This window comes from Staurois parvus, unplaced genomic scaffold, assembly GCF_062004578.1.
Source record: "Staurois parvus isolate SC_StPar_1 unplaced genomic scaffold, SC_StPar_1.0 ptg000224l, whole genome shotgun sequence".
NCBI lineage: Eukaryota > Metazoa > Chordata > Amphibia > Anura > Ranidae > Staurois > Staurois parvus.
Window position 1 is genome coordinate 192030 of NW_028318020.1, and position 288358 is coordinate 480387.

A 288358-nucleotide genomic window follows, 5' to 3' on the forward strand; every position below is an offset into this window, starting at 1 on the left:
GACAAGATTGCAGCCAAAGAACTGCCTGTGGAGCTAGAGGCACTTCCTTGCTAATCCTGATTGACACCAGGCTCAGAGAGAGGCCTTCATGTAAGGAGCATCTGCGGAGGCCTCCTAACCAATTGGCGCCTACGTTTTCTGTCTCACCCGTTCCTCCCTCTCCTCCCATGCCTCCTGGGGATGGCTTGTCTGGCGGTGAGCCCATGCAGCTGGGGTTTGCCCGCCTTTCCGAGAGGGAGCGGGCCTCTCGGCGTCGGGAAGGTCGCTGCCTGTACTGTGCTCTCGGTGGGCATTTTCGGCAGTCTTGTCCAGTCCGTCTGGGAAACGCTTGCACCTGAGATCCTGTCGGGGGAAGATCTTGGGTGGAGTTTCCTTGTCCCCGGTTTCCCGTAAGGATAAACCGCTAATCACTGTTGTCCTCTCTTGGGCGGAAGGCTCGGTGACGGCCCAGGCATTGGTAGACTCTGGGGCTGGCGGGTTGTTTATGGACAGTTTGTTTGCTGCCCAGTACTCCATTCCTCTGCAAGCTCGAGTTACTCCATTGGTCCTCGAGGCGATAGATGGCAGGTCCCTGCAACCGTCGCAGGTTACCCACGAGACCCTGCCGGTTGAAGTAGTTATTGGGGCTGTTAACAGGGAGTTGGCCTGTTTCCAGGTAATTTCTTCCCCGCACTACTCCGTAGTTTTGGGCTATCCCTGGCTTCAGAAGCACAATCTGACCTTTGATTGGCGGTCGGCCGAGATTCTCTCATGGTCGCCAGTGTGGGGCCGGTTGCATCCGTGGACCTGTTAAGGTGTTGTGTGCCTCCTCAGACTCTGTGTTGCCCACTGAATATGGGGAGTACCTGGACGTGTTTGACAAGGTGCGCTCCGGTGCTCTGCCTCTTCATCGTCCATACGATTGTGCCATAACCTTACAACCCGGTGCCACTCCTCTGCATGGCAGGGTGTATCCTCTTTCGGTTGCGGAGAATCAGGCTATGGAGGAGTACGTTGTGGATGCGCTTTCCCGGGGGCACATTCGCAAGTCTACTTCTCCAGCAGGAGCTGGCTTTTTCTTCATGAAAAAGAAGGGCGGTGAGTTGAAGCATTGCATTGATTTTAGGGGCCTCAATCAAATCATGATTAAGAATGCTTACCCAATTCCGTTGATTACCGAGTTGTTTGAACACCTCAAGGGAGCAACGGTCTTTACTAAACTCGAACTTAGGGCTGTGTACAACCTCGTACGGATCAAGGAGGGTGACGAGTGGAAGACCGCGTTCAACACCAGAACCGGTCACTATGAATCCCTGGTTATGCCCTTCGGGTTGTGTAACACGCCCGCAGTCTTTCAGGAGTTCATTAATGATGTCTTTTGTGACTTGTTGCAGCAGTGCGTGGTGGTTTACTTGGATGACATCCTGGTTTACTCTGCGTCTATGGAGTCTCACATCCAGGATGTTAAGCGGGTGCTGCAACGGTTAAGTGAGAACGAGCTTTTCTGTAAGCTCAAGAAGTGTGAATTTCACAGATCGCAGGTTGCCTTTTTGGGCTAAATCATTTCCGCTGTGGGTTTTTCCATGGACCCTCAGAAGGTTTCGTCGGTTCTGCAGTGGCCTCGTCCCAGTGGTCTTTGGTCCATTCAGCGCTTTTTGGGATTCGCCAACTATTATCAGAAGTTTATCAGGAACTTCTCCACGCTGGCCAAGCCTCTCTCAGATATGACCAACAAGGGCAGTAATCCTCACAAGTGGTCACCCGAGGCCATTTTAGCTTTCGAAGCTCTGAAATCCGCCTTCACTTTGGCTCCTATACTGTCTCACCCCAATCCTGGGTTGCCTTTTGTCCTCGAGGTTGATGCATCTGGGAGGGGAGTAGGCGCCCTCTTGTCTCAGCATCGGTCACCCAATGGACCCCTACTTCCCTGTGGGTTCTACTCCAGGAAGCTTTCCTCCGCAGAATGCAACTACCAGATTGGAGACAGGGAGTTGTTGGCCATTATTCAGGCTCTCAAGGAATGGAGGCACCTGCTCGAGGGTTCTGGGTTTCCAGTTCTCATTCTCACTGACCACAAGAACCTGACGTTTCTCTCAGAGGCTAAGAGGTTGATGCCCCGTCAGGCCAGATGGGCTCTGTTCTTGTCGCACTTTAACTATGTGGTCTCCTATTTGCCTTGCTCCAAGAATGTCAGGGATGATGCCTTGTCGTGGCAATACTCTGAGCTATCCAGGGAGGACTCTGAGCCTACCTTGGTCATACCTCCGGACCAGATCCTGGCTGCCATTCTTACCAACCTGACTTCTCCCCTTGGGGAGCAGATTTTGGCGGCTAAAACTGATGCTCCTCCTGAGAGACCGACTGGCAGATGTTTCATACCTGAGGGATTGCATACCCGCTTGCTGCGTACCTACCATAATTCCAAGACTGCCGGTCATCCAGGTAGGAACCAGTTGTCCTGGGTCATTTCTCGGTTATTCTGGTGGCCATCTCTCCATTCTGACATTGCCTCATATGTAGCAGCGGTCTGTGCCCAGAATAAATCTCCTTGGCATCTTCCATTGGGCCTTCTGCAACCCATTCCCAATGGGGAGCGTCCCTGGTCACACCTGGGCATGGATTTTATTGTGGACCTCCCTGCGTCTCAAGGCCATACGGTCATTCTTATGGTCATTGATTGTTTTTCCAAGATGTGCCATTGTGTTCCGATCAAAAAATTGCCAACGGCGCAAGAACTGGCTACGGTTGTCGCCAGGGAGATCTTTCGCTTGCATGGGTTGCCCAAGGTGTCTCGGACCATGGGAGTCAGTTTGTGTCTAGGTTCTGGCGCGCCTTCTGCTCCAAGTTGGGTATCGAGCTCTCCTTCTCTTCGGCCTACCACCCGCAGTCCAATGGGGCTGTGGAGCGTTCCAACCAGGCCCTGGAACAATTCCTTCGCTGCTATATATCAGACCATCAAGACAATTGGGTCGATCTCCTGCCATGGGCAGAGTTTGCGAGGAACTCGGCTGTCACCTCCTCCTCTGGGATGTCTCCCTTCATGGCCAACTATGAGTTACAACCCGCTGTATTGCCTGAGTTGTTCTCGCCACAGCACATTCTTGTGGATAACCATCTTGCTGCCCTGCGTTCCTCATGGGGGCAGATCCAGATGTCCTTGAAGGACTCAGCACAGCGCCAGAAGCTCCAGGCTGATCGTAGACGGTTGCCCGCTCCTTCATACCAGGTCGGAGATCGGGTGTGGTTGTCCACTCGTAACCTCAATCTTCAGGTGCCTGCACCGAAACTGCCTCCCCGTTATGTTGGTCCTTTCTGCATCCTCCGCAGGGTGTACCCGGTTGCCTATGCCCTTGCTCTTCCTCCTGGGATGCGTATCTCCAATGTCTTCCACGTATCCCTGTTGAAGCCTCTGGTCTGTAATTGCTTTACTGCCTCTCCGCCTCTGCCTCATCCTATCCAGGTTGACGGTAATGAGGAGTATGAGGTGAGCCCCATCCTGGATTCTCGGTTGGTCCGCGGTTGGGTGCAGTTCCTGGTCCATTGGCGTGGTTATGGTCCCCAGGTGTGTTCCTGGGTTCCTTCCGCGGATGTTCATGCTCCTGCCCTCCTCCACGCTTTTCACGCCCGCTTTCCCCAGAAGCCTTATGTTGAGCCACGGAGGGGGAGGGATCCTTGAGGAGGAGGTACTATCAAGGTCCTACCTTTCCTCAGGGCTTGTGCTGCTCCATGTACTGGCATCCATCTTAGGTGTCTGCAAAGCATTGTGGGATCCTTAATGCTTTCAGGCCTCTCTGGCTCCTCCTCCAGGAGGTGGCGGCTTATCACATTTAAGCCTGCTGTCTGCAGCTGCTCATTGCATTCATGTCCTGTTTGTTGCATTGCAACAAGCTCCTGTTAGTTTCTCATTGCTCTCCTGGATACCGACTCGGTTTTGGCAAGACTCCTTCCTGGCTTCTGACCCCGGCTCTGGCGATCATCCTTCCTGGCTGCTGACCCCAGCTCTGGTGATCATCCTTCCTGGCTTCTGAACCCCGGCTCTGGTGATCATCCTTCCTGGCTTCTGACCCCAGCTCTGGCGACCATTCTTCCTGGCTACTGTCCTACCCAGTCATCTGCTGTTGCTGTTGGACTTCGATAGACTATGTCTTGTTTTTGTACAATAAACCTACCTTTAATTGCACCTCGTGTGTCTGGCTCCTCGCTCCCTGACAAAAACCCCGTCCTCCTCCCGGCTTCTGAAACCCTTAAAGGGCAGGGAGACGCCGGCGCCAAGGGGTTAAGCTTTAATCGAGCAACTTCCTCTGCTACCTCTGTCTCCAGAAAACCTAAAAATGATCCATCATTACTGGAACCAATATGATTTCCCATCTTATTATTATTAGTATAATTTATTTCTGAGAAGACTAAACAAAAGTCATTGTTTAAGTGGTTTGCTACATCCAGGTCTCCCTCAACATACAGTAGGTGTTGTGCCCAGTTTTAATTTTAGTGATCCCATCGTATTTTTTCTATCACTAATGTAGCTATAAAATGTTTTATCTCCTTTCTTCATAGATTTAGCAATTTCCTCGTCTTTCTGTGCTTTGGCAGCGCTGATAATGTGTTTGGCCTCCTTTTGTACATTTTTATACTCTTCTCTGTCACCTCCACCTCCTGTTTCCTTGAATCTCCTATATGATGATTTCTTTTCCTTTACTATCCTACTTCTCTCTTTAGTGAACCATATTGGTTGTCTCTTCTGTTTATTCTTACTAACTTGCCTGACATATAATCTAGTTGCCTCCAGGATGGTAGACTCTAACAGTGCCCACTGATTACTTACTCCGGTCCTTTTACTCCAACCTTTCAACTCATTTTTTAGAAATTCACCCAATTCACCAAAATTTGTCTTTTTGGAATCTAAATCTTTTGTTTTTGTATATGATTTTTCAGTTCTTATTTTAATATCAAACCAAAGACATTGGTGATCATTAGAACCCAAATTTTCTCCCATCTCAACATTAGACAGTCGATCCCCATTTGTCAGTACTAGGTCTAGAATATGATCGCCTTGGGTTGGACTTTTTACTGTTTTAGAGAAGCACCATTCAGTGCTTCCATTACATCCCTGTAATGCTTGTAATAGCAGTTTGAGATTTCCAGTTAATGTCAGGCGTGGTGACGTCACCCATAATAAAAACCTCCCCCTTCATTGCCATTTGAGTTATCTCATCAATCAAGAAGTCCTCCTAATCTTCAGTCTGTCCTGGGGGTCTGTATATGACACCAATTCTAAGGGAAGATCCCTCTCTGGTTGGAAGGCAGACCCAGAGGGTTTCCAGTATTTCATTTGTTGTTTGAATTAATGTTCTCCATATGCTATTTCTGACATATATGACAACTCCACCTCCCCTCCCCCCTACTCTGTCTTTCCTGTATAGTGTATAGCCTGGTATAGTTCCCAGTCATCTGAATCCTTGAACCACGTCTCTGTAATTACAAGAAGGTACAAGTGGTCCCTGACATAAGAGCTGTCAGCTCACAAAGCTTGTTGCCTAAACTTCGAGCAACTCTGTCCTGAACAACACCAACCTCACATTTGTTTCAGCCTGCTGGAGACAGAAATGATCCTCAACAATGACATCTCTGCCCCCATTTCTCAGGTTAAATGCATGTCCAAAAACCTCCTAAATTCCATAGTAAGGAGCTGAGCGCCCTTGTGTGAGGGATGCAGACCATCTCTATTGTACAGCTCAATGTCAGACCACCTGATGGCATCATGACTAACAGAACCAAAACCTTCAGCTTTGCACCAATCCTTTCACCAAACATTGGACTCTGCTATACCAAGTACTTCCTCTTGTTGTCCATTATGGACAGGTAAGACCTCTTTGTATCACACAGAACTGTACAGGAGTCATGAAGAAATCTACCGACAATGACACAAGAAGGAGATCTCATCGTATGACCACAAGATCCTCGAGAATCCAGAATCCCATCACCATCCCCCCAATTCCATCCCCGATCCCTACAAGACAGAAGACACAGAAGATTCTAGAAGTCACCAAGAAGATGATGGAGCTGCTGACAGGAGAGGTGAGCGGTGCCGGGAATTCTGGGACATTCTCCAGTAACAGACAAGGGATGTGTCTGGATGGTGACTGTATCATTGTGTGTGTCAGGTTCCTATAAGGTGTCAGGGTGTCACTGTCTATTTCTCCATGGAGGAGTGGGAGTATTTAGAAGGACACAAGGATCTCTACAAGGACGTCATGATGGACAATCAGCCGCCCCTCACATCACCGGGTAAGAGGAGACTTTATTGTAAAGGAGAGAGCAGTACGGAGGATCCACCTAGATCCCCCATCATCTGATAAACACATAGAAACAATGGATTCAGTCTCAGGAGACAGGAGGCAGCAGTGTGAGACCTCTGCAGCTTGTCTCATGTGAACATCTAGGCCACCACTGATTGCTGAATACCAATATTATGAGTCCTGACCCTTACACTATATAATTTATATTGTACATTACATACTCCTGACCCCTGCACTATATACTCTATGTTGTACATTACATACTCCTGACCCCTGCACTATATACTCTATGTTGTACATTACATCCTCCTGACCCCTGCACTATATACTCTATGTTGTACATTCCATACTCCTGACCCCTGCACTATATACTCTATGTTGTACATTACATACTCCTGACCCCTGCACTATATACTCTATGTTGTACATTACATACTCCTGACCCCTGCACTATATACTCTGTTGTACATTCCATACTCCTGACCCCTGCACTATATACTCTGTTGTAGATTCCATGGTTCTGACTTCTGCTCTCCCCCCCTCCCCCCACTGCTATATATACACATAATATGGATTCTCTTTTGTTACACCCATTTCCTCCCAGCTGGACATTTTATATCGGATGATGTGATTGGAGCACAGACTTTTACATGGTGATAATAATGTGATAACATCCTCCAACTTTGGACCCTTAAACAGAAAGTGATAATGAGGGAGGAGTCAATACCCCAATGATGGTGGTCTTCAGGATCAGTCCAGTCTTCATCTTGGTTGTTCTCCCCCCATCCTCACTCTCTGACCTCTGGTGGGGCTCAGCCCCGCTGTTCTTCATGACTAAATCATGGACTAAATAAGGAAGTGCAGTACTTCTTGTGTTGGGAAGATGGCGATGAGTGATAGAGCGGGTGGGGACCCTCGTCCTATAATCCCCTCATCACTGTCCCTCCTATAAAAGACAGTTCTGGTTGTTTCCTCACTCTCTGACTAAGGTCCATGAATAAAGAAATGACCTGGTAGGAGATCAGAGGAGCCATTTCCTAGTTTCCTTGAGGGTGGAATTGTAAGCTCCTCAGAGACCAAGCTGCCTGATGTGGGCGGAGTCCTGGTTTGGGGGAACCAATCAGCTCCTGTCTAGTAATCCTCTTTGTCTTTGCATTTTAGTCCATGGCCGGGAGATGAGGAAAACCTCCGAGGATTGTCTCACTTTGTCTCCAGACTGGAAAGTAGAAGATGAGGACATCACACAGTATAGTCCAGGAGAAAACCCGGCTCCCTCCAATGTCCATCCGGCACCACCCAGTGTAGATGGACCATCGGATTCCTCGTATCCTGAGGAACCTCATACAGTGCGGGACCGGGCCGGCCTTCCAACAGGGAAGATATTCTCCTGTACTGAGTGCGGGAAGGGATTTCATTTTAAATGCCATCTTAATGTGCATAAAAGAACTCACACGGGAGAGAAGCCATATTCCTGTCCTGAGTGCGGGAAATGTTTTTCACAGAAGTCCAGTCTTTACACACATCAGAGATCTCACACAGGGGAGAAACCGTATCCCTGTTCTGAGTGCGGGAAATTTTTTTCACAGAAGTCCACTCTTTACACACATCAAAGATCTCACACAGGGGAGAAGCCGTATTCCTGTCATGAGTGTGGGAAATATTTTTCAGATAGGTCTATTCTTTACACACATCAGAGATCTCATACAGGAGAGAAGCCGTATTCCTGTCCTGAGTGCGGGAAATGTTTTTCACAGAAGACCAATCTTTACACACATCAGAGATCTCACACAGGGGAGAAACCATATTCCTGTTCTGAGTGTGGGAAATTTTTTTCATTGAAATCCCATTTTCACAAGCATCAGAGATATCACACGGGGGAAAAGCTGTATTCCTGTTCTGAGTGTGAGAAATGTTTCTCAGAGAAGTCCAGTCTTTACAGACATCAGAGATCTCACACGGGGGAGAAGCCATATTCCTGTCTTGAGTGCAGTAAATGTTTTTCTGTGAAGTCCAATCTTTACAAACATCAGATGTCTCATACAGGGGAGAAGCCATATTCCTGTCCTGAGTGCGGGAAATGTTTTTCACAGAAGTCCAATCTTTACAGCCATCAGAGATTTCACACGGGGGAGAAGTTGCATTCCTGTCCTGAGTGTGGGAAATGTTTTTCACAGAAGTCCCATCTTTACACACATCAGAGATCTCACACGGGGGAGAAGCCGTATTCCTGTCCTGAGTGCGGGAAATGTTTTTCACAGAAGTCCCATCTTTACACACATCAGAGATCTCACACGGGGGAGAAGCCGTATTCCTGTCCTAAGTGCGGGAAATGTTTTTCAGTGAAGTCGCATCTTTCCAGACATCAGACATCTCACACATGGGAGAAGCCATATTCCTGTCCTGAGTGAGGGAAATGTTCCTCACTGAAGTCCTGTCTTCCTGTACATCAGGGGTCCCACACAACCCTGGAGGTGTATTAGTGCCTTGAGTGTGGGAAATGTCTTCTAGATGAATGTTGCTGGACATCCCAGCTCTCATGTGGGGAAGAAGCACACCCTGATATACACCTCAGATATACTCCATGGCTGATCTTCATCATGGAAGAAACAGTTGACAAGGAGATCTGATGTCCCCAAAGACATGGATGAAGTGTGGGACCGGGTTGGCCATTGATAGCAGGAGAAGAATAAAAATAGAGTCCTGCCCTGGGATTGGCTGAGTACATTTTGTGGCGGGAGATTTCACAAGCACTTGGAGGTCTATTATAATACTTTGTGGACAAATGTTCCAAGCACTCATTAGGCCCACAGTTGTAGGTGAGGACAATACTTGCATGGTGGGGGATCACTGAAGAGGTGGGTGGTAATAAAATGTCCCAATTCTAGAAGAGTGACTGATGGTGTACACATGGAAGCAATGGAATTGTGTGTATACCGGGAATGAAGGAGTGATTGGTGAATGCACATATTGGGACTTTCCCGTGTCTTTCTCCATACATGTTTCTTGTATGTTTCCCGTGATACAAATGTCTGTGTATATGATCGGCACATGATGGTCTGTCTATGACAAACGTTTTATTGATCTGATCATTTCCATGATGATTGTGGACACATTGTGATTGGTTGATGGGGGATGGAAAGAACAGAGAGCAGGAAGTAGAGCGCCATCCTTTCTACCTTTCTCTATTCCTAGTTCAGATTTGTAGCAGAAATCCCCAACATGTAGCAATACACGGACAATTGATATCAGACAATGAGGCCGAGGAAGGCCAATCATGAAGCTGTGGGTGGTGCAGCATAGATTGGAACAGGGTCCTCCAGGAGTGCAGCTCACACTGCGGGCAGAACTCCTCCTACTGGGACATTCAGGCTTCACACAGCTACAGCTGCACTCCCGGGACTGCCACGCCTGGACTGTATATGGGGCGGGTGTGGAGGGATGAGGAGCAGGGATTGGCTAATGGAAAGTGGGAGCATCTCTGAGTTACTGATGGATATACAGTATATGGAGATCAAGGAGAGTTCATCTTCTGCCGGCTATAGATGGGGCCCTTCAACAGTTGGAGTATAGGGGATGATCATGACTGGGTCAAATCTGCAGAGAAGATGGGGTAATGGGATCTCCTTGGGTGAAGTGGGGTTGAGGTGTCTGCTAGCAGTGTCCACGTGTGAGAAAGAGAGGAAGTGGGGGAGGGTAAAGGTGTCTGCTAGCAGTGTCCACGTGTGAGAAGTAGAGCAGAAGTGGGGGAGGGTAGAGGTGTCTGCTAGCAGTGTCCATGTGTGAGAAGTAGATGAGAAGTGGGGGAGGGTAGAGGTGTCTGCTAGCAGTGTCCACGTGTGAGAAGTAGATGAGAAGTGGGGGAGGGTAAAGGTGTCTCTAGCGGTGTCCACGTGTGAGAAGTAGAGCGGAAGTAGGGGAGGGTAGAGGTGTCTGCTAGCGGTGTCCACGTGTGATAAGTAGATGGGAAGTGGGGGAGGGTAAAGGTGTCTGCTAGCTGTGTCCACATATGAGAAGTAGAGCGGAAGTGGGGGAGGGTAGAGGTGTCTGCTAGCAGTGTCCACATGTGAGAAGTAGAGCAGAAGTGGGGGAGGGTAGAGGTGTCTGCTAGCGGTGTCCACGTGTGAGAAATAGAGCAGAAGTGGGGGAGGGTAGAGGTGTCTGCTAGCGGTGTCCACATGTGATAAGTAGATGGGAAGTGGGGGAGGGTAAAGTTGTCTGCTAGCGGTGTCCACGTGTGAGAAATAGATGGGAAGTGGGGGAGGGTAGAGGCGTCTGCTAGCTGTTTCCACGTGTGAGAAGTACTTTATCCACTTCAATCCATTCCTCTACTACTCCGGCATGGAGACGTAACCAAACTAAACACAGCTCTCTCACAATTTCTCTGGAGGGGTCGCCATCCACGCATAGCTTTGCAAAACCTCTATCTCCGGAGGAGCGAGGAGGGATCGGGCATTCCCAACATTCACATACCGGAGGAGCGAGGGGGGATCGGGCCTTCCCAACATTCACATACCGGAGGAGCGAGGGGGGATCGGGCCTTCCCAACATTCACATACCGGAGGAGCGAGGGGGAATCGGGCCTTCCCAACATTCACATACCGGAGGAGCGAGGGGGGATCGGGCCTTCCCAACATTCACATACCGGAGGAGCGAGGGGGGATCGGGCCTTCCCAACATTCACATACCGGAGGAGCGAGGGGGGATCGGGCCTTCCCAACATTCACATATATAACCTTGCATGTCTCTTACACATCAGTCTACACTGGCTATCCAAGTCGTCTATTTACTCCACCAGCTAGAATCTGACATGGTAACCCGCACAATGTAGCTGCTATTTTACATGCAATATAAACCAGCTTCCAACTCCCCTAAAAAACAATCCTCTTTTACGTGACACTTTGGTGGCCTGGAGAGAAATCAGACGCAAATTGGGAGTGTCCCCATGGGTTTCCCTCTACCTCCCTATTCATGGTAATCCATCTTTCCCTCATCCACAACAATACGCGGCCTACGCTAATGGCACACCCAAGACCTTACACTTGTTCCACAATCTTTGACTCTTCCTCCGTAAACCTCCACCAATCCTACGGACATTAGGGAGCCTGGACTTGCCCTCACACCATTTTATATATGCAATGAAAGTAATAAACTTTGTTAAATCACCAGCTCCTGACAAGCCTTCTCTTTTTCAAACCACATTGGTTGACACTCTGTTGAGCAGAGGCAGGTTCAAGACTTCAGATATTTACTCCCCACTTAACCTTTGCTTTACTAAACCTTTAGAGTCTACATCTGTGACCTCATGGGTCAAGGACTTCCAGGACTTACTGTGGAACACATGTTGGCAGGCTTCAACACCACCTGTGCATATGTTACGAACGAGTTCTGTCAGGAACAGCAACTGAAAATTATGCATCGGGCCTACATGCCTCGCTCTTCCTCCAAGTCCGCATCGAACACGTCTCAATGTCCTCTCTGCCTCTGTAACCTACCAAACCATAAACACAGATTTTGGACTTGCCATCCTATCTCCACATTTTGGGATCAAGCGCTATCTTTCATCCAATTTGTGACAGGAGTTAAACTCCCTGAATCTCCAATACATCTACTATTCGGCAATTTGGACTCTACCCTTTTCATGCTTCACAGGGGCCTCAACTCACTTCCTCAACAAAACAAGTCTTGGATGTCTTCTTGCCTCCTGATGGCAAGACGAGCCATCCTGAAAAAATGGGTAGATGGTACACCACCAACCATATCTGACGTCAAAAAGGATCTCACCCGCCTCCTCCACACAGACAAAGTTGATCTTTTCTCATCCTGTCCAAACAAATCGGACTCTTTCGCATGAAAATGGCAAATATACGTATCAAGAACATTCTATCTGAACAAAGAAGCCTTCTGGAAAATGCTATGGCAGATCCTGCCCCCACCTACACCCCCCTCCAGAACACTGTCTCCACTTCTGACTAAAATGTATGGATAATGTATTTATTAAGGCATTAGTGGTCCTGAGATCCCTCTGCTCCACGGAGGTCAACCCATCTAAATCCAACTTGTCATATGAGCATGAGGCCATGATGTCCTTAGGATCCACCCCCCCCTCCCTCCCCTTCAAGGGGTCGCTGAACAACGTGCTACTTAGATGCTCCACTAGAGGTTCCGGCTATACTTATATGTCTATTTATCCCTCTCTAATCCCACACATCAGAGATCAGGGGATTGCTTTTTATTCCCTTTCTAGCTCCCTTTTCTTTCTGCCCTTCCCCCCTTCTTTCCACCCCCCTCCCTCTCTACCCCCTTCCTTCCAACCCCTCCCTCCCTTCTCCGCCCCTCCCCCTTCTTAAGCCCTCTTCTGTATTCCTATTCCTTTGTCTTTCTTTTATGTCCCTTTGTACATTTGTAGGATGTATTGTAGGATGTATAGATGTTGATGTGATCCCCGGTCTCCTCACTCCAACACACATTGGAGAGCAGAACCCAGCAATGCTCTATGTACATCATCTGCAATGTCTATCCAGTCATTAATGTCATCTGTTCTCCCTGTTTGTAACACCCAAATGACGATGTTTTCTTTTTTTTTTTATTGACAAAAAACCTAATAAATATTTCTTGAAAAAAAAACAAGTTCACAATGATGGTAAAAATTATTGTAGGCCCAAAATATCTATCACACTAGTAAAGAAATACAATTCCAGTATCTATCCCGCCATTTGTAGACGCTGTAACTTTCACAGAAAACGATTCATTTACACGGATTGGGGTTTTATTTTTAGCAAAGACACGGAGCAGAATACATTCTGGACGAAATTTATGACGAAATTTAAATTTTAATTTTTTTTTGCTGGACAAGATAACCCCTTGCCCTCCAAAGGATTTACCCCCCTTCCTGACCACGCCTCTTTTTGATATTCAGCGCTGCACTAATTCCACTGATAATTGCGCGGTCATGCAATGCTGCACCCAAACAATATTTACGTCCTTTTTTCACACAAATAGAGCTTTCTTTTGGTGGTATTTCATCACCTGTGCGCTTTTTATTTTTTGCGCTACAATCAAAAAAAGACCGAAAATTTTGAAGAAAAACAAAATTGTTTACTTTCGGCTATAAAAAATATATAGTAAACTCAAAGTTAGTCATAAATTTAGGCCAAAATGTATTCTGCTCCATGTTTTTGGTGAAAAATCCCAGTAAGTGTATATTGATTGCTTTGTGTGATAGTTATATCTACAAACTATGGGATAGATAATGGAATTTACACCATTTTTTGCTATACAGCACTGTGCTAGTTTAACTGACAATTGCGCGGTCATGCAATACAGTAAATAAATGAAATTTACGTCCTTTTGAGCTTTCTTTCCGTGGTATTTGATCACCTGTGCAATATTTATTTTTGGTGCTATAAACAAAAAACATTTTTAAAAAAAAAGTTTTAAAAAAAAAACATTTTCTCATTTCTGTCATAAAAATATTAAAAAATACTAAAATATTCTGCTACATATCTTTGGTTAAAAATATTCCCAATAATTGTATATTGATTGCTTTGTGTGAAAGTTATAGCGTCTACAAACTATGGGATAGATCATGGAATTTACACAGCTTTTACTTTCTGACTCATCACATTTCTTGAGGTGCTAAAATACCAGAATAGTACAAACACCCCCAAATGACCCCTTTTCAGAAAGTAGACACCCTAAACTATCTGCTGAGAGGCATATTGAGTCCATGGAAGATTTTTTTTATTTCCACAAGTTTCTGGAAAATTACAAAAACGTTTTTTACACAAAGTTGTCATTTAAATGATATATTTCTCACACAAGCCATGGGTATATATAGAATTACACCCCAAAATACATTCTGCTACTTCTACCAAGTATGAGGATACCACATGTGTGAGACTTTTTGGGAGCCTAGCCACATACAGGAACCTGAAATCCAATGACCGCTTTGAAAGCCTGAAGGTGCGTAACTTCCTCATTTCACTTCCTCACTACCTATCACAGTTTCGGAGGCCCTGACATGCCAGGATAGCACCAAACCCCCCCAAATGACCCCTTTCTTGAAAGTAGACACCCCAGGGAATTTAAAAAGAGGCATGGGGAGTATTTTGCAGATCTCATTTTTTCTCAAAAGGTTTTGAAATATAAAAAAAAATAGAAACATTTCTTTTGTTTTTTTTCTTCAATCTTCAAAAACTTGTGGCAGCAAATGAGATCTACACTACCGGACGCTTCTCGGGGCAGCAGTTCCTCTGAGCTCCACAAGGTGGGGATCTCACTTCTACCCAGACAGGAAGTCTCTATGGAAGACAGATAAGAAGTGATGTCAGGTACAGACAGGAAGTGCTGTCAGGTACAGACAGGAAGTGATGTCAGGTACAGACAGGAAGTGATGTCAGGTACAGGCAGGAAGTGACCTGAAATAAAGACAAAGTTCCGTGTGGCACAAAGAAAAAGAGACATCGGTGGAAGTAGCAGCAGAGGAGGTAATAAGATGGTATTTACTATTTACACCCAGTAACCCCTTATCATGTCCATCCTCTTCCTCCATAGTCATGTCCATCCTCTTCCTCCATAGCCATGTCTGTCCTCTTCCTCCATAGCCATGTCCATCCTCTTCTTCCATAGTCATGTCCATCCTCTTCCTCCATAGTCATGTCCATCCTCTTCCTCCATAGCCATGTCTGTCCTCTTCCTCCATAGCCATGTCCATCCTCTTCTTCCATAGTCATGTCCATCCTCTTCCTCCATAGTCATGTCCATCCTCTTCCTCCATAGTCACGTCCGTCCTCTTCCTCCATAGTCACTGTGATGTCTTTTATCTCCAGCAGATGATGATACACACATATATAGTGTGGGAACCCAGATGAACCCCTTCAGGGGGAGGAGTTGATGATAATATATTTGCTCCCAAAGCCGGCCTACATGGTTCAGTTTTATCGTTCAGCCAGCGGGATGAGAGAAAAAAATATTATTATTATTATACAGGATTTATGGCGCCAACAGTTTGCTCAGCACTTTACAATATAACGGGAGACAATACAGCAACAATACAGTTCAATACAAGAGGGATAGGAGGGCCCTGATCCTGGGAGCTTACAATCTAGGAGGGAGGGGCTAGTGCTACAAAAGGTAGTAACTGTGGGGGATGGACTGGTAGGAGGAGTAGAAGATTCCAGTATTAGCTGAGGGCAGGATAGGCTTCCCTGAAACAATAGATTTTTAGACATCACCTAAAAGTGAGCAGAGTAGGCGATAGTCTGATAAATTGGGGTAGAGAGTTCCAGAGGATGGGAGAAGTCCTGGAGATGAGCATGGGAAGAGGAGACAAGGGAGCTAGAGAGCAGAAGGTCTGCTCTCTAGCAGGAGAGGAGAGCGAGGAGAGGAGAGTACGGTTTGGGTGATATTTAGAGACAAGATTGGTGATGTAATTTGGGGCAGAGTTATAAATGGCTTTATATGTTATTGTTAATGTTTTGAATTTTATCCATTGGGCAACTGGAAGCCAGTGGATTCAATGGCAGAGAGGGGTGGAGGACACTGAATGGAGGCCAGTGGAAGGATTTGCAGAGAGGGATGGAGGACACTGAGTGGAGGCCAGTGGAGGGATTGGCAGAGAGGGGTGGAGGACACTAAGTGGAGGCCAGTGGAGGGATTGGCAGAGAGGGGTGGAGGACACTGAGTGGAGGCCAGTGGAGGGATTGGCAGAGAGGGATTGAGAACACTGAGTGGAGGTCAGAGGAGGGATTGGCAGAGAGGGATGGAGAACACTGAATGGAGGTCACTGGAGGGATTGGCAGAGAGGGCTGGAGAACACTGAGTGGAGGCCAGTGGAGGGATTGTCAGAGAGGGGTGGAGGACACTGAATGGAGGCCACTGGAGGGATTGGCAGAGAGGGCTGGAGAACATTGAGTGGAGGCCAGTGGAGGGATTGGCAGAGAGGGGTGGAGGACACTGAATGGAGGCCAGTGGAGGTATTGGCAGAGAGGGGTGGAGGACACTGAATGGAGGCCAGTGGAGGGATTGGCAGAGAGGGGTGGCAGATACAGAACGGTTAGTAAGGTGGATGAGTCTGGCAGCAGCATTCATAATAGACTGAAGAGGGGATAGCCTGCGATGAGGTCGGCCAATGAGGAGGGAGTTACAATAGTCAAGGTGAGATATAACAAGGGAGTGAATAAGTTGCTTAGTGGTTTCCGAGGTTAGGAACGGGCGTATCTTGGAGATGTTGCGGAGGTGAAGTCTACAAGATTTGGACAGTGATTGGATCTGGGGCTGAAAGGACACATGGGAGTCTAGGATTACACCTAGTACCCTGGCATGAGGGGAGGGACTGATGATTGTGTTATTGATCTTGATGGAGAAGTCAGGGGAGGGGGCACGGGCTGGAGGGAATACTAAGAGCACAGTTTTGGAAAGATTGAGTTTGTGGAAGTGGAGTGACATCCATGCTGATATGTCACTTAGTAGGTTAGTAATGCGAGAGGAGACTGAAGGGGTGAGGTGAGGAGGAGACTGAAGGGGTGAGGTGAGGAGGAGACTGAAGGGGTGAGGTGAGGAGGAGACTGAAGGGGTGAGGTGAGGAGGAGACTGAAGGGGCGAGGTAAGGGGTAGAAAGATAGATTTGTGTGTCATCAGCACAGAGATGGTACTTAAAGCCATGGGAGTTTATCAAGTGACCAAGGGAGGAGGTGTAGATGGAGAAGAGAAGGGGTCTAAGGACAGAGCCTTGAGGGACCTCTACAGAAATAGGAAGTGAGGGAGAGGTGGCAGCATTATAGGTAATGCTGATGAAGCGCTGTGATAGGTAGGAGGAGAACCAGGAGAGAGCAGAGTCTCGGAGGCCAAGAGAGTGGAGTTTTTTGAGGAGGAGGGGATGGTAAACAGTATCAAAAGCCGCAGAGAGGTTAAGTAGTAAGAGTACGGAGTAGTCGCCATTGGTTGGGATGAGTACGGAGTAGTGGCCATTGGTTGGGATGAGTACGGAGTAGTGGCCATTGGTTGGGATGAGAACGGAGTAGTGGTCATTGGTTGGGAATAGTACGGAGTAATGGCCATTGGTTGGGATGAGTACGGAGTAGTGGTCATTGGTTGGGATGAGTACGGAGTAGTGACCATTGGTTGGGATGAGTACGGAGTAGTGGCCATTGGTTGGGATGAGTACGGAGTAGTGGCCATCGGTTGGGATGAGAATGCAGTAGTGGTCATTGGTTGGGATAAGTATGGAGTAGTGACCATTGGTTGGGATGAGTACGGAGTAGTAGCCATTGGTTGGGATGAGTACGGAGTAGTGGCCATTGGTTGGGATTAGTATGGAGTAGTGGCCATTGGTTGGGGTGAGTCCGGAGTAGAGGCCATTGGTTTGGATGAGTACGGAGTAGTGGCCATTGGTTTGGATGAGTACGGAGTAGTGGTCATTGGTTTTAGCAGTTAGTAGATCATTAGTGAGGTTTGGTAGGGCAGTTTCAGTGGAGTGTAGTGAGTGAAAGCCAGACTGTAAAGGGTGAAGAAGGTTGTTGTCGGTGAGGGAGGAGCTCAGGTGATTGTAGACTAAGCGTTCTAGGAGTTTAGAGGTAAATGGCAGCAGGGAGATGGGTCTTAAGTTGTTCAGGTTGGTGGGGTCCAGTGAGGGCTTTTTAAGTATGGGAGTGATGTGCATATGCTTTAGAGGGGAGGGGAAGGCACCATTAGAGAGGGAAAGATTGAAGATGTGAGTGAGGGAGCATAGGATGGAAGAAGGGGGTGACCGTAGTAGTTGTGAGGGGACAGGATCCAGGGGGCAGGTAGTGAGATGGGCTTCTGAGAAAACCTTAGTGACCTCTTCGGTAGTAGAAGGTCAGAAGAGGAAAGTGTTGAGGAAGGTTTAGTATAAGGTATGCTAAGTGGGATGGATGTCTGTGCAGTGGCGACGCCCCTACGAATTGCATCAATCTTGTTTTTGAAATGATTTGCAATCTCATGAGCAGTGAGTGAGGTACTGGGTGGAGGTGGAGAAAGTAGAGAGTTAAAAGTAGAGAAGAGACGACAAGGACTGGATGACAAGGTATTAATAAGAGTGACAAAGTCGTCTTGTTTGGCAGCATGGAGGGAGGAATTGTATGTGAAGAAAGCAGATTTATATTGGGTGAATGCTTGCTGGGATTTGGTTTTACGCCACAATCGCTCCAGCGCACGACTATGTCTCCTAAGATTTCTGGTGTCATCAGTCTGCCCGCGGATGTAATGGTCGGGGCCTGATGCTTCGTGTTGTTAGAGGAGCAAGTGAGTCTAATGTGGATGAAATGGAACTGTTGTAGACAGCAGTGGACAGGGCAGGGCAGGACAGGGGAGAGATTCTGTCATAGAGTTGGTCAGTTGCAGAGTGGAAAGGAGCCGGGTTCAAGTTGTGAAGGTTTCTGCTGGTAATTGTTTGCTGCTTGGAGGGATAGGTGTTTGAAGATGAGGAGACTGTGAAGGTGATGAGATTGTGATCAGAGAGAGGAAAGGGGGTGTTTGTGAGGTTGTAGGGAGTGCAAAGATGGGAGAAAACAAGGTCTAATGTATTCCCATCAGAGTGAGCGGAGGACGGTGTCCACTGCATTAAGGAAAAAGATGAGGTTAGGTTGCAGAGTTGGGATGTAGCCGGGTTGTCGACATTAATGGGGATGTTAAAATCTCTGATGATAATAGTGGGTAGTTCAGAGGAGAGAAAGTAGGGTAGCCAGGCAGAGAAGTCATCAAGAAAGCGGGACACGGGTCCAGGAGGCAGATAGATCACTGCAATCCTCAGAGAGATGGGAGAAAACAGCCGGATGCAGTGAGTCTGGAAAGAAGAGAAGGATAGAGAGGGAGGGTTAGGGAGGACTTGAAAGGTGCTGAGTGGGGATAGAAGCAAACCAACCCCACCACCTTTCCGACCACTGGGTCTGGGTGAGTGGACAAAAAGGTCATGGAAGGAAATAGAAGCGATCCCCCCATCCACACATTGGAGGTGGATGGGGGAATCCTCCCCGCTGCACTCTTGTATTCTGACAATGGGGGGTTCCTCCACTCTCAGAATACACAGATCAGCACTGAAGCTATTGGCTGCAGCCGCTGGGGGAGTGGCTTTTATCCGGCAGTGGCCACACATGGATGGAAATGTGAGCGATCCCTGCTGAACCAGCTGAATTTCCATGGATCTATGGTCACCTTCAGTGACTTCCTCCCCTCCCCCTCATCTCCTTCATGATGGAAGTCATGCTGAGATCATCTCCCATTGGCTGAGCAATATTCTCGTCTGTTGCTTGCCCTGACCTTTCTCCTGATTCCTGGATCTCCTCCTCATCTCTCCTCCATATCCTCTTACACAGCTTTTCTCCACACCTGCAGTGACCCTGGGGGGAGAAAACTTGGCACCAGCACGCCGCCAAATCCATCCCCACCATTAGGGGCTCTGGAGACAATTGTCTGCTATTTACACTCCGTTCCTCCGCACGTCACCTGATCACATGACAGCTTACTTCCACAGATTCCGGACAGATTTCTGGATGGTAAAGGTCAAAGGTCACTCTTCAGTTTAGGAGAGGTAGGACGCACCCAGGAACAATGATTTGGTTTGTACGGGAGCCTCATATAGAGGACCCCTCAAATCTCCCCATCCAAATGTCCCTCCATCCAGAGTCTATATGTCCTATGACATCACACTGACCTCACAGCTCCTCCCCCAATGTCCCTCCATCCAGAGTCAGAGAATCCTATGACATCGCACTGACCTCACAGCTCCTCCTCCCAATGTCCCTCCATCCAGAGTCAGAGAATCCTATGACATCGCACTGACCTCACAGCTCCTCCTCCCAATGTCCCTCCAACCAGAGTCAGAGAATCCTATGACATCACACTGACCTCACAGCTTCTCCTCCCAATGTTCCTCCATCTGGCTTTTTTTTCTGATGCTCTTAGGATGTGGGGTCCCTTGGTATCCTCACATGTAAAGTGGGACTGTTGGTCCTGCGTTGTATGTAATGACATCAGAATGCTGCAACAAGCCTATACCCTGCGTAGTGTGGGGGTCCTGTGGGGGGGAATTATACCTCAGCCTGAAGTGGGGCTTTAATAAAATGGAGACCTGAATGGAGAGGTGAGGAGGATTCTGGGAATATCATTTGATGTGACTATTTGTGTTCAGATGTAGAGTTTTCCTCCTGTGAAGTCTGGAGATCATATGACATCACATTGCCTCCACCTCCCTCCCTGATAGAAGAGAGAAAGAAGATTCTAGAAGTCACCAGAGAGATCACTGAGCTGCTGACAGGAGAGGTGAGCGGTGCCGGGAATTCTGGGACATTCTCCAGTAACAGACAAGGGATGTGTCTGGATGGTGACTGTATCATTGTGTGTGTCAGGTTCCTATAAGGTGTCAGGGTGTCACTGTCTATTTCTCCATGGAGGAGTGGGAGTATTTAGAAGGACACAAGGATCTCTACAAGGACGTCATGATGGACAATCAGCCGCCCCTCACATCACCGGGTAAGAGGAGACTTTATTGTAAAGGAGAGAGCAGTACGGAGGATCCACCTAGATCCCCCATCATCTGATAAACACATAGAAACAATGGATTCAGTCAGTGTGTGTGTTTCCTACAGATGGATCCAGTCATGGGAACCCACCAGAGAGATGTCCCCGTCCTCTGTATTCCCGGGATTCCACACAGGAAGGTCACACCATCCCTCACCATCATCAGGTAGATGATGACAATTATTGGTAGTTGTGATTTATACACAGCATGTTTGTTACAATGAATGTTTTATTATATCTTTCAGAGTGGAATCCTCAGGGATGAGAATATTGATGTTAAAGAAGAGTATAAAGAGGAGGATGAGGAGTATGGAGTGATGGAGGAGTTTTCAGAAGGACACAAGGATATGATGGAGCCACCTAATACCAGGAACTCACCAGAGAGATGTCCCCGTCCTCTGTATTCCCGGGATTCCACACAGGAAGGTCACACCATCCCTCACTATTACAAGGTTGGTGGGATGGAGCATCTAGAACATGGACTCATAGAGACAATGTGTGGAGTTTTTATGTGATGTAACAATATTAAAGCTTATGTCTTATAGATGTTATATTCTCTTGGTTTAGGTTGAAGATCTGATGTATATAAAAGTTGAGGTGAAAGCAGAAGAAGAAGAGGCGTATGTGAGGGATGATCAGCAGTCTATGGAGGAGGATGGAATAACGGGGACATTTATAGAGGAGGACACTCCTACAGAGATCAGCACAGGTGGGTCATGAACACTAAATCCATTCCTCCACCCATACTGCTCACTGATTGGTCCAGAGTAGGGCGGGGACTGGGTGATATCAGCCTGTAATCCCCTGGTCACTTTCCTGAGCTGTGTTCCCCGTCCTGTATTCCTGGATTTCTCTCGGATAATCTTCCTTCTCTGTGCTGCAGACACAATTTATGTATCAGTTCTGGTTGTTTCCTCACTCTCTGACAAAGTCCATGAATAAAGAAATGACCTGGTAGGAGATCAGAGGAGCCATTTCCTAGTTCCCTTGAGGGTGGAATTGTAAGCTCCTCAGAGACCAAGCTGCCTGATGTGGGTGGAGTCCTGGTTTGGGGGAACCAATCAGCTCCTGTCTAGTAATCCTCTTTGTCTTTGTATTTTAGTCCATGGCCGGGAGATGAGGAAAACCTCCGAGGATTGTCTCACTTTGTCTCCAGACTGGAAAGTAGAAGATGAGGACATCACACAGTATAGTCCAGGAGAAAACCCGGCTCCCTCCAATGTCCATCCGGCACCACCCAGTGTAGATGGACCATCGGATTCCTCGTATCCTGAGGAACCTCAGACTGTGCGGGACCGGGCCGGCCTTCCAACAGGGAAGAGCTTCTCCTGTACTGAGTGCGGGAAGTGTTTCCATTTCAAATCCAAACTTAACGTGCATAAAAGATCTCACACAGGGGAGAAGCCATATTCTTGCCCTGAATGCGGGAAATGTTTTTCACAAAGGTCCAATCTTTACAGACATCAGAGATCGCATACGGGGCAAAAGCCATATACCTGTCCTGAGTGTGGGAAATGTTTTTCAGACAATTCCAGTCTTTACACACATCAGAAATTGCACAAGGGGGAAAGGAAATATTCCTGTCCTGAGTGCGGGAAATGTTTTTTACGGAAGTCCAATGTTTACAAACATCGGCGGTCTCACACGGGGGAGAAGCCACATTCCTGTCCTGAGTGCGGGAAATGTTTTTCAGACAAGTTCAGTCTTTGCAAACATCAAAGGTCTCACACGGGGGAGAAGCCATATTTCTGTCCCCAGTGCGGGAAATGTTTTTCACAGAAGTCTACTCTTTACACACATCAGAGATCTCACACAGGGGAGAAGCCTTATTCCTGTGCTGAGTGCGGGAAATGTTTTTCAGTAAAGTCTAATCTTTATACACATCAGAGATCTCACACGGGAGAGCAGCCATATTCCTGTCCTGAGTGCGGGAAATGTTTTTCAGACAAGTTCAGTCTTTGCAAACATCAAAGGTGTCACACAGGAGAGAAGCCATATTCCTGTCCTGAGTGCGGGAAATGTTTTTCAGATATGTCCAATCTTTACAGACATCAGAGATCTCACACGGGGGAGAAGCCACTTTCCTGTCCTGAGTGATGGAAATGTTCTTCACTAAAGTCCTGTCTTCTTGTACATCAGGGGTCCCACACAACCCTGGAGGTGTATTAGTGCCTTGAGTGCGGGAAATGTCTTCTAGATGAATGCTGCTGGACATCCCAGCTCTCATGTGGGGAAGAAGCACACCCTGATATACACCTCAGATATACTCCATGGATGATCTTTATCATGGAAGAAACAGTCCATAAGGAGATCAGAGGTCACCAAAGACATGGATGAAGTGTGGGACCGGGTTGGCCATTGATGGCAGGAGAAGAATAAAAATGGAGTCCTGCCCTGTCATTGGCTGAGTACAGTTTGTGGTGTTAACTTTCGTAACTATTTACAGGCTTTTTTTTTTTTACTTGTTGAATGAATATGACACACCTTTGCCTAGGCATGATGAATACTGGCCGTATTTTATTTCATATAGTGATTTCCTATAGTCATCATCTCCATCTAGTGGCAATAATGAGGCACTGCTGTACTATTGCCAATTCATGAACACTAGATGGCGCTACACTCTTGCATTGTTAGGTGCCTCCCCAGGTCACAGGAGCACTACATAGTGGAAGTGGTGCTCTGAAAGGCCCGGCAGACTTTTGGCATCTACTGTGGTAGTCGAAGTTCTTTCTCCTCCACCTTGTCTGGACGTTGTGCTGCAAGCGTATATATGCAGTGTAGGCGAGGATGACAGAAGTGAGGTGGTGCTTGTGCCTGTTTACATGTCAGGCGGCACATCCATACATGCAGACTATTCATGGAGAGTCTCCAAATGCTGTAAGCAGCTGGCAGTGTTCTCCCCCACAGGCCCACACACCCCAGATGTACATGATTGCAGCCTGGATGACTCCTACAGGTAGACACAATGACTGGTCACAAGGTTCTTGGGGGCAGCACCAGCACATACCTTCATGATTGGGAGTGGCTATGGGCACTGGCAGGCTGGGTGAGTGATCAACTGGGGTAACCAGGGCACAGTGCCTTCTCAGCGGACCAGGATCGCTGGATTGTCGGTCCTACTATATGGGTCAGCAGGGCCTATGTCTACTAGAGGGCAGAAAAGTCGGGTCAAGGTCTCCTTTTTGGGGCTCTGACTCTGATCACCTATCAGATATTTCTGCAACCTCTAGGGATATCTTGCCTCCGATTCCTGTGTGATTATGGAAGAATCTATATTTGCTTGGTTAAGGGATAGCATAGCATTGGGGATTGGTGCCGGTTGGACCTTTTAGGTCACAAACACGTGTGTTCCCTTTCACCTCTCTTCCTGTTATGGAAGGGACCTGATGGAGGAAGCAAGAGGCAGATGACATTTTATACTGGAAGTGGGTCAGGGAAAGACTTCTCCTCCATGGACTCTGCAATGCCCCAGGGAGAGCGAGTTCACTCAGAGAGGGTGTATGCTTCCAGTAGAGCCGGCAATCTCTGATCTCAACCAAAAGTTACTCTATTCAGAAGTTATCGGGAAGAGGGGCCACTCTGGTGCTGTCAGGGGGTAGGGAAAGCTCACATTTCCAACAATCTGCTGCTCCTTCTACTTCAACAAAAAGGTTTCATTTGCTGCTCTCAAGTTTCATGCTTTCCTCCGCAGTCCCCATTTCAATTAGGAGTCCTGAGAATTCACTCCAGCTAAACAAGAGACTTCAGTTGAAGAGGCACCTCCACTCCTCTCACCTGAGCATGGTGGGGCCCAACTATGAGTTGGAATTCTGAGCCTTTCTGCTCCTCACCTTTCCCTTCATTCTGCATAACAGATTTGCTCCTTCACAAACTCGTGATCTTCATTTGTTTCAGGGAGTGATTTCACAGAGGACAAGAGGTTCCTACTTTAGGCTCAAACCTTCTATGGTTTCAATACCAAACGGTGATGGTCATCTCATTATTATTATTATTATACAGTATTTATAAAGCGCCGATAGTTCGCTCAGCGCTGTACATTACAAAGGGGGACAGAACATGTGACAGAACAATACCAATACAATGCAAAACATGAGGGGATCGAGGGCCCTGCTCTTTCCAGCTTACAATCTAGGAGGGAGGGGATGGTGGCACAGGAGGAGATAGCTGTGGGGGATGGAGTGGTAGGAAGAGTGGAGGAGTTCGGCAAGTTAGCAGGGGGTGGGGTAGGCTTCCCTGAAGAGATGGGTTTTCAGGGTAGCCTAAAGGAGAGGAGATTCAGATTCTCATTCTGGATCTGAAGTCATTGTGACAGCTCTCTTCATGAGTGGAAGTTCTAGATGGAATTTGTGTATCTAGTGATACGCTCTCTCCAGCTGGGAGTCTTCTAGGCATCGGTGGACATAAAGGGGGCCAACTTCCTGTTTCTTTCCTTTTCCAGAGGTCCCTGACATTTATGATGGAGGAATGTTATCTCCTGTTTGTGTCCTTACCGTTTGACCTGTCCACAATTCCTGATTCCCAGAGGTTCACTAGGGTCTTGGCTCTGATTCTGGGTCTTTTAATGGACTCTGGGTATTCCTATTGTAGGGTAAATGGATGACTTACTTCTCTACTCTTTTCTTGGAACACACTGGGAGGGGATTTACTTAAATTGGCGCACACATAATCTAATGCAGCTGTCCATAGTGACCAATCAGCTTCTAATTTTAGCTTGTTCAATAAAGCTTTGACAGTAAAACCTAGAAGCTGATTGGTTACTATGCACAGCTGCACCAGTTTTATTAAATCCTCCTCAATGAGTCTCTCCTGATGCCCACTCAGAGATTGGTTGGGTTCTCCATTTTGGGTGCGCTACTCCAGGCTCACTTTGTTACTCCTGATTGGAATTTTGGGACCTGTCCCTGAAGTCTGCCCAGGTGAGAGTGGTTCTTCCTCCCGGGTAGGCTCAGGTGACTTTGTTCAGGTCACTGGTAAGGTTTCCTTCATTGGATTTTACCCGAGGTTCTTGGGAAGTAGGTTACCTTTTCCCCAATGCTATTCCAGACCTTGAAATATGAAATGTCCTGATGGCGTGGAATGGGAGGTCACAATCATTAGATTCTGGACTGTTGGTTGTCTTTGAGATTGCTTTCTCCCTTTTTATTACCACAAGACTTGGTTGTTGTAGGTGGGGTTGCTGCTTCCAATGCTCTGATAGTGGGGGTGCTTAGTCTTGTTTTCCTGCATTGGTTGACATGACTGAAGGTCCCTGTGAGGGCCCACTTAGATAACACCATGGCTGGGCATATGTAATTCATTAGAGAAGCCCCAGATGTCCGGTTCTTTGTGTTCCTGCTCTAGTAGCCATGCACCCTCCAGAAATGGAGGTTTTCAGGGTGGACTTTCCTCAGCTGCCAGCAGTTGTCTCTGGAGGAGTGAGTTCTTCGTTCAGAGGTGATTGGCAACCCGTTGATTACGATTTACCTGTTGACCACAGGTAGGTGATGGGTAGATTGCATTCCTTCATTGCTGGCCTTCTGAACTTGCACAGGAGTAGGGGTTGCATTTACTGGAACCAATCCCTTCTCCTCACGCTGCAGATGAAAGCCAGCTTCTCCTTCAAGCTGGCAGTCAGCTGCTACCTGAGGAAAGGGGATTGGTTCCAGTAAATGCAACCCCCAATGTTCCTCCTGTCCCCTTCCTTCTTCTGCCTGGCCACTCTGTGTGCTCTCCATCACTGCTGTTGACTTCTCATCCTCTCATTCCCCACCGGCTGCTGTGGATGATCTTCCAGATGGTGATTGGAAGTGCCGATCACTCGCTGTGTTCATTCATAACTGAGACATAGTAAACTGTATTTGCTATGCTTCAGTTTGTGAATGAACAGAATCATTCCACAACAGAGTTGTTAAAATAAAACCACAAAAATAAAATGGTAAAAACTAATAAAAAAAATTAAAGTTGTAAAAAATATAATTTAAAATTAAAAACTACTGACACCATCCACTGCCTACTGACACCATCCTCTGCTCTACTGCCACCATCCACTGCTCTACTGTCATCAACCTCTGGCATACTGCCACCAGCCACTGCTCTGACTGACACCATTCACTGCCCTACTGACAAGTTCACTGCTCTTGTCAGGGCTCCGGGTATGACCAGAGGTATGTGACCTGACTCAGGGAAACGCAGGCTTCAGATATGTTATAAACAATATAATTTATTAATACTAACAATACAAAACGCAGTGCAATACTAAAACATAACACAGTACAAACCAAACCACCCACAGATAACAATACATACAATGCAAGTGAAGTCAGGCAGGCCGGGTCAATAACAATCGGGCAGGTAGGAACAGGAGGAGCAGGCAGAGAGTAGTCAGGTCACGAGCCGGGTACAGCAACTAACGGGCAGGTAGGTACAGGGGGTCAGGCAGAGAATGGTCGGGGTCACAAGCCAGGGATCAAACAGGAGAAGTCAGCAGAGGTCAGGATCAGGCTGGGTTGGCAACAAGTCAGTCAGGCAGGAACAGGAATGCAGGTAACAAGATACAGGGGCCCATAGAAAAACACACACCAAGGCCCAGACTGCAGGTCTGGCCATCCCTTAAATACACCTCCGTAATCAGCTTCAGGTGTTTGGCTGTCTGCAGGGTTGAGTCTCTGATTGCTGAGAGCACCCGCTGGCCAGCCCTGGTACTGCAGCCCACAAGGCAGGTGAGTCCCACCATTACTGGCAAGTCCATTCCTGAGAGTACCCCCCCTCAAGGAGCGGCCTCAGGACGCTCCAAACAGTCCTAGCTGGGCAAAATGTTCCACCGCCCGGGTCTGGTAACTGGCAGGATATCAAAGACTGGCACATCGGGCAGGACTCCGGGCAGAGGCACATCGGGCTGGACTCCGGGCAGAGGCACATCGGGCTGGACTCCGGGCAGAGGCACATCGGGCTGGACTCCGGGCAGAGGCACATCGGGCTGGACTCCGGGCAGAGGCACATCGGGCTGGACTCCGGGCAGCGGCACATCGGGCTGGACTCCGGGCAGCGGCACATCGGGCTGGACTCCGGGCAGCGGCACATCGGGCTGGACTCCGGGCAGCGGCACATCGGGCTGGACTCCGGGCAGAGGCACATCGGGCAGGACTCCGGGCAGAGGCACATCAAGCAGGACTCCGGGCAGAGGCACATCAAGCAGGACTCCGGGCAGAGGCACATCGGGCAGAGGCACATCGAGCAGGACTCCGGGCAGAGGCACATCGGGCTGGACTCCGGGCAGAGGCACATCGGGCTGGACTCCGGGCAGAGGCACATCGGGCTGGACACCGGGCAGAGGCACATTGGGCTGGACACCAAATCACCAGGCAGAGCAGCAGGCACCGGGCCACCAGGCGGGGCAGCAGGCACCGGGCCCCCAGGCGGGGCAGCAGGCACTGGGCCACTAGGCGGAGCAGCAGGCACCGGGCCCCCAGGCGGAGCGACGGGCACCGGGCCCCCAGGCGGAGCGGCGGGCACCGGGCCCCCAGGCGGAGCGGCAGGCACCGGGCCCCGAGGTGGAGCGACAGGCATCGGGCCCCCAGGCGGAGCGGTGGGTGCCGGGCCCCCAGGAGGGGTGGCAGGCCCCCAGGCGGAGCGGCGGGCACCGGGTCACCAGGCATCAGGTCATTTGGCTTGCCAGCGAGCACCACGTCATCTGGCAAGGCAGTGGGCACCGAATCACCAGGCACGACAGTGGGTTCCGAGTCAACTGGCATGACCGCGGGCACTGGGTCAGACATTGGATCGTCTGGCTCGACAGTGGGCACCGCGTCATCTGGCAAGGCAGTGGGCACCGAGTCACCAGGCACGACAGTGGGCTCTGAGTCAATTGGCACGACAGCGGGCACCGGGTCATCAGGTACCAGATTGTATGGCTCGACAGCAGGCACCGGGTCATCAGGCATTGGATCGTCTGGCTCGACAGCGGGCATCGGGTCACCAGGCATGACAACGGGCACTGGGTCATCAGGCATTGGATCGTCTGGCTCGACAGCGGGCATTGGGTCACCAGGTATGACAGCGGGCACCGGGTCATCAGGTACCGGATCGCCTGGCTCGACAGCGGGCATCGGGTCACCAGGCATGACAGCGGGCACTGGGTCATCAGGCATTGGATCGTCTGGCTCGACAGCGGGCATCGGGTCACCAGGTATGACAGCGGGCACTGGGTCATCAGGCATGATAGGATCATCAGGCTGGATCAGTTCATCGGGCTGGGTACAGACATCAGGCTGAAGTGTGGGTGCCGAGGCACCAGGCTGAACCACGGAAGGCAGGTTCTCAGACGGCAGGCTCACCGGTTTGGATACTGGCAGGATGGTACTGGTTGGAAAGAATTTTCGCCTTTTCCTGGTTTTAGTTACCGGAGCACTGTAAGTAAGCGCAGGTTTGTAAACGGATGGAGCAGCTGAAGACAGAGAAGATCTGGAAGATGGAACAGAGGAGGGAGCAGCCACCACAGAGGACCTCTCCACAGGGCCAAAGAAAGGATAGGTGCAGCGAGTGGGAGCAGGAGACTGGTATGTGGTAGTTAGCAGAGTATACTGGGCCATCACTGGGGGTGCTGTCAGGGATGCAGGAAGAGTGCCTTGAGCGGAGGAATGACGTTGTAAGCTGACTGAGGCTGGGTGCAACAAGTCTGACCATGTCTGCAGTATGGGTTGAACAAAGCTGAGCTTACACAAAGCCTGTCTGGTCAAAGACTGCACTGCGTTTATACAATCCCTTAATACCTGTGGTGAACATGCAGAATAACGCTCCAAGAAGCAATCCACATCATCCTCTAATAACCACACCAGGGACTCTACCTGGTCTGCACTAAATGGTGGCAAAAAGTCATTCCTGCTTTCAAGGATACCAGATGAAGCCAACTCTACACAAACCTGAATCAAAGGTTGCACCTCAGAGAACTCTGTGCCCTGATCTACTAGAACATGAGCGATCCGTATACTTTCTAGCAGTTGATCCCGGGTATACTCCCTCAGAGTCTGATAAGCATATTCTCTGTCATCAAAAACCAGCAGCGACAAATACACAACCTCATCAAGATCCATCCTTCCCAGCAACAAGCCAAGATGGCTTCCCTGTGCAGCCACTTCTGGTCAGGATTGGCCTTGGTGTAATGTCAGGGCTCCGGGTATGACCAGAGGTATGTGAACTGACGCATGGAAACGCAGGCTTCAGATATGTTATAAACAATATAATTTATTAACACTAACAATACATAAACGCAGTGCAATACTAAAACATAAACAAAGTGCAAACGAACCAAACCAAGCCACCCACAGATAACAATACATACAATGCAAGCGTCGTCAGGCAGGCCGGGTCAATAACAATCGGGCAGGTAGGACAGGAGGAGCAGGCAGAGAGTAGGCAGGTCACGAGCCGGGTACAGCAACTAACGGGCAGGTAGGTACAGGGGGTCAGGCAGAGAATGGTCGGGGTCACAAGCCAGGGATCAAACAGGAGAAGTCAGCAGAGGTCAGGATCAGGCAGGGTCCGCAACGAGTCAGTCAGGCAGGAACAGGAATGCAGGTAACAAGATACAGGGGCCCATAGAAAATCACACACCAAGGCCCAGACTGCAGGTCTGGCCATCCCTTAAATACACCTCCGTAATCAGCTTCAGGTGTTTGGCTGACTGCAGGGTTGAGTCTCTGATTGCTGAGAGCACCCGCTGGCCAGCCCTGGTACTGCAGCCCACAAGGCAGGTGAGCCCTGTGGTGAGTCATTCCTGACAGCGTGTGGAGAGGCTGTGTTGGACTGTGCTCTGCTGAGCTCCAGGTGCAGGCCTGAAGCCAGGCTCTAGAGTTCGGTGCTCTACTGAGAACCATGCAGGATCCTGGGGTAGGCCCAGGAGGGGACCCGGGTGGAGGTCCGGGGGGTAGTCTTGTCAAGACTTCCGACGGCGTTTCCCATGCTAGCTGTGGTACTCCCCCCCCCCCCCCGGTACCAGTGTTTGAGGACTTAGGCGGTGGCCCAAAAAAGGGTGAGCCTGTGTCAGTTTATAGGAGCAAAGTTGCTGCCAGAATTTTGCGGATTGCAAAAGAGGAGGAGAAGCTGGCCAAGCTCCGGATGGAATATAGGAAGAAAAAAGAGGTCTGGGAGAGGGCCTGGGGCAACAAGCGTTCAGGTAGGACAGGAGGAGCAGGCAGAGAGTAGTCAGGTCACGAGCCGGGTACAGCAACTGCATCGACCGGAGGTCAACAGCTTGGAAGAGAAAGTAAAAAGCCAAGCGCTGCTTGTTGCAGCATTAAAGGAGACGAGCGGCAGTTTCAAGGAGAAATATGCCAGTGAGACCAGATTCATGGCAATGAGGAAGGATGTCAAATTGACTGCAGATGAGGATATCGCTCCATCCCACTCTGGGGATTCTATGGATATCGCTGAGGAGGAGGCAAGCCAGCAGGCTGGAAAATGTTTGCAACAGAGTGGGGCTGCGGCGGTGTCAGTCCCCGTGGAGGACGGATCACAGCTTCTTACCCCTGGTCAGGTAACCCAGGAGTGGGGAGCGGATGACCAGGATGACTGTACAGGGGCTTTGCAGGTGATACGAGAGCTGGAATCTCCTTTGAGTGGGAGAAAGTTCAGGTTTGCAGAGAACTTGTCTGAAGAGGAGGGAGCAGAGGAAGATGGAGTCCCGAGGAAAGCCCGGGTAAGGGTTAAGGAAAAGACTGTGTATAGACTCCAGCCTGCTGCAGGGGGAGGTGCTGTTACACAGGTGCACCCCGAGGTGCACGCTGAGCTGGGTGGGTCCGCAGCTGGATTGTCAGCTCCTGTGGCCGGGACTGGTATGTGTAAAACTCTGTGTGCTGTTGAGTCATCTGCCGGGACTGGTGTGAGTAAACCTGTATGTGCTACTGTGTCATCTATGGGAGTGGGAGCAGCCAGTCCCCTCCGGGCCGCTGATAGTGTGCTGTCTGTGCCCGTGTCTGGTCTCCCCGTGCCTGCGGGAGGGAGTGCGGGGAGGGGTGGAGCCTGCCGTGGTGTTGGGTGAAGGTCTCACTGTTGCCGGGCAGGCCGAGGGCTTATCGGTGTTTACTGGAACTGCTGCAGCGGCCGTGGGGGTAGTGAAGAGCGGCCCCCCCGGTGGGTCTTTTGCCGGCAGGGTTTCCTTTGCTGAGGCAGTATCGGGAGGTGGGCAGCCCAAAATTAGCTACGCTGCTATGCTTGGCAGCTCGGGGGGAGGGGGCCCCCGCAAGTGTCTCAGTCGGGTGCCCGGCCAATTGGGGGTGGATCCTTCGCACGGAGGAATGTTGTTCAGTTGAGGTGGGTGGGGGGAGGCACCCCGCCTTCTAGAGGATCTGTGGCTGATAAGATCCTAGGCATGGGCTTCAGGGTTGCTGAAATCTTTGCCCTGATTAATCCTGTTGTCTAATGTTGGTCTAATGAGTATGATCTGTCATTTGTCAAGCCAGAAAGCTTGGACCTCTTCTGGGAGAGGTATGATAGGTCCTGCAAGTCTTCCAAGGAGTGGGAGGGTTTGTCCCCTAGAGTGGTGTCTAGGCAACCATTAATAAACAACGAAACTATTTTGGTACGGAATGAGTCCATTCCCCCAGCGGACCTCATTGTGTGGCTGAGGAGGTATGGTGAGGTGCTGGGGTCCCTAAGCAAAGTGCTTGATGACAAAGGTATATGGACAGGTGGATGGACTGCCCAGGTTAAGCTCAGGGTCTTTGATAATGTTGTACAGCATATACCCTCATCTGTGTTTATTGGGAGAGATCGAATTGTGGTCTTTTATCAGGGGCAACCCACATTGTGCCACAGATGTGGTGATAAGGGCCATTTTTCCTCTTCCTGCCCAAAACAGAGGTGTTCCCTGTGTCAGGGTCTGGGCCACCAGGCCGGGAGTTGCAACATAATTTGTTGCAATCTTTGTAATGTATTGGGGCACCCTTACAGCTTGTGCCCAGAGGTCCTCCATAATCAGGGGGAGCTTGCGGAGGAGCTCCTCAGGATGGATGCAGAGGACTCTGCGCTCCCGGTGGCAGTTCCTCCCTCTGGTCAGCTGGCCCCCCCAGTTCCATCCTTAGTTAGCTCCCTTGTTCTAGATCCATTGTCTGTCCCTGAGTCTGGGTCACCTGGTGTGTCTAAACCTTCTGTGTCAGTTCTGTCTGGTGTGCCGGTCTCTGTGTCTGTGAACCCCCCTGTCCCTTCCGTGTCAGTTTTGTCGGCTGTGCAGCCTGTGGTCAAGTCTACCCATCCGCTTGTGTCTGTGTTAAACCCTCCTGTGTGTATTGAACCTATTAAGAGTTCCATTTTGGCAGAAGCAGCCCGTGGGGCGGAGGGGTGTGTGAAGGTTTCGCTGAAGGTCCCTAAGCCTGGGTGTCCTGTGGTCTCAGGCAGGGGTGCTAGGGCTGTGGGAAGAAGAGGTTGGGGTATGTGCAGGAGGAGGGCGGTTGAGGGGAAGGCTCTTCCCAAGCTTCATCAGAGAGCGTGGTGATTTCCCCTATTGGGGATGGGGGGGAGTGGGTCCTAGTCGGAGGGAAGAAGAGGAAAAATAGGGTGGTGCTTTCCTCGGCATCCTCAGAGTCTCTGTGCTCTTCAGATCAGGATGACATACTTTCAGGGAATAAGTTTGGGTCTCTATCAGATCGCGGGGATGTTTCATCTGACTCTGTGGATCTGATGGAGGAAGCTGAGAACAGTGCTGGGACAACCCCCATAGTACAGGGGGCCCCAGTGGTAGATAGTCAGACTGAGGAATGCCTATCTTAATTCTCCTGATGGCAGTTCCCACCCCAGTAAAAGTGGCAACTATTAATGTGTCCAGCTTGAAGTCTGTGAGTGCTCGTAACATGGCCTTATTTTTGCTCAGGGAGGTTGATGCTGATGTTTTGTTTTTGCAAGAGACCCGGCTCAATAGCCTTGCCGATATCCACCTGGCAAAGAGGGAGTGGAGGCGTGGCCCCTCCTTTTGGTCTCTTGCGGCCGAGCCTTACAGTGGGGTTGCAGTGCTTTTTACTGGTATGGTAACGTGCCGGCGGATTATTGAGGTAGAGATCGGAAGGTGCATGGTCCTGGACGTCTCTGTGAGGGGGCATGACCTGCATTTAATCAATATATATGGCCCGCAGTCCAAGTGGGAAAGGAAATTCCTTTTCACAAAGATTAGGCCTTTCCTTTTTACGGCCTGGCAAGTTGTCTTTGGAGGTGATTTTAACACCATCACTAGGCCCAAAGACAGGAGAGGCTTCACTGACAGCTTGGGCTATGATAGCGTTTTTCTTAATGCGATAGTCAGGGATGCAGGTCTGGTAGATGCACTAGTTAAGTGCAGCCCAGACAGCACGGGCTTCATCTTTAGGTCAGGTAGGAGTGAGAGTAGGATAGATAGGTTTTTTTAAAGGGGAACTCTGCCTTCACGGCACCTGTGTGTCGGGCGGTTGAGTTTTCCGATCACCTTATGCTATCTGTGATCTTGAATGTTTCAGGTACACCGCTGACAGGAAGGGGCATCTGGAAGATGAATTCAGCCTTGCTGTATGACGAGAGTGTGAGACAATCCTTTGAGGAATTTTTCCAGGCTCAGGTGACCCTTCTGGATTTCTGCAGCAGTAAGACGGAGTGGTGGGAGCTCACTAAAAAGCGAACCAGTGGGTTTTTCAGGGCCGTAGGTAAAAAGGTACAACTTGATAGATATGTTGCCTACCAGCGGCTGCGGAGGAGACTTGACCGCCTGGTCTCGGTTGGTGGTGATCCTGGGGCGATTGCAGAGGTGAAACTCCTTCTTAGGAAGCATCAGTATGACCGCCACGCTTCTTTGGTTCTGGAGAGGGATTACAGGAAATATCACTTGCCCGACCCTTACCAGAATTGCAGACAAGGCACAGTGATTAAAACGGTCTTAGGCCTGAGAAATAGTACAGGTTCCCTGACAAAATCCAGGTCAGGGATTCTGGAGGTCTTGAGGTCCTTTTATAGAGATCTTCTGGGGAAGAAGCACCTCGACCGTGAGAGGATGTTATGTTTTCTGGACTCTACACCAGGTCTGGGGAGTGACGTCCCGCTTCCAAGTTTGATGGACGAGATAACAGAGGCAGAGGTAGCCAAAGCCATAGACAATCTGGCAATTAAGAAAATACCTGGGCCAGATGGTTTGACGGCAGAATTTTATAAATCTTTCAAGACTAGCTTGGCACCCCATCTCGCGGAGGTATTTAACTGCTGTCTGCAAGAAGGTTCACTCCCTCCCTCCATGAGAAAGTCTGCTGTTATCCTGCTGTCAAAGGGTAAGGACCCTTCAATGATTGAGAACTGGCGCCCCATCAGTCTTCTCAATGTTGATAGAAAGATTCTGGCAAAGATTCTTTTCTGGCACCTGGCGTCAGTCGCAGACATGCTGCTTTCCGGTTGGCAGCACTGCTCGGTCCAGGGCAGGAGCACCTTTACAGTGGTATTAGCTGTCCGGGAGGTTCTGGAGCGGTGCAGGGCTGAAGGCTGGGGAAAGTATTTGCTGACATTGGATCAGGCCAAGGCCAAGGCTTTTGATCGGGTTAGTCATTAGTACCTTTGGCATCTTCTTGACAGGTATGGCCTGGAGGGGGGGTTCATTGGCTGGCTCAAGACATTGTATAGAGAGGCGGAGAGCTTCATGCTGGTGAACGGTTGGATTGGGCAGCCCTTTGGGGTTGGCTCTGGGGTACGCCAGGGATGCTCACTGAGTCCTCTGCTCTACGTCTTTGCGGTCGACCCCTTCGTAAGGAGGCTGGACTGTGGAGCGTTGTGTGGGGTGCCGGTGGGTGTTGCTGGTGAGCCGCCCCTGAGGGTCATTGCCTACGCTGATGACGTTTCTGTCTTTGTCTCTGGGGCTGTGGAGGCGCAGGTGGTTGTCTCAGAGATAGAGCAGTATTCTGAGGCATCGGGGTCCAAGATCAATCAAGACAAGTCTGAAGTCCTTTGGTTAGGTGTGGAGGGCGAGGGCTTTGTGCTCCCGGACGCTTTCCCTGTGCCTCAGCAGTCCGTCAAAGTATTTTGGCATTGAATTTGGCCCAGCCGATTATGGCAAATCGAATTGGGAGGCCAGGCTGACCAATGCCGAAGTCAAGGTGAAATGCTGGAAGGGGTGGCAGCTCTCCTTGAGGGAAAGGGTTGATCTGATCAAAACTTACCTGATCCCCATATTTTTGTATGTCAGCACAGTTTGCATCTTGCCAGAGTCTCTTTATACGAGGATCTACAGTTGCTTTTTCCAGCTGTTATGGGGAAGCAGACTGAACCTTGTGAAGCGAGATGTGACTTACCTATCCAGGAGGAAGGGTGGCTTAGGTATGGTCAACCCGGTAGTCTTCTCTCTGGTGTTTGTGAAGCACAATTTTGGTAACATGCTGGCAGAGAGACCTCCTGCATGGGTAAGCCTCTTCGGGAACTGGTTTAGGCCTTTTCTGATTTGCTGGGAGAGTGGTGGGCTAGTGAAAAGCCTGAGGGTTAAGCACGGTGAGCTCCCGACTTATGTTGCCCTGAGCCTGAAAATACTTAGGCGGTGGCGTGTGATGGCGGAGGATATTAAGTCCCTCCCTAGGAAGCTCCTGGGTGAGAGGATTGTGTCCGTTGTTTGTCATGCGCCGCTAGCCTTGAGGGATTGCCCGGGCCATATTATGCGGGAGGGCTTACGCTTATTAAATTCTGAGCGGATTCCCTTCAAGTTTAGGGACCAGGCCTGGCTCAGTTTTCACGGCAGACTCTTCGTGAGGGGAAACTTGAAGTACCTCTCTCTGGATGACCGCGGTTGTCCGAGAGAGGAGTGTCGGGGTGAAGTGGAAACTATGGACCACTTCCTGCTTCAGTGTCCCTTCAATGTTGAGGTCTACAAAGAGGTGGGGAGTGCTCTGGGTTTTCCTTTCTTGCACTGCATGTCTTATGCAGAGTGGGTATATGGAGCATTGCAAGATCGCCGGGGTTTTGATTTGGACACTCTTTATTTAGTTAGCCTAGTTGTCCGGTATTTCACGTGGAATGCACGGTGCCAAGTGTCCATACGGAAGAAAGTCCTTCCTGTCCCGGAGGTGGTGGGTGGCATTCTTGGTGAGGTGGGGAAAGTTCAGGGTCTTGAGAAAGACAGGTGGCGGCGAGGGGTCTGGATAAAGGCGTGGAGGAATATCAGGCCTGTAGTTGCCGCCTGTTGATCTCTGGGTGTTGGTAAACTATCCTGTTTTCTTTCTCCTTCCACCCTCCCTTAGATTTTCAGAGATGATTTTTTTGAAGAAAGGCTACATGGACCCATAGATCTATGTTCCTCAGTCTATGTAATGTTGTTTTGTGTGATGTTTTGTACAGTGTTTGACTATAGGCCATGTAGGCTACATATGCTATTGTATTCGGCCATAAAGACCATAAGTGCTTTCTTATTAGGCCGTAAAGGCCATATATGCAGATTTATTGGGCCATAAAGGCCACGTTTTGTTTTCTAGGCCATAAAAGCCGTGAATGCAAATCTTTGTTTCCGGCTGTAAGGGCCTTGCGTACATATTGCTTCAGCCATAAGGACTCTAGTATGGCTTTGAAATGTTTACTTTTATGTTTGCACATGATGGAATGTGATGTTGTTATGTTATTTATTTATTTTTTTATACTTTTGTAGAAAATGTTTGTTGGTTGTGCGTTTTTCTAAAATAAAACAATATCTCCCACCACTATTGGCAAGTCCATTCCTGACAGTACCCCCCCTCAAGGAGCGGCCTCAGGACACTCCAAACAGTCCTAGCTGGGCAAAATGTTCCACCGTCCGGGTCCGGTGACTGGCGGTATATCAAAGACTGGCACATCAGGCTGGGCACCGGACGGAGGCACGTCAGGCTGGGCACCGGACAGAGGCACTTCGGGCTGGGCACCGGACGGAGGCACTTCGGGCTGCGCACCGGACGGAGGCACTTCGGGCTGCGCACCGGACGGAGGCACTTCGGGCTGCGCACCGGACGGAGGCACTTCGGGCTGGGCACCGGACGGGGGGCACTTTGGGCTGGGTACTGGACAGAGGCACTTCGGGCAACCAGGCAGGGCGGCAGGCACCGGGCCCCCAGGCGAAGCAGCAGGCACCGGGCCCCCAGGTGGAGCGGCAGGCACCGGGCCCCCAGGCAGGGTGGTGGGCACCGGGCCCCCAGGCGGAGCTGCGGGCACTGGGCCATCTGGCTCGACAGCGGGCATTGGGTCACCAGGTACAACAGCGGGCACCGGGTCATCAGACATTGTATCGTCTTGCTCGACCGTGGGCACCAGGTCATCTGGCTCAACAGCGGGCATCGGGTCACCAGGCACGACAGCGGGCATCGGGTCACCAGGCATCAGGTCATCTGGCTCGACAGTGGGCACCGAGTCATCTGGCAAGGCAGTGGGCACCGAGTCACCAGGCATGCACCACGGAAGGCGGGTTCTCAGATGGCAGGCTGACCGGTTTGGATACTGGCAGGATGGTATTGGTTGGAAAGAATTTTCGCCTTTTCCTGGTTTTAGTTACCGGAGCACTGTAAGTAAGCGCAGGTTTGTAAACGGATGGAGCAGCTGAAGACAGAGAAGATCTGGAGGATGGAACAGAGGAGGGAGCAGTTGCTACAGAGGACTTCTTTACAGGGTTAAAGGCAGGATAGGTGCAGCGAGTGGGAGCAGAGGACTGATATGTGGTAGTTAGCAGAGTATACTGGGCCATCACTGGGGGTGCTGTCAGGGATGCAGGAAGAGTGCCTTGAGCGGAGGAATGACGTTGTAAGCTGACTGAGGGTGGGTGCAACAAGTCTGACCATGTCTGCAGTATGGGTTGAACAAAGCTCCGCTTACACAAAGCCTGTCTGACCAAAGACTGCACTGCGTTTATACAATCCCTTAATACCTGTGGTGAACATGCAGCATAATGCTCCAAGAAGCAATCCACATCATCCTCTAATAACCATACCAGGGACTCTACCTGGTCTGCACTAAATGGTGGCAAAAAGTCATTCCTGCTTTCAGGGGTACCAAATGAAGCCAACTCTGCACAAACCTGAATCAAAGGTTGCACCTCAGAGAATTCTGTGCCCTGATCTACTAGAACATGAGCGATCCGTATACATTCTAGTAGTTGATCCCGGGGATACTCCCTCAGAGTCTGATAAGCATATTCTCTGTCATCAAAAACCAGCAGCGACAAATACACAACCTCATCCAGATCCATCCTTCCCAGCAACAAGCCAAGATGGCTTCCCTGTGCAGCCACTTCTGGTCAGGATGGCCTTGGTGTAATGTCAGGGATGCGGGTATGACCAGAGGTGTGTGACTGACACAGGGAAACGCAGGCTTCAGATATAGTAAATAATATAATTTATTAAGACTAACAATACAAACGCAGTGCAAAACTAAAACATAACACAGTGCAAACAAACTGAACCAAACCTCCAACAGATAACAAACATACGATACAAGAGTAGTCAGTCAGGCCGGGTCAGTGGCAAACAGAGTGCCAGGAGCAGGCGGAGAGTGGTCAGGACTAGCCGAGGTCAGTACAGGCAGAGTTCAGGCAGTGTCAGGACAGCAGAAACAGGATCAGGAAACCAGGGCCAAGCAAACAGTACAAGGCACTGACTGCAGGTCTGGCCATCCCTTAAATACACCACCTGCAATCAGCCCCAGGTGATGGCTAATTGCTGAAGTGAGCCTCTGGTTGTTGAGAGCACCCGCTGGCCAGCCCTGGTACTGCAGCCCACAAGGCAGGTGAGTCCCACCACTATTGGCAAGTCCATTCCTGACAGGTACTCCCAGCCCTGGAGTAGTAGCAGAGTGTCAGCGATACTGCCAGCCCTGGAGTATTAGCAGAGTGTCAGCGGTACTCCCAGCCCTGGAGTATTAGCAGTCTGGCAGCGGTACTCCCAGCCCTGGATTATTAGCAGAGTGGCAGCGGTACTCCCAGCCCTGGAGTATTAGCAGAGTGTCATCGGTACTCCCAGCCCTGGAGTATTAGCAGAGTGGCAGCGGTATTCCCAGCCTTGGAGTATTAGCAGAGTGGCAGCGGTACTCCCAGCCCTGGAGTATTAGCAGAGTGTCAGTGGTACTCCCAGCCCTGGAGTATTAGCAGAATGGCAGCGGTACTCCCAGCCCTGGAGTATTAGCAGAGTGTCAGCGGTACTCCCAGCCCTGGAGTATTAGCAGAGTGTCAGTGGTACTCCCAGCCCTGGAGTATTAGCAGAGTGGCAGCGGTATTCCCAGCCTTGGAGTATTAGCAGAGTGGCAGCGGTACTCCCAGCCCCGGAGTATTAGCAGAGTGTAAGCGGTACTCCCAGCCCTGGAGTATTAGCAGAGTGTCAGTGGTACTCCCAGCCCTGGAGTATTAGCAGAGTGTCAGCGGTATTCCCAGCCTTGGAGTATTAGCAGAATGGCAGCGGTATTCCCAGCCTTGGAGTATTAGCAGAGTGGCAGCGGTACTCCCAGCCCTGGAGTATTAGCAGAGTGTAAGCGGTACTCCCAGCCCTGGAATATTAGCAGAGTGTCAGCAGTACTCCCAGCCCTGGAGTATTAGCAGAGTGTCAGTGGTACTCCCAGCCCTGGAGTATTAGCAGAGTGGCAGCGGTATTCCCAGCCTTGGAGTATTAGCAGAATGGCAGCGGTATTCCCAGCCTTGGAGTATTAGCAGAGTGGCAGCGGTACTCCCAGCCCTGGAGTATTAGCAGAGTGTCATCGGTACTCCCAGCCCTGGAGTATTAGCAGAATGGCAGCGGTATTCCCAGCCTTGGAGTATTAGCAGAGTGGCAGCGGTACTCCCAGCCCTGGAGTATTAGCAGAGTGTAAGCGGTACTCCCAGCCCTGGAGTATTAGCAGAGTGGCAGCGGTACTCCCAGCCCTGGAGTATTAGCAGAGTGTCAGCGGTATTCCCAGCCTTGGAGTATTAGCAGAGTGGCAGCGGTACTCCCAGCCCTGGAGTATTAGCAGAGTGGCAGCGGTACTCCCAGCCCTGGAGTATTAGCAGAGTGGCAGCGGTACTCCCAGCCCTGGAGTATTAGCAGAGTGTCATCGGTACTCCCAGCCCTGGAGTATTAGCAGAGTGTCAGTGGTACTCCCAGCCCTGGAGTATTAGCAGAGTGGCAGCGGTACTCCCAGCCCTGGAGTATTAGCAGAGTGTCAGCGGTACTCCCAGCCCTGGAGTATTTGGAGTATTAGCAGAGTGTCAGCAGTACTCCCAGCCCTGGAGTATTAGCAGAATGGCAGCGGTACTCCCAGCCCTGGAGTATTAGCAGAGTGTAAGCGGTACTCCCAGCCCTGGAGTATTAGCACAGTGTCAGCGGTACTCCCAGCCCTGGAGTATTAGCAGAATGGCAGTGGTATTCCCAGCCCTGGAGTATTAGCAGAGTGTCAGCGGTACTCCCAGCCCTGGAGTATTAGCAGAATGGCAGCGGTATTCCCAGCCTTGGAGTATTAGCAGAGTGTCAGCGGTATTCCCAGCCCTGGTGTATTAGCAGAGTGTCAGCGGTACTCCCAGCCCTGGAGTATTAGCAGTCTGGCAGCGGTACTCCCAGCCCTGGAGTATTAGCAGAGTGGCAGCGGTATTCCCAGCCTTGGAGTATTAGCAGAGTGTCAGCGGTACTCCCAGCCCTGGAGTATTAGCAGAGTGTCAGCGGTACTCCCAGCCCTGGAGTATTAGCAGAGTGTCAGCGGTACTCCCAGCCCTGGAGTATTAGCAGAATGGCAGCGGTATTCCCAGCCTTGGAGTATTAGCAGAGTGGCAGCGGTACTCCCAGCCCTGGAGTATTAGCAGAGTGTAAGCGGTACTCCCAGCCCTGGAATATTAGCAGAGTGTCAGCGGTACTCCCAGCCCTGGAGTATTAGCAGTCTGGCAGTGGTACTCCCAGCCCTGGAGTATTAGCAGAGTGGCAGCGGTACTCCCAGCCCTGGAGTATTAGCAGAGTGTAAGCGGTACTCCCAGCCCTGGAGTATTAGCAGAGTGTAAGCGGTACTCCCAGCCCTGGAGTATTAGCAGAGTGTAAGCGGTACTCCCAGCCCTGGAGTATTAGCAGAGTGTCAGTGGTACTCCCAGCCCTGGAGTATTAGCAGAGTGGCAGCGGTATTCCCAGCCTTGGAGTATTAGCAGTCTGGCAGCGGTACTCCCAGCCCTGGAGTATTAGCAGAGTGGCAGCGGTACTCCCAGCCCTGGAGTATTAGCAGAGTGTAAGCGGTACTCCCAGCCCTGGAGTATTAGCAGAGTGTCAGTGGTACTCCCAGCCCTGGAGTATTAGCAGAGTGTCAGTGGTACTCCCAGCCCTGGAGTATTAGCAGAATGGCAGCGGTATTCCCAGCCCTGGAGTATTAGCAGAGTGTCAGCGGTACTCCCAGCCCTGGAGTATTAGCAGTCTGGCAGCGGTACTCCCAGCCCTGGAGTATTAGCAGAGTGGCAGCGGTACTCCCAGCCCTGGAGTATTAGCAGAGTGTCAGCGGTACTCCCAGCCCTGGAGTATTTGGAGTATTAGCAGAGTGTCAGCGGTACTCCCAGGCCTGGAGTATTAGCAGAGTGGCAGCGGGTGCTCCAAGTCCTGGGAGTCTTAGTTCTGACCTGTTCAGGGGGGAAGCAGAGTCTCTTGCAGAGTGCCCAGCGGTTATTTTGGCAGAGGTCTGGTCCCCACTCGGACCTCTCAACAAGCAGGCAAAGAAGACTCCTGCCGGGTCCTGCGATGGCCCTTTTAAGGCCACCCAGGATGCTTCCCGGTTGCCCCGGCAACGTCCAGCCCCACGTTGCCAGGGCAATGAGGCACGCCCCTTTGACTGAGGCCACACTCTCATGAGCACGGCCTTTGTCTTTGGCGGTGCAGAGCGCGGGAAGCCCCTCTGACCGCACTCTGCCCATCGGGGTTGCACGGAGACATCCTGGTGGGCTGCCGCCGGTTCTCTTGGTGGGGGATCACAGCTCCCCTGCCAAGATTTCCGGAGGGGCTGTGATCCTTGCTGCAGGGGTCCCCTCCCCTCATCCTGCACGGCCTGCTTTAAAGGCTGTGTGCAGGATGGGGGGATGCAGCGAGGGGGAGGGAGAGCACAGGGACAGCCGGGCCACGTGACGAGGTGTTGGGGTGATAAAACACATGGGAATTCTTATATACAGTCAATGTCCACTTAGAAAGTGCAGTTTCGGGAAGTTGCAGGAACTGAGACTTCTATCAAAAGTTCACAATGGTGGTAAAAATTATTGTGGGCCCAAAATATCTATCAAACTAGTAAAGAAATACAATTCCAGTATCTATCCCGCCATTTGTAGATGCTGTAACTTTCACAGAAACCAATTCATTTACACGGATTAGGATTTTATTTTTAGCAAAGACACAGAGCAGAATACATTCTGGCCGAAATGTATGGCGAAATTTGTTTTTCACATTTTTTTTACTGCACATGATTAACCACTTGCCCTCCAGAGGATTTACCCCCTTCCTGACCACGCCTCTTTTTGCTATTTGGCGCTGAACTAATTCAACTGATAATTGCGCGGTCATGCAATGCTGCACCCAAACTAAATTTACTTCCTTTTTTTCACACAAATAGAGCTTTCTTTCGGTGGTATTTGATCACCAGTGCGCTTTTTATTTTTCATGCTACAAACAAAAAAAGACCGAAAATTTTGAAAAAAAACTACATTTTTTAACTTCAGCTATAAAAAATATATAGTAAACTCAAAGTTAGTCATAAATTTAGGCCAAAATGTATTCGCGGTCATGCAATATGGTACATAAATGAAATTTACGTCCTTTTTTCACACCAATAGAACTTTCTTTCAGTGGTATTTTATCACTTGTGCTCTTTTTATTTTTGGCACTATAAACAAAGGAAGTTTTGAAAAAAAAAAACAATATTTTCTCATTTCTGTCGTAAAAAATATCCAAAAAACTAAAATGTTGTCATAAATTTAGGTCAAAATGTATTCTGCTACATGTTTTTGGTTAAAAATAATCCCAATAATTGTATATTGATTGCTTTGTGTGAAAGTTATAGCGTCTACAAACTATGGGATAGATAATGGAATTTACACAGCTTTTACTTTCTGACTGCCCATCACATTTCCTGAGGTGCTAACATACCAGGATAGTACAAACACCCCCAAATGACCCCTTTTCAGAAAGTAGACACCCTAAGCTTTTTGCTGAGAAGATATTGAGTCCATGAAAGATTTATTTTTTTCCACAAGTTTTTAGAAAACTACGAAAACATTTTTTTAACCCAAAGTTGTCATTTAAATGATATATTTGTCACACAAGCCATGGGCATATGTGGAATTACACCCCAAAATACATTCTGCTACTTCTACTGAGTATGGGGGTACCACATGTGTGAGACTTTTATGGAGCCTAGCCACATACAGGAGCCTGAAATCCAATGACCACTTTGAAAGCCTGAAGGTGCATAACGTCCTCATTTCACTTTCTCACTACCTATCACAGTTTCAAAGGCTCTGACATGCAGGATAGCACCAACCCCCCCAAATGACCCCTTTTTGGAAAGTAGACACCCGAAGGAATTTAAAAAGAGGCATGGTGAGTATTTTGCAAATCTCATTTTTTCTCACAAGGTTTTTAAATATAAAAAAAGAAAAGAAAAAATATGTTTTTTTTTTTTTTTCTTCAATTTTCAAAAACTTGTGGCAACAAACGAGATCTGAAAAATACTCACCATGCTTCCTATCAAATTCCTTGGGGTGTCTGCTTTCCAAAAAGGGGTCATTTGGGGGGGTTAGGTGCTATCCTGGCATTTCAGGGCCTCCGAAACTGTGATAGGTAGTCAGGAAGTGTAATGAGGAAATAAAGCCCTTTAAAAGCCTGAAGGTGCTTATTAGATTTTGGGGTCCTGTACTTGGCTGGACTGCCAAAACGTCTCTCACATGTGGTACCCCCATACTCAGGAGAAGTAGCAGAATGTATTTTGGGGAGTAATTCCACATATACCCATGGCATGTGTGAGCAATAAATCATTTAAGTGACAATTTTGTGTAAAAAAAAAAAAGTTTGTTTGTCAAACACCCTAGTGAATAAAATGGTAGGTGCTGCAATTTTTTATGTCACATAGTACTGAAATTTTCTGTCACATTGTACTCGCGCAGCAATTTTTCAAACACAATTTAAAAATAAAAATACACTTTTTTTACTTTTAATGCACAAAAACACAATATATTGTCCAATTATTTGGTAAAATATAAAATATGATGGTATGCCGAGTAGATACCAAACATGACATGCTTTAAAACTGTGCATGCCCCGTGCAATGGTGACAAACTGCATAAGTTTTTAATATTCATAGTCAACTCTTTAAAAGACTTTACAAGCTACCATTTTAAATTTACAGAGGAGGTCTAGTGTTAGAATTACTGCCCTTGACCTGACGTTCGTGGTGATACCTCACATGCATGGTGCAACCGCTGTTTCCATACTGGCACAGGGTCAATGCTCACAAACGCAGGTGCGCGTGTGTGTGAGGGTATTTTTTTTTTTGTAACTTATTTTGATTTTTTTAATTATTTTTACACTGTCCCTTTCATTTTTTTTTATCACTTTCAATGCATTCACAGGGAATGCAAATATCCTCTATAACCTCAATGGGCATTGTCATAGATTCTTTTTTGAGAAATCTGGGGTCTATCAGACTCTGGATATCTCCTCTGCCCTTACATTATCTAATCAAACCAAGATCAGTGTGATCGGATACTTTCCCAATTTACAAATGGCGCTGTTTATAACCTGCGAAACTGAAGTGATGAAATGCTCATAGCGTCCGATTTCTTAGACTATAGAGATGATTGGCATCATTCTGGTCTCCAATCAGCTCTATGGTCAGCTGGCAGAAACACCGGCTGCATTCTCAGGTTCCCTCAATGGCACGGGACTGCCAAAGAAGGCTGTGGAAGGCAGCAGGGGGGGGGGGCATCATCTCCTGATGCTTGTTAAAGAAAACCTGCAGCTAATTAGCCACTAGGATTGCTTTTACATGAAAACCAATCACTGGCTGAAAAAATTGATACCAGGATGAGGCCTGCAGCTGTAGGCATTATCCTGGTATAACCAAAGTCCAGTGATATACCAGTACATCGCTGGTCCTTGTTGGGTATATATGTTATGTTCTTTTTTTTGTATGTAGACTGTGGGCTGAATGAAAAAAAGAGAAGAAATCTCTGCCAGAAAAAGTGTGTGGTATGCCCACCATTAGAATATACCGCCCTGCATCCACCCACTTCTAATGGTGGGCACACATTAGGTCACATAGTGCCACATGCCTCAATTCCAAGATTGAACAAATGTCTAAATAGTGGCACGCTTGAATAAAAATTGTCCACGTATAAGTGGTACCCCATATGGAAAAAGGATGACACCAAGTCCCAAACTATCTTGCCACTGCTCCCCATGTAGTCTGGGCATCCAGGGGGCTCCACATGACTATCTTTTCCTTCGTACATCTGAAACTTATAAGTATAACCTGTTGTCCTCTCACAGGTCTTCTACATCTTGACCCCATATCTGGCACGCTTGCTGGGAAGAAATTGTTTGAATGCAAAGCAGCCAGAAAAATGAATGAGGGACTCATCAACGCAGATGTTTTGCTGGGGAGTATAGACATCTGCACATTTTTGGTTAAGGTGATTTGCGACGGGCTGAATTTTGTGGAGCCGGTCAAATTCAGGGTCACCTCAAGGACAACTCAGTGTATTGTCATTGAAATGCATAAAACACATTATACTCTCATATCTATGCCTGGCCATGGCAGCAGAGAACACGGGCCTATGATGAATCGGGTCTGTAGACCAATACAACTGCAAATCGTTTTTCTTTAGTAATGCCCATGTTGAGGGTTAGGCCCAAAAATGTTTTAATTCGGAAACTGTATTGAGTTTCCATGCGAATGGTCTGGCAAGGTTTGAATTTGGGTTGGTGGCGATAAATTGTTTCTGCATATAAATTGCTTTGATCCACAATCAATGCATACAGATCTTCTGTGAAAAACAGCTCCAAAAATCAAGGGGAGTTGTCAGGGTCCTGTCCACGGCAGGAGTTCTGGAAGATCTGGCATTTCTGCCAATACTCTACATGGCCGCAGAAGGATACATCAGCCTCAGTCTGGTGCCAGATGGCCTTTATAAGGAGGCTCATCACTTCCTCTGGTTGCTGGATGATCTCTAGCTCCCCGTGCCCTATTCCTGTGTTTCTGACTTGTGATCTCCTGTTACCGACTTGGTTTGTTCCTGGACCTGTCTACTCTGATTTACCCCTGACTTCGGCTTGGCTTACGAATACTCTCTTTCTCACTCCTCTGTGAATGACCTTGGCTTTCCCATCTGTCTACGTCTGCTCTGATTCCCAGCTCGTACCTGACCTTGGCTTGAACCGACTATTCCGTAAACATCCAAATCCCGGAAGGGCTTGCATACCATGCACAGGCACCTCCTGTCTGCAGACCTATCTCCGTGCACCAGCTGTGCTTCTGAGTGGACCACCAACCAGCACTCCTACAGGTGACCTGTGCCACTTTGGGCCTGACTCCCGCTGTCCCACTCTCAGGGGAGTCCAGAAGTTAGCTGCAAGGAAAGCCCTCTCTCCATTGGCCTCCATCACCAGGTATGTGATAGGAGTAGTTAAATTTGCTGTTTCCACCTGAATTCCGAGTTGGGCAGTGAATGGGGGAAGTACGAGTGCTGCAGAATTTGTGGGCTGCTAATCGGGATTTCAAGCACATCTGGAAGGACACCATGGGTTCTACAGGCCTGTGTGCAACTTTGGTTGTGCTCGCCACTGCACCAGCTTGTACTGTACTTATGGGACTTGCCACATCATCAAGTGATACTGCAGTGCTGGTATGTGAAAGACCAGGATGTACTAGGCCGCTGGTGCTCGCCAGTTCTCCAAAAGGTAGCGTGGCACTAGTACTGGCACTCTGCTGCACATGAGAGTCATCAAAATTTAAGGGCAAGTGCTAGCAGAGATCAGGCCTGATTCTGCCAACACTGCGGTTTTGTGTGTAATGTATCAAGTGACAGTGACCTACTGACACTGCACTTACTGGGGGAGAAGGGGGGTAAGTGTAAGGGCTAAATGCAGGTGCCAGGGCTGATCCCGCTAATGCTGCATTTTTGGGGACACTATACTAATGTGAATGCTGGTATAGTGCTGATCTGATCAAAAATATTGATCCGTTCAGACACTATACTAGCAATGGAGGTTTATTGTGTATGAGCGTCTTCCTGGCAATCAAGGGGTTAAATGTGATGACTGGTGTACTAACGGGCAATCTGATGCCATCTGGGAGGGGCATGAAAACCACGGGAGCACGAATCATGTATATATATATATATATGTGATTTTGCTCACTTGTGCTGCCCTGTAGCAGTATTTCTGCTATAGGGCGGTCAGGAAGCCGTTACAGAAGCGGTTTGTGTTACGGCGCTTCATTAATTTAACTGACAATTGCACGGTCATGCAATGCTGCACCAAAATGAAATTTACTTCATTTTTTTCCACATGAATTGGGTTTTTGTTTTGGTGGTATTTGATCGCCTGTGAAGTTTTTATTTTTTGCGCTATAAAAAAGAAAGATTGACAATTTTGAGGAAAAAAACTATATTTTGGACTGTTTGCTATAAAACATGTCCAGTAAAAAAATGTAAAAATTTAATTTTGTCAAATTTGGGCCAAAATGTATTCTGCTCCTTGTCTTTGCTGAAAAAAAAATCCCAATACGTGTAAATTAATTGGTTTACGTGAAAGTTATAGCGTTTAGAAATGGCGGTATAGATACTGGATTGTTTTTTATTTTTATACTAATAGCTGCGATCAGCGACTTATGGCGGGACTGCGGCGGACATTCTGACACGGGGGGAAATTACTTGGGATCACTGACATCCTGAGTGACACCAATACAGTGATCAGTGCAAAAAAAAAAAGCACTGACACTGTACTAATGGCACTGGGGAGGAGGGGGTTAACATTTTTAGGCAATCAAAGGGTTAACTGTGTGAGGGGAGTGTTTTACTAGTGGGCGGGGAGAGGTGTGCTTCACAGGAACACACTGATCCGGAAAACTGAAAGCTGCTCTCCGGAACAGTGTGCTGGAAACTGACAGGGATGAGAGCTGCATTGAAAACAATGCAGCCTTCCTGCCTGTGAGTGTTTGCCGGGCTCTGGAGAGTAATCACTGGTCAGGACCCGCTGATTGACATCCGTGGCCATGATCGGTGCCGCAGGTAGGACGGTTGCATGCCGCGCGCGCCCCCTAGCAAGTAAATAGGACGACGGTTATAAACACGATCCTGCACACAGAGGCCACTTTGTGGCAGTATATGTACTGTGGGCCGTCCCCTAGTGGAGTGATCAGTGATAATCCCATACACTGTCACTGGACTAATGACACTGGCTGGGAAGGGGTTAACATGTAGGACCATGAAGAGGATCCATGTGTGTAATTATGTGTAACGTGTGTACAGCGTGCTGCCTTTACTAACTCATCTCTCATTGAAGGAGAGAAACTTGCTGAATCTGGGCTTTACTTCCCTTAGCCCCTCCCCACAGAACCAGCCCAGGGTTGATGGCCCTCCTCCCCCGCTTTCACCTCTGTGGTCCCCCCCTCTTCAAAGAAGAAGAAACCTGCTACTCCACGTTAGGTCCCTTGAGGACCCTGCTGGCTACTAGTTGATTTCTATTGGGCGGGGACCTCTACACGGTCTTGTTATGGGACATTGGCCTCCACCCTTGTTCTTCTTTGAATTGTTATTGCAAATATTATGTTTTTTAATTTTATTGCTTTTTACCTGTTTACTGACTAGATTGGATATATGTCAGGTATTCTATTTCTCTGGGGTTAGGAACCTTTCTTATACATGTCTTTTACAGACCCCATGGTGCTGGGAAGCGTCTATGTGCTCTTCCTAATTGGAAGACTCTCCCCACTGCTATGCTTTGGTGGAGACTCTTCCAGTCCTTGACCTTGTGTCTGGGTTATTTGGTGTTTTACTGTTTTATGCTGCATATCGTTGTTTTACCACTTGAACTGATGCCAGCCATTTTCTGGGCTCGGTGTCTTTTGTCTCTCCCCTATTTCTTCCTTTTTTTCCCTCACTTTTTTAATTGTTTTTCTTTGAGGGTCATCTCGGGAATTTTCATTTGGTCCTGGATTCTCGATCTCCCCTACGGGGATGTGTGGGTCTCCCCATCGCTGTCTTGCATTTTTCTATGTCCACCTTAAGACCTAATAGTGGCATTGTTCCCTTACTCTCCCATAATGTGCAGGTTTGGGATCCCCCTCTAAGCATCTCAAGGTTTTTTCTCATTATCCTCGCCGACTCTTCTCCACCTTCAACTCTCTACTCTCGCCACCCCCACCTCCACCCAGCACCTCACTCACTGCCCTTGAGATTGCCAATCACTTCAAAAACAAGATTGACACAATTCGCAAGGACATCGCCGCAACTCACACGCCCTCTCAACCCGTCCCCTCTCATACAGCTACCCCCTCATCCCCCCTCCCCCTCGACATAACCCGCAGGGACTTCATCGCTGCTTAAACTCCCTCCAACCCCGTTCCCCCTCACTCAGCTACCCCCTCATCACCCCTCTCCCACGGCCCCACCACTGCTCTGACCTCCACTTCCACCCCACCCTGCATTCCTCATACTGAAGCCCCCCAACACTTCACACCTTTGACCTTACTACCATCGAGGAAGTCTCCAAGATCCTCTCTGATGCCCACCTCACCACATGCCCTCTCGACCCTATCCCCTCACAACTCCTATGACCTCCCTCCCCCTCCATCCTACGCTCCCTCATCCACATCTTTAATCTCTCCCTCTCCTCCGGCACTTTCCCCTCCCCTCTGAAACATGCACATATAACCCCCATACTTAAAAAGCCCTCCCTGGACCCCAATGACCCGAACAACCTCAGACCCATCTCCCTGCTCCCATTTACATCTAAACTCCTCGAGCGCCTAGTCTACACCCGCCTATGATCTCACCTCAATGACAACAACCTCCTTGATCCCCTACAGTCCGGCTTCCGTCCCCTACACTCCACCGAAACTGCCTTACTAAAACTCTCCAACGACCTGCTAACCGCCAAAGCTAATGGCCACTATTCAGTGCTCCTACTCCTTGACCTCTCTGCGGCCTTCAACACAGTCGACCACCCCCTCCTCCTCAAAAAACTACACTCCCTCGGCCTCAGAGATTCTGCTCTCTCCTGGCTCTCATCCTACCTATCACAACGCTCTTTCAGCGTTACCTATAATGCTACCACCTTCCCCTCGCTCCCCCTCTGTTGGGGTCCCTCAAGGCTCTGTCCTCGGGCCCCTTCTCTTCTTCATCTACACCTCCTCCCTTGGCCAACTCATACACTCTCACGGCTTCAACTACCACCTATATGCCGACGACACACAAATCTATAGCTCAACCCCCCACCTCACCACCTCGGTCTCTGCCCGAATCACACACCTACTGAGCGACATATCAGATTGGATGTCGCTCCACTTCCTTAAACTGAACCTCTCCAAAACCGAGTTTCTTGTCTTCCCCCCAGCCCGGACACCACCCCCCATTGACTTCTCCATCACATCCAACAACGCCACCATCAAACCCGCCCCGCAGGCCAGAGTACTTGGTGTCATTCTGGACTCCAACCTATCCTTCCAGCCCCAAGTCCAATCTTTAACAAACTCGTGCAGACTCCACCTCCGCAACATCGCCAAAATCCGCACGTTCCTAACCCCAGAAACCACTAAACAGCTCATCCACTCCCTCATCATATGATGACTCGACTACTGCAGCTCCCTCCTCACTGGCCTGCCTCACCACAGGCTATCCCCGCTTCAGTCCATCCTGAATACGGCTGCCAGACTCATTCACCTTTCCAACCGCTCTATTTCTGCCACCCCCCTCTGCCAATCCCTCCACTGGCATCCGATTGTGCAACGGATCAAATTCAAAATCCTAACACTGACGTACAAAGCTGTCCACCATACTGCCCCGAACTACATCACCGACCTAATATCCAAGTACCGCCCAGCACGCACACTCCGCTCCTCACAAGACCTCCTTCTCTCTAGTTCCCTGGTCTCCTCCTCCCATGCCCGCCTCCAGGACTTCTCCAGGTTGTCACCCATCCTCTGGAACTCCCTGCCCCAACCCATCAGATTATCACCTACTCTCCTCACCTTTAGGCGCACCCTGAAAACTCATCTCTTCAGGGAAGCCTACCCCACCCCCTGCCGACCTCCTCCACTCTTCCCACCACTCCATCCCCCACCTCCTAGATTGTAAGCTCGAAAGAGCAGGGCCCTCGATCCCCTCATGTTTTGCATTGTATTGGTATTGTTCTGTCACATGTTCTGTCCCCCTTTGTAATGTACAGCGCTGAGCAAACTATTGGCGCTTTATAAATACTGTATAATAATAATAATAATTATAAGTCCCTGGGAGCTGATATAGTTGCTCTGCAGGAAACCCATTTTGTCTCCTCTTTCACACCGTGTTATATTCATAGAGATTTCCCTGTGTGCTTTTTTGCTAATGCATCTGAGAGAGAATGAGGGGTAGCGCTCTGTTTGGCCCGGCGGTTATCCTTTACTGAATCTAAAGTGATATGAGACAAGGAAGGGCGATATCTATTGGTTAAAGGCCACTTGGGGGGAAACTTAGTGACTTTCCTGATTTACTACACCCCTAATGTGAATCAATTAGACTTTTTTCGATCCCTGTTTCAATCTTTAGCTCCGGAACTGGAAGGCGATGTCATTTTAGTGGGGGATTCAAATTTGGCTTTAGATCAAACGCTTGATAAATCGCATGCAACCAAACTTGCATCCCCTGAAACAAAGTCACAAATTTGCTCAACCTTTATATCGCTATAATTTGGTGGATGCATGGAGAGAGGCCAATCCTACTTCTAGAGACTACTCTCATTTCTCTAGAGCTCACAACCATAAAGCTTCTATCAGAGGTTTTTGTATCCAAAGAGCCTCTAGACTGAAACGATCTCGTGAAGAGTTGATCTCTGCCCAAACTAAGGAATACGAGGCTTTACTGGCCCAACGTAAAATGACTCCAACCCCCGACTTGTTACTTAAGGTACAACAGGCTCGTTTGGAGCTTAATCTTTGTCTCGCCACAAAAACGGAAAAACAGCTACGATGGAGGAATCATAAATTCTTCACATGGCGAGACAAACCAGAGTGTTGAGAGAGACTTGTTGGAGGGCTGCCCATGTGCTGGGAGCTGCCAAGTAGCCAGAGATGAACTGGGCTAAACTTGGGGATGATGGAGTCATGAGATGTTTGCCTAAGGATTGGAACCCCATCTGTAACATACTGGAGTGAAAGTCCAGGGAGTGACAACACTGGAGTGACAGTCCAGGGAGTGACAACACTGGAGGGACAGTCCAGGGAGTGACTACAACACTGGAGCGACAGTCCAGGGAGTGACTACAACACTGGAGTGACAGTCCAGGGAGTGACTACAACGCTGGAGTGACAGTCCAGGGAGCGACTACAACGCTGGAGTGACAGTCCAGGGAGCGACTACAACGCTGGAGTGACAGTCCAGGGAGCGACTACAACGCTGGAGTGACAGTCCAGGGAGCGACTACAACGCTGGAGTGACAGTCCAGGGAGCGACTACAACGCTGGAGTGACAGTCCGGGGAGCGACTACAACGCTGGAGTGACAGTCCGGGGAGCGACTACATTGCTGGAGTGACAGTCCGGGGAGCGACTACAACGCTGGAGTGACAGTCCGGAGAGCGACTACAACACTGGAGTGACAGTCCGGGGAGCGACTACAACGCTGGAGTGACAGTCCGGGGAGCGACTACAACACTGGAGTGACAGTCCGGGGAGCGACTACAACACTGGAGTGACAGTCCGGGGAGCGATTACAACACTGTAGTGACAGTCCGGGGAGCAACTACAACACTGGAGTGACAGTCCGGGGAGCGACTACAACACTGGAGTGACAGTCCGGGGAGCGACTACAACACTGGAGTGACAGTCCGGGGAGCGACTACAACACTGGAGTGACAGTCCGGGGAGCGACTACAACACTGGAGTGACAGTCCGGGGAGCGACTACAACACTGGAGTGACAGTCCAGGGTGTACTCTTTAAAGGCTTGCTATTACTCTAATGAGGGTAATTGTATGCATTTCAGCTATTTAGAAGTGTTCACAATTTATATCATTTTATTTATTTATTTCCTTTATTTTATTTATTTATTTTAATTTTATTTATTTTTTTGTTTTATGAGTGTACACTGATTGTTCACATTTATATATTTATAGTGTACACGGAGTGATTTCATGATTCATGTGTTGCTCACGATTTGAATCTTGTTTTTATTTTATTTTGTGCATATTTTGTTAAGTATATATTATTGTTGGTAAAGTATATACCAGATGATATTGAAGGTAATACACTATTTTTAGTTTTTCCATTTTTTTTGAGGTACACATCTTATCTGGATTTATGGGGAGGTTGAAGTTGGACACGGAGGATTCATTTATTTGGACTTTAATTTATTTGGACTATAATTTTGGATTTTAAACATTGACTGGCACAAATAAGATTTTTGTATAATGTCTGATAGTTACTAGATTTTGGATCCACATGTTTAACCTTATGTACAGGGTGATGGGGGTTAATGTTGGTAGGTGGCCCAGCAGTGCCACCCAGCAGTGCTCAGCAGTGCCGTCAGTCAGTGCCATCCATCAGTGCCACCTCTCAGTGCCTATGAGTGCTTCCTATCAGTGCCCAACATTGTTGCATATCAGTGCATCATCATCAGTGCCGCCTATAAGTTCTGCCTATCTGTGCCACCTCATCAGTGCCCATCAGTGCTGTCCATCAGTGCTGCCTATCAGTGCAGTCTCATCAGCGCACATCAGTGAAGGAGAAAAATTAACCGTTTGCAAAATTTTATAATAGAAACAAAAAAAACCCTTTTTTTCAAAATTTTTGCTTTTTTTTGTTTATAGCTCAAAAAATAAAACCCCCAGCGGTGAGTAAATACCATTAAAAGAAAACTCTATTTGTGTGAAAAACAAATGGTATAAGTTTCACATGGGTACAGTGTTGCATGACCGCGCAATTGTCATTCAAAGTGCGACAACGCTGAAAGCTGAAAATTGTCCTGGTCAGGAAAGGGATAGAACTGCCCGGTAGGCGAGGGGTTAAGTGTCTTACTTCTATGCTGTTAGCAGCGAGAATCACTATTGCTGAATATTAGAAGAGATCAATTATTCCGCTTCAATATGTTCACAACAAATGAGATTGGATCCTGATTAACGACAGACTCACCTGTGTTTTACATCATAATACCAACATGTGTGATAAAACGTGGGATCTGTGGACTCCATACATCTCCGTGCCCTAGTACTTCCTGATTTGGCTCTCCTCTCTTCTCCTTCCCTCCTCTCCTCTCCTTCCCTCTTCTCTCCTCTTCCCTCCCCTCTCCCCTCCTCTCCCCTGCACTCCCCTCTCCTCTCCTTTCCTCTGCCATCTCCTCTTCCCTCCCCCCTCCCCTTTCCCCTCCCCTCTCCTCTACCCTCTCCACTCCCCTGCACTCTCCTCTCTCCTCCTCTACCCTCTCCCCTGCCCTCCCCTCCCCTCTCCTCTCCCCTGCACTCCCCTCCCCTCTCCTTTCCCCTCCCCTCTCCTCTACCCTCTCCACTCCCCTGCGCTCTCCTCTCTCCTCCTCTACCCTCTCCCCTGCCCTCCCCTCTCCTCCCCTCTCCTTTCTTCTCCTCTCCTCCTCCTCCCCTCTACTCTCCTCCCCTTTCCCCTCCCCTCCACTCCCCTCCCCCTTCTCTTCTCTCCTCTCCTCCTCCTCTCTTCTCCTCTCCCTCTCTCTCTCCTCTCACCTGCCCTGCCCTCCCCTCTCCCTTCTCCTCTCCCTTCTCCTCTTTTCTCTTCTCCCCTCCCCTCTCCTCTCCTCCTCCTCCCTTCCCTTTCTCCTCCTCCTCCCCTCTCCTCCTGTCCTCTCCTCCTCCTCTTCTCTCCTCCTCTCCTCTCATCCTCCTCACTTCCCTTTCTCCTCCTCCTCCTCCCCTCTCCCCTCCCCTCTTCTCTTCTCTTTTTTTCTTCTCTTCTCTCCTCTCTCCTCTCATTACTGTTGCCCTCTTTTCTTCCTTTCTGCTGTCTCTTTTATTTTCCCATGTTCTGGTGCTAGTTGAGTTCCATGTTGTATGTGTTGTGCACTATGTGTGGTGTGTATGATGAATGCTCTGTGTGATCCATATGTCTCCTATTATTGCTTCCCCTGTACAAGGTGGACTTAATGCTGGGAATGTTCTATGTGACGTCTCCAGTCATTATTGCACACATTTCCTGCTTCCCTGCGGGATGTCTGTTGTTTATTCATCCGCCTGTTTGTTGGGGATATTTCATACCTTATTTTATAACATGACACTTGTCTATTACATTTTCTGTAACTTCAAACATTTCAATAAAAATATTGGTTGCATAAGAGCTAGATTTATTTTTTCTAAGTTTTGTTTAGTTATTTTTGATCTTTCATGGAAACCACAGGAACGGTTATTTTAATGTTTCTCGGGGCTGCAGTTCCTCTGAACGCCACAAGGTGGTGATCTCACTTCTATCCAGAAAGGACGTTATTATAGAACACAGACAGGAAGTGATGTCAGGTACAGACAGGAAGTCATCTGCAATAAAGACAGGAAGTTCCATACCATAGGAAGCAGCGCGGAGACAGTGGTCGAAGTGGCAGCAGAGGAGGTAATAAGATGTTATTTTATATTTACACCCAGTAACCCTCGTCATGTCCGTCCTCTTCCTCCATAGTCACGTCCGTCCTCTTCCTCCATAGTCACGTCCGTCCTCTTCCTCCATAGTCACGTCCGTCCTCTTCCTCCATAGTCACGTCCGTCCTCTTCCTCCATAGTCACGTCCCTCCTCTTCCTCCATAGTCATGTCTGTCCTCTTCCTCCATAGTCACGTCCGTCCTCTTCCTCCATAGTCTTGTCCGTCCTCTTCCTCCATAGTCACGTCCGTCCTCTTCCTCCATAGTCACGTCCGTCCTCTTCCTCCATAGTCACGTCCGTCCTCTTCCTCCATAGTCACGTCCGTCCTCTTCCTCCATAGTCATGTCCGTCCTCTTCCTCCATAGTCACTGTGACATCTTTTATCTCCAGCAGATGATGATACACACATTTATAGTGTAGGAACCCAGATTACCCCCTTCAGGGGCAGAACATTCCCCCACTTCCGGGGCCGGAACATTCTCCTCATTGTGGAGATAAATTCTAGTAATATGGTCCTCTAAACAAACAGCACTGACAATAAATAGACAAGACAAGGACCATCCTGACCATACATGGCCTACAAAGGGCAATGATGACACTACACAGGCAGCCAATGGGCAATCATTACACTATGCAGCCAACACAATGATGGAGTGCCGGGGTCAGGAGTATGGAGCATAGAGCCCCTTACATTGCTGCTCAGGAGGAAGGAAACATTCCCCAGCCGGCCATGAAGAATATGTTCCATCATTGGTGTCAGAGGGAGGAAAATACTGAGGGGTCTGAGGGAAGTAGAGGAGCTGAGGGGTCTCTCAGGGGTTACTGAGGATGAGGGACTTTAGGTCCCCTAAGGGGTAGTGGAGCTCAAGGGCTTTGAGGGGGTAGAGTAGCTGAAGGAATCTGGTAGGATAGGGTTGGCGGGGAGCAGGGCTCTGAGGGAAGAGAAGGTTGTCAGGCTCAGGGGGACACTGAGGTAGGGAGGGGGGCTCTTGGTCTCTGATTGTCCTCTTACCTGCACTTACTTTCCAGACCTTCTTACAGAACTCCTACCAGGAAAGGAAGACAACCTTCACCTTCTTACCATCTCACTGGTCAAATAATATATTCCACGATACCAAGTGGAATGAAGGACAATCCTTCACCCCTTGGTGGGCACTTATACTTAGAGGAGGATTGTTGGTGCATTATTGACTAAAAGGTAGTCAGGGGTCAGTGCTGAACATCTTCTGGAGACATTCCAATTCCTTCCCATGACACAGGCTCTGGCAGTGCCCGGTGCTGGAATTCAGAGCCCCAGGAACCCACCACCACTCTGTACAATGTCCTGGATGCTACAGTATACTTGGTAACCAAACCTGTCCTCCTTCTACCCATACTAGGCTGTCATTGGAGGGAAGAGAACAGGCTCCTCCCCCACAGCTCTCTACTCCACCAGCACCATCCTCTTGCTATCCCATCCAAGCTCTTCTTTTACTGCAGAGAGTGACAGTGACATCACTCCTGTCAGTCAGCAGGCTGCCACAGATTGGAGCCTTGCAGCCGGAGTTCTGCCAATTATCCTGATTTTCCAGAAACTTAGGCCAAAAGTCAGTAAGTTCCCCTTCCTGGACCTCATGATGACCCGACATTGACCTCACAGCACTGCCTCAGAGCAAACAGGTCATAGGAAGGATCATATTTATCATTCCTTGTCTGCAGATCTAATACTCATCAAAACCAGTTCAGAGACCAAACAAACCCAACAGAGAAAAGGGGATTTCTGATCTGGCAGGACAAGAGGGTCCCGAGACCTCAAATATGCATCAAACACTAAACAGTCCAAACTAAATATCTTCCCATGGGGGGAGTAGTTCTTCAATGTCCAGCAACCCTCCTATTCCCCCCTCACATCCACATCCTATTATTGTGTGACCAATACCATCCAAATCATTCTTACTTTCATTTCGCAAAGTTATCCGTCTACAAGGAGACCTGTATAGATCACATGATGGCACCAATGAGGATGGAGGAGGACCGGAGTCACATGACTGAGAAGATACTAAACCTCACCCTGGAGATCATCTACCTGCTGACCGGTGAGGTGAGGAGGATTCTGGGAGGTCACATAACATCACTCTTATCTCTATTAATAAAACACAGACCTGACCGGAGAGGTGAGGAGGATTCTGGGAGGTCACATGACATCACTCTTATCTCTATTAATAAAACGCAGACCTGACCAAAGAGGTGAGGAGGATTCTGGGAGGTCACATGACATCACTCTTATCTCTATTAATAAAACACAGACCTGACCGGAGAGGTGAGGAGGATTCTGGGATTCTAACATGATATTCCTATTGGTTCCACAATATAGAGATTTCCTCTTCTGAAGTCAGGTGATCATATGACCATCACAGTGCCTCCATGTGACTCCCTAAACCCTGAGAGACACAACATGCAGAAGATTCTAGAAGTCACCAAGAAGATGATGGAGCTGCTGACAGGAGAGGTGAGCGGTGCCGGGAATTCTGGGACATTCTCCAGTAACAGACAAGGGATGTGTCTGGATGGTGACTGTATCATTGTGTGTGCCAGGTTCCTATAAGGTGTCAGGGTGTCACTGTCTATTTCTCCATGGAGGAGTGGGAGTATTTAGAAGGACACAAGGACCTCTACAAGGACGTCATGATGGACAATCAGCCGCCCCTCACATCACCGGGTAAGAGGAGACTTTATTGTAAAGGAGAGAGCAGTACGGAGGATCCACCTAGATCCCCCATCATCTGATAAACACATAGAAACAATGGATTCAGTCAGTGTGTGTGTTTCCTACAGATGGATCCAGTCATGGGAACCCACCAGAGAGATGTCCCCGTCCTCTGTATTCCCGGGATTCCACACAGGAAGGTCACACCATCCCTCACTGTTACAAGGTGGGTGGGATGGAGCATCTAGAACATGGACTCATGGAGACAATGTGTGGAGTTTTTTTTATGTGACATGATATTTTCTCTCATTTCCTTGATTTAGAGTGGAAATCCAATCGATATAGAATTTGAGGTGAAAGCAGAAGAAGAAGTGGCGTATGTGAGGGATGATCAGCAGTCTATGGAGGAGGATGGAATAACGGGGACATTTATAGAGGAGGACACTCCTACAGAGATCAGCACAGGTGGGTCATGAACACTAAATCCATTCCTCCACCCATACTGCTCACTGATTGGTCCAGAGTAGGGCGGGGACTGGGTGATATCAGCCTGTAATACCCTGGTCACTTTCCTGAGCTGTGTTTCCCATCCTGCCTGTTGTGGGCGGAGTCCTGGTTTGGGGGAACCAATCATCTCCTGTCTAGTAATCCTCTTTGTCTTTGTATTTTAGTCCATGGCCGGGAGATGAGGAAAACCTCCGAGGATTGTCTCACTTTGTCTCCAGACTGGAAAGTAGAAGATGAGGACATCACACAGTATAGTCCAGGAGAAAACCCGGCTCCCTCCAATGTCCATCCGGCACCACCCAGTGTAGATGGACCATCGGATTCCTCGTATCCTGAGGAACCTCAGACTGTGCGGGACCGGGCCGGCCTTCCAACAGGGAAGAGCTTCTCCTGTAATGAGTGCGGGAAAGGTTTCCATTATAAATACCATCTTAATGTGCATAAAAGATCTCACAAAGGGGAGAAGCTGTTTTCCTGTCCTGAGTGCGGGAAATGTTTTTCATGCAAGTCCCATCTTTCCATACATCAGAGGTCTCACACAGGGGAAAAGCCATATTCCTGTCCTGAGTGCGGGAAATGTTATTCAAAGGAGTCCAATCTTTACAGACATCAGAGATGTCACACTGGGGAGAAGCTCTATTCTTGTCCTGAGTGTGGGAAATGTTTTTCACGGAAGTCCGATCTTTACATACATCAGAGATCTCACACGGGGGAAAAGCCGTATTCCTGTCCTGAGTGCGGGAAATGTTTTTCACGGAAGTGCAATCTTTACACACATCAGAGATCTCACACGGGGGAGAAGCCGTATTCCTGTCCTGAGTGCGGGAAATGTTTTTCACAGAAGTCCGTTCTTTACACACATCAGACATCTCACACACGGGAGAAGCCATATTCCTGTCCTGAGTGCGGGAAATGTTTTTCACAGAAATCCCATCTTATTGCACATCAGAGATGCCACACGGGGGAGAAGCCGTATTCCTGTTCTGAGTGTGGAAAATGTTTTTCAGTGAAATTCAATCTTTACAGACATCAGAGATCTCACACAGGAGAGAAACCACTTTCTTGTCCTGAGTGAGGGAAATGTTCCTCGCTGAAGTCCTGTCTTCCTGTACATCAGGGGTCCCACACAACCCTGGAGGTGTATTAGTGCCTTGAGTGCTGGAAATGTCTTCTAGATGAATGTTGCTGGACATCCCAGTTCTCATGTGGGGAAGAAGCACACCCTGATATACACCTCAGATATACTCCATGGCTGATCTTCATCATGGAAGAAACAGTTCATAAGGAGATGAGAGGCCCCCAAAGACATGGATGAAGTGCAGTAAATGTCGGGGTGCAGAGTGGTCAGTAGATCCTGGAAATGAAGGACACAACTTCAGCCCTTCTTGGGTGTCGGAGTTGCGTTTCCTGATAATGATATAGCGGGTTACAGAGCTAGAAGCCGGGAGAGCCCAGATCTCGTTATCGGGGAACTTTACACAGACAACAAGAACTTCTGAAGTTGATGTCCTTCATTTCAAGGCTCTACAGAACAGTGGTGACCCCGAAGCGTCTCTCTGTCTTCAGTCCATCCTTCTCCCATCCCCCAACAGGAGGGAAGGAGAACTCCGCCCCAAACTAGGGGGGAACTTTCCTCTCATTATTTCCCTTGGCTTCTGTGTGGGTTTGGGTGGTTGGAGGAGTGCGGCACGAGAGGGAACACAGCTTGTTGTTCTATGTCTACATATGGGGTCTGGGTAGAGGGGATCCACCGGAAAATATTTTTACTCTTTGATTTTGTGCAAATCGTTTCTGTTTTCACTTTGAAGGGTGATATTATGTGTGGTTTGTAAAAGGGATTGGCCCAATAGATACCACCCCACTTAGAGAATAGATGAACTAATATGACCAGCATTCATTCAGCCATGTCACATGTTGGTCTTTTCATACAGTGATTTCCTATGATCATTGGCTCCATCTAGTGGCCATAATGCGGTATTGAACTGTCTTTCCTGACTGAGGTATTTTGGAAGTAATACATCATTATGGCCACTAGAGGGAGCTGACGATTATAGGAAATAGCTGAGTTTATTAAAATATGGCCAGAATTTGTCAAGGCTGGACACATGCTTGTCACACTCCCCAACATATTTTTTGCATAGACCCCTTAGTTTACTGTGTCAGGGGTGGTTTCATACAAATACCTGAGATCACACTCATACATTTTCAAGTACAGTAGACATTGAAGACATAAATTACATAAAACCACAGAATTAAACTATCCATTGATTTTAAACCAAAAATACCTCAATTGGCCTTTAGATGACGATAAGTATCCTAGCAATTAGCACATCTAGTGTCCAAATTGTCAGGGAACACCCGAACAATTGATTTAGTCAGCCAAATCAATCAAATCACAGTATCTCCAATACAAAAAAATGATTTATAAAAATAATTTAACTGACTTAATTATTCTGAAAAATTCTTTAAGAACTCAAACAAGATCTGTGTAGGTATAGACTGCAGAGTATGAAAATCAATATTTATTTACATAAGTCACTTACAAACACCATAAATAATAGTCAGATTGTGATTTACACTGACACTAAGATGTTTCTGTAAAAGCTCTAAAATAGAGTGAATTAAATTCAATAATCAGTTTCTCCCTGTAAACAACATAACCAATGAAAACGGACAATAATCTGTCTCCTGCAGAAGGAATAAACTATGCAGATTAATCCACCAGTATGGCCTAAGAACAGGAACATTTTTATAAATGACTTAACTTGAAGTGATGTTATCATGGGGAGAGTTATTAGGTTACACAAAGGAATGTGGCAATTAACTTACTAGTCTAAACAAGCAAAATCAACAGAAAATATGTAATTAGACTCCAAGTATCAGGTAATCTTTTACAGAACTGATGATCAGACTCAAAGATAGCTGCTGATTAATGGTTGGGGTTGAGCTTCCACAAAATGGTGTCTCTTCTTCAATTGATGAGTGTCTTTAGATGATCTGAGTCTGAGATGATGTCTACCTTCCAGATGGCTGTGTAGATTTTCCTCCCTTTGTCAGTGTTCCTGCCGGTTTTATCTAGTTATGACTTATACACTCATCAAATGTGAATAAACCTGGCCCAGAAGGAGGAACCTTCTCTGTGATTGGGGAATCTGATTCTCTAACCCATGTTTACTCAAGCATTACCTCCCATGGCCACTGGGTGTCATCCTTGGATAAGAATTGTCTGGTCTGAGTTTATTTGGGGATGGAAGTAACTAATCTGTGATCAGGAAAAATGAATATTTCACTATAACAGATTGTCCCTTGTGAAATCTATAGAATGCCTTGGAGAGTAGATATTATTCCTCATTTACAATCATTACGTTTTGGTGTAACAGCGATTAAATGGAGAATTGTAACTATCAGGAGGTTGGATTACATAAAGCAATTAGAATAATAGTTGTACACACAGAGGAGAGATAATAAAATAATAATTTGTATACTGATCTACTGATTGATTACGGCTTTGGTAGCATGCATACAATATTCCTGACAATACCGATAAACTCCAACACACTAAATATATATCATGGGATTACAAATCAGCAAACATACCATAATATACGTCCTACATTCTTAGGAGACAATCTGGTATTTTATCCCCATCACGTCTTTTTGTATAATCTGAAATATATGGAAATGGAGGTTTCTTTTTGTACCTTTTCACCAAAACGAAATGAGTCTCAGCAGTGTTACTGGAGTCACCTTGTTACATAGTTACAGAGTTCATCTGGATGGAAAAAAGACACCAATCCATCCAGTCCAACCAACAGAAAAAACAAAACACACAAATAGAACATTACATGAGGAAATGCACATCTTACTGTAAAGGTCTCAGTAATCTATAAACAGAAGAATCTTGAAAAGAACTCTCACAGATCTGCAGCTTTGTAGAGTTAGCATTCATAATACACGGCTCAAAAAATGAAAGAAAGACTTATTAATCAGAGTCTAGCATCAAGTCAATGAGAATCCTGAGATATTGATCTGGTCAGTGAAGTCGCAGAGGGGATTGTTAATCAGTTTCAGCTGCTTTGGTGTTAATGAAATTATCAACAGGTGCACTAGATGGGTAACAGTTAGACAACCCTCAAAACAGGAATTTACAGGTGGAGGCCACTGACATTTTTTTCCCTACTCATCTTTTCTGACTGTTCTTCACTAGTTTTTCTTTTGGAAGGGCGATATTATGTGTGGTTTGTAAAAGGGATTGGCCCAATAGATACCGCCCCACTTAGAGAATAGATGAACTAATATGACCAGCAATCAATCAGCCATGTCACATGTTGGGATCTTTTCTACAATACTTTGTTATAATAATGGAACACGTTGTGTATTGTATTGTACACCAATAATAATGACTCCGCCCCCACATTCCAGACAAGGGATCTTCCTGACCAATCGGATTCCTCCCTTTGTTATTTCCTGATTCTATGATTACAATCTTGTTAGAAGTAAAACTATAATAAAGAATTTATTCAGTGAAAAGAATTGTGTGTGTCGGGGCCACGATGGGGATCTTTGGGGCCCAAACATTTCTCACAGGGGACACTTCACAAGCCTTTACAGGTCATAAAGTTTCTGGTTCACCATGAATAATGGCCCAGAGTGCAGGGGTCAGGAGACTACTTCATACAGCCCTGCAAGCAACGTGCAGTGGTCAGGAGTATGTGATTTCCATCCCAGAGTACAGAGTGCAGTGGTCAGGAGTATGTGATTTATATCCAAGAGTGCAGTGGTCAGGAGTATGTGATTTACCTCCCATAGTACAGAGTGTAGTGGTCAGGAGTATGTGATTTGCATCCTAGAGTACAGAGTGTAGTGGTCAGGAGTATGTGATTTCCATCCCAGAGTACAGAGTGTAGTGGTCAGGAGTATATGATTTACATCCCAGAGTACAGAGTGCAGTGCTCAGGAGTATGTGATTTCCATCCCAGAGTACAGAGTGCAGTGCTCAGGAGTATGTGATTTCCATCCCAGAGTACAGAGTGTAGGGGTCAGGAGTATGTGATTTACATCCCAGAGTACAGAGTGTAGTGGTCAGGAGTATGTGATTTCCATCCCAGAGTACAGAGTGTAGTGGTCAGGAGTATGTGATTTACATCGAGGAGTGTAGTGGTCAGGAGTATATGATATGCAGTCCCTATACAGAGTGAAGTAGTCAGAAGTAGTATGTCATGTATGTCACAGTGGGTAAGATCATGTCTTATACAGCCCAGCATTAGAAGTGGTCATCGGTCAGGAACATGTCATACATGGCTCAGAAAAAAAAGTGCAGTGGTTAGGAACATGTCATGTACAGCCCATCATACAGAGTTCAGTAGTCAGGAGCACATAATATACAGCTCTGTGTACAGAGTGCAGTGGTCAGGAGTACATCTTAGGCCCGTGTACAGAGTGTAGAGGTCAGGAACCTGTCATGTACAGCCCTTTGTACAGAGTGCAATGGTCAGGAGTATATCTTAGGTCTGTGTACAGAGTGCAATGTTCAGGAGTATATCATATACAGCCCTGTGTACAGAGTGCAGTGGTCAAGAGTATATCATATACAGCCCTGTGTACAGAGTGCAGTGGTCAGTGTTGTATCTTAGGCCTGTGTACAGAGTGCAGTGGTCAGGAGTATGTCATATACAGCCCTGTGTACAGAGTGCAGTGGTCAGGAGTATATCACATACAGCCCTGTGTACAGAGTGCAGTGGTCAGGAGTATATCATATACAGCCCTGTGTACAGAGCACAGTGGCCATGAATATATCATATACAGCCCTGTGTGCAGTGGTCAGGATTATATCTTAGGCCTGTGTACAGAGCGCAGTGGTCAGGAACATGTCATAAACTGCCCTGTGTATAGAGTGCAGTGGTCAGGAGTATATCATATACAGCCCTGTGTACAGAGCGCAGTGGTCAGGAGTATATCATATACAGCCCTGTGTAAAGAGCGCAGTGGTCAGGAACATGTCATATACTGCCCTGTATATATTGTGCAGTGGTCAGGAGTATGTCATATACTGCCCAGCATGCATAGTACAATGGTCAGGATTTTGTGGAAGAACAAAAATATTTTCTTTCCAAGATAACCCCTAAGAGGAGATCACCACAAGCCCTGAAGGAAGTTTGCCTCGTATGGACATGACCAATTAGAAGCGCATACGTAGCCCAGTAACACTGCTCACCACCCTTGCATTATCTTGCATATATAAACTCACCTTTTCATTCCAATAAACTAGAAGTTTTCACAGACTACACGTGTGTCAGTGTGGCTTTCTTCATATGTGCACTAAAGAGCTAGCATGATTAATTAGGACAGGAACAGATAATCATCAGACACTTAGTCCGGACTAAATCACTCCCATAACAAGCTGCTTGTTGTGGGGGCACTCAACAGGAGGGAGGGGCCAGGAGCACCTGTGGGGGACCCGAGAAGAGGAGGATCCAGGCTGCTCTGTACAAACCCATCACACACAGCAGTAAGTATGACATGTTTGTTTTAAAAGAAAAAAAATGTTGCCTTTACAATCACTTTAAGTGGAGTTTACTAATGGACACGACACCCTCCGACACCCACAGACCATAAACAAAGCAAAAGTGACACATAAATGTGACAGCAAATAACCAACCTAACAACCTGACTATAATACACTGTGTACAAATGGAGGGAAGCTGACATACACCGGGCAGACCCGGGACTGGGAATCAGGGGAGCAGAGATGGGGGAACAGGGTGCAGGAAACCAGAATCAGGGGAAAGTATACAAGATACAGGACGCATGATCCAGCAGGGAAGCGGCTCACAGGCAGAACACTGAGGCACTGATGAAAACTACGGAGGGATTATATACCTTCCCAGCAGCCAGCATCAGGTGGAGCCTCATTACTGACATCTCCTGTCTGCTGGGAGATACAGCAATGTCTCCTCTTCACTTCCTTCCAACTCACCTCTCACCCAGAGCATCCTGTCTGTACCTGACATCACTTCCTGTCTATACCTGACATCACTTCCTGTCTATACCTGACATCACTTCCCGTCTGTACCTGACATCACTTCCCATCTGTACCTGACACCACTTCCCATCTGTACCTGGCATCACTTCCCGTCTGTACCTGACATCACTTCCCGTCTGTACCTGACATCACTTCCTGTCTGTACCTGACATCACTTCCCATCTGTACCTGGCATTACTTTCTGTCTGTACCTGACATCACTTCCCATCTGTACCTGACTTCCTGTATGTACCTGACATCACTTCCCATTTGTACCTGACATCACTTCCTGTCTTTACCTGATATCACTTCCCATCTGTACCTGACATCACTTCCTGTCTGTACCTGACATCACTTCCCATCTGTACCTGGCATCACTTCCCACTTGTACTTGACATCACTTCCCATCTGTACCTGACTTACTGTATGTACCTGACATCACTTCCTGTCTGTACCTAACATCACTTCCCATCTGTACCTGGCATCACTTTCTGTCTGTACCTGACATCACTTCCCATTTGTACCTGACATCACTTCCCATCTGTACCTGACACCACTTCCTGCCTCTACCAGACATAATTTCCTGTCTGTACCCGACAACACTTCCCATCTGTACTTGACATTATTTCCTGTCTGTACCTGACATCACTTTCCATCTGTACCTGACATCACTTCCTGTCTGTACCTGACATCACTTTCCATCTGTACCTGACATCACTTCCTGTCTGGGTAGAAGGGCGCTCACCATGTGGTGGAGCTCAGAGGAACTGCAGCTCCAAGAAATGTCTCATAGTTTGAACCTTGTTGTTGTTTCCAAGTGTTCTCCAATGATCTTGTCTGGCAGGTTCCAGGACACATCAGAGTGGCAGTGAGGTGATGACTCCGGAACACTCTCTGGGTTCCATCACCAGGCACTGCAATTATACCCGACTGCTGGGAGCCGGCATCTCATTTCCTGTAGTGAAAGTATAATTGTGACATCAGCAGAGAGGTAGTGGGAGGGTGGGATCAGGTAAGTACCACCACTGACCACCAATGCTGGCTGGGGGTACACTTTATTCCCACTGACACCAACAATGGGGCTTATTTTATCTCATTGACACCAACAATGGAGCTTATTTTATCTCACTGACACCAACAATGGGGCATATTTTATCTCACTGACACCAACAATGGAACTTATTTTATCTCACTGACACCAACAATGAAGCTTATTTTATCTCACTGACATCAATGATGGGGCTTATTTTAACTCACTGAAACCAACAATGGGGCTTATTTTATCTCACTGACACCAACAATGGGGCTTATTTTATCTCACTGACACCAATGATGGGGCTTATTTTATCTCACTGACACCAATGATGGGGCTTATTTTAACTCACTGACACCAACAATGGGGCATTTTTTATCTCATTGACACCGACAATGAAGCTTATTTTATCTCATTGACACCAACAATGGAGCTTATTTTATCTCACTGACACCAATGATGGGGCTTATTTTATCTCACTGACACCAATGATGGGGCTTATTTTATCTCACTGACACCAACAATGGGGCATATTTTATCTCACCGACACCAACAATGGGGCTTTTTTTTATCTCATTGACACCAACAATGGAGCTTATTTTATCTCACTGACACCAATGATGGAGCTTATTTTATCTCACTGACACCAATGATGGGGCTTATTTTATCTCACTGACACCAATGATGGGGCTTATTTTATCTCATTGACACCAACAATGGAGCTTATTTTATCTCACTGACACCAATGATGGGGCTTATTTTATCTCACTGACACCAATGATGGGGCTTATTTTATCTCACTGACACCAACAATGGGGCATATTTTATCTCACTGACACCAACAATGGGGCTTTTTTTTTATCTCATTGACACCAACAATGGAGCTTATTTTATCTCACTGACACCAATGATGGAGCTTATTTTATCTCACTGACACCAATGATGGGGCTTATTTTATCTCACTGACACCAATGATGGGGCTTATTTTATCTCACTGACACCAATGATGGGGCTTATTTTATCTCACTGACACCAATGATGGGGCTTATTTTATCTCACTGACACCAACAATGGGGCTTATTTTATCTCACTGACACCAATGATGGGGCTTATTTTATCTCACTGACACCAATGATGGGGCTTATTTTATCTCACTGACACCAATGATGGGGCTTATTTTATCTCACTGACACCAATGATGGGGCTTATTTTATCTCACTGACACCAACAATGGGGCATATTTTATCTCACTGACACCAACAATGGGGCTTTTTTTTATCTCATTGACACCAACAATGGAGCTTATTTTATCTCACTGACACCAATGATGGGGCTTATTTTATCTCACACCAACAATGGGGCTTTTTTTATCTCATTGACACCAACGATGGGGCTTTTTTTTATCTCACTGACACCAATGATGGATGTCAAGGAAATCATGCCCACGGTGACTGGGTAACTGGCGATTCATGATTGGTGGAGAAGGAAAGAGGGTGGAGCTTTCTCTGAATTCTCTAGAATTCTCATCTGTTGACAATTGATAGACTGATCTGAATTCTGTGTGAAATATATCTGGTTGTTAATGATTGGCTGGAAATCAGGCACTCACACCCCTAACCGATGACTCCTCAGCTGTCGGCAGGTTTCCCCACTGACAGCTGAATGTCCACAAAAGAATTGTCAGCAATTACAAAGTGTGGAAAACCCCTCAGAATGTCTCTGAGAAGAAATGATATTTTATCTTCTCTCCAACTCAGACTATATTTGTCTTAGACGTAAGAGGCCCAAAATCCCGAGTCCCTGTCAGGTCTGAGCTCCAGCCGGATACAATCACCTTCTCCACTCACATAGTTTGCTTTTGTAAATGAAGTGAGTACAGAATTGAGGAAAGCGAGGACACCCGGCAACAATGGGATTCTGTCCTATCTCCTGCACCCGGAGCAAATGAACAACATGTACCAGCCTTCCCAGCCCCATCAATGTACACTGTGGAGGCATCTTGTATGTAGACTCTGGATTCAACAAACCAGCAGCCTGGCCATTCAGGAACATACCATTGTTCAGCTCTGGGGGGGAACAAACATCTCTCATGGAAAGGAGCTCTGGGGAGTCAACAGACCAATCTTTCATCTATACATATGTTTCCATCTCTCCACATCACTCCATTCTTTTTCTGGACAAAACCATTATAAATATCAGCGACAGATTTACAAATCTAGGATTTTACAATGAGAACACAATGTCACAAGGGATCTATAAAAGACTTTATCCGGACACAAGATCCCATTGTAAGAAAGGAATTCTGAATATGAACAGCGACTGTTATGTGGGATCCCATTATATTCAGGGCGGGGAAATGTATCTTTTATATTTTACTGAAACCTTAGATAATAAATTACATTTATGTCCCAGAAATTAACTTTACTGTATTTTTAACTGAAATTGTACCTTTCATAAATCATTGCACTAATATTGTGTAAAATAATAAAACTCATAAAACATCAGAACTACTAACAATTTATCCTCTAGTGTGTCTGCTGTTGTGAAGAAATATATATAATATTTGGGGGTTTTAAGTAATTTTAAGGTATAAATGGTCTTTAAAACATGTAAACAAAAAAATAAAAAATGTCTCCAGGACTCCATGGACCCCTTCATTCCACACAGTCTCCAGGAATCGGGAAACCACAGAGAAACCAAGTGTCCCCCGACTTCCTCCCCAGGCTGGGATGTCACCCTGGTTGGGTGCCCCCTACAGTAGAAGAAGCAGACTGCACCTGCCTACTTTATTATTATTATACAGTATTTATAAAGCGCCAATAGTTCGCTCAGCGCTGTACATTACAAACGGGGACAGAACATGTGACAGAACAATAACAATACAATGCAACACATGAGGGGATCGAGGGCCCTTCTCTTTCGAGCTTACAATCTAGGAGGGAGGGGATGGTGGCACAGGAGGCGATAGCGGCACAGGAGGCGATAGCGGCACAGGAGGCGATAGCTGTGGGGGATGGAGTGGTAGGAAGAGTGGAGGAGGTCGGCAAGTTAGCAGGGGGCGGGGTAGGCTTCCCTGAAGAGATGGGTTTTCAGGGTGCGCCTAAAGGAGAGGAGAGTAGGTGTTAATCTGATGGGTTGGGGCAGGAAGTTCCAGAGGATGTGTGACACCCTGGAGAAGTCCTGGAGGCGGGCATGGGAGGAGGAGACCAGGGAACTAGAGAGAAGGAGGTCTTGTGAGGAGCGGAGTGTGCGTGTTGGGCGGTACTTGGATATTAGGTCAGTGATGTAGTTCGGGGCAGTATGGTGGACGGCTTTGTACGTCAGTGTTAGGATTTTGAATTTGATCCGTTGCGCAATCGGAAGCCAGTGGAGGGATTGGCAGAGGGGGGTGGCGGAGACGGAGCGGTTGGAAAGGTGAATGAGTCTGGCAGCCGTATTCAGGATGGACTGAAGTGGGGATAGCCAGCGGCGAGGCAGGCCAGTGAGGAGGGAGTTGCAGTAGTTGAGTCGTGATATGATGAGGGAGTGGATGAGCTGTTTAGTGGTTTCTGGGGTTAGGAACGTGCAGATTTTGGCGATGTTGCGGAGGCGGAGTCTGCATGAGTTTGTTAAAGATTGGACTTGGGGCTGGAAGGACAGGTTGGAGTCCAGAATGACACCAAGTACTCTGGCCTGCGGGGCGGGTTTGATGGTGGAGTTGTTGGACGTGATGGAGAAGTCAGTAGGGGGTGGGGTCCAGGCTGGGGGGAAGACAAGAAACTCGGTTTTGGAGAGGTTCAGTTTAAGGAAGTAGAGCGACATCCAGTCTGATATGTCGCTCAGTAGGTGTGTGATTCGGGCAGAGACTGAGGTGGGGGGTTGAGAGATAGATTTGTGTGTCCTAGATTGTTTACATTTCAAGGATCTATTTATACCATTTATATCATCTATGCTAAGAAACTGATTAACATATGACACGCCCCTATTTAATATCAGCCCTGCCCACTTATGTGACCCTCTAAACATCCAAATCCCTGGAAATTCCCAGAAGACACTTTCATCTTTTATCCATAACAGGCTGATTGGGTACAAGAGAACCCCAAGCCCCTCCTGCTCATTCCCACACAACAAGTCCATGTCACCATCTACAAGGTGAGAGGACCTGAAAGAGAACAAGACCATGACCACCAGGACCATCGCCTGACTGAAGCCATGCTCACATTTCTTTCTAATGCTGCTTCTATGGTCTACTCAGATACAGATTTGGCAGATGGACATTAGTGGAACCCTTTCACTCCGGCCAATGTAAGGTTTCCATCAGCAGCAGCACGGCCTTATAGCTATAGCACCCGGGGGTTGTCTACATTTGTTAGGCCAACTGTCAGATTTCTGGTGGAAGTGATTCAGCCGCACTGAAGGTCCTCCCCCCACCATGTATACCGGGCTCAGCTGTCCCTCCTGCAAGCCCAAGACAGACATGGTGGGTGTCAGTGGTGAGGGCAGAAGGAGATCAGCAAACATCTGATCTCTGATCTCCCCTTCAGTGAATGAATGTGGGAGGTGGGAGATTATGTCATTTCTGGGTTCAGCGCTGTCATTCTCCAGTCATTATGGTTTGGGAAGGAGCTGATTAGGCATGATCTGTGCTTGAACATCTTTCTTGGGGTACAGAGGTGACATTGGGGGTCTAATAATGTTCTGATGTCTCTTTAAAGAGGACCTGTGACCAGAAATATGTACCACAGGGGGGCTATCAACCCCCTATCTGACAGAAGCCATGTTAAGTGTAAAAAGAGATGAAAAAAATTTAAGTAACACTATAAAAATAAAAACTCACAAAACAAATCACACTACACATTTTACATATCATTGCACAAGCGAGAGTGAGAACAATCATTCTGAGGCCATCGTTCACGGATAACTATCTGAACTGATAACCTATAAATGCTCTTAAAGCGTCAAACTGAAGTTTGTCACCATTTCACAAGTACGCACAGTTTATAAAGTTTGACATGTTTGGTATCTATATACTTGATGCCAACCCCATATTTTATAATTTCACCAAATTGGGTCATATATTGTGTTCTTTGTGCACTAACATTATCTATTTTACAGAAAATATGTATTTGATAAACAGCTGTACTAATATTCTGTGACATGAAAAATGGCAACTACCACCATTATATTCTCCAGAGTCTCTGATTTCAGAAAATAAAAGAAATGTTTGGGGTTTTAACTAATCATATGGCCTAAAATGTGAATATAACTTAAAAAAGCAAAATAATCTCTGGCAGTAAAAGAAAATACAGCAATATATAACATTTCAAAATCAAAACTATGGTAGCAACTAATGGCTTAAGAAGCAAACCCACCATATTACTCAACCAGGTTCCAACTAAACCCACCCAAAACATTGGATCCCACCTCCTCCCACCCAGGTTCCTGTTGGAACTCCTTTACCTTGTGTAGATATCCCCTTCTGAGATCCTCATGTTCTAATATAAATGTACAACACTCTCTATCTGACACCATTTGTAGACTCCACCTTGGTCTGCCAAGAGATAGTCAGCTGCCATGCAGTTCTGTGACAACACCTTAGGTGGTGGAGCCACTTCTGCTGTCAGCTCTGCTATAACATCAATGGTGTCATTGGTTATCTGATCCATGACTCCAGTACTCCGGTTCATCTTACGTATCTTAGATTCCCCATCCTGTCTATGAAGGGCTCACTGCATAAAACATCTCCAATCCAGAGAAAATGTTTCTTCTCACTGGAAGGCCAGGGGAGTATTGGGAGAAATTGAGGTTTCCCTTACAGATATGGGGGAGGGGCAACATAACCTAAAGTACAGCTATGGGTGGAATTGAAGGGAAGACATTTTAGGGTGCTCCTTCCACAAAAGAAGCAAATGTTATCTGGAAGGACTAGGAATCCATTGGACCAATGGGGATTAAACATTCTGCAATTACAGTGAGAGACCATGAAATGTTACTGGCCTGTGATTGGCTCTCCTATTGTTAGTGAAGTAAGTGAGACTCCCCTTGTCAGTGTCATTAATGGAAAGAAACCATGTGAAATGTTTCTTCCAAATCAAAAAAGGTGACCCCCTTGGGTAAGTACCCATCCTAATATTCCTGATATGAGTTTGTAGTCCCTGCTATACAGGAAACATGTGGGCAATCATTTACACCTTTTACAGCAGGACAGCAAATATCAGAACACAATTCAAACAGAAGACCAACAGTAGGAAGTCTGCTGACTGAATGTGTAATGCAATCTGTCATTAGCATTCCCAGAGTTCCCTCTGCAACATAGTTGTATCAGCTGTTGGTCCTGTCTGTAGATCTGTTATTTCCCACCTTCTGTAACAGGGTGACAACCCTGATCATTCTGCAGGAACATTACACAGCAGCGTTGTCACCCTGTACAGGGAAGTCTTAGATAGATTATAAGTAAGACACACAACAAGTAAAGTCCAACTCCAGCTAACTCTTCTACAGCAGTTACAGCAACAGGTTCTCTATAAGGTTCAACCCCCCATATGAATGGAAGATGACAGTTGTAAGCACCCCCAGCAGTGTTATATGGTGTTTCCCAACCCCCCCCCCCCACTTTAATTTTTGCCAAATAGCTTGGCCTTCTACAGGAAGCAGAAAAAATCAGATCTACTGGGAGGGTCAACAGGTAATAAAAATATTACAAGGGGAGACTTGGAAAAACATAAAACGTTTATGCTAATGACAGATTGCACCATTTATGTAATTATTGATTTTGCCCATTGTTACACTTTAGTGCCGATGTCTTAGCATTTCCAGGAATAATTAGTGCTCTTTGCTAACTTTGTCCCAAAAAGGGACCCGTTCATTCAGAGTCATTAAGGTGAACCCCAATAAGAGGAATTTCAGTCTCCCAGAAGAAGTGGTAGGAATATGACCGCACACTTAGCACTTTGTAAGTTCAGATCTCTTGCAGTTGTACCGTGTGAATAGTTTATGGAGATGAGCAATAGCTGGACAAAAAAAAAGATAACAAGGACATCCAATCTTCACCTGATAGAATCCCTTTTGAGAAAACCAGATGAAACATAAGTGGCCAGCTGGGATTAGGTGGTACTGTTGAATATGTCCCCTAAAACAGCATTAACTCCGTGTTGGAAGGCCTACGCCAGCTTAAGAAGTTACTCTCTAACCACACAGAGACCTCTATCTGGCTGGTATCTCAGCTACAGACCTGCCTGCAAAGCTGTCATCCATGAGAGGAGATGGAACATGGAAAGGAGGCATTGATCATGGGAGAGGAGGTGGTACATGTAATGGGAGGTGTGGACAAGGTGGGCTTAGCTGGAGCCCTCAAGCCTAGCTTATGGTGTATCAGTTCTCAAAAAAACCTGGAATGGACTCTCCTAATGAGGTTTCAGAGGCTTGGCAAGAAGCCATTGGACCCCATCCTAGACTCTGGTACTGAGGCATTGTTGGTCATGTATTGGTTGGTCAGATTCTGGCAATGAAGAAAATACATGGGAACATAGCTCAGTTAGTGAATGATGAAAATGAATTACATGTTCAGTCAATGCTCCTTAAAAAAGGATAAAGATGAGAATGATGAGGAATACAGTTCAGTCATTGCTGCTTGTCTGAAGAAATGTCCAAAGGTAAAATATTCACAGACCTTCTAGGTGTGTTTCTGATGGACATAAGTACTAAAACCAATGAATCCGATCATTAGAGTCCTGTTTGGTCAAAGTTTTTTTTCAAGTAGCATCATGTCTTCCCTAGTTTGTGGGAAGACGTTGGGCCTGTGAGCCTAATGGGACAGCTGTGACTTCTTTAATATTGCCCCTTCTTCTGGAGTTTCCTCTATGCAGCTCAAGCTTGTGAATCCTCTGGTGATAGATTAGCCCGGAATTACTTGTAAAAGCTTTGTCACATTCTGAACATTGATATGGCTTCTCTCCAGTGTGAACCCTCTCATGTATGACAAGGTTTCCTCTCCGTTTAAAAGTTTTATCACATTCAGAACACTGATATGGCTGCTCTACAGTGTGGACCCTCTGGTGTGCTATAAGATATGACTTCTGTGTAAAAGCTTTGTGACATTCAAAACATTGATATGACTTCTCTCCAGTGTGGATCCTCTGGTGCCTAATAAGATATGACTTCACTGTAAAAGCTTTGCCACATTCAGAACATTGATATGGTTTTTCTCCAGTGTGGACCCTCTGGTGTGCTATAACATCTGACTTCTGTGTAAAAGCTTTGTCACATTCTGAACATTGATATTGCTTCCATCCAGTGTGGACCCCGTGGTGTGCTATAAGATCTGACTTCTGTGTAAAAGCTTTATCACATTCTGAACATTGATATTGCTTCCATCCAGTGTGGACCCCGTGGTGTGCTATAAGATCTGACTTCTGTGTAAAAGCTTTGTCACATTCAGAACATTGATATGGCTTCTCTCCAGTGTGGACCCTCTGGTGCCTGATAAGATGTAACTTCATTGTAAAAGCTTTGCCACATTCAGAACACTGATATGGCTTTTCTCCAGTGTGGACCCTCTGGTGTGCTATAACATCTGACTTCTGTGTAAAAGCTTTGTCACATTCTGAACATTGATATGGCTTCTCTCCAGTGTGGATCCTCTTGTGTGTGATAAGTTGTGACTTCCATGTAAAAGGTTTGTTACATTCAGAACATTGATATGACTTCTCTCCAGTGTGGATCCTCTGGTGTGATATAAGATACGACTTCCGTGGAAAAGCTTTGTCACATTCAGAACACTGATATGACTTCTCTCCAGTGTGAATCCTCTGGTGTATGATAAGCTGTGACATCCATGTAAAAGCTTTGTCACATTCAGAACACTGATATGACTTCTCTCCAGTGTGACTCCTCTGGTGTGTGATAAGCTGTGACTTCCATGTAAAAGCTTTGTTACATTCAGAACACTGATATGTCTTCTCTCCAGTGTGAACCTTCTGGTGTGTGATATGTTTTGCCTCCATTGTAAAATCTTTGTCACGTTCCAAACAAGAAATAGCTTGAAATGACTCCTCTTATGTATACATGGGTTGGACTTTACTGTAAAGCAATTGTCACATCCAGAACACTGAAATGACTTTTCTCATGTTGTCCTCTGAGGTTGGATCAGTGTTGAAGAGGACACAAAGCACTTATGACATTTAGAACACGGATATGACTTGTGTCCTGTGTGACTCCTCCAGTGAACTGCAATAAAAACTTTCCATCAATTAAGACACCCAGATGTTTGCTTTCCCATGTGACTGAGTTGTATTCACGAAGACCAGCATGACCGAAAACGTGGTTCATCAATCCACCTGTACAAAAAAAAATAAAAAAATCAGAATTCTATATAAAGGGCTAAAGTTGGTTTTTATTTTTAATGATCATTATTAAATATATCTTATATATCATCGCAGGCTGTGTCAGCATTATGGTTGTCCTCAAAGGGCCAGTTGTAACTGTAAGACTAGATGTCCAGAGCACCTCACCCCCCCATTACATCAGATGCCAAGAACCCCACACCCACCCTAACATCACCGTGCACCTCCTTTGGGGGCAGAGCTGGAAAGCAGAAAGTGAAGGGTCTGGAGGAGGTCCAGAGGAGGAGTGGAGTCAATTACCAGAGTCTGCTGAATGCTGAGACCAATGGAGACGAGGATGAGGGGGTGCTGCAGCTGCACTGAGAGGTGCAGGATTTGGCAGAGGAGTTCTATTCTCTTCACTGCTGCCAACTGCTGAGACAAGGTGGGGGAGGAAACAAGGGGGTACCTGCAGGAGAGGTGCAAGGGCCACATGAAATAACCTAGAGAGCTGATATAGATGTTTGACACGTATGATATATATTGAAAGCATATGTACAATGTACATCATTATGGATATATACAGTGAGGAACAGAAGTATTTGAACACCCTGCGATTTTGCAAGTTCTCCCACTTAGAAATCATGGAGGGGTCTAAAATTCACATTTTAGGTGCATTCCCACTTTGAGAGACAGAATTTTTTTTAAAAAAATTAGGAAATCCCATTGTATGATTTTTAAAGAATGTATTTGTCTTGCACTGCTGAACAGAAGTATTTGAACCCCTGAGAAAATCAATGTTAATATTTGGTACAGAAACCTTTGTTTGCAATTACAGAGGTCAGACGGTTCCTGTAGTCCTTGGCCAGGTTTGCACTGCAACAGGGATTTTGGCCGACTCCTCCACACGGATCTCCTCTAGATCTGTCAGGTTTCGGGGCTGTCGCTGAGCAACACGGAGTTTCAGCTCCCTCCAAAGATGTTCTATTGGATTTAGGTGTGGAGACTGGCTAGGCCACTCCAGAACCTTGATATGCTTCTTACGGAGCCACTCCTTGGTTCTCCTGGCTGTGTGCTTCGGGTCGTTGTCATGTTGGAAGACCCAGCCACGACCCATCTTCAATGCGCTGACTGAGGGAAGGAGGTTGTTGCTGAAAATCTCACAATAAATGGCCCCATTCATCCTCTCCTTAATACAGTGAAGTCGTCCCTGTCCCCTTCGCAGAAAAGGACCCCCAAAGCATGATGTTACCACCCCCATGCTTCACAGTAGGGATGGTGTTCTTGGGATGCAAATCATCCTTTTTCCTCAAAACACAACGAGTGAAGTTTAGACCAAAAAGTTCTACTTTGGTCTCATCTGACCACATGACTTTCTCCCATGCCTCCTCTGGATCATCCAGATGGTCATTGGCAAACTTCAGACGGGCCTGGACATGTGATGACTGGAGCAGGGGAACCTTCAGACGGGCCTGGACATGTGATGACTTGAGCAGGAGAACCTTCCGTGCAATGCATGATTTGAAACCATGACGGCGTAGTGTTCTATTGACAGCGACCTTTGAAACTGTGGTCCCAGCTCTCTTCATGTCATTGACCAGCTCCTCCCTTGTAGTTCTGGGCTGATTCCTCACCTTTCTTCTCATCAGTGATACCCCACGAGGTGACATCTTGCATTGAGCCCCAGTCCGAGGGAGACTGACAGTCATCTTTAGCCTCTTCCATTTTCTAACAATTGCTCCAACAGTTGATCTATTTTCACCAAGCTGCTTGACAATTGCCCACAGTTTTGTCTCTGGTGTCTTTTGACAGCTTTTTGGTCTTGCCCATGGTAGTAGTTGGCGTCTGACTGACTGTGGGGTGGACAGGTGTCTTTAAAGAGCTCAGACAGGTGCTACTAAGTTAGATTAATGAGTGGAGTAGAGGGGGGCTTTTTAAAGGCACAGTAACAGGTCTCTGAGAGCCAGAATTCTTGCTGTTTCTTAGGTGTTCAAATACTTATGTTCAGCAGTGCGAGACAAATACATTCTTTACAAATCATACAATGGGATTTCCTGAATTCTTTTTAAAATTCTGTCTCTCAGAGTGGGAATGCACCTACAATGTGAATGTCAGACCCCTCCATGATTTCTAAGTGGGAGAACTTGCAAAATCGCAGGGTGTTCAAATACTTCTGTTCCTCACTGTATGTATGTATATATATATATATATATATATATATATATATATATATATATGAGTATATACAGAGGGGATGGAAAGTTTGGGCACCCCAGCTAAAAATTTGTATTAATGTGCATAAAGAAGCCAAGGAAAGATGGAAAAATCTCCAAAAGGCATCAAATTACAGATTAGACATTCTTATAATATGTCAACAAAAGTTAGATTTTATTTCCATCATTTACACTTTCAAAATAACAAAAAACAAAAAAATGGCGTCCGCAAAAGTTTGGGCACCCTGCAGAGTTAATATCTTGTACTGCCCCCTTTGGCAAGTATCACAGCTTGTAAACACTTTTTGTAGCCAGCCAAGAGTCTTTCAATTCTTGTTTGAGGTATCTTTGCCCATTCTTCCTTACAAAAGTCTTCCAGTTCTTTGAGATTTCTGGGCTGTCTGTCACGCACTTCTCTTTTAAGGTCTATCCATAGATCTTCAATTATGTTGAGGTCAGGAGATTGTGAAGGCCATGGCAAAACCTTCAGTTTACGCCTCTTGATTTAATCCCCCGTGGATTTCGAGGTGTGTTTAGGATCATTACCCATTTGTAGAAGCCATCCTCTCTTTAACTTCAGCTTTTTCACAGATGGCATCAAGTTACCATGTGCTGAAATTGTATTGAATCCATTTTTCCTTCTACTCGTGAGATGTTCCCTGTGCCACTGGCTGCAACACAACCCCAAAGCATGATTGATCCAACCCCATGCTTAACAGTTGGACAGAGGTTCTTTTCATTCAATTCTGTGCCCCTTCTTCTCCAAACGTACCTTTGCTCATTCCGGCCAAAAAGTTCAATTTTAACCTCATCGGTCCACAGAACTTGTTTCCAAAATGCATCAGGCTTGTCTATATGTTCATTTGCAAAGTTCAGACGATGATTTTTGTGGTGAGGACGTAGAAGAGGTTTCCTTCTGATGACTCTTCCATGAAGACCATATTTGTACAAGTATCTCTTTATAGTGGAATAGTGAACACAACTCCAGTGTCTGCCAGATCTTTCTGGAGGGATCGTGCAGTCAAACGTGGGTTTTGAATTGTTTTTCTCACAATCCTGCGAGCTGTTCTGTCTGATATTTTTCTTGGTCTTCCAGATGTTGCTTTAACTTCCACTGTTCCTGATGACTGCCATTTCTTAATTACATTCCGAACAGAGGATACTGACATCTGAAAACGCTTTGCTATCTTCTTATAGCCTTCTCCAGCTTGTGAGCGTCAACTATTTTCAGTTTCAGTTTTCTAGACAACTGCTTAGAAGAACCCATGGTGCTGATTGTTGGGGCAAGGTGAGATGAGTCTGGGCATTTAAAACCTTTGAGATTGACATCACCTGGTCTTCCCAGACGATGATTGAGAACAATCCATGACACTGGCAGGTCTCAGCTTTGCAAAGGGGGCAGTGCATGCTATAAATTCTGCAGGGTGCCCAAACTTTTGCAGATGCCATTTTTTTGTTTTCTGTTATTTTGAAAGTGTAAATGATGGAAATAAAATCTAACTTTTGTTGACATATTATAAGAATGTCTAATCTGTAATTTGATGCCTTTTGGAGATTTTTCCATCTTTCCTTGGCTTCTTTATGCACATTAATACCAATTTTTAGTTGGGGTGCCCAAACTTTCAATCCCCACTGTATATATATAAAATATATTTTTTTATTACATTAAATTGTATTTAAGACAGTTTTAGTGCACACAGTATATCCAACATTCAGCCCAGACAATGGAGTCATACATTCTAATGTATAAGCAGTTGTGGCAATGTTACAGATCATACAGAACAATAACTTGCTTTGTCTCTGGTGTCACTTTTACTTTCTATAAACAAATGAAAAGAGAAAAAAGAAGCAACGTAGAACAATTCACCTGTACATGGCAAGTAACTCTCTCCAGTACATACATAGATAGCCGACTCCGTTCAAGTAGGCCTGTGTCTACAGGATCATACACCAAGTATCGGCCTCCAATGTAGTCACCATTTAGTAGGGTACAGTTGGCCGGGTCCATTTTTAGGGGCCTAAAAAAGGTAAACCTATAAAAAGCTATGACAAATGAAGTATGGGGAGTGAGTACCGGAGTATCCAGCCAGTTCTGCCAGAGAGCCATAAGTCTCCTAGGAGAAGTTAGGTTTTCATGTATTATTATGGGGTTCACCTGCTCAATCCATGCCTGGTGGGAGTATGAGTTGATAACCAGAATGCTTGGATTCGATTTGCAGGTTCGTTCAGAAAGTACATCTAAGAATCCAAAAATTACAAGCTTAATCTCAGCTAGGGAGAGACTTTGTTCAATTAAAAGAAAAACTTCAAAGACAAGTGAGAAAATGTAAATGAGAAGCTGAGAGAAGAGCTAAAAAAACACTAAAACTACCCCCAAAGATCTATCCTAGAAATTCAGTCTAAAATGTAACAATTACACCAAGAAAACCCTCAACTGAGGGAAGAGATAATGACACCAAAGATACAAATGGAGCTCAACAATCAGGAAAGAGAATCAAAGAGGATGATTTATACAAAGTACCCATCAAGGAACAACAGACCGGTGAGACCAATCAGCTTCCGAAATGTAACGAGACAAAGACCAGCAATAGCCAAGACAACTCTACTAATCCTGAGACCACAAATAGTGATGGCCGAACACCCCCCCGTTCAGGTCGCGGTCAAACATCCGAACCTACAGAATGTTCTACAATGAATGTCGAACACGAAGGACTGAGAGATGTCTTACCGCATCTGAGTATGAAGATCCCGCTCAGTTACTAACATCCGGCATGAGTTATATGATGAAATCACGCCGTATTTTAGTAGTGAGACATGCAAGACTGGTATGGATTTTGAGAGGAACCCTCCATGCCAATTATTTTTTTAAAAATGGCATGGGGGTCCCCTAAAAATCCATATCAGACCCTTATCCTAGCATGCAGCCCGGCAGGTCAGGAAATGAAGGAGGGAGAGCACCCCCTCTCCTGAACCATACCAGGGAACATGTCCTCAACATGGGGGGGTGCCTTAGGCCAGGAGCCCCCCAAAGCACTTTGTCCACATATTGATGGGGACAAGGGCCTCTTTCCCACATCCATAGCTTTTGGTTGTGGGGGTCTGTAGCCTGGGGGGCTTATTGGAATCTGGAAGCCCCCTTTAACAAGGGGGCCCCAAGATCCTGGCCCCCCACCTATGTGAATGAGTAGGCGGTATATGGTATTGCTACCCATTCACAAAAAAATGTGTAGTGTAAAAAGTGATAGGAGTCAGTCTTTGACCAGTCCTTTATTAAAAATAAACATTTTAAAAAATGTCCCCCAAAGTAGATCCAACATTATATACCCCGCCCCCCTGTGACATCACCACACACTGTGATTGGTCAAAGTATTACACTTGACTTGTGGTTAGGTGCATTGCTTTGTCCAATCATAATGCATTGTCAGGGCGCAGTGCATTGTGGGGCATGGTGAGCAAACAGCCCACTGAACACCCGTACTGTTTGTGTTTGCTGAACACACGAACGGCCCATGTTCAAATCAAACTTAGGTTCAACTGGAACATGAAGCCCATCCCTACAAACAAACAATCATCAAACCACAAGAACAGCCAACAAACTCCGGATTCTTTTTGTTATTAATAGACTCCAATGGGAAATATCTAAACACCAAACGGCTCTTCCCAGGAACAAGACAACAAAATTCAAGTCCAACAACTGAACAAGCGATAGGAGTCATCAATGATCCGTATTTCACCAACCCCAAACATATCATCATACACACCGACCCAAACATATCATCATACACACCGACCCAAACGTATCATCATACACACCGACCCAAACATATCATCATACACACCGACCCAAACGTATCATCATACACACCGACCCAAACATATCATCATACACACCGACCCAAACGTATCATCATACACACCGACCCAAACATATCATCATACACACCGACCCAAACATCCTCCAGGGACAAAAGGAAGCCTCTGAGAATAAACTATTACAACTAACAGACCGCACAACAAAAATGTCCTCACTCCAACATCATACTGTCCTCCCTAATTCCAAGGATGGACATAACAAACAATAGAAAACTCAGCGAATCAACACAGAGCTGGCAGATAAAACCAGGTCAGAGCCTACCATTCACCTGACACAACATCATTCCATCATGACCCAACACCTCTATGACTACAAACACCTCAACTAACAAGGGGGCAGTCAACTAGCAAGAGAACCCAAAGACATTGTACTGAATGGAACTCACAACCCGGGATCTGCCACAAACCATCTCAGATGGACACAATGGGGCTGATTTACTAAAACTGGAGTGTGCAAAATCTGGGGCAGCTGTGCATGGGAGCCAATCAGGTTCTGACTTCAGCTTGTTCAATTAAGCTTTGACCATAAACCTGGAAGCTGATTGGTTCCCATGCAGAGCTGCACCAGACTTTGCACTCTCCAGTGTCTCATTGTCATCACATGCTGTGTCCATAATGACCACCCATCCCCCCTTATCAGCTGGCTTCAGTGTTATATCTCCCCTTGCTGCTAATGATGGCAATGCACCTTTCTCCTCAATGGTCCCATTATTAGGATATGACCCCAGAGTTCCTGATTATAGACTGTCATACGTCACCATCTTTATCATCCAAATGAAGAAACATTTCTGCTGCTGCATATGTAGTGGGTGGTGGAAACTTCCATTTTGTCTGTAAACCTCAGACAGACCTACTCAGTGGTGTGACTACAGATGATCCCTCAATATCGCCTCTCCAAGAATAATGTCCCTTCAATCTAATATTCCTGAAACATCTATACAAGTCCTGTGCCAACAACAACGTCTTCATGATACCTTTAGGGCTGAAGCCCAAACCTTTCCCCAGAAGGTCCATCTTCCCCGATGTCAGTCCAGCTGAGGAGAAGGTGACAATTCCGTCTATTTCTGTTGATGAATCATCTGTTGGGATGGTTGGATGAGTGGGAGATCCCTTGTTGCAGCGTTGATGTTTCCTACCTCCCCTGTGGCCGGATCTCTGCTGTTTCCTTGATTCTGATGGACAATACGAGGCCAGAGTTGTCCCTCTATAGATCCTAATAAAGTGCCTCCAGCAGAGGAGGGAAGTGATGGGTCAGAGGCTGTAGAAGAAGCTCTAGTGAGCAGTCTAGATGGATGAGGTGAGTCTTGTGTAGGTGGTGCTCCAAGAGTACGCCTGATTAGTAGACGGTTAGATGTTGGACTCCTTCAGCTGCTCGGCTGACAATGCAGACTGCAGTGTAGACTCCACCTGTGTGATCTGTACAGCCAGAGCAGCTTCTTCCTTCTGGAGAAAGGAAACTGGAGAACAATGGAGCTTTTGTTTAGGACTTGTGTAAACAGACCATTGAACTCCTCCCTGTCCATAAACAAAGCTGGGGCCAGTTTACCTCCTAGCCCCCCCCCCCCCCCCTCAGAATACGCTGTGCTTTCTAAGATTCAGCTAAAGCTATCTTTTTACATAAACAAGACAGTTGTCTTTTTAGGAACTTCTCAGGAGGACTTTGATCTGGTGTCATTTACCCAAAAAACCCTTCCCGTCCTCCACTAAGAACACCCCCTTTCTCCCCCATAGAGGACACCCCTCCCCCACTAAAGACACCCTCTCCACTGAAGATACTCCATTCCTCTCTTTTCCTCCTCTGAAGACACCCCTTCCCCTCCTTTCCTGCACTGGGGACAGCCTTCCCCTTCTGAGGACACTTTCTCCCTTAGTGTTGTCACCCCTCCCCCACTCAAGACACTCTTTCCACTGAGTTCACCCCCTCCAGTTTAAGAAGCTCCAGGTAGTTCTGGTTATTAAGGATACGTGTGAATGTGGTAAAACCTTGAGATTGGAAATAATATTTGTCCTTGCTCCACATTCTGTCAATCAGTGCTAGAGTGGGGAACTGTGCTAGGGCTTTGAACTCACCTGCTTCCAGGCATTCCACTAAATGATCTGTGGACACAATTCCTAGAAGAAGTGAACTGACCGGGTCTGGGTGTGGATTGTCCCGCCAGGCTGGAAAGTGTTGTAACTGGGCCACAATATGATAAAGAAAAGGATTGGGAACCTCAGGGCCTCCCATATCTTTTAGCCTCCTGTAGAGTTTCTAGTTCAATCTGAGGTGTGGCACCCACCAGATTAAGGAGCCAAACACCATATCAAATCTTCTAAAGATCCGTATAGGAATCCAAACAGGGGCGTTGTGCAGAATATAAAGTCATTGAGGGGCCCAGATCATTCTGATGAAGTTACACCTCCCTACCACGGATCGAGGGAGTTTAGTCCAGCTAGTTGTTTTCTGTTGAAATGTTTTAATTAATGGAAGTCAGTTTAGATCTGTATATTTCGATAGAGTGGGGTGAATGATAATACCCAGATATATAAAGGAGGCCACTATTTCCATCTGCGCAGCTTCAGGTGGTATGGGATGTGTAAGGGTGTCCAGTGGGAGAAGGGTGGACTTATCCCAATTTATTGAGAAGCCGGAGAAGGAGCCAAATTCACTGATTAATGTCATTAGGTGTGTCAATGACACGCAAATGTATCACCCAAAAACAGAAGGGGGTCATCACCATAGAACGCTACTTTCTCCATCTGCTCTCCTCTACAAAAACCATTTACCTGGATCCTCTCCAATGGCAGCCACCAGAGGTTCTATCACTATAGCGAATAACAGCGGGGAGAGAGGACAGCCCTGCCGTGTCCCTCTGCCTAGTGTGAATGAGATGGACAGGGCATTGTTAACCCGAATGGGCACAATAGAATAATTAAATCCACAAAATGAAAGTGTCCCCCAGGGTTAAATTTCACAAGGACTTGCCAAAGGTATCTCCATTCTACACTGCCAAACACCTTAGCAGCATCGGGAGACAAAATCGCCATCACCCATATTATCAGAAGGGATTTGAAGGTTAAGATAAAGCCTATGACTATTGATTGCTGTAGATCTGAATGAAACCCGACTGATCCGGGTGAATAAGTGTAGAGATAACCCTAGTCAGTCTGGTCACCAGTACTTCAGTAATAATTATGAGGTCTGAGGTCAATAGTGATATGGGCCGGTAGGATTCTGCTAAGGTTGGGTCCCTCCCCGGCTCCAAGTACGACTATTATTGCCTCATACATGGGGAGGGAGTTCTGTTCCAATGCCACCTGGAGTATTTTAAGTAGTTCAGGTAGAAGTATTCCCCCAAAAGATTTGTAAATTTCCATCAGCAGCCCATCTCCGCCGAGAGCCTTGGAATTGGAGTATGAAGCTCCAGCCATCTGCAAGTCTTCAGGAGTGAGTGGTGCATTAAGCTTTTGCCTTTGTTGAATAGTAAGTTGAGGAAGTGTTAAAAACTCCCGCATGCTAGAGTCATCCGAAGACACTTTGGTAGAGTAGAGCGTTTCATGAAAAGATCTAAAGCCTTGTAAGATGGAGGGGGTATCTGTGACCAATTGAGTCGGACAGTTTTGAAGAAGAGATATGAGAAGATGGTTACTGAGCTTTTGCAATGATTGTGAGAATATGACCCGTCTTTTCCCCCTCCTCAAGGTTTGAGAAGAAAAAATGTTTATTTTTAGCATGCTGAAGTTGGACAGTGCGCAGAAACTGTTGTGCCGCAAGCACCCCCTCTCTTGGCCGGCCTCAACCTCCCACTGTCTGGAGTTAGTCTTCATTCTGGAAATGTCTTTGATACACGTGCCTCTAATATATGCTTTCAAAGCATCCCAAACAATCATAGGAATCGTTGAGTGTCTGTAACCAAATAGAAAGCCCTGTAATTGTTTATGCATTAAGTCAGTGAAGAGAGTTATCCAGAATGGATTGACCTTCCCCAATGTAAATGTAGAGGACCTTTTCAGGGACAAGGATACATGCATTGGGGAATGATCAGATAGGCTCCTGGCTAAAGAGGTCACCTGAGGTGTATATGGTAGAATCAGATTGGAACCCAATGCCAAATCTATACGGGATAGAGAGGAGTGGGAGCTTGAGTGACATGAAAATTGAGCATCTAGTGGGTGGAGGGATTGCCATAAGTCCCGGAGTCCTTTTTCCTTCATATGGCGTTCCAAAGGAGTGATTTGTCTAGGGCCAAGTGGGGATAATTTTTTAAGAGATCTAAGGAAGTATCCAAAACTGTGTTAATGTCCCCCATTACCAATAATGGTGTTTGTGGATGGGTGGCTATAAATTGAAACAGGCATCTCACCGTCTCCATATGAAATGGTGGAGGTACATACATATTTGCAAGAACACATAAATGAGAGTCCCAACTGTATAACAGAAATATATAACGACCCAACGGATCTATTTTGGATGAGATAACCATGAAAGGTACTCCTCTGACAACCATGATACTCATGCCCCTAGAGTACTGAGAGTGTGTAGCATGGAACTGAAGGGGGAACTCAGAGCGTTTCAAAAGGTGAAGAGTATCCAAAGTCATGTGAGTCTCCTGAAGGCATACAATGGAAGGGTTTTGATGGCTGAGGAATGTGGAGACAGACGTTCTCTTCTTTGGGTCATGCAGGCCACGGACATTCCAAGAAAGGACAATATCCTTTTGATTACTCATAGTTATGAAGGAGGTTATGAAGACTAGGAGTGTGATTCCTCCGGGGTAGTGTTCCCTGTCCCAAGGAAGTGTTTGGTGGGATATCGTCAGCACGATATATACAATTATAGGGAACACCCAGAGACGATGGATCTCCTCTCACACTCCAGTAGGCGATAATTGGTGTAGGATGTTTTCCGGTCCAGAGACAGCATAGCAAGTGAAAAAAATAGAAAAAATACCAACTTAGGCCAAAACATGGGCAAACCTGAGTCAACTCAAAAACGCCCCGCAGGGTAACAGAAGGGGAAAGCAAAGGGACTATATGTGACATTCCAAAGGGTGTAGCCATGAGAGTCATCTGTTACTAAAGCAAAACAGGCAATCTACTCATCCCTGAACTCCGCTTTCATACTAAGGGAGAGACAAGGAGAAATTTGAGTTGGGAACGCCGGGCAATGGATAAGTCATACTGGAGCTGGACATAAGTGCCTTTCATTCCTATCCAGCCAGGTAGCTGCTGCTGCAGGGGAGTCATAGAATTGTACGGAGCCATCTGTTATGACTCGTAGCTTCTCAGGATAAATCATGGAGTAAGACACTTGGATCACACGTAGGCGGCATTTAACATCAGTAGATCTGGCTCACTTACGCTGGAATTCAGCTGAGAAATCTGGAAATATAGATATTTTTGCACCTTGTATTTCCATGGCAGGTGGTTGTCTAGCAAGATGGAGGATGACATCTCTATCCATGTAATGTAAAAGTTTCAGTAGACAAGGTCTGTCAGAGGCCCCGTTGGAGGGAGACGGGGTGGGACCCGATAGGCTCTTTCCACTGAGAAAAAAGGTGTTAGGTCATCATTGCCGAATGTATTCAGTAACCAAGTCTCAATAAATCCCACAGGATTCTTTCCCTCAGCTTTCTCAGGCAAGCCTACCAGGTGAAGGTTGCTCCTACGTAGGTGATTCTCCATGTCCTCTGATCTGGCCAGGTGCTCAGATGTTTTCATGGTGTTAGAATGTACATGTTGTTACAATGGAGGGAGTTCATCCTCTAATGTGCTCACCCTGCCTTCAATGGTGGTCGCCCTCTCTGTCATCTTGTGCATATCATGGCGGATAAATAAAATGTCCTCTTTCATGCGTTTATATTCCACAGTAAGCTGTGAGCGATGTGCCATGAGTGTGGACTGCTGTTAATGTCTCTTTCAGCGATGGTTCTGGGGGTTCAGGAACCTCTGCATGGCTGTCAGAGTGGGGAATAGGAGAGCAGGTACTCACTGTGCCGGAGGACGGAGAAGGCTTTGCAGAGGCCTGAGGGAGCTGTCACCCCCTCTATCACTCATCGCCATCTACACAACACAAGAAGTACTGCACTTCCTTATTTACTTCATGATTTAGTCATGAAGAACAGCGGGGCTGAGCCCCACCAGAGGTCAGAGAGGAAGGAAACAACCAGAACTGTCTTTTATAGGAGGGACAGTGATGAGGGGATTATAGGACGAGGGTCCCCACCCCCTCTATCACTCATCGCCATCTTCCCAACACAAGAAGTACTGCACTTCCTTATTTACTGCATGATTTAGTCATGAAGAACAGCGGGACTGAGCCCCACCAGAGGTATTGTAGCCCCACCAGGCAAGTATTGTTTTTAATCTTTATCCCTGCTGTGGGCAAGCTGCAGGGCTCTCCTTTCAGGTGCCAGCCTCTGCCACCCCGTGTGTGTGAACCTCCCCTGTACCTACTATGCTTCCCTGACTCTGCTTGCCGATTTGTGGACCCGGTTCAGTGGGTCCCGGAGGGTAGAGGGGACGGAGGAGATGTTCACTCCCTTCTTGTCCTGACCCAGAAGTGATGTTATGACAGATTTCCCGACCACCGAGGATGGCAAAGAATGTAATGCGGTGCGATGTGCACTACATTACATCCAATGGAGTACAGGGGAGACATTGGGGGTCTTTAAAAACCCTGGATGTCTCAATAAAGAGAACCTCTCATCAAAAGTCATCTCATAGAGGACTTTGTCCTCTTAAGTAAAATGTTTTTCTTTAATTGTAAAGAATTAAAGTTACACCCAAGTATATAACTCCTCCCCTTGAAAAATTTTAAGGCACCCCCACATATATGCATGGCAAAAGGTATCCAACATGTCAACTTAAGGTCTGACATGTTGGATATCTATTTACTCGCTGCAACCTCGGCTTTTATATTTTTACAAATAAATGGGTAATTTATTGCTTTTTTGTGCCCTGAAATTAACTTAAGTGTATCCTCCTTCGCACTCACACAATACACTCAATCCTCCACCCACATCGATGGGAACACCCTGGTCCTCGTCTTCTCCCACCTCTGTACCCTCAACCAGTTCACCAACACCCCCTTCCCTCTCTCCGACCACCACCTCCTCACGTTCTCCGTCTCCCCTTCCCCCAACTCCCCCCCAAAAGCGGCAAACCATCACCAGCCGCAACCTCCGCAACCTGAACCCGGCCCCCTCCACTCGGCTGCCAACCGCCTACACGACAGCATCCTCTCACTGTCATGTCCTGACCTAGCCACCACCATGTACAACGACTCTCTGTCAGCTGCCCTAGACTCTCTGGCACCCCTTACCACACGCAACATCAAACCCAGACCGCTCCAACCATGGCAGAACGACAGCACTAAACACCTCAAACGTCGCAGTCGTGCGCTGGAGAGACTATGGCGCAAAACCAGGTCCCCTCATGCATTCTCCCTCTACAAATCTGCCTTCCTCACTTACACCTCCTCCCTCAACGCCGCCAAGCAGGCCTACTTTGTAAACCTGATCAACACCCTCTACTCCTGCCCTCACTGACTCTTCTCCACCTTCAACTCCCTGCTCCCCCCCTCCTCCACTCAGTACCTCACTCACCGCCCACGAGATTGCCACCCATTTCCACAACAAGATTGACGCAATCCGTAAGGACATCTCAAGGTCAACTCGCAATCTACCTCCCCACCTAACCTCCCCCCTATCACCCCCTCTTCTCTCCCCTCCCCTCGCAACCACACTGCCCCCCACCACACCCAAGGCCCCGCTTACCGTAACCCCCCCAGCACTGTACTCCTTCAGCCCTGCTACCACTGAGGAAGTCACCAGGGTCTTCTCAGAAGCCCGCCTCACTACCTGCCCCCTGGACCCTATCCCCTGTCGACTCCTCCAGTCACCCCCCTCTTCCCTCATCTGCTCCCTCACCCATATCTTCAATCTATCCCTCTCTACTGGCACATTACCCTCCCCCCTAAAGCATGCGCACATCACCCCCATACTCAAAAAGCCCTCCCTGGACCCCACTGACCCAAACAACCTCAGACCCATCTCCCTGCTGCCACTCATGTCCAAGCTCCTTGAGCGCCTAGTCTACGACCGCTTAAGCGCCCACCTAACTGACAACAACCTCCTTGATCCACTACAGTCCGGCTTCCGCCCCCTACACTCCACCGAAACCGCCCTCCTCAAAATCACTAACGACCTACTAACCGCCAAAGCCAAAGGCGACTACTCTGTCCTCCTCCTCCTGGACCTCTCTGTGGCCTTCGACACAGTCGACCACCCCCTCCTCCTTAATAAACTACTCTCCCTTGGCATCAGAGACACCGCTCTCTCCTGGTTCTCATCCTACCTATCCCGACGCTCCTTCAGCGTTTCCTACAACGGTGCCACCTCCCCCTCCCTCCCCCTCTCTGTTGGGGTCCCCCAAGACTCTGTCCTTGGACCCCTTCTCCATTTACACCTCCTCCCTTGGCAAACTCATACACTCCCACGGCTTCAACTATCACCTCTACGCTGATGACCCTCAAATCTACCTCTCCACCCCTCTCCTCACCCCCACAATCTCCGCCCGCATCACTCACCTCCTAAATGACATCTCAGACTGGATGTCGCACCATCTCCTCAAGATTAACCTCTCCAAAACCGAGCTCCTCGTCTTCCCCCCTCCCCACGCCCCCCATCCTATCCATCACTACTAACATCACCACCATCAATCCCGCCTAGCAAGCCAAAGTCCTTGGCGTCATTCTGGACTCAAACCTTTCCTTCCAACTTCATGTCCAATCACTTACAAACACATGCAGGCTCCACCTCCGCAACATCGCCAAGATACGTACCTTCCTCACCCCAGACACCACTAAACTACTCGTACACTCCCTCATCATCTCACGCCTTGACTACTGCAACTCCCTCCTCACCGGCCTACCCCAGTGCAGGCTCTCCCCGCTTCAGACCATCCTGAACTCAGCGGCCAGACTCATCCACCTCACCAACCGCTCCACCTCTGCCACCCCCCTCTGCCTCTCCCTCCACTGGCTCCACCCCCCTCTGCCTCTCCCTCCACTGGCTCCCGATTGCCCAACGCATCAAATTCAAACTACTCACTCTGACCTACAAAGCCCTTCACAACACTGCCCCTGACTACCTCACCGACCTGATTCCCAAGTACCACCCTACCCGTACCCTTCGCTCCTCACAGGACCTCCTTCTATCCTGCTCCCTGGTCTCCTCCTCTCACGCACGTCTGCAAGACTTCTCCAGGTCCTCCCCCATCCTCTGGAACTCACTACCCCAATCCATCAGACTGTCACCTTCCCTCCTCACCTTCAGGCGCTCCCTGAAAACCTATCTCTTCAGGGAAGCCTACCCCACCCTCACCTAACAGCCATTCTTCATTCCTCCTACCACTCCATCCCCCACAGCCACTTCCTCCTGTACCACTACCCCCTCCCTCCTAGATTGTAAGCTCCTAAGAGTAGGGCCCTCTTACCCCTCGTGTGCTGTTTGTAGTTGTTGTACTGTGCCATGTATTGTCCCCCCTCTATTGTACAGCGCTGAGCAAACCCTTTGGCGCTATATAAACTCCATATAATAATAATAATAATTTTTTACTGAAATTTGGCATTTCCTAGACTTTGTGATATTTTGTGACATAAAAATTAGAACTGCCGCTATTTTATTCTCTAAAGTCTCTACTTTCAGAAAATCGATATTTGGGGGTTTTGTGTCATCTTCAGGATAAAATGATTTTTTAAATGTGCAAAACAGGCAAAAACGTCTCTGGGAGTGAAAGGGAGAAAGGATAAGACGGACACTCCCCTTTCATGAGGAGCAACCAATCGGTTCTCATTACACTGCAAGGTCTCTCCCCTCCCTGCTAGTCCCCGGGTGCGGTGCTGGAGACAGGCGGGGGAGGGGAGGAGGAGATAAACAGAACAATGTTACACATATTACACATTTAAGTTGCTATAAAGCCCCTTTCATTTTTGAAAGCCCCCAACATTCCTAAAAGAGCCTCAGATTTATATACATTTGTTGTAAATAGGAAATAACATCTTATTACCTCCTCTGCTGCCTCTTCCACCAACGTCTCCTCTATACTTCTTCCCGCCTCACCTCTCAGCTGGAACTTCCTGTCTATACCTGACATCACTTCCTGTCTGTACCTGACGTCACTTCCTGTCTGTACCTGACATCACTTCCTGTCTGCATTCCATAGAGACTTCCTGTGTGAGTATAGGTGAGATCCCCACCTTGTGGAGTTCAGAGGAACTGCAGCCCCGAGATCCATCCCATAATCCCCCTTCCTGTATAATATGTACCTTACAGGGATACTACGGGAGATGAAACATTACTGAATAAAGGAAGAAGAAATAAATGTAACTCTTATGTAACCAACTGTTCAACAAACATCTCTTATTACATATAGAAAAGTCTTACAAACACAGAACACAAAATACAAATGTATAGCTAATGAGAGCGATCCCGCCAAACCTGATCCTTCTGGGGGGGACAATGCAAAAATATATATCAATCCACTCATAATGACATCATCTTCTGGGAGTGTCTGCACATCCATCCATTTCATACACATTTCATTGTCTCAGCAGATCTCCTGCAGCCTATTAGCGCCCATTTCCCTTTCTATGTCTCAGCGGATCTCCTGCAGCCTATTAGCACCCATTTCCCTCTCAATGTCTCAGCGGATCTCCTGCAGCCTATTAACACCCATTTCCCTCTCTACGTCTCAGCGGATCTCCTGCAGCCTATTAGCACCCATTTCCCTCTCTACGTCTCAGCGGATCTCCTGCAGCCTATTAGCTCCCATTTCCCTCTCTATGTCTCAGCGGATCTCCTGCAGCCTATTAGCTCCCATTTCCCTCTCTATGTCTCAGCGGATCTCCGGCAGCCTATTAGCTCCCATTTCCCTTTCTATGTCTCAGCGGATCTCCTGCAGCCTATTAGCTCCCATTTCCCTCTCTATGTCTCAGCGGATCTCCGGCAGCCTATTAGCTCCCATTTCCCTTTCTATGTCTCAGCGGATCTCCTGCAGCCTATTAGCACCCATTTCCCTTTCTATGTCTCAGCGGATCTCCTGCAGCCTATTAGCACCCATTTCCCTTTCTATGTCTTGGCAGATCTCCTGCAGCCTATTAGCACCCATTTCCCTCTCTATGTCTCAGCAGATCTCCTGCAACCTATTAGCACCCATTTCTCTCTCTATGTCTCAGCGGATCTCCTGCAGTCTATTAGCACCCATTTCCCTCTCTATGTCTCGGCAGATCTCCTGCAGCCTATTAGCACCCATTTCCCTTTCTATGTCTCGGCAGATCTCCTGCAGCCTATTAGCACCCAGTTCTCTCTCTATGTCTCAGCAGATCTCCTGCAGCCTATTAGCTCCCATTTCCCTCTCTATGTCTCAGCGGATCTCCTGCAGCCTATTAGCACCCATTTCCCTCTCTATGTCTCAGAGGATCTCCTGCAGCCTATTAGCACCCATTTCCATCTCTATGTCACATATTACAACAAGCAGTCACAAAGGTAAATGTAAAATAAAAGCAGAGAGGGAGAGAAGGCTGATAAAGCAGCTCATCGATGAGAGGTACATAAGAACATACAATGTCAATACAAAACAGTGACATGGCCATCAATCACAAACGATCGGAGCAGACAGATCGGTGTCATAGGTGTCCCGTGGGTCCTGAACTGCCTCCAGCGCAGGCACAGTAGCAGGGTGTAAAGCAGGTAGGTACTCCAACTTTCTCATTTCTGCTCTGACCTTCATCAGTGCCGGTAACATGGGGGACATAGAAGACAGCCAATGCATGGGAATGGTTCTCCTGGCTGCCCTCATGTAGGTGGAAAGTTTCCTCGCACATTTAGAGAGACCCGAAAAGGTAGACCCAACAGAAAGTAAATGGGCTCAAAAGGGACAGGAGCCCGCAGAAGTCACCACAATGGGGTAAGGACCTCCTCCAAAAGGGCGCAATGGACCGGCAATCCCAAAAAATGTGGAAAAGAGTCGCAGTTTCCGTCCCACAACACCAGCAAACAGAAGAAACATTCAGGTTACTATCATGGAGAACCTCAGGGGTCCGATACCAAAACATGGGGGTCTTAGAAGGATTTTCTGTACACATTACACACATAGAAGATTTAGAAGAGGCCTCCCAAATCCTACTCCATTGATCCAACCCAATATCACATTGAAGGAAACGGGACCATTTACACATATAAAGGGGAGAACCAATAGAAAAAGGGCGACATCTACAAGCAATGTATACGTAGCGGAAATGATGTCCCGGTGGTGTGGGCCTTGGATGCAGATATGATCTAAAGGGGTAGGTTGTTCAAGAGTCAGAGAAGAGGCTTTGGGGGCAAAAATGTGTTGTATCTGTAGATAAAATACTGATGGGGTGGAATGCGAGCAGCTTTTTGAATGTCAGGGAAGGATTTAAGGTTGTGAATTATGGGATTGACCAAATGTCACAATTGGAATAGATTAACCTCAGCCCAAGGATGGACTCGACCAATGGCCAGACTATCTGGGAGACTTGGATTAAAAATGATGTTGGTCAAGGGGGAACACTTAGAGCCTAGGATGAATCTAACCCTACACCTCCTCCATATAGGCAACATAAACTGCATGGGTCCTAATATGAGAGGAGAGGTAGTGCGGGCTGTGACAAAATAAGTCCCCCTCATTCCCTCTTTACACCAAGTCACGGCCAGACATGCACGCCTCGGTTAGCTAGTCGCTGTGGGCGTGTGCATGTGGGTGGGATCTGTGACAGCCTCTGATGACTCCTCTGTCATCCAATAAAGCTGATGGACCTCTGATGTCTTCCTTGTCCTACGATGAAGCTGATGGACCTCTGATGTCTCCCCTGTCCTCTGATGAAGTTGATGGACCTCTGATGACTCCCATGTCCTACGATGAAGCTGATGGAACTCTGATGTCTCCCTTGTCCTACGATGAAGCTGATGGACCTCTGATTTCTCCTCTGTCCTCTGATAAAGCTAATGGACCTCTGATGTCTCCCCTGTCCTCTGATGAAGCTGATAGACCTTTGATTTCTCCTCTGTCCTCTGATGAAGCTGATAGACCTTTGATTTCTCCTCTGTCCTCTGATGAAGCTGATAGACCTCTGATTTCTCCTCTGTCCTCTGATGAAGCTAATGGACCTCTGATGTCTCCCGTCTCCAATGAGGCTGATGGACCTCTGATGTCTCCCTTGTTCTACAATGAAGCTGATGGACATTTTGATGTCTCCCCATTCTCAGATGAAGCTGATGGACTTCTGATGTCTCTCCTGTCATCTGATGAATCTGATGGACCTCTGATGACTCCCCTGTCATCTGATGAATCTGATGGACCTCTGATGTCTCCCCATCCTCTGATATCCACCAGTCAATGTTCACTGAAGGAAGGGGGATCCAGGAGTGAACATTCACTGAAGGAAGGTGATATCCATGAACGAATGCTCACTCCAGGAGGGAGAAATCCAGGAGTGAATGTTCACCATGGGAAGTGGAAATCCAGGAGTAAATGTTCAATGAAGGAAGGGGGGATCCAGGAGAGAATGTTCACTAATCTCCCACCCCTCTAACTGGCATCACCCCCTGTGTCAATCCTAGGTGTGCTAATGGGCCCATGGCAGGGGTGTGTGGGGGGACCTACCTTTACCAGGGTTTGTGGGGAAAACCCCCATTGCTGGGCTATGCAGGGGGATCTACTATTACTTATTTGTATGGAGGAATCCACCATAACCTGGGTGTGTGCGGGAGGGCTCACCATTACCAGGGTGTGTGTGTGGGGGGGCACCATTGCTTGGGTGTGTGGGGGAACCCCCCATTACAATGGAGTTCAGGGGAGCCAACCATTACTGGGGTATATGGGGGACCCACCATTTGTCAATAAGATAACACTGTGTTATCATTAGTTCATTTTTAAAGTGGAGTTCCCCTTCATCTTCATACTTCTCCTAATGTTGGATGAGGAACTGGTATGGATATTAAAGGGGAACCCCACACTTATTTAGTTTTGAAGCAGAGTTTTCCTTTATATTGTTAGACCTCACAGTTGAGCTGAACTTTTACTACCCCCTATATCTGCAGAGGCAGTGGGCAGTGTCTACACATATCCCAGTAGTGATGGTTGTCTTTGCAGTCACAGCAGGAATTATCTCCAAGATGTCACTTTTGATGGGTGTAGCTCCTGCTGAATGTGACCCATTGAAGTGAATGAGGCTGTTCTTTGACCCCCCAACAAGTGCAGGCAATGCATGTGACTCACAAACTGCACCAAAAACACAAGGCAGGTGCATTTTTGATGTGGTTTGCCATGTTTTCCATTGATTTCAATGGGGAGGTGCATTTTTTGTGTGGCTTTTTTTTTACCACACCAAACCTGCACTAAAAATGTGACAAGCAGGACTTTGAAAAATGCAGCGGCCCCGCATCGGCTGAGTGTAAAAAGGAATCTGGGAGGGAAATGTAATTTGTTGGCAATTTAAAACTCTTCTCTAGATTTATAAATGTCAGCGACATGCGATGATTGACACCCCCTTACCCAGATAATGGGGACTTGTAATCTGACAGATTCACACAGGAATTGTTCATTGCTGAAGGAACCCCGAGAACCCTTTGGAGGACCCCTGGCTGAGAAAGGCTGGACTAGGCAGTCATATATTTCTGTCCCCCTTGGTGGGAGTGGAGGTGACCCCTCTATCAGTGTAGCGATCCCCCCAAAGGGGGTAAGTTTGTTCACTCCACCACTCTGCCTCCCAACCCCAAGAACTGTCTCAGCCCCAACTGACACCCCTGACAATAGTGAAGTACAAGGACCAATGAAAAGCACACACGGTATAATAAACACAGAGATCAGCTTTACTGGAAGACCTCTATGGGAAGTAATAAACATGAACAACAGGTATACGTTCGGTGAATCCAGAGAACAGCAAATCCTGAGACCGGAAGCAATATAACTCACTTTTACACTCAGGCTGCTTTCAGGGGATTCCAACCGTGAATAACCCCAAGAGCAGAGGAAACACTTACATGGCGCCCTCAAAGTGGGTCTAAACCCCTTTACATAAACTCAGCTCTATGATGTCCAAGCAGGAGGAGAGCAGAAGGATGACTCTCTGTGGTGTCAGACTTCTCCCTTCTAACCCCCGACACCACAAGCCCAATAGGCAAACACTGCGCCCAACTGATGCTTCATAGCTACTTTCCAAGGTAGAGCTATTCCCTCCCACACCATGCAATATAGAGGCCTGAATACGCATGCGCGTGCCCGTATGGCACCAGTAACTTCAGTCTCTTGGTAACAGGATGAATGTTGGGGTCTTCAGCGAGACACTTTCATTGGTGCACTTACACTCCTATGGTAAAGTATCATTGTAATCCCGTGGCAGGATTTGTATAGCAAAGCAAACACTGTGTCTGTATAGCAGGACCATCTACACAACCCAGTGCCTGGTGAGTATGGGAGAAGTGTCATGTCTCTGTGTGCCGTGTTCCTGTCATCTGCCAGGGGGCAAAATCCCTCTCACCAGATCCTGGGACTAAGGCCCAAACCATGGTCCTGGAAATGACCGGCTCCTGTGGTCACCTCACGATGAGCCCTTCACACTGTCGGTGTAGGCACTGTACTGTAGGCCACATCTCTCAGGTTGGATGTTCCCTGACTGATGCAGATACCTAAACATGGAGAGCACTGACCCTGAGCACTTCTCTGCCAGGTCCAGACTGTCTCCTGCCACATGCAGACTGCCTCCCCTCAGGAAAAACAAGATGGAGTCCTTCACTCTGCTCTCACTAAGCATGCTGGTCTCTGTAGTTCCATCCCTCATATCAGCCTATCAGGCCATTTCTGTTCAGGACTGCATATTCCACAATGCTTTGCAGCTGCACCTCCTGCTTGAGAAAGTCCCTGTCATTGGCTCCTTTAATACCTCTTCTGATTGGCTCTCTCTGTATTACAGTCTGAGAGGAGAAGGGAGGGGCTGAAATCCCTGACTGCCTTGTGTGTATCCAGTGCAAGTGTCAGATTTCACAGGAGATGCCAGTCAGCAGGTTACAGCAGTCACAGATAGGAGTCATTTCCTCCCTACACAAGGATCTACAGTCCATACACACCCAGCACAAGGCCGGGGCCACACTACCAGACGCTTCTCGGGGCTGCAGTTCCTCTGAGCTCCACAAGGTGGGGATCTCACTTCTACCCACACAGGAAGTGTCTATGGAAGACATACAGGAAGTGATGTCAGGTACAGACAGGAAGTGATGTCAGGCACAGACAGGAAGTTCTGGGCGAGAGCTGAATTGGGAGGAAGCAGAGAGGAGACTTTGCTGAAAGTGGCAGCAGAGGAGGTAATAAGATGTTATTTCCTATTTACACCCAGTAACCCCCCATAGTCATGTCCGTCCTCTTCCTCCATAGTCATGTCCATCCTCCATAGTCACTGTGACGTCTTTTATCTCCAGCAGATGATGATACACACATATATAGTGTGGGAACCCAGATTAACCCCTTCAGGGGCAGAACATTCCCCCACTTCTGGGGCCGGAACATTCTCCTCATTGTGGAGAGGTGTCACCTTCTCACCTCATCAGTCTATACTAATGGATTATACCACTTTTATAAGTGGCGGGGAATGGAGAATCCTATGACATCACACTGACCTCACAGCTCCTCCTCCCAATGTCCCTCCATCCAGAGTCAGAGAATCCTATGACATCACACTGACCTCACAGCTCCTCCTCCCAATGTCCCTCCATCCAGAGTCAGAGAATCCTATGACATCACACTGACCTCACAGCTCCTCCTCCCAATGTCCCTCCATCCAGAGTCAGATAATCCTATGACATCACACTGACCTCACAGCTCCTCCCAATGTCCCTCCATCCAGAGTCAGAGAATCCTATGACATCACACTGACCTCACAGCTCCTCCTCCCAATGTCCTTCCATTTGGCTCCTTTCTTTTTATTCTATGGTCTTAGGATGTGGGAGACCCTTGGCATCCTCATAAGCAGAACAGAACTGTAGATCCTGTGTTGTATGTAATGACGTCAGAATTCCTTATACCCTGCGTAGTGTGGGGGTCCTGTGGGGGGAAATGATACCTCAGCCTGAAGTGGGGCTTTAATAAAATGGAGACCTGAATGGAGAGGTGAGGAGGATTCTGGGAATATCATTTGATGTGACTATTTGTGTTCAGATGTAGAGTTTTCCTCCTGTGAAGTCTGGAGATCATATGACATCACATTGCCTCCACCTCCCTCCCTGATAGAAGAGAGAAAGAAGAAGAAGATTCTAGAAGTCACCAGAGAGATCACTGAGCTGCTGACAGGAGAGGTGAGCGGTGCCGGGAATTCTGGGACATTCTCCAGTAACAGACAAGGGATGTGTCTGGATGGTGACTGTATCATTGTGTGTGTCAGGTTCCTATAAGGTGTCAGGGTGTCACTGTCTATTTCTCCATGGAGGAGTGGGAGTATTTAGAAGGACACAAGGATCTCTACAAGGACGTCATGATGGACAATCAGCCGCCCCTCACATCACCGGGTAAGAGGAGACTTTATTGTAAAGGAGAGAGCAGTACGGAGGATCCACCTAGATCCCCCATCATCTGATAAACACATAGAAACAATGGATTCAGTCAGTGTGTGTGTTTCCTACAGATGGATCCAGTCATGGGAACCCACCAGAGAGATGTCCCCGTCCTCTGTATTCCCGGGATTCCACACAGGAAGGTCACACCATCCCTCACCATCATCAGGTAGATGATGACAATTATTGGTAGTTGTGATTTATACACAGCATGTTTGTTACAATGAATGTTTTATTATATCTTTCAGAGTGGAATCCTCGGGGATGATAATATTGATGTTAAAGAAGAGTATAAAGAGGAGGATGAGGAGTATGGAGTGATGGAGGAGTTTTCAGAAGGACACAAGGAAATGATGGAGCCACCTAATACCAGGAACCCACCAGAGAGATGTCCCCGTCCTCTGTATTCCCGGGATTCCACACTGGAAGGTCACACCATCCCTCACCATCATCAGGTAGATGAGGAACAATCACTGATAGTATCATTAGGATCTGTACATTGGAAAAAAATGTACAAAGCGAGTGCCATCCAGTCAGCAGCTAAGCACTGAAGGTAACCAACATAAACCTTACAATAGAATAAATAAAATAGTGCAGCGCTAAAATAATGATTCAGATGAAAGGGAGGTAAAAATAAACAATAAATAATAAAATTTGATGTAAATAAACAATATATGTGACCACACTTAAAAAATTCAAATGGAGACTAGTTATCAGCTTAGCACAAAGGTAACTAGATAAAACCTTTAAATGAACATAAAGTATATAAGTGCAGTACTCACAATTGATAAAATTAAATATGCGTAAAGATCATATAAATAAATAAATATGACATATAGTTCGTATCAGTGACTGAAAATATACAACTATAAGTATATGGGGCAAATAATTTGTGTCAGTGACTAGATAGAGCCCATATAGTCCCAAAAGCTTCAATTGGTGCTTGTGCTCGTGGAAACAGAAGAAATGCGCACTCACCAGACACACAATATTAGTGCGTCTTATATCTTATATCCTGGTGTCATCAAGGTAGTCATCTGAGCCAGTTGTGGAAAAAGGCTTCCTCTCAAGGTGGATGGGTCCCAGGACTTTAAATGTTGATGATCCAGGGGTGTCCAGAGTTCCCCTTAAGGGATAGGTGGGTGCAGCTCACAAGGGTTAACTGGAGGCTCCCTCTCTGGAGGTAATGGACTGGTACTGGGTGTCGTCCCCGAATAAAGATGGCCACCGGAGCTCCATGATGCTCTGATGGCGTGACATCACGGCGTGACTTGGCTCCTCCTTACACGTTACGTGCACACGCACATCATCAGAGGAAGATACCATTGGCGCCATGACGTGACATAAGGCTTTAAATAGGCAGAATGGCGCATGCGTATCAAGCCGGCGACATTTTGCTGAAGCCTAAACAGATTGCTTACTCTCGTACGCTGATGCGCCATTTTACTAGAGGTTTTTTATATAGATAAAAAGAGTATGTACATTTGTTCGCTTATGCGGTATATTACCTTAAATTCTAAATGTCAAAAGAGTATAATATATTAAAAACTCCTAATATATTGAAATATATTGGTGATGCAGGTGTGTTAATGCTTTATATGATTAGATAAACCATTTCAGATGTCAAAGGTATAGCACTTATATGAGTGTTGGAAGTGATTGCTGTTCATTAAATTTTATTGATCAACTGTTGTATATTAATATCGATAAAGGATATAATTAATAATTAATAAGTAAAAGAAGAAAAAAAATTGTATAACAATATCAGCAAAATCATAATAAAAAAATAATAAAGTCAAATAATGATACCATTAAAACACCTATTGTATTCAAATAATAAAATAATTTAAATATATACTGGTGTCCATTATAGTAAAATTATAAATAATTATATAAAAAAAAATTTTTTAGAACAAGAAATGGACTTTAAAAGGATTTGGCAAAAGATCCGATGAGTGTTAACGAATGTACTAAGACTGAAATCACATATGATATGAATATAACCGTATTGTAAGAATAATACACAAGAATTAAAATATTTATGCTAAAAGTACACATTAAAGAATGTTCAAATGAAATTAACTATTATCGATAAAACAATTAACATCTAACTCAATATTGAGTCCTGCCGGGTGCAGGGTACCTAACTCGTAAATTTGTTTGGTTTCCAGTTGGGATACTGCCCGAGTCTTATATGTCCCTCTCCAGTGCGGGATGATAATATCTATCCCTATAAACATAAGTGAGGAGGGATCTCTCTTCTGATATCGCCTATAATGTAAGGAGAGGGAATGCTCCTTATATCCTTTTTTAATATTATAAATGTGTTCCGGAGACGGTCCCTCAACCTTCTCGTGGTACGACCCACATACTGTTTGGAGCATTCTAATAGACTACATATTTCCTATTACAGCCGATGAATTTGTCACTCTATATTATATGTCTTATTAGTTTGATTAGAAAGATATCTGGTTATTATTTTCTTTCTAGTATCATTAGGATCTGTACATTATCTGCATTGTTACCATTGATGGCATTTTTATTATATATTCAGAGTGGAAACCTGAGAGATCCTAAAGTTGAGGTTAAAGAAGAGATAAAAGAGGAGGAGGATGAGGATGGGGGGATGGAGGAGTCAGAACTTCTAAAGGAACACAAAGATCTGTACCAGAACATCATGGTGGAGTCATCCAGCTACAGGAACCCACCAGAGAGATGTCCCCGTCCTCTGTATTCCCAGAATTCCACACAGGAAGGTCACACCATCCCTCACTATTACAAGGTTGGTGGGATGGAGCATCTAGAACATGAACTTGTGGAGACAAAGTGTTGATTTTTTATGTGATGTCACAATCATAAATCTTACATTTTACAGATGATATTCTCTCTCATTTCCTTGATTTAGAGTGGAGATCCAATCGATATAGAATTTGAGGTGAAAGCAGAAGAAGAAGAGGCGTATGTGAGGGATGATCAGCAGTCTATGGAGGAGGATGGAATAATGAGGCTAATTATAGAGGAGGACACTCCTACAGAGATAAGCACAGGTGGGTCATGAACACTAAATCCATTCCTCCACCCATACTGCTCACTGATTGGTCCAGATGTCAGGGCAGGGCTGTGGAACGGACAGGTAGGCCTAGTGGCAGGGTAACGTACTGGCTGACGACAACCACCACCAACAGACCGAAGTCCCTCAGGGCGCGGAGTCTAAGTCCCAGGCTGCCCTTCACCAGGGCCCCTGATGGTGGGGATGGACTTGACACAGCCAGGAACCAGGTCGCGGCCCCCGAGACACCCCGGCTACAGTAATGGCCTCCGCCAATGGCTTATAGCTGATAAGAATGGTACAGAACAGTAGACAGAGAATCACAGGTCATGGGCCGGGTTCAGCAACGGAAGGTCAAATCAAAGGAAAACACAGAGAATGGTCTAGTCACAAGCCGAGCCAGATTCCAGGAGAGTCACGAGAGTATACACAGAGCTGTAGCAAGACCAAGACACAAGTGCAAAGAGCATGTGCGGATCACAGGCTTATATGTACTCAGTCACACCCCTCTGGGGGATGGACCTCAGAGACCTGAAGGCATAAAAGACTCCCACCATGCTCAGCAGAAATCCAAGATGGATGCCAGCACATGGAGTAACATAACCTCTGGAAAAAGGTAGGACCTTGACAGTACCTCCTCCTCAAGGGCCCCTCCCTTTCCGCGCCTCAACAAAAGGTTTCTGAGGAAAGCGGGTATGAAAAGCACAGAGGAGGGCAGGAGCATGGACATCTGCGGAAGGAACCCAGGAACGCTCCTCGGGACCATAACCACGCCAATGAACCAGGAACTGTAATTGGCCATGCACCAATCGAGAGTCCAGGATCCGGCTCACCTTATACTCCTCATGACCGTCAACCCGAATGGGACGGGGCCGAGGCAGAGAGGTAGTGAAGCGATTGCAGATCAGAGGTTTTAACAGTGATACATGAAAGATATTGGAGATCCGCATCCCAGGCGGAAGGGCAAGGGCATAGGCCACCGGATTCACCTTGCGGAGAATGCGAAAAGGACCGACAAAACGGGGAGCTAGTTTGGGTGTGGGCACCCAAAGATTGAGGCTACGAGTAGACAACCACACCCGATCGCCGACCTGGTATGAAGGAGCGGGCAACCGTCTGCGATCAGCCTGGAACTTCTGATGCTGAGCCGAGTCCCTCAAGGCCCTCTGGATCTGCCCCCATGAAGATGGTTCTCCACAGCTGGAATGTCCTGTGGTGAGAACCTCTCAGGTAATACCGCGGGTTGGTACCCATAGTTGGCCATGAAGGGAGACATCCCGGAGGAGGAGTTGACCGCCGAGTTCCTGGCAAACTCTGCCCAAGGCAGGAGATCGGCCCAATCATCCTGATGGTCCGAGATATAACATCGAAGGAATTGTTCTAAGGCCTGATTGGAACGCTCCGCAGCCCCATTGGACTATGGGTGGTAGGCTGAAGAAAAGGAGAGACTAATACAAAACTGGGAGCAGAAGGCGCGCCAGAACCTGGACACGAACTGACTCCCGCGGTCCGAGACAATCACCTTGGGCAACCCATGCAGGCGAAAAATCTCCCTGGAAAAGACCGTGGCCAGTTCTTGCGCTGTTGGTAATCTCCTGAGTGGAATACAATGGCACATTTTGGAAAAACGATCGACGACCATGAGAATGACCGTATGACCCCGAGACACAGGGAGGTCTACAATAAAGTCCATGCCCAGGTGTGACCAAGGATGCTCCCCATTGGGAATGGGTTGCAGAAGACCCATTGGAAGATGCCGTGGAGATTTATTCTGGGCACAGATCGAACATGCCGCTACATAAGAGGCGATGTCGGCACGGAGAGTTGGCCACCAGAACAACCGAGAGACGACCCAAGACAACTGGTTCCTCCCCGGATGCCCGGCAGTTTTGGAGTTATGGTAGGTACGCAGCAGACGGGTGCGCAACCCCTTGGGTACAAAACATCTACCCTCCGGTCTCTCGGGAGGAGCGTCAGTTTGAGCCGCCAAAATCTGCTCCCCAAGGGGAGAAGTCAGACTGGTGCGAATGGCAGCCAGGATCTGATCCGGAGGTATGACCGAGGTTGGCTCAGAGTCCTCCCTGGACAACTCAGAGTATTGCCGTGATAATGCATCAGCCCTGACATTCTTGGAACCAGGCAAATAGGAGACCACAGAGTTGAACCGCGACAAGAACAAGGCCCATTTGGCCTGACGGGGTGTCAATCTTTTGGCCTCCGAAAGATAAGTCAGGTTCTTATGATCGGTAAGAATGAGGACCGGAACCGCGGAGCCCTCGAGCAGGTGCCTCCATTCCTTGAGAGCCAGAATGATTGCCAACAACTCCCTATCTCCAATCTGGTAGTTGCACTCTGCAGAGGAAAGCTTCCTGGAGTAGAACCCAAAGGGAAGTAGGGGTCCATCGGGCGACTGACGTTGAGACAGGAGAGCCCCTACTCCCGTCTCGGATGCATCAACCTCAAGGACGAAGGGCAATCCAGGATTGGGATGAGACAGTATCGGAGCCGAAGCAAAGGCGGATTTCAGAGCCTCGAAAGCTACGATGGCCTCGGATGGCCACTCGTGAGGATTACTGCCCTTCTTGGTTAGGTCTGAAAGAGGCTTTGCCAGCGTGGAGGAGTTCCTGATGAACTTCCGATAGTAGTTGGCGAAACCCAAAAAGCGCTGAATGGGCCAAAGACCATTGGGACGAGGCCACTGCAGAACCGCCGCAACCTTCTGAGGGTCCATGGAGAATCCCTCCGCAGAAATGATGTAGCCCAAAAAGGCAACTTGGGATCGATGGAATTCGCACTTCTCAAGTTTACAAAAAAGTTTGTTCTCACGTAATCGTTGCAGCACCTGCTTGACATCCTGGATATGGGACTCCATGGAGGCAGAGTAAACCAGGATGTCATCCAAGTAAACTACCACGCACTGCTGCAACAAGTCACAAAGTACATCATTTATGAATTCCTGAAAAACTGCGGGCGCGTTACACAACCCGAAGGGCATCACCAGGTATTCGTAGTGACCGGTTCTGGTGTTAAACGCGGTCTTCCACTCATCCCCCTGTTTGATCCATACGAGGTTGTACGCCGCCCTAAGGTCAAGTTTGGTAAAGACTGTTGCTCCCTTAAGACGGTCGAACAACTCAGTAATCAAGGGAATCGGGTAGGCATTCTTAGTGGTGATTCGATTGAGACCCCTATAATCGATGCAAGGCCTCATTTCACCACCTTTCTTCTTTACAAAGAAAAAGCCCGCTCCTGCTGGGGAAGTAGACTTACAAATGTGCCCCCGGGAAAGCGCATCCGCAACGTACTCCTCCATGGCCTTATTCTCCGCAACTGAGAGAGGATACACCCTGCCACGCAGAGGAGTGGCACCAGCGCGTACCTTATCAAACACGTCCTGGTACTCCCCATAATCGGTGGGCAATGCAGAGTCCGAGGAGGCACACAACACCTTAACCAGCCCACGGATGCACCCGGCCCACACTGTGGAGACCACGAGAGAATCTCGGCCGTTCGCCAATTAAAGGTTGGATTGTGCGTCTGGAGCCAGGGATACCCCAAAACCACCGAATAGTGCGGAGAAGAAATCACCTGGAAACAGGCCAACTCCCTGTGAACAGCCCCAATCGCTACTTCAACTGGCATGGTCTCGTGGGTAACCTGCGGTGGTTGCAGGGGCCTGCCATCTATCGCCTCGAGAACCAATGGGGTAACTCGAGCCTGCAGGGGAATGGAGTGCTGGGCAGCAAATGAGCTGTCCATAAACAACCCGCCGGCCCCAGAATGTACCAACGCCGGGGCCATCACCGAGCCCTCCGCCCAAGAGAGGACAACGGTGATCAGTGGTTTATCTCTGCGGAACGCCGGGGACGAGGAGACTCCACCCAAGATCTGTCCCCGACAGGATCTCAGGTGCGAGCGTTTCCCAGACGGACCGGACAGGACTGCTGAAAGTGCCCACCAAGTCCACAGTACAGGCAGCGACTCTCCCGACGCCGAGTGGCCCGCTCTCCCTCGGAAAGGCGAGCAAACCCCAGCTGCATGGGCTCACCACCAGACAATCTATCCCCAGGAGGCATGGGAGGAGAGGGAGGAACGGGTGGGACAGAAAACAGGTGCCAGTCGATTGGAAGGCCTCCACAGGCGTTCCTTGAGTGAAGGCCTCTCCCTGAGCCTGGTATCAATCAGGATCAGGAAGGAAATTAGTGCCTCCAGCTCCACAGGCAATTCCTTGGCTGCGATCTCATCCTTCAATGCATCAGAAAGACCCTGAGAAAACGCAGCCACCAGAGCCTCATTGTTCCAACCCACCTCTGCCACCAGGGTACGAAACTCTATGGCGTACTCGGCAACGGTCCGTGACCCCTGATGCATAGACATGAGCAGCTTGGCAGCCGAGGTGGAGCGAGCCGGTACGTCGAATACCCTACGGAAGGCATCGACAAAACCGGAAAACTCATGAATCACCGGGTCATTCCTCTCCCATAAGGGATTTGCCCAGGCCAAGGCCTTGTCTGAGAGTAGCGATATTAGGAAACCCACCTTTGACCTCTCAGTCGGAAAAGCGTGGGGTATTAATTCGAAGTAAATCCCAACCTGGTTGAGGAACCCACGACACCTACTCGGCTCACCCCCAAAGCGCTGTGGAAGAGGGGCTGAACCAGTCATACCTCTGGGCACCGCAGCAGCCGTGGCGGTAGGCGCAACAAGCGGAACAGCAGCGGGAGCGACCACCGGAGTGACAACCGGCCTAATAGCACCAGGAGTAAGGTGCGTGCAAGCAGAGTTTGCAACGCCTGAGCGAACTGATCCAACAGGAGATCCTGTTGATCCAGTCTGGCGACCAACATTGGAAGCGAAGGCGTACCTGCACCGTCAGGATTCATGGCACTTGTGTAATGTCAGGGCAGGGCTGTGGAACGGACAGGTAGGCCTAGTGGCAGGGTAACGCACTGGCTGGCGACAACCACCACCAACAGACCGAAGTCCCTCAGGGCGCGGAGTCTAAGTCCCAGGCTGACCTTCACCAGGGCCCCTGATGGTGGGGATGGACTTGATGCAGCCAGGAACAAAGTCGCGGCCCCCGAGACACCCCGGCTGCAGTAATGGCCGCCGCCAATGGCATGTAGTCAGGCAGGCCGGGTCGACAACAACGGGACAAAACGGTACAGAACAGTAGACAGAGAATCACAGGTCACGGGCCGGGTTCAGTACCGGAAGGTCAGATCGAAGGAAAACACAGAGAATGGTCTTAGTCACAAGCTGAGTCAGATACCAGAAGAGTCACGAGAGTATACACAGAGCTATAGCAAGACAAAGACACAAGACACAAGTGCAAAGAGCATGTGCGGATCACAGGCTTATATGTGCTCAGCCACACCCCTCTGGGGGATGGACCTCAGAGACCTGAAGGCATAAAAGCTTCCCACCATGCTCAGCAGAAATCCAAGATGGATGCCAGCACATGGAGTAATATAACCTCTGGGAAAAGGTAGGACCTTAACACCAGAGTAGGGCGGGGACTGGGTGATATCAGCCTGTAATCCCCTGGTCACTTTCCTGAGCTGTGTTCCCCGTCCTGTATTCCTGGATTTCTCTCGGATAATCTTCCTTCTCTGTGCTGCAGACACAATTTATGTATCTAGACTGGATTTATGGAGGTTCTGGGGATCAGCTGGCAGAAAAATGTTTTTCAGCACAAGCGATACTAGACCTAGGCACCTGGGGTGTGTGTCTTGGGTGTCCTTCCCCATGCCCAGATCTAGTTATATTTCTGACAGAATATTTCTCCCAGGGTTCCTTGCTCTGTGGTCTGCTGGCTGTGCCGGGTGGAGGGATATGTCTGTAGTGTCTCAGACCCAAGTCACTGAGTGCAGTCTCAGGAGATGGGAGGCAGCGGTGTGGGATCTCTGCAACTTGTCTACAGTAAACATTTAAGCTTCCACTGATTACTGAATACCAATATTATGAGTCCTGACCATTACACTGTATAATTTATATTGTACATTACATCCTCCTGACCCCTGCACTATATACTCCATGTTGTACATTACATACTCCTGACCCCTGCACTATATACTCTATGTTGTACATTACATCCTCCTGACCCCTGCACTATATACTCTATGTTGTACATTACATACTCCTGACCCCTGCACTATATACTCTATGTTGTACATTACATACTCCTGACCCCTGCACTATATATTCTGTTGTACATTACGTACTCCTGACCCCTGCACTATATACTCTGTTGTACATTACATACTCCTGACCCCTGCACTATATACTCTATGTTGTACATTATACACTCCTGACCCCTGCACTATATACTCTATGTTGTACATTATACACTCCTGACCCCTGCACTATATACTCTATGTTGTACATTCCATAGTCCTGACCCCTGCACTATATACTCTATGTTGTACATTACATACTCCTGACTTCTGCTCTCCCCCCACTGCTATATGTACACATAATATGGATTCTCCTTTGTTACACCCATTTCCTACCAGCTGGACGTTTTATATCGGATGATGTGATTGGAGCACAGACTTTTACATGGTGATAATAATGTGATAACATCCTCCCACTTTGGACCCTTAAACAGAAAGTGATAATGAGGGAGGAGTCAATACCCCAATGATGGTGGTCTTCAGGATCAGTCCAGTCTTCATCTTGGTTGTTCTCCCCCCATCCTCACTCTCTGACCTCTGGTGGGGCTCAGCCCCGCTGTTCTTCATGACTAAGTCATGGACTAAATAAGGAAGTGCAGTACTTCTTGTGTTGGGAAGATGACGATGAGTGATTGACGGGGTGGGGACCCTCGTCCTATAATCCCCTCATCACTGTCCCTCCTATAAAAGACAGTTCTGGTTGTTTCCTCAGTCTCTGACTAAGGTCCATGAATAAAGAAATGACCTGGTAGGAGATCAGAGGAGCCATTTCCTAGTTCCCTTGAGGGTGGAATTGTAAGCTCCTCAGAGACCAAGCTGCCTGATGTGGGCGGAGTCCTGGTTTGGGGGAACCAATCAGCTCCTGTCTAGTAATCCTCTTTGTCTTTGTATTTTAGTCCATGGCCGGGAGATGAGGAAAACCTCCGAGGATTGTCTCACTTTGTCTCCAGACTGGAAAGTAGAAGATGAGGACATCACACAGTATAGTCCAGGAGAAAACCCGGCTCCCTCCAATGTCCATCCGGCACCACCCAGTGTAGCTGGACCATCGGATTCCTCGTATCCTGAGGAACCTCAGACTGTGCGGGACCGGGCCGGCCTTCCAACAGGGAAGAGCTTCTCCTGTACTGAGTGTGGGAAATGTTTCCGTTGTAAATCCTATCTTAATAGGCATCAAAGATCTCACACAGGGGAGAAGCCGTATTCCTGTCCTGAGTGTGGGAAATGTTTTTCAGTGAAGTCCAATCTTTACACACATCAGAGATCTCACACGGGGGAGAAGCCGTATTCCTGTATTGAGTGCGGGAAATGTTTTTCAAAAAAGTTTAATCTTAAAAAACATCAGAGGCTTCACACAGCTGAGAAACCATATTCCTGTCCTGAGTGCGGAAAAACATTTTCACAGAAGGTTCACCTTAGCACACATCAAAGACTGCACACAGGGGAGAAGCCATTTTCCTGTTCTGATTGTGGGAAAAGTTTTTTTCAAAAATCAGAGCTTGTTTCACATCAGAGATCTCATACGGGGGAGAAGCCATATTCTTGTCATGAGTGTGGGAAGCGTTTTTCATGGAAGTCCAGTCTTTGCATACATCAGAGATCTCACACGGGTAAGAAGCCATATTGCTGTCCTGAGTGCGGGAAATGTTTTTCAGTGAAGTACAACCTTTACAAACATCAGAGATCTCACACGGGAGAGAAGCGGTATTCCTGTCTTGAGTGCGGGAAATGTTTTTCACATATGTCTAATCTTTACATACATCAGAGATCTCACACAGGGGAAAAACCATATCCTTGTCCTGAGTGCGGAAAATGTTTTTCACAGAAGTCCAATCTTTCCATCCATCAGAGATCTCACACGGGGTAAAAGCAACTTTCCTGTCCTGAGTGAGGGAAATGTTCCTCACTGAAGTCCTGTCTTCCTGTACATCAGGGGTCCCACACAACCCTAGAGGTGTATTAGTACCTTGAGTGCGGGAAATGTCTTCTAGATGAATGTTGATGGACATCTCAGCTCTCATGTGGGGAAGAAGCACACCCTGATATACACCTCAGATATACTCCATGGCTGATCATCATCATGGAAGAAACAGTCCATAAGGAGATCAGAGGTCCCCAAAGACATGGATGAAGTGTGGGACCGGGTTGGCCATTGAGATCAGGAGAAGAATATAAATGGAGTGTGAAATGCTCTGTAATGATGGAAAACATTCCCCCAGCTCAGCAAATCTCCTAATGACATCGGTGTTTTAGCCCCATTCACAGAGAAGGAATGGACAGGAGATAAAATCTCTCATACAGACAGAATGGTCATGTGACTTTATAAAGAGGAACACCAGAAAATCACATCAATCAAATCTTCCAATGTGTTCTGTGCAATCTGCGTACACATAAGGGGAGGGGCAGACCCAGGGGCATCCAGTGAGAACACAGAGGGGGGCTGGCTTACCATGGTAGGCAGGAAGTGTCTTAGGCCCGAGCACCAGCATGTCCACCAGCTGCCATAAACAAGGGAGCTGGCCCAGCACAGAACTCCTGGGAAGACTTACCTGATGCCACTTTCCTGCTCCACTTTCCATCCAGCCAGTGATGGTCCTGCCGCCATTTGTTTTATTATTGGTGTATACTCTGATCAGCAGGAATCATTTCTCCTGAAGAAGTGAGCGCTGCACCACGAAACGCGTGGAGATGGATGACGCTGCTGGATCCTCCTTATGGTGCTCAGAATTCTGTCCCACGGTGATTGTTGTCCAGGAATTGTCCATTGATGGACTTTGTGAGAGATTTCATGGCCTTGTACACCTGCTGGGAGGGTTGTATGATTTCTACGCTGATTGGGAAGAAAACATTGGAAGATCTTTATTGATGTTTTTCTGGAGTTCCTCTTTATAAAGTCCCATGAGTCCCATTGTGTCTGTATGAGAGATTTCATCTAGGGTAAGGACTGACCTACACCCCATCCATGCACACTTACCTCTTCGGATCTGCTAAGGAATGGACATGCACTTTCACCAGGTGAATGGTTCTGCACATTCTATGAATAGACCCCCAAATGTCAGGAGACGTTTCTATAAAGACGGGAAGTATGGAGCAGAGAAATGAATAGACCTCCCAGCAACGTTATTGTAATGTACACCAATAATAATGACTCCGCCCCCACATTCCAGACAAGGGATCATCCTGACCAATCGGATTTCTGCCTTTACTATTTCCTGATTTTTTTTTTGTAATCCTGTTGAAAGTGAAATTATATTAAAAATGTATTGAATGAAAAACAAAATCCTGTGTGTATGCAATGATGACAAAGCTGTGTATCCAGAAACGGCTGGTCGGTGACACTTCCATATACAGCCCAATGAAGTGACAAGGAAGCCCTAGAACCCTTTGGAGGAACCCTGGCTGAGAAAGGCTGGACTAGGCAGTCACATATCTCTGCCCCCCTTGCAGGGTTCCCAACCCTCCGTGACTTTTATTACTGACACAACATGAAATAGAATAGAATGGATAGATAATGTGGACATTGTAGTCAATGGAAGGTGATGAAGGGACGGACAGAATCAAGCTCCTTGATAGTAGAGGCAGACCCGATCAGTCCTCATGGGGGTCACATACATGTATAATAGACCCTGGTGGTGTCATGGAGGACAATCCTCAGGTATCCTCATATGTAGATGATAGTCACTGAGATATCAGATAAAGCCACACGCTGCTATCTCACACTTGGCACAAAGACAGCCAGTAGATGGATGTAAAGAGATGACGGAACGGGGCACTTGTAGAGTCAAAGGAGGCAGCGGTCACCATTCACTTTCAGCACAGGAGAGTCCCTCAATCCCCAGTGAGGTCATATACATACATGGCAGACCCATATAGATCCCATAGGGGGTAATCCACGTAGTCATCCACGGATAATTGTGGTAATAGCAGTGTTGCCAGTATATGGATGGCGGGTTATAATGACAGGATAGATAGTGCAGTAGGCAGTGGGTGAGCAGAAATATGAGACTGATAGAGCCCTGTGTGCCAGCGATAGGAACAAGGACATCAGACAGGTGGAGCTCAGCCAAGCAATTTCCATGAATGGGGACTCCCGCAGTGTATTAGTGCCGTAGTCCAAAAAACAGAGTCCGCTCACCCATCCAAGTGCCGTTTGCTAATGCATTGTCCTCCCGCTGCATAGTGGAAGTGTAGAGGCACGCCGTGTAGTCATCTGTGGATGAGGAGGTCTGCAAAGAGGTCTAGTGTGTCCAGAGCAATGCGGCCAGGTGGTGAGGCTGTGTGGAGAGGCCTGGATGCCGGGGATGCGGGCGTCATGATGTTGTGATGTCAACGTGTTTCATCCACTGAGTCATGTGAGCATCTTCAGCCCACAGCACACCGGACACACTAGACCTCTTTGCAGACCTAATTATCCACAGATGACTACACGGCATACCTCTACACTTCCACTATGCAGCGGGAAGACAATGTATTAGAAAACAGCACTTGGATGGGAAGCAGAAGGAGCCAAGAGAAGATAGAGAGCAGTAGGAACCTTGAGAGGATGGGGAGCAGGAGGAACCTAGAGAGGAAGGGGAGGTGAAGAAGCCTAGAAAGGATGGAGAGGTGAAGAAGCCTAGAGAGGATGAGGAGGAGAAGGAGCCTAGAGAGGGAAGGGAGCTTAGAGAGGATGGGGAGGGGATGGAGCCTAGAGAGGATGGGGAAGGGATGGAGCCAAGAGAGGATGGGGAGGGGAAGGAGCCTAGAGAGGATGGGGAGGAGAAGGAGCCTATAGAGAATGGGGGGGAGAAGGAGCCTAGAGAGGATGGGAGGAGAAGGAGCCTAGAGAGGATGGGAGGGGGGTAGAAACCTAAGGAGAATTGGAGAGAAGGGTGGAAAAGGAAGGGAAGGAAAGTATAGAGGATGGGGAAGAAGCATAGAAAGGATGGGGAGGGGAAGAAGCCTAGAAAGGATGGGAAGGGGAAGGAGCCTAACGAGGATGAGGAGTGAAAGAAGCCTAGCCTCCCCAGCGGTATTCCTGAGTGTAGCTCGGGGTAAAATTTCAGTATCAAGAGAGGTAACCCTGAGCTACACTGCGGCTTACCATGTGGTGTTGTTCAGGGAGTCGCTGCAGCGCTTACCTTGTCCTTCGCTCCCGCGATGTGTCCCCTTCAGCATCCCCGGCCATCTCCTCCTGCCGATGCCGGCTTCTGTGTTCCTGTCACTGTGACGTCAGGACGTACGGGTGCCGGAACCGGCGGCAAATTAAAAAAAATGTCATTTTTTTGCAAACAAATATTACATAGTAAAACATTCCTGTATCAAACCATTTCACATACATTTTGTCCCGAGTGCTTTGTCCGGCGCCCTGCCTGCATTTTTACTGTTCTTTCTGCCTGGAAACAGAAACGTCCATGGCGTCCAAAAAGCGTCCCTTTATGTCAAAAGCGGCTTTAGACCGGCTAGAGAACAGCGATAGTAAATCAGAACCACTTGCAGAATTGAGTGATAATGATTCGTGGGGGAAATTCCTCATCAGACACTGAAAACGATTCTGCGACTTTGCTCAGCGATGTGCGAACTTGGCGCTATATTTCCAATATCAGTGTTTTTGGTTTGATTATATTATTGAATTACATTTATTATTATTATTATATTATTATTTTTTAGGAGTATTTATTAAATTATAATTTATGATTTCGTGTTTCAAGTTTTATCCTCCCCGGGATGTTTACTAGACTCTTGTTCAGACAGATTTCAGTGAGTTATTCCTAAAAATTACCCTCTACAATAAAAAAACTACATATTTCCATGCAAAATAATGGTACCGCTTTCAGCACCAAAAATCTGAAATAATCAGACCGCCAGGGAGGTTAGAGAGGATGGGGAGGAGAAGGAGTCTAGATAAGATGAGGAGAGGAAGGAACCTAGAAAGGATTGGGAGGGAATGGAGCCTAGAGAGGATGGGGAGGGGAAGGAGCCTAGAGAGGATGGGGAGGGGAAGGAGCCTAGAGAGGATGGGGAGGGGAAGGAGCCTAGAGAGGATGGGGAGGGGAAAGAGCCTAGAGAGGATGGGGAGGGAATGGAGCCTAGAGAGAATGGGGAGGGGAAGGAGCCTATAGAAGATGGGGAGGGGAAGGAGTCTAGAAAGGATTGGGAGGGAATGGAACCTAGGGGGAATGGGAGCCTAGAGAGGATGGGGAGGGGAAGGAACCTAGAGAGGATGAGGAGGAGAAGAAGCCTAGAGAGGATGGGGAGGGGAAGGAGCCTAGAGAGGATGGGGAGGGGAAGGAACCTAGAGAGGATGGGGAGGGGAAGGAACCTAGAGAGGATGGGAAAGAGGACGGAGCCTAGAGAGGATCAGTAGGGGAAGGAGCCTAGAAAGGAAGAAGCCTAGAGAGGATGGGAAGGAGCCTAAAGAGGATAGTGAGAAGGAGCATAGAGAGGATGGGAAGGAGGAGCCTATAGAGGATGGGAAGGAGAAGCCTATAGAGGATGGAGTGGGGAAGAAGCCTAGACAGCATGGAGAGGGGAATGAGCCTAATGAGGATGAGGAGTGGAAGAAACCTAGAGAGGATGGGGAGGGGAAGAAGCCAAGAGAGGATGGGGAGGGGAAGGAGACAAGAGAGGATGGGGAGGGGAAAAAGCCTAGAGAGGATGGGGAGGGGAAGGAGCCTAGAGAAGATGGGGAGGGGAAGGAGCCTAGAGAGGATGGGGAGGGGAAGAAGCCTAGAGAGGATGGGGAGGAGAAGGAGCCTAGAGAGGATGGGGAGGGGAAGAAGCCTAGAGAGGATGGGGAGGGGAAAAAGCCTAGAGAGGATGGGGAGGGGAAGGAGCCTAGAGAAGATGGGGAGGGGAAGGAGCCTAGAGAGGATGGGGAGGGGAAGAAGCCTAGAGAGGATGGAGAGTGAAGGGAACTTAGAGAAATTGTAGGCAATTGAGCTTAGAGAGTTTGGGGAGGGAAAGGATGGGGTGGGGAAGGACCATGGAGAGGATGGGAGCAGAATACATTTGAGTAGGTTTCTGGCACTACAGACTCCATGCAGTCACCTCTGCCATTCAGCACTTGCCATTGTCCTCACTGTGTTCATTTTCTACAAACACCAACCCATAGGTGCCTCCCTCCCAGGAATACAGAACACATTTTCTCAGATGATCCCAGTATTGGACCCATTTAGTATGCTGGACATGAAAGTATTCTGCATCCAACCTTCTGGAAAAGACAAACATATTCCCCCCCCATCCCTTCACTGGGTTGTTTTACAGAAGAACTAAAGGCATTGATTTTCTGGAGAGTGGAGAGGGATGAGACCTCCTGTTGGTTTCTATTGCTGCCTCGGCCTCCTTTAGGGAGATTCAGCCTCTCTATTTGTCCTGTTTACAATTATTACCGAAAGTAATATAAAATCCTGAGATTTGGGGTGTCACCAGAACAGGATCAGGAGGAGGACTCCCTATGACACCATTGTATGTAGGGGGCGCTCTGCAACTAGATTTTACACCATCCTATATAGGGGCAGCTTTCCAAATATATTATTACACACTGTACAGTATTCTCTCTCCGCCCTCTACATTGTAACCCCCCCGGGACACCCCCCATGTGTACATCTGGAGGGCATCTTTCCAGAATCATTACAATGATAAACAAACACCCCCGATTAATATGACACATGTACTGGTGGTCCAATCAGCCAATCAGAACCCTGCAGACCCCAGCAGTGCACACCCCCAGATTTATATGACACGTCTACTGGTGGTCCAATCAGAACCCTCCAGGCCCCAGCAGTGCACACCCCCAGATTAATACGACACATGTACTGGTGGTCCAATCAGAACCCTCCAGGCCCCAGCAGTGCACACCCCAGATTATTACAACACGTGTACTGGTGGTCCAATCAGAACCCTCCAGGCCCCAGCAGGGCACACCCCCAGATTAATATAACACATGTATTGATGGTCCAATCAGAACCCTCCAGGCCCCAGCAGTGCACACCCCCGGATTAATACAACACGTGTACTGGTGGTCCAATCAGAACCCTCCAGGCCCCAGCAGTGCCCCCAGCCCTGAATTCTCTCCAATGGAACTCTCCAGTGAAATCTCCTCTCATCAATTACTAGCCGGATTCCCTCTATTACCTCCTGTATGTACAAAACTCCCCCAAATCTCTCCCCTCCTCACCATCCACTAGAAATTGGAGGAATTGTTTCTTCTTCCTGAAATCCAGACCTAGAGAGGAATAGAAAAGAACCAACAAACCCCACAAAGTCTTTTTATAGAGATTTATTCCATCAAATCCAAACTATTCTACACATATTTATTCCATGAAATATGAAGAGATTTTTCTATCAATAATCCCATCAAATCTGCGTGTTTATTGGACTTTATTCCCAGCAATAATCAATCAGGAATCCATGCCAGCAATCATCAGATCAATAGGAATGTTTCCAATATCCAGTGATCACGGTTTGATCCTCCAACATAACCAGTGCACAGAATGATAAATCTATCCCATGAAATGGATCTTATTGATTGGTTGATGTCATTGATTGATCTATTGATTCCCTTCTATGATAGAATAGATTGATTTCTCCATGTATTGATCATCCTCTCCATATATCTCTTCACCTTGTCTAACATCATACAAATCCTGAATGCTATAAATCTCAGTCCTGTCCATGAATTGTATGTGACTCGGGTCTTTATAATACCATATACTGGACTGTTACTTCATTCCCTATTTTTATATCGTCTTCTTACACCTGTCCTGATGAAGTGACACTTTGAAGCCATGAAACGCGTTGATGGTGTATTTTACATTCACTTGTCCAGTAAACTCCGACCTTCTGAAGAAAACATTTCAGAGTTTCCTCCTTTACTATGGGCTCCTCTGCTGACCTCACCCTCATTTTTTCTTGGGGTGAAAGTTCTCCACCGGGATCCAAATCCTGCTTAGTATATGATGATCCGGAATTCCCCGAAAATTACCAAAACTTTATTTTCCAGGGCCTCTGCTAATAGATGTTTGGGGGTTTATCTCATCTTCAGGCCTAAAATCTGCATTTCCCATGTGTGCAAAATAATGCAGAAACAGCTCTGGCAGTGAGAGGGTTAATGTGGGCTTGGAGGGATCACCTTTATAGAAACATATAAATTGTTAGCACTTCCTCCTAGAAGAACTGGCGTTGTTGGTTTGAATCCCAACCACTGCCATACCTGCCTGAAGTTTGCATGTTCTCCCTGTGCCTGCGTGATCTGTCCCCAGACTGGACCAGCTGAGTGATGGTCAGACGTTCTATAAATAGAGCCCTTGGTGGTCAGACGTCCAGAAACTATATCCCCTCTGACACGTTTCGTGTAATGCACATCATCATAGGGTGCTGGGCTTACAGTCAGGGACGTCTATTAGCTCCTATTTATATTTGATCCCCGGTGATCCTGACAGTCCCTCTGATTTCCTATTAAAACTGACCACACTAGGCATGAGAGCTCAGCGTGGTCAGTTCTCTAACTGCTGGGAGCTCAGTCTGCTCTCCTCCAATCATCAGACTTGTCCTGACATCCCCCTCCCTGCACAGCCATTCACTAGGAAGATCAGTGAACTGAAGACAAGTGATCACATGAACAATAGTAAGCAAGATGTCACTTCCTGATATCATTGTTTACAACTAGTGAAATCTGTGAATGATCACCGAGGTCACATGGTACAGGGCTATTCCCAACAGACTTGTACCATGTGACAAGCTGTGACCAATCACAGCTCTCACAGTATTTCTCAATGGCTGCAAGAATGCAGCCAGAGAGAAGGTGAAATTATTGCTGTTACAGCCTTTATGGGTGTAAAAAAACCCATAAATAATAATATAAAAAAAAAATAAAAATGTAAAAATTTTTTTTGAAAAATTATAATTTTTGGTTATAAACTAATTTGTTTTTTTTTTACTAAAAAGATATCTGAATACATTTTGGCCGATTTATGAAGAAAGATTATTTATTTGCAAAATTTTATAAGAAAAACATTTTATTTTCCAAATTTTTGGACATTTTAATTTATATAGCAAAAAATAAAAATTCCAGCGTTGAATAAATACCACCAAAATAAAGTTTTATCTGTCTCAGAGTGCGGGAGTGTGACCTCAGGGTACGGGAGTGTGATCTCAGAGTGTGACCTCAGGGTGCGGGAGTGTGACCTCAGAGTGTGACCTCAGGGTGCGGGAGTATGACCTCAGAGTGCGGGAGTATGACCTCAGGGTGCGGGAGTATGACCTCAGGGTGCGGGAGTATGACCTCAGGGTGCGGGAGTATGACCTCAGAGTGTGGGAGTGTGACCTCAGAGTGTGACCTCAGGGTGCGGGAGTATGACCTCAGAGTGCGGGAGTATGACCTCAGAGTGTGACCTCAGGGTGTGGGAGTATGACATCAGAGTGCGGGAGTGTGACCTCAGAGTGCGGGAGTGTGACCTCAGGGTGCGGGAGTGTGACCTCAGGGTGCGGGAGTGTGACCTCAGAGTGCGGGAGTGTGACCTCAGGGTGCGGGAGCGTGACCTCAGGGTGCGGGAGCGTGACCTCAGAGTGCGGGAGTGTGACCTCAGCGATTAGTATGGGGGCGTGTCTGATGAAGGAAACCAAGGGCTGTATTTATAGAACATTCATTGGACCAATGAGACAATCATTCCTCCAGCTGTGACAACATCCTGCTGTATGTTAAGTAACACAGTGATTTCCTATGATCGCCGGCTCCATCTAGTGGCCACAATGAGGTGATTTTTCTGAAATATCTCCATCAGTAAAATTAGCCCAATATGATGTTATGGCCACTAGATGGAGCCAATGATCATAAGAAATAAAATACACCCAAAACTCCTCCCTGCTGGAGAATGCCGGTCACATCCATCCAACATTGTTCTCCATAGACCTCCAAGTGTTTGTGAAATCTCCCACCACAAAATGTACTCAGCCAATCACAGGGCAGGACTCCATTTTTATTCTTCTGCTGATATCAATAGCCAACCTGGTCCCACACTTCATCCATGTCTTTGGGGACCTCTGATCTCCTTATGAACGGTTTCTTCCATGATGAAGATCAGCCATGGAGTATATCTGAGGTGTATATCAGGGTGTGCTTCTTCCCCACATGAGAGCTGGGATGTCCAGCAACATTCATCTAGAAGACATTTCCCGCAATCAAGGCACTAATACACCTCCATGGTTGTGTGGGACCCCTGATGTACAGGAAGACAGAACTTCAGTGAGGAACATTTCCCTCACTCAGGACAGGAAAGTGGCTTCTCCCCCATGTGAGATCTCTGATGTTTGTAAAGATTGGACTTTTCTGAAAAACTTTTCCCACACTCTGGACGGGAATACAGCTTTTCCCTTTTGTGAGATCTTTGATGCTTGACAAGATCTGCCTGATTTACAAAACATTTCCAGCACTCAGAACAGAAAAGTGACGTTTTCCCTGTGTGCAATCTCTGATGTGTGTAAAGATAGGACTTCTGTGAAAAACATTTCCCGCACTCAGGACAGGAATACGGCTTCTCCCCCGTGTGCAGTCTCTGATGTGTGTGAAGACTGGACTTTTGTGAAAAACAATTCCCGCACTCAAGACAGGAATACGGCTTCTCCCCTGTGTGAGATCTATGATGGCTGTAAAGACTTGACTTCTCTGAAAAAAATTTCCTGCACTCAGGACAAGAATACGGCTTCTCCCCTGTGTGAGATCTCTGATGTTTGTGAAGATGAGACATCTGTGAAAAACATTTCCCACACTCAGGACAAGAATACGGCTTCTCCCCCGTATGAGATCTCTGATGTTTGTGCACACTGGACTTCTGTGAAAAACATTTCCCGCAATCAGGACAAGAATATGGTTTTTCCCCCGTGTGAGATCTCTGATGCTTGTGCAGACTGGACTTCTCTGAAAAACATTTCCCGCACTCAGAACAGGAATACGGCTTCTCTCCTGTGTGAAATTTCTGGTGTCTGTAAAGATAGGACTTCAATGAAAAACATTTCCCGCACTCAGAACAAGAATACGGCTTCTCCCCCATGTGAGATGTCTGATGCCTCGAAAGATGGGACTTCAGTGAAAAACATTTCCCGCACTCAGGACAGGAAAATGGCTTCTCCCCCGTGTGAGACATCTGATGTTTGTGCAGACTGGACTTCTGTGAAAAACATTTCCCACACTCAGGACAAGAATACGGCTTCTCCCCTGTGTGAGATCTCTGATGTTTGTGCAGACTGGACTTTTGTGAAAAACATTTCCCACACTCAGGACAAGAATACGGCTTCTCCCCTGTGTGACATGTCTGATGCCTGGAAAGATGAGACTTCACTGAAAAACATTTCCCGCACTCAGGACAGGAAAATGGCTTCTCCCCCTTGAGAGATTTCTGATGTTTGTGCAGACTGGACTTCTCTGGAAAACATTTTCCGCACTCAGAATAGGAATATGGCTTCTCCCCTGTGTGAGATCTCTGATGTCTGTAAAGACTGGACTTCACTGAAAAACATTTCCCACACTCAGGACAGGAATATGGCTTCTCTCCTGTGTGAGATCTTATATGCATATTAAGACGGTATTCATGATGGAAACATTTCCCGCACTCCAGACAGGAGAACTTTTTCCCTGTTGTAACGCTGACCTGGACCCGCGCAGTCTGAGGTTCCTCAGGATACGAGGAATTCGATGGTCCATCTACACTGGGTGGTGCCGGATGGACATTGGAGGGAGCCGGGTTTTCTCCTGGACTATACTGTGTGATGTCCTCATCTTCTACTTTCCAGTCTGGAGACAAAGTGAGACAATCCTCGGAGGTTTTCCTCATCTCCCGGCCATGGACTAAAATACAAAGACAAAGAGGATTACTAGACAGGAGCTGATTGGTTCAAATCCCCCCAAATGTCAGGACGGTACAAATACCCCCAAATGTCAGGACAGATCCCTCCAAATGTCAGGACGGTACAAATACCCCAAATGTCAGGACGGGACAGATATCCCCCAAATGTCAGGACAGTACAAATACCCCCAAATGTCAGGACAGTACAGATATCCCCCAAATGTCAGGACAGTACAGATATCCCCCAAATGTCAGGACAGTACAAATACCCCCAAATGTCAGAACAGGACAGATCCCTCCAAATGTCAGGATGGTACAAATACCCCCAAATGTCAGGACGGTACAATTCCCCCTGTAAGGAAAAATGTCTTATTAACTGGCATCCATTGTGTTTAATGCCTCCATTGTAGATGTGGGAACAAGTTAGTTTGGTGTTTATATGTCACTTGTAACAACTGTTTGTTTCATGAATTCAGTTCCCATTCTGTAGATGGAACTGCCTTATATGGTGGTCTTCAGTCATTTGTGGTCGTTATATTTCTTGATAAGATTGCAATATATCATTGGTCATTACAATATATCGTTGGTCATTACAATATATCGTTGGTCATTACAATATATCGTTGGTCATTAAAATATTTTATTGGTCATTACAATATATCGTTGGTCATTATAATGTATCGTTGGTCATTACAATATTTTGTTGGTCATTACAATATATCATCGTTCATTACAATACATCGTCGGTCATTACAATATATTATTGGTCATTACAATATTTCATTGGTCATTACAATATTTCATTGGTCATTACAATATATTATTGGTCATTACAATATTTCGTTGGTCATTACAATATTTCATTGGTCATTACAATATATCATTGGTCATTACAATATTTAATTGGTCATTACAATATATCATTGGTCATTACAATATATCGTTGGTCATTACAATATATCATTGGTCATTACAATACTTCGTTGGTCATTCTGCATTTGTAAAACCTGCTCGCACGCATTAAACGTTCAGAGATTTAGTTTGCACACTTTGGTGTCCGGAGTTTTATTCCTCCTGAGATCAGAGGGCAGAAATTACCGAAGACATTTAAAGGGCTACAGACATAGGTTGAATCCTTGCAATCTGGTGTCAGAAGTCGGGATTAAAGGTGAGGCTGGTCAGGTAAGCTGAGCTATTTTGTCTTAGTTTTGCCGGATCAAATCCCCTTTAAAGACCCCGGGACAGCAGCCAAAGTTTCCATGTGAGATTGTTGGATCTCACGGAGAGTCTATGAGGTGGGTCCTCAAAGGAAATTCAGAGGTTTTGGAAGCCTCTGGGGAAAAATTGCCTCGGCAGATGTATTGTGAATTCACAGGAGTCCTCGGTTATTTCTGCCATTTTAGAAGTAGAAGTGCCTATTTGCTGTGTGTTATGGAACTGCTATGTAGTATTTGTGTTTCTTCAGAACAGGTTTATTACAAGGATTTGTACTTTTAGGTGTTAAACTCCTGAACTGTGGAGAAGGCTTTGCTGACATGACAACCTCTCCGCTTCAGGGAATAAGTACTGATATTGTAATCATTTATTGCTTTGTCTAACAGCTGTTTCCTCTTCCAGTATGGGAAAGATCCAAAGTAAGGGATCTCTGCCAAAAATTCCAAGGCTTCCGCATAAAGTGTTAAGTGATATTGCTGAGAAAAAGAAAGAAAGACAAGAGAATCCGGAATGGTCTAGGGCTAACTTGTAAAGAATATGTGATCAGAGTATCACCATGGGACGATTACTATGTGGTTCCTTTCACAGACAGTATTGCAGAATGGTCCCTGGATATGAAAAGCAGTGGTCCCTTTCCTAGAGATGGGTCTAATGATAAGATTCATATGGACATGATAAGGGGACTGTGTTTAGGAGATAAGACATCTTTCAACTTGCCCGAGCTGGGACTATAAATACATGAAATCTGCGGGTGTTCACTGGCTCAGAATGACTGGTTACACTCTGGAGCCAAGGAATTTTAATCTCCACTCTTTAACCCCCAGCATCTGCCCCGCCAACTTCTACACAAATATATCCAGCATTACCAAAGACAGAGGATGATGATTTCCTCAAATCTTTGAGAACAGATAGACCACTACAGCCTCCCGTAGAACAAGCAGTGGAGATACAGAGTCCGGATAGTACAGTATGGGAGGAGGAGGGAGGGGCTGTAGGAGGAAGAGAGGAAGGAGACAGATCAGATGGCAGTCCCGAGGCAGAGAGGAAGGAGACAGATCAGATGGCGGTCCCGAGGAAGAGAGGAAGGAGACAGATCAGTTGGCGGTCCAGAGGAAGAGAGGAAGGAGACAGATCAGATGGCGGTCCCGAGGAAGAGAGGAAGGAGACAGATCAGATGGCGGTCCCGAGGAAGAGAGGAAGGAGACAGATCAGATGGCGGTCCCGAGGAAGAGAGGAAGGAGACAGATCAGATGACGGTCCCGAGGAAGAGAGGAAGGAGACAGATCAGATGGCAGTCCCGAGGAAGAGAGGAAGGAGACAGATCAGATGGCAGTCCCGAGGAAGAGAGGAAGGAGACAGATCAGATGGCAGTCCCGAGGAAGAGAGGAAGAAGACAGATCAGATGACGGTCCCGAGGAAGAGAGGAAGGAGACAGATCAGATGGAAGTCCCGAGGAAGAGGAAGGAGACAGATCAGATGGCAGTCCTGAGGAAGGGAGGAAGGAGACAGATCAGATGGCAGTCCAAGGAAGAGGAAGGAGACAGATCAGATGGCAGTCCTGAGGAAGAGGAAGGAGACAGATCAGATGGCAGTCCCGAGGAAGGAAACAGATCAGATGGCAGTCCCGAAGAAGGAGACAGATCAGATGGCAGTCCCGAGGAAGAGAGGAAGGAAACAGATCAGATGGCAGTCCCGAGGAAGGAAACAGATCAGATGGCAGTCCCGAGGAAGAGAGGAAGGAGACAGATCAGATGGCAGTCCCGAGGAAGAGAGGAAGGAAACAGATCAGATGGCAGTCCCGAGGAAGGAAACAGATCAGATGGCAGTCCCGAGGAAGGAGACAGATCAGATGGCAGTCCCGAGGAAGAGAGGAAGGAGACAGATCAGATGGCAGTCCCGAGGAAGAGAGGAAGGAAACAGATCAGATGGCAGTCCCGAGGAAGGAGACAGATCAGATGGCAGTCCCGAGGAAGAGAGGAAGGAGACAGATCAGATGGAAGACCCGAGGAAGAGAGGAAAGAGACAGATCAGATGGCAATCATTGGTGACAGGTGCACCTGGGTCCTAGTGCCTGCCTGCCTGTATGCCTTGTCGGGATCCTGCACATGCGCAGATTCATGTGCTGCGGCAATCTTCTCTTTCGCACATTCCCAAACGCAATTCTTTTAGCCGGAAATCCCTTACACTCTGGGACATAAAACCATCCTATACACCACACATCATGTACTACATGTCCTTAAGAACCTCACTACGCAGCACATGACAGCACAAAGGGCAAGCGGTTATCAAGTGATTTTGACATCAACTACAAATTTGGAAGTGAAATATGTAGGTTCAAACTCAGGTCCTCTAGCTATGCTAAATTGTTTGCTATGGATAAACGGTGAAACTGACAACCCACCCGAGGAACATGATTGTGTTCAGGTCATACATGAAGATACCTCTCCCAGAATAGACATACAACACCCATTCCGGAAGCTCTGGACATATTAGTAGATGGTTCTTGTCCCAGACCTTCTGATGATACCTCTATACCAGGGTATGCAGTGGTCCAGTTACCTGACATTGTTCAGGAGGCATTACCCCTCACTCACAAATCAGCCCAAGCTGCAGAATTGATTGCACTAACAAGGACTTGTGAACTTTGTGAGAATCAAGATGTAACTGTTTACACAGATTCTAGGTATGCTTTTGGAGTTGTCCATGATTTTGGTAAAATATGGCAGAGAAGGGAATTCTCCACTGCAGATGGAAAAGGAGTATCACATGGGGACCTAATAAACAATGTTTTGGAAGCCATTCATAATCCTAGGTCCATTGCAGGAATTAGATGTAAGGCACACACATCTTCCTCTGATTTTGTAGCCAAAGGCAAGGCATTTGCTGATTGCACTGCTAAAAATGCCGCCCGACAGCAACACCTCTTGTAAACTCACAAATGTCTATTGGCCATTTTAGATCCACCTATGTTACCGGAACATTCTCTTCTCAAGGAGCTGCAATATACAGAAATGAAGAGGATGTAGCATACTGGCAACAGAAGGAGTTGACATGAGATGTAATTGTCTAATGTCAAAAGGAGGTATCCTAGGACTCCCACGTCACAGCGCTCCTCTCATTATGGTGCAGTTCCATGGCATAGGACATCGGGGTTGGCAGGTAGTGAAAGATGAAATAAAGAAAAGATTTTGTGTTCCAAATCTTACTAAGCAGACACAAGAATAAATAGGGCGGTGTGGTACATGCATCAGAAACAATGGTGGAAACCCCAATCAGGTTAGACATGATCAGCTATTGCCACCTAGTGGACTATTTGAGGAACTTCAAATTGATTTCACACACATGCCTAATAGTGGACGAGGCGAGTTTCTGCTGGTGATAGTGGATCGCTTTAGTCGCTGGCCTGAAGCATTTGTAACAAAGAGGATGCAAGGAGCGTTGCTAAAATCCTTTACAAAGAAATCATCCCTCGATGGGGATGTCTGGTCAGTATAGACTCAAACAAAGGACCAGCATTTACATCAAAGGTTACACAACAGGTAGCCAAACTGATGAGCATTGACTGGAAGTTCCACATATTCTACCACACAGAGTTCTGGTCAGGTAGGACGGGCAAATAGGACCCTGAAGGAAAAACTAAGGAAGGCAACAGGGGGGGACATTGAAGTGATGGGAAGCGTTCTTGCCAGCTGTTCTGGCTGAGATGAGGATGACACCACATAAAGGCACCAAGCTTTCCCCCTTTGAAATTCTTATGGGCAGGCCATTCCCCACCCCCTGGACAAGAGGTCCTTTGGTAGTTATGTCAGGTGATTTAGAATTAATCCCGGAAAGATATGTCCAGGAATTGATTAGGGTGCTGAATGGTGTACAGGTAAAACTTGAAAAATGAGAATATGGTGCATTCATTCATTCATTCATTTATTTCAGTGCAGCAACTTAAAAGGTGAAACTAATATATGAGATAGACTCATTCCATGCAAAGCAAGATAGTTCAAGCCGTGATTTGTCATCATTGTGATGATTATGGCTTACAGCTCATGAAAATCCACAATCTCAGAAAATGAGAATATTCCATGCAATCAATAAAACAAGGATTGTACATAGAACAATATCGCACCTCTGAAAAGTAGAAGCTGCATATGTACTCAGTACTTGGTTTGGGCCCCTTTTGCAGCAATTTCTGCCTCAATGCGGCGTGGCATGGAAGCTATCAGCCTGTGGCACTGCTGAGGTGTTATGGAAGACCAGGATGCTTCAATAGCGGCCTTCAGCTCTTCTGCATTGTTCGGTCTCATGTCTCTCATCTTTCTCTTGGCAATGCCCCATAGATTCTCTATGGGGTTCAGGTCAGGCGAGTTTGCTGGCCAATCAAGCACAGTTATCCCACGGTCATTGAACCAGGTTTTGGTGCTTTTGGCAGTGTAGGCGGAGCCAAGTCCTGCTGGAAAATGAAGTCAGCATCCCCATAAAGCTGGTCTGTGGAAGGAAGCATGAAGTGCTCCAAAATCTCCTGGTAGACGGCTGTGGTGACCCTGGACTTAATGAAGCACAGTGGACCAACACCAGCAGATGACATGGCTCCCCAAATCAACACAGACTGTGGAAACTTCACACTGGACTTCAAGCATCTTGCAGTGTGGGCCTCTCCATTCTTCCTCCATACTCGGGGTCCTTGTGCCTCTCCATTCTTCCTCCATTCTTGGGGTCCTTGGGCCTCTCCATTCTTCCTCCATACTCGGGGTCCTTGGGCCTCTCCATTCTTCCTCAATACTCGGGGTCCTTGCGCCTCTCCATTCTTCCTCCATACTCGGGGTCCTTGTGCCTCTCCATTCTTCCTCCATTCTTGGGGTCCTTGGGCCTCTCCATTCTTCCTCCATACTCGGGATCCTTGTGCCTCTCCATTCTTCCTCCATACTCGGGGTCCTTGGGCCTCTCCATTCTTCCTCCATACTCGGGGTCCTTGGTTTCCAAATGAGATGTTGTTCTCATCAGAAAAGAGGACTTTGGACCACTGAGCAACAGCCAGGTCTGTTTTTCTTTAGCCCAGGTAAGACGCTTCTGACGTTGTTTGTTGTTCAGGAGCGGCTTGACAAGAGGAATACGACATTTGAAGCCCATGTCCAGGATCTGTCTGTGTGGTGGCTCTTGATGCACTGACTCCAGCCTCAGTCCACTCCTTGTGAAAGTCCCCAACACTTTTGAATGGCCTTTTCCTGACAATCCTCTCCAGGCTGCAGTCATCCCTGCTGCTTGTGCACCTTTTTCTTCCACACTTTTCCTTTCCACATAACTTTCTATTAATGTGCTTTGATACAGCACTTTGGGAACATCCAACTTCTTCTGCAATTACCTTTTGAGGCTTTCCCTCCTTATGGAGGGTGTCAGTGATGGTGTCAGGTCAGCAGTCTTTCCCATGATTGTGATTCCTACTAAACCAGACTGAGAGACCATTTAAAGGCTCAGGAACCCTTTGCAGGTGTTATGGCTGAATGAGCTGATTAGAGTGGGACACTTTGATCTGAGAATATTCCACCTTTTCACAATATTCTCATTTTCTGAGATTGTGGATTTGGGGTTTTCATGAGCTGTAAGCCATAATCATCACAATGATGACAAATCACGGCTTGAACTATCTTGCTTTGCATGTAATGAGTCTCATATATTAGTTTCACCTTTTAAGTTGCTGCACTGAAATAAATGAACTTTTGCACAATATTCTAATTTTTAGAGTTTCAAATGTATATGGTGATGTCTCTCTCTCATTCCCTCTTCCCACAGATGATCCAACCCACCCGTACAAGCCAGGAGATGGGTATTGGTTAAGGATCTTCACAAACACAAGACCACAGATCCGCCATACGAAGAAACTACCATACCATGTGATGAGAACCACAGTTCTGACTGCTGATTCCAACGTCTGGATACATGCTTCTAGAGTAAAGAGGATCCCGGAACCTCCAAGGAACCAGGAGCAACAGATGGAACAGGTAAAGGAGACAGACCTACCAGTGTTCTTCAATCTCCAGAATGCTGCTTCATCCAGAGACAGCCTGGAAGAACTATCTTTTGGTTGTCTCTTAGTGATAAGTGTTTCAGTGGCTTACTGGGCTAGTCACTGCTACTATCATCCAGAAGAATGGCCACCAATCTGTGGCCACAACAATAAGACCGTAAATGACAGCGGACTAATAAAAAAGCAGCAGAAAAGATCATTGACCGAGAATATGTCACTATTGAAATGTAAGTATAGGTATGCCAAGCTCTCGGGATTCGAGAGTTGTTGGGTTTGCAGTATACTCCACCCCGAAACTATGAACATTCCTTTGTATGCGGCACCAAAAAATGTGACATGAATGTTTATTGGTAATCTGAGTATTATCCTCACAAATGTTACTACAAGGCTGAAATCTGCAGTGTTGGGAGTTATGATGGAACCTGAATGGTGTTTTCATTGAGGCAGCAAATCAAATGAAGGAGAAGAATGTTGTAGTCAGTGTAAACTTAATGTCACTGGGAAGCACCTGAGGACGGTGACTTTGTACAAGTAAACACTACTAAGAATGGATGGAAAATACATAGAAAACATTCCTAACAATGCATCCCACAGGAAATACTATGGAGTAGGGCGAGTTTTCATTAAGCCAGATTTAGTTGGTTACCCTAACCCAAATGTAAGTCAAGTATGGAAAGATCAATCAGTAGATTTTACTGAAGGAGTCCAGGTATGTTGTGGGAAAACTTGTAATCCATGGACCCCCCAAGGACAGGAAGGATGGTGTTACTTAGCCACCTTGGTACCAGTAATGGATGTCATGGGAGGGACACACAGTGATGCTTTACTGGCTAGTAGTCATCCCTGATATCCTATGAAATGTAGGCATGAGAGGGACTTGTATAAAACAGAAGACCAAGCCTGGCCATGGTTCCTGCATGGACTGGGTGGGGATAGAACTGAGGAGAAGGTTAAATAATTATTCACTTATTATGGATCAGATTATAAATGAAACACAACTAGAAGTAAGTCTTGTGAATGTTGAACTACAGGCATGAAGAAAACAGGTACTCATGAATGAAATGGGAATAGAACAAATGGGAGCAGCATTGACCGGGCTGTGTGAGTCTACTACTGACTATGAGTGTTGTACATGGATACATAACACGTCTGCTGGGATCCCAGACTACTATGAAGTCATTGAGAATCATAGAGACCAGGTAAATGCTTTACAAGCCCCAGCTCCATCCATAGCCAAAGATGGCCGGGCTGTGTGAGTCTACTACTGACTATGAGTGTTGTACATGGATACATAACACGTCTGCTGGGATCCCAGACTACTATGAAGTCATTGAGAATCACAGAGACCAGGTAAATGCTTTACAAACCCCAGCTCCATCCATAGCTGAAGATGACTGGGCTGTGTGAGTCTACTACTGACTATGAGTGTTGTACATGGATACATAACACGTCTGCTGGGATCCCAGACTACTATGAAGTCATTGAGAGTCATAGAGACCAGGTAAATGCTTTACAAGCTCCAACTCCATCCATAGCTGAAGATGACTGGGCTGTGTGAGTCTACTACTGACTATGAGTGTTGTACATGGATACATAACACGTCTGCTGGGATCCCAGACTACTATGAAGTCATTGAGAATCATAGAGACCAGGTAAATGCTTTACAAGCTCCAGCTCCATCCATAGCTGAAGATGGCTGGAACCCTTTTAAAGGGTTGGGAAGATTTGGAGATTTTTTTGGATGGTTTAAGAAAGTAGGCATGCTGATTTTATTATGTTTTTTTCTAATAGTTATGTTTTATGTTGCTGCTAAATTTTGCATGTGCATTTTTAACAAGTTTTTTGCCAATCAGGATGCATATTAGAAACAACAACTGTGAAATTTGATGTGTTGTTACTACGTGACAAAAGGAGGAACTGTAAGGAAATATGTCTTATAAACTGGCATCCATTGTGTTTAATGCCTCCATTGTAGATGTGTGAGCAAGTTAGTTTCGTGTTTATATGTCACTTGTAACAACTCTTTGCTTCATGAATTCAGTTTCTATTCTGTAGAAATGGAACTGCCCTATGTGGTGGTCTTCAATCATTTGTGGTTGTTATCTCTCTCGATAAGAGTGCAATATATCATTGGTCATTACAATATATCATTCGTAATTCTGAATTTGTAAAACCTGATAGCACGTATTAAACTTTCAGAGATTCAGCTTGCACACTTCGGTGTCCGGAGCTTTATTCCTCCTGAGCTCAGAGGCTAGAAATTACCGAAGACATTTAAAGGCTACAGACATAGGATGAATCCTTGCAATGTCTATGGTGAAAATCAACATTTTGCTGCCAGCTGAACCCCAGAACCTCCATAAATCCAGTCTAGATACATAAATTGTGTCTGCAGCACAGAGAAGGAAGATTATCCGAGAGAAATCCAGGAATACAGGACGGGGAACACAGCTCAGGAAAGTGACCAGGGGATTACAGGCTGATATCACCCAGTCCCCGCCCTACTCTGGACCAATCAGTGAGCAGTATGGGTGGAGGAATGGATTTAGTGTTCATGACCCACCTGTGCTGATCTCTGTAGGAGTGTCCTCCTCTATAAATGTCCCCGTTATTCCATCCTCCTCCATAGACTGCTGATCATCCCTCACATACGCCTCTTCTTCTTCTGATTTCACCTCAACTTTTATATACATCAGATCTTCACCCTAAACCAAGAGAATGACAGAAGAGGTCACCTGTAAAATATGAGTTTCATTATTGTGAAATCACATACAAAATCCACACATTGTCTCCACAAGTCCATGCTCTGGATGCTCCATCCCACCAACCTTGTAATAGTGAGGGATGGTGTGATCTTCCTGTGTGGAATCCCGGGAATACAGAGGACGGGGACATCTCTCTGGTGGGTTACTGGTATTAGGTGGCTCCATCATATCCTTGTGTCCTTCTGAAAACTCCTCCATCACTCCATACTCTTCATCCTCCTCTTTATACTCTTCTTTAACAACAATAATATAATCATCGAGGTTTCCACTCTGAAAGATATAATAAAACATTCATTGTAACAAACATGCTGTGTATAAATCACAACTACCAATAATTGTCATCATCTACCTGATGATGGTGAGGGATGGTGTGACCTTCCTGTGTGGAATCCCGGGAATACAGAGGACGGGGACATCTCTCTGGTGGGTTCCCATGACTGGATCCATCTGTAGGAAACACACACACTGACTGAATCCATTGTTTCTATGTGTTTATCAGATGATGGGGGATCTAGGTGGATCCTCCGTACTGCTCTCTCCTTTACAATAAAGTCTCCTCTTACCCGGTGATGTGAGGGGCGGCTGATTGTCCATCATGACGTCCTTGTAGAGATCCTTGTGTCCTTCTAAATACTCCCACTCCTCCATGGAGAAATAGACAGTGACACCCTGACACCTTATAGGAACCTGACACACACAATGATACAGTCACCATCCAGACACATCCCTTGTCTGTTACTGGAGAATGTCCCAGAATTCCCGGCACCGCTCACCTCTCCTGTCAGCAGCTCAGTGATCTCTCTGGTGACTTCTAGAATCTTCTTCTTCTTTCTCTCTTCTATCAGGGAGGGAGGTGGAGGCAATGTGATGTCATATGATCTCCAGACTTCACAGGAGGAAAACTCTACATCTGAACACAAATAGTCACATCAAATGATATTCCCAGAATCCTCCTCACCTCTCCATTCAGGTCTCCATTTTATTAAAGCCCCACTTCAGGCTGAGGTATAATTCCCCCCACAGGACCCCCACACTACGCAGGGTATAGGCTTGTTGCACCATTCTGACCAACAGTCCCACTTTACATGTGAGGATACCAAGGGGCCCCCACATCCTAAGAGCATCAGAAAATGCAGATGGAGGGACATTGGGAGGAGGAGCTGTGAGGTCAGTGTGATGTCATAGGATTCTCTGACTCTGGATGGAGGGACATTAGGAGGAGGAGCTGTGAGGTCAGTGTGATGTCATAGGATTCTCTGACTTTGGATGGAGGGACATTGGGAGAAGGAGCTGTGAGGTCAGCGTGATGTCATAGGATTGTCTGTCTCTGAATGGAGGGACATTGGGAGGAGGAGCTGTGAGGTCAGTGTGATGTCATAGAATTCTCTGACTCTGGATGGAGGGACATTTGGATGAGGATATTTGAGGGGTCCTCTATATGAGGCTCCTGTATAAACCAGATCCTTGTTCCTGGGTGCGTCCTACCTCTCCTAAACTGAAGAGTGACCTTTGACCTTTACCATCCAGAAATCTGTCCGGAATCTGTGGAAGTAAGCTGTCATGTGATCAGGTGACGTGCGGAGGAACGGAGTGTAAATAGCAGACAATTGTCTCCAGAGCCCCTAATGGTGGGGATGGATTTGGCGGCGTGCTGGTGCCAAGTTTCCTCCCCCCAGGGTCACTGCAGGTGTGGAGAAAAGCTGTGTAAGAGGATATGGAGGAGAGATGAGGAGGACATCCAGGAATCAGGAGAAAGGTCAGGGCAAGCAACAGACGAGCGCATCCAAGAGACCAAGCCGGGGTCACTACACAGAAAATCAATCCAAGGAAACAACAGGCAGGACGAGGAATAGCAAGAAGGAGCTGAGAGACAAATGAGAATATTGCTCAGCCAATAGGAGATGATCTCAGCATGACTTCCATCATGAAGGAGATGAGGGGGAGGGGAGGAAGTCACTGAAGGTGACCATAGATCCATGGAAATTCAGCTGGTTCAGCAGGGATCGCTCACATTTCCATCCATGTGTGGCCACTGCCGGATAAAAGCCACTCCCCCAGCGGCTGCAGCCAATAGCTTCAGTGCTGATCTGTGTATTCTGAGAGCGGAGGAGTCCCCCCATTGTCAGAATACAAGAGTGCAGCGGGGAGGATTCCCCCATCCACCTCCAATGTGTGGATGGGGGAATCACTTCAGTTTTTATGGTCATCCCGCTGGCTGAACGATAAAACTGAACCATGTAGGCCAGCTTTGGGGGCAAATATATTATCATCAACTCCTCCCCCTGAAGGGGTTCATCTACGTATTACCTCCTCTGCTGCCAGATCCAGGAATGTCGACTCTCTACTTCCTCATTCATAGAACTTCCTGTCTGTACCTGACATCACTTCCTGTCTGTCCCTGACATCACTTCCTGTCTGTAGTTCATACAGACTTCCTGTCTGGGTAGAAGTGAGATCCCCACCTTGTGGAGCTCAGAGGAACTACAGCCCCAAGAAGCGTCTGGTAGTGTGACCCCGGCCTTGTGCTGGGTGTGTATGGACTGTAGATCCTTATAGAGGGGTCACCTCTACTCCCACCAAGGGGGACAGAAATATATGACTGCTCGGGGGACACATTTTGGCCCCTCTGATTTTGCAGTAAATGTGATTGCATTAGTCCCGTTGATTTTCGTATTTCCATGTAATAAAAGGTGTCACACGATGTCGGGTTCCCCTTTTTCTCCTCCCTGAGTGTGTATTTAGAGGCGGAGCTCCTGCTGGAATGGCGGTTGGAGGCGGAGTCTAGGAGGGAGACTGACAGAACCCGCAGCAGACTTGCAGGAGTGAGCGAGGAGGATCCGGTTCCTTTACCATCGGAGATGAGGAGAGTGTGAAGGATGTTTCTGACTCTGGGAGCTGAAAAGCTGGGAGTCCTATTGGTGTGGTGAGGGGGAAGCACTACTAGGGGGCGCCCTCACCATCCCGTGTACAAGAGGTGGAAGAAGGCGGGGCTACACTACAGCTGACACAGTTTGGAGGGCGGAGCACTTTCACACCTTATCAACTTTTCACTGATTGGTGGATTTTTGTAGTAAAATAAGTGGATTGAAGTAGATGCAAAGTGGAAGCGGTGGACTTGCAGAGAACACTATACTGAGCACACAATATTGTCTGTCTCCATGGATTTGCACAGGATTTGAGATGATTTCCTATAGCAGCAAATCTGATGAGATGAATGAATGTAGCGCCCCCTCCTGGTCAGGTCTAGGATGTGTAGTCAGGTAAAGCATAGCTGTGTTTCTCTGCTCACCAGAGAGGCTGTCAGGTAAATTCAGTCGGTATTCTGAGTTACAGAGAGCTGTGATTGATTAGTCAGGTCTGCTCATGCTGCTCTGGTTCTGTTGGAGTTTGTCTGAGTTCTTCCCGCCTTCAGGAAGCTATGAGAGTCTTCCAGAACATGGGAATTGGCTAGACAAATGACCAGCATGAATATGGATACAGTCCTGGCCAATTGCAGGGGAGGGTGGCCCCATTGCATGCTGGGAGTGGTATTTATACTCTGAGAGCACATGGGTTCAGTGTCTTTCCTCGGAGAGGATTGCACCAGCCAGGCTGGAGGCAGGCTGCCTCGCCTGGCACTTGCTGTTATGTGGCCTCGGGTGGGTGACCTGAGGGCCTGAAGTTAGAGAGAGTGACCCTGATTCTACAGTAAGCTGACTGAGGGGAGCTGTCTGCCAAAGCTCTGTCTGGTATCACTGGAGAGAGTGGCTTGGAAGATTGGAAGGAGGCAACCATTCTGTCCTTGGACCTGTGAGTGCAAACTCTGAGAGATCTGGGGGACTCTGTGTGCTTGTTACCCCTCTGGTGCTTGATAGTCAGCCTGGGTCTGAGAAAGGGAGCCCTGCCTAGTGTTCTGCAGAGCTTGTCCAAGTATTGCTACTGCTAATGGGACTTGGCTCTCCTACAACTACTTGCTGCTATTTGTTACTGAGAAGTCTGCTATCTCCTGTCAGCCGAGACTTCACAAGTGTTCTACTAAGAGATCAGCTAGATGTCCTCAGTGTGAAGAGTTCTGATTCTGGAGGATCCGACTACATTCCCCATCCCTATCCCCAGTTCTACAATAAACTCCAAACACAAAACATCCCCTAGACTGGTCATTGGAGACAACGAGCAGAAGTGTGTGTGTTTACCTTGCTGTGGGGCAAAGCAAAGGGAAACCAGGGGCAACATTCAGCTCCTTCTGAGGTAGTGCTACATGAAGTTGGTGTAAAGTGGAAGCAGTAGATCTGCAGGGAACTGCATCTTGAGCACAGAGCACTTTGTTGTATATGGATTTGCACATGGTTCAGTATTCTCAATTTACTGGCAAACAACACAAGATCAATGAAGTAGGTGTAAAGTGGAAGCAGTAGATCCGCAGAAAATAATATTTTGAGTAGGGATGGGCTAACGGTTGGAGACAAACATAAGTTCGACTCGAACATTAGCCGTTTGAGTGTTCACCATTATGCAGGAAGTTTGCCCGCGTGCCCAAACAATGTAAAACATGCCTTGTGATTGGCCAAAACATTGCACCTGACCACAGGTCAGGTGCAACGCTTTGGCCAATAACAGCTGAGTTCTCAGGAAGAGCCATGATTGGCCAAAGTGCTGGCTGTATTATTGAACCACAACATGCAGAAGAGGTGGTGGAATGGATAAGTCAGTCATCCTCATCCTCTGTCATCCAGGCTCATACTATTTTGCCTTCCACCACAGCTGCCAAAGTGTCCTGTTCCTCCGGCTCCTTGTCCACCACAGCTGCTCCTTCCGTAGCCCCACCATCATGCATGGAGGAGTCACCAGAATGATTGGATCATAGTGTCAGTCCCATGCTGCTGGAGGATGTGCAGCAATCTGAATGCTGTGATGTTGGTTCCCAGGATGAGGAAAGGAGTGACGTGAGCCTAGAGAGAGGGGGCGCCAGTGAGGGAAAATAAATTGTCAGTCCTGTTCCCCCAGCCGAAGCACACTGCCAAGTTGGCTCCATTGATGAGGAGGAAGGGGATGATGAGGTCACTGACCATACTTGGGTGCCTGAGAGAACAGAGGAGGACAGTGAGGAGGAGGCAGAACTCCAACAAGGCAGGATGTCCTCCAGGGACAGGCATAAGGGCAGCCAACCAATGGCATCACACGACAGAGCTCCACAGGTGGGGGGCGCTGCTGACTCCAGGCAGACTTCCACAAGTTCTCTGGTGTGGGCTTTCTTCAACACATGTGCAGCATTGCTGTTTGCAGTCTTTGACTGAAGCAGACCAAGCGTGGCCAAAACACCAGCCACTTGGGCACCACATGATTGACAAGACGTATGATGAGCTGCCATGCAGCCCGCTGGTAACAGCACCTGAAAGACCCAGAAAAAGTGCAGACTTCTCCTTGCTCCTCATCTGGGATCTCTACTGTAAAACGTCAGGTCTTCTCAACAGCCTCCACTGAGAGGAGTGATGGTACAGCAGTGGGTGGCCCATCTGACAGCAGGACACCACCTGTTGATTTCAGCAGGAACATTTCACTACCCCATTTGCTGAACCGTGAAGAAAAGACTGTCCCACCCATCCACATTCTATCCTGGCCAAATTGCTGCGTTACAACTGCTGCCTTTCCATCTGGTGGACTCTTCCCCCTTCCGGGAATTTGCAGAATGTGCTGTATCACAGTGACAGGTTCCGAAAAGACAATTCATTTCATGCAAGGCCATTCCAGCTCTGTACCATCATGTGGAAGGTCATGTTTTGGCCTTGTTGGACAAGGCGGTCAGCAGCAAGGTCCACATTACTGACACGTGGTCCAGCAGGCACAGTCAGGGATGTTACATATCCGTCACGGCACACTGGGTGACTCTACTAGCAGCTGGGAAGGATGCAGGACAGGGTTCAGTTCTGGAGCTTGTTCCACCACCATGCCTCCAAAAACCTGGTGGTGATTCTGCCACATCTGTCTGCTCCACCCCCTCCCCTTCCTCTTCCTCTATGGCCTCTTCTGCTGAATTGTCCTCTGAAGCAGCAGTGCTCCATAACAGGGGCGGACGACAACTCATGGGGCCCCCAGGCAATAGGGGATCATGGGGCTCCTGTGTCCTTGCCCAAACTCAAAAAAGCCTATTAAAAAGGTACCAGGGGCATCTCATGGGGCCCCCTACTGACCCTGGGCCCTCGGGCAGTGCCCAAGTTTCCAAATGGTCAGTCTGTCCCTGCTCCGTAAGCATTCAAGGGGCTATGCGAGCAGACAGGCTAAAAGATGCCATGTGGTGCTTCAGCTGGTCTGTCTAAGGGACAGGAGCCACATCAGGTCAGAGATTCTGTCAGCTCTGAAGGGGCTCTCCGCCCTCCAACAGGTACACTTGACACATGTTCCATGCTTGGCACACATCTTGAATTTGGTGGTGCAGTGCTTCTTGAACAGGTACCCAGGCTTTCAAGATCTTCTGAGGCAGGCCAGAAAAGTCTGGCCATTTCTGGTGGTCATACACGGCCTGTGTTCAGTTGGCTGAAATTCAACCTGCCCACCAACGACTCATTTGTGACATGTCCACTCGGTGGAACTCCACTTTGGTGATGCTGCAGTGGCTGCACACACAGCAGAGGACCATCAATGAGTACCTGTGTGAAAATGGCACAAGGACAGGCTCAGGGGAGCTTGGCTTCTTCTCACCTCACCAGTGGCTGCTGACAATGGATGCATGCACTGTCCTGTCACCATCTGAGGAGGCCACAAGGATGGTGAGCTGTGACACTGCATGCATCAGTGACACTATCCCTGTAGTCATCCTGCTGGAGCACACGCTGCATGGAATCATGGACAGGGCACTTGAGGTAGAACAGCGGGAGGAAGAGGAGGATTTCCTGTCCTCTCAAGGCTCTCTTTATGCAGAAACCATTCCTGTGGGGCCGCAGAACACACAGAAGGAGGAGGAAGTGGAGGAGGAGGAGGACTGCAGCAACATGGAAGTAGGGGATCACATAGAGCAGTATTCAAGGGACACTTTTCAGTCCTCAGAAACCCAGCCAGGAGTAGTACATGGCTGGGAGGAGGTAGTTCCTGACAATGTCATCCTCAGTGACCCAGAGGACTCAGAATCTCCTGCCTCCTCAAACTTACACTGCATGGGCTCCCTGATTCTGCAAAGTCTGTGTAAGGACCTGAGGATTTATGTTATCAAGAAGAGGGATCAATACTGGTTGGCAACCCTTCTTGATCCACGTTACAAGGGTAAAGGTGCAGAGCTCATCCAGTCTTCCCAGAGGGAGCAGAGGATGAAACATCCTGAGGATGCCCTGAAATTGTGCAACACCTTTCCAGACACTGGGAGGTCACCATATCCTGGACAACGTGTTTCTGAGGCTTCATTCTGTCAAAGGAAGAGCGGTGGAGAAGGCGGCCAGCTGACCGATGCCTTTAAACAGTTCTTTAGTCCTCAGCGCCCAGGGCTGTTAGGTTTAAGCACCCATCGGCAGGGTCTGCATCATATGGTGCAGGATTATCTAGGGGCAAGAACAGACTTGGAGACCTTTCCAACTGAGCATCCACTGGGTTACTGGGTCTTGAGGATGGATCACTGGCCAGAACTTGCTCAATATGCCATCGAGGTACTGGCCTGTCCTGCATCCAGCGTGCTTTCTGAACGGACATTCAGTGCTGCTGGAGGTTTTATGCATTTACCTGAATGACATCGATTCATTCAGGGTTTTTTTGTGCTTAGCTGTGATTTGGCTACAGCTAATCACATGACACAGCTGGGCTGTGATTGGTGCAGCTTGTGCATGTGATCGCTGTGACCATTCACAGCTAGACACACTTGTATACAATGAATGGCATGAAAGGAAGCCATCCATTGTATAAAACTGTCATGTGACCTGCAGTGATTGGTCACATGGCACTGGCAACGGGGCCGGTACACAGATCTGTCATCGGCCGTGTCTGAGGTACATGGCCGGTGACAGATCGCACCACAGCCCTGCGGGGTGCACGCTCCAGAAAGGACACCATATGGCACCACCTGGAGGGGCGAGCTGTTCGTCCAACCGCCATCTGGCTATAGACTGGGCAGCAACTGGTTAAACTGGAGGGGGTGATCTCAGTGGAAAGAGTGTCTTCAGTGGGGAGGGGTGACAACACTAGGGGAGAGGTGTGTCCTCAGAAGGAGAAGAGTGTCCCCAGCACAGGAAAGGAGGGGGAGGAGTGTCTTCAGTGGAGAGGGTGTCTGTAGTGGGGGAGGGTGTCCTCTGTGTGGGGGGGGGGGGTGTCTTTAGTGGGGGAGGGTGTCCTCTGTGGGGGGAAGAGGGTGTTCTTAGTGGAGGAGGGGGAAGGGTTTTTTGGGTAAATGACACCAGATCAAAGTCCTCCTGAGAAGTTCCTAAAGACAGCTGTCTTGTCTATGTAAAAAGATAACTTTATCTGAATATTAGAAGCACAGCTTATTCCAAGGGGGCTATGAGGTAAACTGACCCCAGCTTTGTTTGTGGACAGGGAGGAGTCCAGTGGTCTGTTTGTGGACAGGGAGGAGTCCACTGGTCAGTATGTGTTCAGGGAGGAGTCCAGTGGTCTGTTTGCGGACAGGGGGGGAGTCCAGTGGTCTGTTTGCGGACAGGGAGGAGTCCAGTGGTCTGTTTGCGGACAGGGAGGAGTCCAGTGGTCTGTTTGCGGACAGGGAGGAGTCCAGTGGTCTGCGGACAGGGAGGAGTCCAGTGGTCTGCGGACAGGGAGGAGTCCAGTGGTCTGTTTACGGACAGGGAGGAGTCCAGTGGTCTGTTTACGGACAGGGAGGAGTCCAGTGGTCTGTTTACGGACAGGGAGGAGTCCAGTGGTCTGTTTACGGACAGGGAGGAGTCCAGTGGTCTGTTTACGGACAGGGAGGAGTCCAGTGGTCTGGTTGCGGACAGGGAGGAGTCCAGTGGTCTGTTTGCGGACTGGGAGGAGTCCAATGGTCTGTTTGTGGACTGGGAGGAGTCCAATGGTCTGTATGCAGCTACGGAGGAGTCCAGTGGTCTGTTTGTGGACAGGGAGGAGTCTAATGGTCTGTTTACGGACAGGGAGGAGTCCAGTGGTCTGTTTGTGGACAGGGAGGAGTCCAGTGGTCTGTTTGCGGACAGGGAGGAGTCCAGTGGTCTGCGGACAGGGAGGAGTCCAGTGGTCTGTTTACGGACAGGGAGGAGTCCAGTGGTCTGTTTACGGACAGGGAGGAGTCCAGTGGTCTGTTTACGGACAGGGAGGAGTCCAGTGGTCTGTTTACGGACAGGGAGGAGTCCAGTGGTCTGTTTACGGACAGGGAGGAGTCCAGTGGTCTGTTTGCGGACTGGGAGGAGTCCAATGGTCTGTTTGTGGACTGGGAGGAGTCCAATGGTCTGTATGCAGCTACGGAGGAGTCCAGTGGTCTGTTTGTGGACAGGGAGGAGTCTAATGGTCTGTTTACGGACAGGGAGGAGTCCAGTGGTCTGTTTGTGGACAGGGAGGAGTCCAGTGGTCTGTTTGCGGACAGGGAGGAGTCCAGTGGTCTGCGGACAGGGAGGAGTCCAGTGGTTTGTTTGTGGACAGGGAGGAGTCTAATGGTCTGTTTGTGGACAGGGAGGAGTCCAGTGGTCTGTTTACACAAGTCCTAAACAAAAGCTCCATTGTTCTCGGAGTTTCTTTTCTCCAGAAGGAAGAAGCTGCTCTGGCTGTACAGATCACACAGGTGGAGTCTACACTGCAGTCTGCATTGTCAGCCGAGCAGCTGAAGGAGTCCAACATCTAACCGTCTACTAATCAGGCGTACTCTTGGAGCACCACCTACACAAGACTCACCTCGTCCATCTAGACTGCTCACTAGAGCTTCTTCTACAGCCTCTGACCCATCACTTCCCTCCTCTGCTGGAGGCACATTATTAGAATCTATAGAAGGACAACACCGGCCTCGTATTGTCCATCAGAATCAAGGAAACAGCAGAGATCCGGCCACAGGGGAGGTAGGAAACATCAACGCTGCAACAAGGGATCTCCCACTCATCCAACCATCCCAACAGATGATTCATCATCAACAGAAATAGACGGAATTGTCACCTTCTCCTCAGCTGGACTGACATCGGGGAAGATGGACCTTCTGGGGAAAGGTTTGGGCTTCAGCCCTAAAGGTATCATGAAGAAGTTGTTGTTGGCACAGGACTTGTATAGATGTCTCAGGAATATTAGATTGAAGGGACATTATTCTTGGAGAGGCGACATTGAGGGATCATCTGTAGTCACACCACTACTGAGACATAGAGAGGGAAATGGGCGCTAATAGGATGCAGGAGATCTGCTGAGACATAGAAATGGAAATGGGTGCTAATAGGATGCAGGAGATCTGCTGAGACATAGAGAGGGAAATGGGTGCTAATAGGATGCAGGAGATCTGCTGAGACATAGAAATGGAAATGGGAGCTAATAGGCTGCAGCAGATCTGCTGAGACATAGAGAGGGAAATGGGAGCTAATAGGCTGCAGGAGATCCGCTGAGACATAGAGAGGGAAATGGGCGCTAATAGGCTGCAGGAGATCTGCTGAGACATAGAGAGGGAAATGGGAGCTAATAGGCTGCAGGAGATCCGCTGAGACGTAGAAAGGGAAATGGGAGCTAATAGGCTGCAGGAGATCCGCTGAGACATAGAGAGGGAAATGGGCGCTAATAGGCTGCAGGAGATCCGCTGAGACATAGAGAGGGAAATGGGAGCTAATAGGCTGCAGGAGATCCGCTGAGACGTAGAAAGGGAAATGGGAGCTAATAGGCTGCAGGAGATCCGCTGAGACGTAGAAAGGGAAATGGGTGCTAATAGGCTGCAGGAGATCTGCTGAGACATAGAGAGGGAAATGGGTGCTAATAGTCTGCAGGAGATCCGGTGAGACGTAGAGAAGGAAATGGGAGCTAATAGGCTGCAGGAGATCCGGTGAGACGTAGAGAAGGAAATGGGCGCTAATAGGCTGCAGGAGATCCGGTGAGACGTAGAGAAGGAAATGGGTGCTAATAGGCTGCAGGAGATCCGCTGAGATGTAGAAAGGGAAATGGGAGCTAATAGGCTGCAGGAGATCCGCTGAGACATAGAGGGAAATGGGCGCTAATAGGATGCAGGAGATCTGCTGAGACATAGAGAGGGAAATGGGCGCTAATAGGCTGCAGGAGATCTGCTGAGACGTAGAGAGGGAAATGGGTGCTAATAGTCTGCAGGAGATCTGCTGAGACAATGAAATGTGTATGAAATGGATGGATGTGCAGACACTCCCAGAAGATGATGTCATTATGAGTGGATTGATATATATTTTTGCATTGTCCCCCCCAGAAGGATCAGGTTTGGTGGGATCGCTCTCATTAGACAACTCAACCAATCAGTGACTGCTGCCCCTCTCTGCCAATCCCTTCACTGACTTCCACTAACCCAACATATAAAATTCAAAAATACTAACCACAACGTACAAAGCCATCCACAACACTGCCCCGGCTACATCACCAATGTGATAAAATATGGGATCCATGGATTCCATACATCTCCATGCCCTACTACTTCCTGATTTGACTCTCCTCCCCCTCTCCTCTCTCCCCCCCTCTCCTCTCTCCCCCCCTCCCCTCTCCCCCTCCCCTCTCCTCACCTCTCCTCCCCCCTCCTCCCCTCTCCCCTCCCCTTTTTTTTAGTTATTTTTGATCTTTCATGGAAACCACAGGAAAGGTTATTTTAATGTTTCTCGGGGCTGCAGTTCCTGTGAACTCCACAAGGTGGTGATCTCACTTCTATCCAGAAAGGAAGTTATTATAGAACACAGACAGGAAGTGATGTCAGGCACAGACAGGAAGTGATGTCAGGCACAGACAGGAAGTGATGTCAGGCAAAGACAGGAAGTCATCTGGAATAAAGACAGGAAGTTGTATACCATACAAAGTGGACAGGAGACCTTGCTGGAAGTGGCAGCAGAGGAGGTAATAAGATGTTATGTTCTATTTACACCCGGTAACCCCCGTCATCTCTGTCCTCTTCCTCCATAGTCACGTCCGTCCTCTTCCTCCAGAGTCACGTCCGTCCTCTTCCTCCATGGCCACGTCCGTCCTCTTCCTCCATGGCCACGTCCGTCCTCTTCCTCCATGGCCACGTCCGTCCTCTTCCTCCATGGCCACGTCCGTCCTCTTCCTCCATGGCCACGTCCGTCCTCTTCCTCCATGGCCACGTCCGTCCTCTTCCTCCATGGTCACGTCCGTCCTCTTCCTCCATGGTCACGTCCGTCCTCTTCCTCCACGGTCACGTCCGTCCTCTTTCTCCACGGTCACGTCCGTCCTCTTTCTCCACGGTCACGTCCGTCCTCTTTCTCCACGGTCACGTCCGTCCTCTTCCTCCACGGTCACGTCCGTCCTCTTCCTCCACGGTCACGTCCGTCCTCTTCCTCCACGGTCACGTCCGTCCTCTTCCTCCACGGTCACGTCCGTCTTCTTCCTCCACAGTCACGTCCGTCTTCTTCCTCCATAGTCACGTCCGTCCTCTTCCTCCATAGTCACGTCCGTCCTCTTCCTCCATAGTCACGTCCGTCCTCTTCCTCCATAGTCATGTCCGTCCTCTTCCTCCATAGTCATGTCCGTCCTCTTCCTCCATAGTCACTGTGACGTCTTTTATCTCCAGCAGATGATGATACACACATATATAGTGTGGGAACCCAGATGAACCCCTTCAGGGGCAGAACATTCCCCCACTTCCGGGGCCGGAACATTCTCCTCATTGTGGAGATAAATTCTAGTAATATGGTCCTCTAAACAAACAGCACTGACAATAAATAGACAAGACAAGGACCATCCTGACCATACATGGCCTACAAAGGGCAATGATGACACTACACAGGCAGCCAATGGGCAATCATTACACTATGCAGCCAACACAATGATGGAGTGCCGGGGTCAGGAGTATGGAGCATAGAGCCCCTTACATTGCTGCTCAGGAGGAAGAAAACATTCCCCAGCCGGCCATGAAGAATATGTTCCATCATTGGTGTCAGAGGGAGGGAAATACTGAGGGGTCTGAGGGAAGTAGAGGAGCTGAGGGGTCTCTCAGGGGTTACTGAGAATGGGAGACTTTGGGGCCCCTGAGGGGATAGTGAAGTTAAAGGGTTTTAAGGGGGTAGAGTAGCTGAAGGAATCTGGTAGGATAGGGTTGGTGGGGAGCAGAGCTCTGAGGAAAGAGAAGTTTGTCAGGCTCAGGGGGACACTGAGGCAGGGAGGGGGGATCTTGGTCTCTGGTTGTCCTCCCACTTGTACTTACTTTCCAGACCTCCTTACAGAACTCCTACCAGGAAAGGAAGACAACCTTCACCTTCTTACCATCTCACTGGTCAAATAATGTATTCCAAGATACCAAATAGAATGCAGAATGACAAGCCTTCACCCTTGTTGGACACTTGTTCTTATTGGAGGACTCTTGGTGCATTTTTGACTAAAAGGTAAGTGGGGGGGGACATTCCAATACCTCCCATGACACAGGCTCTGGCAGTGCCCGGTGCTGGAATTCAGAGCCCCAGGAACCCACCACCACTCTGTACAATGTCCTGGATACTACAGTATACTTGATACTCAGATCATCCTGCTGTCCTCCTTCTACCCACACTAGGCTGTCATTGGAGGGAACAGAATAGGCTCCTTCCTGACAGCTCTCTACTCCACCAGCACCATCCTCCTTCTACCCAATCCAATCTCTTCTCTTACTGCAGAGAGTGACAGTGACATCACTCCTGTCAGTCAGCAGGCTGCCACAGATTGGAGCCCTGCAGCCGGAGGTCTGCCAATTGTCCTGATTAGCCAGCAACTTCAGCCAAAAGTCAGTAAGTTCCCCTTCCTGGACATCATGATGAGCCGACATTGACCTCACAGCACTGCCTCAGAGCAAACTAGTCATAGGAAGGATCAGATTTATCATTCCTTGTCTGCAGATCTAAAACTCATCAAAACCAGTTCAGAGACCAAACAAACCCAACAGAGAAAAGGGGATTTCTGATTTGACAGGTCAAGAGGGTCCCGGGACCTCCAAAATTTAGCAAATACTAAACAGTCCAGACTACTGTCTTCGCATGGGGAAGTAGATCTTACATGTCCAGCAACCCTCCTATTCCCCCCTCACATCCACATCCTATTATTGTGTGACCAATACCATCCAAATCATTCTTACTTTCATTTCCCAAAGTTATCCGTCTACAAGGAGACCTGTATAGATCACATGATGGCACCAATGAGGATGGAGGAGGACCGAAGTTACATGACTGAGAAGATACTAAACCTCACCCTGGAGATCATCTACCTGCTGACCGGAGAGGTGAGGAGGATTCTGGGAGGTCACATGACATCACTCTTATCTCTATTAATAAAACACAGACCTGACCAGAGAGGTGAGGAGGATTCTGGGAGTTCACATGACATCACTCTCATCTCTATTAATAAAACACAGACCTGACTGGAGAGGTGAGGAGGATTCTGGGAGGTCACATGACATCACTCATCTCTATTAATAAAACACAGACCTGACCGGAGATGTGGGGAGGATTCTGGGAGGTCACATGACATCCCTCGTATACCTTAATAAAACACAGACCTGACCGGAGAGGTGAGGAGGATTCTGGGAGGTCCCATGACATCACTCTGATCTCTATTAATAAAACACAGACCTGACCGGAGAGGTGAGGAGGATTCTGGGAGGTCCCATGACATCACTCTGATCTCTATTAATAAAACACAGACCTGACTGGAGAGGTGAGGAGGATTCTGGGAGATCACATGACATCACTCGTACCTCTTAATAAAACACCGACCTGACCGGAGAGGTGGGGAGGATTCTGGGAGGTCACATGACATCGCTCTTATCTCTATTAATAAAACACAGACCTGACCGGAGAGGTGAGGAGGATTTTGGGAGGTCACATGACATCGCTCTTATCTCTATTAATAAAACACAGACCTGACCGGAGAGGTGAGGAGGATTCTGGGAGGTCACATGACATCACTCTCATCTCTATTAATAAAACGCAGACCTGACCGGAGAGGTGAGGAGGATTCTGGGAGGTCACATGACATCACTCTCATCTCTATTAATAAAACACAGACCTGACCGGAGAGGTGAGGAGGATTCTGGGAGGTCACATGACATCACTCCTATCTCTATTAACCTCCCTAGCGGTCTGATTATGTCAGTATTTCTGTGCTGAAAGCGGTACATTTTTTTGCATGGAAATATGTATTTTTTTATTGTCGGCTGTAATTTTTAGGAATAACTCACTGAAATCTGTCTGAACAAGAGTCTAGTAACCATCCCGGGGAGGATAAAACTTGAAACACAAAATCATAAATAATAATTTAATAAATAATCATAAAAAATAATAATATAATAATAAATGTAATTCAATAATATAATCAAACCAAAAACACTGAAATGTGAAATAGAGCGCCAAGTTCGCACATCGCTGAGCTCAGTCACAGAATCGTTTTCAGTGTCTGATGAGGAATTTCCCCCACCAATCATTATCACTCAATTCTGGAAGTGGTTCTGATTTACTATCGCTGTTCTCTAGCCGGTCTAAAACCGCGTCTGACCTAAAGGGACGCTTTTTGGACGCCATGGACGTTTCTCAGTTTCCAGGCAGAAAGAACAGTAAAAATGCAGTCAGGGCGCCGGACAAAGCACTCGGGACAAAATGTATGTGAAATGGGTTGATACAGGAATGTTATACTATGTGATTTTAGTGAATGTCACTTTTTGCCATTTTCAAATTTCTCGTACGTCCCGACGCTCGCAGGGGATGGAACCTAGAAAACAGATGACGGCATCCGCCGGAATACATTGCTTGGGACACTGCAGGAGGGACATCGTGGGAGCGGAGGACAAGGTGGGAGATCGAGGGATCACGGAGCAGCGCCACATGGTATTCCCGAGTGTAGCTCGGGGTTACCGCTTGTGGTCCTGAAACCTTACCCTGAGCTACACTCGGGAATACCATCAGGGAGGTTAATAAAACACAGACCTGACCGGAGAGGTGAGGAGGATTCTGGGAGATCACATGACATCACTCATATCTCTTAATAAAACACAGACCTGACCGGAGAGGTGAGGAGGATTCTGGGAGGTCACATGACATCACTCTCATCTCTATTAATAAAACAAAGACCTGACCGGAGAGGTGAGGAGGATTCTGGGAGGTCACATGACATCACTCTCATCTCTATTAATAAAACAAAGACCTGACCGGAGAGGTGAGGAGAATTCTGGGAGGTCACATGACATCACTCTCATCTCTATTAATAAAACAAAGACCTGACCGGAGAGGTGAGGAGAATTCTGGGAGGTCACATGACATCACTCTCATCTCTATTAATAAAACACAGACCTGACCGGAGAGGTGAGGAGGATTCTGGGAGGTCACATGACATCACTCTGATCTCTATTAATAAAACACAGACCTGACCGGAGAGGTGAGGAGAATTCTGGGAGGTCACATGACATCACTCTCATCTCTATTAATAAAACAAAGACCTGACCGGAGAGGTGAGGAGGATTCTGAGAGGTCACATGACATCACTCATCTCTTAATAAAACACATACCTGACCGGAGAGGTGAGGAGAATTCTGGGAGGTCACATGACATCACTCTTATCTCTATTAATAATACACAGTGTGACGATTGCGATGTCAAATCCCTGCCCCTCTCACCAGACTCATGACCGAAGGACTAGCCAATCTAAAACCGCAATATCACATGCGTAACAATGCCACGGCCAGCTGCACCCTGCACAACGATTTTCCAACTCACTGGACCACAAATTGATGTACCAGCAGCCTGAGCGCAATTGTTACTGGGTCAGGTTAATTACGCAATTAACCCTTCACACTGCCACCACCTCCTTTTTGTACAGAGAAAGAGGAAACTTGACAATATCAGCAATAACACTAGGATGGTTGAAATAATCATCTGTATACCACTGTAACCGCAGGCAGGTTATACAGAGGGTTAAACACACACAGTAGCGCTCTTCAGCAGCAGGAATTCGTAGGTTGCATTAAAGAGCTTTAGAAACAGTTCAACACTTTCAGAAAGTAAGTTTTATTACTAAAAGGTCAAAAGGGTGCAATAAAAATATTTACAAAAAAAAGATGTAACCAATATATATAAATATATAGAGAGCAATAACACAGCAAAGAGACAACAGAAAGACGTTTAGGTAGATAAGTACTAGCCAAAAAGCCTTGTGTTAAGCAGCTTCAAGTCTCATGAGACAAAAAGGATTTCTTATCTCTACTGCTAGGTTCGATGTTAAAAGCAGGAGACTCTTCTCTTCTCTCACCCACACTCCAAGCATAACAGCCTTTTTCTAGCAAATTCCAGCAGGGTGTCTCTTTGGAGTAGTAACCAATGGTCTCCTTTTGGGGAGGGGTGTTGGGTGGAGACCTAAGTTACAACCAGAATCTCTCCTAGCTAATATTTTGGCTCATAACGTTTCCTAGGTACATTTGCCGGCCTGGTCACTAGTATATTAATACTCAGCCGCATCTGCGGAATGGTTAGAGATGAAACATGAAATATGCACATGAATGGTTCAAGAGATATACTTTTCTGTTTTTCTCTGTATGTCAGCTAAGGGGTGTCACATAACAGGAGAATGGCCTCAATCTGAGCCTTCCGAATATAGGCTCCATGTTTAGGTAGTTATGTCCTACGTGAAGATATCAACTTATATGAAAAGTGAGTTTTTAAAAGTAAGTCTGTTTTTACAACCCCTTGGAAGGTCTTTTGAAGTTCAGTGAGGGACTCGGTTTATACTTTTACTATGTGCCAGATTGCACAGTTTCTTAGACAGCTAGGCACCCAGCTCGTGAGGTTTTATAGCTCGGAGCTTCCTGCTGTGTTTTGGCCGCCTGTGACCCTTCTCATCACTCAGGCCACATGTCACCCCACAGCGAGGGAGGGGGATGAGAGATCTACAAGATGGAGGGGGTAGCCTGCCTTGAGAGTTAGAAATTGTATAACATAGAAAATTCTTAACAAAATGGGGGGCCGTGTCCATCTCTGTGTGCACAATTGCTACACACAGACCTGACCGGAGAGGTGAGGAGGATTCTGGGATTCTAACATGATATTCTTATTGGTTCCTCATTACAGAGATTTCCTCTTCTGAAGTCAGGTGATCATATGACCATCACAGTGCCTCCATGTGACTCCCTAAACCCTGAGAGACACAACATGCAGAAGATTCTAGAAGTCACCAAGAAGATGATGGAGCTGCTGACAGGAGAGGTGAGCGGTGCCGGGAATTCTGGGACATTCTCCAGTAACAGACAAGGGATGTGTCTGGATGGTGACTGTATCATTGTGTGTGTCAGGTTCCTATAAGGTGTCAGGGTGTCACTGTCTATTTCTCCATGGAGGAGTGGGAGTATTTAGAAGGACACAAGGATCTCTACAAGGACGTCATGATGGACAATCAGCCGCCCCTCACATCACCGGGTAAGAGGAGACTTTATTGTAAAGGAGAGAGCAGTACGGAGGATCCACCTAGATCCCCCATCATCTGATAAACACATAGAAACAATGGATTCAGTCAGTGTGTGTGTTTCCTACAGATGGATCCAGTCATGGGAACCCACCAGAGAGATGTCCCCGTCCTCTGTATTCCCGGGATTCCACACAGGAAGGTCACACCATCCCTCACCATCATCAGGTAGATGAGGAACAATCACTGATAGTATCATTAGGATCTGTACATTATCTGCATTGTTACCATTGATGTCATTTTTATTATATATTCAGAGTGGAGACCTGAGAGAATTTGAGGTGAAAGCAGAAGAAGAAGAGGCGTATGTGAGGGATGATCAGCAGTCTATGGAGGAGGATGGAATAACGGGGACATTTATAGAGGAGGACACTCCTACAGAGATCAGCACAGGTGGGTCATGAACACTAAATCCATTCCTCCACCCATACTGCTCACTGATTGGTCCAGAGTAGGGCGGGGACTGGGTGATATCAGCCTGTAATCCCCTGGTCACTTTCCTGAGCTGTGTTCCCCGTCCTGTATTCCTGGATTTCTCTCGGATAATCTTCCTTCTCTGTGCTGCAGACACAATTTATGTATCTAGACTGGATTTATGGAGGTTCTGGGGTTCAGCTGGCAGAAAAATGTTGATTTTTACTCTAAGGCAGGGGTCTGCAACCTTTAAGACATAAAGAGCCACTTGGACCCGTATCCGAGAGGGAAAAAAGACTGGGAGCCGCAAAACCATTGCAATATTTAAAACAAATCCGACACTGCATATATTGCGAAAAGCGCTCTGGTCATGAAGGGGGTTTAAGGGCCCAGTAAGCAAAGGGTTAACCAGGGCCACAGTGTATCGTCATAATCACAATCATAGCCTTAGGTCAGTGGTGGGCAACCTTTTTTTTGAACTGAGCCAAATCTCGCCAAAACCACAATTGAAATTTATTTTGAGAGAAACATTTTTAAAACTGAAAATACATCCCCCATATAGTAATTCATCTCCCATATAGTAATTCATCCCCCATAGTAATTCATCCCCCATATAGTAATTCATCCCCCCATAGTAATTCATCCCCCATATAGTAATTCATCCCCCATATAGTAATTCATCCCCCATATAGCAATTCATCCCCCCTATAGTAATTCATCCCCCCTATAGTAATTCATCCCCCCTATAGTAATTCATCCCCCCTATAGTAATTCATCCCCCATAGTAATTCATCCCCCATATAGTAATTCATCCCCCATATAGTAATTCATCCCCCATATAGTAATTCATCCCCCATATAGTAATTCATCCCCCATATAGTAATTCATCCCCCATATAGTAATTCATCCCCCATATAGTAATTAATTCATCCCCCATAGTAATTCATCCCCCATATAGTAATTCATCCCCCATATAGTAATTCATCCCCCATATAGTAATTCATCCCCCATATAGTAATACATCCCCCATATAGTAATTCATCCCCCATATAGTAATTCATCCCCCATATAGTAATACATCCCCCATATAGTAATTCATTCCCCATAGTAATTCATTCCCCATATAGTAATTCATCCCCCATAGTAATTCATCCCCCCTATAGTAATTCATCCCCCCTGTGTCAATTCACTTACCTTTGCTCCGCGCATTCCTCTAGCTGTGTTCCCGCGCCGTTCTGGTCTTCAGGGTGGACTGTGAGAGGAGAGGAGTTCGTCACGCTGCCCCGCCTACATCCTGACAGCCAATGTTTGGAGGAGGGAGGGGAGCGGGCGCCCGGCACACAGAAGAGCTGCATTAAAAGAGCCGCGGCTTGCCGACCCTATTGCCTGTCACCTGGTGGGCAGTGTGCTCCGGAGCCGCAGGAAAGGTGAAAAAGAGCCGCATGCGGCTCCGGAGCCGCGGGTTGCCGACACCCGCTCTAAGCATTGCATAATGTAGGCACCCAGGACATGTGACTGGGGTCTCCTGCCTTGTGCCTGACTCTTCCAGGGGACCTTCTCTGTTATCTGCTGGCTGTGCCGGGTGGAGGGATATGTCTGTAGTGTCTCAGACCCAAGTCACTGAGTGCAGTCTCAGGAGATGGGAGGCAGCGGTGTGGGATCTCTGCAACTTGTCTACAGTAAACTTTTAAAGTGGTTGTAATCCCTCCATATACCCAGTGCAGTGACTGGCCTCAGGTGATACACAGAAAAAAAAAATCCTCCTACATACGTTGTACCTGTTTATTTGTAGCACTTTCTTCTCTATATTTGTTCAAAGTCTAGAATATTTACAGCTTGTCTGAGAAGTCAGAAAAAAGGGGGCAGAGAGCTGAAGTCACTCTCTTCAGAGCTCAGTGAAATGAGCTCTGAGAAACAATTGATGGGAAGGGACACACTTCCTTCACACAGGAACAGAGCTGAGGCTGTCAATCAGAGGCTATGTGCTGGAGCTCCCTCCCCTGTCATCTTTTTTTTTCTTGGTGTCAGGAAGACTTGTTAGAAGTGACTCAGCTGCTGATCACAGAGGAAGGAGACAGCAGACAGAAATGACACTTAGTTCTCTGGAGTGAGACAAGTACACACTGTAGAGGGATATGTTTGTTCATATTCCATGTCTGAGGGTTACAACCACTGTAAGTGATCTCTGATTACTAAACACCAATTTGATGTGATCCTTACACTATTTATTAGTGTGGCCCCTTGTCCTGAATAGAGGTACTATGTGGGTTTAGTTTGTGGCTGGGCTGTACTTGACTCAGGCTGATTGTATAGTTCTTCACTTGGTTTCTCCCTACGTTTAGGTTGTCTTGTGATGTCTCACTGTGGCCAGTAGATGTCACTGCTATCACTGGACATAGGATGAGATTTCACCAACCACTTGCCCTCCTGAGGATTTACCCCCTTAATGACCACGCCTCTTTTTGCTACTCAGCGCTGCACTAATTCCACTGATAATTGCGCGGTCATGCAATGCTGCGCCCAAATGAAATTTACATCCTTTTTTTCACACAAATAGAGCTTTCTTTCAGTGGTATTTGATTATCTGTGCACTTTTTTTTATTTTTCACACTATATATAAAAAAAAAAAAAAAAAATTTTGAAGAAAAATTATATTTTTTACTTTCAGCTATAAAAAATATATAGTAAACTCAAAGTTGGTTATAAATTTAGGCCAAAATGTATTCTGCTCCATGTTTTTGGTAAAAAAAATCCCAATAAGTGTATATTGATTGCTTTGTGTGAAGTTATAGCGTCTACAAACTATGGGATAGATACTGCAGTTTACTCCATTTTTTTGCTATACAGCGCTGCGCTAGTTTAACTGACAATTGCGCGGTCATGCAATACGGTACATAAATGAAATTTACATCCTTTTTTTCCCACAAATTGAGCTTTCTTTCTGTGGTATTTAATCACCTGTGCGTTTTTTTATTTTTTGCGCTATAAAAAAAAATCTGACAATTTTGAGGAAAAAAAACAATATTTTGGACTTTTTGCTATAAAACATGTCCAGTAAAAAAATGTAAAAATCAAATTTAGTCATAAATTTCTACCAAAATGCATTCTGCGACATGTCTTTGCTTAAAAATAATCCCAATACGTGTAAATGAATTGGTTTATGTGAAAGTTATAGGGTTTACAAATGGCGGGAAAGATACTGGGATTTTTATTTTTAGTTATACTAATAATGGAACTTATAGCGGTGATCAGCGATTTATGACAGTGATCAGCGACTTATGGCAGGACTGCGGCAGACATTTTGACATAGGGGGGAACTGACTTGGGGTCACTGACATCCCCAGTGACACCAATACAGTGATCAGTGCAAAAAAAACCACTGACCCTGTACTAATGGCACTGGGGAGGAAGGGGTTAACATTTTTTAGGTAATGAAAGGGTTAACTGTGTGAGGGGAGTGTTTTACTAGTGGGCGGGGGTGTGTACTGAAGGGAACACACTGATCCCTAGAGATTAAGTCTTCTCTCAGGTTCAGCGTGTTTGGAACTGACAGATAGCAGAGCTGTAATGTAAACACTGCAGCCGTGCTGTCTGTCAGTGATTACTTGTAATCGCTGGCACCCCACGGGAAATGACCCGCCCGGAGCCGGTGACAGACACCTGCTGCCACGATCGGCAGGTAGGGTAGAGCGGGCACACGCCTCACGCGCGCCCCCTACCTGTTTTGCACAGCGACGTTAAAAGACGGCATTGTGCGTACAGGTGCCGCCCTGCTGCAGTAACAACACTGTGGCGGGTCGGCAAGCGGTTAAACCACAAATGTCCCATATTATAGCTTACCAATCATTGGATGTGGCGGCTGCATTCCTTTTCTTTGGATTTTTTCCCTGTTTTCACCTGGTGATCTGGCCAGTTACACACCTTCTGTATTAGAGCGCCCCCACTGTGGAGACAGCAGCATGGTCAGTCTGGGGGGAGGGGAGTGTTAGATGTACTAGCAGATTTAAAAACAGTAACTAATTGAAGCCAAACTCCAGCTCACACTTCATATTCAGTTTCATCAAACAGGTTTTTCTTTTTGGGATAAAAGTTTTACATGAATAAATAAAAGCTGATCATTGTAAGCCCCCTGTCAGTGGTAAATGGTCTTTATAAAACAACAGATTTACTGGCTAGATCACTAGATGAATATAGAAGAAAACTAATACTGTATAGTCCTAACTTTTGTATCCTATACAAGTTGGACATTACATAGGTCTTAATTATTTTACACCCATTTCCTCCCAGCTGGACATTTTATATCGGATGATGTGATTGGAGCACAGACTTTTACATGGTGATAATTAGAGATGAGCGAATTTCTCAAAAATTCGATTCGGCTGATTCGGCGAATTCCAGTGTGAAATTCGATTCGATGCGAATTTCTTCGCTACGAAGATGACTTATAAAAAGGGTTTCTAGGCTTCAGAGAGCCTTTAAATTAGTGCAGAACACTGTACCTTTAATTTAAATGCCCTTGGAGATGAGGAAAGAGAAGGAGAAGGAGAAGGATGAGAAGAAGGAGAAGGATGAGAAGAAGGAGAAGGAGAAGGATGAGAAGAAGGAGAAGGAGAAGGATGAGAAGAAGGAGAAGGAGAAGGATGAGAAGAAGGAGAAGGAGAAGGATGAGAAGAAGGAGAAGGAGAAGGATGAGAAGAAGGAGAAGGAGAAGGATGAGGAGAAGGAGAAGGATGAGAAGAAGGAGAAGGAGAAGGAGAAGAAGAAGGAGAAGGATGAGAAGAAGGAGAAGGATGAGAAGAAGGAGAAGGATGAGAAGAAGGAGAAGGATGAGAAGAAGGAGAAGGATGAGAAGAAGGAGAAGGATGAGAAGAAGGAGAAGGATGAGAAGAAGGAGAAGGATGAGAAGAAGGAGAAGGAGAAGGATGAGAAGAAGGAGAAGGAGAAGGATGAGAAGAAGGAGAAGGAGAAGGATGAGAAGAAGGAGAAGGATGAGGAGAAGGAGAAGGATGAGAAGAAGGAGAAGGATGAGAAGAAGGAGAAGGATGAGAAGAAGGAGAAGGAGAAGGATGAGAAGAAGGAGAAGGATGAGAAGAAGAAGGAGAAGCAGAAGGAGAAGGATGAGAAGAAGGAAAAGGAGAAGGATGAGAAGATGGAGAAGGAGAAGGATGAGAAGAAGGAGAAGGATGAGAAGAAGGAGAAGGATGAGAAGAAGGAGAAGGAGAAGGATGAGAAGAAGGAAAAGGAGAAGGATGAGAAGATGGAGAAGGAGAAGGATGAGAAGAAGGAGAAGGAGAAGGATGAGAAGAAGGAGAAGGATGAGAAGATGGAGAAGGAGAAGGATGAGAAGATGGAGAAGGATGAGAAGAAGGAGAAGGAGAAGGATGAGAAGAAGGAGAAGGATGAGAAGAAGGAGAAGGATGAGAAGAAGGAGAAGGATGAGAAGAAGGAGAAGGATGAGAAGAAGGAGAAGGATGAGAAGAAGGAGAAGGAAAAGGATGAGAAGAAGGAGAAGGAGAAGGATGAGAAGAAGGAGAAGGATGAGAAGAAGGAGAAGGATGAGAAGAAGGAGAAGGATGAGAAGAAGGATGAGAAGAAGGATGAGAAGAAGGATGAGAAGAAGGAGAAGGATGAGAAGAAGGACAGTTCTGTGACAGTTTCTGTCTATTTCTGACAGTTCTGGGACATTCACTCCATACAGCTGTTTCAACCGCTGTATGGAGGGAATGTCATGGAACTGTCAGAAATAGACTATTAATGACAGTTCTGGGACTGTCCTTCCATGCAGCGGTTGAAACATTGTATGTATTTGTTTCCATAAATGGATCCATTTATGTAAACAAATAGATACAATGTTTCAACCGCTGTATGGAAGGACAGTCCCAGAACTGTCATTAATAGTCTATTTCTGACAGTTCTATGACATTCCCTCCATACAGCGGTTGAAACAGCTGTATGGAGGTAATGTCCCAGAACTGTCAGAAATAGACTATTTCTGACAGTTCTGGGACATTCCCTCCATACAGCGGTTTCCGGCAAAAAGTGTATGTGCAGAGTTCCTCTATTCTGCAGATACACTTAGAGGAGCTCTGCAGATACACTTAGAGGAGCTCTGCACATACACTTTTTGCCGGCTTGGAATTATTCTTATTTTCATCCTACTTCTTCTTCTTCTTCTTCTTCATCCTCATCCTCATCCTCTTCTTCTTCTTCTGAGGATGAGGATGAAGAAGAAGAAGAAGAAGAAGTAGGATGAAAATAAGATTAATTCCAAGCCGGCAAAAAGTGTATGTGCAGAGCTCCTCTAAGTGTATCTGCAGAATAGAGGAACTCTGCACATACACTTTTTGCCGGCTTGCAATTATTCTTATTTTCATCCTACTTCTTCTTCTTCTTCTTCTTCTTCATCCTCTTCTTCTTCTTCTGAGGATGAGGATAAAGAAGAAGAAGAAGAAGAAGAAGAAGTAGGATGAAAATAAGATTAATTCCAAACAGGCAAAAAGTGTATGTGCAGAGCTCCTCTAAGTGTATCTGCAGAATAGAGGAACTCTGCACATACACTTTTTGCCGGCTTGGAATTATTCTTATTTTCATCCTACTGCTTCTTCTTCATCATCCTCATCCTCATCCTCAGAAGAAGAGGATGAGGATGAAGAAGAAGAAGAAGAAGAAGAAGTAGGATGAAAAGAAGAATAATTCCAAGCCGGCAAAAAGTGTATGTGCAGAGTTCCTCTATTTCTGACCGTTCTCTCACAGCTTCTTCACATGTACAGCGGTTGAAACATCTGTATCCTAAATGGAAACTAATAGATACATGTGTTCCTTCTGTCAGAGAACTGTCAGAAATAGCGGAGCTCACTGCAGGGACACTTTTGCCGGCTGATCGGGAAATGTTCGATTCGCGCACCCGAAGTAGGCAAAATTTCGGTTTCGCCGCGAATCGAATATTTCCTGAAATTCGACTCGAATTCCGGTTCGCCTGGTTCGATTCGCTCATCTCTAGTGATAATAATGTGATAACATCCTCCAACTTTGGACCCTTAAACAGAAAGTGATAATGAGGGAGGAGTCAATACCCCAATGATGGTGGTCTTCAGGATCAGTCCAGTCTTCATCTTGGCGATGAGTGATAGAGGGGGTGGGGACCCTCGTCCTATAATCCCCTCATCACTGTCCCTCCTATAAAAGACAGTTCTGGTTGTTTCCTCACTCTCTGACTAAGGTCCATGAATAAAGAAATGACCTGGTAGGAGATCAGAGGAGCCATTTCCTAGTTCCCTTGAGGGTGGAATTGTAAGCTCCTCAGAGACCAAGCTGCCTGATGTGGGTGGAGTCCTGGTTTGGAGGAACCAATCCGCTCCTGTCTAGTAATCCTCTTTGTCTTTGTATTTTAGTCCATGGCCGGGAGATGAGGAAAACCTCCGAGGATTGTCTCACTTTGTCTCCAGACTGGAAAGTAGAAGATGAGGACATCACACAGTATAGTCCAGGAGAAAACCCGGCTCCCTCCAATGTCCATCCGGCACCACCCAGTGTAGATGGACCATCGGATTCCTCGTATCCTGAGGAACCTCAGACTGTGTGGGACCGGGCCGGCCTTCCAACAGGGAAGAGCTTCTCCTGTACTGAGTGTGGGAAGGGTTTCTGTTCTAAGTACAATCTTAATGTGCATAAAATATGTCACACAGGGGAAAAGCCGTACTCCTGTCCTGAGTGTGGGAAATGTTTTTCAGTGAAGTCCAGTCTTCACAAACATCAGAGATCTCACACGGGGGAGAATCTGTATTCCTGTCCTGAGTGTGGGAAATGTTTTTTGCAAAAGTCCAACTTTCAAACACATCAGAGATCTCACACGGGGGAGAAGCCGTATTCTTGTCCTGAGTGTGGGAAATGTTTTTCAGTGAAGGCCAGTCTTCAGAAACATCAGAGATCTCACACGGGAGAAAAGCCATATTTGTGTCCTGAGTGCGGGAAATGTTTTTCAGTGAAGTCCCATCTTTCCAGGCATCAGAGATCTCACACGGAGGAGAAGCCATATTCCTGTTCTGAGTGCAGGAAATGTTTTTCAGATAAGTCCAGTCTGTACACACATCAGAGATCTCACACGGGGGAGAAGCCGTATTTCTGTTCTGAGTGTGGGAAATGTTTTTCAAAGAAGCCCAATCTTTATAATCATCAGAAATTGCACACAGGAGAGAAGCCATATTCCTGTCCTGAGTGTGGGAAATGTTTTGTAGAGAAATCAAAACTCGTCAGACATCAGAAGTCTCATGTGGTTGAAAAGCAATTTTCCTGTCTTGACTGCGGGAAATGTTTTTCGGAGAAGTCCAGTCTTTACACACATCAGAGGTCTCACACGGGGGAGAAGCCACTTTCCTGTCCTGAATGAAGGAAATGTTCCTGTTAGATATAACCTAATATCTGCTTATTGACATTACTAACATATGTATGAATGTGTTGGATCTTTTCTCTACATTCTAGTATAGTAACGTGGTAGTAATTAGTCATGAATTGGTTTGCTAGCTTTCCTCCCCCATCTCTGTGGGTAGGAGCTAAAGTTTCACTAATAGAGATTTGTAAGAATCTTCTTGATACATGGTAAGCTTACACATTTTATACTGTAATATTTCTTGATTAGGATATTTATATATGATATAACTTTTATATTAAGACTATTTTTAGGAAATTATATATATATATATATATATATAGTATATACAGTATGTGTAACACATCCCATCCCCCCTGACTGATGGAATATCAGTGAAGTTTTGATTAGAGGTCCCAAGGATTCATTTTCAGACTCTCTCCTAGGGGAGGGGAGAAGACTGAAGGTTTGTTCTATACATCTGTCACCAGATATTATTGTGGGACTATAAGAACCAGAGAGGAAAACCAGCCAACTTTTAGGAGAAGGTGGGGGCTGAATTGCTCCTTATAGAGCAGAACAAAGACTTTTTGGTGGCACACTTTTTAGAAGCTGGGCTAAGGAGCCTACAGATTCACACAAACAATTTTACATACAATTTTTATCTCAAGAACAGAACTATATTTTTTGGACATTATCTAAACATTTTGTATTCCAATATTTTATTTCTAATTGTATGCAATATTATTATTAAATACATTTTTGAGTTTATGTAAGAGTTGGAAGGACTTTCTATTTTGGACTTTTCTCATCAATACAAGTTAACAAAACATCTAGACAATTCGGTATTTTACAGTGGCGAGTCAGACCAGTTTGATTTATCGATCGTTTTTTACTTTTTTTTCCTTCACCTTGATGAGAGAGAAGATTGCTGCAAGGTCAGCAAAATATGAAGTCGAGCTTTCGGGAGAAATAAAAGCCTTCAGCAGATGACCCTTTGGCATAATCGAAATCAGCCTAGAATCGGAATTGGTGAGAGTTTTGTGCAGATGCAAGAAAACGCTGTTCCTTGGTGATGTAATTTCCCACCAAGAGAGAAAAGGAACGTTACATGAAGAAAGACCTTCTTAATTGGTAAGTAATGGATTGTATTGATGAATTATCTAGAGAGAGTAAATTAGAATTCCAAAATCTGTCTAAATTTGTTAAAGATGATGAACTTTGGCGGTACATGTATAATGAGTGCTTACAGGCTAATATTAACATAGAAAAATCTAGGTTTTCCTTTAAGAAATTGAGCAAACAAGTTAGAAATGTAATGAAGTTAGTTAATGTTTTTAACGCCATGATTTTTGAGGTTCCTAGGATTGCTGCTTGTGTAAAGAATAAGTCAGAGGAAGATAACAGTGTATATGCTAATTGCCAGACTTTGAGCAAATAGTTAACCTGCAAAGTGCAATTCAAACGAAAGACATTCAGCTTTCTGAACTACAGAATGATATTGTAGGGTAGGCAGGACAGAACACACAAAGCAGATGGCAAACACACAAAGCTTTATTAAAGAAAATGACAGTCACTCAGTTGGGGTCTGCAGGGAGCGTGGCAGTACCCGGTATGGGGAAGTAGCAAGGAGAGGGATCAAAACAGTTGTAATCGGGTCCCAGGGGCAAAGTTAGAGTCTCTACAACAGTTTGTAATCCAAGCAGGGAAATGGGGATAGAGTACAGGAACAGTTCAGGGGAATAAAACGGGTGCATACACTCACGGCTCCGGCAGGGATGCCCGGAATCACAGCAGACGACAGCCAGGGGACAGTGGGTGGTAATTCTCCCCCACATCCCTAGTTATTGCAGAGTGGCAGCGGGGGTTAATTCACCCAGTATCAGGCTCTTGCAGAATGGCCGTGAGAGTCTTGCCGCAGCGGAGACCTCTCAGCGGCTGTGCAGCAGAACGAACAACACGGGAGCCCAGCATCGGCCTTCTTAAGCCGATGCAGGACGCTCCTTGGTCATCCTGGCAACCGTATGTGGTGTGCCTCATCACCTGGCAACGAGGCATGCCCCCCTTGACAAGGGCCGAGCTCTCGAGAGTGCTGCCTTTGTCTGTTGGTATCTGCAAGCGCAGGAACTTTTGTGCCCGCATTGCAGATGCCGGGGCTGTGCGGTGTCAGGCTGACTGCCGTGGCCCGGAACATCCCTAAGGGAGGTTCGCACCTCTCCATGGAGAGGTGTAAACCTCTCTGTGGAAAACTATCTTCCTCCCTCAGGCCAAGCCGGATGGGGGAATATAAGTGACAGGGGTGACAGGAGTCACACCTCTTATCCTGAGCAGCCCGGCTTCAAAGGACCACGACAGGATGAGAGGTGGAGGGGGAATGAAGGTGAGCCAAGGGGGGAGCGGGACTTCTGTCACGCCGTGACAGATATAAAAAGAATTTGTGTAAATACTAGCCAGAGGCCAGGCAGACAAAAATCTTTAATAGCCGACATCCAGTTTATAGAAGATGATCTGCAGGATCATGAAGCAATGCTTAAGAGAAAATGAATGGATAAAGCTGCAGAACTTAATCTTAAGATCCTTGATCAGCTCATGAAAATTTTGAAGGATATGCCAGCCTATGACATGAAAGCGGATGCTTTTCATAATACAGAGGTTTTTGAAATTTTGTGAAATAACTTGCCTGAATGAGGAGCAAAGAAATGTTTTCTTCAGATTATGGCTTCCCAGCTTTATGGCATGTGGATTCACCAAAACCCCATATATTAATGAGGATGATGTGGAAATTCATTACAATGCATCAGACCGATTGCGTCAGTTCTTGCTATGTACAACTGGAGAGGAAACTCCTTCCCTGGAAATCTTAGACTCCTTAAGAGCTACGATCAATGATGATCCTTTTGATTGTAAAAATAGATTTTCCAAAGTATACAAAATGATATTTAATTTCGCCAATGAGAGTTCTGCTATGATAAAAGCTTTTGTTAAAAAATTTAAGTATCTATATCCAGCATCTCTTATTTGCTGCCGGATAAAATGATTTAGATCAAGCAGCCAAAGTTATAGATACAGTTAGCAGACAAATTAAACTACACAATCAGAAGATGGAAAGTGTAGCTATTCAAAATGGAGATCAGAGAGAGACCACGTGCTTGGCCACACCCAATTATGGTGATGAACATGTCACAGGCAGGACGAGAGTCTCAGAGCAGACAGGAAATACCATTTGTTTCTGTTGTAAATGATTTAGTCGTTTGAAAAGAGATTGTGTTCAATATAAATTAGATTTACAGAGAAACACTTTGGAATTAGAAAATGAAAATACAATTTCTGAACAATCTGCTCCTCCATGTTCCAACAATAGTCTGTCTGAGTTGCCTTATGCCTCAGAAGTCAAAGAGATCAGTTCACTGAGTGTCAACAACAGCTTGAACAATATGGTACACAGTGCTGTTTTCATTATTAGGAATTGTTTATTGCCATTTCCAAAATTAGAGTCAGGATCAAATCGAGATTCTTCTCCTTTACCGTTAGAATATGTTGCTCCAATTTTATTGGATGAAAGTGGAAGGCCATATGTACAGGGTGTATTGAATGGCAGGAACATAATGTTTTTAGTAGGTACAGGAGCTGAACCAAATTACCTGTAAATGCCAATTCTCCAAAATGCAATTTACTCGATTTTAGTGGAAAATGTAGTTCAGTTGCGAGGAAAGTTTCTAATGTGACTTTTGAGATTCCAGGATTTCTGAAAACTAACATAAACATCTGATATTGTCATGGTGCACAGAACATTCTTGGTATTGATGTGATTAGTAAACTCAATTTGATAATTGATTTATGTACTTCAACGTTATGGAGAGATCCATCTAGGCCCACATCAATGTTAATTGATTCTTCCATGTACTGTAATGTTGGAAGTATTTGTACAGCAACTGCTGACATGTCTTCAGATCATAAATGGCCACATACAGGAACCAATCTTGAATTGGAACAATTGGTTAGGTCACATAAAGATCTTTGGAGTCAAAGCAAAAATGATGCAGGTTTGTTTACAGATTTTGAAGCTGACATTGAAGGTAGAGACCCTAAGCCTCAACCTCAATACAAATTGCCATTAGAATCAATGAATCCAATTTCTTCCATTATAGAGGAGTCTTTACAGCAAGAAAGCACAATCAGTGGTGAATAATTGTATTTGGCCTATCAAGAAAGCTGATAACTCATATTCTTTATCAGTTGATTTCAGGACATTGAACAAATGCATCACAAATAACAAATCTATTATTCCTGATTTTAACACAATGTCACATCTGGATGCCAAGGCCAAAATATTCTCAGTACTTGAAATCACCAATAGCCATATTTCAGTACCAGTAGCTAAGAGCTGTCAATATAAACTTGCCTTTAGCTTCAACAAAGAAACATATACATTCACAAGGCTAGTCCCAGGCTTGGATGTAAGTGATGGAATTGTTCATGAGTATTTGGGAAAAATATTAGCTAAATTCTCTAAGCCAGAATGTATTGTCCAGCATGTAGGCACGCTTCTCTTGTCTACACAAAATATAACTGAACATATCACTCTTTTGTCTGAGATATTTACTTTGTTACAAACATCAGGATTGCAATTGAATACAGAGAAAGTTCAGTTGATGAAAAGACAGGTGGAATTCCTTCATATGCAAATTAGTCATGGACAGAGACCGTTATTACAAGAAAAAGTTACAACTATTTCTGCTTATCCAATTCCAACAAATCGCAAGGCTTTGCATCAGTTTTTGAATGAAGTAAATCATTAAAATCTCATAAGGGTATGCGCTAAATATATATATATATATATATATATATCACCATATATTAAGTGTCCAAAACAAAATCTAAATATTCTCTTTGACTTCATAACACTGTGAATAATCCACCACCAAATGAATTAAATGAACTCACCAGAGCTATATGCTGATCAAATTATAGAGCAGCAATAGCTCTGGGAGCGGTGAATGAACGATGTCCAGATATTAGATGTGGTAATTCTTAATTACGTCCAGGTAATCAATAATGGTGAACAGTAGGAGGGATAACGTATCACTACCAAGAGCAATACTCTGCAGCCAAGGATCTCATGATGAGTCTCTCCATTTAATTCCATACCTCCATATATGCATGAATCACACTCAGGGACAAAGGAAAAAGCATGATGGTGCAGTACGTTTAAAACATATGTAAATTTAATAAAAGCTCAAACAACTCACAAAAAAGGTGTCCAGACAGACACCAGCTTAAACAGCAATGAGGTGATGAACGATCCCCGCTCACCGCGGATCACCTCCGACAAACACTGGGAAAAGAACGTTCTGACATCAACATCGAGTTGGCCACGCCCAACGCGTTTCGTCAACACGACATCATCAAGGGGCTGGACCTTTCTTATAGTCTGTGAATATATATATCTATGTGGAGATATATATATATATATATATATATATCTTGGGTTTTTCACTCAGACTCTGAGGGGAGGGAAGAAGACTATTCATCTGTTGTCATTTATCATTGTGGGACTACAAGAGAATACCAGCCCACTTTTAGGAGATAGTGGGGGCTGAATTGCTCCTTTTTTAGAGCAGAACAAAGACTTTTGGACACACACTTTTTTTGGAAGCAAGGCTAAGAGAGCCTACTTATTGACACCACACACATACACAATTACATATAATATTTATCTCAAGAACAGAACTATATTTTTGGACATTATTTAAACATTCTGTATTCCAATATTTTTTTTCTAATTTTATGCAATTATTATTAAATACATTTTTGAGTTTATGCAAGAGTTGGAAGGACTTTCTATTTTGAACTTTTCTCACCAATACAAGTTAATAAAATATAAAGACAATACGGTATTTTACACAATGTGTAACATATATAATGATACAATGTATCTCTCTTCCATTCAGAGAGAGAAAATAAGGGGGTGGGCTTCATAGTGACTGATCACTGTGATAGCCAATCAGGGGCTATCACAGCGATCAAGTGACCCAGAATTGAGAGTTCCAGGACCCGGGGCTCTCACTGACACCCCGGTCTCTGTGTTGGGAATGCGACGTGCGGTATGCTCCCAGCACAAAGACAGGTACACAAATTAGTGGACACACGGAAAAAATCCCAGGTCTGGTCTGAGAGGCCGCTACTTTGCCTGCGCTAGGCATGAGGGAATTAAACCAACACTATGACACCAGCCATTGATTTAAAATGGTAAATTCTGCATTTGGCCTTGAGATGGCGCTAAGTATCCTAGGAATTCTCACCATCCAATAGACAAATGTGGTATTTTCCATGTGAAATGGATGGAAACCCTTCAAGCAGCTCAGCAAAGATCCTCCTACCATTGGTCCCCCCACCCCATTCACACAGAAGGAATGGACTGTACCGGCACTTCTACCTGGGGGAGTTGTTGTTCCATTTATTAATAGACTCCTAAATGTCAGGAGATGATTATTTATTGTATTTATTATTAATACTTCCCTACCCGGCCAATTCTGACATTCCGACATGTAAAAGTCATTATTTGCTGGGAAATGACTGAGAGCCCCCAAATATTATATATAAGCAGAGACCCTGGAGAGTAACATGGTTGCTGGTACAATATTTGTCGCATTGTATTTGTGCAGCTTTTTTTTAATGTACATTTTTTAGAAAAGAAACTTTACCTAATGTTAGTGCAGCAAACACAATATAATACTGTTTTGGGGTAAAAGATGATGTTTTGCCGAGTAAATAGATACCTAACATGTCACGCTTTAAAATTGCAAATGCCAGTGGAACGGCGCCAAACTACCTGAATACCCCGCATAGGTGTCACTCAGGTTACCAGTGTAGAGTTACACAGGAGGTCTGATGCCGGAATTATCGCTCTCACTCTGACATTTCCAGCCATACCTGTGTGGAGACACGTGTGGTGAGAACACCGTTTACAATGTGTGGTGGACTTCAGTATGTGTTAGCCTTTGCGTGCAAACAGAGGTGGGTGGGGTGCTTTCATTTTTTAATTATTTCTTTTTTTTCTATTGTTACTCTGTCCCAATTTTTTTCATTACTTTTATTGCTATCAGACAGGTTCTCTTTACTGAGACATTTGGGGTCTATTGGACCCCAGATCCCAATCTGACCATAAAAACATCTGATCAAACCAAGATCAGTTCATTCTGATGCTTTCACAAGCTGGAAATGGCTTGTTTACATCTGAGTGACTCTGGAAGTGACACAATCCTCGTTGCTTCTACATCCACGGGGGGGTCCTTTATCCAGATCACATCTCACCTCCTCATAGATTGTTAATAGGTTGGTCTGGCAAGAACGATCTTTTCCCATAAATCCATGCTGGTTACTACTAATGATACTATGTTCATCAGCAAATTCTTGGGTATGGTCCCTTATCATCCCTCCAATAGTTTACAAACTATTGATGTTAGGCTGACTGGCTTGGAGCTTCCAGATATGTATCTCGGTCCTTTCTGGAATACTGGAACCACGTTAGATTTTCACCAATCTGCTGTCACCATTCCGGTCAGTAAGCTTTCCTAAAGATGAGGAATGACTGTCTATCAATGACCTGGCTACATTCCTTGAGGACTCTCAGATGCAAGCCATCTGGTCCTGGTAATTCATTCACATTTAGTTTTTTTAGATCCTTCTCCAATTAGTCACAAAATGTAAGGGACCACTACACTGACCACTGAGAAAAGGGAATCCTTCTCCAATTGGTCACGAAATTTAAGGGACCACTACACTGACCACTGATATAACGGGGTCCTTCTCCCATCAGTCACCAATGTAAGGGACCACCACACTGACCACTGATATAAGGGGGTCCTTCTCCCATTGGTCACCAATGTAAGGGACCACTACACTGACCACTGATATTAGGGGTCCTTCTCCCATCGGTCACCAATGTAAGGGACAAATACAATGACCACTTGGGATGGGCTCTGGGTTTAGTTGTCAGAGAGTAGGGATGAGACGACAGTACAAACCAAACTGCCTGTTCCAGTCCTGTGTTTTGCAGGAGCCGATCATCACATATAGAGGTGAAACTCGAAAAATGAGAATATGGTGCATTCATTCATTTATTTCAGTGCAGCAACTTGACAGGTGAAACTAATATATGAGATAGACTCATTCCATGCAAAGCAAGATAGTTCAAGCCGTGATTTGTCATCATTGTGATGATTATGGCTTACAGCTCATGAAAACCCCAAATCCACAATCTCAGAAAATGAGAATATTGTGAAAAGGTGGAATAATCTCGGCTCAAAGTGTCCCACTCTAATCAGATAATTCAGCCATAACACCTGCAAAGGGTTCCTGAGCCTTTAAATGGTCTCTCAGTCTGGTTCAGTAGGAATCACAATCATGGGAAAGACTGCTGACCTGACACCATCACTGACACCCTCCATAAGGAGGGAAAGCCTCAAAAGGGAATTGCAAAAGAAGTTGGATGTTCCCAAAGTGCTGTATCAAAGCACATTAATAGAAAGTTATGTGGAAGGGAAAAGTGTGGAAGAAAACGGTGCACAAGCAGCAGGGATGACCGCAGCCTGGAGAGGATTGTCAGGAAAAGGTGCACAAGCAGCAGGGATGACCGCAGCCTGGAGAGGATTGTCAGGAAAAGGCCATTCAAAAGTGTTGGGGACTTTCACAAGGAGTGGACTGAGGCTGGAGTCAGTGCATCAAGAGCCACCACACAGAGACGGATCCTGGACATGGGCTTCAAATGTTGTATTCCTCTTGTCAAGCCGCTCCTGAACAACAAACAACGTCAGAAGTGTCTTACCTGGGCTAAAGAAAAACAGACCTGGCCTGCTGCTCAGTGGTCCAAAGTCCTCTTTTCTGATGAGACAACTTTTGTATCTCATTTGGAAACCAAGAACCCCAAGTATGGAGGAAGAATGGAGAGGCCCAAGGCCCCCAAGTATGAAGGGAGAATGGAGAGGCACAAGGAGCCCGAGTATGGAGGAAGAATGGAGAGGCCCAAGGAGCCCGAGTATGGAGGAAGAATGGAGAGGCCCGAGGACCCCGAGTATGGAGGAAGAATGGAGAGGCCCGAGGACCCAGAGTATGGAGGAAGAATGGAGAGGCCCGAGGACCCCGAGTATGGAGGAAGAATGGAGAGGCACGAGGACCCAGAGTATGGAGGAAGAATGGAGAGGCCCGAGGACCCCGAGTATGGAGGAAGAATGGAGAGGCCCAAGGAGCCCGAGTATGGAGGAAGAATGGAGAGGCCCAAGGAGCCCGAGTATGGAGGAAGAATGGAGAGGCCCAAGGACCCCGAGTATGGAGGATGAATGGAGAGGCCCAAGGAGCCTGAGTATGGAGGAAGAATGGAGAGGCCCAAGGAGCCCGAGTATGGAGGAAGAATGGAGAGGCCCAAGGAGCCCGAGTATGGAGGAAGAATGGAGAGGCCCAAGGAGCCCGAGTATGGAGGAAGAATGGAGAGGCCCAAGGAGCCCGAGTATGGAGGAAGAATGGAGAGGCCCAAGGAGCCCGAGTATGGAGGAAGAATGGAGAGGCACATGGACCCAGAGTATGGAGGAAGAATGGAGAGGCCCAAGGAGCCCGAGTATGGAGGAAGAATGGAGAGGCCCACACTGCAAGATGCTTGAAGTCCAGTGTGAAGTTTCCACAGTCTGTGTTGATTTGGGGAGCCATGTCATCTGCTGGTGTTGGCCCACTGTGCTTCATTAAGTCCAGGGTCAACGCAGCCGTCTACCAGGAGATGTTGGAGCACTTCATGCTTCCTTCCACAGACGAGCTTTATGGGAATGCTGACTTCATTTTCCAGCAGGACGTGGCACCGCCCACACTGCCAAAAGCACCAAAACCTGGTTCAATGACCGTGGGATTACTGTGCTTGATTGGCCAGCAAACTCGCCTGACCTGGACCCCATAGAGAATCTATGGGGCATTGCCAAGAGAAAGATGAGAGACATGAGACCGAACAATGCAGAAGAGCTGAAGGCCGCTATTGAAGCATCCTGGTCTTCCATAACACCTCAGCAGTGCCACAGGCTGATAGCTTCCATGCCACGCCGCATTGAGGCAGTAATTGCTGCAAAAGGGGCCCAAACCAAGTACTGAGTACATATGCAGCTTCTACTTTTCAGAGGTCCGATATTGTTCTATGTACAATCCGTGTTTTATTGATTGCATGGAATATTCTCATTTTCTGAGATTGTGGATTTGGGGTTTTCATGAGCTGTAAGCCATAATCATCACAATGATGACAAATCACGGCTTGAACTATCTTGCTTTGCATGTAATGAGTCTCATATATTAGTTTCACCTTTTAAGTTGCTGCACTGAAATAAATGAACTTTTGCACCATATTCTCATTTTTCGAGTTACACCTGTACATAGCACCCCTATTCATTCACCAAAAAAAGTGTAGTGTAAAAAAACTCAAAGTAATTTTTGGCAAAACACAAATAAAGAACAATATCCCCCTGATGTAGATCCATCAATGATCCAATCACAATACTCGCTGTCATTGTTGACTCGAAGAAAAAACAAAGCTTCCCTCCTGCTGTCTGACAGCTCCGCCACCTCCCACTTCTAAATAAACCAAGGAGCGCTACCACACTGTGACATCACTGGGTGGCCTTGCCCTCTTGTGACATCACCAATACAACATGCCCTGGTCAGTGACGTCACCGAGTGGCACCGTCCCTTAGTATATTTAGTGGCAGGAGGCAGCAGAGCTGTCAGACAGAGGGGAGTCTTCATTGGGAGCGGAGCTTTTCTTTCCGAGTCAGCGGTGACAGCGAGCATCGTGATTGATGATGGATCTACACCGGGGGGGACATTTTGCTTTAGTTTTCTTTTTTAATAAAGGACTTGTCAAATACTGCCTGCTGTCTTTAACAGAATACTTTTTTGTGGTGACTAATTAGGGGTACCATGTATCCCATACTCATTCACATGGGGTGAGGGATCTGAGGGCCTCTGTTAAATGTTGTAAGTCCTCTGCCTGCAAACCCCCACAGCCACTAGCCTGGGTTGTAGGGAAGAGTCCCCTGTCCTCATCAATATGGACAAGGTGCTCTGGGGGAGCAAAGCCCCCCCCTGCCCCAGAGCATGTGACCTGGTATGTTTCAGGAGGGGGGGTCACTTGCTCACCCCCCCCTTTCCTGACCTGCTGTGCTGCATGCTCAGATAGGGGTCTGGTATGTATTTCTTTCATTTTGGCAAGGGGTCCCCCTCAAAATCCATACTAGACCCCCCAAAGGGGGGACCCCACAACATTTTCATAATTTTTCCTTTCCAGTAATTCTTTTTTCAGATTTATCGGTTGGTTAGGATGCGGCGGCCGCTCGCTCCCTAACAACCATGTTGTTTACTGGTTGTTAAGGATGCCAGCGGCCGCCCACTCTTTACCAAGCAGTACACATTTCCTGAATGCCGCATGTCTCCACCACTAATTAATGACCGCATGCATTTCATTCTTTATTTCCTTCTGTGAATGTAACGCCTGTTCATGCGGTATTTACTGAGCGTGTTCAGTGTTTGTGGTCAATACCGCAACACGGGATAGGAAATGGACAGTTTCAGGATGGCATGCGGTATTTAGGGGAAATGTACCCACATATCACATGTGATCTGCTTCTGTGAAGGGAGACAATGTGTGGATTTTGTGTGATGTCACAATCATAAATCTTACATTTTACAGATGATATTTTCTCTCATTTCCTTGATTTAGAGTGGAGATCCAATCGATATAGAATTTGAGGTGAAAGCAGAAGAAGAAGAGGCGTATGTGAGGGATGATCAGCAGTCTATGGAGGAGGATGGAATAACGGGGACATTTATAGAGGAGGACACTCCTACAGAGATCAGCACAGGTGGGTCATGAACACTAAATCCATTCCTCCACCCATACTGCTCACTGATTGGTCCAGAGTAGGGCGGGGACTGGGTGATATCAGCCTGTAATCCCCTGGTCACTTTCCTGAGCTGTGTTCCCCGTCCTGTATTCCTGGATTTCTCTCGGATAATCTTCCTTCTCTGTGCTGCAGACACAATTTATGTATCTAGACTGGATTTATGGAGGTTCTGGGGTTCAGCTGGCAGCAAAATGTTCATTTCTCCTATAAGCATTGCATAATGTAGGCACCCAGGACATGTGACTGGGGTCTCCTGCCTTGTGCCTGACTCTTCCAGGGGACCTTCTCTGTTATCTGCTGGCTGTGCCGGGTGGAGGGATATGTCTGTAGTGTCTCAGACCCAAGTCACTGAGTGCAGTCTCAGGAGATGGGAGGCAGCGGTGTGGGATCTCTGCAACTTGTCTACAGTAAACATTTAATCTTCCACTGATTACTGAATACCAATATTATGAGTCCTGACCCTTACACTGTATAATTTATATTGTACATTACATACTCCTGACCCCTGCACTATATACTCTATGTTGTACATTACATCCTCCTGACCCCTGCACTATATACTCTATGGTGTACATTACATACTCCTGACCCCTGCACTATATACTTTATGTTGTACATTACATACTCCTGACCCCTGCACTATATACTCTGTTGTACATTACATACTCCTGACCCCTGCACTATATACTCTATATTTTACATTACATACTCCTGACTTCTGCTCCCCCCCTCCCCCCACTGCTATATATACACATAATATGGATTCTCTTTTGTTCCCCCATTTCCTCCCACCTGGACATTTTATATCGGATGATGTGATTGGAGCACAGACTTTTACATGGTGATAATAATGTGATAACATCCTCCAACTTTGGACCCTTAAACAGAAAGTGATAATGAGGGAGGAGTCAATACCCCAATGATGGTGGTCTTCAGGATCAGTCCAGTCTTCATCTTGGTTGTTCTCCCCCCATCCTCACTCTCTGACCTCTGGTGGGGCTCAGCCCCGCTGTTCTTCATGACTAAATCATGGACTAAATCATGGACTAAATAAGGAAGTGCAGTACTTCTTGTGTTGGGAAGATGGCGATGAGTGATAGAGGGGGTGGGGACCCTCGTCCTATAATCCCCTCATCACTGTCCCTCCTATAAAAGACAGTTCTGGTTGTTTCCTCACTCTCTGACTAAGGTCCATGAATAAAGAAATGACCTGGTAGGAGATCAGAGGAGCCATTTCCTAGTTCCCTTGAGGGTGGAATTGTAAGCTCCTCAGAGACCAAGCTGCCTGATGTGGGCGGAGTCCTGGTTTGGGGGAACCAATCAGCTCCTGTCTAGTAATCCTCTTTGTCTTTGTATTTTAGTCCATGGCCGGGAGATGAGGAAAACCTCCGAGGATTGTCTCACTTTGTCTCCAGACTGGAAAGTAGAAGATGAGGACATCACACAGTATAGTCCAGGAGAAAACCCGGCTCCCTCCAATGTCCATCCGGCACCACCCAGTGTAGATGGACCATCGGATTCCTCGTATCCTGAGGAACCTCAGACTGTGCGGGACCAGGCCGGCCTTCCAACAGGGAAGAACTTCTCCTGTACTGAGTGCGGGAAGAGGTTCCGTTCTAAATCCTATCTTAATGTGCATAAAAGATCTCACACGGGAGAGAGGCCACATTCCTGTCCTGAGTGCGGGAAATGTTTTTCAGTGATGTCCAATCTTTACAGACATCAGAGATCTCATACGGGGGAAAAGCCGTATTCCTGTCCTGAGTGCGGGAAATCTTTTTCTAGTAAGTCAAATCTTTACACACATCGAAGATGTCACACAGGTGAGAAGCCGTATTCCTGTCCTGAGTGTGGAAAATGTTTTTTAGACAAAGCTAGTCTTCACGCACATCAGAGATCTCACACGGGGGAGAAGCCGTTTTCCTGCCCTGAGTGTGGGAAATGTTATTTATCAAAGTTCCATCTTTTCAGACATCAGAGATCTCACACGGGAGAGAAGCCATATTCCTGCCCTGAGTGCGGGAAATGTTTTTCAGAGAAGTACAGTCTTTACACACATCAGAGATCTCACACGGGGGAGAAGCCATATTCTTGTCCTGAGTGCGGGAAATGTTTTTCACAGAATTCCAGTCTGCACAAACATAAGAGATCTCACACAGGGGAGAAGCCATATTCCTGTCCTGAGTGCGGGAAATGTTTTTCAGAGCATTCCAGTTTGTACAAACATCAGAGAACTCACACAGGGGAGAAGCCATATTCCTGTCCTGAGTGTGGGAAATGTTTTTCAGAGAAGTCCATTCTACACAAACATCAAAGATTTCACACAGGGGAGAAACCGTATTCCTGTCCTGAGTGTGGGAAATGTTTTTTAAAGTCATCAAATCTTTACACACATCAGAGATCTCACACTGGGGAGAAGCTGTATTCCTGTTCTGAGTGTGGTAAATGTTTTATAGAAAAATCAAAACTTGTCAGACATCAAAGATCTCACACGGGGGAGAAGCCGTTTTCCTGTCCTGAGTGTGGGAAATGTTTTTCAGAGAAGTCCAGTCTGCACAAACATCAGAGATCTCACACGGGGGAGAAGCCACTTTGCTGTCCTGAGTGAGGGAAATGTTCCTCACTGAAGTCCTGTGTTCCTGTACATCAGGGGTCCCACACAACCCTGGAGGTGTATTAGTGCCTTGAGTGCGGGAAATGTCTTCTAGATGAATGTTGCTGGACATCCCAGCTCTCATGTGGGGAAGAAGCACACCCTGATATACACCTCAGATATACTCCATGGCTGATCTTCATCATGGAAGAAACAGTTCATAAGGAGATCAGAGGTCACCAAAGACATGGATGAAGTGTAGGACTGGGTTGACCATTGATGGCAGGAGAAGAATAAAAATGGAGTCCTGCCCTGTGATTGGCTGAGTATATTTTGTGGTGGGAGATTTCACAAACACTTGGAGGTCTATGGAGAACAATGTTGAACGGATGTGACCGGCATTCTCCAGCTGGGAGGAGTTTTGGCCGTATTTTATTTCTTATGATCATTGGCTCCATCTAGTGGCCATAATATTATATTGGGCTAGTTTTACTGATGGAGAGATTTCAGAAAAATCACCTCATTGTGGCCTCTAGATGGAGCCGGCGATCATAGGAAATCTCTGTGTTACTTGAGGTCAAACTCCAGCACTCTGAGGTCACACTCCCGCACCCTGAGGTCACACTCCCGCACCCTGAGGTCACACTCCCGCACCCTGAGGTCACACTCCCGCACTCTGAAGTCACACTCCCGCACCGTGAGGTCACACTCCCGCACTCTGAGGTCACACTCCATCACTCTGAGGTCACACTCCCGCACCCTGAGGTCACACTCCCGCACCCTGAGGTCACACTCCCGCACCCTGAGGTCACACTCCCGCACTCTGAAGTCACACTCCCGCACCGTGAGGTCACACTCCCGCACTCTGAAGTCACACTCCCGCACCCTGAGGTCACACTCCCGCACCCTGAGGTCACACTCCCGCACCCTGAGGTCACACTCCCGCACTCTGAGGTCACACTCCCGCACCCTGAGGTCACACTCCCGCACCGTGAGGTCACACTCCCGCACTCTGAGGTCACACTCCATCACTCTGAGGTCACACTCCCGCACCCTGAGGTCACACTCCCGCACTCTGAGGTCACACTCCCGCACCCTGAGGTCACACTCCCTCACTCTGAGGTCACACTCCCTCACTCTGAGGTCACACTCCCGCACCCTGAGGTCACACTCCCTCACTCTGAGGTCACACTCCCGCACCCTGAGGTCACACTCCCTCACTCTGAGGTCACACTCCCGCACCCTGAGGTCACACTCCCACACTCTGAGGTCACACTCCCGCACCCTGATGTCACACTCCCTCACTCTGAGGTTACACTCCCACACTCTGAGGTCACACTCCCGCACCCTAAGGTCACACTCCCGCACTCTGAGGTCGTACTCCCGCTCTCTGAGGTCACACTCCCGCACTCTGAAGTCACACTCCCGCACCCTGAGGTCACACTCCCGCACCCTGAGGTCACACTCCCGCACCCTGAGGTCACACTCCCGCACTCTGAGGTCACACTCCCGCACCCTGAGGTCACACTCCCGCACCGTGAGGTCACACTCCCGCACTCTGAGGTCACACTCCCGCACTCTGAGGTCACACTCCATCACTCTGAGGTCACACTCCCGCACCCTGAGGTCACACTCCCGCACTCTGAGGTCACACTCCCGCACCCTGAGGTCACACTCCCTCACTCTGAGGTCACACTCCCTCACTCTGAGGTCACACTCCCGCACCCTGAGGTCACACTCCCTCACTCTGAGGTCACACTCCCGCACCCTGAGGTCACACTCCCTCACTCTGAGGTCACACTCCCGCACCCTGAGGTCACACTCCCACACTCTGAGGTCACACTCCCGCACCCTGATGTCACACTCCCTCACTCTGAGGTTACACTCCCACACTCTGAGGTCACACTCCCGCACCCTGAGGTCACACTCCCGCACTCTGAGGTCGTACTCCCGCTCTCTGAGGTCACACTCCCGCACTCTGAGACCCATAAAACTTTATTTTGGTGGTATTTATTCACCGCTGGAATTTTTTTTTTTTTTTTTGCTATATAAATGAAAATGTCCAAAAACTTTGTAAAAAAAGTGTTTCTCTTATAAAATATTGCAAATAAATAATCTTTCTTCATAAATTTTGGCCAAAATGTATTCAGATATCTTTTTAGTAAAAAAAAAACAAATTAGTTTATAACCAAAAATTATAATTTTTCAAAAAAAAATTACATTTTTATTTTTTTATATTATTATTTATGTTTTTTTACACCCATAAAGGCTGTAAAAGCAATAATTTCTCCTTCTCTCTGGCTGCATTCCTGCAGCCATTAAGAAATACTGTGAGAGCTGTGATTGGTCACAGCTTGTCACATGGTACAAGTCTGTTGGGAATAGCCCTGTACCATGTGACCTCGGTGATCATTCACAGATTTCACACGTAGTAAGCAATGATATCAGGAAGTGACATTCTCCTTACTACTATTCATCTGATCACTTGTCTTCAGTTCACTGGTCTTCCCAGTGAATGCTTGTGCAGGGAGGAGGATGTCAGGACAAGTCTGATGATTGGAGGAGAGCAGACTGAGCTCCCAGCACAGCTACAGAACTGACCATGCTGAGCTCTCATGCCTAGTGTGGTCAGTTTTTAATAGGAAATCAGAGGGACTGGCAGGATCACACAAAGGAAGCAATACAGAGAGAAGAGGAGACGTCTTCATACCAGGACATGGGACAGCCGGCACAGATCAGGAATAGGACATGTTGGAGGAACATATTCTTTGAAGGAGAAGTTCAGGCAAAGCTCTTTTGTCTGTACTTCTCCTGTGGATCAGAGGAGTTCAGTTCATTCTGATCTCCTGTGACCCGTTTTCAGGTGAAGCCCGCTGTCAGCTGATGTCACTCAGCCGGTCCAGGCTGGGGGAAGATCCCAACATCAGAGTCTGGACCAGCCGCACCCTCCCCCTCCACAGTCCAGTGAGTGTGGGGGGGGGCAGGGCAGAGAGCGGTGACTGGCAGTCACCGCTCTCTGCTCAGAATGGCTGTGAGAACTCATGGTCAGCAATCACGTGATCGCTGAGTTCTCACACTTGGAGCCAGAGGGGGATGGGTGCAGCACCCACCTAGGGGCAAGGATGATTTTACAAAGTCAATAAATAAATGCCGGCTGAAACCTCATACCCGGAAAAGAATGTGAACGGAGGGGTGGAGCCTGAACATGGCGGCACGAGTGAGTGTGCTGTAAGCACTCCTCGATAGCCTCCCCCGAATATCCTCCCTAGGTGCCTCTCTCAGAGAGACCAGCTGCACCGGAGGGTGAGCGGAGACTCACCCGGTGGAAGAGGGAAGCCTTGGTGGTGAGCCTGGAGCCTGGCAGGATCCCGGAGAGAGACGACCGGGGGGTTCCCTGGGAATCCTCACGGCGGCTGCAGAGGAGGAGCAGGAGCAGGGTTGCCAGGGAGACGGATGGAGCGGCGCAGCAGTGAAGACACGTGGGTAGCCGCGAAGGAGCCCTGGGAGCTTCAGGAGAAGGAGAGGAGAGACTGCCTGTCAGCTTGACGCTCCAGCACTTGGCGTCTGGGTGAGCTGGTGAATTGGTGGAGGTGGGGGGAATGCAGCCACACTACTGCCAAACTACACCACCCCCAACTTCAAATCCCCTCAAATCCCCCAACTGATATATCGGCATCGTATACATCATATACATATATATAAAGAGACCCATAGGAATCCCCCTAAGAGAGTACGGCTACAGGAGAGGACTACATTGAGGAAGACACTCCAACATGGAGGGTGAGTGATAACTGTGATATCTGTGGGGTTTTTGCAACTCTTTATGCATTATCTATAAACTGGACTTATGCTCCTGAACCTGATTTATATTGGATCTCCTGGTGCCTCTAAAAAAGACATTTTATCAAGCATTGAGTCTGAAATAAGGATATAGGGGATTCCTAGGGAGGGTCTGAAGACCTGGAGGAGTGAAAGAGGAGTTCCAAAAATAAAAGTAAAGCATTAAAAATCAACATGAAAGGAAAAAATACTAAAGGGAGTGGGTCTAAGAGCTCCCAATCTAGTACGATTAAAAAGTATGTATCACAGGGAAATTTGACCCCAGAAAGAACGTTGGGAGTAAGTGAAAAAAGTGAATTGGAAATAAGTCTGGATAACAGCCTGAGACTATCCCTGGGACCGGTATATAATAGTCAACAATTAAAGGAAGGGACTGAATCAAGAGAATTTGAAAGAGATCTGCAAATACCTAATAAAAAGGAAATGGAGGAGATGTTCAAAAATCTGGAAAAATCAATAAAGCAAGAGATGGGGACAATTCGGGAGGAATTGCAGCAAATGTTAACTAGGGTGGAGGAAATAGAGGAAAAGGTTCAAATTCATTCCCAAGTTGTCCAAAAATTAGAGAAATGGATAAAAGAAGATAGAAAATAACAGAAAAGATTGCTTTTTATGATGGAAGAACAAGAAAACAGAGAACGGAGAAATAATCTTAGAGTAAGAGGAGTCCCAGAGTTGGCAAAGGGGGAAGATTTAAAAGAACTAATCGACATAATTTTGAGTTCCATAATGGAGAAACCAGACGAGGAGATGTTTAAATTGGATGGAGTCTATAGGATAGGAAAATATCAACAAGAAAAAAGATTAGAAAAACCAAGAGATATAATTGTTAAATTCCATGATTTTGTAGATAAAGAAGAGATATGGAAAAAAATCAAAGGAAGAACAAGTATTGCATATGGTGGAAAAGATATTCAAATTTTTGCAGATCTAACAGCAGAGACTCTGAGAAGAAAGAGATCACTGAAACCCCTACTAGAATTGATGAAAATGCATAATGTGAAATATAGATGGGGACGTGCAGTGAGTTTAATCGGTTGGAGAGATGGAATCACAGCAATATTAAGATTCCCAGAAGATATGGAAGATTTTTGTGATAAACTTGGTTTGCAGAGAATAGTGATACCGGGTTGGGAAGTGGAAGAGGGAGAGTTATGTACTTTTGGGGAAGGAAAGTGGCAGCTGGTCAGAAGAGGAAACAGAGAGTTAATAGATAAGGAGACACTGGGGAGGAGGGGGGGAAGGTGAGCAGTCATGGGTGGAGCCGAACCCCTAGGGAGGGATCAGTGGAGGATCATGATCCAAAGGCAAAGGAGGCCTGGGGGGGGAGTAAGGGGAGGGGGATGGAGGGGGGGGGGGTGGAGGGGAGGGAGAGAATTGGGGTGGGAGTGGGGATAGAGGTTTTTAAAACTGACATCTTGTATGAAAGGAGAGGTATGGGGAAGGGGAAGAGGAAAGGAAAGGGTAAAATAGGAAGAAGACAAATAAAATATGGAGGAAATACGCTTTGTAACCCATAATGTAAATGGATTAAACTGCCCAGGTAAAAGATTTAGACTATATAGAGAACTACAACATAGAGAGGCCTCAGTTGTTTTTTTGCAGGAAACACATCTAGAGTTAAAAAAAAATATCAAGTTAAACTCTAGACAACACCCGACATGGTATTATGCAGATTCCCCAGTTAAGAGAGCTAAAGGTGTAGCTATAGGATTTGCAAAAAATATTAGATTTGAACTGGAAGATAGAAAGACGGACCCGGAGGGGAGGTTTCTGTTCTTGAAAGGTAAACTACAGGACATAGAATGTACGCTTGTAAACATATATTGCCCTAATAGGAAGCCAGAGATGTTTTTGAAAGGGGTTATGAGAAGATTGATGGACTTTGGAAAGGGATATCTAATAGTGGCGGGAGACTTTAACATATGTATGGATCCACAAATAGATACAACATCTAGAGTACAGAGAGGGGAAAATAGGTCCATGGGATTATTGAAAACGGTGATGAAAGAGTGCCAATTGGTGGATAGCTGAAGAATTGTTAATATGAGAGATAGAGATTACACCTTTTTCTCTAGTGTACATAGGACATACTCTAGATTGGATTATATTTTGGTGGACCATCGACTTGTTGAGGATCTGGTTAAAGTAAAAATAGAAGCAATGACTTTCCCGGACCATGCACCTGTAGTACTGGAATTAAGATGGGGAGGGAAGGTGTCAGGAGGCCTATCATGGAGGTTGAATGAGACACTCCTCATGGATCCAGATACTGACCGGAAGATCAGGGAGGAAATAGGTTCTTTGAGGAAAATGAAACAGAGGATGTATCACTAGCTACAGTGTGGGAGGCACATAAAGCATATGTAAGAGGAATCCTTATTGCGATTGGGGCGAAGAAAAAAAGGGAAAGACGAGAGAAGATCAGTGTGCTTTTGAAGGAAATAGCTGAGATGGAACTCCTGCATTAAAATAACATAAGGAAAGAGATAGAGCAAAGAGTGATAAAAAAGAGGGAAGAATTAGAGAAGGTAATGGAGGAAGAAAAAATGAGAACTTTTAATAAGATCATTGGTGAAAGATATAGATGGGAAGATAGATCAGGAAAATATCTGATGAGAGCCTTGAGGAGAAAGAAGAATAGGAACTATATAGATAAAATAAAAAACTCCAAGGGAGAGTTAGTCCATTCAACCAAAGACATTGCAAAGGTATTTAAAGATTACTACAGTAAATTATATAATATTGCCCCCAAGGATGATATAAATAAAGATAAAATGATAAATATTGAAAAAAGAAGGGATTATTTAAGAAATGCAGGATTACCAAAATTAAGTGAAGAACTATTAAACTCCTTAGAATCTGAAATCACACAGGAAGAACTAAAAGTAGCATTGAAAAGCTTTAAGACGGGAAAAAGCCCAGGTCCAGATGGGTATACCATGAGATATTATAAAAAATATAGTGATTTACTGTTACCTAAGTTAAAGAGATATATGGAGGCGTTGGGGGAGAGATGGAGATAAGACAGGAATCCCTTCTGGCACAGGTGGTTTTGATACATAAGGAAGGTAAAGACATCACCAATTGTTCAAGTTATAGACCGATATCACTATTGAACGTAGACACGAAGCTGTATGCAAAAGTATTGGCGAATAGGTTAAGAGATCTGATGCCAGATTGGATACATGGAGATCAGGTGGTCTTTGTTAGAGGAAGAGAGGGTCGAGATAATGGGTTGAGGTCCCTGATGCTTATACAGAAAAGTAAATTGGAAAAAAATCCAGTAGTGCTGCTCTCGATAGATGCGGAGAAGGCGTTCGATAGGGTTAACTGGAGTTTTATGATGGATACACTGGAGGTCCTGGGATTGGGTAGTAGGATGAGAAAGTGGATTGGAAAGTTGTATGAAGGACCGTCTGCGATGGTAATGGTAAACGGAGAGAGATCAGAGACCTTTTCTATGTCAAATGGAACCAGACAGGGATGCCCACTTTCCCCATTGTTGTTTGTTCTATCATTGGAACCCCTGTTACACTGTTCAACAAATTTTTATTTTTTGCCAGTTTTGGAAACAAAAGGATCCATTTCTTAATGAATTTCACATTCTGAGTTCAAATATAACAATGAAATTTGTCAATTGGCTCTAGTTTTTCTGTAAACGGAAAGTTTTCTACTATAGGCGTAATGACTACATAATGCACAATAATTATATAGATAGATGTCTTTCCACAAATATAAAGCAAGTGATATTGACTACATAACAAAGCCTAAATGGCATAATATATTGCATAGGATTACCAAGAAAAATTATAGCCATAAGCTAAGTTGAATCATTTTAATACTTCGGATTCTCACTAGTTTTGTCTTCAGTTTGTGTCGGTTTTGCTTCTCTTGGCTTTTCTCTTGTATTCGAGGAAAGGGCTATCTCTTACAACTGCACGTGACTACACGCTTCAGGTTCTTCCTCACTTGACTCAACCACGAAGGATTCTGGTGCTTTAGAAATTGGTAGCCCCTCTCCATGAGGAACTGGACGTATTGCCGATGGAATATTTGGATAGTGCACAGATAACTTTTTCTTCTTATTTAGCCCTTTTACAATTGGAGGCACCATACAAAAGTAACAATTACTAACATGATCTGTTGGCTCTCTCCAAATCATTGGCACAGCGAAAGGAATAGATGCCTTTTTTCCATTCAACCATTGCTCCAGTGCCGTCCCACAAGAATTGCAGCATATATGTGGTGCCCAGCTCTTGTCCTGGTCTCCTATCTTGCAGCCAAAATACAAGTTGTAGGCTTTCTTAATCATTCCTGTTATCCTCCTTTTTTGTGAGATAAATGTTATTTCACCGCAGATATAGCAGAAATTATCTGCTTTATTCACACAAGTTCGAGGCATTACTGAGTAGCCTATATAAGCAGAAAACGAAATGTAAAGACGCTGTGGAACTACAATCAGCTACAGATACTGCAGCTTTTATGCAGTGAAGTGATGCAATTAAAGGCTAATATTGCATCATCTCAGTATACATGCAATTTTCTATTGGTCACCAGTATCAATTGCGCAATATGCAGCTGAAGTTGCATCATAATTTTGAATGGCTTACGTCATTAGATGGGTGAATATATCATGGAAACTAGAGCCAATCAACATTTTTTAGGGTCATTTTCGTTTTCAGCACCCCAAAATTATGTAAGATTAGCTAATTTTATGCCCAAAACTTTTTACCTGTTGAACAGTGTTATCAACAATTAGGAAAAATATAGATATAAAGGGAATAAATGTTGGAAAGACAGAACATAAGATAGCCGCTTTTGCGGAGGATTTATTATTCTATGTTGGAAACCCGAGGATAACACTTCCTAACCTAATGAAAACGCTGAAGGAATATGGGGAAATGTAAAATCTAAAAATTAACCCGAGCAAAACAGAGATATTAAATATAAATCTTCCAAAGAGTGAAAAAGAAAATATACAGAGAGAATTTCCCTTTATATGGAAAGATAGAGAAATAAAGTACCTGGGGGTAAAACTCACTCCTTTACAGAAAAATCTTTATAAAGCTAATTATATCCCAATGTTAAACGAAATCAGAGAGGAATTGAGGAAAATTGGTGGAGGAAATCCTTCCTGGCTGGGTCGTATTAACCTGATAAAAATGGTAATTCTCCCGAAGATACTGTATGAATTCCAGATGATTCCCATTAATCTTCCAGAGGTGTATTTTAGGACAAATAAGCAAATGGTAACTAAATATATATGGAAAAATAAAAAACCTAGGATATCATATGAAGTGCTAAGCAGAAATAAAGAAAAAGGGGGGTTGGGATTACCGGACTTTAAAAGATACCATAGGGCAGTCATCTTAGCAAGAATTTTTGACTGGACACATAACTCAAAGAGCAAACATTGGGTCACAATAGAAAATACACTTAGTAGAAAGGATCTGGGTAGGAGTGTATGGGTGCCACCACAGTTTAGAGAATTAGAGGAGAGCACGAGTATATACACGAGGATTGTAATAAGGGAGTGGGATAAAATGCACAAACAGAGGAAATGGGATTATAATTCACTATTAATGTCACTAAGAAATTCAGAGTTTTTCCCCCCAGGTAAAGAGGAAATTTCAGGCAGATGGATTATGAAGGAAGACGCTCAGTTGAGAGATGTAATGGAGGGGGTAAACTTAAGAACATTGGAGGATTTGAAAAGGGAAGAGGGAAGGATTTTCACTAGGATAGATATATGGAGATATAATCAATTGAAACAATTAGTGGAGAAATTGACGAAGCCCCTTAGAACTAGGAAAGAGTGGAATGAAGTTGAGAAATACTTAGAAGACCGAGGTGATGGGAGGCACAGCACTGCTAAAGCATATAAAGCTCTCACGGATTTAGATAGTAAGTTTAAATTAAAATATATAGAAAAATGGGAAAAGGATTTAGGAGTGGAGTGGGAAGAGCACACACAGAGGAAAATACATAGAATGGTACACGAAAATATTAGCATGCGTGAGGTGGAAATGAATTTTAAATGTTTGACAAGGTGGTATGTTACACCGGTGATAGAGCACAAGATGAGAGAGGAGAAGCAACCTTGGTGTTGGCGAGGGTGTGGGGGGTTGGGCACGATGTATCACATATGGTAAGAATGTTCAAAAATACAAGTATATTGGGAAAAAGTTATAAAGCAAATCACGATTATCACTGGAATGGAGATAGGACTGGACCCTGAAACCTGTCTTTTTCATAACTCAATATTATCTGGAAATAAATATAAAGAACTGGGTATATTGTGCTACTTAAATGCAGCAAAAAGTCTGATTCCTAGGTTTTGGCGTAAAGCTGAGGCACCGAGGGAAGAGGATTGGATGAATAGAGTGGACCAGATTGCTAGATTGGAAAAACTTAATTATATACAGGAAGATAGGATGGTGACATATCATATGATATGGGAGAAATGGGAGGAGTTCAAAGTAAAGGTAAAGGAAGGTACTGAGTAAGTAAGCGTAAAGAAAAGGGAAAGAGAGGACAAGAAGAAAGGAAGGGAAAAGGGGAAGGGCCAAGGAAAAGGAGAAAATATAGTAATTGGCCTTTCTTTCTTTCTTTTTCTTTCCCAAACCTCGGTATCCAGAGGATGTGAGAAACAAGTCGATTAGATAGATGTCAGGGGTATATTGAAGCGGGGTGGGAGGTGGGAGGGTTGAAAGGAAGGGAGTTATGGGGAGAAAATGATACGAAATTAGTGTTTTATGAGATTTTGTAATGTTATATTTTACATTATGGAAATGTGTATTGTTTTACTTGAAAAATGAATAAATATTTAAATTATAAAAAAAAAAAAAAAAAAACGATCAGCGACTGCCGCTAGACTTATACGCCTTACCAACCGATCAGCAACTGCTGCTAGACTCATACACCTTACCAACCGATCAGCGACTGCCGCTAGACTCATATACCTTACCAACCGATCAGCGACTGCTGCTAGACTCATACACCTTACCAACCGATAAGCGACTTCCGCTAAACTCATACACCTTACCAACCGATCAGCGACTGCTGCTAGACTCATACACTTTACCAATTGATCAGCGACTGCTGCTAGACTCATACACCTTACCGACCGATCAGCGACTGCTACTAGACTCATACACCTTACCGACCGATCAGCGACTGCTGCTAGACTTATACGCCTTACCAACCGATCAGCAACTGCTGCTAGACTCATACACCTTACCAACCGATCAGCAACTGCCGCTAGACTTATACGCCTTACCAACCGATCAGCAACTGCTGCTAGACTCATACACCTTACCGACCGATCAGTGACTGCCGCTAGACTCATACGCCTTACCGACCGATCAGGGACTGCTGCTAGACTCATACACCTTACCAACCGATCAGCGACTGCCGCTAGACTCATACGCCTTACCGACCGATCAGCGACTGCTGCTAGACTCATACACCTTACCAACTGATCAGCGACTGACGCTAGACTCATACGCCTTACCAACCGATCAGTGACTGCTGCTAGACTTATACACCTTACCAACCGATCAGTGACTGCTGCTGGACTCATACGCCTTACCAACCGATCAGCGACTGCCGCTAGACTCATACACCTTACCAACCGATCAGCGACTGCCGCTAGACTCATACACCTTACCAACCGATCAGTGACTGCTGCTAGACTCATACACCTTACCAACTGATCAGTGACTGCTGCCCCTCTCTGCCAATCCCTTCACTGACTTCCACTAACCCAATGTATAAAATTCAACATACTAACCACAACTTACAAAGCCATCCACAACATTGCCCCTAGCTACATTGCCAATCTCATCTGCAGATATCGTCCAAATCGCCTGCTCCGCTCCTCCCAAGATATCTTCTTCTCTAGCTCCCCCATCACCTCCTCCCATGCTCACCTCCAGGACTTCTCCAGAGCCTCTCCCATTCTCTGGAACTCCCTACCACAGCATGTCCGGTCAGCCCCCACCCTGTCTGCCTTTAGGCGATCTTTGAAAACTCACTTCATCAGGGAAGCCTACCCCACCTCCACCTAAGAACTGTACTTGAATCACCTCCACCAGATCATCCCCCGCAGCTATCACCTTTTGTATCCCCTCCCCCTTCCTTCAGATTGTAAGCTCCATGAGCTGGTCCCTCCTATTCCTTCTGTACTGAAATGTATTGTAATTGTACCGCCCCCTTATATTGTAAAGCGCTGCGTAAACTGTTGGCATTATATAAATCCTGTATAATAATTATAATAATAATATTTTTGGATATACGAAATGCAGACGTTTTATCCATCAGGACATAATGTAGAATTTGCCTAAATAGTTTTATCAATAATTATTAATGTGGGTTTTATCTGTTTTTATCGGCCATATAATAATTATTTTAATATTTTTATTTTTCCTTTTTATTAATATGATTAGTGTTAAGTATGATTTATAATGAATTTTTACTTGGGTGATGTTATTCTTTTTGACCAGAAGATGGGGCTGTACAAAATCACAGGATTTTTTAAAACTTTTTTCCGATCTTTTTAAAGTTTTTATTTGAATATTGTTGTATAATAAATGTAGGTCGGATTATTGGTGTATCATGATAAAAGGTTTTGTTCCATGTGAAATGTGACATCCAGCGATGTTGCAGGCTCTACAGAAGGGAGCAGGAACAGTAGTCATGGTTACCTAGATCGTTTCCCTGACGAAGCCACGTGGTTGGTGGCATAATGCATGGGGGCGGATCCTAGTGACGTCATTGCGGGAGTTTTGAAATGCAAATCGCTATGTTACTGCTTCTATCATGTGAGAAGAATTCCGTTTTACACTGTTATGGAAGGTGGTGCCTGTCATCTGCTGACATCTAGAGCACCGGAATTACCAGGCTTGGTTGACCTGTATTCATTCATAGGTCCATGGTAGGAGGAGAGCGGCCATCCATACATTTTTTAGGTGGAGGAACATTGAGTTAAGGTGGAGCACCGTGTTTATAAAATAGACTTTATTTATTCGGAGCACATCGTAGTGATTCTTCACCATTCAAGCACCTTATTAGATTTTCACCATTCCAGCACTTTATATGTATATTTATATTTCATATTTTGATTGAACTATCACGTTTGAACCTGTTTATGGACTATTGTATCTATATGAGTTAGCACAACACTATTTATGTATGTTTTATGTCCCTCAAGAGTGCAGTCAGCCACTCCTCAGATCCACCCACTGCCTCCAAAGCCCTCTTCCTAAAGCCTTAGAGCAGGGGGAAATTCCAGAGGGGCTGGCTTGCAGAGTCTCTCAGCCCTGACCACATTGTGACCCCTCTGGCTATCACACCTGAGCTGCTAAGCAGCTTCTGACCAACCATTAGGGTCTAGATCCCCCTGGCTGAACTAGGAGGGCGCTACAATGTATAATCTTCTACCTCAAAAGTCCAATTTTACTAGACATACAAAAAGTATATGTGAGCTAGAAGGAATCACTCTCCTGTGGGAACACTTCAAACATTAGAGCTCCCCCTAGCTGCAGCCTGGTAATGACATTACTAGGAGGTCTGTTCATTTATCTGCTCCATACTTCCCGTCTTTATATAATTTAACATAACATAATACAATATAATAGAATATATTATATCTCCTGACATTTAGGGGTCTATTCATAAAAACATTTGTCTAGCAGTGCGCTCAGTGACAAAGCATGTACATTCCTTCTGTGTGAATGGGGAACAATTTAAAATGAACTTTGACTTAAAATGGAAAATGTTGCCTTTTGTTAGAATTTCTATGAGGAAGATCATATTTTCATCGTTTCCCCGGGTTGAACCATGGGAGTTATTATACCAAATAATACACGAGGGTCATTTTCAGGTCTCAAGTCCCGCATGGGACACACTTTTCCCCAACTGAAGTATTTAGTTCTGTGTATAGAGAAGGAATGGAAGCCGGGACCCCTCAGTGCAGGAACAAGGGGGGAGGTGATTACAAACACCAAATAATCCCGTGGTGGTCCCCACATCCTCTAGTCTAGCTGAGATGTCATTGTTCTGCCAACGAGAAGGATGAACAAGATGAAGAGATGCGGTATATGGAAGTATTCTCTACGTTTCTGCAGACACAGCGGCCATTATTCCAAGCTGAGGGATTCTGGGAGAGCTTGGGAATAAATGTCACAATGGAAGAGTTTCTGTATTCCAATGTAATGAGGACAAGAGAAGTCCCACATCATGGACTATACACTGTGTCACGGATAAAATGCACGCCCGACGACTAGCTAACCAAGGCGTGGTCCGCCCGTGACTTGGGGTAAAGAGGGAAAGAGGGGGACTTTGAGCATATAAGACTGGTCAGGATACCCTTTCACAGCCCGCACTACCTCTGGCCACCACTATAGGGAGACTCCACTCCAGCTGGCTGACCACACACAGGCAGATATCAATCTTATATACAATCTAATGCACGCTAAGGATTGAGGAGCAGTCTAGCAATTGGCACACCCTTCTAGGATTCCTCCAGCTATCCTACAAGCTAGAACACCGATGTTAAACACTCTTCCACTGTCCACAGACCCTCACACCAGACACACAACACATGGTAGCTTGCCACCACCCAACAGTTTGTTCACAGACTGGTCTACTGGGCCACCACACACACACAGATCTCCGTCTGGCAGATCTGCTATGTTACAATCTGCAGGCAATCTGCCAACACGCAGTACAATTGCATACAGATTGGCAATGAACTTAGACCGAGCACATAGACTCTACAATACAACAATCTCTCCGGAGATATGAGCCCGAGCTTAGTACACAGAAGTCACTTATTCATTTTATGATTTAATATCCCAAAAGTGGGCAATGTATTAAATATGTACAAAGAAAAAAAAGTTGCAGAAAATACAAAAAGACACACAATTGGCTATTCACAATAAAATAAAAGGGAATAAAAACAGAAATAAAACTTTTACCAAGATTTATCCTGTGACTGGAGCAAGTCAGAGAAAGTCCGCGATTCACCATTCACATGAAACCGGCTCCGTACGAATCACCCCGTCCATATCTCAGGGTCCTCAATTTATTGAAATATGGATGTGGGCTGCACATTAGCCCTTGGCCAATCAACCCTGGGGGGTGTTCCTGTAGCAGCCCATAGGATGTTCTGGGTTCTGAAGTGCCCAGAGCTGAATGGGCCAGGAATGGTTAGGATCACTTGGTCAGGGATAGAATTTCAGACACCAGTGTGTTAGTCCGAACACAACAGTACCAATCACTGTTCAGCTGTTGCAATCAGGCACCATATAACTGTTTCCTGTGTTTCTCTGGGATTCCACAGGGGCTACAAACACAGTTTTACATGCAGATGTAGCCTACAGTGTGTCCAATCAGAAGGAAGTATTTTCATCTCTCTGCAACAAATATTTTAGCTTTTATGAGAGATGAAATACATTCCTTTGATTTGTGGATATAAATCAAAGCTGACAGACACTTTGGAGCCTTCTCACGGTCTCCTGCTGACTCTTGTAGCCGAAATGACTAGGATTCTTCTTCTAGGTTCAAGAAGGTGGCAAACTTTAGCTACATAGGTGACAACATTGTATTGGCATCCAGGTGACACCTCTTGCCTAGAAGCTGCTCTGTCCTTTCAGATGCTAATTGGTGAACATATGTCTCTGACCGAATACTGAACACTTATCTGTAATAACATGGAATGAAACTAGATTCACAATTACATATTTCTACTGATCACCTCACATCTCAGCTACCCAGCCCTTACATTTATGTTACGCACTGCTCCAAAAAATGAAAGGAACACTTTGAAAACCCATCAGATCTCAATGAGGAAAAATCTCCTGCTGGATCTCTATACTGACATGGGCTGGGTAATGTGTTAGGAATGTAAGGATGCCCCGTTGTTTGATGGAAATGAAAATGATTGACCTACAGAGAATTGAATTCAAAGGCACCCCAAAAATCAAGAAAAAATGATGCAGCAGGCGAGTCCATTTTACCGAAATTTAATTGCAGCAACTCAGAATGGTCCTCAGTAGTTTGTATGGCCCCCACATGCTTGCATGCATGCCTGACAATGTTGGGGCATGCTCCTAATGAGACCACGGATGGTGTCCTGGGGGATTTCATCCCAGATCTAGACCAAGGCATCACTGTGCTCCTGAACAGTCTAAAGTGCAACTGGGCGGCTTGGATGAATCTAAACATGACATCCCAGAGGTGTTCTATTGGATTTAGGTCAGGACAGCATGGGGGGCCATTCAGTGGTATTAATTCCTTCATCCTTCAGAAACTGCCTGCACACTTTCGCCACATGAGGTCGGGTATTGTCGTGCACCAGGAGGAACCAAAGACCCAATGCATCAGGAGGAACCCAGGACCCACTGCACCAGGAGGAACCCAGGACCCACTGCACCAATGTAGGGTCTGAAAATGGGTCCAAAGATTTCATCCCAATACCTAATGACAGTCAGGGTGCCATTGTCTAGCCTGTAGAGGTCTGTGTGTCCCTCCATGAATATGCCTCCCTAGACCATCAGTGACCCACCACCAAAACGGTCATTCTGAATGATGTTAAAGGCAGCAGAATGTTCTCCATGGCTTCTCCAGACCCTTTCATGTCTGTCACATTTGCTCAGGGGGAACCTGCTCTCATCTGTGAAAAGCACAGGGCACCAGTGTTGGACCTGCCAATTCAGGTGTTCAATGGCAAATGTCAATCCAACTCTATGGTGCCGGGTAGTGAGCACAGGGCCCACTAGAGGATGTTGGGCCCTCAGGCCACCCTCATGAAGTTCCTCCTTGCACAAAGGAGCAGATACAGTTCTGCTGGTGGGTTAAGGAACTTCTATGACCCTTTCCAGCTCTCCTAGAATAACTGCCTGTCTCCTGGAATCTCCTCCATGCTCTTGTCTCCTGGAATCTCCTCCATGCTCTTGTCTCCTGGAATCTCCTCCATGCTCTTGTCTCCTGGAATCTCCTCCATGCTCTTGCTGGGAGACACAGCAAACCTTCTGGCAATGGCAAGTGTTGAAGTGCCATCTTGGAGGAGTTGGACTACCTGTGCAACCTCTGTATGGTCCAGGTATGACCTCATGCTACCAGTAGTGATACTGACCCTAGCCAAAAGAAAAACTAGTGAAGAACAGTCAGTAAAGATGAGTAGTGAAAAAAATGTCAGTGGCCTCCACCTGTAAATTCCTGTTTTGAGGGTTGTCTCATTGTTGCCCATCTAGTGCACCTGTTGATAATTTCATTAACACCAAAGCAGCTGAAACTGATTAACAATCCCCTCTGCGACTTCACTGACCAGATCAATATCTCAGGAGTCTCATTGACTTGATGCTAGACTCAGATTAATAAGTCTTTCTTTCATTTTTTGAGCCGTGTATTATGAATGCTAACTCTACAAAGCTGCAGATCTCTGAGAGTTCTTTTCTGGATTCTTCTGTTTATAGATTACTGAGACCTTTACGGTAAGATGTACATTTCCTCATGTAATGTTCTATTTGTGTGTTTTGTTTTTTATGTTTCACTTCCCTCCACCCATCAACCAATAAGTTTGGAGACCACTGCTCTAGTGGGACCAGGGAAAAGAAAGAAGAGATGCAGCAGAGCACAGCACTGGATCAAGAATAAACTCAGGGTAAACGGATCCACCTTGCATTAGAGTGGAAAGCCAGCTGTGATGACATTTGCGTGCTGCTGCCCAGAATCTCTGGCGAGAAGGGGGAGTACTTTAGTCCACAGACACACTCCCGGGATGGATTACTGCTACCCAGCCTAACCAGAGGGATACCACCTACCAGGAGCTCATAGGGGGACCCCTAGTGGAAGAGGACCATCAGCCTCATACCCAACAGAGGGAGGACCACCCACTATCAGATGACATCGGGATTATTTATACACAAAACCGCATTTATTATGCGCGTCCGGTGAGTGCGCATTGCCTTATCATTACCACACAGGTACCGGATCTCTAAGTCACCCGAGCACTTATATCTTTATATTGATTTGCTGGACTATCTTCTTCGGCTTTTGAACTTTTATTTATATATATTTACAATTTAATAAGGATTTATTTTCTTTTCTTTACACACATTGGTTTTAACATCGAGCGCTGCACTTTATATATACATTGCTATTTCCTAGTGTGATATTGGTACCTTTTTTGTGCATAGCAGCTTGTTACCTATATACTTAGGCGCTTGTACTACTTACTGCATACATTTTTGTTTTTTCTGTTGGTTGGACTGGATGGATTGGTGTCTTTTTTCCATCCAGATGATCTCTGTAACTATGTAACAAGGTGACTCCAGTAACACTGCTGAGACTCATTTCGTTTTGGTGAAAAGGTACAAAAAGGAACCTCCATGTTTCCATATAATTCATGCTATATGAAAAGACCTGATGGGGATAAAATACCAGTTTGTCTCATAAGAATGTAGGATGTATATTATGGTATGTTTGCTGATTTGTAATCCCATGATATATATTTAGTGTGTTGGAGTTTATCAGTATTGTTAGGGATATTGTATGCATGCTACCAAAGCCGTAATCAATCAGTAGATCAGTATACAAATTATTCTTTTATTATCTCTCCTCTGTGTGTACAACTATTATTCTAATCGCTTTATGTAATCCAACCTCCTGATAGTTACAATTCTCCATTTAATCGCTGTTACACCAAAACATAATGATTGTAAATGAGGAATAATATCTACTCTCCAAGGCATTCTATAGATTTCACAAGGGCCAATTTGTTATAGTGAAATATTCATTTTTCCCGATCACAGATTAGTTACTTCCGTCCCCAAATAAACTCAGACCAGACAATTCTTATCCAAGGATGACACCCAGTGGCCATGGGAGGTAATGCTTGAGTAAACATGGGTTAGATAATCAGATTCCCCAATCACAGAGGAGGTTCCACCTCCTGGTCAGGTTTATTCAGATTTGATGAGTGTATAAGTCATAACTAGATAAAACCGGCAGGAACATTCCCAACGGGAGGACCATTTATACAGCCATCTGGAAGGTAGACATCATCTCACACTCAGATCATCTAAAGACACTCATCAACTGAAGAAAAGACACCATTTTGTGGAAGCTCAATCCCAACCGTTAATTGGGAGCCATCTTTGAGTCTGATCATCAGTTCTCCAAAAAGATGACCTGATACTTGGAGGGTAATTATATATTCTCTGTTGATTTTGCTTGCTTAGATTAGTAAGTCAATTGCCACATTCCTTTGTGTAACCTAATAACTCTCCCCATGATAACATCACTTCAAGTTACGTCATTTATAAAAATGTTCCTGTTCTTAGGCCATACTGGTGGACTATTCTGCATAGTTTATTCCTTCTGCAGGAGACAGATTATTGTCTGTTTTTATTGGTTATGATGTTTACAGGGAGACAGATTATTGAATTTAATTCACTCTATTTTAGAATTTTTACAGAAACATCTTAGTGTCAGTGTAAATCACAATCTGACTATTGTTTATGGTGTTTGTAAGTGACCTATGTAAATAAATATTGATTTTCATACTCTGCAGTCTATACCTACACAGATCTTGGTTAAGTTCTTAAAGAAGTTTTCAGATTAAGTTATTTTTATAAATCATTTTTTGTATTGGAGACACTGATTAAAACCAAAAATACCTCATTTGGCCTTTAGATGACGCTAAGTATCCTAGCAATTAGCACCATCTAGTGTCCAAAGTGTCAGGGAACACCTGAACAATTGATTTAGTCAGCTAAATCAATTGTTCAGGTGTTCCCTGACAATTTGGACACTAGATGGTGCTAATTGCTAGGATACTTAGCGTCATCTAAAGGCCAAATGAGGTATTTTTGGTTTTAAATCAATGGTTGGTTTAACTCTGTGGTTTTATGTAATTTATATCTTCAATGTTTGAAAATGTATGATCCCAGGTATTTGTACGAAATTATCCCTAACATAGTAAACTAAGGGGTCTATGCAAAATATATATTGGGGGAGGTGACAAGCATGTGTCCAGCTGTGACAAATTCTGGCCATATTTTAATAAACTCAGTGATTTCCTATAATTATCAGCTCCCTCTAGTGGCCGTAATGATGTATTACTTCCAAAATACCTCAATCAGGAAAAAAAAGTTTAATACCACATTTTGGCCACTAGTTGGAACCAATGATCATGGGAAATCATGTATGAAAAGACCAACATGTGACATGGCTGAATGAATGCTGGTCATAGTAGTTCATCTATTCTCTAAGTGGGGTGGTATCTATTGGGCCAATCTCTTTTACAAACCACACATAATATTGCCCTTCAAAGTGAAAACAGAAACGATTTGCACAAAATCAAAGAGTAGAAATATTTTCCGGTGGATCCCCTCTACCCAGACCCCATATGTAGACATAGAACAACAAGCTGTGTTCCCTCTCGTGCCGCACTCCTCCAACCACCCAAACCCACACAGAAGCCAAGGGAAATAATGAGAGGAAAGGTCCCCCCTAGTTTGGGGGGGAGTTCTCCTTCCCTCCTGTTGGGGGATGGGAGAAGGATGGACTGAAGACAGAGAGACGCTTCGGGGTCACCACTGTTCTGTAGAGCCTTGAAATGAAGGACATCAACTTCAGAAGTTCTTGTTGTCTGTGTAAAGTTCCCCGATAACGAGATCTGGGCTCTCCCGGCTTCTAGCTCTGTAACCCGCTATATCATTATCAGGAAACGCAACTCCGACACCCAAGAAGGGCTGAAGTTGTGTCCTTCATTTCCAGGATCTACTGACCACTCTGCACCCCGACATTTACCGCACTTCATCCATGTCTTTGGGGGCCTCTCATCTCCTTATCAACTGTTTCTTCCATGATGAAGATCAGCCATGGAGTATATCTGAGGTGTATATCAGGGTGTGCTTCTTCCCCACATGAGAGCTGGGATGTCCAACAACATTCATCTAGAAGACATTTCCTGCACTCAAGGCACTAATACACCTCCAAGGTTGTGTGAGACCCCTGATGTACAGGAAGACAACTGCAGTGAGGAACATTTCCCTCACTCAGGACAGGAAAGAGGCTTCTTCCCCATGTGAGATCTCTGATGTTTGTATGAATGGGACTTGTCTGAAAAACATTTCCCACACACAGAACAGGAATACGGCTTTTCCCCTGTGTGAGATCTCTGATGTGTGTAAAGATTGGACTTCCATGAAAAACATTTCCCGCACTCAGAACAGGAATACAGCTTCTCCACTGTGTGAGATCTCTGATGTTTGTAAAGATCTAACTTATGTGAAAAACATTTCCCACACTCAGGATAGGATTATGGCTTCTCCCCCGTGTGAGATCTCTGATGTTTGGAAAGATTGGACTTCTCTGAAAAACATCTCCCACACTCACGACAGGAATATGGCCTTTTGCCCCGTGTGAGATTTCTGATGTTTGGAAAGACTGGACTTCTCTGAAAAACATTTCCCGCACTCAGGACAGGAATACGGCTTCTCCCCCGTGTGCAATCTATGATGTATGTAAAGATTGGACTTTTGTGAAAAACATTTCCCACACTCAGAACAGGAATACGGCTTCTCCCCCGTGTGACATCTCTGATGTGTGTAAAGTTTGGACTTCTCTGAAAAACATTTCCCGCACTCAGGACAGGAATATGGCTTTTCCCCCGTGTGCGATCTCTGATGTGTGTAAAGATTAGACTTCTGTGAAAAACATTTCCCGCACTCAGGACAGGAATAATGCTTCTCCCCCGTGTGCGATCTCTGATGTCTGTAAAGATTGTACTTTTGTGAAAAACATTTCCCACAGTCAGGACAGGAAAATGTCTTCTCCCCTGTGTGAGATCTTTGATGTGTGTAAAGAGGTGACTTATTAGAAAAAGATTTCCCGCACTCAGGACAAGAATATGGCTTCTCTCCTGTGTGAGCTCTCTGATGTTTGGAAAGATAGGACTTCTCTGAAAAACATTTCCCGCACTCAGCACAGGAATATGGCTTCTCCCCCGTGTGAGATTTCTGATGTTTGGAAAGACTGGACTTCTCTGAAAAACATTTCCCGCACTCTGGACAGGAATATGGCTTTTCCCCTGTGTGAGATCTTTGATGCACATTAAGATGGGATTTATAGCAGAAACACTTCCCACACTCCCTACATGAGAACCTCTTCCCTGTTGGAAGGCCGGCCCGGTCCCGCACAGTCTGAGGTTCCTCAGGATACGAGGAATCCGATGGTCCATCTACACTGGGTGGTGCCGGATGGACATTGGAGGGAGCCGAGTTTTCTCCTGGACTATACTGTGTGATGTCCTCATCTTCTACTTTCCAGTCTGGAGACAAAGTGAGACAATCCTCGGAGGTTTTCCTCATCTCCCGGCCATGGACTAAAATACAAAGACAAAGAGGATTACTAGACAGGAGCTGATTGGTTCCCCCAAACCAGGACTCCGCCCACATCAGGCAGCTTGGTCTCTGAGGAGCTTACAATTCCACCCTCAAGGGAACTAGGAAATGGCTCCTCTGATCTCCTACCAGGTAATTTCTTTATTCATGGAGCTTAGTCAGAGAGTGAGGAAACAACCAGAACTGTCTTTTATAGGAGGGACAGTGATGAGGGGATTATAGGACGAGGGTCCCCACCCCCTCTATCACTCATCGCCATCTTCCCAACACAAGAAGTACTGCACTTCCTTATTTACTCCATGATTTAGTCATGAAGAACAGCGGGGCTGAGCCCCACCAGAGGTCAGAGAGTGAGGATGGGGGGAGAACAACCAAGATGAAGACTGGACTGATCTTGAAGACCACCATCATTGGGGTATTGACTCCTCCCTCATCCTGAAGACCACCATCATTGGGGTATTGGCTCCTCCCTCATTATCACTTTCTGTTTAAGGCTCCAAAGTTGGAGGATGTTATCACCTTAACACCATGTAAAAGTCTGTGCTCCAATCACATCGTCCGATATAAAATGTACAGCTGGTAGGAAATGGGGGGAACAAAAGAGAATCCATATTATGTGTATATATAGCAGTGGGGGGAGGGAGGAGAGCAGAAGTCAGGAGTATGTAATGTACAACATATAGTATATAGTGCAGGGGTCAGGAGTATGTAATGTACAACAGAGTATATAGTGCAGGGGTCAGGAGGATGTAATGTACAACATAGAGTATATAGTGCAGGGGTCAGGAGTATGTAATGTACAACATAGAGTATATAGTGCAGGGGTCAGGAGTATGTAATGTACAACACAGAGTATATAGTGCAGGGGTCAGGAGTATGTAATGTACAACATAGAGTATACAGTGCAGGGGTCAGGAGGATGTAATGTACAACATAGAGTATATAGTGCAGGGGTCAGGAGTATGTAATGTACAACATAGAGTATATAGTGCAGGGGTCAGGAGGATGTAATGTACAACACAGAGTATATAGTGCAGGGGTCAGGAGTATGTAATGTACAACATAGAGTATACAGTGCAGGGGTCAGGAGTATGTAATGTACAACATAGAGTATATAGTGTAAGGGTCAGGACTCATAATATTGGTATTCAGCAATCAGTGGTGGCCTAGATGTCCACATGAGACAAGCTTCAGAGGTCCCACACCGCTCCCTCCCATCTCCTGAGACTGAATCCATTGTTTCTATGTGTTTATCAGATGATGGGGGATCTAGGTGGATCCTCCGTACTGCTCTCTCCTTTACAATAAAGTCTCCTCTTACCCGGTGATGTGAGGGGCGGCTGATTGTCCATCATGACGTCCTTGTAGAGATCCTTGTGTCCTTCTAAATACTCCCACTCCTCCATGGAGAAATAGACAGTGACACCCTGACACCTTATAGGAACCTGACACACACAATGATACAGTCACCATCCAGACACATCCCTTGTCTGTTACTGGAGAATGTCCCAGAATTCCCGGCACCGCTCACCTCTCCTGTCAGCAGCTCAGTGATCTCTCTGGTGACTTCTAGAATCTTCTGCATGTTGTGTCTCTCAGGGTTTAGGGAGTCACATGGAGGCACTGTGATGGTCATATGATCACCTGACTTCAGAAGAGGAAATCTCTGTATTGAGGAACCAATAGGAATATCATCTTAGAATCCCAGAATCCTCCTCATCTCTCCGGTCAGGTCTGTGTTTTATTAATAGAGACAGAAGTAATGTCATGTGACCTCCCAGAATCCTCCTCACCTCTCCGGTCAGGTCTGTGTTTTATTAATAGAGATAAGAGCGATGTCATGTGACCTCCCAGAATCCTCCTCACCTCTCCGGTCAGGTCTGTGTTTTATTAATAGAGATAAGAGTGATGTCATGTGACCTCCCAGAATCCTCCTCACCTCTCCGGTCAGGTCTGTGTTTTATTAATAGAGATGAGTGATGTCATGTGACCTCCCAGAATCCTCCTCACCTCTCCGGTCAGGTCTGTGTTTTATTAATAGAGATAAGAGTGATGTCATGTGACCTCCCAGAATCCTCCTCACCTCTCCGGTCAGGTCCGTGTATTATAGAGATGAGAGTGATGTCATGTGACCTCCCAGAATCCTCCTCACCTCTCCGGTCAGCAGGTAGATGATCTCCAGGGTGAGGTTTAGTATCTTCTCAGTAATGTGACTCCGGTCCTCCTCCATCCTCATTGGTGCCATCATGTGATCTATACAGGTCTCCTTGTAGACGGATAACTTTGGGAAATGAAAGTAAGAATGATTTGGATGGTATTGGTCACACAATAATAGGATGTGGATGTGAGGGGGGAATAGGAGGGTTGCTGGACAGTGAAGAACTACTCCCCCCATGGGAAGACATTTAGTTTGGAGTGTTTAGTGTTTGATGCATATTTGAGGTCCCGGGACCCTCTTGTGTTCCAGATCAGAAATCCCCTTTTCTCTGTTTTGTTTGTTTGGTCTCTGAACTGGTTTTGATGAGTTTTAGATCTGCAGACAAGGAATGATAAATCTGATCCTTCCTATGACTAGTTTGCTCTGAGGCAGTGCTGTGAGGTCAATGTCGGCTCATCATGAGGTCCAGGAAGGGGAACTTGAGTACTTTTGGCCGGAGTTGCTGGATAATCAGGACAACTGGCAGAACTCCGGCTGCAAGGCTCCAATCTGTGGCAGCCTGCTGACTGACAGGAGTGATGTCACTGTCACTCTCTGCAGTAAAAGAAGAGCTTGGATGGGATTGCAGGAGGATGGTGCTGGTGGAGTAGAGAGCTGTGGGGGAGGAGCCTGTTCTCTTCCCTCCAATAACAGCCTAGTGTGGGTAGAAGGAGGACAGCAGGGGGGAGGGGTTTGGTTACCAAGTATACTGTAGTATCCAGGACATTGTACAGAGTGGTGGTGGGTTCCTGGGGCTCTGAATTCCAGCACCGGGCACTGCCAGAGCCTGTGTCATGGGAGGTATTGGAGTGTCTCCTGAAGATGTCTAGCACTGACCCCTGACTACCTTTTAGTTGATAATGCACCAACAGACCTCCTCTAAGAACAAGTGCCCACCAAGTGGTGAAGGTCCGCCCTCCTTCATTCCGCTTGGTATCTTGGAATATATTATTTGACCAGTGAGATGGTAAGAAGGTGAAGGTTGTCTTCCTTTCCTGGTAGGAGTTCTGTAAGGAGGTCTGGAAAGTAAGTTCAAGTTAAAGGACAATCTGAGACCAAGAGCCCCCTCCCTACCTCAGTGTCCCTCTGAGCCTAACTTTTCTTTCCTCAGAGCCCTGCTCCCCGCCAACCCTATTCACCAAGATTCCTTCAGCTACTCTACCCCCTAAAAGCCCTTGAACTCCACTGCCCCCTAAGGGGCCCCAAAGTCTCTCATCCTCAGTAATCCCTGAGAGACCCCTCAGCTCCTCTACTTCCCTCAGACCCCTCAGTATTTTCCTCCATCTGACACCAATGATGGAACATATTCTTCATGGCCGGCTGGGGAATGTTTCCTTCCTCCTGCCCAGCAATGTAAGGGGCTCTATGCTCCATACTCCTGACCCCGGCACTCCATCATTGTGTTGGCTGCATAGTGTAATGATTGCCCATTGGCTGCCTGTGTAGTGTCATCATTGCCCTTTGTAGGCCATGTATGGTCAGGATGGTCCTTGTCTTGTCTATTTATTGTCAGTGCTGTTTGTTTAGAGGACCATATTACTAGAATTTATCTCCACAATGAGGAGAATGTTCCGGCCCCGGAAGTAGGGGAATGTTCTGCCCCTGAAGGGGTTCATCTGGGTTCCCACACTATATATGTGTGTATCATCATCTGCTGGAGATAAAAGACGTCACAGTGACTATGGAGGAAGAGGATGGACGTGACTGTGGAGGAAGAGGACGGACGTGACTGTGGAGGAAGAGGACGGACGTGACTGTGGAGGAAGAGGACGGACGTGACTGTGGAGGAAGAGGACGGACGTGACTGTGGAGGAAGAGGACGGACGTGACTGTGGAGGAAGAGGGCGGACGTGACTGTGGAGGAAGAGGGCGGACGTGACTGTGGAGGAAGAGGGCGGACGTGACTGTGGAGGAAGAGGGCGGACGTGACTGTGGAGGAAGAGGGCGGACGTGACTGTGGAGGAAGAGGACGGACGTGACTGTGGAGGAAGAGGACGGACGTGACTGTGGAGGAAGAGGGCGGACGTGACTGTGAAGGAAGAGGGCGGACGTGACTGTGAAGGAAGAGGGCGGACGTGACTGTGAAGGAAGAGGACGGACGTGACTGTGGAGGAAGAGGACGGACGTGACTGTGGAGGAAGAGGACGGACGTGACTGTGGAGGAAGAGGACGGACGTGACTGTGGAGGAAGAGGACGGACGTGACTGTGGAGGAAGAGGACGGACGTGACTGTGGAGGAAGAGGATGGACATGATGGGGGGAGGGTTACTAGGTGTAAATAGAAAATAACATCTTATTACCTCCTCTGCTGCTACTTCGACCACTGTCTCCTCGCTGCTTCGTATGGTACGGAACTTCTTGTCTTTATTGCAGATGACTTCCTGTCTGTACCTGACATCACTTCCTGTCTGTGCCTGACATCACTTCCTGTCTATACCTGACATCACTTCCTGCCTCTGTTCTACAATAACTTCACCACCTTGTGGAGTTCAGAGGAACTGCAGCCCCGAGAAACATTAAAATAACCGTTCCTGTGGTTTCCATGAAAGATCAAAAATATCTAAGAAAAACTGAGAAAAAATAAATCTAGCTCTTTTGCAACCAACTATTTTCCGAAAAAATTTTTCTAAATTTTTCAAGTTACAGAAAATATAATAGACAAGTGTCTGGTTATAAAATAAGTTATCAAATCTCCCCAACAAACAGGCGGATGAATAAACAACAGACATCCCGCAGGGAAGCAGGAAATGTGTGCAATAATGACTGGAGACGTCACATAGAACATTCCCAGCATTAAGTCCACCTTGTACAGGGGAAGCAATAATAGGAGACATATGGATCACACAGAGCATTCATCATACACACCACACATAGTGCACAACACATACAACATGGAACTCAACTAGCACCAGAACATGGGAAAATAAAAGAGACAGTAGAAAGGAAGAAAAGAGGGTAACAGTAATGAGAGGAGAGAAGAGAAGAGAGGAGAAAAAAAAAGAGAAGATAAGAGGGGAGGGGAGAGGGGGGGAGAAAGGGAAGGGAGAGGGGAGGGGAGAGGAGGCGAGAGGGGAGGGCAGGGCTGGTGAGAGGAGACGGAGAGAAGAGGAGAGAAGGGGGAGGGAAAAGGGGAGGAGAGGAGGAGGAGAGTAGAGGGGATGTTAGGAATGGACTGGCCAGCAATGGTGGGACTCACCTGCCTTTTGATCTGCAGTACCAGGGCTGGCCAGCGGGTGCTCCCAGCAATCAGAGACTCAACCTCTCAGCCAGCTAACACCTGGAACTGATGATACTGGTGTATTTAAGGGATGGCCAGACCCACAGACTCTGCCTTGGTGTTGTGTTTGTCCTGGGCCCTGTATCTGTCCTGCATCCTGTTTCTGTTCCTTTGCTGACTTCTCCTGCTCTGATCCTGGCTTGTGACCCTGACCATCCCTCTGTCTGACCCTCTGTACTACGCTGCTTGCTACCTGTTCTGATCCCTGGCTTGTGACCCGGACCATCCCTCTGCCTGACCCTCTGTACTATGCTGCTTGCTACCTGCTGAACCTGGCCTGTGACCCCGACCATTCTCCGCTTGCTCCCCCTGTACCTACCTGCCCAATTGATATTGACCCGGCCTGCCTGACGACGCTTGCTTGAATATACTGTTATCTGTGGGTGGTTTGGTTTGGTTTGTTTGCACTGTATTATGTTTTAGTATTGCACTGCGTTTATGTTTGTATTGTTAGTGTTAATAAATTATATTGTTTATAACATATCTGAGGTCTGCGTTTCCCTGCTTCAGTCACATACCACTGGTCACACCTGGGAGCCCTGACATTACACCAAGGCCAATCCTGACCAGAAGTGGCTGCACAGGGAAGCCATCTTGGCTTGTTGATGGGAAGGATGGATCTGGATGAGGTTGAGTATTTATATCTGCTAGTGTTTGATGACAGGGAGTATGCTTATCAAACTCTGAAGGAGTATCCCCGGGATGAATTGCTAGAATGTATACGGCTCGCTCATGTTCTAGTAGATCAGGGCACAGTGTTCTCTGAGGTGCAGCCATTGATTGAGGTTTGTGCAGAGTTGGTTTCATCTGGTTCCCCCGAATGCAGGGATGAATTTTTGCCACCATTTAGTGCAGACCAGGTAGAGTCCCTGGTGTGGTTATTAGAGGATGATGTGGGTTACTTTCTGGAGCGTTATTCCACATGTTCACCACAGACACTAAGAGATTGTATAAACGCAGTGCAGTCATTGACCAGACAGACTTTGTGTAAGCTCAGCTTTGTTCAACCCATACTGCAGACATGGACAGACTTGTTGCACCCAGCCTCAGTCAGCTTACAAAGACCCAGTCCTGCTTCTAACTCTACTCCTGTATTCCCACCAGCTCCTCCAGTTACAGCCCAGTATACTTGGCTATCTACCGCATGTCAGTACCCTGTTCCCACTCGCTGCACCTATCCTGCCTTTAACCCTGTAAAGAAGCCCTCTGTAGCAACTGCTCCCTCTCCTGTTCCATCCTCCAGTTCTTCTCTGTCTCCAGCTGCTCCATTCGTTTGCAGACCTGCGTTTACTTGCAGTGCTCCAGTAGTTAAAACCAGAAAAAAGCGAAAATTCTTTCCAACCAATACCATCCTGCCAGTATCCAAACCGGTGAGCCTGCCTTCCGTGGTTCAGCCTGATGCCTGTACGCAGCCTGAATCCTCTACTCGGCCTGAATCCTCTACGCGGCCTGAAGCCTCTACTCGGCCTGATGCCTGTACTCGGCCTGATGCCTGTACTCGGCCTGATGCCTGTACTCGGCCTGATGCCTGTACTCGGCCTGATGCCTGTACTCGGCCTGAAGCCTGTACTCGGCCTGAAGCCTCTCCTCGGCCTGAAGCCTCTCCTCGGCCTGAAGCCTCTACGCGGCCTGAAGCCTCTACTCGGCCTAATGCCTCTACCCAGCATGATGAACTGATCCAGCCTGACGATCCTATTAGGCCAGTTGACTCGATGCCCGCTGTTGATCCAGATGATCCGGTACCTGATCCGGTGCCCGCTGTCGTGCCAATTGACTCAGAGCCCGCTGTCGTACCTGGTGACTCGGTGCCCACTGCCTTGCCAGATGACGCGGTGCCCGCTGGCAAGCCAAATGACCTGATGCCTGGTGACCTAGTGTCCGCTGTCATACCTGATGACCCGATGCCCGCTGTCGAGCCAGACAATCCGGTACCTGATGACCCGGTGCCCACTGTCGTGCCTGTTGACTCAGAGACCACTGCCTTGCCAGATGACGCGGTGCCCGCTGTCGAGCCAAATGATCTGATGCCTGGTGACCCGATGCCCGCTGTCCAGCCAGATGATTCAATGTCTGCCCCGGTGCCCGCGGTCATGCCAGTTGACTCGGAGCCCACTGCCTTGCCAGATGACGCGGTGCTCGCTGTCGAGCCAAATGACTTGATGCCTGGTGACCCGATGCCCGCTGTCCAGTCAGACGATCCAATGTCTGACCCAGTGCCCGCGGTCATACCAGTTGACTCGGAGCCCACTGCCTTGCCAGATGACGCGGTGCCCGCGGTCAAGCCAAATGACCTGATGCCTGGTGACCCGATGCCCGCTGTCCAGCCAGAGCATCCAATGTCTGACCCAGTGCCTGCGGTCATACCAGTTGACTCGGAGCCCACTGTCGTGCCTGGTGTCTCGGTGCCCGCCGCTCCGCCTGGGGGCCCGAGACCTGTTGCTCCGCTTGGGGGTCCAGCGCCCGCCGCTCCGCCTGGGGATCCGGCGCCCGCCGCCCCGCCTGGGGGCCCGAGACCTGTCGCTCCGCCTGAGGGCCCGAGACCTGTCGCTCCTCCTGGGGGTCCGGCGCCCGCCGCTCCGCCTGAGGGCCCGAGACCTGTCGCTCCACCTGGGGGTCCGGCGCCCGCCGCTCCGCCTGAGGGCCCGAGACCTGTCGCTCCACCTGGGGGTCCGGCGCCCGCCGCTCCGCCTGAGGGCCCGAGACCTGTCGCTCCATCTGGGGGTCCGGCGCCCGCCGCTCCGCCTGAGGGCCCGAGACCTGTCGCTCCTCCTGGGGGTCCGGCGCCCGCCGCTCCGCCTGAGGGCCCGAGACCTGTCGCTCCACCTGGGGGTCCGGCGCCCGCCGCTCCCCCTGAGGGCCCGAGACCTGTCGCTCCATCTGGAGGTCCGGCGCCCGCCGCTCCGCCTGAGGGCCCGAGACCTGTCGCTCCGCCTGGGGGTCCGGCGCCCGCCGCTCCGCCTGAGGGCCCGAGACCTGTCGCCCCGCCTGGGGGCCCGGTGCCTGTCGCCCCTCCTGGGGGCCCGGTGCCTGTCGCCCCTCCTGGGGGCCCGGTGCCTGTCGCTCCGCCCGGGGGCCCGGTGCCTGCTGCCCCGCCCGGGGGCCCGGTGCCTGCTGCCCCGCCCGGGGGCCCGGTGCCTGCTGCCCCGCCCGGGGGCCCGGTGCCTGCTGCCCCGCCCGGGGGCCCGGTGCCTGCTGCTCCGCCCGGGGGCCCGGTGCCTGCTGCTCCGCCCGGTAATCCGATGTGCCTCTGCCCGGAGTCCTGCCCGATGTGCCTCTGCCCGGAGTCCTGCCCGATGTGCCTCTGCCCGGAGTCCTGCCCGATGTGCCTCTGCCCGGAGTCCTGCCCGATGTGCCTCTGCCCGGAGTCCTGCCCGATGTGCCTCTGCCCGATGTGCCTCTGCCCGGAGTCCTGCCCGATGTGCCTCTGCTCGATGTGCCTCTGCCCGGAGTCCAGCCCGGTGTGCCGCTGCCCGGAGTCCTGCCCGGTGTGCCAGTCTTTGATATCCCGCCAGTTGCCAGACCCGGGCGGTGGAACATTTTGCCCAGCTAGGACTGTTTGGAGCGTCCTGAGGCCGCTCCTTGAGGGGGGGGTACTGTTAGGAATGGACTGGCCAGCAATGGTGGGACTCACCTGCCTTTTGATCTGCAGTACCAGGGCTGGCCAGCGGGTGCTCCCAGCAATCAGAGACTCAACCTCTCAGCCAGCTAACACCTGGAACTGATGATACTGGTGTATTTAAGGGATGGCCAGACCCACAGACTCTGCCTTGGTGTTGTGTTTGTCCTGGGCCCTGTATCTGTCCTGCATCCTGTTTCTGTTCCTTTGCTGACTTCTCCTGCTCTGATCCTGGCTTGTGACCCTGACCATCCCTCTGTCTGACCCTCTGTACTACGCTGCTTGCTACCTGTTCTGATCCCTGGCTTGTGACCCGGACCATCCCTCTGCCTGACCCTCTGTACTATGCTGCTTGCTACCTGCTGAACCTGGCCTGTGACCCCGACCATTCTCCGCTTGCTCCCCCTGTACCTACCTGCCCAATTGATATTGACCCGGCCTGCCTGACGACGCTTGCTTGAATATACTGTTATCTGTGGGTGGTTTGGTTTGTTTGCACTGTATTATGTTTAGTATTGCACTGCGTTTATGTTTGTATTGTTAGTGTTAATAAATTATATTGTTTATAACATATCTGAGGTCTGCGTTTCCCTGCTTCAGTCACATACCTCTGGTCACACCTGGGAGCCCTGACAGGGGAGGAGGAGAGGGGAGGAGGAGGAGAAGAGAGGGGAGTAGAGGGGAGGGGAGAGAGAAGTGGAGAGGGGAGAGGAGAGGGGAGGGGAGGGGAAGGGATGGGAGAGGAGGGGAGGGGAGAGGTGAAGTGAGAGGAGGAGAGGGGAGGGGTGTGGTGAGGGGAGGGGAGAGGAGGGGAGAGGTGAGGGGAGAGGAGGGGAGAGGTGAGGGGAATGGAGGGGAGAGGTGAGGGGAAGAGAGGGGAGAGGTGAGGGGAGGGCAGGGGAGAGGAGAGGGGAGGGGAGAGGAGAGGAGGAGAGAGAGGAGTGCAGGGGAGAGGAGAGGGTAGTGGGGAGGGAAGAGGAGAAAAGAGAAGAAGGAAGGGGAGGAGAGGAGGGAAGGAGAAGAGAGGAGAGGGGAGGGGAGCCAAATCAGGAAGTACTAGGGCACGGAGATGTATGGAGTCCACGGATCCCACGTTTTATCACACATGTTGGTATTATGATGTAAAACACAGGTGAGTCTGTCGTTAATCAGGATCCAATCTCATTTGTTGTGAACATATTGAAGCGGAATAATTGATCTCTTCTAATATTCAGCAATAGTGATTCTCGCTGCTAACAGCATAGAAGTAAGACACTTAACCCCTCGCCTACCGGGCAGTTCTATCCCCTTCCTGACCAGGCCAATTTTCAGCTTTCAGCACTGTCACATTTTGAATGACAATTGCGCGGTCATGCAACACTGTACCCATATTAAACTTCTACCATTTTTTTCAAACGAATAGAGTTTTCTTTTGATGGTATTTACTCACCGCTGGGGGTTTTATTTTTTGAGCTATAAACAAAAATTTTGAAAAATTTTTGAAAAAAAAGTTTTTTTTTTTCTATTATAAATTTTTGCAAACAGTTAATTTTTCTCCTTCACTGATGTGTGCTTCTGAGACTGCACTGATAGGCAGCACTGATGTGCAGCAATGATAGGCAGCACTGATGGACAGCACTGATGGGCACTGATGAGGTGGCACAGATAGGCAGCACTTATAGGCAGCATTGATGATGATGCACTGATATGCAACAATGTTGGGCACTGATAGGCAGCACTCATAGGCACTGAGGTGGCACTGATGGGTGGCACTGACTGACGACACTGCTGAGCACTGATGGGTGGCACTGCTGGGCGGCAATGGTGGGCACAGGTGGCTGGCACTGCTGGGCACTTATGGGCAGAACTGCAGGGCAAAGGTGACTGGCACTGCTTGACACTGATCATCAGGTCACTGATCATCAGTGCCCTGATGATCGCTGCTGATCCCTCCTCTGACAATTGCTGGTTATCAGGGAACTAGAGAGGAGGTCTTGTGAGGAGCGGAGTGTGCGTGCTGGGTGGCACTTGGATATTAGGTCAGTGATGTAGTTCGGGGCAGTATGGTGGATGGCTTTGTACGTCAGTGTTAGGATTTTGAATTTGATCCGTTGCGCAATCAGAAGCCAGTGGAGGGATTGGCAGAGGGGGGTGGAGGCCAGTGGAGGGATTGGCAGAGGGGGGTGGCGGAGATGGAGTGGTTGGAAAGGTGAATGAGTCTGGCAGCCGTATTCAGGATGGACTGAAGCGGGGATAGCCAGCGGTGAGGCAGGCCAGTGAGGAGGGAGTTGCAGTATTTGAGTCGTGATATGATGAGGGAGTGGATGAGCTGTTTAGTGGTTTCTGGGGTTAGGAACGCACGTATATTGGCAATGTTGCGGAGGTGGAGTCTGCATGTTGCGGAGGTGGAGTCTGCACAAGTTTGTTAAAGATTGGACTTGGGGCTGGAAGGATAGGTTGGAGTCCAGAATGACACCAAGTACTCTGGCCTGCGGGGCGGGTTTGATATTGGCATTGTTGGATGTGATGGAGAAGTCAATGGGGGTGGGGTCCAGGCTGGGGGGAAGACAAGAAACTCGGTTTTGGAGAGGTTCAGTTTAAGGAAGTGGAGTGACATCCAGTCTGATATGTCGCTCAGTAGGTGTGTGATTCGGGCGGAGACTGAGGAGGTGAGGTGGGGGGTTGAGAGATAGATTTGTGTGTCGTCGGCATAGAGGTGGTAGTTGAAGCCGTGAGAGTGTATGAGTTGGCCAAGAGAGGAGGTGTAGATGGAGAAGAGAAGGGGCCCGAGGACGGAGCCTTGAGGGACCCCAACAGAGAGGGGGAGTGAGGGGGAGGTGGTAGCATTATAGGTAACGCTGAAAGAGGGTTGTGATAGGTAGGATGAGAGCCAGGAGAGAGCAGAATCTCTGAGGCCGAGGGAGTGTAGTTTTTTGAGGAGGAGGGGGTGGTCGACTGTGTGGAAGGCCGCAGAGAGGTCAAGGAGTAGGAGCACTGAATAGTGGCCATTAGCTTTGGCGGTTAGCAGATCGTTGGAGAGTTTGAGTAAGGCAGTTTCGGTGGAATGTAGGGGACGGAAGCCGGACTGTAGGGGATCAAGGAGGTTGTTGTCGTTGAGGTGAGAGCTTAGGCGGGTGTAGAAGAGGCGCTCGAGGAGTTTGGATGTAAATGGGAGCAGGGAGATGGGTCTGAGGTTGTTCGGGTCATTGGGGTCCAGGGAGGGCTTTTTAAGTATGGGGGTGATGTGTGCATGTTTCAGAGGGGAGGGGAAAGTGCCTGAGGAGAGGGAGAGATTAAAGATGTGGGTGAGGGAGCGTAGGATGGAGGGGGAGGGAGGACGTAGGAGTTGTGAGGGGATAGGGTCGAGGGGGCAGGTGGTGAGGCGGGCATCAGAGAGGATCTTGGAGACTTCCTCGATGGTAGTAAGGTCAAAGGTGTGAAGTGTTGGGGGGGGCTTCAGTATGAGGAATGCAGGGTGGGGTGGAAGTGGAGGTCAGAGCAGTGGTGGGGCCATGGGAGAGGGGTGATGAGGGGGTAGCTGAGTGAGGGGGAACGGGGTTGGAGGGAGTTTGAGCAGTGATGAAGTCCCTGCGGGTTATGTCGAGGGAGAGGGGGGATGAGGGGGTAGCTGTGTGAGAGGGGACGTGTTGAGAGGGTGTGTGAGTTGTGGTGATGTCCTTGCGAATTGTGTCAATCTTCTTTTTGAAGTGATTGGCAATCTCAAGGGCGGTGAGTGAGGTGCTGGGTGGAGGTGGGGGTGGTGAGAGTAGAGAGTTGAAGGTGGAGAAGAGTCAGCGAAGATAATGAGAAAAAACCTTGAGATGCTTAGAGGGGAATCCCGAACCTGCACATTATGGGAGAGTAAGGGAACAACGCCAGTATTAGGTTTTAAGGTGGACATAGAAAAATGCAAGACAGCGATGGGGAGACCCACACATCCCCGTAGGGGAGATCGAGAATCCAGGACCAAATAAAAATTCCCGAGATGACCCTCAAAGAAAAACAATTAAAAAAGTGAGGAAAAAAAGGAAGAAATAGGGGAGAGACAAAAGACACCGAGCCCAGAAAATGTCTAGCGTCAGTTCAAGTGGTAAAACAACGATATGCAGCATAAAACTGTAAAACACCAAATAACCCAGACACAAGGTCAAGGAATGGAAGAGTCTCCACCAAAGCATAGCAGTGGGGAGAGTCTTCCAATTAGGAAGACCACATAGACGCTTCCCGGCACCATGGGGTCTGTAACAGACATGTATAAGAAAGGTTCCTAACCCCAGAGAAATAGAATACCTGACATATATCCAATCTAGTCAGTAAACAGGTAAAAAGCAATAAAATTAAAAAACATAATATTTGCAATAACAATTCAAAGAAGAACAAGGGCGGAGGCCAATGTCCCATAACAAGACCATGTAGAGGTCCCCGCCCGATAGAAATCAACTAGTAGCCAGCAGGGTCCTCAAGGGACCTAACATGGAGTAGCAGGTTTCTTCTTCCTTGAAAAGGGGGACCACAAAGATGGAAGCGGGGGAGGAGGGCCGTCAACCCTGGGCTGGTTCTGTGGGGAGGGGCTAAGGGAAATAAAGCCCAGATTCAACAAGTTTCTCTCCTTCAGAAAATGTAGAAAAGGCGTAGGATTTGCCATTGTAAGTAAATTGTAAGCAAAATGGATATTTCCATTGATAACGAATGTCCCTTTGAATTAAAGATGAAAGCAACGGCTTAAACTTCCTCCGTTTCAGGATAGTAACTTGAGAAATATCTGCAAAGACTTGAATCTTGTGCCCATGGATTTCCAAATCTGGATGTTCCCTGGCGTATCGCATCACTGCCTCCTTAATTTAAAAAAAATGAGGTTTAATGATTATGTCTTGAGGAGGCCCATCCAGTTTTACAGGAACCAGAGCTCTATGGATACGATCTATTTCCGTTGTCACGATCAGGGGTCAGGATCAAAGACCAGAGCTCTATGGATACGATCTATGTCCGTTGTCACGATCTGAAGTCAGGATCAAAGACCAGAGCTCTATGGATACGATCTATTTCCGTTGTCACGATCAGGGGTCAGGCTCAAAGACCAGAGCTCTATGGATACAATCTATTTCCGTTGTCACGATCAGGGGTCAGGCTCAAAGACCAGAGCTCTATGGATACGATCTATTTCCGTTGTCACGATCAGGGGTCAGGATCAAAGACCAGAGCTCTATGGATACGATCTATTTCCGTTGTCACGATCAGGGGTCAGGCTCAAAGACCGGCAGTGTAAGGCTTACCTGAAACCAGCAGGATAGGTACACAGGCAGGTCCCCCTGGGAATGACGCAGGCTCACCTGAGGTGCGGGGTCTAAGTACTAACTGGTATCACCAGAGCTCCTATTGGTGGAGATGGATTTTGCTGGTGTTAATACCAGGTCGCAGTTCTCAGGATCATCTCACCAGGAAGTGAGCAAGCCAGGAACCAGTAGCAGATATGGAAGGTAGGGATCTACCAGAAGCATGTGATCTGGGACTTCAGCATAGTAAAACTTGAGGTCAACATCAAGAAATGTAGCTACTCACCCAATTGTCAAGTTCCAATTGACGGCAACCATTTTCCCATTGCTCCAAATGTAGAGGCCAAATCAAATACATACCAAGACTGAGTATTCTTGGGGCCATTTTCCCGAAGTCCAAAAACCCAGCCAGATCCCAAATAAAATCACACAAAAATGTCAATTTTCTAATTTTTGAAAAAGGAATCCCCAGGGGCAAATCATTTTAAAGTGCTCCTCCCCACAAAAAAAATGGAATCTAACTAATGCTTTGGGCCTCTCATGTAAACTTTGGGCCAATAAATTAGACTGCTTCATTTTGGCACATCACATGACTAGCAGGAAGATCTATTCCTTTGCCAGACCTATCCACCGAGAATCTTGGAATTGAAGTCATCTAAAGCCCAAAAAGCTAAATAAAGACTAATCTGTAGTTCATTGACAAATACACTATATTGCCAACACTGCTGGGATGACTTCCTTTCCACACACATGAACTTGAATGGCATCCCAGTCTTAGTCCGTAGGGTTCAATATTGAGTAGTCCCGCCCTTTGTAGCTCAAACAGTTTCCAATCATCTGGAAAGGCTGTTTAATCTTTTCAGATACTCTGAGACTGCCACAAGAATTACTTATTTTCTTTTTCACATTGAGTTTGCAGGAGACCTGCGGTTTAAAAGTGATTAAAGGAGTTTTGGATGCATTGCTCTTGGTCTCTTCAGATCAACAGTTATATCAACAATTCTTTTGGGTGCATTTACACATTTCTCTGGCTTTGGAAATATTTTGGGGAACATTTATATTTGATTTGACCCATTTTTTGCCCTGGGTGACCCTTCTATAACCTATTGAATCCTTTTTGGAATGTTGCCTTGACAACAAATGTTATATCTTTTGCTTTAATGTTTGAAGCCCATGGTCAAAATGGCTGCAGTAGCTTATGGGCATAATGGAGCCATCCTAACATCTGCCTCCTTGTTTGGCAGGAAAGGTGGCCCATCATTCTTGTGGCCCCTGCTCCTGAGCCTTACCATGCCTCTTTCTACTCCCTACCAGTCTCCTGGGCTGTGGCTGCCAGTGTCCTATTTGTCTGGATAAACTTGGGTGAAGAACATACCAATGAGCAATCCCTCAAACCTTGGTCACAAATGTCACATCATACATACAGCCTAACTAGTATCTGTTACTAATCATCATCTTGAACTCTATTTGCAGATCATCTTTTGCCCCTGGAGGCCCCAGCTGTTGGAGTGGGAGAGGAATCTGCATCTGATGTTGGGGTACGGGAACTGCTGTAATGGGGTGGGGGATGTACAAATGCATGTTGCATGTGTATTTGGGAAATGTCATGCATTTTTTTTTGTTTTGTGGTGCAGGGAAGTTCAGGCACTCCAAACTTGTGTGAAATGCCGTCACCTCCACCTGAGTTGCCTGAACCTCCTGTAAGAGATGCTAAAGATGTTCTCCCTAATGAGTCACCCATTTAGAGTATAACTCCGTTCCTGGCTGGGCAGGACTTGGCAACGTGATGTGTAACTTACTTTTTTCGGATCCTTGCTTAGTCAGGAGCTGGAGGGAGTGATGTGCATGTGACAAATCAGCAGGAAGGTATCAGTCTGGGGAAAGATGCCAAACCATTCATTTCAGTCAAATGTTCATCCAGTGTAATGTGTCAGGGAAAGGCATTCACCAATACCTGGTCCTAGGGGTGGGACAAGAACATGACCTAGTGTTTGGTGTCAGACGAGCCCCCTGTCCTACTGTACCCTTGTGCTGTGTGTTACACACTCTTTCATTTTTTGTTTGTTTCTCCTTGCAGCCAACATTGGATGCAGCTGGATCGGCACCCCATCCACCTGGACCCAGCCCCCTTCTCAAGCTTGGGGAAAGGCTGTTCTACATGGAGAGATTATGGGAGCAAAGGAGGCTTTCTAATGCATCCAGTAATATAGAAAGGTTACTGGGGCTCCAACATGAAGCCCTGCTTGGACTTGTCACCGCGGTCAGGGATCAGACTACAGCATTGCAGGACCTTAGTCATGATATCCGGGCCTTATGTCAAGCAGGGGCTGAACAAAATGCACCTTCGGCCAGAGGGTCCCAACCCCTGTGCAGTAGTTGTTTAGGGCAAATGCCAAGGTTGCCACAGAGTTTCCCTGTAGAAAGTGCCTGGGAAGCAGCAGGGGAACAAGCCTTGGAGGTGCCGATTCTGGAACTACTCATTCTGGAGCAGCCCCCTCAAGAAACCCCACCCGAAGACCAGTTTGGCTCCCTCCCCATGGATCCCTCTTCTGCACCTTCCTCACACTCCCCTTGACCACACCCCCACTTTCACACCCCCTCCCCTTGTTTCTACACACCCCTCCTCTCAATCCCATTTCCACCCTTACCTTCCACATCCTGTCCACTCTCCTCAGCCCTCAAATGCCCCTCCCCACATTCTCCCTGTCTTCCATTGCCCCCATTCAACCTCTCCCCCAGCACTCCATCCCCACCACTCTTTCCCAGCCCCCCCACACACTGTACCCCCCAACCGTCACACCCACCCCCTCTGCAGCAGCAGCCTCCTCCTCCCCATTCATTTTGTATGTTTTTTTTGTAATAAACATTATTTGGAAAGTAGCAGAACGTGTCTTTCAAATTGTCAGAAATGCATTTGGGGTAATAATGGTGGCTTGGTCATGTAGGGAATCCAACACAGGTGCTTTTCTGAGTATGGCTGCCAATAATTCCAAATAGCGAACACTAAAAAAGCAGCACTTCAGAAAGAAAACTAAAAGGTGACCCTTCCAGAGGCATTGGGGGTTAGACTCTTTGGCCTCTCTGCTGCTTTCACCTGGTGGTCTGTCCTGCAAATAGTTTTAGCTGTTCCCCATCACACAAGTTCTCTGGCACATGTAGCGGTTGGCCATTATCTGCTAACCATTTGGCTGCCCCAAGGGAGCTTAGAATTATCAGTGGACTCTGTGGGCAAGGCTAATGTTCCCCAATATGGGAACACACAATATTGCAGCTTGTTCTCTAAGTGTCGGCTAGCTTTTGTCTTTTTGGGGTGCTGATTTTGGCCAAGACTCCTGCATGGAACATTCACCTCCCCAGAGACTGACAATGCTGTCCAAATATGTTCCCTGTGCTACTTCATTGACACACACTATACAAGAAGTGTGTAATATCCAGGACACCAGGCGTGACACCAGGACACAACTTACACACAGTAAGCCTGCCAAGGAATGCTAGAGACACAGAAAAGTTGGGAGAATAAGAAGAAGGCCTTCTGTTGTTTGGACTATCATTATGCTGGACTAACTGGACCCAGACTAAGTTTGCTTTACACCCCGTGTAACATCTTGCCCCAAGATTGGTTGGGGAGCATAGGATCTTTAGCTGCCTGATTCTAGACGTGTGTGCCTATGGAATTTATGTGCCCAGTGGACACTTGTTCCTCACTTCATTCCCTCCCCACCTCTTGTTGTCAAAACACTGACATGTGAATGAGGAACAAGTTGGATCCAAGTGGTATGTGTGGAGCAGATAGACAATTTGGCCATTAGGGCCCCTTCTTTTCTGGGGGACATTGCATGTAACTGGTCTCATCCATAACTGATAGTCCTTCCAAGAGCAGCTTTCAAGTCATGTGACTTCTGTGTAATGCCAATCCCAACTAGAGATGAGGTGATGGGAGACATCTTGACAGAGTTGGGCCACAAGTCTACTTGGCTGCACCCCCTTTTGGCAGTCTGCACAACTCCACTCCACCAAGCTATGTAGAAGTCCCTGGATGGAATGAAGAGCTACTCCAAACGTGAACAATGTAACGTGAATGGAGTGTTCTGTGTAAACTGTTGCAGCATTTCACAAGAGGAAGCAAACCAAGATTGGGAGTAGCTGCAGACAGCAAGCAGACAACTTCAATCTTTATGTATCCCAGCTTAGGATTGAAGGAGCTGGTTTACCTCTCGGAAACATGCAATCCTATCTGCTACAGTCCTAAAGCTGGACTTGCCAGAAAACACTTCGTTTGGACATTACCAGAAATTGCAGGTAAGCAAGATTGTCCAGTGCAGCTGGAGCTAGCAGAGTCCTGCAATGCTTTAGGGACATGCAGATCAGCTCCAACTGCAATGAAGAAGATTGCCGACCTGCAAAGGCTGAAGAAGGCTACAACACAGGGCACTGTCCAAGAGAAATAGAACATTTATTACCAACAATCAATAGAAAACTATAAAACATCATAAAAAATTGTAACTAAACTAAAATTGCTGCCTGAAATAGGCTCCAAGGCTGGGCTGGTCCTCGTCTGGTTCCACCTCCAGGGCTTGCTCCAGGGCCTGGATCCAGCGGCACATCCAGCCCAGGAGGCCACGAATGTCAGGATCGGGGAACAATGTAGAAAAAGCCAAACAAAATGTATTATCTGTAATAAAAAAGGAGACAGACTTGCTTCACACAACAACAGCATGCAATGCTTGTCTACCTTTGTCCATTATCCTGAAAGCACTCTATGCTGTTGTCACCTCATAATTGGAACACAGAACTTACATTTCTTGCCTGGATGATATCATGGCCCAAGGAGTGAGCTTGGAATCCTTAGTCCTAGATTACCCGCTTCCCACCCACAATGTACTGTGGCCAGGTGGCAGCTACAGGCAAAGCAATGTACTTGTACGTCACTCTGGCTGTACTAACACAGGAGGCACATCACACACCCGAGCCGACACACAGCGCTCCCCTCCCCCCCGACTGCTGTGTCTGGTGGATACAGCGGAATGAAGATCCCAGTGATTGTGACCCGGTGATCATGTGATCTCTAGGTGATCCCAATGTAAGCAGTTATTATGAATCAATCTCATTCATAACAGCTCTGCTTCTCCTCCTAGTGAGCTATGATTGGCCCACAGCTGTCACATGATACATGGGGCCAATCACAGCACCCTGTACCATGTGACCAGCTCCAGCCAATCAGAGATCACTATCTTGAGCTGTCAAAAATCTAACTCACTGATGACAGTTGATGAATGAGTTCGGTTCTGACAGCAAGCTTTGCATTGCAGGAGAAATGACCGTTATTTCTACTGCAAAGCAAAGTGTGGAAACAAAATCCCTGATCACCCCCCTCCCCCCACAGTAGTACAATGGTTACTATGGTAACATCCTACTATTCTGATAAAAGTATTAAATAAAAAAAAGTGAAATATCATACTGAGAATTTTGGTTTTTAATTTTTTTAAGATTTTTTTTTTTTCTAACTACTTGCCAACCACTTACCTGCATTTTGTGGGTGAGCAGCAGCTCTTGGCAAAGTGGCGTAATCTGTATCACTTCCTGTTTTGGGGTGTCAACGCACCTGCACCCCCCCACTGCCCCCCCGGTTGGTCCAGGGAGAGAAGAGAGAACACGGCACCGAGTAAAAGCACCACTACATTGTACACACACAGGTTAGATTAGCACATTTAACCCTTTGATGGCCCCGTCACCCAGCCAGTGCCATTAGTACAGTGACAGTATATAGAATGTATCACTGATCTCTGTATTCCTGCCACTAGTGACATCAGATAGTGTCAGGGTCAGTAAGCCCCTCCCAGCCAGGGTCAGCTGGCGTTAGATTGGCCGCACACTGTCGCACTCACGCTATAGGTCGCTGATCACCGCCATTACTAGTATAGTGTTTGTACGGATCAATATATTGATCATGAACAGAACTATACTAGTGCCGGCTTTGTATAGTGTCCCCAATACTCAGTGTTAGCCGGATCGGCCCGGTCACTGCCAGCACTCGTGTTCAGCCCCTCCACTGTTCTTCACAGAAGATTTGTACCAATTGTGGGCCAAGGCAATTTATACACCACAATACATGGCCGCCCCCCAAATTCAGCTCTTGTCACACAATTCACATGGAACTCTATCACCGTTTATGAAATTAAAACTTATTGGGCCGAACCCCCAACATGGACATTACAGAAAAGAATGAATTGCAGTCATATTGGTCCGCAGACCCGATTCATCGTATGTCCGTGTTCTCTGCTGGTACATATATGTCCAACATGGACCAGCAATGTACAGGAACGTCGCTGGACTTGGAGTGGTTATACCGGGAGGATGCTTGCAGCTACAGGCACCATTCTAGTGCTGGTTTATTAGCTGGTGGGCGGCTTTCATGTAAAAGTAATCCTAGTGGCCAATTAGCTGCAGAATTGTTTTTACAAACAGCGAGATGGGACATCATTATAAATGATTTCCTATAGCAGCAAATCTGATGAGATGAATGAAGTGGGTGTAAAGTGGAAGCAGTGGATGTGCAGAGAGCAGCATCTTGAGCACAAAGCACTTTATGTTGTGGATGGATTTGCACACGGTTCAGTTTCCTTCATTTATTGATAAACCCCATAAGACCAATGAAGTGGGTGTAAAGTGGAAGCAGTGGATGTGCAGGGAGCAGCATCTTGAGCACAAAGCACTTTATGTTGTGGATGTTGGGGGGAATTATACCTCAGCCTGAAGTGGGGCTTTAATAAAATGGAGACCTGAATGGAGAGGTGAGGAGGATTCTGGGAATATCATTTGATGTGACTCTTTGTGTTCAGATGTAGAGTTTTCCTCCTGTGAAGTCTGGAGATCATATGACATCACATTGCCTCCACCTCCCTCCCTGATAGAAGAGAGAAAGAAGAAGAAGATTCTAGAAGTCACCAGAGAGATCACTGAGCTGCTGACAGGAGAGGTGAGCGGTGCCGGGAATTCTGGGACATTCTCCAGTAACAGACAAGGGATGTGTCTGGATGGTGACTGTATCATTGTGTGTGTCAGGTTCCTATAAGGTGTCAGGGTGTCACTGTCTATTTCTCCATGGAGGAGTGGGAGTATTTAGAAGGACACAAGGATCTCTACAAGGACGTCATGATGGACAATCAGCCGCCCCTCACATCACCGGGTAAGAGGAGACTTTATTGTAAAGGAGAGAGCAGTACGGAGGATCCACCTAGATCCCCCATCATCTGATAAACACATAGAAACAATGGATTCAGTCAGTGTGTGTGTTTCCTACAGATGGATCCAGTCATGGGAACCCACCAGAGAGATGTCCCCGTCCTCTGTATTCCCGGGATTCCACACAGGAAGGTCGCACCATCCCTCACCATCATCAGGTAGATGATGACAATTATTGGTAGTTGTGATTTATACACAGCATGTTTGTTACAATGAATGTTTTATTATATCTTTCAGAGTGGAATCCTCGGGGATGATAATATTGATGTTAAAGAAGAGTATAAAGAGGAGGATGAGGAGTATGGAGTGATGGAGGAGTTTTCAGAAGGACACAAGGATATGATGGAGCCACCTAATACCAGGAACCCACCAGAGAGATGTCCCCGTCCTCTGTATTCCCGGGATTCCACACAGGAAGGTCACACCATCCCTCACTATTACAAGGTTGGTGGGATGGAGAATCTAGAACATGGACTTGTAGAGACAATGTGTGGAGTTTTTATGTGACCTTATATTTTACAGATGACATTTTCTCTCATTTCCTTGATTTAGAGTGGAGATCCAATCGATATAGAATTTGAGGTGAAAGCAGAAGAAGAAGAGGCGTATGTGAGGGATGATCAGCAGTCTATGGAGGAGGATGGAATAACGGGGACATTTATAGAGGAGGACACTCCTACAGAGATCAGCACAGGTGGGTCATGAACACTAAATCCATTCCTCCACCCATACTGCTCACTGATTGGTCCAGAGTAGGGCGGGGACTGGGTGATATCAGCCTGTAATCCCCTGGTCACTTTCCTGAGCTGTGTTCCCCGTCCTGTATTCCTGGATTTCTCTCGGATAATCTTCCTTCTCTGTGCTGCAGACACAATTTATGTATCTAGACTGGATTTATGGAGGTTCTGGGGTTCAGCTGGCAGCAAAATGTTCATTTTCACCATAGATGTTACTAGACCTAGGCACCTGGGGTGTGTGTGTGTCTTGGGTCTTCTGTCCCATGTCTGGGTCAGTAAGATCTCAGGCAGAACATTTCTCCCAGGGTTACTTGCTCTGTAGTCTGCTGGCTGTGCCGGGTGGAGGGATATGTCTGTATAGTCATCTAACCAAATCCTGGCCCTCCACCACCTCCCTCACCCACACAACACCCTCCCACCTCCACATCCTGCCGCAACCCCCGCAACTTAGTATCTGTCCCTCGCTCCCTAAAATCTCCCCCCCCCATTTTCATGTGCACTCCTGAACGCCCGATCGGTGTGCAACAATCTTACCGCCATCCACGACCTCTTTTTTTCCTGCTCCTTCAACCTCCTAGCGATTACGGAAACCTGGATCCAGCCCACTGACTCTACCTCCCCTGCTGCACTCTCCTATGGAGGTCTCACCTGGACCCACTCACCCAGGCCCAACGGTCGTAAAGGTGGTGGGGTTGGTCTGCTCCTGTCATTGCAGAGCACCTTCTGAGTCCTCCCAAACCCCCCCTCCCTATCCTTCTCCTCCTTCGAGGCCCACTGCGTCTGACTATTCTCCCCAACCCCCCTGAAGATTGCTGTGATATACCGGCCTCCTGGATCCATACCCCGCTTCCTGGATGACTTTTCCTCCTGGCTACCCTTCTTCCTCTCCTCTGAGTTACCCACCATCATCCTTGGGGATTTCAACATCCCTGTCAACCTCGACAACCCAGACACAGCCCGTCTCCTCCACTTAACCTCCTCCTTTGCACTTGCACAGTGCATACAATCCACCACCCACTCCAACGGTAATATCCTTGATCTTGTCTTCTCCAACCGCTGCGCTCCCCACAACCTCTCTAACACCCCCTTCCCTCTCTCTGACCACAACCTGATTACCTTCTCTATCTCCTCGTCCTCCTACGCCTACCCCTCCAAATGTCACACTACTACCAGCCGTAACCTCCGCAACCTTAACCATGCCCTCCTCCACTCTGCAGCTGATCAACTCCATGACAGCATCCTCCCCCTGTCCTGCCCCGACTTGGCTATGACCGCCTACAACAATGCGCTCTCAACAGCCCTTGACTCACTAGCGCCTTTAACCACACGCAACATCAGACCCCGACCGCTCCAGCCCTGGCAGACTGATCACACCAAAACCCTCAAACGACACAGTCGTGCCCTGGAGCGACTATGGCGCAAAACCAAATCCCAACAAGCCTTCACCCGCTACAAATCTGCCTTCCACACCTACACCTCCTCCCTCCATGCTGCCAAACAGGCCTACTTCTTGACCCTCATCAAGGCCCTCTCCTCCAATCCTCGCCGACTCTTCTCCACCTTCAACTCTCTACTCTCACCACCCCCACCTCCACCCAGCACCTCACTCACCGCCCTTGAGATTGCCAATCACTTCAAAAACAAGATTGACACAATTCGCAAGGACATCGCCGCAACTCACATGCCCCCTCAACCCGTCCCCTCTCACACAGCTACCCCCTCATCCGCCCTCCCCCTCGACATAACCCGCAGGGACTTCGTCGCTGCTCAAATTCCCTCCAACCCGTTCCCCCTCACTCAGCTACCCCCTCATCACCCCTCTCCCATGGCCCCACCACTGCTCTGACCTCCACTTCCACCTCACCCTACATTCCTCATACTGAAGCCCCCCCAACACTTCACACCTTTGACCTTACTACCACCGAGGAAGTCTCCTAGATCCACTCTGATGCCCGCCTCACCACCTGCCCCCTCGACCCTATCCCCTCACAATTCCTTCGACCTCCCTCCCCCTCCATCCTACGCTCCCTCACCCACATCTTCAATCTCTCCCTCTCCTTCGGCACTTTCCCCTCCCCTCTGAAACATGCACACATCACCCCCATACTTAAAAAGCCCTCCCTGGACCCTAATGACCCGAACAACCTCAGACCCATCTCCCTGCTCCCATTTATATCCAAACTCCTCGAGCGCCTCGTCTACACCCGCCTAAGCTCTCACCTGAACGACAACCACCTCCTCGATCCCCTACAGTCCGGCTTCCGTCCCCTACACTCCACCGAAACTGCCTTACTCAAACTCTCCAACGACCTGCTAACCGCCAAAGCTAATGGCCACTATTCAGTGCTCCTACTCCTTGACCTCTCTGCGGCCTTTGACACAGTCGACCACCCCCTCCTCCTCAAAAAAACTACACTCCCTCGGCCTCAGAGATTCTGCTCTCTCCTGGCTCTCATCCTACCTGTCACAACACTCTTTCAGCGTTACCTATAATGCTACCACCTCCCCCTCACTCCCCCTCTCTGTTGGGGTCCCTCAAGGCTCCGTCCTCGGGCCCCTTCTCTTCTCCATCTACACTTCCTCCCTTGGCCAACTCATACACTCTCACGGCTTCAACTACCACCTCTATGCCGACGACACACAAATCTATCTCTCAACCCCCCACCTCACCCCCTCGGTCTCCGCTCAAATCACACACCTACTGAGCGACATATCAGACTGGATGTCGCTCTACTTCCTTAAACTGAACCTCTCCAAAACCGAGTTTCTTGTCTTCCCCCCAGCCTGGACCCCACCCCCCATTGACTTCTCCATCACATCCAACAACGCTACCATCAAACCTGCCCCGCAGGCCAAAGTACTTGGTGTCATTCTGGACTCCAACCTATCCTTCCAGCCCCAAGTCCAATCTTTAACAAGCTCGTGCAGACTCCACCTCCGCAACATGCAGACTCCACCTCCGCAACATGCAGACTCCACCTCCGCAACATCGCCAAAATCCGCACGTTCCTAACCCCAGAAACCATTAAACAGCTCATCCACTCCCTCATCGTATCACGACTCAACTACTGCAACTCCCTCCTCACTGGCCTGCCTCACAACAGGCTATCCCCGCTTCAGTCCTGATTACGGCTGCCAGACTCATTCACCTTTCCAATCCCTCCACTGACCTCTACCCCCCCTCTGCCAATCCCTCCACTGGCTTCCGATTGCGCAACGGATCAAATTCAAAATCCTAACACTGACGTACAAAGCTGTCCACCATACTGCCCCGAACTACATCACTGACCTAATATCCAAGTACCGCCCAGCACGCACACTCCGCTCCTCACAAGACCCCCTTCTCTCTAGTTCCTTGGTCTCCTCCTCCCATGCCCGCCTCCAGGACTTCTCCAGGGTGTCACCCATCCTCTGGAACTCCCTGCCCCAACCCATCAGATTATCACCTACTCTCCTCTCCTTTAGGCGCACCCTGAAAACCCATCTCTTCAGGGAAGCCTACCCCACCCCCTGCTAACTTGACCGACCTCCTCCACTCTTCCTACCACTCCATCCCCCACAGCTATCTCCTCCTGTATTACCACCCCCTCCCTCCTAGATTGTAAGCTCCAAGGAGCCGGGCCCTCGATCCCCTCATGTATCACATTGTATTGGTATTGTTCTGTCACATGTTCTGTCCCCCTCTGTAATGTACAGCGCTGAGTGAACTATTGGCGCTTTATAAATACTGTATAATAATAATAATAGTCTCAGACCCAAGTCACTGAGTACAGTCTCAGGAGATGGGAGGCAGCGGTGTGGGATCTCTGCAACTTGTCTACAGTAAACATTTAATGTTCCACTGATTACTGAATACAATATTATGAGTCCTGACCCTTACACTGTATAATTTATATTGTACATTACATACTCCTGACCCCTGCACTATATACTGTATGTTGTACATTACATACTCCTGACCCCTGCACTATATACTCTATGTTGTACATTACATACTCCTGACCCCTGCACTATATACTCTATGTTGTACATTACATACTCCTGACCCCTGCACTATATACTCTATGTTGTACATTACATACTCCTGACCCCTGCACTATATACTCTATGTTGTACATTACATACTCCTGACCCCTGCACTATATACTCTATGTTGTACATTACATACTCCTGACCCCTGCACTATATACTCTATGTTGTACATTACATACTCCTGACCCCTGCACTATATACTCTATGTTGTACATTACATACTCCTGACCCCTGCACTATATACTCTGTTGTACATTACATACTCCTGACCCCTGCACTATATACTCTGTGTTGTACATTACATACTCCTGACCCCTGCACTATATACTCCGTGTTGTACACTACATACTCCTGACCCCTGCACTATATACTCCGTGTTGTACACTACATACTCCTGACCCCTGCACTATATACTCCGTGTTGTACACTACATACTCCTGACCCCTGCACTATATACTCCGTGTTGTACATTCCATACTCCTGACCCCTGCACTATATACTCTGTTGTACATTACACACTCCTGACCCCTGCACTATATACTCTATGTTGTACATTCCATACTTCTGGCCCCTGCACTATATACTCCGTGTTGTACATTACATACTTCTGACCCCTGCACTATATACTCCGTGTTGTACATTACATACTTCTGACCCCTGCACTATATACTCTGTGTTGTACATTACATACTCCTGACCCCTGCACTATATACTCTATGTTGTACATTACATACTCCTGACCCCTGCACTATATACTCTGTGTTGTACATTACATCCTCCTGACCCCTGCACTATATACTCTATGTTGTACATTACATACTCCTGACCCCTGCACTATATACTCTATGTTGTACATTACATACTCCTGACCCCTGCACTATATACCCTGTTGTACATTACATACTCCTGACTTTTGCTCCCCCCTCCCCCCACTGCTTCTCTTTTGTTACACCCATTTCCTCCCAGCTGGACATTTAAATCGGATGATGTGATTGGAGCACAGACTGTTACATGGTGATAATAATGTGATAACATCCTCCAACTTTGGACCCTTAAACAGAAAGTGATAATGAGGGAGGAGTCAATACCCCAATGATGGTGGTCTTCAGGATCAGTCCAGTCTTCATCTTGGTTGTTCTCCCCCCATCCTCACTCTCTGACCGCTGGTGGGGCTCAGCCCCGATGTTCTTCATGACTAAATCATGGACTAAATAAGGAAGTGCAGTACTTCTTGTGTTGGGAAGATGGCGATGAGTGATAGAGGGGGTGGGGACCCTCGTCCTATAGTCCCCTCATCACTGTCCCTCCTATAAAAGACAATTCTGGTTGTTTCCTCACTCTCTGACTAAGGTCCATGAATAAAGAAATGACCTGGTAGGAGATCAGAGGAGCCATTTCCTAGTTCCCTTGAGGGTGGAATTGTAAGCTCCTCAGAGACCAAGCTGCCTGATGTGGGCGGAGTCCTGGTTTGGGGGAACCAATCAGCTCCTGTCTAGTAATCCTCTTTGTCTTTGTATTTTAGTCCATGGCCGGGAGATGAGGAAAACCTCTGAGGATTGTCTCACTTTGTCTCCAGACTGGAAAGTAGAAGATGAGGACATCACACACTATAGTCCAGGAGAAAACCCGGCTCCCTCCAATGTCCATCCGGCACCACCCAGTGTAGATGGACCATCGGATTCCTCGTATCCTGAGGAACCTCAGACTGTGCGGGACCGGGCTAGCCTTCCAACAGGGAAGAGCTTCTCCTGTACTGAGTGCGGGAAATGTTTCCGTTATAAATCCTATCTTAATAGGCATCAAAGATCTCACACGGGGGAAAAGCCGTATTCCTGTCCTGAGTGCGGGAAATGTTACCATTGTAAATCCAAACTTAATGTGCATAAAAGAACTCACACGGGGGAGATGCCATATTCTTGTACTGTGTGCGGGAAATGCTTTTCAGTCAAGTCCACTCTTTACATACATCAAAGATCTCACACAGGGGAGAAGTCATATTCATGTCCTGAGTGCGGGAAATGTTTTTCACAGTTGTTCGATCTTTACATACATCAGAGAACTCACACGGGGGAGAAGCCTTATTCCTGTCCTGAGTGCGGGAAATGTTTTTCACAGAAGTCCAGTCTTAACAAACATCAGAGATCTCACACAGGGGAGAAGCCGTATTCCTGTCCTGAGTGCGGGAAATGTTTTTCACTGAAGTCCAATTTTTACAGACATCAGAGAACTCACACGGGGGAGAAGCCGTATTCCTGTGCTGAGTGCGAGAAATGTTTTTCAGAGAAGTCCGATCTTCACAAACATCAGAGATCTCACACAGGAGAGAAGCCGTATTCCTGTCCTGAGTGCGGGAAATGTTTTTCACAGAAGTCCCATATTTCCAGCCATCAGAGATGTCATACGGGGGAGAAGCCTTATTCTTGTCCTGAGTGCAAGAACTGTTTTTCAGACAAGTCCAGTCTTCATAAACATCAGAGATCTCACACGGGGGAGAGGCCATATTCTTGTCCTGAGTGTGGGAAATGTTTTTCACAGAAGTCCATTCTTTACACACATCAAAGATCTCACATGGAGGAGAAACCGTATTCCTGTCCTGAGTGTGGGAAATGTTTTTCAGACAAGTCAAACCTTTCCAGACATCAGCGATCTCACACAGGGGAGAGGCCGTATTCTTGTCCTGAGTGTGGGAAATGTTTTTCACAGAAGGCCCATCTTTACAAACATCAGAGATCTCACACGGGGGAGAAGCCACTTTCCTGTCCTGAGTGAGGGAAATGTTCCTCACTGAAGTCCTGTCTTCCTGTACATCAGGAGTCCCACACAACCCTGGAGGTGTATTAATGCCTTGAGTGCGGGAAATGTCTTCTAGATGAATGTTGCTGGACATCCCAGCTCTCATGTGGGGAAGAAGCACACCCTGATATACACCTCAGATATACACCATGGCTGATCTTCATCATGGAAGAAACAGTCCATAAGGAGATCAGAGGTCCCCAAAGACATGGATGAAGTGTGGGACCGGGTTGGCCAGTGATGGCAGGAGAATAAAAATGGAGTCCTGCCCTGTGATTGGCTGAGTACATTTTGTGGTGGGAGATTTCACAAACACTTATAGATCTATTAAATAAAAGTTTAATAAATGTGACCGGCATTCACCCGGCTGTGACATATTTTGGCCACATTTTATTTCATATGATCATTGGCTCCAAATAGGGACCATCATTTCATATTCTGTGACTTTTACTGATGGAGATATTTCAGGAAAATACTGCATTATGACCACTAGATGGAGCCGACAATCAAAGGAAATCACTGTGTTAAATCACATAGGTCCAGAATTTGTCATGTCTGGATTGACACTTGTCTCTTCCGTCCAATGAATGTTCTATAAGTGGAGCCCTTAGTTCCCTTCATCAGGCATGGATTCATCTCCATCACTGAGGTCATCCTCATCACTTGTGAGTACAGAACACACTGAAGGATAGAAGGTCATCCAAGCAGCAATAATAAACCAACCATTCATTTACAGCTGAAAATGTGCATTCCGCCATTAGATGGCACAACGTTTTATAGGAATTAGTGTCATCTAGTGAACAAATGCAATATTTTACCCAAAAACAGGAAAAAAAGGAGGTTGTGCTGAGTAACTAGATACCCAACACGCCCAGCCCTACAATGGTGTGATGATGAAACCAGGACAAACTTTGTCCTCAGAAATGGCCCCTAGGGGGCGCTATAAAAGCCTTTCCAGGTCCTCAGTGTAGAGGTGACCCTGAATCATGGATGGAGAATGATTGCTCTCACTGCGGCATGCATGGCGTGATGTAATGTGTGGTGCCATCCATGATCTTGTATGTAGGCACAGGTGGAATATTGGTTAGTATGTATGTGGGAATTCAATGATTAGGGGGCGGGGTTTTAGGTGTTTGGGTGCACCTTTCATTTTTTCACAATGCCAACATATAAGGAACCAATATCCCCCATATGATCGCATTTTGTGGTGACGGGTTCTCTTTAATGAGACATCAAGACCCTGATTTACTATTGTGCCTAGGCACATTTCCGTGTGCTAACATCTACCTTTTAATAGCGACCGTCTACTTTTAGACTGCAAAGACATTTACTAAAGAAAGCGTCAACAAGTAGACGCCAAATCAAATTTACTAACCAGGAATCAGACTCAAAAAGCAGACTTGCTAAGAAGCACGTCTAACACCATGAAAAATCACTGCAGAGACGTTCACATTGAAATTTGCTTTCCCAAATATCAGGACTTCACTTTAAACAATATCTGACATTTCCAAAAAATTTTAAAATGTATAAAAAATAGTTTTTCAAAGAAAGTCGTGACAGTGAAGAACTAGACGCTTTTCCAACATCTATGGCTGATATAAATGCGCATGTGCAGAACACATTTTAGACGTCCTCTGTGGGCGCTTGCTTTTTAGCCGCTGCTCAGTAATAAATCTCAGTGTGGAGTCCTCTGACAGACGGCACTCAGTCGCGTCTCCTGTGTGTGGAGTCCTCTGACAGCCGGCACTCGGTGGCGTCTCCTGTGTGTGGAGTCCTCTGACAGCCGGCACTCGGTGGCGTCTCCTGTGTGTGGAGTCCTCTGACAGCCGGCACTCGGTGGCGTCTCCTGTGTGTGGAGTCCTCTGACAGCCGGCACTCGGTCACGTCTCCTGTCTATGGAATCCTCTGACAGCCGGCACTCGGTCACGTCTCCTGTGTGTGGATTCCTCTGACAGCCGGAACTCGGTCACGTCTCCTGTGTGTGGAGTCCTCTGACAGCCGGCACTCGGTCACGTCTCCTGTGTGTGGAGTCCTCTGAAAGCCGGCACTCGGTCACATCTCCTGTGTGTAGAGTCCTCTGACAGCCGGCACTCGGTCACGTCTCCTGTGTGTGGAGTCCTCTGACAGCCGGCACTCGGTCGCGTCTCCTGTGTGTGTAGTCCTCTGACAGCCGGCACTCGGTCGCGTCTCCTGTGTGTGGAGTCCTCTGACAGCCGGCACTCGGTGGCATCTCCTGTGTGTGGAGTCCTCTGACAGCCGGCACTCGGTCACGTCTCCTGTGTGTGGAGTCCTCTGACAGCCGGCACTCGGTCACGTCTCCTGTGTGTGGAGTCCTCTGACAGCCGGAACTCGGTCGCGTCTCCTGTGTGTGGAGTCCTCTGACAGCCGGCACTCGGTCACGTCTCCTGTGTGTGGAGTCCTCTGACAGCCGGCACTCGGTCACGTCTCCTGTGTGTGGATTCCTCTGACAGCCGGAACTCGGTCACGTCTCCTGTGTGTGGAGTCCTCTGACAGCCGGCACTCGGTCACGTCTCCTGTGTGTGGAGTCCTCTGACAGCCGGCACTCGGTCACGTCTCCTGTGTGTGGAGTCCTCTGACAGCCGGCACTCGGTCACGTCTCCTGTGTGTGGAGTCCTCTGACAGACGGCACTCGGTCACGTCTCCTGTGTGTGGATTCCTCAGACAGCCGACACTCGGTCACGTCTCCTGTGTGTGACAACCAGCACTCGGCAGATCTTTATGTAATCTAATTAGATTTCCTTAGTTCTATTGATTCTATTTTTGTTTCTTATCCTTTATAATTATTTCTGTAATGATTTTACTTATTTCGAAGGTCTAGATAATTTTTATTTTGACAGCTGAATCTAAAAATAAACGTCTGCAAAAAAAAAAAAAAACAGCATGGGGTCCCCCCTCCCATCCATACCAGGCCCTTCGGGTCTGTATGGATGTTAAGGGGTAAAAAAAAAATGGCGTGGGGTCCCCCCCAAAATCCATACCAGACCCTTATCCGAGCATGCAGCCTGGCAGGTCAGGAAAGGGGGGGATGAGTGAGTGCCCCACCCTCCTGAACCATACCAGGCCACATACCCTCAACATGGGGGGTTGCTTTGGGGCAGGGGGGCTCCCCCCCCAGAGCACTTGTCCCCATGTTGATGGGGACAAGGGCCTCTTCCCCACAACCCTGTCTGGTAGTTGTGGGGGTCTGCAGGTGGGGGGCTTATCAGAATCTGGATGCCCCCTTTAACAAGGGGATCCCCAGATCCTGGCATCCCCCTACGTGAATTAGTATGTGGTACATGGTTCCGCTACTAATTCACAAAAAAAAAGTGTAGTGTAAAAAAAAACCCAGTACAAGGTCTTTGACAAGTCCTTTAACCACAAGCCTACAGGGCACGTATGCCCCCTTCCTGTCCAGGCTAATTTCCAGCTTTCAGCGCTGTCACACTTTGAATGACAATTGCGCGGTCATGCAACACTGTACCCATATGATATTTTTATCATTTTTTTTGTGACAGATAGAGCTTTATTTTGGTGGTATTTAATCACCTCTGGGTTTTTTATTTTTCTTAAACCAAAAATCACTGAAAATTTTGAAAAAAAAAGTTTTTTCTTTTTGTTATAGAATTTTGTAAATAAGTGATTTTTCTCTTTCACTGATGTGCACTAATGAGACTGCACTGATGGGCACTGATAAGCTGCACTGATGGACACTGATAGGCTGCACTGATGGACACTGATGTGGTGGCACTGATGGGCATTTACAGGCAGCACTGATATATAGCACTGTTTGGCGGCACTGACTGGCACTGTTAGGCGGCACTGACCGGCACTGTTAGGCGGCACTGATAGGCGCATGAAAAGTAGTGTATTCATTACTTTAGAAATTGTTGCATCTCCAACCAAGTTTGAACCACACCAATATGAACGCTCTAATAGCGGTTACACTGAGTGCGACTTGGCATGTGATTTGCATGACAAGCGAGTTGCAAATCGTATGCCAAGTCGCACCCTATTGTCTGCTATTAGAGCGGTCACATGGGTGCGTTTCCAACACTGATTTCTATAGTAGTACATGTACTACTTTTGTGGTGATTTACATAGAGATCTGTGTCAGAAGTCTTTCAAATCGCAGGGAAATCGGCATCTTCACTGTACGTCGCACAATTTCTATATCGGCTTTGATGTGACCGGGGTGTAAGGCCTTTTTATGTTTGATTTCCTGAGTGTTTTTCGATTTATGGGAAATTCTGCATACTAGTAAAAGTGAATTGACATTTTCAGTATTGCATGCGAGATGTGGCCATGTGACTGCCTTAACTCATGCGATAATCTGCAGTGAATTGTGCCCATAGGGCCAAGAAATATTGCCAATAGGGTTCCCTTCCACATCCCTGTTCAATGTTCTGTTGTATGCTGCACAGGTACACGTCACTGTGGCTTTCTTTCTGACTCTGATTTGTGGGGCCTGTATACCAAGGGTTAACGCAGGTGGGAAGAGGATTCATCAGGTGCAAACACTTTCTCTGACCCAATGAATGGCAGTGGTGGGTGTGGCCTACCTTATATAAAGAGATGCAGTAGTGGCTAATTTATGCCTTGTACAGGCCACATTATTTTCTGCAAGTCCTTGTCTGTGGTGGTTTGGGGAGGAAGAGATATTGTGGTGAATTGCCCCAGGCCACACTCACGCTGTGTTTGGGGGAGGAAGAGATATTGTGGTGAATTGCCCCAGGCCACACTCACGCTGTGTTTGGGGGGGAAGAGATATTGTGGTGAATTGCCCCCAGGCCACACTCACGCTGGGTTTTGATGTGGGCTGTAAATGTTTTGCATGTTCTTCCTTCTAAGGTGTTTGTGTGTTATTGTACAATAATTGTGTTTATTACCTTTGCATTGTAATCCTAACACATGTCCATTGCTCTGCTCTTCCAAGTTTGCTTTATTTAGAATGAAATGCAGTTTTCAGACAAACATGGTGAGAAATGTATGTGTGGGGGATTTGGGGAGGTGGGAGGTGTTTTATTTGGCACGTATGTATTTTTATATTGATATTTTGATCTGCAGCCTGTTTTGGGGATAGATAAGCCTACTACATGATTCTTATTAACCATTTGTTTCCTGCTGTAACCTGTGAAAGCACAGTTCATTAGAAGTATAATCTTTTAGATTGTAAGCTCTTATGAGCAGGACCGTTCTATTTTAGCGACATCAAACCTGCTTCTTTTTTGTTCCACCAAGAAATTGAATGTACCTACTTGTTGCTGCTGTGCAAATAAATTTGGAATGTGTATTTGATCAATAAACATTTGGACTATGTTTATTTTTGGGTTAGTTTTTTCATGTTCAAGTTCAATATACTAGCACCCCTAACACTTATTTTTGCTAGTTATATAATATGCCCAAATCTTCCTTGTTAGAGCGCACATGTGCAAGTATGTCCAAACTAACCAACCAAAAGCCCCCTATTGCACCACAAGACCATGTTATGTACCAATGAATAGGTCGTGTTCAGTGTGCAGCTAGCTATTCTTTTTCTACAATCCTCTTAACAGTAATAAATTGGGCCCCCAATTTATGTTGACTTTGGGCCTTTACTGGCAGATATATATTCACCAATGTCATATACACAGTATAGCTGCAAGCATACATTCACCAATGTCATATACACAGTATAGCTGCAAGCATACATTCACCAATGTCATATACACAGTAGAGCTGCAAGCATACATTCACCAATGTCATATACACAGTAGAGCTGCAAGCATCCATTCACCAATGTCATATACACAGTAGAGCTGCAAGCATACATTCACCAATGTCATATACACAGTAGAGCTGCAAGCATATATTTTTGAATGTCATATACACAATGGAGCTGCATGTAAAATTGCTACGGTGCACAAATAAAGGTCAAGATGGCTGTTGGAGGAGGCGCTGGAGCAGCTGTCATACCGGAAATACGTCATGACATTTGCGGAAGGACATTTGCACACACCCGGAAGTGGTAGTGGGGAGTGTAGTTAGAGTTTAGTGGTAATTTGCAAGTCTATTTTTTAGCTTTGTGAATTGTTCTTTTGTGGAATTCCAGACCACATCTAGACATGGCGAGATCGCTGTTCTCCACCGAGGAGCTGATCCTCATTTGCTGGGGAAACATTACTAATAATTGTATTTTCAGTTGAAAACATGTCCAATTCCTGGATCCATTAAGGTACATAGCAGAGGTTCAAGGTAATCCATAGAAGTTGTGACGGTCGTGGTGTCAGACCCCCAGCCCTTCTCCCAAACTCGTGACCAAAGGACTAGCCAATCTAAAACCGCGCTGTCATGTGCATAACAATGCCACGCCCAGCTGTACCCTGCACAAAGATTTTCCAGCCAATGGACAATAATCTATGTACCGCAGCCTCAGAGCGATTGTTACTGGGTCAGGTTAATTACGCAATTAACCCTTCACACTGTCATCACCACCTTTTGTACAGAGTAGGAGGAAACTCGCCAATATTAGCAATAACACTGAGCTGCGCTGAGCGAACTATTGGCGCTTTATAAATACTGTATAATAATAATAATAATAACACTGTGATGTTGGAATAAGCATGTGTATACACACTGTCACCACAGGCAAATGTATGCAGAAGTTTAAAACACACAGTAGCACTCTTCAGAGACAGGGATTCTTAGTTTGCATTAAAGAGCTTTAGAAACAGTTCAACACTTTTCAGAAAATAGGATTTATTACTAAAAAGGTCAAAATGGTGCAATAAAAATATTTATAGAAAAAGATGTAGCCAATATATATATATATATATATATATATATATATATATATAAATACAGAGAGCAATTACACAACAGAGAGATAACAGAAAGAAGTTTAGGGAGGTAGAATACTTGCCGTCAGCCTTGGTTTAAGCAGATCAAGTGTCAGAGCAAAAGGGTACCGTTCTACTAAGTTGGTTCCTGATGTTGAAAAGGGAGAATTCTTCATCTTACTTCTCTCAGGCCTGACAGCCTATTTTGTAGTCCCCCAGCAGGGGGTGTCTCTGAAGCCAAGGGCCAATGGCCTCATTTGGGGAGGGGGGTCTAGGCGGAGACCCAAGTTAGAACCAAAATGCCTCCCAAGTTATACCATGGTCAATAACCTTCTCTAGGTACATGTAGCAGCCTAGACACTAGTAGATTAATATGCAGAATGATATCCTGAACGTCCAGACATCAAATATGCCATATCTTACTATTTCAGCTAGAACTATATGGTTTTCTGCTCTCCTGTAGACTTTAACTAGAGGTGTAAGGTATCAGATGACTTGTATTAAAGTGACCTCTCTGAATATATAGCTTTACGATCACCTCCAAATAAGAGTCTCAAAGACATACTGGGCCCAGGCTAATTTGGGTTTATAACCATGAAGCTATCCAGCTGGGCCTGATGCTTGTGAATTCAGCATACACACAGGCCACATTCCTGAGGGAGGGGTATTGGAGGGAAAGAGAATGATACAAGATGGAGGATTTTTAGCAAGATGGATGACCGCGTCCATCTCTGTATGTACAATTGCTACAGAAGTTATTGTTTTTCCTAACTTTACAGGTGGCACAGACACAAGCATACACCCAGGGCCACTGTTAGATATCACGGGGCCCCGTACAGCATACTTGACAGCCCCCCACCTCCAGAGAAAATATCCAAATTATATTTATGGCAAAAATACATTAAAAATATTATTAATGGACATAATCCCAACCATATTCCTGTGAAATCTAAATGATAAAACTGTACTGAGTTCATAAATAAAGCTGTGTGTGTAATGGAGGTCTTAGGGCTCATTCACATGGGTGCTGTGGCCTGTAGAGTGGGAATCAGTGGTTAGTTTTTGTGGCTATCGCCGTTTGCAGGCAACCTATGTTACACAATGGAAATGCTGCAGTTCATAATTTGACAAGCATATGGGTGCAGGTGTACAGCCCTGAACACAGACAGTGAGCATTCAGGGCCACTTCCCCACGATTTCACACCTGTCAGATGACAACCTGTGTTCATACAGCTGCTGTGTCCCCATAGTGTAACAGGTGTCTCCAGCCACATGAAAAACCCACTCATTCATGCTGTACAGGCCAGAGGACCTGTGTGAATGGGGCATTTTTTACTTCTTTTTCCTCAGCTCATTAATTTCAATGGGCTGCCTAACGTGTGGGAACATGCAAAAATGCTGCAGGAATATTATTTGCAAAGTGTGTTGCACCTAACTGCACAGTAGTGTGGTGCCATGCGTTTTTGTGGCTGTGAATGGGTCTGTTTTTAATAGACATGTGGAGGTGCAACAACGTTTTCATCATGGTACCTGCGCACATCTACAGAGGGCATTGCATTTCTTTGCTGTGCTGGAAAATGTGTGTTCTTGCATGTGTTTCTGCACCACCAATGGTGTGAACAAGTCCTGAGGGCCAGTTCACACTATAGAAACAGTCTAGATGTGTTCCTGATGCGTTTTTGCATGCCCTTTTGGCATGCATGTTTAGCATGTTCCAGTACATTTTGGATGCGTTTTGGACACGTTGCATTGCATTTTTGTATCCCTTCCAGTTAGTTTTTTCTACTTTCTTTTTATTCAATTTAATTAGGGACGTGTGCGTTTTAGTTCATTCAAGTGCGTTTCAACGCGTTCCAGTACAGTTCTATGCAGAAACAATGCAGTGTGGTCAACTTTTTTGACAGCACCTGCAATGCGCTTCAAATGCAAGCGCTGATGTGAACTATGACATTGACAACAATATAACCTTCTTTCTGTGCATTTGTGATGCCGAAAAAGCAACTGAAACACTTATAGTGTGAACTGGCCCTAAAGGTTATTAGAGGTCAGGGAACGGGACTGACCAGGAATTGTGAATTCAATCAGACTAGTGGTGAGATACAATCAGCAATCGTATAATAATGTGAGATCTGAGCTGTAGCTGATAGGAAATGAGACACATTAACAAGATCAGTAAATAAATAGTTAAAGAGTGGGGCGGTGATCCATAGATTTGCATATGGGACAGGTGATGATGGGGTGGGGGAGGGGGACAAGTTGTATAAGGAGACAGGTTTAAAACAAGAGAAAACAAATTACAATGAAATATACACAGCATGAAACTTGCGCATTTCAAACTTGTCAGAAGAACAGGACGCAGGGAAGATTCACCCCCTTTCCAATTTTTAGTCATTAGCCAAAATCTTAATTGATTGATCAGTATATTACTGGAACAACCCAGAAAATTGATCTCCTATTTTTAACATTCATAAATGTCAAGGAGCTTACAATCTAAGGGCAGAAACTCAGCCATGTACTAGGCCCAATGAAGCTAACAGCATGTCTTTGGAGTGTTGGCAGAAACACATCCATACAGGGAAAGCATGCAAACTGGGATGCAGCCATGACTGGGATTAGAACCCATGACCCAAGTGCTGTAAGTTCTGAGTTCTAATCACTCAGCCACTGTAGGAGACACAGTTTGAGCTGCAATGTAGAATAGTTACATTGTTTACAAATAATGATAAAGCGAGCGCTGGTCAAATGATATAGACTACTAAAATGGTATTACACAAGATAAATATAAATCTAGGCATAGATATGAAGGTAGCAGCTAGCACTCAGGGTATTGGCAACAGTTCCAGAATAGAAATATGTTACAGTAATAGTGCAGCGCTATAAATGCATGTTATCAATCATAAACGCATGTAAAGTCAACAATGTGCAAATAAGTGCAATAATGATGTAAACTGGTAAATGGTGCTAAAAAAAGTTCATCTAATCATTCCTGAATAATGGAATGTCCTTGGTGTGAGAGTACCAACTCAGAGAGTGCCTATGAATGGCACGTGTGGTCTCTCCATGACGGACAGTAGTGCATGAACTCATGAAAGGTAATCCACCCTTGGGACTGGTCTACACTCACCAGAACAAAAGTATTAATGCGCATGGGTTATACACATCACACATCTGGGGGTGCAGCGGTATGCTGGCAGCTATGGGTTAGTCATCCAGCTCCATCCATCCATCCATCCATCCATCAGGGTGGGTGCCCAAATGGTCCTGGGGAGGAATTATCTCAGCCACAGGAGCCAGAAATGTGCTTAATAGTGTAGTACTTTATTATAATGGTCATGAGTAACAATTCAAAATATCCACGTGGAGTAATAAAATTAATAGCAAAGTGAGTACCAAGATGCCAGACGCTCCTCAATGGCGGCGGCGTGTCATCAGCAATAGGGCTCCACCCAATGCATTTCGTGTACCAACACGTCCTATTGGTGTGCCCCTGAGGACATTTTAGTGCACAAAATGCATTGCGTGGAGCCCTATTGCTGACGCCACACCACCGCCATTGAGGAGCGTCCGCCATACTGTCCATCACTGATAAACCATCTGCACTACTGTCCATCACGGATAAACCTCACGTGCCATTCATAGGCACTCTCTGACTTGGTACTCTCACACGAAGGACATTCCATTATTCAGGAATGAGTATATGAACTTTTTTTTAGCTCTATTTACCAGTTTACATCATTATTGCACTTATTTGCACTTTTTTGATTTTATATGCGTTCATGATTGATCACATGCATTTATAGCGCTGCACTATTACTTTAACATAGAATAGTTACATGATTAAAGAGAAGGAAGATATATCATTATATTGGGAACTTAGAACTAGACATTCCCAATTATTTGAGATATAAGTGTGAAAATGTTTGACATTTGAAAATAGAATGTATGACATTCATTAGGAAATGCATTAGTTGTCTGATCATTTTGGAGAAACAGCAACCCCCCCCCAAAAAAAAAAAAAAAATATATATATATAGGTGCACTTTTACTTTAAATTATAAGTATTCTCACATGGAAACAGAAAACCGCCAATGGTACAAAGCCCGCAGTTGTGTGCCATCTAGCGAACATATCCGGTATTGCATCTAGAAATGTGCTAGATGTGATTCCGGATTTACTAACAGGAAAGAGTCTACAAAGTGGATGCTTTTCAATGAGTTTGCTAGATGCCTTTCTGAAGACTGACAGGTCAAGATTGATTGAATGGAGTCTGCCTGAATTTTCAGCGTCTGCTGGTAGACTCAATTCTTAGTAAATCAGGCCCAATAGGTCTCCCGGGAAGGAGGGTCAACCTCCAATTTATGAACTTTTGGAAGCCTATAAAAAACTGGTATCTGGATTTAACACCTTAAAGAAGGCCATGGTCTTTTTATCAATGATACCCTTCTCAAAAGCTTCCTCAATCACACCAAAGAGGATCTTCTGACCATTCTCCATGTTGATGGATGTTATCTTAGTGTACCATTTCTTATATCTAAAAATCTTTTGACACCTCAATACATATTTTTCTCGCTCCATGATGACAAGGCTCCACCCTTGTTGGCAGGCTTGATCACAATGTCACGGCCAGGGGCGGACTGACCATTTGGAAACTCAGGCACTGCCTGAGGGCCCGGGGTCAGTAGGGGGCCCCATGAGATGCCCCTGGTACCTTTTTCATAGGCTTTTTTGAGTGTGGGCAAGGACAGAGGTGCCCCATGATCCCCTATTGCCCGGGGGGCCCCATGAGTTGTCAGTCCACCCCTGGTCACGGAAGTTCTTAAGCTGTTCCAAAGCAACACATTCTTCTCCCATAAGATTATCATATGCCATCTTTCCAAAATTCACCATTTTTAATTCTCTGGTAACTGCAGCCACAGAACACTGAACTCCAGCTACTGCCAACAAGGGGGAAAAGAAAAAGATTTAACATAAAACCCCTCATCATCTACTCTGGACAGGACCATGTGTTCCTCACCATTCTCGTATCTCTGAATTTCCTCCACCAGTTCTAAAGCCATGTCAGCTAAATCATCTTCAATATCCTCTACATGACTTTCCTGTCATCGGGCAACAACATCTCCTAAAGCTCTGTACTCCTTTCTGGAGAGATGGGGCCAATCTTTTATCAGTCCATTAAAGTATCATCTTGTCTATTGTTTCTAGAATGTAATGCTTTCAAGACAAACTTACTGGTAAATAAATATAAATCTTTAACTGCTTCACTCGAACCTTTCATAACAGAGCAAAACCTCAAACTCTTAGAAAGAAAACGAATCACCTTGGAAAGGTTAACAATTTTATAGTCACTTTCCTCTATTGTTTATCCATCCTGCTCTTATTCTAGTATATTGTTTTCTACCCCATTTGTGGAGAACCTCCCTCCCCAACCCGTTCCCTTCCTATACCCCCTCCTTGACTAAGATCTCTTTGTTTTCCTGCGTCTTCTATTCCCCCTCTCCCCTCCTCCATGCTCCTATTTTTTGCTAGTTATTCACCAACACCAACTTGGTCCTTACATGTAAAAAATGAATGGTGTGACTGGAACGAAGTTCCTTTAATCTAAAGTTCCATGGCAGTGATTGGCCTTTTATATCTTTATATGGTCATCTGCTTTATGGGCTCCTAGTAATATTGGTGACATCCAAGCTATGCAGAATGGTTTTGGTGGTCCCTGTAGAAATCCATATATATGGGCATTTGTGCATTATTAATTACAGACTAAACCCACCTGGAGACCTGGGGACACTACAAGTTATATATTCCATGTTACAGGTACCTCCAAGTTATATATGTAGTCTTGGGGGTCCCTGTAGAAGTCCATGTGTGGACATTTCTACCTATCATAAATGACAGGTTAAACCCACCTGGAGACCTGGGGACACTGTACAGGTTCTATATGTAGTCTCGGGGGTCCCTATGGAAGTCCATGTGTGGACATTTCTACCTATGATAAATGATAGGCTAAACCCACCTGGAGACCTGGCACTGTACAAGTTCTATATGTAGTCTGGGAGTCCCTGTGGAAGTCCATGTGTGGACATTTCTACCTATGATAAATGACAGGCTAAACCCACCTGGAGACCTGGGGACACTGTACAGGTTCTATATGTAGTCTCATGGGTCCCTGTGGAAGTACATGTGTGGACATGTCTACCTATGATAAATGACAGGCTAAACCCACCTGGAGACTTTCTCCACACCTGGAGTGTGCTGAGTTCTTGGAGAACGTCTACACAGTGTTTCCAGATTGGCTTTATCACCCCAACGAGCTCGCTCCAGTTCATGGATGTCATCATTATGTTTGGAGGATCTCACCAGTCAGGAGCCTTTCCTGTCATCCTACATGTTCCCTTCTGAGGATTGTTCTATCCTTCCAAACAAATGTATGAAATCATGGATGAGTCCTCCTTCTATGTGATCTAGAAGATCTTCAATCACAATGTCTTTATGGATGAAGTGGATGGCCCAGTTTATATATTATTTATTGCTTTACAGCTTTATTCCCTCCAGGATTCATTCTTTATTTATAGAACCATTCAAGGAAGTGTTCTTACTGTGAGAGATCTCCACCACCATTCCTCTGTGACCATTACATCCTTGTCATTTATGTCTAACATCTTCATTATCAGTGGATTGATAGATATTTTTATACTTTAGGGCTTATTTCTACAACTTCTTTACCCAAAAGATCTGTTTTATTATGTGTACCTTTATTGTTATCTTGTGTTCTGTGTCTTTAAGACTTCTCTATGTGTAATAAAATATCTTTGTTAAACCACTTGTTGCATAAGGGCCATATTTATTTTTTCTTACTTTTTTAGTTATTTTTGAACTTCTGTAGTATCCCTGTAAGGTGGATACAATGCAGGAATGGTTATTATGAGCGGTTTCTTGGGGCTGCAGTTCATCTGAACCACACAAGATGGTGATCCCACTTATACCAAGACAGGAAATTCTGGAACACAGACAGGAAGTGATGTCAGGTACAAACAGGATGTCATCTGGAATAAAGACAGGAAGTTCCATGTGGTATGAAGCAGAGAGGAGACATTGTTGGAAGTGGCAGCAGAGGAGGTAATAAGATGTTATTTTCTATTTACACCCAGCCTTTAATCCCCTGGTCACTTTCCTGAGCTGTGTTCCCCGTCCTGTATTTCTCTCGGATAATCTTCCTTCTCTGTGCTGCAGACACAATTTATGTATCTAGACTGGATTTATGGAGGTTCTGGGGTTCAGATGGCAGCATTATTTGATCTAGGCTCCCGGGACATGTGTCAGAAATCAAGGAATGACCAGAAAGGTGTGGACTGATACAGGGAAACGCAGGTCTCAGGTACAATATAATACAGTTTATTAGCCACCCAGATATATATATATATATATAAACGCACAGTGAACAAAACTAACCTTCTACTAATCTAGTAGGTGCAAGAACACAGGCGTAGTCAGGGCTGGAGAGGTGGAATGGTCAGGCCAGCCGTAGGGTTCTGTAACGACTGCCTGGTGGTACCTCTAGCGGTCCTCAGGGCAGGATTCCCCAGGGCGCGGAGTCTAAGCCCCAGTCTGCCTTTTCACCAGAGCCCCTGGTGGTGGGGATGGACTTGGCGCAGGACTGAGACCAGGTCGCGGCCCCTGAGTACACCTGCTAGTGGTAGAGGGATCCGCCAGAGGTATGTGCAGGTACGGCTGGATCCGTGCAGGATGGATGGATGGCAGAGTAGTTAGCGTGGTCAGACAGGCCAAGTCAGCAATGTGCGGGCAGTAAGGTACCAAAGGAGCAGGCAGAGAATGGTCAAGGTCACAAGCCGGGTTCAGTAACTCACGGGCAGCGCAGTACAGAGGATGAGGCAGAAGGATGGTCAGGGATGAGCCAGTAGTCAGAACAGGAGACGGTCAACAGGAATCAGGATCAGGCAGGGTCGGCAACAAGGTATCTTCTCACAGGAACTAGGAACAGGATACAGGGGCTCATGGGAAAACATACACCAAGGCCCAGAGCACAGGCCTGGTCATGCCTTATATACACCTTTCTGCAATCAGCCCCAGGTTTGGCTGATTGTGAGCTTCTGGCTGCTAAGAGCACCCGCTGGTCAGCTCTGGTACTGCAGCCCACACGGCAGGTGAGTCCCACCACCAGTGCTGAGATCACCCGCTGGTCAGCTCTGGTACTGCAGCCCACACGGCAGGTGAATCCCACCACCAGTGCTGAGTCCATTCCTGACAACATGTGATTTGGATCTTCTCCCCCATGTTCAGGTCCAGTAAGATCTCTGACAGAACAATTCTCCCAGGGTTCCTTGCTCTGTGGTCTGCTGGCTGTGCCGGGTGGAGGGATATGTCTGTATAGTCTCAGACCCAAGTCACTGAGTGCAGTCTCAGGAGATGGGAGGCAGCGGTGTGGGATCTCTGCAACTTGTCTACAGTAAACATTTAAAGTGGTTGTAAACCCTCCATATACCCAGAGAAGTGACTGGCCTCAGGTATTACACAGAGATACAACACATCCTCCTACATATGTTGAACCGGTTTATCTGTAGCAATATCTTCTCTATATTTGTTCAAAGTCCAGAATTTTATACAGCTTGTCTGAGAAGTCAGAAAAAAGGGGTCAGAGAGCTGAAGTCACTCTCTTCAGAGCTCATTGAAGTGAGCTTTGAGAGATGATCGGTGGGAAGGGACACACCCCCTTCACACCCCCTTTTCTCCTGGTGTCAGGAATAATTGTCATAAGTGATCCATGCTGATTGCAGAGGAAGGAGGCAGTAGAAAGAAATTGCACTAAATGCTCTGGACTGATACAAGTACACACTGTAGAGGGATATGCTTTGTTCATATTCCATGTCTGAGGTTTACAACCACTGTAAGTGATCTCTATTTACTAAATACCAATTTATACTATTTATTAGTGTCGCCCCTTGTCCTAACTAGAGGCTACTATGTGGGTTTAGTTTGTGGCTGGGCTGTACTTCCACCACAATACAAAACCCAATCACCCCAGGGGGTGTTAGTTTGTGGCTGGGCTGTACTTGGCTCAGGCTGATTGTATAGTTCTTCACTTGGTTTCTCCCTAAGTTTAGGTTGTCTTGTGATGTCTCACTGTGGCCAGTAGATGTCACTGCTATCACTGGACATAGGATGAGATTTCACCAACCAAACTAAAGGGATATTAAACCACAAATGTCCCATATTGCAGCTTACCAATCATTGGGTGTGGCGGCTGCATTCCTTTTCTTTGGCTTTTTTCCCCTCTGTTTTCACCTGGTGATCTGGCCAGTAACACACTTTCTGTATTAGAGCGCCCCCACTGTGGAGACAGCAGCATGATCAGTCTGGGGGGAGGGGAGTGTTAGATGTATTAGCAGGTTTACCAAACGGAACTAATTGAAGCCAAACTCCAGCTCACACTTCATAATCAGTTACATCAAACAGGTTTTCCTTTTGGGTTAAAAGTTTTACATGAATAAATAAAAGCTGCTCATTGTAAGCTCCCTGTCAGTGGTAAATGGTCTGCCTCATCCCTGGAACTGATACATTCTGCTGCAGAGTTTTTATAAAACAGATTTACTGGCTAGATCAACAGCTGAATATAGAAGAAATCCTAAAAAAAAAAACTAATACTGTATAGTCCTAACTTTTGTATCCTATATGATAAGTTGTACATTACATTGGCCTTCATTATTTTGCACCCATTTCCTCCCAGATGGACATTTTATATCGGATGATGTGATTGGAGCACAGACTTTTACATGGTGATAATAATGTGATAACATCCTCCAACTTTGAACCCTTAAACAGTGATAATGAGGGAGGAGTCAATAACATAGTTACATAGTTAGTCTGGCTGAAAAAATACAAAAGTCCATCCAGTTCAGTCATAGGAAAAAAAATTATAATCCTACATCCACAGTTGATCCAGAGGAAGGCAAAAAAAATCCCCAGCAAAGCATGATCCAATTTGCTCCTGTTGGGAAAAGATTCCTTCCTGATCCCCCGAGAGGCAATCGGATATTCCCGGGATCAACTTTTACCTATAAATGTTATATCCAGTTATATTCTGTGTATCCAAGAAAGAATCCAGGACTTTCCTACAGCAATCCACTGAGCTGGCCACAACCAACTCTTGAGGAAGTCTATTCTATTTTCACAGCTCTTACTGTGAAGAAACCTTTCCGTGTTTGGAGATTAAATTTATTTTCCTCCAGACGTAAAGAGCGCCCCCTTGTCCTCTGTGATGACCTCAGGGGGAATAACTACACCGAGTTCACTATATGAACCACTGATGTATTATACATGGAGATCATATCCCCCCTTATGTATTATACAAGGAGATCATATCCCCCCTTATGTGTTATACATGGAGATCATATCCCCCTTATGTATTATACATGGAGATCATATCCCCCCTTATGTATTATACATGGAGATCATATCCCCCCTTATGTGTTATACATGGAGATCATATCCCCCCTTATGTGTTATACATGGAGATCATATCCCCCCTATGTGTTGCACATGGAGATCATATCCCCCTTATGTGTTGCACATGGAGATCATATCCCCCCTTATGTATTGCACATGGAGATCATATCCCCCTTATGTATTGCACATGGAGATCATATCCCCCTTATGTATTGCACATGGAGATCATATCCCCCTTATGTATTGCACATGGAGATCATATCCCCCCTTATGTATTGCACATGGAGATCATATCCCCCCTTATGTATTGCACATGGAGATCATATCCCCCCTTATGTATTGCACATGGAGATCATATCCCCCCTTATGTATTGCACATGGAGATCATATCCCCCCTTATGTATTGCACATGGAGATCATATCCCCCCTTATGTATTGCACATGGAGATCATATCCCCCCTTATGTATTGCACATGGAGATCATATCCCCCCTTATGTATTGCACATGGAGATCATATCCCCCCTTATGTATTGCACATGGAGATCATATCCCCCCTTATGTATTGCACATGGAGATCATATCCCCCCTTATGTATTGCACATGGAGATCATATCCCCCCTTATGTATTGCACATGGAGATCATATCCCCCCTTATGTATTGCACATGGAGATCATATCCCCCCTTATGTATTGCACATGGAGATCATATCCCCCCTTATGTATTGCACATGGAGATCATATCCCCCCTTATGTATTGCACATGGAGATCATATCCCCCCTTATGTATTATACATGGAGATCATATCCCCCCTTATGTATTATACATGGAGATCATATCCCCCCCTATGTATTATACATGGAGATCATATCCCCCCTTATGTATTATACATGGAGATCATATCCCCCCTTATGTATTATACATGGAGATCATATCCCCCCTTATATATTATACATGGTGATCATATCCCCCTTATGTATTATACATGGAGATCATATCCCCCCCTATGTATTATACATGGAGATCATATCCCCCCTTATGTATTATACATGGAGATCATATCCCCCCTTATGTATTATACATGGAGATCATATCCCCCCTTATATATTATACATGGTGATCATATCCCCCTTATGTATTATACATGGAGATCATATCCCCCCTTATGTATTGCACATGGAGATCATATCCCCCCTTATGTATTGCACATGGAGATCATATCCCCCCTTATGTATTGCACATGGAGATCATATCCCCCCTTATGTATTATACATGGAGATCATATCCCCCCCTTATGTATTATACATGGAGATCATATCCCCCCTTATGTATTGCACATGGAGATCATATCCCCCTTAATCTCCTCTTCTTAAGAGAGAATAAATTCAGTTCTGCTGATCTCCTCCATGCCTCTTATCAGTTTAGTTGTCCTTCTCTGTACTTTCTGAATTTCCCTAACCCAACAACCCAATGTTGGGTGAACAAGGTGTCGGCGAATGGGCAAGGTGTCGGCGAATGGGCAAGGTGTCGGTGAATGAACAAGGTGTCGGTGAATGAACAAGGTGTCAAAGAATGAAAGTGTTTGCTCACCAATGCCAGAAGTGTGCCCAGCACAATAGGTGAGTTGGAAGGTTTGGTGCATGAAGAGAACTAGGATTGAATTGGTATTGCTGAATCTTGGCTTCATTCCTCACATGACTGGGCCATTCATATTCCTGGCTAGGTTCTCTTTCGGAGAGACGGGGGAAATAGGAAAGGTGGTGGTGTCTGTCTCTATGTGAGAAGTGATCTCAGAGCGAGTGTGAAAGAGGACCTAGTTGATGGAGAGTGTGATGAGGCTGAAGAATTATGGGTGGAACTGCACATGGGGGGCGGTACTACAAAGGTCATCATTGGAGTTTGTTATAGGCCTCCCAGTGTTAATGAGGAGCTGGAGACTCAGCTCCTCCCACAGATGGAAAGGGCTGCAAGGGCTGGGACAGTGATAATAATGGGGGATGGTAACTACCCGCAAAGTGACTGGAGTAACAGTTAAAGAGCAAAGAAAGTATAGACCTACTACAGGACAATTTTATGATCCAGTTCATAAAGGCCCCAACTAGGAATGATGCTCTGCTGGACCTGGTCATCTCCAACCATGCAGATCTTATTACAAATGTCCATATAAAAGAACATCTGGGTAGCAGTGACCATAACATGATTTCATTTATTGTTAGCTGTAAACAGCAAGCACATTCGGGAAAAATAAAAATGCTCAATTTCAAGAGAGCTAATTTTCCAAGGCAGAGAGCTGCTCTCCAAGACTTATACTGGGAGGGAATATTGGCATCGATGAACACAACACAGAAATGGGAGTTCTTCAAAAAGACTGTATGTGACCACACTGCAAAATATATTCCCATGGGAACAAGTATAAAAGGCTACAAATCCAACCTATGTGGCTTACGGCCAAAGTTACAAAAGCGATAGATAATAAGAAAAGAGCTTTTATTAAATATAACAATGAAGGAACGCGATCATCGTTTACACATTACAAAGAATAGAACAGAAGATGCAAAAAGGAAATGAAGGCAAAAACTGAAAACAAACGACAGAAAGATATCAGGACGACCCCAAAACATTCCTCCAATATATGAATAGTAGAAAGGTCCGGTCCCAGCATGTAGGCCCTTTACAGAACCATCTAGAGGGGGGGGGACAAAGAGAAGGACAATGTATGAAATCCCTTCTTCAGCTCTGTGTATACAAAGGAGCATGGGGGGGCTCTTGTCCATAATGGGTGTGGTACTGACACCCCCCAGATGATCCACATTGGCTCACAATTGATATGATCCAGAAATATTTAGACTGAATAAAGGTGAATAAAGCCCCTGGACCGGATGGCAGACACCCACGGGGCCTTAAAGAATTCAGCTCTGTCATCTCACAGCCATTGTTTCTCATTGTTAGGGACTCTTTAATGACTGGCATAGTACCACTGGATTGGTGTAAGGCCAATGTGGGGCCAATATTTATAAAGGGGACAAAATCTTTCCAAAGTAATTACAGACCTGTTAGTGTAACTTCTATAGTTGGGAAGATACTGGAGAGTTTAATAAAAGACCACAGAGAGGAGTTCTTGCTGGAAACAAATATTGTAAGCCACGGACAGCATGGATTCATGAAAGACAGAAGTTGTCACACAAATCTGATTTCTTTTATGAGGGGGTGAGCAAAACCTTGGACAGAAGGGTGGCGGTGGACGTGGTATACTTGGACAGAAGGGTGGACGTGGTATACTTGGACAGAGGGGTGGCTGTGGATGTGGTATGCTTGGCCAGAGGGGTGGCGGTGGACGTGGTATACTTGGACAGAGGGGTGGCGGTGGACGTGGTATACTTGGACAGAGGGGTGGCAGTGGACGTGGTATACTTGGACAGAGGGGTGGGGGGTATGCGGTATACTTGGACAGAGGGGTGGCGGTGGACGTAGTATACTCGGACAGAGGGGTGGCGGTGGACGTGGTATACTCGGACAGAGGGGTGGCGGTGGACGTGGTATACTCGGACAGAGGGGTGGCGGTGGACGTGGTATACTCGGACAGAGGGGTGGCGGTGGACGTGGTATACTCGGACAGAGGGGTGGCGGTGGACGTGGTATACTCGGACACAGGGGTGGCGGTGGACGTGGTATACTCGGACACAGGGGTGGCGGTGGACGTGGTATACTCGGACACAGGGGTGGCGGTGGACGTGGTATACTCGGACAGAGGGGTGGCGGTGGACGTGGTATACTTGGACACAGTTCCCCACACATGGCTAATGTGTAAGGTAAAGTCTATGGGCTGGAAAAATCTGAATGTAAATGGATATAAAACTGGCTAAAAGATCGTATTCAGAGAGTAGTGGTTAATGATTCATACTCTGAATGGTCTGGGGGTGTCAGTGGTGTACCCCAAGGTTCAGTGTTAGTGGGATACCCCAAGGTTCAGTGTCGTTAGTGGGGTACCCCAAGGTTCAGTGTCGTTAGTGGGGTACCCCAAGGTTCAGCATTAGTGGGGTACCCCAAGGGTCAGTGTTATTAGTGGGGTACCCCAAGGTTCAGTGTTGGGACCCTTATTAATATATATATAAACAATATGGGGTGTGAGATTATAAATCCCATTCCAGTCTTTGCAGATGACACCAAGCTGTGCCGGGGAATAACGTCCTTACAGGATGTCTCCAACTTACAAGCCGACCTCAATGCTCTGTGTAATTGGGGGACTATGGGGCCAATGAGGGCTAATGGTGATAAATGTAAGGTTCTGCACTTGGGGGCTAAGAATATGCATCATACATACTAGGGGGGTACAACTGGGGGGGTCAATGGTGGAGAAGGATCTGGGACAGGTATAGACTTCAGAGAGAGAGATATCACCCCCCCTCCCCCCGGTACAAATCATTAGTAAGACCTCATCTGGAATATGCAGTTCAGTTTTGGGCTCCAATTCACAAAAAGAACATTGGGGAACTGGAGAAAGTGCAGAGAAGGGCAACCAAACTGATACGAGGCATGGAGTAGATCAGCTATGAGGAAAGATTAGAGGAACTGAATCTATTCTCTACTGAGAAGAGGAGATTAAGGGGGGATATGATCTCCATGTATAATACATAAGGGGGGATATGATCTCCATGTATAATACATAAGGGGGATATGATCTCCATGTATAATACATAAGGGGGGGATATGATCTCCATGTATAATACATAAGGGGGGATATGATCTCCATGTATAATACATAAGGGGGGATATGATCTCCATGTATAATACATAAGGGGGATATGATCACCATGTATAATACATAAGGGGGGATATGATCACCATGTATAATACATAAGGGGGGATATGATCTCCATGTATAATACATAAGGGGGGATATGATCTCCATGTATAATACATAAGGGGGGATATGATCTCCATGTATAATACATAAGGGGGGATATGATCTCCATGTATAATACATAAGGGGGGATATGATCTCCATGTATAATACATAAGGGGGGATATGATCTCCATGTATAATATATAAGGGGGGATATGATCTCCATGTATAATACATAAGGGGGGGATATGATCTCCATGTATAATACATAAGGGGGGGATATGATCTCCATGTATAATACATAAGGGGGGGATATGATCTCCATGTATAATATATAAGGGGGGATATGATCTCCCTGTATAATACATAAGGGGGGATATGATCTCCCTGTATAATACATAAGGGGGGATATGATCACCATGTATAATACATAAGGGGGGATATGATCTCCATGTATAATACATAAGGGGGGATATGATCTCCATGTATAATACATAAGGGGGATATGATCACCATTAGAGATGAGCGAAGTATTGAAAAATTCGATTCGACTGATTCGTCGAATTCGTGGAAAATATTCGATTCGAGTCGAATATATTCGCTGTGAATTTAACTTAAAAAAGGGTGTTTCTAGGCTTCAGAGAGACTTAATATTAGTGCAGAACACTGTACCTTTAATTTAAATGCCCTTGGAGTCTGCTGGGGAAGAGAAATAATACTGTCAGTCAGTATGACATGCAGATGAGTGCCGTCGATCTTAGAATCACTGCACACTTCACTCATTTGGCCAGTCACGGGGCCAAAACCAGTGTTTGGAGCCACAGTGTGGCGGTGGAGGCAGCAGCAATGGGAGGCCATACAGCAACCTATGACAAAATGGAAACCAGCAGGAGTGTGAGGAGACCTCCAAGTGGCACATGGCAGAGTGGCAGCAATGGGAGGCGGTACAGGGACCCAGGTCACACTGTGGGCTCAGCAGCAGCGTGACCAGGCGGTACGGGGGCCCATGGCCCATTTGGGGCCTGGCGGCACCTATGGGAGGCCGGTAATCTGCCAGCAACCTATGACAAAATGGAAACCAGCAGGAGTGTGAGGAGACCTCCAAGTGGCACATGGCAGAGTGGGAGCAATGGGAGGCGGTACAGGGACCCAGGTCACACTGTGGGCTCAGCAGCAGCGTGACCAGGCGGTCCGGGGGCCCATGGCCCATTTGGGGCCTGGCGGCACCTATGGGAGGCCTGTAATCTGCCAGCAACCTATGACAAAATGGAACCCTGGCCTGGGGCAGGCAGAACCGCCATATCTTTATCACGGTTTTCCCAGGCCACCGAATGGCGACGCTGCATATGCTGACGCAACGCTGTAGTCCCAACATGGGCCCCCTGGCCACGCTTGACTTTCTGGCCACATAGTCGACATACGGCTACGTTTACTTCCTCGGGCGGCTTGACGAAAAATTGCCACACCGCCGAGTAGGAAACTTTGCCCCCGCTACTCCTCACTGGCTGACTGCTACTTCCTCCGTGCACACCGGCACCACTACTGGCCGTGGTGGTAGTCTGCAGTGGAGCTGGTGCTCTACTCCGTGTCCGTTTGCCTCCACTGACACTGCTGCCTCCTGGCAGCAGCAATGGGAGGCCGTACAGGGACCCATGAGACACTCTGGACCTGGCAGCAGCATGAGGAGGCGGTACAGGGGCCCATGACAGATTACGGGCCTGGCAGCAGCATGAGGAGGCGGTAGGGGGGCCCATGGCAGATTAGGGGCCTGGCAGCAGCAATGGGAGGCCGTACAGGGACCCATGACACACTCTGGACCTGGCAGCAGCATGAGGAGTCGGTACGGGGGCCCATGGCAGATTACGGGCCTGGCAGCAGCAATGGGAGGCGGTACAGGGACCCAGGTCACACTGTGGGCTCAGCAGCAGCGTGACCAGGCGGTACGGGGGCCCATGGCCCATTTGGGGCCTGGCGGCACCTATGGGAGGCCGGTAATCTGCCAGCAACCTATGACAAAATGGAAACCAGCAGGAGTGTGAGGAGACCTCCAAGTGGCACATGGCAGAGTGGGAGCAATGGGAGGCGGTACAGGGACCCAGGTCACACTGTGGGCTCAGCAGCAGCGTGACCAGGCGGTACGGGGGCCCATGGCCCATTTGGGGCCTGGCGGCACCTATGGGAGGCCTGTAATCTGCCAGCAACCTATGACAAAATGGAAACCAGCAGGAGTGTGAGGAGACCTCAAAGTGGCACATGGCAGAGTGGCAGCAATGGGAGGCGGTACAGGGACCCAGGTCACACTGTGGGACCAGCAGCAGCGTGACCAGGCGGTACGGGGGCCCATGGCCCATTTGGGGCCTGGCGGCACCTATGGGAGGCCTGTAATCTGCCAGCAACCTATGACAAAATGGAAACCAGCAGGAGTGTGAGGAGACCTCAAAGTGGCACATGGCAGAGTGGCAGCAATGGGAGGCGGTACAGGGACCCAGGTCACACTGTGGGACCAGCAGCAGCGTGACCAGGCGGTACGGGGGCCCATGGCCCATTTGGGGCCTGGCGGCACCTATGGGAGGCCTGTAATCTGCCAGCAACCTATGACAAAATGGAAACCAGCAGGAGTGTGAGGAGACCTCCAAGTGGCACATGGCAGAGTGGCAGCAATGGGAGGCGGTACAGGGACCCAGGTCACACTGTGGGCTCAGCAGCAGCGTGACCAGGTGGTACGGGGGCCCATGGCCCATTTGGGGCCTGGCGGCACCTATGGGAGGCCGGTAATCTGCCAGCAACCTATGACAAAATGGAAACCAGCAGGAGTGTGAGGAGACCTCCAAGTGGCACATGGCAGAGTGGCAGCAATGGGAGGCGGTACAGGGACCCAGGTCACACTGTGGGCTCAGCAGCAGCGTGACCAGGCGGTACGGGGGCCCATGGCCCATTTGGGGCCTGGCGGCACCTATGGGAGGCCTGTAATCTGCCAGCAACCTATGACAAAATGGAAACCAGCAGGAGTGTGAGGAGACCTCAAAGTGGCACATGGCAGATGGAGACAGCAGCAATGGGAGGCCGTACAGGGACCCACGCTGCTGGTGCAGCTGCCACTGCTCCTACCACCCCACCCCTCCCCTGCTGCCATGGCAGCGGAACGCGAGCGCACAGGGCCCACAGTGTCTGAGGATGGACGTTGGCGCAGAAAGGCAGAGACCAACTGACTACATAGGTGGATTTTATAGTACTTTATTTTGGCCTCCCTCTCAGCAGGTGTGAAAAAGGCCACCATTTTGGAACGGTAGCGAGGGTCCAACAAGGTGGACAGCCAAAAGTCATCCCTGTCGCTACGCAAGCAACCGAGCATGCTATGGGCCATTTGTGCCAAGGAATGCAAGGGACTCCCTGCCTCCATCTCCACAGCATACTGCCACGGTGCGTCTGGGTCCTCTGTCTCCTCCTCCTCCTCCTCTACCAGATTCTCCTGCTCCTCCACTCCTGTCCGCTGAGTGGAAAAACCACCCATTTCACTCAATAATTCCTGAGCACAAATGTCCTCCTCTACCTCCTCCTCTTCTTCCTGTCCTGCCCCCACAGGGGTCATGTGGCGTTGAGATCTGTGCGCCACGTCTACCGCACCCTGACCAGCCATTGTTAACAGCATTTGTTCCAGGACGTGCAACAGAGGAATGACGTCGTTCATCCCATAGTCCTGCCGACTCACGAATAGCGTGGCCTCCTCAAAGGGCCTGAGCAAGCGGCAGGTGTCACGCATGAGCTGCCAATGGCTGACATCGAAGTTACACAGGGGAGTACCTTTATCCGCTTGTAACATCAGGAAAGCGGTGATGGCCTTTCGCTGTTCGTAAAGGCGGTCTAACATATGTAAGGTTGAATTCCACCTTGTTGCAACGTCACAGCATGAGGAGTCGGTACAGGGGCCCATGGCAGATTAGGGGCCTGGCCGCAGCAATGTGAGGCCCGTAATCTGCCAGCATCCTATGACAAAATGGAACACACTAGCAGTGTGAGGAGACCTGAAAGTGGCACATGGCATGACACACTGTGGACCTGGCAGCAGCGTGAGGAGGCGGTACAGTGGCCCATGGCAGATTAGTGGCCTGGCCACAGCAATGTGAGGCCCGTAATCTGCCAGCATCCTATGACAAAATGGAACACACTAGCAGTGTGAGGAGACCTGAAAGTGGCACATGGCATGACACACTGTGGACCTGGCAGCAGCGTGAGGAGGCGGTACAGTGGCCCATGGCAGATTAGTGGCCTGGCCGCAGCAATGTGAGGCCCGTAATCTGCCAGCATCCTATGACAAAATGGAACACAGCAGCAGTGTGAGGAGACCTGAAAGTGGCACATGGCAGAGTGGCAGCAATGGGAGGCGGTACAGGGACCCAGGTCACACTGTGGGACCAGCAGCAGCGTGACCAGGCGGTACGGGGGCCCATGGCCCATTTGGCCCATGAGAGACTGTGGACGTGGCAGCAGCATGAGGAGGCGGTACAGGGTCCCATGGCAGATTAGGGGCCTGGCAGCAGCTATGTTTGGCCCGTAATCTGCCAGCACCCTATGACAAAAAATTGAACACACCAGCAGTGTGTGAGGAGACATGAAAGTGGCACATGGCAGAGTGAGGCGATGGAGACAGCAGCAATGGGAGGCCGTACAGGGACCCATGAGAGACTGTGGACGTGGCAGCAGCATGAGGAGGCGGTACAGGGTCCCATGGCAGATTAGGGGCCTGGCAGCAGCTATGTTTGGCCCGTAATCTGCCAGCACCCTATGACAAAAAATTGGACACACCAGCAGTGTGTGAGGAGACATGAAAGTGGCACATGGCAGAGTGAGGCGATGGAGACAGCAGCAATGGGAGGCCGTACAGGGACCCATGAGAGACTGTGGACCTGGCAGCAGCATGAGGAGGCGGTACAGGGGCCCATGGCAGATTAGGGGCCTGGCAGCAGCTATGTGAGGCCCGTAATCTGCCAGCATCCTATGACAAAATGGAACACACCAGCAGTGTGTGAGGAGACCTGAAAGTGGCACATGGCAGAGTAAGGCGATGGAGACAGCAGCAATGGGAGGCCGTACAGGGACCCATGAGAGACTGTGGACCTGGCAGCAGCATGAGGAGGCGGTACAGGGGCCCATGGCAGATTAGGGGCCTGGCAGCAGCTATGTGAGGCCCGTAATCTGCCAGCACCCTATGACAAAAAATTGAACACACCAGCAGTGTGTGAGGAGACATGAAAGTGGCACATGGCAGAGTGAGGCGATGGAGACAGCAGCAATGGGAGGCCGTACAGGGACCCATGAGAGACTGTGGACGTGGCAGCAGCATGAGGAGGCGGTAAAGGGTCCCATGGCAGATTAGGGGCCTGGCAGCAGCTATGTTTGGCCCGTAATCTGCCAGCACCCCATGACAAAAAATTGAACACACCAGCAGTGTGTGAGGAGACATGAAAGTGGCACATGGCAGAGTGAGGCGATGGAGACAGCAGCAATGGGAGGCCGTACAGGGACCCATGAGAGACTGTGGACCTGGCAGCAGCATGAGGAGGCGGTACAGGGGCCCATGGCAGATTAGGGGCCTGGCAGCAGCTATGTGAGGCCCGTAATCTGCCAGCACCCTATGACAAAAAATTGAACACACCAGCAGTGTGTGAGGAGACATGAAAGTGGCACATGGCAGAGTGAGGCGATGGAGACAGCAGCAATGGGAGGCCGTACAGGGACCCATGACAGACTGTGGACCTGGCAGCAGCACGAGGAGGCGGTACAGGGGCCCATGGCAGATTAGGGGCCTGGCAGCAGCTATGTGAGGCCCGTAATCTGCCAGCACCCTATGACAAAAAATTGAACACACCAGCAGTGTGTGAGGAGACATGAAAGTGGCACATGGCAGAGTGAGGCGATGGAGACAGCAGCAATGGGAGGCCGTACAGGGACCCATGAGAGACTCTGGACGTGGCAGCAGCATGAGGAGGCGGTACAGGGTCCCATGGCAGATTAGGGGCCTGGCAGCAGCTATGTTTGGCCCGTAATCTGCCAGCACCCCATGACAAAAAATTGAACACACCAGCAGTGTGTGAGGAGACATGAAAGTGGCACATGGCAGAGTGAGGCGATGGAGACAGCAGCAATGGGAGGCCGTACAGGGACCCATGAGAGACTGTGGACGTGCCAGCAGCATGAGGAGGCGGTACAGGGGCCCATGGCAGATTAGGGGCCTAGCAGCAGCTATGTGAGGCCCGTAATCTGCCAGCACCCTATGACAAAAAATTGAACACACCAGCAGTGTGTGAGGAGACATGAAAGTGGCACATGGCAGAGTGAGGCGATGGAGACAGCAGCAATGGGAGGCCGTACAGGGACCCATGAGAGACTGTGGACGTGGCAGCAGCATGAGGAGGCGGTACAGGGGCCCATGGCAGATTAGGGGCCTGGCAGCAGCTATGTGAGGCCCGTAATCTGCCAGCACCCTATGACAAAAAATTGAACACACCAGCAGTGTGTGAGGAGACATGAAAGTGGCACATGGCAGAGTGAGGCGATGGAGACAGCAGCAATGGGAGGCCGTACAGGGACCCATGAGAGACTGTGGACGTGGCAGCAGCATGAGGAGGCGGTACAGGGGCCCATGGCAGATTAGGGGCCTGGCAGCAGCTATGTGAGGCCCGTAATCTGCCAGCACCCTATATGACAAAAAATTGAACACACCAACAGTGTGAGGAGACCTGAAAGTGGCACATGTTTGGGGCATGATTCATGGCAGATTTAGTCAGTTGTGTCAGGAACTGGTGGTTTGAAATCCAGACTAATCCATGCCTGATTCATTTTCACAAATGTGAGTCTCTCCACACTTTGGGTGGACAGTCGTGTCCTCCGCGGAGTTACAATACCTCCTGCCGCACTAAACACGCGCTCCGATGCCACGCTACTGGCCGGGCATGACAGCCTTTCAAGGGCAAATTCAGCTAGTTGGGGCCAAAGGTCAAGTTTCGTTGCCCAGTAGTCAAGGGGATTGTCTACCTCGGTTGGCAGGGTGCTGTCCAAATAGGCCCAAGCCTGCTGTTTGAGGTCCTGCTCCAGGTCCACCTGATGCTGCTGCTGCTGCAGCTGGTTAGTAGTTTCCTCACTGCGCTGGTGAAGAAAGCTACTCATCATGGACTGCAGACTGAGGCAGCCGCTGCTGGTGGAGCTGCCACTGCTCCTACCACCCCACCCCTCCCCTGCTGCCATGGCAGCGGAACGCGAGCGCACGGGGCCCACAGTGTCTGAGGATGGACGTTGGCGCAGAAAGGCAGAGACCAACTGACTACATAGGTGGTTTTTATAGTAGGTAATTTTGGCCTCCCTCTCAGCAGGTGTGAAAAAGGCCACCATTTTGGAACGGTAGCGAGGGTCCAACAAGGTGGACAGCCAAAAGTCATCCCTCTGTCTGATGGTTATTATTCGGCTGTCGCTACGCAAGCAACCGAGCATGCTATGGGCCATTTGTGCCAAGGAATGCGAGGGACTCCCTGCCTCCATCTCCACAGCATACTGCCACGGTGCGTCTGGGTCCTCTGTCTCCTCCTCCTCTACCACATGCTCCTGCTCCTCCACTCCTGTCCGCTGAGTGGAAAAACCACCCATTTCACTCAATAATTCCTGAGCACAAATGTCCTCCTCTACCTCCTCCTCTTCTTCCTGTCCTGCCCCCACAGGGGTCATGTGGCGTTGAGATCTGTGCGCCACGTCTACCGCACCCTGACCAGCCATTGTTAACAGCATTTGTTCCAGGACGTGCAACAGAGGAATGACGTCGTTCATCCCATAGTCCTGCCGACTCACGAATAGCGTGGCCTCCTCAAAGGGCCTGAGCAAGCGGCAGGTGTCACGCATGAGCTGCCAATGGCTGACATCGAAGTTACACAGGGGAGTACCTTTATCCGCTTGTAACATCAGGAAATCGGTGATGGCCTTTCGCTGCTCGTAAAGGCGGTCTAACATGTGTAGGGTTGAATTCCACCTTGTTGCAACGTCGCAGATCAGGCGATGCTATGGAATTCCGTTCTGCCGCTGCAGCTCAAGGAGGGTGTGCTTTGCGGTGTAGGAATGGCTGAAATGCATGCAAAGTTTACGTGACATTTTAAGGATGTCTTGCAGTGGGATGGTGGATTTTAGGAACCGCTTGACAACCAGATTGAACACGTGAGCCATGCATGGCGCATGGCACAACCTTCCTTGACGCAGAGCAGACACCATGTTCTTTCCGTTGTCTGTCAACATGGTTCCGATTTTAAGTTTGCGCGGAGACAGCCATCTGTCGATTTCTCTGTTCATTACACTCAGAAGTTCCTCCCCTGTGTGACTACGTTCGCCAAGGCATACCAGGTGCAGCACAGCGTGACACCGTTGCGCCCTGCACATGTGATATGCCGGTCGGGTAATGGGACTTGGCACGGGGGTGGCGGCTGAGGACACGGCGGAAGAAGAGGTGGTAGAGGCGGACATGTTTGCTGGACCAAGGACGTGCAAACGTGGAGGCAAAAGCGTCGTGACCTGTCCAAGTTGCTGGTGCGGCTGTGCCGGCACCACGTTCACCCAGTGGGCCGTAAATGACATGTACTGTCCCTGACCGTAGTTACAGCTCCACACGTCGGCGCTGCCGTGCACTTTGGCAGAGACCGACATGCTCAAAGACTGGCCCACCATCTCTTCTACATGTGAATGCAGGGCTGGCACTGCCTTTTTGGCAAAGAAATGACGGCTTGGCATTCTCCACCGCGGCGCGGCACAAGCCATCATTTCTCGGAAAGGTGCTGAGTCCACCAGTTGGAAAGGGAGGGACTGCAGCACCAGCAACTTGGACAGGAGGACGTTCAGCTTTTGCACCATCGGGTGCGTGCTCGCAAACTGTTGTCTCTTGGAAACGGATTCCAAGAAAGACTGCTGACGGAATGCGAGAAGAGGAGTAGCAGGAGAAGGAGCATCTGAACGAGCGGAAGATGCCAACGAGCGACAACTCCCCTCAGCAGAGGTGTTGGAGCCTTGACTGGCTGATAGAGGGCGATTGACGTCGGGTGACGGAGCAAGTAATGGAGCGGGTGATGGAGCCGGGGCTGGGGCAGGCAGAACCGCCGTATCTTTATCACGGTTTTCCCAGGCCACCAAATGGCGACGCTGCATATGCTGACGCAACGCTGTAGTCCCAACATGGGCCCCCTGGCCACGCTTGACTTTCTGGCCACATAGTCGACATATGGCTACGTTTACTTCCTCGGGCGGCTTGACGAAAAATTGCCACACCGCCGAGTAGGAAACTTTGCCCCCGCTACTCCTCACTGGCTGACTGCTACTTCCTTCGTGCGCACCGGCACCACTACTGGCCGTGGTGGTAAGCTGCAGTGGAGCTGGTGCTCTACTCCGTGGCCGTTTGGCTCCACTGACACTGCTGCGACCCTGCTGCCTCCTGGGCAACCCACCGACTGTTTCGTTCGCTGCCAAGCTGGCACCCTCTTCTCCTGATGATGCGGAAGAAATTACCTGATGACGAGGAGGCTGCCAAGTGCGATCAACCTCCTCATCATCAAGTAGGGTCTCCGCCTCACTACTAGCCCCCTCGGCTGCGTCTGGGTCAGGAGACAGACCTGTCTCTAGACCTGCTACTGAGCCACTCTCCTCGCCAGTACTTCTTCGCCTGGCTGCTGAAAAGGCGGATGTCTCCCCCCGTTCCTGACCGCCCTCTGTTACCTCTTCCTCACTGTACAGTGGGGCTGAGCCCACAGCATGCGATACTTCGCTTGGTGAGGGAACACCAAAGGACAGGGGCAGGTAGAGGACACGTGATTTCAGTGGGCTTGCTCCCGGGCCATGCCAACTAACCGTTGTGTCTGACGTACCCACCGACCGTTGGCTGTAGGTGTCAGAGGTGACCTGGGAAGAGGAAGACGACCGAGCCAACCAATCTATGACGGCAGGGTTGTCGGTGGAGACACGACCGCTGGATGACACCGGGAGCACTGGCCTCTGGCTGCGAATAGTGCTGCCTCGACCCCTTCCACTGCTGCCACGTCTGCTCGCTCCTAAAACATTGCCTCCTCTGCCACTCCTCTGCATGTTGTCTGACATACTCTTTAATTCAACGATTATGTGTCCCTGAGTAACAATTCTGTGTCTGTCCCTGAGTAACGATTCTGTGTCCCTCAGTAACAATTCTGTGTCCCTGAGTAACAATTCTATGTCTGTCCCTGAGTAACAGTTCTGTGGCCCTGAGAAACAGTTCTGTGGCCCTGAGTAACAGTTCTGTGGCCCTGAGTAACAGTTCTGTGGCCCTGAGTAACAGTTCTGTGGCCCTGAGTAACAGTTCTGTGGCCCTGAGAAACAATTCTATGTCTGTCCCTGAGTAACAGTTCTGTGGCCCTGAGTAACAGTTCTGTGGCCCTGAGTAACAGTTCTGTGGCCCTGAGAAACAATTCTATGTCTGGCCCTGAGTAACAGTTCTGTGGCCCTGAGTAACAGTTCTGTGGCCCTGAGAAACAATTCTATGTCTGGCCCTGAGTAACAATTCTGTGTCTGTGCGAGTAACAATTCTGTGGCCCTCAGTAACAGTTCTGTGTCCCTGTGTAACAATTCTGTGTCTGTGCGAGTAACAGTTCTGTGTCTGTGCGAGTAACAGTTCTGTGTCCCTGCGTAACAATTCTGTGTCTGTGCGAGTAACAATTCTGTGGCCCTAAGTAACAGTTCTGTGGCCCTCAGTAACAGTTCTGTGTCCCTGGGTAACAATTCTGTGTCCCTGAGCAAGTAACAATTCTGTGTCCCTGAGCAAGTAACGATTCTGTGGCCCTGAGTAACAGTTCTGTGGCCCTGAGTAACAGTTCTGTGGCCCTGAGAAACAATTCTATGTCTGGCCCTGAGTAACAGTTCTGTGGCCCCGAGTAACAGTTCTGTGGCCCTGAGTAACAGTTCTGTGGCCCTGAGAAACAATTCTATGTCTGGCCCTGAGTAACAATTCTGTGTCTGTGCGAGTAACAATTCTGTGGCCCTAAGTAACAGTTCTGTGGCCCTCAGTAACAGTTCTGTGTCCCTGAGTAACAATTCTGTGTCTGTGCGAGTAACAATTCTGTGGCCCTAAGTAACAGTTCTGTGGCCCTCAGTAACAGTTCTGTGTCCCTGTGTAACAATTCTGTGTCTGTGCGAGTAACAATTCTGTGGCCCTAAGTAACAGTTCTGTGGCCCTCAGTAACAGTTCTGTGTCCCTGTGTAACAATTCTGTGTCTGTGCGAGTAACAATTCTGTGTCTGTGCGAGTAACAATTCTGTGGCCCTCAGTAACAGTTCTGTGGCCCTGAGTAACAGTTCTGTGGCCCTGAGTAACAGTTCTGTGGCCCTGAGTAACAGTTCTGTGGCCCTGAGTAACAATTCTCTGGCACTCAGTAACAATTCTGTCTGTCCCTGAGTAAGAATTCTGTGGCCCTAACTAGCGTTTCTTTGTCCCTAAGTAACGATTCTGTGGCCCTCAACAATTCTGTGTCCCTGAGTAATGGTTCTCTGTCCCTAAGTAACGTTTCTCTGTCCCCAAGTATCGTTTCTGTGGCCCTAACTCTGTCCCTAATACAGAGCGGTCTGCCTCTGTTCAATGACTGCAGGCAAATGAGGAATTCCAAAATGGCCGCTATTTATAGCGCGACCATTACACAGTGCTGGCTGGCTGGCTGCTGATTGGCTGATGCTATCACATGTCGTTGAGGAATGCATTATGGGTCAGCGCGCCTTGTCTGCGCACCTTCCCAGACATCCCCGCTCCGTCGCCGCACATGTCCGCCGCCATTTTCGGAAATATTTCGATTCGCGCGTCCGAAGTAGGCTATTTTTCGGATTCGGCGCGAATCGAAATTTTTCCGATATTCGACTCGAATTCCACTTCGCCTACTTCGATTCGCTCATCTCTAATCACCATGTATAATACATAAGGGGGGATATGATCTCCATGTATAATACATAAGGGGGATATGATCTCCATGTATAATACATAAGGGGGGATATGATCTCCATGTATAATACATAAGGGGGGATATGATCACCATGTATAATACATAAGGGGGGATATGATCTCCATGTATAATACATAAGGGGGGATATGATCTCCATGTATAATACATAAGGGGGGATATGATCTCCATGTATTATACATAAGGGGGATATGATCTCCATGTATAATACATAAGGGGGGGATATGATCACCATGTATAATACATAAGGGGGGGATATGATCACCATGTATAATACATAAGGGGGGATATGATCTCCATGTATAATACATAAGGGGGATATGATCTCCATGTATAATACATAAGGGGGATATGATCTCCATGTATAATACATAAGGGGGATATGATCTCCATGTATAATACATAAGGGGGATATGATCTCCATGTATAATACATAAGGGGGATATGATCTCCATGTATAATACATAAGGGGGATATGATCTCCATGTATAATACATAAGGGGGGGATATGATCACCATGTATAATACATAAGGGGGGATATGATCTCCATGTATAATACATAAGGGGGGGATATGATCACCATGTATAATACATAAGGGGGGATATGATCTCCATGTATAATACATAAGGGGGGATATGATCACCATGTATAATACATAAGGGGGATATGATCTCCATGTATAATACATAAGGGGGGATATGATCTCCATGTATAATACATAAGGGGGGATATGATCTCCACGTGTAATACATAAGGGGGGATATGATCTCCACGTGTAATACATAAGGGGGGATATGATCTCCACGTGTAATACATAAGGGGGGATATGATCTCCACGTGTAATACATAAGGGGGGATATGATCTCCACGTGTAATACATAAGGGGGGATATGATCTCCACGTATAATACATAAGGGGGGGGATATGATCTCCACGTGTAATACATAAAGGGGGGGGATATGATCTCCACGTGTAATACATAAAGGGGGGGGATATGATCTCCACGTGTAATACATAAGGGGGGGGGATATGATCTCCACGTGTAATACATAAGGGGGGGGGATATGATCTCCACGTGTAATACATAAGGGGGGGGATATGATCTCCACGTGTAATACATAAGGGGGGGGATATGATCTCCACGTGTAATACATAAGGGGGGGGATATGATCTCCACGTGTAATACATAAGGGGGGGGATATGATCTCCACGTGTAATACATAAGGGGGGGGATATGATCTCCACGTGTAATACATAAGGGGGGGGATATGATCTCCACGTGTAATACATAAGGGGGATATGATTTCCACGTATAATACATAAGGGGGATATGATTTCCACGTATAATACATAAGGGGGATATGATTTCCACGTATAATACATAAGGGGGATATGATTTCCATGTATAATACATAAGGGGGGGGGATATGATCTCCATGTATAATACATAAGGGGGGGGGATATGATTTCCATGTATAATACATAAGGGGGGGGGATATGATCTCCATGTATAATACATAAGGGGGGATTGCTGTAGGAAAGTCCTGGATTCTTTCTTGGATACACAGAATATAACTGGATATAATATTAATAGGGAAAGTTGATCCAGGAATTTCCGATTGCCTCTCGGGGGGTCAGGAAGGAATCTTTTCCCAGCAGGAGCAAATTGGATCGTGCTTTGCTGGGGTTTTTTTTTGCCTTCCTCTGGATCAACTTTGGATGTAGGATTTTAATTTTTTTTTCTATGGTTGAACTGGATGGACTTTTGTCTTTTTTTCGGCAAGATTAACTATGTAAATGATGGTGGTCTTCAGGATTAGTCCAGTCTTCATCTTGGTTGTTCTCCCCACATCCTCACTCTCTGACCTCTGGTGGGGCTCAGCCCCGCTGTTCTTCATGACTAAATCATGGACTAAATAAGGAAGTGCAGTACTTCTTGTGTTGGGAATATGGCGATGAGTGATAGAGGGGGTGGAGACCCTCGTCCTATAATCCCCTCATCACTGTCCCTCCTATAAAAGACAGTTCTGGTTGTTTCCTCACTCTCTGACTAAGGTCCATGAATAAATAAATGACCTGGTAGGAGATCAGAGGAGCCATTTCCTAGTTCCCTTGAGGGTGGAATTGTAAGCTCCTCAAAGACCAAGCTGCCTGATGTGGGCGGAGTCATGGTTTGGGGGAACCAATCAGCTCCTGTCTAGTAATCCTCTTTGTCTTTGTATTTTAGTCCATGGCCGGGAGATGAGGAAAACCTCTGAGGATTGTCTCACTTTGTCTCCAGACTGGAAAGTAGAAGATGAGGACCTCACACAGTATAGTCCAGGAGAAAACCCGGCTTCCTTCAATGTCCATCCGGCACCATCCAGTGTAGATGGACCATCGGATTCCTCATATCCTGAGGAACCTCAGACTGTGCGGGACCGGGCCGGCCTTCTAACAGGGAAGAGGTTCTCCTGTACTGAGTGCGGGAAATGTTTCCATTCTAAATCCAGCCTTAATAGGCATAAAAGATCTCACACGGGGGAAAAACTGTGTTTCTGTTTTGAGTGTGGGAAATGTTTTGTACAAAAATTTGAACTTGTCAGACATCAGAGATCCCACACGGGGGAAAAACCGTATGCCTGTCTTGAGTGTGGGAAATGTTTTTCAAGTAAGTGCAGTCTTAATAGGCATAAAAGATTTCACACAGGGGATAAACCGTATTCCTGTCCTGAGTGTGGAAAATGTTTTGTACAAAAAGTTGAACTTGTCAGACATCAGAGATCCCACACTGGGGAAAAACCGTTTGCCTGTCTTGAGTGTGGGAAATGTTTTTTAGATAAGTCCAGTGTTAATAGGCATAAAGGTTCTCATACAGGGGAGAAACCGTATTCCTGTCTTCAGTGTGGGAAATGTTTTTCAGAGAAGTCCAGTCTTTACACACATCAGAGAGTGCATACAGGTGAAAAGCCCTATTGCTGTTCTGACTGTGGAAAATGTTTTTCAAAGAAGTGCAATCTTTCTGTGCATCAGAGATCTCACACGGGGGAGAAGCCGTATTCCTGTCCTGAGTGTGGGAAATGTTTTTCACGGAAGTCCAATCTTTACAAACATCAGAGATCTCACATGAGGGAGAAGCCACTTTCCTGTCCTGAGTGAGGGAAATGTTCCTCACTGAAGTCCTGTCTTCCTGTACATCAGGGGTCCCACACAACCCTGGAGGTGTATTAGTGCCTTGAGTGTGGGAAATGTCTTCTAGATGAATGTTGCTGGACATCCCAGCTCTCATGTGGGGAAGAAGCACACCCTGATATATACCTCAGATATACTCCATGGCTGATCTTCATCATGGAAGAAACAGTTAAGGAGATCAGAGGCCTCCAAAGACATGGATGAAGTGTGAAATGCTCTGTAATGATGGAGAACATTCCCCCGGCTCAGCAAATCTCCTGATGACATCAGTGTTTTAGCCCCATTCACAGAGAAGGAATGGACAGGAGCTAACATCTCAGAATTCTGTCCCACGGTGATTGTTGTCCAGGAATTGTCCATTGATGGACTTTGTGAGAGATTTCATGGCCTTGTACACCTGCTGGGAGGGTTTTATGATTTATATACTGATTGTGAATAAAACATTTTAAGCTCTTTATTGATATGTTTTTCTGGAGTTCCTCTTTATAAATTCTCATGAGTCCCATTGTGTCTGTATGAGAGATTTCATCTAGGGTAAGGACTGACCTACACCCCATCCATGCACACTTACCTCTCCGGATCTGCTAAGGAATGGACTAGAGACCATAGATGGCATCCAGGTAGAAATATCACACAGAATAGAAATTCCACATCTAATAACAAAGGTTCTAGACCAAACCATGACAATACCTACTCTGGATCCCCATCATACCATTCTCCTCACACCCAATACCAACCTTCCCCAAATAATGAACGAAGGGGACCACAATCCTATTCCAACCATCATAGGAGAGGCCCACCTAATAGACCTCAGTATCAAGCCCATAGGGCCCCTCCTTCCACTCCTAGGGAGGACACAGTATAATTACAACTCTAATACACAACAGTGTTTTATAGGGGAAGGAAGGGTCCGAAAAAGGAGCGACACTACAGGGGAAAGAGGGGGGGCAGACGCTGCAACAGACACAGCAACAAAAAGGAGACTCTAATAGACAAGGGCATTATTAATTTGAGTGAGAATGAAGTTACCAAGGAGGAATTACACTTATTGGACAAAGGTGTAAAATATCCCCAGCCAAGAAACGTCACAAATTACAACTGACATTGATATACGGGAGTTTACCAGACAATTATCTCTCAAAAATCCAATTCCTACCGAAGTTTCCTCCAGTCACTTTGTACATTGAAATCTCCGCAAGGCATCCACCTACAACCCCCCACCACAATATCCACCTACAACCCCCCACCACAATATCCACCTACAACCCCCTACCACAATATCCACCTACAACCCCCCACCACAATATTCACCTACAACCCCCTACCACAATATCCACCTACAACCCCCCACCACAATATCCACCTACAACCCCCCCACCACAATATCCACCTACAACCCCCCACCACAATATCCACCTACAAATCCCCCACCACAATATCCACCTACAACTCCCCCCACCACAATATCCACCTACAACCCCCCCCCACCACAATATCCACCTACAACCCCCCCCCCCCACCACCACCACTATATCCACCTACAACCCCCCACCACAATATCCACCTACAACCCCCCCACCACAATATCCACCTACAACCCCCCACCACAATATCCACCTACAACCCCCCCACCACAATATCCACCTACAACCCGCCACCACAATATCCACCTACAACCCCCCCACCACAATATCCACCTACAAACCCCCCACCACAATATCCACCTACAACCCCCCACCACAATATCCACCTACAACCCCCCCCACCTACAACCCCCCCACCACAATATCCACCTACAACCCCCCACCACAATCAGTTTTTTTATCAATCTCTTTAACCCCTTCCAGACCGGACACTTTTACCCCCTTCCTGACCAGGGCAGTTTTCAGCTTTCAGTGCTATCACACTTTGACAATTGCGCGGTCATGCAACACTGTACCCAAATGAATTTTTTTACCATTTTTTTTTTTAGACAGATAAAGCTTTATTTTTGTTGTATTTATTCACCACTGTGATTTTTATTTTTTTTGCTATGTAAATGAAAGTCCAAAAAGTTTTTAAAAAAGTGTTTTTTTTTTAAATAAAATTTTGCAAATAAATAATATTTCATCATAAATCTTTGCCAAAATTCCATTATCTTTTTAGTAAAAAAAAATCCAAATTAGTTTATAACCAAAAATTATAATTTTTAAACATTTTTTTTTTTACATTTTTATTTTATTTTGATTTTTTTTTACGTACTGTCACCCTAGCAGTACAGTGTCACCATGGTGACACTGTACTACTTGTGGGGGGTGATGAATATTTTTTTTTACACTGATTGCTTTTACACCCATATAGGATGTAAAAGCAATCATTTCTCCTTCTCTCTGGCTGCATTCTTGCACTCATTGAGAAGTACTGAGTGAGCTGTGATTGGTCACAGCTTGTCACATTGTACAAGGCATTTGTGAATAGCCCTGTACCATGTGATCTCTGTGATCATTCACATATTTCACACATAGTAAGCAATGATGTCACAAGTGACATCTTGCTTACTACTTTGCATGTGATCACTGATTGGCCAATCAGTGATCACATGATCGGGACCTCGTACAGAGGTCCCGCTCGACGATCTGTATTTCACTGTGTCTGGAGGACACAGCGGGCACCGGATCACGGTGCTGCGCGCTCCAAGGGAGCTCGCACAAGCAGGGTGTGGGGAGGCCATTTATAAACGGCTACCCGACTCTGCACTGCCACCGTCCAGCCGTTTATATGCAACGGCCGGTCGGGAAGTGGTTAAAGAGAAAGTCCTGAAAGATTTGGTAAATATACCCATTAAGCAGCCGCATGGTGGTGAAGGCATCAACAAAGCCATGAAGTCCGTCCTCGAGAAGAAGGATTTGGTCATTAGACCGGCTGATAAGGGTGGAGGGGTGGTGATCCTTAATAAAAGTGACTAATTCCAGAAGGTTACAATATTTTAAATGATACAACTACTTACTCTGTCCTCCCAGAAGACCCTCTCCCAGCTTTTAAACGTACTTTGAAACAGATTATCAAAACTGGTTTTGACAATAAGATTTTAAATAAAAAAGAAAAAGCCTTTTTCTGTCCAGTAGCACCTAAACTACCCGTGTTTTATCTACTACCTAAAATTCACAAGGACCCTATTACAGCACCAGGTAGACGATCCTTAGTGGTATAGGGTCGCTGTGTTGTAAAGTAGGAGAGTATATTGATTATGACCTACAGACACTAGTTACACAGACACCATCATATCTCCGAGACACAGACACTAGTTACACAGACACCATCATATCTCCGAGACACAGACACTAGTTACACAGACACCATCATATCTCCGAGACACAGACACTAGTTACACAGACACCATCATATCTCCGAGACACAGACACTAGTTACACAGACACCATCATATCTCCGAGACACAGACACTAGTTACACAGACACCATCATATCTCCGAGACACAGACACTAGTTACACAGACACCATCATATCTCCGAGACACAAAACAAGTCCTTAATGTAGGGAGAGATGTCACTCTATCACCAGACACATTTGTGGTCACTTCTGATGTGACATCTCTATATTCTAACATCAGTCATAAGGACGGCATGGAAGCAGACGATTTCTTTCTTTCACACTGCAGCACCTTACCCTTAGCACAAAGAGAATTCATTTTAAACCTTTTAGAGTTTGCAATGCAAAAGAATTATTTTTGGTTCAATAAGGAATATTATTGTCAGGGCAGGGCTGTGGAGCGGACAGGTAGGCCTAGTGGCAGGGTAACGCACTGGCTGACGACAACCACCACCAACAGACCAAAGTCCCTCAGGGCGCGGAGTCTAAGTCCCAGGCTGCCCTTCACCAGGGCCCCTGATGGTGGGGATGGACTTGACGCAGCCAGGAACCAGGTCGCGGCCCCCGAGACACCCCGGCTGCGGTAATGGCCGCCGCCAATGGCGTGTAGCTGGTGAGAATAGCGTAGTCAGGCAAGCAGGGTCAACAACAACGGGACAAACCACTACAGAACAGTAGACAGAGAATCACAGGTCACGGGCCGGGTTCAGCAACGGAAGGTCAGATCAAAGGGAAACACAGAGAATGGTCTAGTCACAAGCCGAGTCAGAATACCAGAAGAGTCACGAGCGTATACACACAGCTGTAGCAAGACAAGGACACAAGGCACAAGTGCAAAGAGCATGTGCAGATCCCAGGCTTATATGTGCTCAGCCACACCCCTCTGGGGGATGGACCTCAGAGACCTGAAGGCATAAAAGATTCCCATCATGCTCAGCAGAATTTCAAGATGGATGCCAGCACATGCAGTAACCTAACCTCTGGGAAAAGGTAGGACCTTGACAGTACCTCCTCCTCAAGGGCCCCTCCCCCTCCGCGGCTCAACAAAAGGTTTCCGAGGAAAGCGGGTATGAAACGCGCGGAGGAGGGCAGGAGCATGGACATCCGCGGAAGGAACCCAGGAACGCTCCTCGGGACCATAACCGCGCCAATGAACCAGGAACTGTAATCGGCCGTGCACCAATCGAGAGTCCAGGATCCGGCTCACCTCATACTCCTCATGACCGTCAACCCGAATGGGACGGGGCCGAGGCAGAGAGGTAGTGAAGCGATTGCAGATCAGAGGTTTCAACAGTGATACATGAAAGATATTGGAGATCCGCATCCCAGGTGGAAGGGCAAGGGCATAGGCCACCGGATTCACCTTGCGGAGAATGCGAAAAGGACCGACAAAACGGGGAGCTAGTTTGGGTGTGGGCACCCGAAGATTGAGGTTGCGAGTAGACAACCACACCCGATCGCCGACCTGGTATGAAGGAGCGGGCAACCGTCTGCGATCAGCCTGGAACTTCTGACGCTGAGCCGAGTCCCTCAAAGCCCTCTGGATCTGCCCCCATGAAGAACGCAGGGCAGCAAGATGGTTCTCCACAGCTGGAATGTCCTGTGGTGAGAACCTCTCAGGTAATACTGCGGGTTGGTACCCATAGTTGGCCATGAAGGGGGACATCCCGGAGGAGGAGTTGACCGCTGAGTTCCTGGCAAACTCTGCCCAAGGCAGGAGATCGGCCCAATCGTCCTGATGGTCCGAGATATAACACCGAAGGAATTGTTCTAAGGCCTGATTGGAACGCTCCGCAGCCCCATTGGACTGCGGGTGGTAGGCTGAAGAAAAGGAGAGACTAATACCCAACTGGGAGCAGAAGGCGCGCCAGAATCTGGACACGAACTGACTCCCGCGGTCCGAGACAATCACCTTGGGCAACCCATGCAGGCGAAAAATCTCCCTGGAAAAGACCGTGGCCAATTCTTGTGCTGTTGGTAATTTCCTGAGTGGAATACAATGGCACATTTTGGAAAAACGATCGACGACCATGAGGATGACCGTATGACCCCGAGACACAGGGAGGTCTACAATAAAGTCCATGCCCAGGTGTGACCAAGGACGCTCCCCATTGGGAATGGGTTGCAGAAGACCCATTGGAAGATGCCGTGGAGATTTATTCTGGGCACAGATCGAACATGCCGCTACATAAGAGGCGATGTCGGCACGGAGAGTTGGCCACCAGAACAACCGAGAGACGACCCAAGACAACTGGTTCCTTCCCGGATGCCCGGCAGTTTTGGAGTTATGGTAGGTATGCAGCAGACGGGTGCGCAACCCCTCGGGTACAAAACATCTACCCTCCGGTCTCTCGGGAGGAGCGTCAGTTTGAGCCGCCAAAATCTGCTCCCCAAGGGGAGAAGTCAGACTGGTACGAATGGCAGCCAGGATCTGATCCGGAGGTATGACCGAGGTTGGCTCAGAGTCCTCCCTGGACAACTCAGAGTATTGCCGCGATAATGCATCAGCCCTGACATTCTTGGAACCAGGCAAATAGGAGACCACATAGTTGAACCGCGACAAGAACAAGGCCCATCTGGCCTGACGGGGTGTCAATCTTTTGGCTTCCGAAAGATATGTCAGGTTCTTATGATCGGTAAGAATGAGGACCGGAACCGCGGAGCCCTCGAGCAGGTGCCTCCATTCCTTGAGAGCCAGAATGATTGCCAACAACTCCCTATCTCCAATCTGGTAGTTGCACTCTGCAGAGGAAAGCTTCCTGGAGTAGAACCCACAGGGAAGTAGGGGTCCATCGGGCGACCGACGTTGAGACAGGAGAGCGCCTACTCCAGTCTCGGATGCATCAACCTCAAGGACGAAGGGCAATCCAGGATTGGGATGAGACAGTATCGGAGCCGAAGCGAAGGCGGATTTCAGAGCCTCAAAAGCTACGATGGCCTCGGATGGCCACTCGTGAGGATTACTGCCCTTCTTGGTTAGGTCTGAGAGAGGTTTTGCCAGCGTGGAGAAGTTCCTGATGAACTTCCGATAGTAGTTGGCAAAACCCAAAAAGCGCTGAATGGGCCGAAGACCATTGGGACGAGGCCACTGCAGAACCGCCGAAACCTTCTGAGGGTCCATGGAGAATCCCTCCGCAGAAATGATGTAGCCTAAAAAGGCAACTTGGGATCGATGGAATTCGCACTTCTCAAGTTTACAAAAAAGTTCGTTCTCCCGTAATCGTTGCAGCACCTGCTTGACATCCTGGATATTGGACTCCATGGAGGCAGAATAAACCAGGATGTCATCCAAGTAAACTACCACGCACTGCTGCAACAAGTCACGAAGGACATCATTTATGAATTCCTGAAACACTGCAGGCGCGTTACACAACCCGAAGGGCATCACCAGGTATTCGTAGTGACCGGTTCTGGTGTTAAACGCGGTCTTCCACTCATCCCCCTGTTTGATCCGTACGAGATTGTACGCTGCCCTAAGGTCAAGTTTGGTAAAGACTGTTGCCCCCTTAAGGCGGTCGAACAACTCAGTAATCAAGGGAATCGGGTATGCATTCTTAGTGGTGATTCGATTGAGACCCCTATAATCGATGCAAGGCCTCAATTCACCACCCTTCTTCTTTACAAAGAAAAAGCCCGCTCCTGCTGGGGAAGTAGACTTACGAATGTGCCCCCGGGAAAGTGCATCTGCAACGTACTCCTCCATGGCCTTATTCTCCGCAACCGAGAGAGGATACACCCTGCCACGTGGAGGAGTGGCACCGGGTTGCAAGGATATGGTGCAGTCGTAAGGACGATGAGCAGGTAAGGCACCAGCGCGTACCTTATCAAACACGTCCTGGTACTCCCCATAATCAGTGGGCAACGCAGAGTCCGAGGAGGCACACAACACCTTAACCGGCCCACGGATGCACCCATCCCCAGACTGTGGAGACCACGAGAGAATCTCGGCAGTTTGCCAATTGAAGGTTGGATTGTGCATCTGGAGCCAGGGATACCCCAAAACCACCGAATAGTGCGGAGAAGAAATCACCTGGAAACAGGCCAACTCCCTGTGAACAGCCCCAATAGCTACTTCAACTGGCATAGTCTCGTGGGTAACCTGCGGTGGTTGCAGGGGCCTGCCATCTATCGCCTCGAGAATCAATGGGGTAACTCGAGCCTGCAGGGGAATGGAGTGCTGGGCAGCAAACGAGCTGTCCATAAACAACCCGCCGGCCCCAGAATCTACCAACGCCTGGGCCGTCACCGAGCCCTCCGCCCAAGAGAGGACAACGGTGATCAGTGGCTTATCTCTGCGGAACGCCGGGGACGAGGAGACTCCACCCAGGATCTGTCCCCGACAGGATCTCAGGTGCGAGCGTTTCCCGGACGGACCGGACAGGACTGCCGGAAGTGCCCACCAAGACCACAGTACAGGCAGCGACCCTCCCAACGCCGAGCGGCCCGCTCACCCTCGGAAAGGCGAGCAAACCCCAACTGCATGGGCTCACCACCAGACAATCTATCCCCAGGAGGCGTGGGAGGAGAGGGAGGAATGGGTGGGACAGAAAACGCAGGTGCCAGTCGATTGGAAGGCCTCTGCAGGCGTTCCTTGAGTGAAGGCCTCTCCCTGAGCCTGGTATCAATCAGGATCAGGAAGGAAATTAGTGCTTCCAGCTCCACAGGCAATTCCTTGGCTGCGATCTCGTCCTTCAATGCATCAGAAAGACCCTGAGAAAATGCAGCCACCAGAGCCTCATTGTTCCAACCCACCTCTGCTGCCAGGGTACGAAACTCTATGGCGTACTCGGCCACGGTCCGTGAACCCTGATGCATAGACATGAGCAGCTTGGCAGCCGAGGCGGAGCGAGCCGGTACGTCGAATACCCTACGGAAGGCATCGACAAAACCGGAAAACTCGTGAATCACTGGGACATTCCTCTCCCATAAGGGATTCGCCCAGGCCAAGGCCTTGTCTGAGAGTAGCGATATTAGGAAACCCACCTTTGACCTCTCAGTCGGAAAAGCGTGGGGTATTAATTCAAAGTAAATCCCCACCTGGTTGAGGAACCCACGACACTGACTCGGCTCACCCCCAAAGCGCTGTGGGAGAGGGGCTGAACCAGTCATACCTCTGGGCGCTGCGGGTGCCGCAACAAGCGGAACAGCAGCGGGAGCGACCACCGGAGTGACAACCGGCCTAATAACTCCAGGAGTAAGGTGCGCGGTGCGTGCCAACAGAGTTTGCAACGCCTGAGCGAACTGATCCAACAGGAGATCCTGTTGATCCAGTCGGGCGACCAACATAGGAAGCGAAGGCGTACCTGCACCGTCAGGATTCATGGCACTTGTGTAATGTCAGGGCAGGGCTGTGGAGCGGACAGGTAGGCCTAGTGGCAGGGTAACGCACTGGCTGACGACAACCACCACCAACAGACCAAAGTCCCTCAGGGCGCGGAGTCTAAGTCCCAGGCTGCCCTTCACCAGGGCCCCTGATGGTGGGGATGGACTTGACGCAGCCAGGAACCAGGTCGCGGCCCCCGAGACACCCCGGCTGCGGTAATGGCCGCCGCCAATGGCGTGTAGCTGGTGAGAATAGCGTAGTCAGGCAAGCAGGGTCAACAACAACGGGACAAACCACTACAGAACAGTAGACAGAGAATCACAGGTCACGGGCCGGGTTCAGCAACGGAAGGTCAGATCAAAGGGAAACACAGAGAATGGTCTAGTCACAAGCCGAGTCAGAATACCAGAAGAGTCACGAGCGTATACACACAGCTGTAGCAAGACAAGGACACAAGGCACAAGTGCAAAGAGCATGTGCAGATCCCAGGCTTATATGTGCTCAGCCACACCCCTCTGGGGGATGGACCTCAGAGACCTGAAGGCATAAAAGATTCCCATCATGCTCAGCAGAATTTCAAGATGGATGCCAGCACATGCAGTAACCTAACCTCTGGGAAAAGGTAGGACCTTGACAATTATCTACAGATTAAAGGCGTGGCCATGGGGGCCACATTTGCCCCTAGCTTGGCTAATCTGTTTATGGCTTCCTGGGAGGAAGACCTGATTCATGCTCGTGATTGGCCGGAACTTTTACTATACAAAAGGTCTATAGATGACATCCTTCTTTTTTGGAATGGAGACGAGCAATCCTTAACGAATTTCTTTAGCACCTTAAATAATAATAGCCTGAACATTAATCTAACATATTCCTACAGCAAATCAGAAATGGACTTTTTAGGCCTTACTATAATGAACATAAATGGTAATGTCACGATGAAATCATTTTTTAAAAAAACAGACCGGAATAGTTATATTCCTATGGATAGTTGCCACCACCCGACGTGGTTACAAAATATTCCCAAGGGCCAGAACACAAGAATTCGTAGAAATTGCACAAATATTGATGATTACCATTCTCAGGCTAAAGTCCTTAAAGATAGATTTGTAGAAAAAGGTTACAGTGTAAATACGCTGGATAATACTCTCAAAACTGTGGCTAGTCCTGATAGGGACCAAATGCTGATTGACACAATGAAAACACCAACTTCACGGGTCTGTCCTTTCATAACAACCTATTCCATACAATATAGAGCTATAAGCGGGATTATTAACCACTTCCCTCCCGGCCAATAGCCGAATGGCGGCTGGGAAAATGCTCTAGATTTCTGGGTGGATGCCACTTGGCGTCCTCCCGCACATGCGCAGTTTTCACACTTGCAGAGCCGCGCAGCGGTGCGATCTGTCACCGGCCGTGTACCTCAGACACGGCCGATGACAGATCTGAGTACCGGCCCCCATTGCCGGTGCCATGTGACCTGCTGTGACCAATCACAGCAGGTCACATGACAGTTGTATACAATGGATGGCTTCATTCATGCCATCCATTGTATACTAGTATCTAGCTGTGAATGGTCACAGCGATCACATGCACATGTCATGTGATTAGCTGTGACCAAATCACAGCTAAGCACAAAAAAAAAAGCCTGAATGAATCAATGTCATTCAAGTAAATGCTTGCTTATAGCAAAGTAATTCTTTGCTATAAGCAAATTGTGTAAAAAAAAAAATATTAATCACTTCCCCAAAGTAGTACAATGTTACTATGGTAACATTGTACTACTTTGGACAGTGAAATATGAAAAAAAATCTTGAAAAAAACTAATAAAAAATTTAAAATAATAAAAAAAGTATATATCTTTTTTATTACTGTCACCAGTCAGTGTCCCTGATCACCGCCATGCCAGTTATATGATGACGCTGTACTGCACTGGTGACAGGATGTAAAAAAAAAAAAATAGTGAAAATTATTTTTTGCATTTTTTCATTTTCCGAATAATTATGCCAAAAAAAATACAACTTCAAAAAACTCGCCATGCCTCTTATGAAGTACGTCAGACTGTCTACTCTGCAAAAAGGGGTCATTTGGGGGATATCTGTACTGTCCTGACATTTGGGGATATCTGTATCGTTCTGACATTTGGGGGATATCTGTACCGTCCTGACATTTGGGGGATATCTGTACCGTCCTGACATTTGGGGGATATCTGTACCGTCCTGACATTTGGGGGATATCTGTACCGTCCTGACATTTGGGGGATATCTGTACCGTCCTGACATTAGGGGGATATCTGTACCGTCCTGACATTTGGGGGATATCTGTACCGTCCTGACATTAGGGGGATATCTGTACCGTCCTGACATTTGGGGGATATCTGTACCGTCCTGACATTTGGGGGATATCTGTACCGTCCTGACATTTGGGGGATATCTGTACCGTCCTGACATATGGGGGATATCTGTACTATTCTGACATTTGGGGGATATCTGTACTATTCTGACATTTGGGGGATATCTGTACTGTCCTGACATTCTTGGACCTCAAGAAATTAGATTGGCTGTCAGTACTTCAGGATTGATCAATATTCAGATCTATCCCATAGTTTGTGAACTCTATAACTTTCCTACAAACTAAATAATACATCCTAATTTGGGTTATTTTCACCAAAGAAATGTAGCAGAATACATCTCGGCCTAAATTTATGAAGAACAATTATTCATTTGCAAACCTTAATAACAGAAACAAATAAAATCGTGTTTTTTTCAACATTTTTGGTCTTTTTTAGCAGAAAATAAAAACCCCAACAGTGATTAAATACCATCAAAAGAAAGCTCTAGTTATGTGAAGGAAATTATAAAATTTTAGTTTGGGTACAATGTTGTATGACCGCGCAATTGTCATTGAAAGTGTGAGAGCGCTGAAACCTGAAAAATGGCCTGGGCAGGAAGGGGAAAATTGCCCGGTATTGAAATGGTTAAGAAAAATTGGGATATCCTGAAAACAGACCCCGTGCTTGCCAACAATTCACCTGGCAAACCATAAATCATCTTCAGTAAGGCAATGGCCATTAGACACCGGTTGGCACCTAATACTGGATACAAGTATACAAGACGGTTTCATTGTTTGCTAACCTTCCAGGGTGTCATCCCTGTAATAGGTGTGTTATATGTACCTGTAATGGTATAAGGAAACGCAGATTAGATCCCTTCACCTGGAGCAGCACAGGCAGATCGGATAACATGAAGAATTTCATTTCCTGTAACACTAGACACGTGGTCTATATGCTGGTGTGTCCCTGTGATAAGCAATACGTGGGGTGAGACTGAGAGACCGCCTCCGGGAACATGTCTACAACATTAAGCGGGGTTTGAAAGAACATTCCTTGTCTAAACATTTCAGGCTATATCACAATAGAGACCCTTCTTCTCTGAGATTTGGGGGATAGATATTGTCACCCCACACTGGAGAGGCACATAGAAAAAACGTGTGGTCTCGCAGTTAGAAATTAAGTGGGTGTATGAATTAGGCACCCTATATCCCAGCGGACATAACATCGAAGTGGATCTCAATTATTTTATTGATAATAGTTAATCAATTTATGTTTATCAAGATCCACATTTGTACTTTTATTCATTTTTATTCATTATGTTGGTTTATTTTTATGCTTGTTCCAATGTACTTTTATTAGTTATGTAGTGTTTAAATTCTAAACACGGGTAGTTTTAGTGTAATTTTGATTTTTATACATATTTTTATGCATAATATTATACATACACTTTTTATGCTATACTATTCGATATTTTATTACTTTCCTTATGTAGTTTTATTGTTTTATGATATTTTAATATGGACTACATATATTATGACTATATTTCTGATTCATGCCTATCCTGGTCTATAGGAGCAGGTTTTATTTTGCAATTTTACACTTTATGGCGATTTAATTAGCATTTTGTATTTTATTGTTTTTATTGAGTATATATAATGTGGTTTATTGAGCGTCCTATTGCACCTTGGATTCCCCCCCCCCCCCTTTTTTTATGACCTGGTGTGACAACTGTTTTTTTAAATATTTTTTAGGCATCTGAGAAGATTTGTATAATCACCATTACAGTACATGATATATTACGTGTGATATTCATATATTTGTTACTTACCTGAAGGAATCACATTTTCAGTGTATACCATCCCTTTCATACAATGAATTTACATTTATTTATTTCATTTTTATGTACTGTCTCAGTCACCAGTACTAATTGTATCAGCTGCCAGATCGTTCATTGCAGCTCAGATGTTCTTTTGCCAATTTTCGGATGTCCTGCCTGTCATAGGTTGACTGTGTCAGAGTAGATTTATTCTGCAGTCACTAAAAATCCACGGTAAAATGGCGCTGACACGCCCACACATTGGCCGCACTTCGGCAAAATGGCGGCGACGCGGTGCGCATGCGTGGACCGTATATAAACCCGATCTATAACTGTCAGGGCTTAGTTGATTTTCCTCTGAAGACGTGCGGTTGCATGAAAGGCTTCAGGAGATCAACTAGCTGTGACGTCTAGCCGGCGGAGCCACGAGCTGGTCCGGCGGCCATCTTTGGAATGGTCAGTGTACCTGTCATCCCCTTATATTTGATTACCATTTCTGAATAAATGAAGTGATTTTAATACTACTACACTATGGGCAAAATCTTTATGGCTTCTTTATGGAGCCTGCAGAGCCTGTGAGGAGTACCAGTCTGAACAAGTACCCAGAGGAAGGGAATCCCTGTAAACAGGTGGCTGACCCTAAAGGAGACCTCTGGAGCTAATCAGACATCTTCCACCGACCGCAGAGCTGCCCATTCCTAGACGGATGTTCTACAGATAACCATCACACATCATCACCATTAGTCCCTAAGGAGGAATTTTTATATGTGCGTATTCAATGCGCATCTGGTGAGCGCAAAATCCTACCATTTTCAACAGCTATTATCTACATTGGCGGATTTTTGGATTATTCTTATGTTTTAGACTGATTCCACCCCTCTAGTTTTATTTCAAGTGCTGCACTTTGTATTTTATTTTTCATCACAATTCTAAGGTGACCTGTGTAGTGTGGTGATAACGCCTCCTCTGGAGGTTCATGTTCTAAGGTGTCCTGTGTAGTGTGGTGATAGCGCCTCCTCTGGAGATTCATGTTCTAAGGTGTCCTGTGTAGTGTGGTGATAGCGCCTCCTCTGGAGGTTCATGTTCTAAGGTGTCCTGTGTAGTGTGGTGATAGCGCCTCCTCTGGAGTTTCCTGTTCTAAGGTGTCCTGTGTAGTGTGGTGATAACGCCTCCTCTGGAGGTTCATGTTCTAAGGTGTCCTGTGTAGTGTGGTGATAGCGCCTCCTCTGGAGATTCATGTTCTAAGGTGTCCTGCGTAGTGTGGTGATAGCGCCTCCTCTGGAGGTTCATGTTCTAAGGTGTCCTGTGTAGTGTGGTGATAGCGCCTCCTCTGGAGGTTCATGTTCTAAGGTGACCTGTGTAGTGTGGTGATAGCGCCTCCTCTGGAGGTTCATGTTCTAAGGTGTCCTGTGTAGTGTGGTGATAACGCCTCCTCTGGAGGTTCATGTTCTAAGGTGACCTGTGTAGTGTGGTGATAGCGCCTCCTCTGGAGATTCATGTTCTAAGGTGTCCTGCGTAGTGTGGTGATAGCGCCTCCTCTGGAGGTTCATGTTCTAAGGTGTCCTGTGTAGTGTGGTGATAGCGCCTCCTCTGGAGGTTCATGTTCTAAGGTGACCTGTGTAGTGTGGTGATAACGCCTCCTCTGGAGGTTCATTTTATAAGGTGTCCTGTGTACTGTGGTGATAGCACCTCCTCTGGAGATTCATGTTCTAAGGTGACCTGTGTAGTGTGGTGATAGCACCTCCTCTGGAGGTTCATGTTCTAAGGTGACCTGTGTAGTGTGGTGATGGCACCTCCTCTGGAGGTTCATGTTCTAAGGTGTCCTGTGTAGTGTGGTGATAGCGCCTCCTCTGGAGGTTCGTGTTCTAAGGTGTCCTGTGTAGTGTGGTGATAGCGCCTCCTCTGGAGGTTCATGTTCTAAGGGGACCTGTGTAGAGTGGTGATAGCGCCTCCTCTGGAGGTTCATGTTCTAAGGTGACCTGTGTAGTGTGGTGATAGCGCCTCCTCTGGAGGTTCATGTTCTAAGGTGTCCTGTGTAGTGTGGTGATAGCGCCTCCTCTGGAGGTTCATGTTATAAGGTGTCCTGTGTAGTGTGGTGATAGCACCTCCTCTGGAGGTTCATGTTCTAAGGTGTCCTGTGTAGTGTGGTGATAGCGCCTCCTCTGGAGGTTCGTGTTCTAAGGTGTCCTGTGTAGTGTGGTGATGGCACCTCCTCTGGAGATTCATTCTCTAACGTGACCTGTGTGGTGATAGCGCCTCCTCTGGAGGTTCATGTTCTAAGGTGTCTTGTGTAGAGTGGTGATAGCGCCTCCTCTGGAGATTCATGTTCTAAGGTGTCCCACGTAATGTGGTGATAGCGCCTCCTCTGGAGGTTCATGTTCTATGGTGTCCTGTGTAGTGTGGTGATAGCGCCTCCTCTGGAGGTTCATGTTCTAAGGGGACCTGTGTAGAGTGGTGATAGCGCCTCCTCTGGAGGTTCATGTTCTAAGGTGACCTGTGTAGTGTGGTGATAGCGCCTCCTCTGGAGGTTCCTGTTCTAAGGTGTCCTGTGTAGTGTGGTGATAACGCCTCCTCTGGAGGTTCATGTTCTAAGGTGTCCTGTGTAGTGTGGTGATAGCGCCTCCTCTGGAGATTCATGTTCTAAGGTGTCCTGCGTAGTGTGGTGATAGCGCCTCCTCTGGAGGTTCATGTTCTAAGGTGTCCTGTGTAGTGTGGTGATAGCGCCTCCTCTGGAGGTTCATGTTCTAAGGTGACCTGTGTAGTGTGGTGATAGCGCCTCCTCTGGAGGTTCATGTTCTAAGGTGTCCTGTGTAGTGTGGTGATAACGCCTCCTCTGGAGGTTCATGTTCTAAGGTGACCTGTGTAGTGTGGTGATAGCGCCTCCTCTGGAGATTCATGTTCTAAGGTGTCCTGCGTAGTGTGGTGATAGCGCCTCCTCTGGAGGTTCATGTTATAAGGTGTCCTGTGTAGTGTGGTGATAGCGCCTCCTCTGGAGGTTCATGTTCTAAGGTGACCTGTGTAGTGTGGTGATAACGCCTCCTCTGGAGGTTCATTTTATAAGGTGTCCTGTGTACTGTGGTGATAGCACCTCCTCTGGAGATTCATGTTCTAAGGTGACCTGTGTAGTGTGGTGATAGCACCTCCTCTGGAGGTTCATGTTCTAAGGTGACCTGTGTAGTGTGGTGATGGCACCTCCTCTGGAGGTTCATGTTCTAAGGTGTCCTGTGTAGTGTGGTGATAGCGCCTCCTCTGGAGGTTCGTGTTCTAAGGTGTCCTGTGTAGTGTGGTGATAGCGCCTCCTCTGGAGGTTCATGTTCTAAGGGGACCTGTGTAGAGTGGTGATAGCGCCTCCTCTGGAGGTTCATGTTCTAAGGTGACCTGTGTAGTGTGGTGATAGCGCCTCCTCTGGAGGTTCATGTTCTAAGGTGTCCTGTGTAGTGTGGTGATAGCGCCTCCTCTGGAGGTTCATGTTATAAGGTGTCCTGTGTAGTGTGGTGATAGCACCTCCTCTGGAGGTTCATGTTCTAAGGTGTCCTGTGTAGTGTGGTGATAGCGCCTCCTCTGGAGGTTCGTGTTCTAAGGTGTCCTGTGTAGTGTGGTGATGGCACCTCCTCTGGAGATTCATTCTCTAACGTGACCTGTGTGGTGATAGCGCCTCCTCTGGAGGTTCATGTTCTAAGGTGTCTTGTGTAGAGTGGTGATAGCGCCTCCTCTGGAGATTCATGTTCTAAGGTGTCCCACGTAATGTGGTGATAGCGCCTCCTCTGGAGGTTCATGTTCTATGGTGTCCTGTGTAGTGTGGTGATAGCGCCTCCTCTGGAGGTTCATGTTCTAAGGGGACCTGTGTAGAGTGGTGATAGCGCCTCCTCTGGAGGTTCATGTTCTAAGGTGACCTGTGTAGTGTGGTGATAGCGCCTCCTCTGGAGGTTCATGTTCTAAGGTGACCTGTGTAGTGTGGTGATAGCGCCTCCTCTGGAGGTTCATGTTCTAAGGTGTCCTGTGTAGTGTGGTGATAGCGCCTCCTCTGGAGGTTCATGTTCTAAGGTGTCCTGTGTAGTGTGGTGATAGCGCCTCCTCTGGAGGTTCGTGTATTGAGGGATAGTCCACCTGTATGCTTTCCCTTCCAAAAACACTGTTTTATCTCACCAAAATGTATACTCTTTTTTCATTGATATGTGTTTGTACAAATCTGCTAGGCCTTCCCTAAGTTTCCTCTCCAAATCAGAATACAGTGAATGTGTTGTGAATGCAGATAACAATCTCTCTGCATCTCCAATATCCTTCTCCAATGATAACATCTGTTTATTATATTCCGGAGCCAATATGGACATCATTTCTGTGAGCATGATTGTAGGCTTTCCTCTCATTCCCTCTTGAATTCCTCACCTACTTTTTCAATGTTGGGAAAGATCTGGATCCTCCACCCAGGTGGGTTGATCTTTTCTCGGGCATACTTATCGAATGTTTTAATATGACAAAAAAGTGCAGATTTTCTGTTTCCAAGAGCTTTCCCAACCTCTAAAACAGCGAATACGTTTCTGTTTCAGTTTGTTCCTTCTGGGAAAAGTCCGCCTGATAAGAAGACATGAAATGTAGTCATTCTTGACCCCGGAACTCATATTGATGGATCCACAATCCCATTCCAACAAATGTAACACTTCAATGGCAGAGGATGTGCCCTGTACAGAGGGAAACATGTAAATAATATTCTTTGTATTGTGTAAACGATTATCGCTTTCCTTCATTGTTATATGTAATAAAAGCTCTTTTCTTATTATCTATAGCTTTTGTAACTTTGGCCGTAAGCCACATAGGTTGGATTTGTAGCCTTTTATACTTGTTGCCCATGGGGATATATTCTGCAGTGTGGTCACATACAGGCTTTTTGAAGAACTCCCATTTCTATGTTGTGTTCATTGATGCCAATATTCCCTCCCAGTCTAAGTCTTGGAGAGCAGATCTCAGCCTTGGAAAATTAACTTTCTTAAAGTTGAGCAATTTTATTTTTCCCATATGTGCTCGCTGTTTACAGGTAACAATAAATGAAATCATGTTATGGTCACTGCTACCCAGATGTTCTTTTATATGGACATTCGTAATAAGCTCAGCATGGTTTGGATGACCATGTCCAGCAGAGCATCATTCCTAGTTGGGGCCTCTATGAACTGGACCATAAAATTGTCCTGTAGTAGATTTAAATATTTTTGCCCTTTGACTGTCCCTGCAGTACCATTACACCAGTCAGTTTCCAGGTAGTTACCATCCCCATTATCACTGTACCAGCCCTTTCCATCTGTGGGAGGAGCTGAGTCTCCACCTCCTCATTAACACTGGGGGGCCTATAACAAACTCCAATGATGACCTTTGTAGGTCCTCTTTCACACTCGCTCTGAGATCACTTCTCACATAGAGACAGACTCCACCCCTTTCCTATTTCCTCCGTCTCTCCGAAAGAGAACCTAGCCAGGAATATGAATGGCCCAGTCACGTGAGGAATGAAGCCAAGATTCAGCAATACCAATTCAATCCTAGTTCTCTTCATGCACCAAACCTTCCAACTCACCTCTTGTGCTGGGCACACTTCTGGCATTGGGGAACAAACACTTCATTCACTGACACCTTGTTCATTCACCGACACCTTGTCCATTCACCGACACCTTGTTCATTCACCAACACCTTGTTCATTCAAGGACACCTTTGTCCATTCATCGACACCTTGTCCATTCACTGACACCTTGTCCATTCACTGACACTTTGTTCATTCACTGACACCTTGTTCACATGGATTTTGTGTATTTTTTATTTTCATACAAATGGTACCAATTTCACTGGTTGTTTTTAACATGGGAACCTTCTTATCATCTGTCATAGCCCTCCCCCCATCTTTCCCCATTCCACCCCCCAATAAGTACTGACCCCTGTCTGATCTGTCTACCCCATTATAATTGAATTCTCCCTCCCCCCTCCATCCTAGTTTATATACTCCTCCAGCCTTCCCATAAACCCCTCCCCCAGCACAGAAGACCCCCTTCCATTTAGGTGCAAACCATCTCTAGTATATAGGCTGCACCCCAATGAGAAGTCAGCCCAGTGCTCTAGGGCAGGAATTCCATTTTTATTCTTCTCCTGCCATCAATGGTCGACCCGGTCCCACACTTCATCCATGTCTTTGGGGGCCTCTGATCTCCTTATGAACTGTTTCTTCCATGATGAAGATCAGCCATGGAGTATATCTGAGGTGTATATCAGGGTGTGCTTCTTCCCCACATGAGAGCTGGGATGTCCAGCAACATTCATCTAGAAGACATTTCCCGCACTCAAGGCACTAATACACCTCCAGGGTTGTGTGGGACCCCTGATGTACAGGAAGACAGGACTTCAGAGAGGAACAATTCCCTTGCTCAGGACAGGAATACGGCTTCTCCCCCGTGTGTGATCTCTGATGTGGGTTAAGTTGGGACTTCACTGAAAAACATTTCTTGCACTCAGGACATGAATACAGCTTCTCCCCTGTATGAGATCTCTGATGTGAGTGAAAACGGGACTTCACTGAAAAACATTTCATGCACTCAGGACAAGAATATGGCTTCTCTCCCATGTGAGATCTCTGATGTGTGTAAAGATTGGACATCTGTAAAAAACATTTCCTGCACTCAGAACAGGAATACGGCTTCTCCCCGTGTGAGATCTCTGATGTATGTAAAAATTGAATTTCACTGAAAAACATTTCCCACACTCAGGACAGTAATGTGGCTTCTCCCCTGTGTGAGATCTTTGATGTGTGACAAGAACTGATTGTTGTGTAAAACATTTCCCGCACTCAGGACAGCAATACGGCTTCTACCCATGTGACATCTTTTATGCCTATTAAGAAGGGATTTAGAATGGAAACATTTCCCACACTCAGTACAGGAGAAGCTCTTCCCTGTTGGAAGGCCGGCCCGGTCCCGCACAGTCTGAGGTTCCTCAGGATACGAGGAATCCGATGGTCCATCTGCACTGGGTGGTGCCGGATGGACATTGGAGGGAGCCGGGTTTTCTCCTGGACTATACTGTGTGATGTCCTCATCTTCTACTTTCCAGTCTGGAGACAAAGTGAGACAATCCTCGGAGGTTTTCCTCATCTCCCGGCCATGGACTAAAATACAAAAAGGATTACTAGACAGGAGCTGATTGGTTCCCCCAAACCAGGACTTGGCGTCATGCTGGTGCCAAGTCTCCCCCCCCCAGGGTCACTGCAGGTGTGGAGAAAAGCTGTGTAAGAGGATATGGAGGAGAGATGAGGAGGAGATCCAGGAATCAGGAGAAAGGTCAGGGCAAGCAACAGACGAGCGCATCCAAGAGACCAAGCCGGGGTCACTACACAGAAAATCAATCCAAGGAAACAACAGGCAGGACAAGGAATAGCAAGAAGGAGCTGAGAGACAAATGAGAATATTGCTCAGCCAATGGGAGATGATCTCAGCATGACTTCCATCATGAAGGAGATGAGGGGGAGGGGAGGAAGTCACTGAAGGTGACCATAGATCCATGGAAATTCAGCTGGTTCAGCAGAGATTGCTCACATTGCATTTCCTCTGAGCTCCACAAGGTGGTGATCTCACTTATACCCAAAATGGAAGTCTCTATGGAAGACAGGAAGTGATGTCAGGTACAGACAGATATAGAGAGGAAGTTCCATGTGGTAGGAAGTAGAGAGAAGGCATTAGGGGAAGTGGTAGCAGAGGAGGTAATAAGATGTTATTTTCTATTTACACCCAGTAACCCCCCGTCATGTCCATCCTTAGTCACTGTGAGTTATCAATCATGGTGAGTAGTCGCTGGAAATGGATCGTGTTGGTGGTCAGCATGTGTTTTTTCATTGGGCATTGTTCATTATTATCCGCTTCCATATCTGGCACTTTTACCCCCTTCCTGCCCAGGCCAATTTTTCAGGTTTCAGCGCTCTCACACTTTGAATGACAATTGCGCGGTCATACAACATTGTACACAATCTAAAATTTTATAATTTTCTTCACACAGCTAGAGCTTTCTTTTGGTGGTATTTAATCACCACTGGGGTTTTTATTTTTTGCTAAATTAACAAAAAAAACACGTTTTTCTTTGTTTCTGTTATAAAAGTTTTGCAAATAAATAATTGTTCTTCATAAATTTAGGCCGAGATGTATTCTGCTACATGTCTTTGGTGAAAATAACCCAAATTAGGATGTTTTATTTAGTCTGTAATGAAGTTATAGAGTTCACAAACTATGGGATATATCTGAATATTGATCAATCCTGAAGTACTGACAGCCAATCTAATTTCTTGAGGTCCAAGAATGTCAGAACAGTACAGATATCCCCCAAATGTCAGGACAGTACAGATATCCCCCAAATGTCAGGACAGTACAGATATCCCCCAAATGTCAGGACGGTACAGATATCCCCCAAATGTCAGGATGGTACAGATATCCCCCAAATGTCAGGACGGTACAGATATCCCCCAAATGTCAGGATGGTACAGATATCCCCCAAATGTCAGGACGGTACAGATATCCCCTAAATGTCAGGACGGTACAGATATCCCCCAAATGTCAGGACGGTACAGATATCCCCAAATGTCAGAATAGTACAGATATCCCCCAAATGTCAGGACAGTACAGATATCCCCCAAATGTCAGGACAGTACAGATATCCCCCAAATGTCAGGACGGTACAGATATCCCCCAAATGTCAGGATGGTACAGATATCCCCCAAATGTCAGGACGGTACAGATATCCCCCAAATGTCAGGATGGTACAGATATCCCCCAAATGTCAGGACGGTACAGATATCCCCTAAATGTCAGGACGGTACAGATATCCCCCAAATGTCAGGACGGTACAGATATCCCCAAATGTCAGGACGGTACAGATATCCCCCAAATGTCAGGACGGTACAGATATCCCCCAAATGTCAGGACGGTACAGATATCCCCCAAATGTCAGGACGGTACAGATATCCCCTAAATGTCAGGACGGTACAGATATCCCCCAAATGTCAGGACGGTACAGATATCCCCAAATGTCAGGACGGTACAGATATCCCCCAAATGTCAGGACGGTACAGATATCCCCCAAATGTCAGGACGGGACAGATATCCCCCAAATGATCAGGACGGTACAGACATCCCCCAAATGACCCCTTTTTTCAAAGTAGGCAGTCCCAACGTATTTCATAAGCGACATGGCAAGTTTTTTGAAGTTGTAATTTTTTTTGTCATAATTTTCGGAAATGAAGGAATAAAAAAATGATTTTCACTATATTTTTTTACATCCTGTCACCAGTGCAGTACAGCGTCATCATATAACTGGCATGGGGGTGATCAGGGACACTGACTGGTGACAGTATGAAAAAAAATTGATTTTTTTATTACATTTTTTTCTCTATTTTTAAGATGTTTTTTCATATTTCACTATGAGCAAACTAGTATAATGTTACCATAGTAATATTGTACTAGTTTGGGGAAGTGGTCAATAATTATTTTTTTTTTACACAATTTTCTTATAGCAAAGAACTTCTTTTGCTATACGCAAGCATTTACCTAACTGAAATCGAGTCATTCAGGGTTTTTTTTATGCTTAACTGTGATTTGGCCACAGCTAATCACATGACACAGTTGGGCTGTGATTGGCCCAGCTTGTGCATGTGATCGCTGTGACCATTCACAGCTAGACACACTTGTTTACAATGGATGGTATGAAAGGAAGCCATGCATTGTATAAAACTGTCATGTGACCTGCAGTGATTGGTCACAACAGGTCACATGGTACTGGCAACGGGTCCGGTACACAGATCTGTCATCAGCCATGTCTGAGGTACATGGCTGATGACAGATCACGCTGCATGGCTTTGTGGCCAGGCAAACTGCATGTCTGAAAGGATGCCATATGGCGTCCACCCGGAGGTATGTGCTGCTCACCAGGCTGCCTTTGTGCTATTGGCCGGATGGCAACTGGTTAATGATGTATATCTTCATTGTTGGATGATTGACGAGGGATTTACTGTAAAGTAAATGTAAGAGTAGAATCATTATATCAGTAGGTGAGATGATCAGTAGAAATATGTAATTGTCAATCTTGTCTCATTCCATGTTATTACAGATAAGTGTTCAGTATTCAGTCACAGATATACAGTTATGTTCAATATAATAGCAGTCAGACATCACTAACTGGATCAATCACTGTTTTTGGTGGAAATGATATTTCTACATGGCAAATAATTTCCTAGCAGGTGTAGTAGAGTAATAGAAATCCAACAGACCCAACAGTCCTGACATGCATGCTGCTGATTCTGTGTCATTGAATCACTCATTGAAAGGGGCGTGTTCAATATAATAGCAGTGTGGAGTTCTATTAGTGAGGTCATTCATTCTTTGATAAACAGGTGGCAATTATTGCCCTTATTTAAGGAAGGAAGGCAGCAAATGTTGTACATGCTGGTTACAGTGCATTTCTCTCTCCAATTCTGAGGAAAATGGGTCGTTCCAGACATTGTTCAGAAGAACAGCGTACCTTGATTAAAAAGTTGATTGGAGAGGGGAAAACATATAAAGAAGTGCAGAAAATGATCGGCTGCTCAGCTAAAATGATGGCAAATGCTTTAAAATGGCAACCAAAACCTGAAAGACGTGGAAGAAAGCGAAAAACTACCATTGGAATGGATAGAAGAATAGCCAAAATGGGGCGGACTCAGCCAACAATCAGCTCCAGGAAGATGAAAGAAGGTGTGACGTTCCCTGTGAGGACTGTTACAATTAGAAGACGCCGATGTGAAGCCAAGCTATCTGCAAGAAGTCCCCGCAAAGTCCCACTGTTGGAAAAAAGACGTGCTGAAGAGGTTACAATCTGCCAAAGAGCACATTGACTGGCCTAAAGAGAAATGGGGCAACATTTTGTGGACTGATGAAAGTAAGATTGTTCTTTTTGGGTCTAGTGGGCGGAGACAGTTTGTCAGACGACCCCCAAACACTGAATTCAAGCCACAGTACACTGTGAAGACCGTGAAGCATGGTGGGGCAAGCATCATGATATGGGGATGTTTCTCATACTACGGTGTTGGGCCTATTTATCACATACCAGGGATCATGGATCAGTTTGATTACATCAGAATACTTGAAGAGGTCATGCTGCCTTATGCTGAAGAGGAAATGCCCTTGAAATGGGTGTTCCAACAAGACAACGACCCCAAACACACCAGTAAACGTGCAACATCTTGGTTCCAGACCAACAAGATGGACGTTATGGAGTGGCCAGCCCAATCCCCGGATCTTCATCCAATAGAAAACTTGTGGGGTGACATCAAAAATGCTGTTTCTGAGGCAAAACCAAGAAATAGAGAAGAACTGTGGAATGTGGTCCAATCATCCTGGGCTGGAATACCTGATCACAGGGGCCAGAAGTTGGGGGACTCCATGCAACACAGATGTACAGCAGTTCTCAGAAACAGTGCGACTACAACCAAATATTCATGAAGTCATTCAAAGGAAAGCAAAATCTTCAAACATTTCTCAGTTTATATAGTGAATGTTTGAGTTTGTAAAGAAGAATACAAACACTGCCATTTTTTTGGACCGTCTAATATTCACTTTTCTTCCATTTTTTTAGAGGAACAACACAAATTTGATGTATTTTTCTTCATGTTGTGATTTGGAATAGAATGTGTCGTGTTCCCAATGCATTTGTATGGATGGAAATAAAAGCTATTAGAAGGATTTTCAGCTTTATTCACTTTTTTCAACACACTGCTATTATTTTGAACATAACTGTATATCAGCATCTGGAAGGACAGAGTAGCTTCTAGGCTAGCGGTGTTACCTGGATGCCAATGGAGCTTTGCTATCTAAGTAGACAAGCAGTTCTCACCTTGAATTCTAAAAGAAGAGCTTTAGCCATTTTGGCTAGAAACAGCAGTGGACCAGGAGAAGGTTCTGAAATGTCTGCCAGCTTTGATTTACATCCACAGATAAGAGGAATCTGTTTCATCTCTCATAAAAGCTAAAATATTAGTTGCACAGAAATGGAAATACTTCCTTCTGATTGGACACACTGTAGGATCCATCTGCATGTAAAACTGTATTTGTAGCCTCTGTAGAATCCCAGAGAAACGCACAAAATGGTTATATGGTGCCTGATTGAGCTGAACAGTGATT

The 288358-nt window shown here is 46.9% G+C and overlaps 4 protein-coding genes and 3 long non-coding RNA genes across 7 annotated transcripts; 6 read left to right on the plus strand and 1 right to left on the minus strand.

The window, feature by feature from the left end:
* The first annotated feature begins 7423 nt into the window (after window positions 1-7423).
* Window positions 7424-226573, plus strand: LOC149460594 (uncharacterized). Its single transcript, XM_089679430.1, has 10 exons — window positions 7424-8619; window positions 18531-18536; window positions 22514-22812; window positions 23384-23391; window positions 60224-60745; window positions 62060-62076; window positions 111429-111853; window positions 159526-160036; window positions 173885-174669; window positions 225259-226573. The coding sequence occupies exons 1-10, from the start codon at window positions 7451-7453 to the stop codon at window positions 226041-226043; spliced, it is 4527 nt and encodes a 1508-aa protein (XP_089535556.1). The 5' UTR covers window positions 7424-7450; the 3' UTR covers window positions 226044-226573.
* On the plus strand, window positions 18813-21637 carry LOC149460595 (uncharacterized). Its single transcript, XM_089679435.1, has 3 exons — window positions 18813-18842; window positions 21056-21262; window positions 21378-21637. The coding sequence occupies exons 1-3, from the start codon at window positions 18813-18815 to the stop codon at window positions 21528-21530; spliced, it is 390 nt and encodes a 129-aa protein (XP_089535561.1). The 3' UTR covers window positions 21531-21637.
* Window positions 74485-123332, minus strand: LOC149460596 (uncharacterized). The gene is made up of 2 exons (XM_089679431.1): window positions 121465-123332; window positions 74485-76752 (listed from the first exon to the last, which is right to left on the minus strand). Exons 1-2 carry the CDS (start codon window positions 122816-122818, stop codon window positions 75545-75547), a joined length of 2562 nt encoding a protein of 853 aa, XP_089535557.1. The 5' UTR covers window positions 122819-123332; the 3' UTR covers window positions 74485-75544.
* LOC149460597 (uncharacterized) lies at window positions 99472-100716 on the plus strand. Its single transcript, XR_016313038.1, has 3 exons — window positions 99472-99542; window positions 100393-100529; window positions 100616-100716. It is a non-coding gene; the product is annotated as an uncharacterized LOC149460597 (long non-coding RNA).
* On the plus strand, window positions 101012-103617 carry LOC149460598 (uncharacterized). Its single transcript, XM_089679436.1, has 2 exons — window positions 101012-101239; window positions 103339-103617. The coding sequence occupies exons 1-2, from the start codon at window positions 101012-101014 to the stop codon at window positions 103615-103617; spliced, it is 507 nt and encodes a 168-aa protein (XP_089535562.1).
* LOC149460599 (uncharacterized) lies at window positions 207052-214090 on the plus strand. The gene is made up of 3 exons (XR_016313036.1): window positions 207052-207143; window positions 212737-212801; window positions 213341-214090. It is a non-coding gene; the product is annotated as an uncharacterized LOC149460599 (long non-coding RNA).
* Window positions 218107-218664, plus strand: LOC149460600 (uncharacterized). Its single transcript, XR_016313037.1, has 3 exons — window positions 218107-218239; window positions 218326-218449; window positions 218566-218664. It is a non-coding gene; the product is annotated as an uncharacterized LOC149460600 (long non-coding RNA).
* Window positions 226574-288358: the final 61785 nt, after the last annotated feature.

Coding starts and splice junctions, on each gene's coding strand:
- LOC149460596 (XM_089679431.1), bottom strand. CDS start 122,818: ATGAGGAAAACCTCCGAGGATTGTCTCACTTTGTCTCCAGACTGGAAA. Junction 76,753..121,464: donor GAAGTCCTATCTTTACACAC/ATCAGAGATTGC, acceptor AACATATCACAC/ACCAGAAGGTTCACACTGGA.
- LOC149460594 (XM_089679430.1), top strand. CDS start 7,451: ATGAGGAAAACCTCCGAGGATTGTCTCACTTTGTCTCCAGACTGGAAA. Junction 160,037..173,884: donor AAACTCGTCAGACATCAGAA/GTCTCATGTGGT, acceptor CACACATCGAAG/ATGTCACACAGGTGAGAAGC. Junction 174,670..225,258: donor GGGGGAGAAGCCACTTTGCT/GTCCTGAGTGAG, acceptor GATCTCACACAG/GGGAGAAGTCATATTCATGT.
- LOC149460595 (XM_089679435.1), top strand. CDS start 18,813: ATGTATTCCCATCAGAGTGAGCGGAGGACG. Junction 18,843..21,055: donor ATCAGAGTGAGCGGAGGACG/GTGTCCACTGCA, acceptor TATATCTTTCAG/AGTGGAATCCTCAGGGATGA. Junction 21,263..21,377: donor CCATCCCTCACTATTACAAG/GTTGGTGGGATG, acceptor CTCTTGGTTTAG/GTTGAAGATCTGATGTATAT.
- LOC149460598 (XM_089679436.1), top strand. CDS start 101,012: ATGTTTTATTATATCTTTCAGAGTGGAATCCTCGGGGATGATAATATT. Junction 101,240..103,338: donor CCATCCCTCACCATCATCAG/GTAGATGAGGAA, acceptor TTATATATTCAG/AGTGGAAACCTGAGAGATCC.